General features: G+C 40.7%; 2 protein-coding genes and 1 long non-coding RNA gene across 4 annotated transcripts; 2 read left to right on the top strand and 1 right to left on the bottom strand.

The window, feature by feature from the left end:
• Window positions 1-25,679: 25,679 nt before the first annotated feature.
• Window positions 25,680-27,100, top strand: LOC142663915 (uncharacterized). The gene is made up of 2 exons (XM_075842756.1): window positions 25,680-25,850; window positions 26,417-27,100. The coding sequence occupies exons 1-2, from the start codon at window positions 25,801-25,803 to the stop codon at window positions 27,066-27,068; spliced, it is 702 nt and encodes a 233-aa protein (XP_075698871.1). The 5' UTR covers window positions 25,680-25,800; the 3' UTR covers window positions 27,069-27,100.
• An 11,541-nt stretch (window positions 27,101-38,641) lies between these two features.
• LOC142662882 (uncharacterized) lies at window positions 38,642-46,245 on the bottom strand. Its single transcript, XR_012851026.1, has 3 exons — window positions 46,181-46,245; window positions 45,696-45,923; window positions 38,642-38,729 (listed from the first exon to the last, which is right to left on the bottom strand). It is a non-coding gene; the product is annotated as an uncharacterized LOC142662882 (long non-coding RNA).
• An 89,584-nt stretch (window positions 46,246-135,829) lies between these two features.
• Window positions 135,830-283,381, top strand: UNC5B (unc-5 netrin receptor B). 2 transcript variants are annotated; one of them, XM_075841686.1, is made up of 17 exons: window positions 135,830-136,233; window positions 253,912-254,133; window positions 256,164-256,307; window positions 256,649-256,752; window positions 259,054-259,234; window positions 262,683-262,850; window positions 263,004-263,168; window positions 263,589-263,621; window positions 265,628-265,822; window positions 267,830-268,201; window positions 269,055-269,142; window positions 269,796-269,964; window positions 271,542-271,775; window positions 275,770-275,919; window positions 276,594-276,758; window positions 279,690-279,868; window positions 281,033-283,381. In XM_075841686.1, exons 1-17 carry the CDS (start codon window positions 136,146-136,148, stop codon window positions 281,196-281,198), a joined length of 2,823 nt encoding a protein of 940 aa, XP_075697801.1. In that variant the 5' UTR covers window positions 135,830-136,145; the 3' UTR covers window positions 281,199-283,381. The 2 variants fall into 2 exon arrangements, with proteins under 2 accessions (XP_075697801.1, XP_075697802.1); XM_075841687.1 differs by lacking the exon at window positions 263,589-263,621.
• Window positions 283,382-288,358: the final 4,977 nt, after the last annotated feature.

Raw genomic sequence — 288,358 nt, 5'->3', positions numbered from 1 at the left:
ATTTTTTTCTAGATAAATCCGACAGAAAAAAATATTTTTATACCACCGTATGGATTGTAAAACTTTGTGGCATGCTCCATCAGATGCCCCATTACGGGGCTGAAACTTCAAGGGAAGAATAACCCCATAATACATCGCTGTACAGAGCACCATATGAAGGCATGAAGAGTACCAATGGATCCATAGTACAGAGCCGCAGGAACCTCCATGTGCCTCCATGAGGATGAGGCCCTAAATTAAGAATTAGCACCCTTCTCATTCTTTTTCCACCCATCATAAATTGCACATTCTCAATTTAGAGAATAATTATTTATCTTCAGTTACTAACCCCATAAACGCGCTATAACAGACATTTTATTTTTCCTGTGCATACCTGTCAATATGAAATGGCCATTATGCCTGTCTACCCTATATGGGTGAATATATTAGAAAATTAGCAGAGAAAAGTAAAATGTATTTAGTCATCATTGTGCTTGAAAAGTAACACTTACCAAAATCTAATGCACATTAAAGCTAAGGAAAATGGAAATGTCTGAAGTTTGTACCCATTTTTATACTCCTCCCAATATGGCAAAATCCTGCTGAAGACGGAGTTGTAGACTTGTATGTTTGCATTATATAAACTCTCATCGTTCCACATCATAATTGGAGCCTTATTCTATTAGCATTTAGTCACGGTTCATTTTATCTTTCTTTACCATTTTATATTTTGGGCGGGCTCTTAAATGGTGGTCTTGAGCTTTCACACTACAGGTCTAAAGCTTCAGGAGGAGGTTCACTAGAAGCCGTTACGTGATTAACCCCTTCCCGACATTTATCGTATGGATATGTCATGGAAAGCTAGTGCTTCCCACATTTTGCCGTATCCATACGACAAATGGTGGACACCGGCTCAGAAGCTCAGTCAGTGCCATCATCCCCAGGTGTCGGCCGCGTGTTATAGCAGACACCCTGGGGTAATGGCAAGGACCGAATTTTGCTCTGATTCCCGCCATTAATCCCTTAAATGCAGCGGTCAAAAGCGATTGCTGCATTTAAGGTGTTTGCAGCTCATCGGCGCCCCAGCAATGAAGATGTCCCCAGTGGGACTAAAAAAAGTGAAAAAAAAAAAGTGTAAAAAAAGTAAAAATAAAAGTTGTTAAAAGTAAAATAAATGTTTCAAGTAATAACATAAAACACAATTGCCCTTTTGCCCTTATCAAGTCCTTTATTATTGAAAAAAATAAATAAAACATACATACTTGGCATTGCCACATCCATAACGGTCTGAACTATAAAAATATTATGTTATTTATTCCACGCGGGGACCGTGGCCTACGTTTTTGCCCTACAAAAATTGTAATAAAAAGTGATCGAAAAGGTGCTTGTATCCAAAAATAGTACCAATACTAACTACAGCTTGTCCCGCAAAAAAACAAGCCCTCATACAGTTCCGTCGACTAAAAAATTAAAACGTTATGGGTCTCAGAACATGGCGACAGAAAAAAGACATTCTTTTTACAAGTAATTTTATTGTGCAAAAAGTTGTAAAACATAAAAAAGTGCCGTTTACATGTAGTTTATAACACGCGGTGAAGGCTGTATAAAAAAAAAATAGCAAAACTATGTCAGAATTGCTGATTTTTGGCCACCTTGCCTCCCAAAAAATAGGATAAAAAGTGATCAAAAAGTAGCATGTACCCCAAAATGGTACCAACAATAACTATAGCTCGTCCTGCAAAAAAAAAGCCCTCATACAGCTCCGTCGACGAAAAAATAAAAAAGATTTGGTTCCCAGAAAATGGCGACAGAAAAAAGACATTCTATTTACAAGTAATTTTATTGTGCAAAAAGTTGTCAAACATAAAAAGTGCTATAAACTTGGTATCGCCGCAATCATACTGACCCACAGATTAAAGTTAACATATAGTTGATAACGCATTGTGAACGCTGTATAAAAATATAATTGAGAAAAAACGATGCCAGAATTCCTGTTTTTTGGTCACCTTGCCTCCCAAAAAATAGGATAAAAAGTGATCAAAAAGTTGCATGTACCCCAAAATGGTACCAATAATAACTACAGCTCGTCCCACAAAAAAAAACAGTCCTCATACCACTACGTCTATGAAAATATAAAATTAGTTAATACTTTAGGAAAGAAAAATATGCAGTTGTGCAGCCTGAGGGGAACGTTTCTTCTGTTACAAGAGGCGATTTATTGGGGCCCTAAAATTAGGGAACCAGGAAGGGTAGGGCACAAACATATCTGCTGGAAGCGAGGGCGCCCGTATTATACCAGGACAACACTTTCCCAGCAAAATTCCCCAAACTGCAAAGGTGCGGAGTGTGGACCAAAAGGGGGATAAGAAAGGACATTTATCAGTGCGACACCGGCCTGTGCAGAAAGGATTGTGTCACAGCGTAACACACATCTATGGATTATTTTACAGTTTTTTTAACCCATTATTATACCACCTCACTATGCCCCTGATGTACTCTGTCCAGTTCACATATGCCCCCACATTATAAACTACAATACCAGTAAAGCTCCAAACAAAACTACACCAAACAAAATCTACGCTCCAAAAGGCGCTACCTCCCTTCTGAACCCTATAGCGTGCCCAAACAGCAGTTTACTTCCACATAGATGGCATCGCCATACCCGGGAGAACCCTTTTAACAATTTTTGGGGTGTGTGTCTCCAGTGGCATAAGCTGGGCATGACCTATTTGCCACTGAAATGGCATATCTAGGGAAACATTAAAATTTTTACTTTGCACCATCCAGAGCGCAATCATTTATGGAAAATACCTGTGGGGTGAAAATGCTCACTACACCCCTTAATAAATGCTTTGAGGGGTGTCGTTTCCAAAATGGCGTCACTTCTCAGGGGTTTCTTTTATTATTTCACATCAGAGCCTCTGCAATTGTCATCCAATGCTTTGTAAGTCGCCAAATTAGGCCTCAACTTCGCATGGTACTATTCACTCCTGAGCCTGGTCGAATGTCCAGGCAAAAGATTAGGGCAGCATGTGGCATGTGTTTTTCACGCACTCGCAAGCACTTTTTTTTTCACTGCAATTGATGCGTGAAACACGCACAGCACACGGATGTCGTCCATGTGCTGTCCGTGGTTTACACGCACCCATTGACTCCAATGGGCGACCCATGTGCATCAAATATACAAATATAGGACATGCAGTGAGTTTCACGCAACGGAAACTGTAAACACTCGCATGTTTGAATGGCCGCATTAAAATGAATGGCGCCATGTGCTGTGCGCTGTTTCACGCTCGTCTGAATGAGCACTAAGCCTATCATGTGTGATACTGTCTGCTGGGGCCATGTATCTAAGCCTATCATGTATGATACTGTCTGGTGAGACAATGCATCCAATTCTATCCTGCGGTGTAGCTATAGGAGCCTTAGTCTTAGGCCTCATTTACACGAGCGTGTGCGTTTTGCGCGCGCAAAAAAACGCTGCGTTTTGCGTGCGCAAAAGGCAATTGACAGCTCCGTGTGTCATCCGTGTATGATGCGCGGCTGCGTGATTTTCGCGCAGCCGCCATCATAGAGATGAGGCTAGTCAACGCCCGTCACTGTCCAAGGTGCTGAAAGAGCTAACTGATCGGCAGTAACTCTTTCAGCACCCTCGACAGTGACTGCCGATCACAATATACACCAACCTGTGAATAAAAAAAGACTTTCAAACTTACCATGAACTGCCTGCTTCCTCCAGTCCGGTCTCCCGGCCGTTGCCTTGGTGACGCGTCCCTCTCTTGTCATCCGGCCCCACCTCCCAGGATGACGCGGCAGGCCATGAGACCGCTGCAGCCTGTGATTGGCTGCAGCCTGTGCTTGGCCTGTGATTGGCTGCAGCTGTCACTTTGCCTTAATTGTCATCCCGGGAGGTCGGACTGGAGGAAGGAGCCGGGACTTATCGGTAAGTCCGAACTTCTGTTTTTTTTTACACGTATATGTATATTGTGATCGAAAGTCACTGTCCATGGTGCTGAAACAGTTTAAGTCTTTGAGCACCGTGGGCAGTGACTGTCTCCTGACGTCGCGTACCCGAACATTTTTTGCCGGGTTCGGTCAAAACGAGTTCGGCCGAACCCGGTGAAGTTCGGTGCGCTCATCTCTAATTTGACACTCCGTTTGGATGTTTGTAACCAGAAAAGCACGTGGTGCTTTTCTGTTTACATTCATCCTTTTGACAGCTCTTGCGTGATTTTCGCGCATGCAACGCAGGACCGTCCGTGTGGCATGCGTTGTTTTCACGCACCCATTGAAGTCAATGGGTGCGTGTTGCGTGAAAAACGCAATAATATAGAACATGTCGTGAGTTTTACGCAACGCACTCACGCAGCGCAAAATTCACGCATCGTCTAAACAGCCCCATAGACTATTATAGGTGCGTACGACACGCGTGAAAAGCACGCGCGTCGCACGCGCGTATAATACGCTCGTGTAAATGAGGCCTTATAGATATGCTATCTCTGATATGTATGTAAAAATGTATTTATTTTTCGATGGGGGGGGTAAATATATGTCTCGGGGCTTGTGCCCCTGATCTTTTAAGATGCTAGCAATGCCCCTGGTTCTGGTACTCTATCTCAGCTCTGGCTATCCTCTGATGTGACTGACAGTTGACACTTGTCTCCAGACATCTGATTACTATTCCATTGTATTTTGGTTTGTAATGGTGCAAAACTGAGGGCTGGCTGACTGCTTTAGTAAATTATAAGAAGCTCAGACCTGTAAACTGGGGGTACTGTCTTTCTAGAAGGCATATCATTTGCTGATAGGTTTATGGGATGTGAGTATAGTTTCAGGGTGAAATTTGGAAGGTCAATACTGAAAAGTACTTTAAAATATTCATAGTTTCCGTTTTGTGCACTTAACAGTTATCGGTTTTTATTAGTTATTTGTGATATCCGGTTCATTTTCATGGAAAAAGACAAATTTATTAATATAAAGAGCGCTGGAGTAAGATGCGCCTAATTTATACTGGAGTAAATTAAAGATACATTTTTCAAGAGTTTTTTGAGAAACATGGCGGTAAAGAAAAAAAAGATGCACGTTTTTGCGCAAAAAACATGCGCGCCAAAATGTGTTACTGTTTTATGCCAATAATTTGTTGTTTTCAAGCAATGACAAACTGTTGGTACAAGAATTAGGGCAGCTGTTGTGTTCATGGACTGGAAGATATTATATACAGTATATGAAGAATAGGATGTAATGCTGTATTAATTAGATATATATTTTTTACATTATCACCAATAATTTACACCAACCATCAGACCACTGACTGTAAGAATAATCTACTTTTTTTTTTCACCAGTGGACTAAATACATAAGGTGAAGTTGGTTTATATCAGTATATCTCATGATGGACAGCTAGTCCCAGACTATTTGAGCGGAATTCATATAGGTTGCTGAAACTTATTTTATATGTATATTAAGCATGATCAGTTGACCAGTGTTGACATTAAAGGGGTTGCCCAGGATTAGAAAAAGGGATCTGCTTTTATCCAGAAACAGCGGCACACCTTTTTATGGGCTGTATTTGGTATTGCAGCTCATCTCAATTAACATAAATAGAACTGAACTGCAATACCAGCCAACAGACATGTACAGGTCAAGCCCTGTTTTTGGAGAAAAAAAAACAGACCCTTTTTCCTGATGTGGGACAACCTTTTTAAAATGTGTTGACTATTTCCATAATACTATTAAGTCGGATTTAAAAGCTATTCAATTGCATAACTGACCATGGTTGTTCTGTTCCTTTAATTATGATTGACAGGTATATTTTGCTTAAAGTCAGTCAGGCGTCCACAGCAGCAGACGTACCTCTGCTAAAATCACAATCATTAAAATACCTTGCCTAGGATGCAAGTGACTCAATGCCTCCAGGTCAGTCACCCTGTTAATGAACGCTGATGACTCTATGCAAAAATGTCTTGTGGGCTACAATGTAAGTAGCTCCGTCATTCATGTAAAACATTACGCAAGTTAAACTTGTAGTCCATGTGCAATAAAAAACGAAATCTAGTTTTTATCCTTCACCTGCGCATAGCATGTTCTTTGATTTTGTACAATTAACTTTTGCCATTTTCCTTGATTTGTAAGTCCATGCATCTTAAGATACTGTCCCTCATTAGGTACACAATAGGGTTATATGTCAAAATTAAGTTATTTTTATATTTATGATGTAAAACAGATTTACTGAACAAAGAACAGAGACATGTCGGTCCTAGATTTCCTGGTTAATAGAAGCCATATATTGAAGAAATGTATATTTAAAAAGGTTTGGCTAAATATGGAAATGTCATCTGGAAACTCCACTGCTCACCTTGTAGTATTCCCACATATAGACGACATTTAGAGTATTCATTTTCATGGAAACATTGTATAGAAGAAATAGAAAGCCCAGGGGACTACCTATAGGGGGGTGCATTTAGGCAGTGGAGCTTGGGTGAACCCAAAAGGTCCCTCTACCTAATATAAAGAGACTTTTACTATAACTTAAATATGATATTTAAAGGGGCCCTGCTACAGATTTTGCCTCGAGGCACATGAGCTTCAAGTTACTCCACTGAGAAAGCCACTATGTGGATCATCCTACTATATCAGGGTAGCAAGACAAAACTGAGATACAATGTATGTTCTCTAGTAATTATTTCTCTATTTCCTTTTATTTGTAGCACCAATAAAGGATCAGAGCTTTATATAGAATATATATTTTTACATATTATGTGTCCTTGCACCAGTCAACTTTGCAATGTAATTTCCTCCGGCGTGCAAGTTACTAAAGGCCGACTCACTTACTGGTTTGTTCTTGGATAGGGAACCACTATATACAGGAGGAGAACATGTTAGCTCCATGTACAGTAGACATTGCCATGTTCAGAACAGCCATGCAATCCATTGTGCCATCATGCTAAAGTGATGCTGCTTAAAGGGGTTATGTGGGGACCAAAAAGTATTAACCTGGTACTCACTGTAGTATGTGAGTACACTCGCTAATATACATTCCGATCCCCCGTCGTGCTGATTATGAGATTTTAATAGATTTTTATAGCGCTGGTGGGGGGACCGGAAGTCAAGTAGCACCATCTTCCTTCATGACGACACGACTCTTCGTCATGTGGCCAGTCCCGCTGTACTACTGCTACTGCTTGTACATAGAGTACAGTGGGCCGTTCACATGACGACGAGTCTGTGCAAATAGACTTCCGGTCCCCAACCAGCGCTATAAAAATCTATTCAAATCTCATAATCAGCACGACGGGGGACCGGAATGTATATTAGCAGTGTACGCACATACTACAGCGAGTACACTGCTAATAATTTTCGGTCCCCACATAACCCCTTTAACCTTTGGTGCCACTATAAAAAAAAGATGGTTGCTATGGCTGCCTGGGGGCCTAATGAAGGACCCCAGGTCCACCATCTTTGTGCACCTATTAAGCCATGCCTCCAGCAGCGATGCCGCTCGTTACTCTGAAGTGTCGGCTGTAACAAACAGCCGACACCCGCATCGTATGGAGCGGGTTCACTCCGTGAGCCCGTTCCATACTTCCCTTACATTAGTATTGCAGTATATCGTGCAAGCGATCTAACGATCGCTGCTTGAATTCCCCTAGGGGGACTAATAAAAAAAGTCAAAATGAGTTAAATAACGTTTTTTTTTTGTGTAAAAAAAAAAATGTACAATTTTAAGTTAAAAAAAAAACCTTTTCCCATTTTCGCCCTAGAGCATAGTAAAATAATAAATAAACATAATTGGTATTGCCGCATCCGTAAAAGTCTGAACTATTACAATATATCATTATTTAATCCGCACGGTGAACGCCGTAAAAAAAATAATTCTAAACGGCAATATCTCTATTTTTTGGTCACCTAATCTCCCACAAAAATGAAATAAAAAGTGATCAAACCGTTGCATGTACACCAAAACGGTATTATTAAAAACTACAGCTTAGCCCTCATACCACTTAATCAACGGAAAAATAAAAAAGTTATAGCTCTCGGAATTTGGCGATACAGAATAAATTTTCTTTTTTACACTTAGGTTTTTACATGTAAAAGTAGTAAAATATAGAAAAAACAATATATATTTGGTATGGCCGTAATCGTATTGACCCAGAGAATAAAGTTAACATGTTGTTTTAATTGCATAATGTGTATATATATATACATATATATATATATATACACACATGCACACATAATATACTGGAGGAGAAAAAAAATAGCTGTCTGTCTTTCTACTCTAAGAAACTTGGGAGGTAGATCCTCCTTGAGGACAGCAGTTAATAATAATAATAATAATAATAATCTTTATTTATATAGCGCCAACATATTACGCAGCACTTTACAATTTAGAGGGGACATGAAACAAACAATATCAGACATTACATAGTGACAAAGATCATTTACAGTTCAAACATGGAGAGTGAGGACCCTGCTCGCAAGAGCTTACAATCTATGAGGAAATAAAGGAGACACAAAGTGTAACAGTGTTTGTTCTGTACAATGGTCCGGCCATTTTTATACACATGCGGTGGTAACATAAAGCTGCATGAGCCGGTCACCAGCCAGTATCCGTGTATGGCGGACATGAAGAGAAGGAGTGTGAGGGAATCTTATTCTGATGACTAATCTAAAAGGAGGGCCATGGAAAGGAGTCAGATTAGGGAATGTTATAGGCCTGTCTAAATAGATGTGTTTTCAGGGCACGTTTAAAACTGTGGATATTGGGAATTAATCGGATTGTCTGGGGTAGCACATTCCAGAGGACGGGTGCAGCACGAGAGAAATCTTGGAGACGGGAGTGGGAGGTCCGGATTATGGAGGATTTTAATCTAAGGTCGTTGGCAGAACGTAGAGCCCGAGTAGGGTGGTAGACAGAGATGAGGGAGGAGATGTAAGGAGGTGCAGCACTGTGGAAAGTTTTGTGGGTGAGAGCAATAAGTTTGAATTTTATTCGGAAGGGGATGGGCAACCAGTGCAGTGACTGGCACAGATTAGAGGCGTTGGTGTAGCGGTTGGTCATAAAGATGAGCCTGGCTGCTGCATTGAGGATAGATTGGAGAGGGGAGAGTTTAGTGAGGGGAAGACCGACTAGTAATGAGTTACAGTAGTCAAGACGAGAGTGAATCAGAGCAACAATGAGAGTTTTGGCGGTTTCCTCCGTAAGAAAAGAGAGGAAGAAACAGTTGTCTGTTTGAAATCTTCTCCTTCCCCCAACCTGGATGAGCCTATTTATTTAATGGCTCAAAAGGTTGCTGTTTGCTGTAGTTTATAAGTTTGCTATTTTTCAATGGTTGTATTCTGTTTTATACAACTTTCATCCAAACAGCACATAATCTAAATGCACCAAAATTTCGCCTCAGTTAGTGCGCAAAAACTGGTGTACATGCCTTGCACCAAGTTTATTATGTGTTTTAGACACTTTATGCACCTCATTAGACAATTTTAAAAAATTTATAGAAAAGGGCGTGTGGCCTAAAATTGAGCAAGTTGCAAAGTATTGGTCTAAATTAAGCCAACAAAGTGGTGAAGTAAGAAAGAGAAAAGTTTCTAACATATTTAGCAAGATGTGCCAAATTTTTCACATAGCGTGGATTACTGTAATGAATTTATGCATCTTTTGCCTGCCTAATCTAGTTTTAAGCTGACTAAAGGCCCTTTTACAAAAGCCAATGATCGGGCAAACAATCGTTGATATGAACGCCTTTTCCCGATCATTGCCCTGTGTAAACACGGCACCGATCAGCCGATGATGGACGAGAAGGGAAATGTGGTGCCGGCATGATGGAAATGCATGGGGACGAGCAATTGTTGTAACGATCGCTCGTCCCCATACATTACTGATCATAGTTCCTTGTGAAAGGAGCAAACGAGCACTGATCAACGAGCTGTCTCATTGACCGGTGCTCCTTTTTATAGCCAAAATTGGCCAATGTAAAAGGACCCTAAGTTTAAGACCTTAATAATAAATCTGCACCATAGTTTTCAAAGTTGATAATGCATTAATGTATTAAGGGTTGATTAGCATTCCATACCCAATACATATCCCAAGGCTCCCAAATCTATTAGCAGTTCTTAAAGGTATTGGATTTTTGCATGCAATGAGATACTCCAGGGTGCAGACATGTTTTATACATGCATACAGTCCTTCACATGGATAATGCAATTGCTTTTACATTACTTTATCAAGTTGTTAAAGTTTAATAAATACACAATTACACAATTACACAATTGTGACAAAAATAAATTCATAACAGTAAAAAATATTTTTTATATATTTTTTTCTTCCTTTAAATACCTATCTGATATTTTATAGATAGAATTTAAATGATAATCCCTTCCTGACAAATTACGCACATGTATGTCTTAGTTGGGAGGGGGGAGCATGGAGTGGGCTCCCGAGATGTATATTACAGCCTCAAAGACTGGGATCCGAATCTAGCCATTTAATCGTTTCGATGCCACAGTCAATAGTGACCTCAATAGCGACACAATCACGCAGTGCAACTAAGTTGTCATGGCAGCCTGTGGCCTAATAAAGGCCCCAGTGCCTGCCATGTTGGCCCCCCTATTAAGACCTGCCAGGGGCAGAGCTAAATAGGAGGATGCAAAATGCACAATACACTGCAATAAGGTGGCACGTTAAAGTCCTCTAGTTAAAATGTAACCATAAATGTAATAATGTTTCGAACAATATAGCAAAAAAATATTAAAAGGTTAACTTAAATGTTCTCACTTGCCCCCTAAAATAATATGTCATTAATTTAAAAAACAAAATTGGTATTGCCACATCCGTAAAGTCCATATTATTACAATATAATGTTATTTATCCGGCACGGTGAGTTCCATAAAATATAAAATTAAATGAAACAACGCAAGAATTGCATTTTTTTTCATCACTTTTCCTCCACCAAGAAATTTAATAAATGATTAAAAAGTCCAAAACGGTGGCAGTAAAAACTATAACTCGTCGCAAAAATCAAGCCCTCACACAGCTCTATCAATGGACAAATATATCAATAAGTGAAATATTGGTCTAAGAATATGGCGACACAACACACATTTTATTTTTTTTAAATATTTTGTAAAAATAGCAACAAATGAACAAAAGTATATACAGTTCTATTTTTTTTTCCACTTCACCCCACAAAATAATTTTTAAAAGATTCTCAGTACATTAAATGGGGCCATTAAAAACGTCAACTTATACCGCAAAAACAAAGCCCCCGTACAGCTATGTTGATGGAAAAATGTATTTATGGGTCTTGAAAGGTGGGGAAGAAAAACCCAAAAATGAAAAAATGGCTGTGGTGAAAAAACATTTCTCGCTGTTACTTTCCAAATACCTTCTTACATCTGCAGATCTGTGCAGAGGTTAACAACATAATACCCTGCAAATAATGTCAATAGTTGGCAAAATTTCAAAAATGTACATTTATCAGTGGTAATTTTCTGTACTATTCTTCTAAAAGAATGTACGTTAACCTATGATTATAAGGACAGCAGAGATGGCAGATTGACAATATATCTGGGCACCTCGTGCTTCAGGGAGTCTTAAAAAGAAATAATAAAACTTTTATAACAAGTAGAAAAAGTTCTAAAAATTCAAAAGTAGACTTTAAAAGAATTGAAATATTAGGCTAAAAGCAGCTTATATAAAGTGAAGTCTCCTAGCAGGGATAAGATAAGGAACCTAAGAAGAACTGCTATGCAGTTTTATTTTAAGCACTCAGACGCAGAGTGATTTAAAGGTTACATTCCAATTGAGAGGAAAAGAACAAGAGGTGAGAGAGAAATAGAAGGTAACGCAATGTTTGAGCACAATCATGTGGACAGACCTTATCCTAATGGATTTTTAGATTGCATTCTATTTTGTATGTTGTTAATATATTGTTCTTAATGTTTATTTTTAAATAATGTATCTTTTTTTTAAATATGTCATTCACAGTTGCTATGGCAACTGCATTTCAAGAAAAAAAAAACCCACAAGAATTCAGGGGCACGGTGGCAGCACCATGCTGGGTGATTTTGTCCATTCAAGAACACAAATGACTATATGGGAAAGGTAGTTATAGGCTTGTAAGAACCTTAACTGAGTTGACTTGAAAGGGTTTTTTTTCCTCCCCTTCTTTTTTATCCTCTTTAAAGTCTAGAAAAACTTCAGAGTGAAACACACAAGACATAAATCTATGAATCACTTGGAATTGGAGAGTAATCTCCCTTTCTCGAACCCCTCCCCACATTTTTAGAAGAAAGATTAAACTGCCAAGCATGAAGCGTCGGAGATGAAGAGGCTATTGAAAACAGTCATATTTATCAGTCTGCTTTAATTACTAGCCAAGAGACACAAGAAAGAAACCCCTTTATATGTAGGCAGTGCCAATCTTACTAAATAACTCCTTACAAAATGCAATCACCTATAAAACAACAAAGAAAGTTCTGTGAATGTTCATCCCATTAAAGAAAGTAGCTACAATCATCAGTACTATGTAATATTGATTGCAAAAGGTTTACTCAACTAAAAGTTCCAAATGTTTCCAATTATAGCTGTCTATTCCACTAGTTGTTTGTTCGTGACATTTTTTAGCAGACTATTTCAAGTAAATATATTACATTACCTTGTATTGATCCGTACTTACAACCCATATTATAGTCCAGAGTTGCATTCACAATTCTGCTAGCTTCAGAGCTGGATTCTGCTAGATCAGTGTTTGTACAGAGTGACAAGCTGCACAGAGCTACAACAGAGGTAGCAACAAATGTATCCAATCTATGCAATCCTCTATGAGCTAAACTTTGGTGATGCCTACATTGATACATTGTAACAAGCTATAGACAGGAGACAGATTTAGGCTTCATTCACATCTGCGTCGGGTTCCATTCGTGGGTTCCATCAGACCTTTCCGTCAGGGGAACTCACAAACAGAAACCAAATGGAAACCCCAGCTTTCCATTTGCATTACCATTGATTTCAATGGTAATGGTTCCGTTGCTAATGGTCTCTGTTTGTCTCTGTTCCGTAAGGTTTCCGTTTTTTGGGAGGAATCAGTAGCGAAGTCGACTGCACTATTGATTTTGTCAAGAAACTGAAACCTTATGGAACGGAGACAAACTGAAACCATTAGCAACAAAAGTGTTTCCATTGAAATCAATGGTAATGCTAACAAAAAAGCTATGGTTTCCGTTGTGTTTCTGTTCATGGGTTCCCTTGACGGAAAGGTCTGTTGGAACCCACGAATGGAACCCCGACGCAGATGTGAACGAAGCCTTAAAGTGCTACTGATATTGATAGCTCACATAGAATTGTCAAGTCTGGAAACAACTGTATCAAACTCTCAGTTGTGAGAAGTATTAAGTCTGTACTGGTTTCAACCTCTGAATGTATACAAGAATAATTTAATTCACTGACGACAAACAGAAATCTTGAAAATGGTAAAAAAAAATGAACACACAGTATTGAAATATATATATATATATATATATGTACATTATAAAATGTTTAAGCTTTACATAAAAACTGAAAAATCTTTTAAACAGACCCTTAGTTTGTCTAAATGTTAAAGGTGTTATCCAGAGAGAAGAAATTCATGGCCTATGATCGGGACAGGCCATCAATATTTCATCTGTTGGCCTCCGACTCCCCCCCCCCCCAGCCGATCAGTTATTTTTAAGGGGCTGCGGAGCTCATGCGAGCGTTACTTCCCCTTCAATCCTTCCCTGCCTCATACTGTAAACCGCCAACACACTTAAACGGCGGTTCACAGTATTATAATCTGCTCCCGTTCACAGTACAGTACAGAGCGGTGACAGGAATGAAGAGAAAGCAGCGGTTGCATGAGCGCCACTGCCCCATCAAAACAGATGATCGGCAGGGGAGCCAAGAGTTGGACCCCAGTGATCAGATATTGATGGCCTTTTCTGAGGATAGGCCATTAATTTATTCTCACTGGAAAACCACTTTAAAGTCTAACTTTGCCAATTTGGTAGAAATAGTACAATAATAATTTGATAATAATAATAATAATCTTTATTTTTATGGCGCCAACATACTCTGCAGCACTTTATGATTCAGACGGCACAGTCACAGACACTATTAGGCATTACGTTGTGACAAAATTAATAAACAATTCAAACAAGAGGAGTGAGGGCCCTGCACGCAAGAGCTTACAATCTATGAGGAAAAAGGGGTAACACAATATGTAAAAGTGCTTGCTTTGTACAATGGTCCAGTCATCTTTTAGGTTTACATCATTCCTTCAAAATAGCTTTGTATCTTCCTGGATACATTCTTTTCAAATATCCTTCATGGCCTCCAACAATCTCTGGATTCAGTTAGTGCTTTGTATCATTACTTTGTGGCCCTTATTGACCCGACTAGGTTGTTCCAAATGTAGAGAAAAGAGAAGAGAACACTTGGAATTTCAAAGGGAGGGAACAAATAAGTAGAAAATCCTTTGAGCCACGATATAACCGCTGACACTTCAGGTTAGAAAATCAAGTTCATCATTTTTTGGAGGACACAGCAGGGTAAAAAAAAAGTATATGAAGTGTGAAATGGGCTGAGCAGACTATACAAATACAGATGTAGCAGAGCTAATTATTTAGTTTCATTCTTTTAGGATACATCATTTGTGCATTTGGATAACTAGGAGTAGCAGTAGGTTGCCTGCAGTCCTGCGTAAAAGCACAGATAGAAATATTTCAGAGATCTAGCAAATTACAATCTCAGCTCTATTACATCTCATAAACTCAGATCTGTCAGATAAGTCAATTTATGCAAAGGGTAGAGTATTAAAAAGGAAAAAATTCAATTGTAATTTTAAGCCCCCCTGCACACAGCCGTAGCCGTGTGCACGACCCGTGATTACAAGCATGGCCGGCCGCGGACAGTCACCTGCATTTGTGGGCCGTGCTCCAATTATAAAGCATGGGAGCACGGTCCGCAAAATCAAAAAATAGGACATATACAGGAAGGTGTCCGTTGGCCATAGAAATGAATTGATCAGTATTCTGATCCGCAATTAATGTCCGTAATTGCAGATCAAAATTGCGGTCGTGTGCATATGGCCTAACATATTATAGATAAATATCTCACAGGAAGATCTTTAGCACACCTTATCCTCTAAGATAACGTTTACAAACAGACTACAAAAGAGCTGCTATACCCTACACTCCCCCGCACTGTAAATTGTATTTAGTGCCTATGACAATAAAATAAAACATTCTAAAACGTATTACTTTGAATTGCTGATTGGAAATTGTTTCTACCTACCTTTTTTTTAGCAGTGCCAATAGAATTTTGTTTGGCATTAAACTTTACCAATTTCTGCTTCTCCATAACTTTTTTGTCAGAGGTTCAGAAGTGGTGCAGCTGTGGGATAATTACAGAATCCTGCAGTAATAAACTACATTTTATGTGGAAAATAAGAGCACAGATGTGGCTGAATGGTATAATGAAACTGTGGACAAACTGTGAAATGCTCTGCTTTGGTCACATTCCAAATTTCTCAATGTCATAGCCTAGATATAATGCATTCATGCCAAAATATTTCAATTTTCAGCTACTGAAGTGGTCATCAATAGAAAGCTTCTTCTAGCACTACCCAAGCTTGAAGACTGAAATATTTTGAAATAAGAAATCATCTATTCGTTTGGCCCCTTTGTCATTATGACTGCATAATATTAAAGTGAAGCGCTACGTAGGTTCAGCAACTTTACAAATTTAAAGTTGTTCCATTAGCAGCCTTGAAGGTCTGAGAAGAATTTTCTTCTTTTGACCTACAGGAAATATCATCAGTGCAATACAGATACTGAACTACAGCGCAGGGTGACACACGTAATCAAAACAGTCTCCTTAGTGATCAGGTTAAGTTTTTCTGTTAGGACAGTCAAAATGGCTACACCACAGCCTTGTAACATTTTCCCCCTACAGCCAATTCTTTCCTAACTTTTGGTTACAAGAGTGCATATTAGTTAAGGAGAAAGTGTCATTAAAACAGACTTATTAAAATAAGAACATTAGTTACCCTAATGTTCCTTACGGACACCGAAACTTGTGTGCAACTTCAATATTTCCCTATGAAGAAAAACATTGCACAACAATCATCCAAATGTCGTGGAGACCTTGCCTAATAGATGTATACCTGTGGGTACAATTACATCCCGGTTCTATGGTGTTACTCGGTGTATCACATATTCATCTCAACCAGTCAGCATAGAAATCGACTGTATAAGACCATACTGTACATCTGTGTACCTTCGATTTCACATGGAAGCATACAGAGTTTTTATATAAGCCTAATGAAGGTCTGCAGAGGTGAGCAGTCCATCATACATAAATTAAATAGAGTAGTGATGTGCCCTAATTATGCGTCAAGTCCCCTTTATTGTACAAGATCCATGGGTTTCATGTTTCAAGAATTTAATGTGCCTATGTTCACCCCAACAAGAAAATTCTTTCAATATGTGATGTTGTTTATTGTACCACATGTCTACGGTCGGTGGTTGTTCTTGCAAGTAAAACAGTGGTATTAAAGTCTTTGCAGCTGAAAGTAAGTGGGTCATTAGATTATGACAAGAGGGTCTAAAAGTGGCAGAACCCAGCCCCAAACATACCATTCAATTGTAAGTGAAGTATTAATTTTGCAAATATGTTTGGTTGCTCTTCCACCTCTCTTCAAAAGGGTCTGATACAGAAACACCTTGTCACGGTCTGTGGGTATGTGGACCCACTAGGCCGCACTGCCGTAGCGGGGAGGCAGCGGGCCAAACAACAGAGCACCCAAGCAATACAAAGTCCAGCACAAGGGTACCTGAATAGTCCAGACAGTGGCAGAGGCTTTAGCACAGATGGAGGTGGGTGCAGCAGATTGCTACAGACGTGGCGGATGACAGCAGGTGCAGCAAGTTACGCCAGACGTGGCGAATGACAGCAGGCGAAGTAGGATGCGCCAGACGTGGCAGACCATAACAGGTGCAGTAGGTGGCGCTAGAAGTGGAGGATGACAACAGGAGCAGCAGGGCACGACTCTAATCAATAACAGGCTCAGGAACAATAACACAGCACGGGATACAGAATACAGGTACGGGAACACTGGGAACATGGTAAACACTAAGGGACCATTTTCAAAGACTAACATGGGAAGTACTAACAACGATCAGGCAAGGATCAGAAGGGCAGGGCCCTTTGTATAGTCCAGGGTGAGCTGGGAATAATTAATTAATTATTTTTATATGCGCATGCTGGACCTTTAAGGCCGGGAACCAGCGCGCGCCCTTTAGTAAGCACTACGGGACACAGCGGACGCATGTGCCAGCGTCTCCGGGGAGGGAGACGCCGGCAGGAAAAGGAAGATCTGCGGGAGGCAGGTAAGTGGAGGTCGCGGTCCGTGACCGCGGCCGTAACAGATCTCCACAATACATATATTTAAATGTACCTACATCTCCATGACATCTCCAGCATTCAATACTGGGAGCTAACCCCATGTGATATAGGGCCTCAGGTGTTTTTTTTTACCACCTACATAATAGTTTATAATGATTTTCGAGTATCCATAAGCATGCCCTAATATATGCATGTATCTTGATCCAGCTTAATATTCAATTCCTTCTCCAAGATTTCAAGGTAGAGAGGCATGTCCAACATATTTGCATTAAGTATAAAGTTATATAAATAAGATAATTTTGCAACCCTTGGTAATCTAATACGCAGAGATTTCTCAAATGTTTTCAATGGCCGTATATGGTTGTGCTCTTTCCTAAAGGCAGTGCATAGGGATTTTAAATGGTGAAAAGCTAAAAAGTTATCTACATCTCAGCCCAAGAGTGCACCCATGTCTGATGCATGAGATATGCTATGTTTAGTAAAAGGATTCACTAGAGTCAATGTATCCAAAGCCTTCCACCATTCTGGTGATACCGATTTAAGCTTCGCAACCATTTAAGGTACAAAATTAGCTGGTGTCAGAGAAGAGGGAAAAGGCATTAGCATAAAAATTTTGTTCAATCTATGCCAAATAGTAATGATACCCTTTGTTACATATTTTGTCTGTCACTCCTTTCTCTTGGAGAGATGAGGTAGCCACATAAAATCAGTAATTCTAGTGGTCGAAATGTCCTGTTCCATCTAACAACTTAAATTTGGGGGTATAGGGGCCCATGAATTCACACATCTAGACTAGCGTATGGTCCAGTGGTACAATTGTAAATCTGGCAATGCTAGTACCCCTCTTTCCATTCTCTGGGCTAGCAAAAATGTGCACGTCTGGGCCACTTACCCTTCCATAAAAATTTTGAGAACAGACATTTCATAGGCACAAAAAAAGATTGTGACAAGGGAATCGGGATCATCTGCATGGGTCAGATAAATCAGTTTTGCCGGAATATATATTTTAAGCACATTTTTACGGTCTATCCATGAGATCATTGGGTAATTATAACCACATCGAACTGTTTGTATACTTTTTAGCAAGGGTATAAAGTTCTCTTCGGGTCACTGGTAAGAAGTATACCTAAATATTTCATGGCTTTTTGTTTCTAAACAAAGGGAGCAATCGACCGTATTTTCTCCACCTCAAACTCGGCATCGTGATGTTAAGCACCTTAGATATGCTCACATTAACTTTAAAGTTAAAGGGTTTGAGATCAAGAAAACTAAGTCATCTGTCAAAACAGCAGTAAGGTAAGTAGTATCATTTACCTTAAATCCCTCTATATCAGGATAATATTTGTTTAATATTTTGCACCAGGAAAATTAATAAACAAGGACCGAGACATAGGGAATTCCTGTCTTGTGCCATTAGAAAAATAAAGGCAGGTGCCAGGGTGCCATTGACTCTAATTTTTCATTGGACCTAGAGTACAGGGAGAAAAATGCTTCTACAAATAGTAGTGGGTGGACAAACTTGCCTGTCTCATGTATTCCCAATCCACCCAGTATAAAACCTTTTTGGCATCTATGCTGAGAAGAACTATTAAAATACTTTGGGGCCTCACGAGCAATATGAGTTGTGCAGCAAAAAAGGTGAGGGACTGGCGGCGCTCCTCCGAGACTATGTGTAAGGTGGAAAGGTGTAGGTTGCCGGCTGCCACCCACTGCGGTCCCTCAGTGCTAAATCCTTAGTACCTGGGACAAGGTTTGTATAAGATAGCAAGGCAAGAAAAAATTGCTGTCTAGTAACGGGCATTGGTGCCAGGCTCAGGAGGATAAGGAACGGAGTCAGGTAAGTATGATCAAGGATCACGAGCAATATGGCATCGATTATCTTTGTCCTTCCTATTTTTTACATAGTTCACTTGTTCACGTGAAATAAGTTTTAAAAGAAGTTCTCCCATTCTATTTTCTAATAATTCAGCCCAATTGTTCAAGTCTATATTGAGTAGCGAAATCGAAGGTGAACATAATTTCTGCAAAACCCTGCCTTTTTTCATTTTTTTGGAAGGATGCTAATATGATCTTCTGACATAGTGCTTGGCAAAGAAGCACCTTTCCGAATTTTAATACATACATTTGTTATGCACAGCATTAAAGTAGAGTGGAATTTTTTTTATAATAACCCATGGAGAGCCTGTCAGGACCTGGACTTTTCCTATATGGAAAAATTTCATTACAGTCTGTGATTCCTCTACAGTAATTGGAACCAGTAGAGTTTCATTTTCTGTATCTGACAAGCGGGGCAATTGGAGGGGCTGCAAAGATCGCATCTCTATTTTATAAAGTAATTTGTGTTAGTTTATATTATCTCTTAGCCAAAATTTTATATTTATCTTAATACAAGTGAAGTTTTATTAGACATAAGGCACTATTGGACTGCGTAGTCGAATGTAGTAGTAATAAACATCTATCTATCTATCTATCTAAGGCCCCATGCACACGACCATGAAATCGCCTGTAATAACGGACCGTAATTATGGTCCGTAATTACGGGCCCATTCATTTCTATGGCCGACGGACACCTTCCTGTATGTGTACGGGAGGGTGTCCGTGCCGTAGAAACCTGCCCAAAAAATAGGACATATCCTATTTTTTTCATTTTACGGACCGTGCTCCTAAACTTTATAATGGGAGCACAGCTCGTAAAAACGGCCAGCTGTGCACGGCTGGCCGTGCCCGTAATTACGGGCACTGTCGTGTGCATGAAGCCTAACATATCCAATATATCGACTTAACAAGAAAGCCTCCCTGCAACATGAAAGTACTGACCACTTTTATAGAAAGTTGCATCATTTTAAGATGACAGCTGGTAATTCAGACTGTCACCGATTATGACATTATGATTGTTACATTCATCAAAGTGAAAAGAAATGCTTTGTACTTTCAGCCATTTAACCCATAAATACCAAAATTACTTTGTAGCAAAAGTAAGAAATTACATTTTATAGATTGATTAGTGTGAATACCACGTCTGAATCACAACTAATGAACATTTCAATCACTACAAGTTTTTACAGGTGTAGAAGAGGATATATTTTTGTGTGTGCAGTCCCGTGGGATAAATTATTTGCTGATTAAAACTCCCATTGGAATATAATCACTGTGGATCTGAATCACATAACAATAATCAGGACAAGGAGAGATCTGTTGATGAATTGCAAGAGTTCAGAAAGTTCCATTTTGCCAGATTCTAGAAATTTAAATGAATGAATTTGGTGAAACTTTTCTCTCTATTAAATGCAGAACAACCATAGGAATGATGACTACTGTATCCAATCAACACTAAAATCTGTTTTGTCGACGATAATGACATGTTGATTAGCACTTGCTTGCTCCATTTACTTGTAGAATTGTTTGTGACTATATGGGGATGAATAATCGTTAATATTTTTGTCCGTCCCCATACAGTTTGCATATTGTCGGCAACAAATCCCCTGTTTACAAACGACTATGGCAGCATAAAAGATCCGATCAGCTGGTGAATGAGCATCTGTCTAATGATCTATTTACAGTGCGTTCAGAAAGTCTTCAGACCCTATCAATTGTTTCACATTTTGTTGTGTTGTGGTCTTGTGCTAAAATAAAAAGGAAACATTTCCCATCATTCTGCACTCAATACCCCATAATGAGAAAGTGAAAACAGAACGTTAGTAATCTTTGCTAATACATTGAAAAGGACAAACTAAAATATTGCATTAACATTCAGACCCTTTACTCAAGACTTAGTTGAAGCACCTTTGGCAGTGATAACAGCCTCCAGTCTTCTTGGGTATGATGCCACAAGGCTTCTCTGTAGATTCTCTCAAGCTCTGTCAGGTTGGATCGGTAACAGTCATTTTTAGGTCTCTCCAGAGATGTTCGATTAGGTTCAAGTCAGGGTTCTGTCTGGGCCACTCATGGACATTCACATAGTTGTCCCTAAGCCACTCCTGTGTCGTGTTGGCTGTGTGCTTAGGGTCATTGTATTGTTGGAAGGTGAACCTTCAGCCCAGTCTGAGGTCCATAGAACTCTGGATCAAGTTTTTATTATTAAGAATATCTCTGTACTTTGCTCCATTCATCTTTCCCTCAACCCTGACCAGTCTCCCTGTCTCAGCCACTGAAAACACCCCCACAGTATGATGCTGCCACCACCATTCTTCACTGTAGGGAAGGTATTGGGCAGGTGATGAGCAGTGCCTGGTTTCCTCCATACATGACGCTTAGAATTGAGGCCAAAAAGCTCAATCTTGGTTTTATCAGACCACATAATCTTGTTTCTCACAGTCTGAGGGTCCTTTAAGTGCTTTTTTTCAAACACCAAGCAGGCTTTCATGTGTCTTTTAATGAGGAGAGACTTCTTTCTTGCCACTCTGCCTTAAAGCCCAGATTGGTGGAGTGCTGCAGTGACGGTTGACCTTCTAGAAGTTTCTCCCATCTGCACACAGGATTTTTGGAGCTCAGCCAGAGTGACCATTGGTCACCCCTCTTACCAAGGCACTTCTCCCTCCAATTATTTAGTTTGGTGGGACGCCAGCTCTAGGAAGAGTTCCAGTTTTTCCACAATTCTTCCATTTAAAAATCATGGAGGCCACTTGCTCACTGGAACTTTCAGAGCAGCAGACATTCTTTTGTACCCTTCTCCAGATCTGTGCCTCCACACTATCCTGTCTCTGAGCTCTGCAGGCAGCTCTTTCCTTATCGTGGCTTGGTTTATGCTCTGATATGCATTGTCAGCTGTGAGACCTTATATAGACAGGGGTGTGTCTTTCCAAATCATGTCCAATCAAATGAATTTACCACAGGTGGACTCCAATTAAGTTGTAGAAACATTTCAAAGATTATCTAGAGAATTGGGAGACCCCCAGAGATAAATTTCAAGTGTCATTGCAAAGGGTCTGAATACTTATGTCCATGCAAAAGCTTTTAATTTTTAATAAATGTGCAAAAATTTCTACAATTCTGTTTTCCCTTTGACACTATTGGAGTGCAGAATGATGTGGAAAACGGTAATTTTTTTTTTTTTGTATCGCTGCGTCCGTTACGACTATAAAACAATTACATTATTTTAACCCGCACAGTGAACGCCGTAAAAAATAAAAGAAAAAAAACAATGCCAGAATTGTTGTTTTCTGTTTATCCTGCCTTAAAAAAATGTAATAAAAAGTGATAAAAAAGTCGCAAAATGGTACCAATAAAGACTACAAATCGTCCTGCCAAAAAAGCCCTCATACAGCTACATCGGTGGAAAAAGTAAAAAATTATCGCTCTTAAAATATGGTAACATAAAAACAAATAATTTTGAAAAAAAAGTGGCATTACTGTGTAACTAGCGGGTTAACCTTTGCAGAGACATCCACCTGGACATATCCCACAAGGTCTTCAGATGGTGTCAAGCACTTATTCTCACACACACATATTTTCAGACGTGTAAGGTAAAGCTTCATCTAGAGCTGTCCTAGAAAGTAGAGGGAGCCAAATAGATCATCAGTGACTCGACAGAGAACAATGTGTTAGTTATTTACTGTAAAATGCTGTCTGCAATATCCTTCCTACATCAACCCAGGGCAGCACGGACAATTGTTGACCCAGGGTCTGAGGTCAGTAATCAGCACAAAGCTGTCATAAATGCTGAGTAGTGGCCACAATTAACCCATCAATATCTCACAGCGTACAGTACTCATATAGAGCTTTAAAATTCCCTTCAGTAGAATAAGATTAATATTTTTTCTCATTTACCCAGTAAAATGTTCAGCCAATCGCCATTAACTCGTGAGAACCTGTTCTTTAGAATATTTTGACATTTTGAAGCTGTATTTTTGATAGATTAAAATATGGCTTGAGAGCCTAGAGCCTGAAATATATAAGATTTGGCAACCCATGACCATTAAAAAATATGTGATTTTTTCTTTCTCTGAAGGCTTGACTCGGTGTGACAATATTTGTATGTGGGATTGAGGCTTTGCTGTTTTGTTGTGGCTGTTTGCCCCAATTTTGCAAGATGACATGGGGAAAAGCACTGCGCAATACCATGGCTTTGCGTAACCATGACATTTTTAGCCACGATTTTTGTGAAATTCACGGCAAATCACCACAACCAAACAAGCACATGTGAATACTCCCTAACTCTGTTCAATTTGTTTCATTATTTCTTTCTAATAGTTTCCCTCTACACCATAAGCCCCACTAACAGCGCATATCATTTGCTTACCAAACACAATCCCACCACCTACATAGGATGAATGTTAGGCTGAGCCGATATTTTAATAAAATTATAATATAAAATAAATATATACAAGCTCCGCAAACTAAATTCTTATTATTTGTTAAGCACAGTAGAAGGAAGTCGGCACCACTCTCAATCCTCACAGCATGGAACAGGCAGATAGATGCAAGTGGAATCAGGGTTTTTCTCATTTAAGCAAAATTCGGGCGGTGCTCAGCATAAAAACAGACGGTCTTGTAGTATAATATAGATGAAAGAAATGAAAATGCGGCACTGAACCGTTTGCAAATCTTCTTAACTTTATTGTGTCACCTTGGCGAGGGTAAAAGCATTACAGGGAGGACAGCTAGTTGTAGGTTACAGCCTGTTTCGCGCTGGAGATCGCGCTTCTTCTGACCTAGTACGTCACTGCTGGAGGCGTTCTTTTAAACTGCCAACAGCTGTAGCTTCCATAGTAACGCATGTGGCAACAGTGAACAGCTTCTGGAACACACCCCTTTATGTTAATTTCTATTCACAGAGCAAGCATCACTTTTACCTTTCAAGGAAAAGGGCTCCATTCACACCTTATTCTGACCTGAAGGCCGCAAAGAAGCAAAACTTCCATCACGGACACATCAGACAACGATAGGCGAGTACGATTTAAAAAAATATATATACATATATATGTAGATTAATTAGAATGGAACCTTTTGATGAATTATCGGGGGATGGAGCAAAGAACTGTATTCAATTAAATACACTATAAATAAATAGTTTGATCCTTAGGCCTCATGCCCACGACCGTGTTTTTGCGTCCGCAATTCCCCCGCAAATCCACGGGAGAATTGCGGACCCATTCATTTCTATGGGCCCATACACACTATCCGTGTTTTCACGGGTCTCCGCATGTCCGCACATCCGTGCCGCAGAAACTCCGGACATGTCCTATTATGGGCCGCAAATGCGGTGCGGACATGCCAATAGAAGTCAATGGGCCCGTGGAAATTGCGGATACACCGCCGTGTGTCATCCGCAGTTTGCGGATTTGCGGAAGTGTTGCTAGGCGACGACCGGAAATGACTTCTGTCGTCGTGAAGTCTGGAGACAGTGCATGAGAGCAGCAGAGAGCAGCAGAGAGCAGCATGGCTTCAATTAGCGTGGAGAAACTAATCATCCTGGTCCAGCACAAGCCCTGTCTGTGGAATAAGCGGGTGGAAGAATATGCAGACAGGAATATGAAAGATCTTGCCTGGCAGGAGGTCTGCAGTGAGGTGCATCCTGAGTGGGAGAAGGCAACTAAAGTGCAAAAGAAGCGCATGGGTAAGTTTCACAACTTGATGCGGTTTCTGAGTACTCCTGTCATGTCATAATGACATGCCTGACGTTTTGATTGGTGGCGGTTGGATCACTGAAACACCCACCAATCGCTGAAATGAAGCTGCAGAAGTGCACGTGAGATTGTGGGGGTCTCATGGCTCTGAACAGCACCGATGAAAACGTGACATGTCACTATGAGGGTATGTTCCCACACACTAATTACGGACGTAATTAGTGGGTGTTTGACCTCTATTACGCACGCTAAATACGCTGCAATAGCGTTGACAAACATCTGCCCAGTGAAAGCAATGGGCTGACGTTTGTGTGTTCAAGCGGCGTGTATATTTACGCGTCAATAGACGCCCGCGTCAAAGAACTGACCTGTCACTTCTTGTGCCATAATTGGAGCCGTTATTCATGGGCTCCTATGAAAATCATTTACGTCCGTAAAGGACGCTGCGTTAAAGCGCCAGCACTTGCCTTTACGTCTGAAATTACGGGTGATGTTTTCTCCTGAAACCAGCAACGTCATTTCAGCCGTTACGGACGCTGTCGTGTGGGCACATGGAAAACGTGGCAAGTCTGCTGTAGTTTCTGCAACGTCGGAATTACCTGTCAAATATGCAAATGTAGGTGCAGATTTGTTTGCGGCATCATTTTAATATAATAAACCACATTTCCTAATATCTAGTAATGTACTCTTCTAAAATGTTGATCTGTGATTGGTTTATTTTATATCATAGTCGAAAACGTCAAAACACGCTGGAACACGTGCCGAGACCAATTCAAGCGTGAGATAAATGACAAGGGGAAGAGCGGAGACGGACGTCTGAAAAAAAAGCCATACATGTACACCAAGCAACTTTCGTTTCTTCTTGATGTAATGCAGGTTGGCCCGTAAGTATTGCTTATATACTTTGACCATTGTAGTCTGCCCATGTAGCCAGTTGTGTAAGTACCGCTGTAGCAGCCCTAGCGACTAATTTTTGGGAGATGTGCAGACGACAGAACTTAAGGGGACTTTCAGTCCCCCCTTCACCCTATCGCTGCCAGCGATAAGGCATGTATTTGTAGGACACACTATAGGTGGCATTTGTCCGGGGGGCGGGTAGGGGGGCCTGTATGGCGTTAGCGGCATACATCCCCCTCACTAGATAACGCCGTACAGTCCCCCTATAGATAACGCCATATAGTACCCCGGTAGATAATGCCATACAGTGTACAGTGTGGGGCTGTATGGCGTTATCTACAGGGGTGGGGGCAGCAAAAAAGGCACTATCTACAAGGGGGGGGGTTACACCCAGTGGAGGGATGGCCCCAGTCAAAAGTTTGCTATGCGGCCCTGTCTTTGCTAGTTAGGGCTCTGCATGTAGTGATGCATACATAGTGTATTTGCCCAGCTGTAGACATGACGTTAAATTACTTCAAAAATTCCCTAACATTATGTTTTCATTTTCAAACAGAACCAAGGATAATCTTGAGGAAGAAGAAGACTCTGATGAGACTCAAATTGAAGAGCCTGACGTAGCTTTGGGGACTGCTAGGTCCACTTCCACTCCTGTGACAGCGGAACCAACAACAGTGGATAATCCAGTCTGTGCCGCGGAGGAAGAAATTATCCCCCGAGGTAAACGTCGACGTTCTGCCAAAGGTCCAACACGCACAGAGCCAAGGCAGGAAGTCGACTTGCGTGTATTAGAGCACTTAGAGAAAAGAGCTACCGAAACTGAAGAGGGCACCTTCTGTCGCGCTCTCTCTAATATTCTTAAAAGAGTGCCAATTTCCAGACAGATAAGGTGCCAAACAGCACTAATGGAAGTCGTGGAAATATTTGCGACACACCCTGACCCACGTGCAATGCATCAGGCCATCGAGTTTCATAGACGGGGGTGTGATGCAAGCACCTTCAACTCTGTCCCTCCAGCACCTGCAGCAACCGCGCAAGGCATCCAGCATCCGTCATATGTAGACTCAATGCCGCTATTCAGTGACGATCGTTCAGTTTATGGCATGCCAGGACCTTCTCAGCAACAGTATGGGCACATGCAGCAGGGGGAGTCAGTTCCACGACCACATCGTGAACCTGCACCTTCGCAATCCTTCTACAATTTATAATTTACTTATATAACATAGTTTTGTTTATGTTTGTTGACACTATTTTATGCAAGAAATAAAATACGTTTATAGTTAATTATGTGTTTGTCTTTATTATTATTGCAACACATAATGAGGTATTGGTCTGCATTTCTGCCAAATGCAAATAATCGCTTTTTTTTTTTTTTTAATTAATAAAGAATTTAAAAAAAAAAAACAGAAATACATTAGCTCGCAACCCGCGTCAAGGGTCCTCATTCTCTTGCGAGTCCCTACTCTACTACTGCAACTTTAACTACTAACATTTGTAACATAAACCGGAAATACAACAGTCCCTCTCAAATTTTAATTTGGCAGACAAAGCACATCCCTTTGCCAAGGAACTGCTCCCTCAGGTGATACAAAATAGTCTGTATACAAATTACGGACTGCCAGTCCAGACACTCCAGGTCTTCTATGTGGTGTGTAGTCCAAAGGGATGTAATTAGTAGAGAAATGGTTCAGCTCTGCGTCCACTGCCGACTCATGAATCCTCAGAAAATTGTGGAGGACAACACAGGCTTGGATAACCTTTGTCACATTTTCAGGATTCATCTGAATGGAGCTCTGGAACACACGCCACTTGCTGCTTAGAATTCCGAAGGCGCACTCCACATACCGTCTTGCACGTGTAAGGCGGTAGTTAAAAATGCGCCTCTGTTCTTCTAAGCCACGCCTAGGGAATGGACGCATCAGGTGAGGGGACAGTCCGAAACCTTCATCACCCACAATGACAAAGGGTGCTGGTGGTCCTGTAGATCCTGGAAGCTGTCTAGGTTCCGGAAGGTCGAGCTGGTTAGATGCTAGCCGTTCACCCATTCTGGAAGCCCTGAAGATGCCAGCATCCGCAGAGCTTCCATAGGCCCCAATATCGACAATTATAAACCGATAGTCACTGTCAGCCAAGGCCAACAGCACCACCGAGAAAAACTGCTTATAATTAAAATACTGAGACCCTGAGTGAGCAGGCTTTTTTACGCGGATGTGCTTACCATCCAGCGCACCAACACAGTTGGGAAACTGTGCTGATTGGAAGAAGCCATCGGCAATCCGAATCCAGTCCTCTGGCTTGGGCTTTGGCATAACTGCTGCTCGAAGTCGCTGCCAGATGACTTCGCAGGTAAGCCTGACAATCTTCGAAATAGTGGAGCACCCCAGCAGAAACTGGAAATGTAGCGAGGCAAAGGAGTTGCCGGTAGCAAGAAATCTGTAAAAAAAAAAAAAAACATATATATAAAAATATGCACAGACAGGAAAAATATCTGCAACACGGTGGCAAGGCGGCAATATGAACAGGGGACAAGTATACTAATATTGTTTGCAGGGTAGAGACATGTCGTAGAAGGGGATTTAGGTTTTCTTACCTCAGAGTGACGATCAGGCGTTCCTCTGGAGAAATGCAACGTCTCATGGTGGTGTCCTGGAAGATCAGTCCAGGACGAAGGTCCGCCAGCAGACAGTCAAAAGTTTGCACGGACATACGGCAGTAGCTGAGGAACTTGTCCGGGTGCTGCCGCAGGTCTGAGTACAGCATGTTAAAATGCCCCTTCCTAAGCCGTTGTGAGATAATGGGGTGAACCCAATATCTCCTCCTCCTCCTCGATTCTTCGTCCAGCATTGGTGGTTGCTGTCCAAATCGCCTGGAGAGGAGCCAGTGCAGGAGTACATCATCCACATCATCAGAAGACATGTTCGCAGTGAGTAAAACTGACAAAAACCACAGCTATATCAGCAGCGCAATCTCACTGAACTCGCACAAAGCAAAGATCAGGTAAAATGCAGCAGGAAATGGCTCCAGAGCGATCATGTGACCTTCTTAGGGGGTTTGACCAAGCTTTTGGCATCCTGTTTAAAAGGCCTTTTTTTTTTTTCATCCGCATTTTTGCGGATTATATACGGATGAACTGCGGACTACATACGGATGAACTGCGGATGACATTCCACGGAACACGGTCCTGGAAATTGCGGACCAGAATAACACCACGGTCGTGTGCATGAGGCCTTACATAGCCATTTTTGTTTGTACACCATAATGGATATGATATAGGAAGCCGTTCATTGTTCCTTTACAGAACGCATAGTTACACTGTTGTACACATAAGTGAGGATAAAAAGCAACACATACATCATATGTGTGGCAAATTAAAAACAAAAACTATAAGCACAAATATAAAGATTGTTATAGAAAGACTGCCATGTCATTTTTATCATTAAGGCCGGCAGGTCCCATTGCATTGGTACGGATAATCCATCCTGATTCTTTTCTCAATAATATCCTATGTCTATACCCCCCATTTTCAGGAATTGGGACATGTTCAATACCTGCGAACCTCAATAGATTAGAGTCTCCACCATGGGCTTTATTCATATGGTGGATTAATCTGGGAGCTCCCTCATTTGTTGTTATAGATTTACAGTGTTCTCTGAATCTAACATATAGGCATCTGATGGTTTTTCCTATATAAAATCGTCCACAAGGACAAAAAATGATATAGACTACGAATTTAGTTTTGCAACTAATAAATTGTTCTATTTTTATACCCCCAAAATGCAATATTTTTGCCTGGAGGTTAAACCTGCAGAAGGCACAATTTCCACCTCGATGGTTCCCTTTCGGGATTTGTTTGTCAAGCCAATTATGTTTAATTTCAGAAAATCTACTATGTACTAGATTGTCTTTTAGTGTGGTACTTCGTGTGAACGAGATCAAAGGTTTTTTTATGGCTATATTTCTCAGACTTGAATCTTCTTCGATTAAATGCCAATATTTATAAATCACATTTTTGATGATTTGTGCTTGACCAGTATATTTGAAAGTAAAGATGAATCTTTTTCCCTCCTTTTCATTCCTATTTTTATATTTCTTTGGTTTTAACAAATCGTTCTGATTTTTCATGAATGCAGTATTCATGGCTTTATTTAATATATCAGGCGGGAAACCTCTTTCTAGTAATCGTTTTTTTAGGGCGTTTGCCTGTTTAAGAAAAGATTCATCTGTGTCATTTATGCGTCTTAGCCTTATAAATTGACCGTATGGAATTGCTTTCCTGACGTGTAGGGGGTGGAAACTATCGTAATGTAGTAAAGAATTTGTAGCAGTTGGTTTCCTAAAATCTTCCGTATGTAATATATTCCCCTTGATTGTTAATTTTACATCAAGAAAGTCTAACTCCACAGGGTCAATTTTACTTGTAAACTTCATGTTCATTTTATTAGAATCATTCAAGTATGTGACAAAAAGTTCGAATTCTGATTTTGTACCGGACCAAACCATAAAAATATCGTCAACAAATCTGACAAATAATTTAATCTTAGTTAGGAATGGATTCAAATGTGTAATGATATATCTATTCTCAAAAACGACTAAAAAAATATTAGCCAACGTACAAGCTACTGGGGTTCCAATGGCTGTTCCGTTATTTTGTATATACCATTTATCATTAAATTTAAAGGCATTATGTGTGAGGATAAAATCTAAACCTTCACTGACAAAAGAGATGACATTTTCACTCTTCTTAGCTAAGGAGAGAACTCTTTTCACCTATGTTGTGAGGGATTCTGGTGTAGAGACTTTCAACGTCTATAGACGTGAGGTAGAAATCTTTTTCCCATGAAAAATTCCTAACAACATTCAAAAACTTGTTAGTATTATTTGTTACTCACAACATAAAAATAGAAAGCATTGATGTGAAGTATAGATAAACATGGCCTTCAATGCATATCCTATTATTATCTTCTTCTATGAAGTTGGGCAACGTAGCAGCTTCGATTTGTGTATTTTCTATTGGTCTTTTATTGTGATCATAGATATTAAGAAATATGTTTCATTTTGTGTCTTTTTACAACATACGTATTTAAAATCAGGATTTGCATATAGATGAAATATGAATGTCTAGGAAATAGTTTCAAACTTATTTTTTCCAACACAAATAATTATTGAAATTGTAAAAGTAAAATACAATCCTCTTCACATTGCATTGGTAATATGAGTTACGGAGTCAACACATTTATAGTTCATCTGTCCTCAAATGATGAAACTTAGAAGCTCATGAATGTTCCCCTCAGCCTGCACAGTACTTTAACAAATAGTTAATGCATATGTAACCAGAAATAGGAATTGACAATCATAGTCACCCATTTCGAAGGCTTTGTGTCACTCACCCGCATGCAAGCATACACAAATACTTTGCTATCATCCCCTTCCTCTTTTTAACCCCATGCCATGTCTGTCAATTATGTGTTTGATACTCCGACAACTATGTAATTGTGACTTCTGTGCCAACTTCGATTATTACAAAAGGGTAAGCTACTCGTAGGCACAACACTTTATTACAGACCCAGCTCAAATATATTCTACCTCTGTATGTCTGATACAAAAGTTTTTGTCTCACTAATTCATATGGATTCAGAGAGAATTTTTATTTTTTTTGCCAAGTTCCATCACATACCATATTACAAAGATATTCCCCTCTAAAAGCATTACTTGAAAAGGCTATGTATACTTTTAAAGACTTTTTTTTTTGCTTTGTTTGTTTTTGTTTTTTTACTAAAACAGTGTATTTTAGTGTTTAGTACAACTTTGTAATTTGTCTTTATTAAAAAAAAAATGTAGAATTTTTTTCAGATACAGCTTCTATGTATCCTGGATACATAGCAGCTGTATCTTGTGCTGAAACCCGATTCCGTCAGGTCACCGGGACTGGTGGCTTCCATGACAACGGGTCCTGACATGCAGGATACAGCTATTATCGATCACAACTAAGTTATGAACTTAGATGTGGATCCTCCAAGAGAAATGTAGGACCGACTGCCACCGAAGCCGACAGTCCCGCTGGATTCAGGTTTCAGCACATGATACAGCTTCTATGTATCCAGGATACATAGAAGTTGTACCTGAAAAAGTTAAAAAATTTTAAAAATAAAAACAAATTACAAAGTTGCACTAAACACGTCAAAGGTGTACATAACCTTTAAGGTAGCATACGGAGCAGCACTGAAACATTATTTTGCAGTATACGGAACCATAGGGACAGGCTGTGTGCACACGGCTTTGTTGTGTGCATGGGGACTTTTACTAAGGTAAAGAAAATGGCTACATGAAATGCTTACCTTGGCTGCTGGCAATTCAAACTTCATTTCTTAGATATATCATTTATGTCAAGGGATAGTCTAGACATCAGAAGTATAGAAAAAAGCAGGAATAGAATGGGCGCTGTCACCATTGTATAGAGAAGTAGAAAAGATTTATTAAGAATGTACAACACGTTTCAAGGTCAATGCTAGAGGCCTGCAAGTTGAGCAGCAGTCATGGATACTACTTGATTCCACAAACAAACATGTCACAATGTTGTGCCTAGCACACAACTGAATTTGGTGGGCATTACTTTGACATTTATTGTTGTATGCCAAAGCATTTATTGCCCTATGGAGAGCTCTCCATTATCTTTTCTCTTTTAGATGTGAATGGATGGTCTAGGGCCTGGCAGAAAACAACAATACTATATTATAAATATATTTTGCTTGTATATATATATATATATATATATATATATATATACATATACACTACCGTTCAAAAGTTTAGGGTCACTTAGAAATGTCCTTATTTTTGAAAGAGAAGCACAGTTTTTTCAATGAAGATAACATTAAATTAATCAGAAATACACTCTATACATTGTTAATGTGCTAAATGACTATTCTAGCTGCAAACGTCTGGTTTTTAATGCAATATCTACATAGGTGTATAGAGGCCCATTTCCAGCAACCATCACTCCAGTGTTCTAATGGTACATTGTGTTTGCTAACTGTGGTAGAAGGCTAATGGATGATTAGAAAACACTTGAAAACCCTTGTGCAATTATGTTAGCACCGCTGTAAACAGTTTTGCTGTTTAGATGAGCTATAAAACTGACCTTCCTTTGAGCTAGTTGAGAATCTGGAGCATTACATTTGTGGGCTCGATTAAACTCTCAAAATGGCTAGAAAAAGAGAGCTTTCATGTGAAACTCGACAGTCTGTTCTTGTTCTTAGAAATGAAGGCTATTTCATGCGAGAAATTGCCAAGAAACTGAAGATTTGTACTACTCCCTTCAGAGGACAGCACAAACAGGCTCTAACCAGAGTAGAAAGAGAACTGGGAGGCCCCGCTGCACAACTGAGCAACAGGACAAGTACATTAGAGTCTTTAGTTTGAGAAATAGACGCCTCACAGGTCCTCAAATGGCAGCTTCATTAAATAGTACCCGCAAAACGCCAGTGTCAACGTCTACAGTGAAGAGGTGACTCCGGCAAACATCTTGGAGGATGTTGTTTATCCCTTAATGATTTGGACTTTATGGGTTGTAGAGATATCTTTGTCTGGTTTAAGGAATGAACGATAGCAATAAAGAAATTAGTAATAGTGTAAAATAGGCGGAAAAGGGGAAAATTACACTGAAGTCATATTGCAATGAACCAACCACACTTTCAGTCAGGATCATTTCTCACTAGCATTAGAGAGATCTCTCTCATATTTTTGTATTCTAGGGACTGACATTAAAACAAGTAAACTATTCTAAGATCAGTTCCTATATTTGGTGACTAAAGACCAAAGGGACATTGGATCTCCTTTAAGTTTTGATGCCGTTTTTTTAATGTATTTTCTTTAGCCAAAAGCAGAAAAACTGGGATTTTTCACCATGCATTTTGCTAACTATACCCAGTTTTGGCCAAATAAATGCATTCAAAAATTATTCCAAAACTGCAATGTGTGAATCTGGCCACATTCACAGGGGAGAAATGTTGTGGCAGCTTTTGCTCTTTGATTTATTTTTACATCACAATTTATGAATTCCCATTAACGCATTATGTTAGTTTGGTTTGAACCAGTTTTTAGCCATTTTAATGCTCTAAGCCCTAAACTTGCTTTATTAATTTCCTTCTAATATTGTCATCTTTTGGCTTATTATCATTGTTATACCAGCAATAGTTCCAGGGCTGGTTCCAGGCATAAGCCACCCAGTGCGCCCCACCTGCCTAACTGAACCCATTACATTGCCAGCTACAGTACAGTAACCTCAAATAATGCTAGTCATAGTGCTATCTTTTAGTGCACATCCCATACAGGGCCACATCAAGGTGGGCAGGTAAAAAACTTTGTGGGGCTACCTCCCCAGTAACTGTTTATATAATAAGTGGTTAACTTAACTTGTGCCTGCTGAGGTGGCCACTAACTGCCGCATCCAGGTGGGGTATGAATGGAGAGGTGTACATGGTTGTTCCCTATCTCCATTCATTTCTAAAGAAGTTACGGAAACAGCCGAGCAAGTGGCCGCCTCACCAGGTGGGAACCTGTGGATATGCCTGGGGGGAACTGTGGATATGCCTTAAATATCTATGATAACCACTTAAGATGTCCCATACATATAAGATAATTTTTGGCGGATCTTGCCAATGTCGACAGGAGACACCTGTATTGGGCTGCTTGGCTGTCCCCCAAAGTCTGCTGCTGGAAAAAAAACAAATATCAAGCATATTGTATTTTAATATGCCTAATCCTTTGTTCCACTTGAAGTAAGAAGAGTTAGAGGTGTATGGAAGGAATGGAGCCCGTTCTACGTATTGCTATAAACATGGACTTTTAGCCACTGGATTTATCTAGTAAGTAGTGCTGGCAGGTGGGATATTGTGGCTCTAAACAAACGAAAAAAGAACTCCAACCCTTAGTAACTTATAGAAGTAAAAGCTGCATAATCACCTCTTCTGCAACATATTGGAACATTTCATATTGTTGTAGATACGCTTAACCACTACATAGTCAGGAGGGGGAAACATGGAGCAACTCAGGAGCTGAGCCCCCTCCATACAAGGCAAGTATCTGCTGTAAGTTACAGCTGACACCTCGCTCTAACAGACAGAATTGCAGATAACTTTGATTCCATCCGTTAAACAACTTAGATGCTATGGTCAATAGCGACTATGGCATCTAAGCTGATAAACATAGGGAGGCCCCCCTCTATCACATCATCGCATTCCCCCTCCCTCACAATCGCAGGGTGCTAATAGGTTGTCATGGTAGTTGGGGGCCTAATAAAAGGCAGAGATAGGGCTCAATAGGAGGACACAACATGCACAATACACTGCAATACATAAATATTGCAGTGTATTGTGCAAGCAATACAACTATGGCAGGGAATGTTTAACTCCCCTAGTGGTTATATGTAAAAAGTAGTTGAGTAAAGTTTAAAATATATATATATATTAAAGGTTTCAGAAAGAAAACTTTTCCTATGTATTTTTCCATAAAATATTGTAAACAATGAAAAAAAGCATAATTGGTATCACTGTGTCTGTAACGATCAGAACTATTACAATAAGTTTTTTATTCTGCGTTCTTTATTTTTCAGCGACGAACGCTGCAAAAAAAAATACAATTAACAAACACCAGAATTAGTATTAATTAATAAATCAAATAAAAAGTAATCATAAAGATTACATGCCAAAATGGTACCAATAAGAATGATTACTTTCCCCGCAAAAACAAGCCGCCACACAGTTTGATAAGCAGACAAATAAAAAAGCTATGGGTCTCAGAATATGACAATACAAATCGTATTTTGTTTCTATTTTGTAAAAGTGGTAAATATAAAACAAAAATCTACAATTATTTGGCATTGTCATAATCATATTGACCCGAACAATAAATGTAATTTTACCGCACGGCGAACGCCGTAAAAATGAAACCAAAATTACAATGGAGGAATTGCAGTTTTTATTTTTCATTCCACCCCACAAAATAATTTTTTAAAGTTTTTCAATACATTATATGATACATTAAATGGTGCCAGTAAAAACTACAACTCATCCAGCGAAAAAAAGCCCACATACAGCTTTTTTGTTAAAAAAATTAATAAAAAAAGTTATGGCTCTTGGAACGCAAGGAGGAAAAGACGAAAAAATAAAAATAAAAAACTTACTATGGCCGGATGGGATTAAAAACTTTTCAAGCGCCAATGTCTTCTAATAAATATTTGGAAAATGCTTTAGGAAACTGGGAGGTGGAAGCAACTAAGTTGGGTGAGGGGGGACTGGGAAATCGGCGTTTTTGGCCTTCTGATAATTTTACCCTGCCCCTAAACAGTGCCCCTCCTAAAGTGTCAGCCACAGTGTCTTCATTTATATAGAGTATTAGGGCTTATTTACACAAGTGTGTTAAACATCCGTGGGACGGCCGTTGAAACAGCGGCCGTCCCACGGACCAATGTAATTCAATGTGGCCGTTCACACAGCCGTTGTTTCAACGGACCGTGTGAAGGGTCCGTGCGAAAATAGGACATGTCCGTTCTTTAAGCGCATCACGCATCCCTCCATAGACTCTCATCTATGGGGGATGCGTGACATTGTGTCCCACAGCGCTGAGCACGGATGCACCTCGGACGTGAAAAACGGGCCTAATACTCAGGTAAGTCTATAAGATATGTTAATGTAATAACAGTTATATGTCCATCAAGAATATCAAAAACATAGATTCAATTTACCCATTTTTTTTATAAAGTAATTTGCTGGTCATTCATTCAGATGAACTCAGATTAAAAAAGGTTTTGAACTCATTATTGACATGGTACTAGGATATCGTTTGTCTTTTTAAGGAGGCCCCATAGACTACTTTTGACTTTTATAACGGGCCATTCATGGAGTCTCTGGAATAACTTGAGCAGAGACAACAGGAGCCAGAGTGGTACGGTGCTATCCTAGGGCCGATGCCACTTCATTCTAGCGATTAGTGGAGTCCCACTTATCATTGTGATAGTGGGGAAACATCTTCAATAAAAATGTTTGACGAAAAAATGAACTATAAAGTACATTAAAGCCCCAGTAAAACTGTACCCAAACTTACTAAATCGCTAAGATTCACACAGACACAGTTACTCAGCAACCTGTGGATAAACAGGATTAGCGAAAGCTTTCAAATGAATATTGTGAAATATCTTTCTCCTCTTTTGAAGTATCCAAAACATTCCATCTATTGTTATGTTTCATTTAAAAGAATCAAAGTAGTGGCAACGCCTTCATATTATTTCTCATTTTTTTTGAAAATTCAGGCACATAAGTTAATGTGTGAGTTATTGTGTATTCTCAATTTCCCCTTCTTATTACAGGAGACAATATCCATGAAGTGCGCAAAAACAAATTTCATTGCACCAGCAGTGAATTCTAATTAGTATTTTAATTTCCATTTTGCAAAGGCTTTTCGTGCACCACATTGGATCCCAAAACAGCATATTCTTCTTGAGGTTTCTGCTGACCATGTACAAAGTTGAATGCATTTTTAAAACGGGAAAAGAGACTAAACAAAAATTGTAAAGAAATAAAAAATTGGGGAATCCGATGACCATTACTTAAAGAATGATTAATTGTAAAATAAAGTTTTAGAAAGGGGAGCACATTATGGAACAATAACTATATTAATTTAGAAATAATACCAGTTAAAAATATTTTTTTCACTGACCCTGTTTCAAAAACTTGGAGGTGGTTTAGGCTGAACAGTCTTGAATTTAATTTAAAACGTTGAAATCTTGGCTTCTGAGTCTATCGTTCTATGCAGAGTAAGGCCCCATGCACACGAACGTAAAAACGCCCGTAATCACGGGCCATAATTACAGGCCCATAGACTTCTATTTGCCACGGGTACCTCCCCGTATGCTTACGGGAAGGTGCCCGTGCCGTTGAAAAATATAGAACATGTCCTATTTCAGGCCATAATTACGGCACGGGCAGGCCCATAGAAGTCTATGGGGCTCCCGTAATTACGGGTGACTACATGTGTGCACCCGTAATTACGGGAGCGTTGCTAGGCGACATCAGGGATAGTCACTGTCCAGGGTGCTGAAAGAGTTAAATGATCGGCAGTAACTCTTTCAGCTCCCTGGACAGTGACTTCTGATCACAATATAGATCAACGTGTAAAAAAAATAGAAGTTCATACTTACCCAGAACTCCCTGCTTCTTCCTCCAGTCTGGCCTCCTGGGATGACGTTTCAGCCCATGTGACCGCTGCAGTCAATCACAGGCTGCAGCGGTCACATGGACTACCGCGTCATCCGCGTCATCCAGGGAGGTCGGGCTGGATGTCGAAAGAGGGACGCGTCACCAAGGCAACGACCGGGTAAGTATGAATTTCTTTTACTTTTACCTTGGAAAGGGCTGCCCCTTCTCTCTATCCTGCACTGATAGAGAGAAGGGGCTGCCGATTAGCGCAGTGCAATTTTGCAGTGAAAACGTGCTCGTAAATACTGGTGAAATACTGGTGACACCGGACCCGTATTTATGGGCACGGGTCCATAAATACTGGTGCAATACAGGTCGAATACGTGTGACCAAGGACCCGTATTTACGCCAGTATTTACGGGAGGAAAAAAATGCGACTTATAAGCTATACCCGCATGAAATCAAGGAAAGGAAGCACAACACTGCACAAAATCTTTTGGCTATTTTTCTCACACCTATTTTGAATATTCTATTCACAATGTAAAACCAAAGATATTGGCATATAACATAAAATCAGTCTGTGATGTCGCCTGACCATTTTCATTGTTCCGATTTCCTCAGGGGTCACATTCATGGATTTGGACATTTTTTCTCTTATAGACCTTCCTTACCCCTCCCCTGTAGGTTCAAAGGACATCAGGTTAATTATCTTTAAAATATATATCGCCATTTTAGTATACTGCCAAAAACTATATAAAAACATTCCATATAAAAAAGCAGCAATGTATAAAAATGTAACAAATTATGAGCATTAATAAAAAAAAGAGACATTTCCCTATGTAGCAATTTAATTATAGCTCTATGTTGGATGGGGGCATGTTTGAGACTTCCAAAAAAGCTCTTCATAGCAAAGTCTGAGACTGCAGTGGCCATTTTTGAGAGCGGAAAATGGTGACCGTAACGGAGGCACGATCATTGAAGAGCCTGTAAACTATTAAATCTTTAAATATAAGTAATGAACTTAGATGTGATCGATAAAAGGTGGATCCTGCGTGTCAGAGACACGCAGGAACCGCTGTCACTAAAACCGTCAGAACCGCTGTCACTGAAACCGTCAGGTTACACAAAACACACTGATACACCTTTTTATTAAAAAAAAAATGCTTGCCTTTTCAAAGGTTTACATAGCCTTTAAAGTATGTTTTAAAGTCTTGTAGAAAAGATTGATGGCTGTGTCTTTTCGGTGTAAAAAATACATTCTTCAATGCAAAGATAAGTTATTTGACAAACTGTTAGTCATTGTGTAAAGGATTTGCCAGACACAGGTTCAGTGTCGACGCCTGTGGGCAATCAGTCTGCACCTGCTCCTATGTCTGTGAGACTGACTCCATCTTCCACCACTCAGGATGGCAGGCTTAGGAGTAGGAGAGCCTATCACAGCCTGGCCAGACAGAGCTAGTTCCCGCCCACTGTCTATTTATACCTGCCTTTCCTGTTCCTCCTTTGCCTGTGATTCTTCTATGCTTGTTTCCTGGCTCTGCTGCTGCTGCTTGTACTACTGATCCTCTGCTTGTAATTGACCTTGGCTTTCTGACCACTCTCCTGCTCAGCGTTTTGTACTTCGCTCACTCCTGGTTTGACTCGGCTCGTTCACCACTCTTGTTGCTCACGGTGTCTCCGTGGGCAGCTGCCCCGTTTCCCTAGCTTCTGTGTACCCCTGTCTGTTTTGTCTGTCTTGCACTTACTGAGCGTAGGGACCATCGCCCAGTTGTACCCCGTCGCTTAGGACGGGTCGTTGCAAGTAGGCAGGGACTGAGTGGCGGGTAGATTAGGGCTCACCTGTCTGTCTCCCTACCTTGTCATTACACATTGGTTACTTAAAATAAAGTACCAAAGAAAAGCCTGGGTCCTATTTCAGCACTTGGAAATAGCTATGCAACAAGCTTTTGCCCTTATGGTTGTTGCTTTAGTATATTTGCAAAAGTAAATGTTGTTACTTTAGAAAGAATCTGCCCATTCTGCTATTATGTGATGAAAATCTGAACATTTTATAATAAAGTCTAAGGCTGGATCAGAAAAATGGCAGAAACGTACTAAATAACATCATTTATTTACAGTATGCAACACAATAAAAAAAACACCTAAATCCTATGCATAATACCCTTATACTTGAAATACAAGTACATAGTGATAAGCGGATTGACTCGAATGAAGAATCCAATATAAAAAAAGAGTTTCCTTATTCAAAAAAGAAAATCTTTTTGCTTTTCTTCTTGGTTCTGCATATATTTCTACATGCATAGAAAGTGAGACCCCTCTTGCTTTTTAATAGATAAATGTAATACTTGCTGCAAGCTGGCGTCATTTGCAGGAAACCTTTATTAACTGAAAGATTACAGGAGAAGAAAAATTAACCAAAAAACCTTGCAGTACAAGGATGTGATTATTTAGGAAGCGCCACCGTTAATCCTACTAAAAAATTGCTTTTTTTGTCTTCTGTTCCTCTACTCCCTGCTTTTTCTTCTCTAATCCCAGATCCTGTAATACCCTAGAGATACTTGGTTCCATCTGAGCTAACAGAAGATAGGACAGGGGGTCATTTTTTTACTTTAACAATTTTCTAATCCTCTGATTCTGCCTGATATAGATTTGGCTTTGTGAATATGTAGTGGAACAAGAAAATAGTCTGAAGAGGAAGAGCTTTAATTAGATAATTCTCACTGAAGCATCGCTCTGCTAAGTCAACCATAACCCCACCTGCATCTATACATTATTTTGCATGTTAACAGGGTCTCTATCCTGCAGGGAAGCAGCTCAAGAGGGACCTTGAGTATAATTGACTGCACATCTTCTAGATATTCTCCAGGGTCATTTAAATTGTGGCTCAACCTGAAATCAGCAGGTGCTCCTCACGCTCTTGAGAACTTTGGAAGCCTCCATTTCAATAATGTCCATCAAGTTTTGGCTAAGATAAAACTAACTTTAATTTGCACTTTCCTGGAGCTGTTCGCTTGGATGAAACCTAAAAAACGCTCAATTATTTTTTTTCTCAAGATGACAGGTGCCTTCCAGTGGCAATTTTTTTTTCTTATAGACAAAGAAAATACAAGTCTGTAGCATTCAGACCTACTTATATAGGGTAGAGTATTAGTAGTCTATGACTTGATATAATATAGATTACTGTAGAAATGCACAAATAGACCGAAAGTTACTTTTTTTAACATGGGTCTTAACACAAGATCAATTGTGATCAACCCAATGACTTTTGACTATTATACAGGTAGCCCCAGGCTTCCCCAATGGCTTGAACAATTTATAAACTATGCTTTAAAATATATATAGTTTCAAGTATACCACCATCATATGAGATAGGTTACACTGTAATATTAGTTACAGAAAATACTTAGAAATACGCCAAAATAGATTATATCTACAGTGACGTCAGGGGCTCCTCCAGGAGAGGAATCACCAGAGCCGGGGATTCCACTCCTAGAGGGAGCCCCACTGGAGCTATGTACAGGTAGCGGGTGTAGCGCTATCGACAGGGTGGGGTATGTGTGGCACTATCTATTGGGCGTGTATGTGTGGCACTGTCTATAAAGGGGGGGTGTGGGCCACTATCTACAAGGGGGTGTGTGTGGCACTATCTACAAGGGGGTGTGTATGGCACTATCTACAGAGGGCACTGTGGCACTATCTACAGTGGACATTGTGGCATTATCTACAGAGGGCACTGTGGCATTATCTACAGAGGGCACTGTGGCACTATATACACAGGGCACTGTGGCATTATATACAGAGGGCACTGTGGCATAATCTACAGAGTGCACTGTGGCATTATCTACAGAGGGCACTGTGGCATTATCTATGAGTGGTGGCACTATCTACAGAGCGCACTAGGACATTATCTTCGGGGGGGCTTTGGCACTATTTACAGAGGGCACTGTGGCAGTATCTACAGAGGGCATTGTGGCAGTATCTACAGAGGGCACTGTGGCACTATCTAAAAAGGGGCTGCCCAATCTTGACATTCTTGTGTCTGCCAAACGCTGCTAACTGAGCCGCCGGACTGCATATAGCGACAGTTAAACTGGAAAACTGGATAGTTAAAATGAGGGTATGTTCACACGCAGTGGTTTCAGACGTAATTCGGGCCATTTACGCCTCCAAATACGCCTGAAAAAACGGCACCATTACGCCTACAAACATCTGCCCAATGCTTGCAATGTGAATTACGGTGTTCTGTTCCCATGAGGCTTAATTTTATGCGTCGCTGTCAAAATACGGCGCATAAAAAGACGCCCGCGAAAAAGAAGTGCATGTCATTTTTTGGGACGTTTTTGGAGGCGTTTTTCATTGACTCCATTGAAAAACAGCTCCAATAACGGCCGTAAAATACGCTGCGAAAAACGCAAATTGCTACAAAAACATCTTAAAAACAGCTCCGTATTTTCAGACGTCTTTGAGTTTGCGTGTGAACATACCCTAAGAGCGAGGACTAAACTCGCAAATTTCCGATATGTTTAAACCTAGCGCTATTATTATTATTATAGTAATGTAGTATTATTATAGTAATGTAGTATTGTTATTGTAATGTAGTATTATTATAGTAATGTAGTATTGTTATAGTAATGTAGCATTATTATAGAAATGTAGTATTATAGTAATGTAGTATTATTATAGTAATGTAGTATTATAGTAATGTAGTATTGTTATAGTAATAAAGTATTATTGTTATAGTAATATAGTATTATTATAGTACTGTAGTACTATTATAGTAATATAGTATTGTTATAGTAATGTAGTATTATAGCAATGTAGTATTGTTATAGTAATTTAGTATTGTTATAGTAATATAGCATTATTATAGTAATGTAGTATTATAGTAATGTAGTAATGTAGTAATGTTATAGTAATGTAGTATTATTAGAGTAATGTTGTATTGTTATAGTAATATAGTATTATTATAGTACTGTAGTATTGTTATAGTAATGTAGTATTATAGTAATGTAGCATTATAGTAAAGTATTATTATTATAGTAATGTAGTATTGTTATAGTAATGTAGTATTATTATAGTAATGCAGTATCATAGTAATGTATTATTATTATTATTATTATTATTATAGTAATGTAGTATTGTTATAGTGATGTAGTATCATTATAGTAATATAGTATTGTTATAGTAATGTAGCATTATTATAGTAATGTAGTATTGTTCTAGTAATGTAGTATTATTATAGTAATGTAGAATTATTATAGTAATGTAGTGTTGTCATAGTAATGTAGTATTATTATAGTAATGTAGTATTGCTATAGTAATGTAGTATTATTATAGTAATGTAGTATTGTTATAGTAATGTAGTATTATAGTAATGTAGTATTATTATAGTAATGTAGTATTGTTATAGTAATATAGTATTATTATAGTAATGTAGTATTATAGTAATGTAGTATTATTATAGTAATGTAGTTTTGTTATAGTAATGTAGTATTATTATAGTAATGTAGTGTTGTTATAGTAATGTAGTATTATAGTAATGTAGTATTATTATAGTAATGTATTATTGTTATAGTAATATAGTATTATTATAGTAATGTAGTATTATAGTAATGTAGTATTATTATAGTAATGTAGTATTATTATAGTAATGTAGTATTATTATAGTAATATAGTATTATTATAGTAATGTAGTATTATAGTAATGTAGTATTGTTATAGTAATGTAGTTTTGTTATAGTAATGTAGTAGTATTATAGTAATGTAGTATTATAGTAATGTAGTAATGTTATAGTAATGTACTATTATTAGAGTAATGTCGTATTGTTATAGTAATATAGTATTATTATAGTAATGTAGTATTGTTATAGTAATGTAGTATTATAGTAATGTAGTATTATTATAGTAATGTAGTATTATTATAGTAATGTAGTATTGTTATAGTAATGCAGTATTATTATAGTAATGCAGTATCATAGTAATGTAGTATTATTATTATTATTATTATAGTAATGTAGTATTGTTATAGTAATGTAGTATTGTTATAGTAATGTAGCATTATTATAGTAATGTAGTATTGTTATAGTAATGTAGTATTGTTATAGTAATGCAGTATTATTATAGTAATGCAGTATCATAGTAATGTAGTATTATTATTATTATTATTATAGTAATGTAGTATTGTTATAGTAATGTAGTATTGTTATAGTAATGTAGCATTATTATAGTAATGTAGTATTGTTATAGTAATGTAGTATTATTATAGTAATATAGTATTGTTATAGTAATGTAGCATTATTATATTAATGTAGTATTGTTATAGTAATGTAGAATTATTATAGTAATGTAGTGTTGTTATAGTAATGTAGTATTATTATAGTAATGTAGTATTGCTATAGTAATGTAGTATTATTATTATAGTAATGTAGTATTGTTATAGTAATGTAGTATTATAGTAATGTAGTATTATTATTCTAGTAATGTAGTATTATTATAGTAATGTAGTATTATAGTAATGTAGTATTGCTATAGTAATGTAGTATTATTATAGTAATGTAGTATTGTTATAGTAATGTAGTATTATAGTAATGTAGTTTTATTATAGTAATATAGTATTGTTATAGTAATGTAGTATTATTATAGTAATGTAGTGTTGTTATAGTAATGTAGTATTATTATAGTAATGTAGTATTGTTATAGTAATGTAGTATTATAGTAATGGAGTATTATTATAGTAATGTAGTATTGTTATAGTAATGTAGTATTATAGTAATGTAGTATTATTATAGTAATGTAGTATTGTTATAGTAATGTAGTATTATAGTAATGGAGTATTATTATAGTAATGTAGTATTGTTATAGTAATGTAGTATTATAGTAATGTAGTATTATTATAGTAATGTAGTATTATTATAGTAATGTAGTATTGTTATAGTAATGTAGTATTATAGTAATGGAGTATTGTTATAGTAGTTTAAATAACATGCATTGTATCAAATTTGAAAGTAATGCGGCCCGTCAACTTCAATTTTTTTCTATGTGCGGCCAATTTACCTGGCCAGTTTACCTGGCCGAGTTCACCTTCCTTACTTTTAAAAATCTTCTTTGCCACCAATAGGCTCTGATCTGTATTTCGTTATTATTCAGGTCAATAAATGTTGCACAGTGCTGTTTACAGTAGTAAGCCTACAAGTTTAGGCCTCGTTCACATCTGCGTTGGGGTCCCGTTCTGACGTTCCGTCTGAGCTTTCTACTAGAACGGGACCCTGAACAGGCACAAACTGACACAGACGGAAACCAGAGGTTTTCAATGGTGACGGATCCGATGCCCATGGTTTCCGTTCATCTCTGTTATGCACGGGACACGTCGTTTTGCCGGAAGCAATAGCATCGTAGACTACACTATGCACCAGTTAATAATTTTAAATATGCTTAGGAATGATTTTTCATGGCTGTAATTTGGCCTTATTTTAGCACCCTCATTATAAGCAGTGTCAGAATTCTGAAGGCCACCCTCCATCTACAGAACATGTACATCTCCACTTTTAACTGCATCATACACTTTGTTGTTATCATAGCACACACAGGTTATATAATCAGTAAGGCGTAATAGATGATTTGTGAATCAACCCATAAGAAACTGACCTAATGTCAAGAGATTGGCTCCAAAGTTTGTTTTTAATGTAGTGGTCTTCTCCTGGATCTTTGGGCTCCATCGTTGTGTCAGAGTCTGGGCCCCCTAGAGTATTCTCTAGTACACCGGTGGGCCAGTCTGACCCTGATTATCACTGAAACATCCGGACTCCTTGCAGCTCTACTGAAACTAAGGTGTTCATTATAGATCTAAGTTCAGTTCAGTAGAAGCTTGGGTCTCTGAATGTTGTGGTGGTAATATAGGCACGTGAAACAAAAAGAAAATAAGTAATGAATATGTGTTATCTACTGCATTAGATACATGCAATCTGCTGAGGTTTGAGAGTTTTGGTTGAAACAATGGTACAATAGTTAAAAACTATTAGTTGTAAGTGAAAGGAACATAAACCATGTCATAAAGGGAGGTGGTGGGTCACTTTCTCACACCTAACAGTTATTTGATGTCATCCTGTTCTGTTGAGATACAAAACACTAACCTTTCTATCTAAGCTTCCTCTTTCATGGGTTTAGCTTCCTTCCTTCTCTCCACAGGTGTCTGATCCTCTTTCCTCTTATTACTCCACAATGATTCAAAACATATATCCTGACAGAATTATGGCCATCACGTCCTATCCCCAATACAAACTGGCCAGAAGAGTGACTATCAACAAACCAGTTAGTGTGAACTAAATACAATAAGAGCTAATAATGGTTAGGAGAAAGTTATGGTGATGAAATATTTATTTTCTGTTCCCACGGACCTTTGAACTGTTAAACAATGAATATTTCTAAACGAAAGTGGTGAAATAATAGTTCTGAAATACACTTTCAAAATGATGTTACCATTTAGATGAAGCAAGCTACAAACTCTGACACATTTGGATAAAATAATACAATTATGTAGTTAAAGGGGGTGTCACAACAACCCCTGTAATATTAGATGAGGGCGGCTGTACAATTCCACTGCAGCGGCCAATACAGTGAAAATGTGGCATGTATTTATTCTGATTAATGGCCATCCATGTATTACAAAGGCTGCTCGGGATCACAAGAGTGAGAGCCTCTCCCCTCTGACTTAGAGAGTGGTATCTTGAGAGGGGGATCCTCCGCATGGATGTTGTGAAGATAAGACAATCCCTTTACGATTATGCACCACAAATTTACGGCACATGGTCCTAGCAGTTCTTCCCACACCCACATAATAATTTTATTGCCAGGATTTAAAGCTGGTACATGAGCAATTGCACTACAGCATTCACATGTTCAGTTACCAGAGGCATCCGGACACCTAGGAGAGAGGACAGAGATGGGATCTCACCACTTCTCTCTTCTCTACTTCTCCATACATACACAGCTGTCAAAATACTGTTTGCTGTTATGATAACTAAAGTCTATTTAGTTAAGTAGTCGAGTTAGTTTAATAAATGAAAGGCGCTCTTTCATTACAGACAACCACTGTAACATCAGAGTCGCTGGAAGCAAAGAGATGAGGCCGGACTTACAATTTCCCTGCAGTGGCCGCTACAGGCAATGTAATATTACATGCATCCATTATGACAAGGATTTTGCACACCACCATTCAGATGCCCGGCTGTCAGGGGCATCCGGACACCCAAGAAAGAGCACAAATTATGGGCTCTTTCCACTTCTGTCTTCTCTACTTTTACATACATACACAGCTCTCAAAATGCTATTTTCTGTTATGATAACTAAAGTCTATTAGGTCACACCTTCTAAAGGATAAGTAGATTTTGGAGGATTTTATCAAAATAAAACATATGGAAATGCTTTTTGCTATAGGCATCACTGTTAAATTGCAGATTTACCTTATTACCTGCTGAGATACTGAGAATAATATTAGGAAATTGCATTAATAATAATTCCCTTATATAGTTTATTACAACGCTGACTTGTTCTTTAGCAGATTGACTGAAGGGAGCACAGACTACAGACATTCATAAAACAGCCTGCAATCTTCTGACAGAGTCTGAGAGGAAAGATCAACGGTGTACAAACCATAGAAGCGAACTATGCGGTCGCTCTGGGGCACGTGGAGGGAGGGGGCCAAGACTTGGTTGGCTGCATCCCTTATTTGAATGTGTGGTTGGAACCTGTGCAGGGATCTCCTCTCTATCGGCATTGCGATGTTAGGAAATAAAGGAATGGAGAATTAACTTGAGGATCATGGAAAGGAGATGGGGCAAACAACACCAAGTACCCCTGTTCCAAGTGGTAAGGTAATGTTAACCAGCACCAGAAGGTGGGGGCGTACTTTAATATGTAGTATAGGGGCCCCTCATCTCTATGTAAGCCCCTGGGGAAAATGTAGAGAATTGAAATTCCCAAGATACCGTGCAGGTGTATTATCGAAGCTACATCTAGTCGGAGCAGCTTTGAGAATAAAGCTTTATCATGTAATTGATATTCAGGTAGTTCTGTATATTTAAAAACAAACCTACAACTCTACAGCAGGATATTGAATGATCAGTGGATTTTATTTATGGAATTTTATATTCCTAAATTTGTAGCTAATATATTTTCAGAAAAATGTCCAGTGAAAATGCAGGTTAAACCAATAATGCTGCCACTGTAGTAGACTAGTAGACATATACCAGGTATGTTATGTTTTTTCCTCACATTTTATGTGACAAGATTTCCAGCGACCCAATATGTAATTCTTGTTTTGCTATTCGTTTGATTAGTGTGGGTGGCACATAGTAATACTTTGCTTGTCCTTTCCCATCTCATGCTGTATAGAAGTGTCAGGTGTAATAGCAGAAGACACTGACATTACCTTAGTGTGTGATCGGTGACATTAAAAAGATAAATCAGACAGTGACACATATTGTTAAGGAGGACCCGTCATATTACAAGAAAACAAGCAGATGGCCCCTGCCCAATCATTTATTCCTCCCACTCAGTCCTATTCTGTCATCTGCTTCAACAGCATTGTCAAAATATATTTGTCACAGAACAATTTGTTTTGGATTTTTGTATTATTTTTTTTCCATAGACTGTCTTAACTCATCTGTTTGGAATGAATCCTGAACATTATCCCTCATACTTCTCTAGGAATAACAGTTCTCGATATTTATTAGCTAACTTGCAGGCATTTAACTAGAATTCGAAGGGCCCCATAGCAAAGTCAGGGATGGGCCCTAAACCACTAGTATTCCCATGATTGCTTTTTGTAATGAAGGGACATCTTATTGTCATTTAGCATACATTCTGCACAAAGGAGAACCCACATAGAGGTGGTAGATAGGATAAAACCAAAAATAAGGAATGTTCCTGCATCTGAGATGGCCCTCCGAGCCCCATGGAAACTGCTAAGGCTGTAGTTATACCCATGCCAACTTGGCTTTTTCCAATGAACATTGGGGCCAATTAAAAAGGCAATTAAATTAGCTTCCCATTGCATATAAATTACAATTTCTACCATCAGTTGGAGTCCAACCGCTGTGGTATTCATCAAACCCAACACAGGCCTATTAAAGTGAATTGGAGGAATGCTGTTTCAGCTAAAGGGATCACTGCTTTTTACAAAGAGCCTCAACCCCTTTTCTGGATTGGTGGTTTGATGGCGTATCTAGTAAATAATTAATGACTTATTTTGGTTGGAAACCCCCTTAAAGGAGCTCTGTGCAGCCTTTTCACCCTGCAGATATTCGTGTTCAGCTCATGGAAGATATGTACAATATAATCTCCACAAAAAGAAAAATTCAGATGAATTTCTAATCTCTCACTTGATACATTGAGGCAGATTTATCATTGTATATATGCCAGTTTTCGGAGTGAACACCATATTTACGAAACGCCTGCTCCACTTTTTTTCATCATGTGCGACTTATTTATCAAGCTTTGACCTGGCATTGTTTTTTTCCTTTAAATAAAACAGAGTGTGCGCTGCATGGGAGGAGAGACCAGCGCACCTTTCATGGTGGTGTCCTTATTTATAAATCCCCCCCCCATTGTATTTTATCATTTAATTTGTATATGCAGTTTAAGAATCTTTAAAATGAAAGTTCTGCATGAGCGTTCTGATGTTAGGAACAATAGGTGCAATTGTGACATTAAATACCCTCTTTATTTCTAGAGACTATTGATTTAAAGGAGACAACTTTTAGTACAGTCGTCTGCATATGTTATTCAAAGAATATGATACTCAAACACAAATATAACGTCTTATTAAACCTGTATAGCTTACATTTATTGCATCATATATCATTCTGGGTGCCATGAAAATGACTAATGCCCGTTATTACAGTCTGGACCGCGGCGTGTTATTATGGGCAATGAGCGTAAAAGAGAGCATTTTCTACGAAAATAATCAGCTACAATATCCGAGTGAAGATGATGTCTTGAATGTGAAACAAGGTTCTAGCCAACCATTTATTGTTGTTCATTATCTTCATCATATATAACATTGGCAAAAATGCAAGTAAAGCTAAATGCAAATGTTGCTATGTCCCTAATGAAGGCAGGGAAATGTTAGGTTTACATATTTCTGGTATAATAATCCAGAATACAGCTGAAATTCCTTAAGGGAAAAATTAGTCTGGCGCTTTTCAATTTTCTATGTTATGTTTCAATTTTCTATTCAGCTTTGTGTTTCCTTATGAAACCTTTTCGGCAACAATGACCAACCCCTCTCCTCCTAATATGCACATATTATATAAAACTTACTAGCTCCCGCTAACTTAAGAGCTCTCTTGGTCAAAGAGCTGCATCTGCGTATAATTCACTGGGCCCCTGAGTCTGCTCCAAGTCTAGCTCGAAAGCCGCACTAATGATAAAAAGTTGAATGTCGGCATCATTCATTGTTTGTATATTTACGCAATCTGTGGTTAGAAAATGTTAAGGATTATTTGCTATTTGCAGAAAGAATAAAAGTAAGTGTAGCTAGGAATATTGAAGTGACTATTTTGCCTCTCTACAAACAAAACATCTAAGCAAGCCATAGTCATAAGATACTTGTGAGGATAGCCACCATTTATCTGTTTCCTCTAATAACATGCACATTCAGCCTGTCCAAACACATGCTATTTCAGCATGATGAGCGCAGAGAGGCCGACATGTATGTGCAGGGACCCTGTAGGCAGGGGGCACACTCTTTTGGATTACTTATGGTCTTCCCAGGGGCCCTCTCCTGTCTATATCCGTCTCTGTAAACGGCTACCATTAGAAAAGTTTGGATCAGACCTACGATCAAATCTGTCTCATCAGTGTTTTATCCTGGCAGCAAATGTCAGAGGAGGGTTTCCATCCCCCACAGACATTAGATTATCTGCAAATCCTTGAAAAATAAACAGGTTCCATTGACCTGGAGCAAAGCAATAGTGTTTTCAAAGATAAGCATAGTAGGCACTTTATGGCATAAGGGCACAGGCCCATTGGCAATACTAGTTTTTCCTATCAGTCTCAACACTGAATCTTCATAAAGCTGCACATATGTACACTTACAATAAATGTTCCTTCCAACTCCCCCATACACAGGCCAAGTGTTCATGTGTTTTCAGTAGGTAGTGGGGAATAAACTATCTCTTGCAGGAGCAAAGGATTGGCCATGATGAAACCCAACATGCCCAATCCTTCTTTCCCCTGACACCCCCATACACAGTAGATAGCCAGCCGGTGATGCCCAAATCGGGGGTTTTGGCTGATTTTCATCTAATGTATATGGGCACCCTAAGAGTATGGAGATTAGGCATTGCCACTGCTTTACAAACAAAGAAAAAATATCCTATAAAAAGTAATTGGAAAACTTTTGTTTTAGCATGGAATCTGGAAGCAGAGACAGAATTGTATACCTTGTGTCCTCCTTATCAGCCCTCATGTGACATTCTATGCTCTTCATTCCCTCTGGACTCTATGGACCGCCAGAAACAAAGAGACATCCAAATAACATCTATCTCTTATTAAGTGCTTAGAACTATAAAGTAATGTGATATAATAAGTAAAGGGACCCTCAGAAATAATAAGGATCTTTGCATTTGCCCAGAACAACTTTCAGGCCATTCTGAGGTCCATTTTTGATATCATCATTTATGGTCTGCCACATCTCATGCTGTACATAAACATACAAAACGTACAGATGTAGCCAAGTTTATCTTGACTCTGATAACTTGATGCAGCGTGACATCACACAACAAAAGCCATTGAAAAAGTCAAGTTTCCTGACACTGTGTATTTAATGCGTTAAAAGTCAAGATAAAGATGGCTACATCTGTATATGTTACACATACCTTGTCTGATCACTCCCTGCATACATATAAGTGCTACCGAGTGAGCACATTTTTCAACATAGATTTTGTTTGTCTCATTCTTCATCAAGCAAACACTCCAGCCATTTCCTAAGAGTTTTGTGTCTGTGTTAAGTGCGCTCTTAAAGCCCGTGTTTGCTTTACCATCATTTAATTAGAAAAGAGCCAGACATGTTTTAGCAACTCAGATTCAGTTTGCAAGTTCTTGTTAAAATGCTATAAATCCTCAAAAGCCATGCAATTATTATAGAACTGGAACCCACCGAGCACATGCTGGGTATGAAATGATGCAGGCTCCATCTATAAGTCACATTTCAATGGTTTGTACTTAAAAATCAGCGGAGTGCACCGACATAGACAATACTGAACTATTCACAGTAAACATCAGAGGCCGCTGAACAATAGGATGCCACTCTATAGTATGGATGATCTGATTTATGAGACGGCTGCCTGTCCAAAGCCTTGATATGTTTACACTGGAAAAGGGAAACCTGAATGCTTGTCTTGTTAGGTGAAATGGTGTAACCAGCTGCAGTGCGTGCAAACAGTAATATAAACAGTTTGAGACCTGGACAATATATGAATGGTCCAGCTTCACATGTAACTAACCTAGTCCTATTGTTTTGTTAGCAAGCAGTATTACATGGAGTATATTATAAGCATTAAATATCAGAGGTATAGACAAAAAATCTCATCACAGATGCAAAAATATTATTGGTAGGAGTTTTTTTACATTTTCCCCTAGATGACTGAATTAAAGGAAATGTGTCATCAGAAACATACCTATTGTTAACATCACGTGTTTATCTTGAAAATATTTTTGGTGATGTTTTTTAATTTTCTATGTCATTATCTATATTAAAAAAATAATCCATAAAACTCACAGTTTTCAGCTCTGGCCACTGAGCCTCACAATAGCCTGACACTTCCTGTTCTGTAGAGATCACTTTCATTAGTCATTAAATGATCATCACAGGAAGGAATACAATAAAAGGTAACACCACTATATAGATAACAAAGGATCCACCATTGACAATAGGTGATGGACACAGATCCCCTCCTATCCCATCCTGGACAATGACCTCTGCACAGGTCACAGAACATGCCTAGAAAACTCTTACATAGAAGTCAATGGTTCAGCTTCAGACTATTATTTCCTATGGTCTATGGTCATATTTCTGAATGCTATTAACAGCAGCTCAGCCTAGATGTCTGCCTTGTTTATCATCTCAAAAAAATGTAAGTTAAATAATCTACAATAATAACTAAAAACAGATTTAAAAAAAAGAATATGTACCAGTATCTATTTTTAATTAGTAAAGATTCAGTTTGTTTTGACTTTTACGAAGTAACAAAAGAACAATTGTACACTATAAACTAGAGAAAATAGAACTAAACAGAAAAGAGAAAAAGAAGAGAAAAAGGAGGGGGCAAATCATTGACAAGAGCCACTGACCAGCCACTAGTTCCACCCATCAAGATATGATTTACTACATCCAGGGCTCCCAAGTTTTCGTGAATTTATTTCAAGTTTCAGCAAGAATGCTAGTAAAATAGTCATTAACCAATATTCAAGATAGTTTAATTTGAACTATGTCAAATGGAACTTTAGTTGATTTCCAGGATTATGCAATAGATATTTTGGCTACTAGAAAAATATAAACTATGGCCCTGTATCGGACTTTATTTTATCTGTTCATTAAGGAGGAATGTTCAGCCTGTCATTAGGTAGATACAATTTTAACATTTGGACAAAAGACAATAAATGTTCTGATGCTCCTACCAGTGGTGGAATATGATGCGCTCTCCTCAACAACTGCGAAAGGAAACCCTGTCAACTCCAACATACATTGACACAATTCTCGTGGGGACTACAGTATGTAACATCACAGAAGGACTGTATATACTATTTACACTATGGCAGTGTTAATAGATAGATTTGTCACTGTTCAGGTGGCCTTTTACTATCTCATTTTAATATTTGCTACTACCACCTAGATCTGCACCCGCAGATGTCCTCCATCTCACAAACCGCTATGTAGAGTACTCCCAATTGATATTCTAAAATGTCTAACCATAAGAAATCCATTGGTAATGTCGATTTCCTTCTTTTATGTCCTAATCGACTAAAGAAGGTCCTTTAAATACACTCAACTTAGGGAACTTATGTAATAGTCCAAATATCCCAAGTCATCTAAAGTGGCGTATGGCAAGGAAAGAGGGGGGATCCTGTATTCAAATGTGAACAATTGTCGTGAATATGTCTACTGATCATGGAGTAACTTCATAGCCAGCTGAATTAGTGCAACTCCAAGTCATGTACTGTAGGCCACGATCCCGAAAAACTATTAGATGTCTCACAACGTATAATCTTGAATTAAAACTAGATTAATGATGTTTAGATGGGGTCTATATACTGTAATCAAACAAATAGTATAATTATAAAGGAAAACTGTATATGTATATATATATTTATATATATATATATATATATATATATATATATACATATATATATATATATATATATATATATATAAAATAGAAGAAATCCCACAGCACACCAGAGTAATCAAAAAGAGTGGTTTATTTAGCAAACACAGCCGCAACGTTTCTGTCCTGCTATGGGACCTTTTTCAAGCATGCTTGAAAAAGGTCCGATTGCAGGACAGAAAGGTTGCAGTTGTGATGGGTGAATAAACCACTCTTTTTGATTACTCCGGTGTGCTGTGGAATTTCTTCTATTTTATATTCATAATCCGTGGATCAGGATTACCCGCTTGCACCCAATTACATGGTGGATTTTGGACATTGAGTGCTGGTCATTTGCGTTTGTGTGTATGTACAGTATATATATATACAAATATGATGAGTGAAATCTATATTAAGATTACATAGGAACATTTTATGCAAATGGATCTAAAAACTGTGAGAGGGAAACCTCATAGTGGATGCCTGACTACTGTCACGATGCGGGGTGTGGACCCACTGGGCCGTACCGCGTAGCGGGATGGCAGCTGGCCAAACAGGTAAGTATAGAGTTCAATTAGTTCAGCAAGGGTACCTGAGGCAATCGTAGGCAGTAGCGAGGCTGGCACGTCCAGGACCAGGCGGCGGACAGTCGTCAGGTGAGGCGTAGTAGATCAAGTGTAGACTGTAGCACAGCACGGCAATAGCACAGCACGGCAATAGCACTAGGTAGCACGGAAACAGGATACGGGATACAGTATACAGGAGCAAGGTACACTGGGAAACTGGAAGACACTGGGACAAACAAAGCACGACAAACAATGGGAACAACGCTCTGGCAAAGAGCAAGAAGGCAGAGCCCTTTTTATAGCGAAGGGCGTCCTGTGCTAGATTGCAGAGTTCCTGCAAAAATGCACGCACTGGCCCTTTAAGGCCGTGCACGTGCGCCCGCCGGAGACACTCTGAATCCGGAAGTGAGTGCCGGCGCCTGACAGGAAGACGACGCTGCAACAAGGTAAGCTGTCCATGGCCATGGCCGTCGAGGTTAATGACCGAACGACGGACCGTGACCATAGACGTTACAACTACCTTGGATCTCAACCATCCACCTAAGAGGCTGGTTATTTCGCTTGTTTCGAATTTTTAAGATCGTCTAAGTGAGTGTGAAGGCCCACAATTTGGGCCGTGTGGCCTGTAGTAAGATATTATGGTTCTCCAGATAAGTAAAAATAATGTCCTAGGTTTCCTCACAAGCTTCAACCCTTTGGCCTACATGTACTATATCTTGTTTGACTGCCTCCCACTCCCTCCTGTGTAGCTCCATCTCTGCCCTTGTTGGGATAGCCTTCAGACCTAGTCTTTTTCTTCAAAAGCTGAGTCACCGGGGTTCTGGGGATCCACTGCAGGAGTCTGGGATTAGAGAACAGGAGAGACTGGAGGATCGCACAGGAGTGCTGTTGATCGCAGTTACCCGACACTATTTTGGAGCCCTTTGCTCTCTCAGGCTGCCTCATGTCACGAAAAAGCACCGAATTCTGTTTCTGACTGGGTCAGTGCTTAGCTCAGAGGCTCGGGACTTGTTCTTGCTGTGGGTTCCAGTTATAATTGGTACTGCAAAGAAAGTAGGAGTCAAGCTTTCTGTCATGTTAGCTCATAAGGCTGCCGGAGCTCAAGAGATGTAATGTTCAATGCGCCATTATCAGGTGACGCCCCCCCAGGAGCTATTTTAATGCAGTGCTTTGTCATGTTGAAACATGGTCCCAGATGGATAGCCAGTCTAGGAGTAATAAGTAGTAGAATTTTAAAGATTTTCCCATGATAAACAATAATGGCATATCAATTAGATGGGTAGAAATCTGACTGCTGGGCCTCCCACTGATGCACAGAGTGAAAGTGAATGGGGTTGTGTTTGAAATTCCAAGAGTGCTAGATTGGGAATGGTGGCTGAAGGGGACAATTTGCTTTACTAATTGCCATGGCTTATTCGTTCTAGTGTCGGTGGGAGTCTTAGTGGTCAGACTGATCAGACATTTACTATCCTAACCAAAGCAGATTTAGGTCTTAAGGGTGGGTCAGTTGTACATTCCAAAATGACACCTGATTCATACGTTGACCCAGCTTCGTTAGTAGGCTTTGTATGAGGAAATGGGCAATGGTTATGATCACATTTTTTTAGTCGAAATATGCATTAACACCAATTTTTTTATATTTTCTTAGCCTTTTTTTTTCTAATATCATACAGTGATATAAAAACACATTCAAGGGTGCATCGATTGTTTGCTCTTCTTTACATAAATACATTACTGAACATATTCAAATATCTGTCCTTCGTTTACTCCCTCTCCTTTCCGAATTCTACTGTACTCTTTCATTTATCGCCAAGTTCTACTAAACCAATATTCTGCCATCAAGTCATTTATTTACTGAATTTGGTTAGAACTTTCTCCCATTTCTTTATCTTTAATTTTCTCACCTCTCTGTGCAGGATATTTTTTATTCTAACATAATTAGTCTCTTCAATATTTCTATATCATACTTGAAGAAGAGAGGGGAACACAAATAGATCTAGTTGTTCAACATGGTTTTCGTAGTCAGTAGAAATATTAATTGCACTAGACCCAGATCGCCATATAAATATAGTCCCCCTATAGCTACGTGGAACACATATATCCATGGTTCCATGTCTATATGCAAATCGACACTATTAGCTAGAAAAGATTGTATCTCTTTCCAAAAATGTTTGTAAAAATGGCATTTCTATAAACCCTACATATACTTTTCCTAAGGGTCATCAAACGCCCAATATGCTCTATATACAATTTGGATCAAGATTTCTGATGTAATTGTCTTACTAATCTTTTTTGAACCCTCTTCTGCATTATTCTTTATTTCTAGTTCTATTTTATATATTTTACCAACACCCATTTAAAGATTAATCCAAATGGGACTTACAATTACTGATCTCCTACAATCAAACCTCTTAGGGTATGTTCACACGGCCTATTTACGGACGTAATTCGGGCGTTTTTGCCCCGAATTACGTCTGAAAATAGCGCCTCAATAGCGCTGACAAACATCTGCCCATTGAAAGCAATGGGCAGACGTTTGTCTGTTCACACGAGGCGTATATTTACGCGCCGCTGTCAAATGACGGCGCGTAAATAGACGCCCGCGTAGAAGAAGTGACCTGTCACTTCTTTGGCCGTAATTGAAGCCGCTATTCATTGACTCCAATGAATAGCAGCGCTAATTACGGCCGTAATTGACGCGCCGTTCAAGCGCCTGCACATGCCGGTACGGCTGAAATTACGGGGATGTTTTCAGGCTGAAACATCCCCGTAATTTCAGCCGTTACGGACCCCCGCCGTGTGAACATACCCTTACCCTGTTATGTATGTCAAAATATTTTTATCTATACCTAATATAGAAACAATGTCAGGACATGATATAGATAAGTTTGTAGATTGCTCATGAGTGAGGTCTAATTTATCTTTAGTTATTCCCTTACATAAAGTCAGCATTATGAGGCACATGAAGGAAAGTGCAATATATTTTCTGCAATATTTTTTATAATAGAAATGTAAGTTATTCAGTGGTCATACAAACGCAGATGGAGCCATTTAGTACAGCCATTGAGTATAGAGCACAGCTGCTGGCACGTGTATATAGAGAATAACAATACTCAGCTTCAACAAAAAGTCACTATAAATAAAAAAAGATCATAGAGCAGCGTGATATAGCGACCCTCGAAACATCATGGTATCAACCTTTCCATTGTGGCTGGACTACAGGAAAAGATTGCTCAGACCGTCTTGCTTAATTGACAGGGAGCGCACACACTGACGATGAGGAGGAAGTAAATATATCCTCAGCAACTTGTTATGATCTGAAATAATTTGCCTGGTCTGACACCGTCCTCTTCCTCTTCACACTTCGGCTTTCTTTCATTTTCGGATGTGATTGGTTTTCATGTTCTAACACTTACCTGTCATTCATCTCTCAGAGGGCCGCACACATTCCAGACACTCAGCATGAACCAGACTAACACAATTTTATGGAACAGAAGCTATTGTGCTGAATGGGCTTGGAGATTATTATATAGAATAAAAATCTGTGCATTACTGCTTGCTGTGCTTTACATTTTGTAGATTGCAAGCGCTCGTCTGTGGATCTTCTGTAAAACAAGAAATCTGCCTAATCGTATGTTTACAGATGCAATTAGCTTTTATTATTTTTGATAGTCAAATTTGTTTCTCAAGCAAAGGTGTACTATTCTCTGCGCAGGAACAACTCATTTGTCATTTAACAGATAACATTTTTATCCTAAGTATAAATACATTTTCATAACTTCTCCATATTTTTGGGACCACCATCTATTATACGTTTATGGCTAAGGCTTCATGAAGACTTTTTGTAGTAAGACTTTTTTTCTGAAGAGTAATCAAAACCTTAACGATCAATTTTCAAGAGATTTATAAGCAATTTTCATGTTACTCAATGGAGGAAAAAAGGAGCTACAACTTTCTAATATCGCTTGAAAATTCAAATATGTTGCAATTAAAAAAGGAAATTGCTAGCGACTCTCTTGACTGGAGTTATTTTGAAGAGATTTTCAAGCTATTCAATGCTTTCCTGTGACAGCAATTTAATAAACAATTTTTGTAGTGAGCAATAAAAAGTCTAGGAGTAGCCCTAATCTATGTAGGACACATTGTGCAGCCATTGGCCACTGGAAGCAAGCTGGGCTTTGGTTACATGCGGCTGCTGCTGCTACATGGGATTGCACCCTTAGGGCATGCCCAGACGTGGCGGAATTGCTCTGGAATTCCGCAGCGAACATGTTTCTCCATTGCCTTCCACAGCTTTTTAGTTGTGTTCGTTTACACGTTGCAGACAATTCCGCTGCGGAGCATATGCTGCGGTGGGGAATTTGGTGTCCGCAGCATACAATGGTTGTTGCTGACGTGTCGCGGACTTGTTGCGGACTCATTGCGGAATTTCTCCATTGATTTCAATGGAGAGTCAAAACTCCGCAATGAAGTCCGCAGTCCACTACCGTCTCCAGGATTTCTCTCGTGCTGCACCAGTCCTCTGGAATGTGCTACCCCAGGCAATCCGATTAATTCCCAATATCCACAGTTTTAAACGTGCCCTGAAAACACATCTATTTAGACAGGCCTATAACATTCCCTAATCTGACTCCTTTCCATGGCCCTCCTTTTAGATTAGTCATCAGAATAAGATTCCGTCACACTCCTTCTCTTCATGTCCGTCATACACGGAAACTGGCTGGTGACCGGCTCATGCAGCTTTATGTTACCACCGCATGTGTATAAAAATGGCCGGACCATTGTACAGAACAAACACTGTTACACTTTGTGTCTCCTTTACTTCCTCATAGATTGTAAGCTCTTGCGAGCAGGGTCCTCACTCCCCAGATTTGAATTGTAAATGAACTTTGTCACTATGTAATGTCTGATATTGTTTGTTTCATGTCCCCTCTAAATTGTAAAGTGCTGCGTAATATGTTGGCGCTATATAAATAAAGATTATTATTATTATTATTATTATTATGTTATGTGTGCTGCGGATGCGTATTGGGTTTTTGACATGACATTTCTTCATTCTGGCTGGACCTTTGTATTTCTAGGTCTACAGCCAGACTGAGGAAGTCAATGGGGCTCCTGTAATTACGGGTGACTACGTGTGTGCTCCCGTAATTACGGGAGCGTTTCTAGGCGACGTCAGTAAATAGTCAATGTCCAGGGTGCTGAAAAAGTTAAGCGATCAGCAGTAACTGTTTCAGCAACCTGGACAGTGACTTCCGATCACAATATACATCAAACTGTAAAAAAAAATAGAAGTTCATACTTACCGAGAACTCCCTGCTTTTTTCTCCAGTCCGGCCTCCCAGGATGACGTTTCAGTCCAAGTGACCGCTGCAGCCAATCACAGGGCAATCACAGGTTGCAGCGGTCACATGGACGGCCGCGTCATCCAGGGAGGTCGGGCTGGATGGCGAAAGAGGGACGCGTCACCAAGACAACGGCCGGGTAAGTATGAATTTCTTTTTACTTTTACTAGGGAAAGGGCTGTCCCTTCTCTCTATCCTGCACTGATAGAGAGAAGGGAAGCCCTCTTCCCCTCAATACGCAACGGCTAGTCCGCATCAATTTAATGCCCATTTTTGGCAAAGTCGCAACAGAATCTGCAACGCAGATTCTGTGCGGCATTGATGCCGACAATGGCGGAAGAACTCCGCCACGTCTGGGCATGCCCTTAAGGGTAAGTTCACATGTAGCGTAAATACTGCAGATTTTCCGCAACAGAAAATCTGCAGCACAATACAGTAGAGTGGATGACATTTGAAAACATCTCATCCACATGCTGCATAAATTCTAAGCAGAAAAACACTCAGAAATTTACCTGCGGTGCGTTTTTTTTAGTCTGCAGCATGTCAATTGTATTTGCGTAATTACTGCTTTTTTATTGCGGGTTTTTCCCATTGAATTCAATGGGGAGGTAAAACTCGCAACAAATAGCAGATGTTACGATTTTTGCAGTGGAAAAGCTGCGATTCCGCCACAAAAATCGCAACTCAGGAAAAAAATAAATCTTATACTAGATTTCTATGCTTCTTCGACCATGCCGACTTCCTGGAATGACGTTTCATCCCAGGTGACCGCTGCAGCCAATCAGAGGCTGTGGCGGTCACATGGGATGAAACCTCATCCCAGGGCTGAAGAATATCAGGACGTCGGAAGGACGCTATGCCAAGTATATCCTTTTCTTTTTCAGTCGAGAAATTTCCGCAGCGGACATTTTCCGGGCGAAAAACGACACCACAATTTGGTGTGGTTTTTCGGCCGGAATTCCATGCAGCAACAAGGGCGGATACGCTGTGTGCTTTTACACAGCGTATTCGCCCTGTGTGAGCATAGCCTAATAATGTAGCTTGGCTGTAATCATTTACCAGTCAAAACTAAATCAATCAAACAGCAAGTAAGCACTCTCCATTGGTCCTGACCTATAATAATATTTATGCCGACAAATGAACATAAACAAAATGAACATAAAAAAATTTAAATGTGGATTTTACCGCACATTTCACTGGTGACAATTAGTCAAATCTGTGGCTGAAAAATGAATCATAATATGGTATGCTGCAGATTTAAAAACCTATAGCGTGCCATAAAATCCATGACGATTTTTTTCCACAACATGTGAATAGGGCTCTGTAAAACACCATTTACTTGCATTTTACTGTACTTTGTTGCAGATTTTTGATGCAGAATCTGCACGGAAAATCTGCAACAAATTTTTGATGTCATCTTTTGTCAAAATAGTGCTGTGAATTTTTGTATTATTTATTTTGAAATAACCAGAAACATGATTATAATACTTATAATATAGGAAAGGCTAAAGAATCCTGTCTTTATTCATGTTTAGGTAATACACCAATATTGTCCTATTCAGTGTCCTTGAACAACTGAGAAAAACTGTTTAATCAGACTACATCACCAGCTCATCTTAGTTCCACTGACACTTCTAAACCTTTACAAATGCCAAGCGAGGTGAGGAAAATTGATCATGCAGGAAAGGGGAAGGAAATGAAAAGTCATCTGCTTCTTAAGACCCACATTAATTTTCAAATTCTTTTATAGACACGTCGACTGATGGAACAGCTCAGTTGTAATATAAAATGGGTTAATCATATTTAAGACCCTATATATATATATATACATTCACATGATATATAGTGCTAAACCCATTAAAATAGAATGTAAGCTCTAGTTTACCATAATACTGTTTAACCCAATCTACTAACACTTTCTTCGGTTATATGGAGAATTCAAAACTGTAATTTAACAAACATAATGTAGTTTAAGTTATATAATTGTATTTGACGTGTCATTTTCATGTGATATACATATGCACATGCATAAGCATTACAAGGTGGGTTGATTACTACAATAAAGTCCTTGTTCCAGACAGTTGTAGTCAGGAGTGTAAAAGGAAAGACTGCGCCCCATAGCAAACTTTTGACTGGGCCCCTCCTAGGTGGCACACGCAGCCCCCCTTATAGACAGTGCCCTCTGTAGATTGTGCTATACAACCCCCTGTAGACAGTGCTATACAGCCCCCCCTGTAGCCTGTCACACCCCACTTGTAGATAGCGCCTCCCACCTCCTCCTTGTAGTGCAATACAGCCCAACCCTATAGATAGCGCCATACAGCTCCCCCTGTATATAGTGCCACACAGCCCCCCTCCCTTGTATATGGTGCCACACAGCACCCCTTAGTAGATAGTGCCACACACAGACCCCTGTAGATTGTGTCACACGCAGTTCCCTGTAGATTGCACCACACAACCCCCTGTAGATAGCGCTCCTAGTAGATAGTGCCACAGAGCCCCCCCCCCCATAGTAGTGCCACACAGTCCTTCTTTAGTAGTGCCACAGACCCCTGTAGATAGTGCCAGACGCAGACCCCTGTAGATCGCGCCACACAGCCATCCCCATTCTAAATAGTGCCATACAGCCCCCCTAGTATATAGTGCCACACAGCCCCCCCTAAGTAGTGTCACACAGCTCCCTTGTATATAGGGCCACAAAGCCCCCCTTGTATATAGTGCCACCCTGCACCCCCTTGTATATAGTGCCATGGAGCCACCTTGTATATAGTGGCACACTGCTTCCCCATTGTATATAGTGCCACCCTGCTCCCCCCTTGTATATAGTGCCACTGTGCTGCCCTACATATAGCTCCCCCTATAGATAGTGCTCCACATATAGCCTACCTCTGTAGATAGTGCCTCACATATAGCCCACCCCTGTAGATAGTGCCCTACAAATAGCTTCCCCTATAGATAGTGCTCCACATATAGCTCACCCCTGTAGATAGTGCCTCACATATAGGTCCCCTATATATAGTGTCCCACATATAGCCCACCCCTTTAGATAGTGCCCAACATATAGCTCCCCCTGTAGATAGTGCTCCACATCTCCACATATAGACCCCCCCCCCCTGTAGATAATGCCACTCACAGTTTTATTAGAAGAAAAATATACTTTACATACTCACATAATCCTGTTCCCATGCTGTCCGGTGGCAATGCAGACCTGCTCTCTTCTGAGCAGGTCTGCTGGGGATGAATGACCAAAAATGTCTTGCCTCGCCAATCAGCGCCTTTCACGATGCTAGCGGCGTGATGACATCATCGCGCCGCTAATGTCATTGAAAGGCGTTGATTAGCAGGGCAGAATGACTTACCCCGTCAATCAGCGCCTTTCAACAACCGAAGCGGTGCGATGACATCATCATGCCGCTAGCTTCATTGAAAGGCGCTGATTGGCGGAGAAAGTAATTTTTCGCCGCCAATCAGCGTTATTGCAAGGCGCAGAATGGTCGTTCCATGTCCTGCCATTCAGCGCTAATGCAATTACAATGCATGTAATTGTATCTGCGTGCTATAGACGCAGGTACAATTAGTGCAGGAGGGTCCTATAATAAAAATTTGTATCTACGTCCAGGGGACGCAGATACAAGTAAATATGGCTGTGGCTAGCACCGGGACCCCCTCCGGTGCTAGAGACACCATTAAGCATGAGGGGACCCACACCGCCCAGACCATAAACGTTAGTAGCCGGGCGGCGCAGGCCCCATAGTGGCGTCGCTACTGCTATAGCAGCCGTAACGGCTGTGTCGGCAGGGGGCACAGGCCCCCTCATGCGGCAGGCCCGATAGCTGTAGTTACGTCACTGGTTGTAGTGAATAACAAGTCAGTTGAGATACCAAGAGATTGTGCATGCTATTCCTACACCACCTTATCTGAGGGCTCATGTTGGATAAAGGCTGATTGGTGCTGGCATCACAGAGAATGTTGGTATTGGTCAGTTCAGAAGGAATCGCATGTGAGTCATGTGAGCATTTGAGCATGTGAGCATTTGGCCTCCCTCTCCTTTCCATGGAGTTGTTCAAGATAAAAATCATAGAGGTCGCCATGTCGTGGCAGGTGGGCTCCCACAATTTGATCAAAATGTGCGCTAAGAACCTCCCTATTGCAAGTAGATTTAGCAGTAATGCATATTTATTTATATTTAGTGGCTTAGGTGGTATTAGTGTTCGCAGTGTGCTGTCGCCATTTTCTTGTGTGCTGTATAAATTTGCAGTCACAGGCGTTCTTGCACCTGTATACATGTTTTGTTTCATTTTGTTGGAATGTGCTGTTCAAACTTTTGTTTTATTTACAAAACAAAAATCAGTCTAGATTAAAGAGAAGGTGACTATTAACTGGTCTTAAAGCGAGTCTGTCAAGACTTTTGTACCCCCCACACCATTAACACTTCTGGATAGGTGTAGGAGAAACAAGTTTAGGCATACCTATGTCGGCATTGTGGCTGAAATCCTCACTGTGGAAAAGGAGTTTTAATCTGAACATGCTGAAAAAGAAGTGTCCAGGATCCCGACTGTAGCTCCTCCCCAACTCCTCCCCTTTTGATGTTGAGCGTATGAGGCTAAGGTCCAGCTGTCAATCAAGAGCAGGGGAGTTGGGGGGCCACTTCCTATTCAGTTACGGTGGGGAGTTGGCCACTTCCTATTCAGGATGGAAAGACTAAAACTAAATTTCAAGGGTGAGGATTTAAGCCACAACACTGACCTAGTTATGCCTAAACTTGTCTCCTCTACACCTATCTAGTGGTGTTAGCGGTGTGGGGGACAAAAGTCCCAATAGAATACCTTTAAAATGAAGCAGAAGCAGTCACTGCCCAGGCAAGGCCTCACTTCTCTATTGCATTGTCAATATGAATGCAAGAGCAAACTAGAGATTAGGTCTCACATTTGTGCATTATTTTAAGTTTAATTCATTTAATTTCAATTTGTAAAAATTGGGGGGCACTATTTTCTGCAGGTTTACAAAGTGGTGGACAAAACCAACTAATATGTCTGTTTGCCATACAGAAGAAGCAGAGTATATATATATATATATATATATATATATATATATATATATATATATATATACATATATAAAAGTATAACAATTCTATTGACATAAAGGTTAGACAAACGATTAAAAATTGGTATCAAAGCAGAGAAGCCTCTATAAAAATTCACATGTACATCACTAGATCAGTGGATCACTATGGACCCTACACATTTATTACAGATAATGCACCACTCTCATCCAGGGGCTTTGTCTGGTATTGCAGCTCAGACCTATTAACCTTCATTTTCATAATTAATGGAGCATTCACATACAGAGGGGCCCCATAGAAAAAATCATAATAGGTCCCGCATTATGATGCCAGGTTTTGATTCTTTCTCCATGCACTTTACATGATTCTTGGGCTAATTTTCATTTTCCTGTTTGCTAACAATGCAGTTTCTTTGGAGAGGGGAGTTCTGCACAGGATCTTGCCACCCTGTAGTAAAGGACATGGGACCAAAGTAGCCTCCCTCTTTCTAAGGGCCTCATAGCAATCACATGGTCTGCCTCTAAGATATGTATGTCCTTGCAGTAAGGACCCTGCTATCTGATCACCAATGAACACATATTGATCGCATACCCTAGGGATATGCCTTGAATGTTAAAACTTGATAAAACTCCTTTACTAGCTCACTTCTTTAGTGGTGCTTGAAGTTAGGGACCTCATATCTACACCAGCTCTACTTCTATCTCCCCATGACAATAAAACTCTTGGAAAATTATGGACAATTTTGCCTGAGGGGGAAAAGCATCCTAGATAACATTTTAAAAGTTTTCAAAGTAGCAGTTGGCAACAAAGATATATGGTAATATGAAAGAAAATTTTCAGGAAAATACATACTACAGAGTCTAAACCTTTTTTTCTAAATTCTCACTATAAATAAATGCTTTGCAGGTTTCCTTAAAGGTTGGTATATCAGATTGCCTTGACAGTTATTATTCAGCCTGTGGTCAGGGAACAGATCCACAACCTCATTGTTGGTGATGTCTAAGAACAAGTTTGAGTACCAATGAAACACTCCATAGTGCAGTCTAGAGAAGTTTATAGACTTCCAGGGAAATGTGAAAACACACTTTTATGAACTAGTTGTTAGCAATATTCCTAGCAGGGCATATTAACTGTGAAATGTCTCATGTTATATCTAGAGGGGTTACCATTGTCATTGAGTATGATTAATTAATTCCTTTTACTCTCCAATTTCTTTTGCTGCTATTGAGAAAACACATTAAGAGGCAATTTTTTCGGTTTTGACTTTCTGTTTCCAAAAATCCTATAATGTTAAAAGGGGCCATTGTACTAACTTCATTTGAGAGAACGTTTTATGGATAAACTGTGTATAATTCACAAATGGGCCCTGGCGTACTACGTTAAATTACATAGTGACACAACATATAAATCTTGTTGCTGCTTGATTTGGTGTTTGATAGCTTTGGACCAGAGATTTGGTTGCTTTCACATGAAGTTATTTGAATGGCACCAGAAGGCCTTTCTGATGAATAAAACAGTTTTTTTGTCTTGCCGCTGGCTGAGACAGCTTATGCTCAAGAGACGTTTTGCAGTCGCTCCATTAACACACAAACAGGCAGCAATGCCGAGCTGCTGACACAAGGGTTAATTAAATCTCTCTCACCATCAATTCTTATTCAACTATTATTGATGGTCATTAGATCGTTGACAAAGTGACAAAATGAAGTAATAGACTTCTGTTAACTCTTCATTTGCTAGTAAACTTGACAATAAAGCAAGATACAGTACATGTACTCAATTACACTTGGAAATCTGAACTAAAAGTGACAAATGATGTTTGAATAGAAATTTTAATCTTTCAATTCTGTGAGTAATACTTGAGAATGAAACAATTCAGAAAACAATAGGAGATTTTGAATAGCTCATATTCTTCTACTTTACTTATGTAGACAGTTTATAGATATTGATTTCCACTACTGTGTAACCAAGCAATTATAGATAATCTATGGAAACCTATATTACTAAAGATATTCAAGGGGCTTATCCCATCAAGACAACCTTTGTTCATATGGCCTTTACATATGGACGTCATAGAGAATGGTTCCCCACTCGGAAACCCCATCTATGAGCCAAAGCCAACTACCGCTAACAAGCAGTGGCCCTCGGTCTGACAGACTCGGGTCATCCCTGTATTACATCGATGGCCATTGATTTGAATAACCACCATGTATTACTTTACTTGTATTACTTGTGAATGCATTACAGGGACTACTTGACGAACAAGAGGAATATCCTCAAGGTAGGCATCATCAACGTATCATCAACATTTTTGCCAAGGTCCACTAAATTTCCTGCTTTTGGTATGTTCCCTGAAATTTGTCTATTTGTTAAAGTGGTCACAGAAGAATATTTCAAAAAGAATTCAGGCGGACAACTTAACATCCCTGAGAATAGCAGTTAGAGAGCTGTCCTTGTTAAAGGGGATTGTAAACAAACCATCAGATAAAGGTGGAAATATAGTGTTTTGGCCGGTCACGATGTATGAGAGAGAAATTTTCTGCCAGTTACGTACAGCGGAATGTTACAAAAAACGAACATACAATAGGAATTGTCAACTTTGATTGGCCAAGCACATGATGAAGGTATTTTTTTTTTAAAAACAGACGGATGGCTTGACGATCACTGGACCAACTGTGGCAACAATATATTTTCTTCCTAAGATCCACAAAAATGACTCTAACCACCCAGGACGACCTATTGTGTCAGGGTCCAACAGCATCTTAGAACCTTTATGTAAGTATGTTGATTACTTTCTTAAATCCATTGTGGAGACATTACCCTCGTACGTCAAAGATACGACCAATGTTTTGAAAAAGCTTGACGGTTTACAACTTGAACTAGACATGTACTTAGTGACATGTGACGTCAAGGCATTATATACGTCAATTAGACAATGGCCTGGAGGCAGTTCAGGTTTTTTTGACAACAGGAAATCTGGATAGACCTTTACAGGAGTTCCTACTTAAAGCACTAAGATTTATCTAGACCCACAATTTTATTTTGAAAGATTTTTTTTATCTACAGCTCCAGGAAACAGCTATGGGGGCAGCATGTGCACCTGCTTACGCCAATCTGTTCCTGGGGCTGTGGGAGAGGGATATTTTTCTTACCAGTCATGTATCTATGATTGAGATGGTACAATTTTGGGCAAAATACATAGACGATGTTCTTATGATCTGACATGTATCATTGGAAGATCTGAATTTGTTCATTGATGGTCTTAATTGCCATAACATTAAAGTTAAATTTACATATCAAGCAAGCCAAAATATTATTGATTTCCTTGACATTCAGATTCAGTTTGGCTATGATGGTCGTATACACACTGATCTTTTCAGGAAAAGTACCTCTGCAAACACTGTACTACATGCCTCCTCTGCACACCCCAGACATCTCATCAACACCATACCAGTTAGACAATATATATGAGCAAGGCGAATATGTTCGGATGAGCATTGTTTTGAAAAACAAGCTAAAAATAAGGTTCCAGGAGAGAGGGTACAGGAACAGATCCATACAACGTCCATATAAAAGAGCCAAGAACAGCCTATTACAAGGATTCAGGCAACCTCTCACCAACAGCTAAGAATCATTACTGATTATAACTGCAAATCGAATGAGATCGCATCAGTGTTAAATAAATACTGGCCCATTCTTACTCAGGATCATGTTCTGGGGAGATTGTTACCATGTACCCCCTCTATGACTTACAGGAGAGCTAACAATTTACGAGACGTGTTGGTACATACTATCATAGGGGTTCACAACCACAATATGCCTTTGGGTCCAATGGACCCAAATGGGCTGTTTTAAATGTGGCAAATGTATCTCACGTCCTAACATTGAGCGCTCAACCTGTTTTTACGATTCTACACATAAGTCTCAATATACCATTACACATCATATAGACTGTTCTACTATCGGCGTTATCTATTTTGCCACGTTTCTGTGTGACAAAATATATATCGGGTTGAATTCTGGACAGCTTCGTAGGAGGGTACGCGAACATGCCTTAGGTATAGAGGCTGCTCATGATATTCAGGATGTGTCATTGCTCAAAACCATCCATCGACATTTCAAATTGGAACATGACTGCGACACGTCACTTTTTAAAGTGAGAGGAATGGACAGAGTACTGATTGAGCCTAGGGGTGGAAACTGGGAAAGAACCCTTGGCCAGAGAGAAACCATGTGGATCACAAAGTTGGGCACACTATGTCCCTTTCGTCTGAATGATCATAACAGTTTTGTTCCCTTTTTCTAACTTCATAATTTTCAATTGCCACTCTCTAGTTAGCGTCTGCCACTATTTTATTATTTGTTTTATGTAACTTTTTAAAGGAAAGGTGTCATGAATTTTTTTTTTAAATTAATTTATAGTTTTTATTTAATAAAATATTATATGTACTTTATTTATTTTTTCACACACAATGTTTTTTTTATTAACACTTTCTTACTTTACTGGGGGCTGCCATGTTTTATTTAATCGGTGTATGTGTCTCTTAACGACACATACACATATGGAATACGGCAGCTACAGGGCATAGGACATAAAGAACGGGACCCGTTCCTTATATCATGTGCTTCTGCTGTCTCACTCTATACTGCGCAAGCGCAGTTCAGAGCGACCCAGCATAGAAGCTGGTTTGTAGGGGGGAAAACCGGTGCCATTTTGAAGACCGGTCGCACTGCAGGTAAGGTGTGTGTGTCTGTCTCTCTCTCACAACCCTCTCTCGTGACCCCCGCTCTCACGGCCTCCTTGCACACCTGCTGTAACTGTGTGTGTATATGTGTGTGTGTGTATATGTGTGTGTGTGCGTGTGTGTGTGTGTGTGTGTGTGTAAATGCGTGTATATGTGTGCGTGTGTGTGTGTGTGTGTGTGTGTGTGTGTGTAGCAGATCTGTGTGTGTGTGTGTGTGTGTGTGTATCAGAGCTGTGTGTGTGTGAGTGTGTGTAGCAGAGCTGTGTGTGTGTAGCAGAGATGTGTGTGTAGCAAAGCTGTGTGTGGTGTAGCAGAGCTGTGTGTGTAGCAGAGCTGTGTGTATAGCAGTGCTGTGTGTGTGTGCGTGTGTGTGTGTGTGTATTAGAGTTGTGTGTGTAGCAGAGCTGTGTGTGTATGTAGCAGTGCTCTGTGTGTGTATGAGTGTGTGTGTGTGTGTGTGTGTGAGTGTATGAGTGTGTGTGTGTGTGTGTGTGTGTATGTGTGTGTGTGCGTGTGTGTGTAGCATTTATGTGTGTGTGTGTGTGTGTGTGTGTGTGTAGCATAGGTGTGTGAAAGAAAAAAAGACCCCAGCAGCTGGTAGGAATTAAGGACAATGTATTTAGCATAGGTGTGTGTAGCAGATCTGCGGGTGTGTGTATAGCAGAGCTGTGTGTGTGTGTGTAGCAAAGCTCTGTGTGTGCGCAGCAGAGCTGTGTGCGTGTGCAGCAGAGCTGTGTCTGTGTAGTGTGCGCAGCAGGGCTGTATCGTATTTTTGTGCAGCGGAGTATACACGGGCCGCCGCTGATCCTTCATAGCCGCTTATCAGCTGTTTTGAAGAATCAGCGGCAAGAACCCCCCAGACACAAACAAATCCCCTCAAACATGCAACTGTGTCACACAACCACCCCCCCCCCCCACTGTGGTGGGGTTGTGTGCAGAGTGCTTGTGAGGGGGTTGTGTGATGGTGGGTTTGTGTGTGTGAGGGGTGCATACAGGGAGCTGTTGGGGAGGTCTGGGGGGATTGTGTGACGGTTTGCGTGGGTGTATGTGTGGGAGGGATGCTTGCAGGGTGCTTGTGGGGACCTCTAGTATTTATAGTGGGAAGAAGACAGAAGTCGCTGTAGGTGAGTATAAGTATTTATATTTTTCATATTGCAGGTTCCGCTGGACCTTTTAGACTTTAATAAAATGGTTAGCGAGAATTGTGTGGGGGGGGTTTTATTTCAATAAAAATATTTTCTTATGTTTCTGTGTTATTTTTAATACTTTATTAGCGCCTTAGTAATGGCAGTTGTCTGTTTGACGACGTCCATTACTAATACGGGGCTTAATGTTAGCCAGTAAAAAGCTAGCACTAACCCCCCATTATTACCCTGATACCCACCACCACCAGGGCTATCGGGAAGAGCCAGGTAAGATCCAGTACCCGACCATCTGTTGTGATGGCCGATCACTGGGGCGACCGCAGGCTGGTATTATTAGGCTGAGAAAGGGCCAGAAACTTTAACTTTTCCCACCCTGTAATGCCAGGCTACTGCTGCTGTGTTGTATCTGGCTGCTTATGAAAATGGGGGGGGACATTTTTTATAACCAGCCAAATACAAAATAGCAGCAGCAGCCTAGCATTACCAGGGTGGGAAGAGTCACGTTTTTTGTCTCTTCCCAGCCTCATGATACCAGACTGCGGCCACCCACAGTGCTCAACCTTCACAACAGATGGTCGTGTACTGGATTGTATGGCTCTTCTACATACCACTGGTGGCGGGATAGGTTACTTGGTGCTACCTACATGCCTCTCTGGACAGGTGGGAATCGGTATCCCTATATGTAAATGATATGTTTATGAGTGGGATGCAGCCATTAAGCTGCTTATGTTGCAATTGAGGATGGTTAGGAGGAGGTACTTAAGGAGCTGACCCAATAAAAGATGCCACCCCCGATGAAGCCTCGGTGAAACGCGCGTCGGGTCAGCAGTGGTGGTCCGGTCTTGGTCCTTCGTGTGTTGTTACCATCTTTACATGTGTGTATACACCGCATTCCAAATTATTATGCAAATTTTATTTTTCGCTGATTTTCCTAAATAGTTGATGCAAATGACAGTCAGTATAATCTTCAAGCCATCAACCGTTGGAGTATAATGCGAATTTTGTTGAACAAATCTCCTAATGATAACAGATTTTTTTTTTAGAAGTAAAAAACTCAAAATGCACTGTTTCAAATTATCACAACAGAGATGAAAACATTTTAAAGGTTGTAAAGTGAACTAAAATGGTAATTTGTTGAATCTGCAGCATCAGGAGGTCATATTTACAGAAATCAAAAGCTCTTTCAATCCCAAAAAACTTAGCAGGCCAAGTTACCTTATCTTAGGACGCCTTCTTTGATATCACCTTCAAAATTCTTGCATCCATTGAATTTGCAAGTATTTGGACAGTTTCTGCTTGAATATCTTTGCAGGATGTCAGAATAACCTCCCAGAGCTTCTGTTTTGATGTGAACTGCCTCCCACCCTCATAGATATTTTGCTTGAGGATGCTCCAAAGGTTCTCAATAGGGTTGAGGTCAGGAGTTTCTCTCCTTTTATGCCCATAGCAGCCAATGACACAGAGGTATTCTTTGCAGCATGAGATGGTGCATTGTCATGCATGAAGATAATTTTGCTACGGATGGCACGGTTCTTCTTTTTGTACCACGGAAGAAAGTGGTCAGTCATAAACTCTATGTACTTTGCAGAGGTCATTTTCACACTGTCAGGGACCCTAAAGGGGCCTACCAGCTCTCTCCCCATGATTCCAGCCCAAAACATGACTCCGCCACCTCCTTGCTGATGTCGCAGCCTTGTTAGGACATAGTGGCCATTCACCAACCATCCACTACTCCATCCATCTGGACCATCCAGGATTGCACAGCACTCATCAGTAAACAACACAGTTTGAAAATTAGTCTTCATGTATTTCTGAGCCCACTGCAACCGTTTCTGCTTGTGAGCATTGTTTAGGGGTGGCCGAATAATAGCTTTATGCACACTTGCAAACCTCTGGAGGATCCTACACCTTGAGGTTCGTGGGACTCCAGAGGCACCAGTGGCTTCAAATACCTGTTTGCTGCTTTGCAATGGCATTTTAGCAGCTGCTCTCCTAATCCTATTAATTTGTCTGGCAGAAACCTTCCTCATTATGCCTTTATCTGAACGAACCTGTCTGTGCTCTGAATCAGCCACAAATCTTTTCACAGCACTATGATCACGCTTCAGTTTTCTTGAAATATCCAATGTTTTCATACCTTGTCCAAGGTATTGCACTATTTCACGCTTTTCGGCAGCAGAGAGATCCTTTTTCTTTCCCATATTGCTTGAAACCTGTGGCCTGCTTAATAATATGGAACATCCTTCTTAAGTAGTTTTCCTTTGATTGGGCACACCTGGCAAACTAATTATCACAGGTGTCTGAGATTGATTACAATGATCCAAAGAGACCTAAGACACAATACCGTCCATGAGTTTAATTGAAAAACTAATAATTAAATGTTTATGACACTTCAATCCAATGTGCATAATAATTTGGAACAGGGTGTATAAATACATATAATGCTACACATAGATATTTTAGGGTTATCAGTGTAGTGCTTGGTGGAATATTCATTTGGGGTCTGGACAACGCACAGATAGGACGTGATGTGACTGGGCACTGACAAGATGAAGAAGTCAATCAGAGACAGGACAGATGCACTGGGAGATGAACTATGAGGGGGATGAACTAAAATAAATCAAGTAAACATTTTGTGGAATTCACTAGGGCAATTGATTTGGGAGAATGAATTATAATAATGGGAATTACAGGCAAACAATTTGGCAGTAGGGGGTTTGCCAAGACAGAACGTGGCAACCACTCTTACCATGCCTGATCGCTTGTTGGTAACATTGTTTGGATGCTACTATTAGACTTTTTACATAGTCGCAATGGGAGCGCACATGTACAGGCAACCAGTTATGTGATATTATAACAGTGCTGCTTGCTGGTGAAGAGAGAGCAGGGGAAGTGACATGCCACTATTTTGGAAGATTCCCGGGTAACCAGAGACGGATAAAGGAACACCAAGCCTTTATAAATATAGGTAGGGGAATTTCTGGGAAGGATGCGTTAAACTTTATGTGGGATAAAATAAAGTTTACTGAAAAAATGCTTCCATGTTGAAAATAACATTTTAACGTTTTCAAGATCCCTGCTTGCAGTCATTCAACAAAAAATTTTGACTAGAGGATTATTTCAACAATTCAAGCCAGTGATGCCAAAGGTAGTGATTTGGATTCCTATATTTTATACATGACAAGGCTAAACTACCAGGACACAGGAAGTGTAGAGTAGCTGCAGGCAATGGGACTGTAACTTCAAGCACGTAGAAAGGCAAATTTACACGTTGCAGAAATGTCCATACATCCAAATTAGGTCTGCAAAAATCCATTTACGTACTTCAGAAATTATCCCATTCATATGTCTGGAACAGATCTTCAGTCACAGAAATTTCTGCAAAAAATATGTCACATGCAAACATACTCTTACATGGAAAATAATTAAAGGATAACTAAACATTCAACAAACTTCTGACATGTCATAGTGACATGTCAGAAGTTTTGATTGGTGGGGGTCCGAGCACTGAGAGTGCTTATGTGAACGCTTAGCCACTTTGTTCCTGTTCGGCTTTTTACGGAAAGTCGATGTAGCTGAGTATGGGCTCATAGACTTTCTATTGAGTCCGTACACTGCTACATTGATTTCCAGAAAAAGCTGAACAGAAACGAAGCTGCTGAGCATTCACATAAGCACTTATGCTGCTTCATTTTAGCGATTGGTGAGGGTTTCAGTGATCGGAACCCCGCCAATCAAAACTTCTGATATGTCACTGTGACGTGTCAGAAGTTTGTTGAACGTTTAGTTACACTTTAAAGGGAATTCCACTCACCAACAGATTCCACCCCCAGAAACTCTTAAGACTGGAGAACAGTCATAGACCTGATGTTCTTGAACCAATGAATTCAGAAATATACTTTCCAAATGGAGACCATACATTCAGTCCTCCCTCTCCTAGACAGAGACAATTTTCTTACAACATTAGATATAAAGGTCGCCTAGCTACATGTCCCTATAATCAACCACGGCAGGAAGTTCCTTTCAGGTTATCCGTTCTTTATTTTTAACAAAAGGCCCAGGACATCAACATGAAGGTTGTTTTCCCAAACTGTTAATGCTAATGACATCCATATTAAAATATTAAGTGTAAATAGAGTGTGGGGACTTAATCATTTAAGGGAATTCCAAGCTGAAAATTGACCTCCATGTGGAGATACATTGATCTGTATTTTGCCCACAATGACCTTGTTCTATGTACAACTAGATTTATAGAACAGACTCATTTGACATTTGACCTGAACTGGAATGCAACGTAAACCCGGTCTCATGTGCAAAAGATGATGAAAGTATTAGCCACCAAATCCATTCCCTCTATCTCTTGGAAATGAAATAGCCCGAGAGGAAAACTAGCTCTGCTTAGTACATAAGCCAATTTAACATCTAGACCCAAAGGGAACAGAAAACTCTTTAACCAATTCCAGAAGCCATAGCAGCAATAACTTTTCTACTGATCAGGACAATTTTTACTTCATATATATATATATATATATATATATGAAATGGTAAGACCTATGTAAAAAAATTGACATTTACCCAGGTTGCCTAGAAACAACAACAACTCAGCCATGAAGTGGTAGACCACAAAAGGATAGGTCCACCGAGCTTAATGTTGCAAAAATCATTTGTACTTCACGTTACATTAAAGGCATAAAAATTAGATAAATCTGCTTATGATACTAAAGGCCCTTTTTACCCGGGACAATGGTAGTGTGAGCGAGCGATCATACGAACGCTAATTTCGTTCATTGCCCTGTGTAAACAGGGCAGCGATCCGCCGAGTATCGGCTGATCTCATCTTTTATGAATGCTTGTCTGCCCGATAATCGCCCAGTGTAAAACCCCCTTAAGTCAACATGTATTTTGGCAAACTCTGCAAATAAGTAGAGCATGAGAAGAGGACATTCCTCAGGAAACATTAGGCATTGCATAGCCCATGGCATAAATGTCCTAGACAGAGAAAATCAAACCTTAGCGATAATTTCTGTTCACTAGGGTTATAACATTAAGGTTGGTCAAAACCCAGAAATTGGGTTGCTGGTATGTGTGTATATTATGCTAGAACACAATAACAATGTTCCAAGAAACATTGAGCAACTGGTACCCTGAGATAGTGTTTATGTGGAGAGTAGATTAAAATCTTAGAATCCTCCGAAATTAAGGTATGTCCGACAAACCCAGAGAGAAATTTCGATACATGATGAGCAGCATAATTAAGTTAATCCCATGTGTGCAAGACAGTTAGTAATATCAGAAAGGAGCCATCATGGCATCACTGTCCAAATTGGCATTAAACTCACGAAGACACAGTTTTTTCAGCATCAAATTCAAAAGCTTTCAACCCCAAAATAGATAATTGAGTCCATAATAACGGAATATATTCACCGAAGAACTATAGCAGATTAATCCCTCATGCACATGACTGTGTGTGCCGGCCGGGTCCCGTTAGTGAACCGTGGAAAGATAGGACATGTCCTATCTTTCCACGCATTGGAGAATCCGGTCAGTTTTCACGGACCCGATTAACCCGCTAAAGTGAATGAGTCCGTGACAACTATCGGGTGCCACTCGGATGCCGTGAAAAACTGCCCGAGTGGCACTCGGTCATGTGCAACTGCACTTAGATGTGTCCATCCTCACTTTTTCTTTCACAACACACATCTTAGGGTATGTGGAGATAAGTTTTAAAAAAAACAAGATTTTGCAATATGTCACAAGGTGTCTATGCCGTATGTGTGGCCACCAGTGGTTGTGCTGTGAGTTGCAGCTTGTCAAGAGTTTTGGTAGCATGTCGGGATATTGAATTGAATTGGTTTCAGGAGAAAATTGAGTCCTTAACTAAATTCAAGCAAAGCTAAGCGTGGACACATCTGTTCAAGGTCATTGTATCTTCATGTATCAACCGTTGCTACGCTGAGTCCCTAAACTATTGGCCGTCGTTCCTTTAGGGATTTCCACTCCTCAGCCTCCATCGGGTTATGAAAAAATACTGCTGTCTCCCCATCTACTACTCACAATCAGGAGATATTGAGTAGGCATAATTTAGATCTCGGAGTCGACGTTTCACAGACAAAAAATGAGGACCTGCGTTTCTGCAAGTCAGCAGAGGAGTTGGGAAATGGCATCACTATTGCTATTTTATTCAGGGTCAGTTGTAAAACTACATCCAGTTAAGAAATCTTGCCATTGGAGGCCTTTGGGGTGCCCCTGGCGTAGGTCTGTTTATGGGACTCTACTGTATATGCACGTTTCACAATGTGGGACTGAGACAATTCAGCATCTGAAAAAAGTCCATGTATCCATTTTTAGATAAAACCGCTCGTGTTTAGAGCCCTCTGCTCTTTCTGGCAGCCTGATAATTTGTATATTATTTATTTGTAAGCGATTCTCAAGGTCATCACATTTTCCTGTCATAGGTCTGCCTTGGATTCCAATGTATGGAGGCAACCTGGGTAAGGTGTAGAGTGGTCAACCATGTTAGATAGTTGGTCCTCAGCATGGTGGAACCCGTACTTAAAAGATACCAAGATCTACCTTCACTTCGTCGGATTGAAAAGCCAGGAGTAGATGTTGTGAGACTTGCTTTAGAGTCAGTTACTGATCTGAGTCAGGCTGCTCAGTCTGCGGCGTAGTGAGTTCTTGAAAATGCTTGGCATTTATTTGGACTCATTTTGCGTCTCCTTCAAGTACTGCGGCTGTTAGGAGTAGGTGGGTCAAATTTGTCAGTGTTTGTCCGTATCAGGATGATGATAAAGATTGCTCAGGTCAGACACATCTGGCCATGTTGTTATGCACCTGTAATTGTCTATAAAAAAAAACGTCTGTTGCAACATTATGATGTAACATTCAATAATTCATAAAGTCAATAAAAAAGTCCATCAAAATACTACAGCTGCGATAACCCATATAATTTATCCATCTAAAATGTGACTTGTTCATGCTCACCGAAGAATAAAACTTACGTCATGATACTGTTTTTGCAAAAAAAATTGCTTTTGCACTTACTGAATTGTCGTTATTTTCTAGTCTTAAAGTGACACTTGTATTTGATATTTAAATATAATGGTAGAAATACAAGGGTGTAATCATGTAAAATCAAACTGGTTTCAGCTATATTTTTGTTTTGTACTCATTGTGATTAAAAAGCCTGCCTTGTGCTGACAGAATTGAGAAATTACACTGGTTATTCCATCAAAAATGTTAAATGTCACCCTGATCTCTACCTATAGCCTGCTGTTACTTTATATCACTCTGCATTCTAATTGGTCCCTAATTGACCACATATTTCCTAATGTGAATACCTGCAATAACTGAATATCTATTTTTTTTATTTTCATTAGCCAATTTGCAATGAGTTTCATGTTTTTAAACTAAAATCGATCTGTTTTACTTACACTCCTGAAAAAAGATCATTTATGTGGTACATAGGATTTGGCTAAAAAAAAGTTTTCTTTCGCTTTCTTTGAATTTTTAATTAAACTATAGTTACCTCCAATGAGACCATAAATTTCTACCTTAACTCACATTTATAGGATGGGAAAAAATATAAATGATACTTATCAATGCATATGTCGCCATAGAGACATGTGAGAAGATGGCAGTGGGGGGTTCTTCACTGGTAGGAGTCACAGATGGACTGCAAAAGTATAAGAAAATAGAAAAATGTGCACTTTCCAAAATATTTTTGAGCCTAAGTTGTGACTCACCCCTAATGCTCTTGGTCTTCTTTTTGACATTCATTATTCCACCTCATCTGGTTCCTAGTTTCTTGTCATCCTTTTCTTCCAGCTATCAATTTTGTTTAGCTTTTGATACCCATTACCAGAGGTAAGCCTTAAGGCCCTTTTACGTGGGCCAATTATCGGGCAAACGAGCGTTCACAGAACACTCATTCCTGATTGTATCGTTTTAAATGCCGAAAATATTATCTTTGTTGGCAGACGTGCTGCCGACATGATAGAAATGTATGGGGATGAGTGATCGTAGTAATGAGTGCTCGTCCCCATACATAGCTCCTTGTGAAAGGAGCAAAGGAGCCCTGATCAACAAGTTGTCTCATTGATCGGCGCTCGTTTACATGTCCCACGTCGGGCCGTGTAAGAGGACATTAACTCGCCTAGTATCCATGGCAAGGGTTTCAGAATGTGCCCCCTCCCCCATACCTAATCTATTCTAGTGTGTCAGATGTCTTTTCTTCACAAAAGTACTAAGGACACATTGCACCCTGGCACTAATAGCATAATAACTGATACTGATTTCAAGTGGTTGTACAGGAACTTCGGTTGAACTTGACTGACATATGTCTATTCTCAACTGTACTTTGTGGGGTTTTTTATTTTATTGTTTCTAAAAGATTTCAGTTTGTGCTAGCCCCAACCCCAGAGCTAGAACATTCTATCTTCACTCTATATGATGTGTTTGCGAGCTGTGATATTACCATCAGAAAGAAATCTACATTAATATTATACTTAATGTTTACAAGCAACCCTGGAGATTCAGATTCAGCAAATAGTGATGTTTCACACATTTCATGTTTAGGGTTTCTCCCGGTAAGAGCCATCCCTACCTCCAACAGAATTGCAGGTAGAAGCACAGAGGAACACGATCACAAAATATTTTAAACCGGTCCTTACCTGCACACAAATCACAAAAGTTACATTAGAGATAAAGAAAAACAAGGTCCGAGGATGTAGAGGGGGGAGACATTCCATCAAAAGGTCCAATAAACATGAATCCAAAAAAAGAACAAATGGAACTGATAAATCTCTTTATCTTTTGAGAAGATGTGGGATGAAAGGTTAAAGTATATTTGACCTTTTTTTTTTAAATCTTAATGCATATTGCTGCAAATTAACGCTACAACATCATTTTAAGATCTCAAAAAAAGAGTACAGGGAAAGAAGATTTAATCTACTTGAGCCACATTTTTACCCAACGAAAGTCTCTTAACATACACATGGAGGTAAATGAAAAATTCAGTTTCTACATTCACCCTCACAAAGGGCACTTCCTACAAAAATGTTACCAATCTAGTATTGAATGATTAAAAGAAAAAATCTCTGGTATCTCTGGAGTGATATTGTGGCAGATTGGGACACATACCAGAGGGAAGGTCAAAGTTTTTTTTATCAGATTAGAATTATTGTATAAAATTACACAACAATACTACTACTAAATTTATAGTGCAGTATATAGACCTTATTGATCCAGATTCTAAAAAAAGAAATTGTAAATAAATTATCATCTACCTAAGGTGCAAAAAGATGGACCAAACCCATCAGGGAGAGCCATTATTTCAGCAATTGGGTCCTTCACCAGGCAACTTCACATTTCATAGATTTATTTTTACATTAAATAGTGGTACAACTACTTTTATATTTGAAGGACTCCATGGCATTGATCAGGGATCCCCAAGATGTGAAATGGAATGGAAACTATGTTTTTCTGACTTTAGGCATAACTTCCCTCTATTTAAACACTGAACATCATTTAAGTCTAGAAATGATGACTACCTATCTATATAAAAAGGGAAATTTGAAAAAAGCCTTGTGAATGGCCTGAAATTTATCCTGATCCACAACGTGTTTACCTATGACATAGAGAAAAAAAACACCAGGTTCAGGGGACCTCAATGGGGACTTGAGTGGTACCAAGTTATGCCAACCATTTTTAGGGTGGATTTGAGTCATAAAATATCAAAGGATATTTTGCTTTTTTGTGGTTTATTACAAGATTACCTTTTTTTTATAAGGCAAAGAAGGGTGGTAGAAGCTGAGTGTTTCATTGAGACCCTTAATAACAACAAGTGGATACTCAAGTTCACTCCAAAAGTTAGCGAGACGTCCATGGTCTTTATAGACTTTGAGCTCAGACATGCCAGAGATAGTAAGATCCCTACAAGGACTCACTTTAAGATGGTAGACACTAACAGTTTTCTGAATTCTTAAAGTGCCTATTACAAAAAATGGACTCACAATATTCCTTTCAGTCAGGGTTGCCAACCTCCACTTCAGTAATTTCTGGAAAACTGAGCTAAAAATCATGGACAGACCAACATTTTATGAACACATTACAAAATCATTGCTTGTGCACTGTGTCCTGCTTTTAGCTTACCCACGCTAAATTTGCGCAGGAAAGCTGCAAGCGGGGCTGTGATTGGTGAGTCCAACTCCACACAAAGTCACCACACAAAATCTTCTCATCAGTAACTAGTGCTCTATAAGGAAGGGAAGCTGTATAAATTTACAACTCCAAAGCTTGTATCCAGCCGGTACCACTCCCACCTTTGGCTTGGAAAGAATCAGTAAGAGTTCTCATCTACAGACCAATGTGGCTTCTTTAAATCGGGGACACTGGTTAATCATCACATCAAGGAGGATCTTAGGGTCCATTCAGATCTGCCGTTTTTCTCTGGATATATGTACAACGCCATCCTTTTTACTTGAATGCAGTGACCATCCTATCAATAATTGTATCTGTCTGTCCGTAGTTTTTAATATTCTATTCCAACTAGCATGAAAACAATGGGCAGCGAGCCATTATAACAATAAATGAAATAATGGCGAACAAGGTGTTAGTGGTTACTATGGGAACAGATAACTTTAGTATGTAAATGATGATGCAAATGTTTGTGTATGTGGAGAAATTGTTGTTTTCAATCCCCAGGTTTAATTATTAACAATTCAATTATCCTTTGCAATGGATTGATAGCTTATTTGTTGAATTCTCTTAACAATATTTAGCAGGTTCTAAGAAGAGTAGTAATAACCCGCTGGGGTTAATGCGCCCCCTTTTTATCTTAAAATACGCTATTGTTCATTAAGTGTTCCATATCTGACAAAGGTCCCAAAACAGGATCGAAACGCGTTTTCACTGCCAATAGACTCTAATGCTTTAAATATCTGTCAAGTTCTTCATACATTGAATAAGCAGTGCCCAATCATCCCCAGGAGTATTTTTTTCTATTGTTGCACTTTCTTCTGTGTATTTCACCTAGGACAGGTGAAGGTAGAAAAGTACTACAATGGTGCCGTACCGATGCGATGCACAACCATCTTATGTTAGTAGTTTTCTTGTGATTGTTACAAGAACATTTCTTTTGTGTACAAACAATATTGCCCTAGGGAGTGTCTCTTCTTTTTGTGTTTTTTCACCTAGTTTATTGACTTCTATGGGGGGAACACGGCCAGTGCTGTCAATGTGTGAAAAGTTACACCAGTCATGTCAGAAAAGCTTGTACTGGACAATGTCAGCAGAAGTGGTTGTGTAGTCAGGTTATAACTCCACCTCCCATATGACACAGCTTCTTTTTCATCTGGCTGCAAACCAACTACTAAGATTGGGCAAACATCACCTACTTTGTACAGTATATATGTGTTTACCCTCTTTCCCAGATGAAATCTCCTGATTTTCTTACTTGAATCTCCTTTAAAGAAAGTTTGTAATCTGTAACCGCCATGGCCCAGCATTATAGTAACTATTAACATTCCCACATTTCCTGTGTAGTTTAGGCCTTGTGACTTTAAATTGTATCTTCAGCATCTCTTATCTGATGCTGATCAATCGTGTCACATATTGACCTTCAGCCATTGTCATGGTATAGGTAATGACACCTATGAAGGTCAAAGCAGCCCAAAGACATGATAGAGCAGCCGGGCCTGGTCTCATCATATTCCGGAGTATAATTAATGCACAATAAAGCAGTAGATCGCACCTACTATCATGATTTAGAGAAAGAGAATAATTTGCTAATTTCCTGCAGTTTTATAGGCTCCCATCTATGATATCATCAGGTTCCAGCTGTTGATGTCACATTGACACGACCTGAATCACAGAGGACGAGAACTTGGCCTTGACCAGAGCTGGAAAGTGTTGCAAAATGCTTTTATTTTTGCAGAGAATATATTTGTATATACAGCACTCGATGGAGCTGACAGATACTTACAATTTCAATGTCATGTGCATGAGTCCTTAGTGGATAAAAAAAAAAAACGGACTTAAAGGGGTTGTGTGAGTTTTTTTTTGGTTTGTTTCACAAACAGTACCACTCTTGTGCGTGGGATGTCAAAATAAATTGTGTCATATTTTAAAATCATAGACAATTATAGGTGTATGATGTAAAAAAGAGAAAAAAACTAAAATAGCTAATGTATATACAATAACAAGATCTCATACAGCTATTTCGACTGAACAAAAAAATAATTTGTAACTGCTGGTATGCAAAGAGAAACAAAAATGTCAGGTCCCCAAGGCAAAAACGGCTTATAGGGCTAAACCACAGTTGCTAGCTTGCATGAAGGACACCCCTTACACTCTGATTGTCACACAACAATAAATGATATGTGCATTGTGACTGTCCAAAAAATTACTCAATACAGATTTCATACAAATGTCTGACCCTGAAAATCTGGATAGTCCCTCAAAATTTGGAATGGTTGGCAGACATCTTTTAATAAGCAGCTTTCCTAGTATGAATGTTATTTACTAATTCTTGTATCTTTGCAAAACAAATTGCCCAACTCATTTCAATAATTATTTCCCAAGCTTACCAAATATGAATGGAACCAAATTCAATATTAGCAGTTAAGTCATTTAAATCTGGATTAATGTCTCTAAAGTTGGCTTTGGTATTTTCAGCTTTTCACCCAATATATAAATAACTCTGGCTACTAATCCACTTTTTCACTAACTGTGGAGGGCTGTCTCGTATTTCAGAGTTCTTTCATTCGATATATATATATATATATATATATATATATATATATATATATATATATACATGCTTGGAAAAGGTCCTATAGCAGGACGGAAACGTTGCAGCTGTTGGCTGAATAAATCACATACTTTTTGGAACCATCGGGAGTGCTGTGGGATTTCTTTCATTTATGTCTTATAATCCACGGATCTGGATTACCTGCTTGCACCCATTACTGTGTTGGAATCTGTCGCAGAATGCTGCTTATCCCTACATATATATATATATATATATATATATATATATATATATACATACAAAGGCGTAAGTAGCTCCTGGGCCTCTAAAGCCAAATCTGTAACAGTCCCACCTCTCCCATAGGCTATTTATAATACTGGTGTCTTCCTATGGGGCAGAGAGGCCATTGGGCCCCCTCAGGCACAAGGGCCTGGATGCAAGTGCTACCCCCTATAGCTTTGCCCCTGTATGTTTTGATATATTTTGTCTGCTATAGCAGCTCAAAATGTTAAAAAAAAAATTGTTAATCACATATACAGTGATGGTTTGAACTGCAAGTAAAGATCAATGCAAAAAAATGTCTCTTATTAAGACATCACAGCAACAGATGTGCCAATAGTTGTTCTTACATTGTTGAACAAAGGAGATTAAGCGAGTGATTTGTATTACATTACAAGTCTGGTAAGACATTACAAGAACATATCTATTTTTCATGATCATGACCAAAAAAACCTGTAGCCTTTCTCAGGGTGATATGTGATCAGAAATGGATGAAACATTTATGTGCATTATGAATATTTCAGGAGAGGTCACATGAAAATTCCTTTACCCTCATTTATTCTGTAACCAGTGATGAGTTACCTTTTGGATGGATAGGAAAGTATAAGAAATATTAGCCAACATCCAGTGTGTCCAATATATGACCCCTAGGATTATCACACAGCTAAGAGTTCCCATTTCCCTCTAAAAATAATTTTACTGCAACCGCAATAACAAGTAACCCTTGCTCTCTAAAGAGAGACACCAAGAGTAGCAAAACATACATTACATTCTGTTGCTGATGGTGAGACCCTTGATATCCCAGTTAAGATTTACCGCATGCATTACGGTATAAAAAAAACTAGACCGGTGTGCCCAATGACTACTATAACTGCAGAGTTGTCACCACTTTTACTCTTTAAACACTATGTCATTTTTAATAGGGCACCTCAGTAAACTTGTAATACAGTTTTTGAATTATTACTATAATTATATATGGAACAAAGTTGACTGCATGAAAAATTATATACAGTGAAGGAAATAAGTATTTGATCCCTTGCTGATTTTGTAAATTTGCCCACTGTCAAAGACTTGAATAGTCTAGAATTTTTAGGCTAGGTTAATTTTACCAGTGAGAGATAGATTATATAAAAAAAAATAAAAAAAAAATGAAAATCACATTGTCAAAATTATATATATTTATTTGCATTGTGCACAGAGAAATAAGTATTTGATCCCTTTGGCAAACAAGACTTAATACTTGGTGGCAAAACCCTTGTTGGCAATCACAGCAGTCAGACGTTTTTTGTAGTTGATGATGAGGTTTGCACACATGTTAGATGGAATTTTGGCCCACTCCTCTTTGCAGATCATCTGTAAATCATTAAGATTTCGAGGCTGTCGCTTGGCAACTCGGATCTTCAGCTCCCTCCATAAGTTTTCGATGGGATTAAGGTCTGGAGACTGGCTAGGCCACTCCATGACCTTAATGTGCTTCTTTTTGAGCCACTCCTTTGTTGCCTTGGCTGTATGTTTCGGGTCATTGTCGTGCTGGAAGACCCAGCCACGAGCCATTTTTAATGTCCTGGTGGAGGGAAGGAGGTTGTCACTCAGGATTTGACGGTACATGGCTCCATCCATTCTCCCATTGATGCGGTGAAGTAGTCCTGTGCCCTTAGCAGAGAAACACCCCTAAAACATAATGTTTCCACCTCCTTGCTTGACAGTGGGGACGGTGTTCTTTGGGTCATAGGCAGCATTTCTCTTCCTCCAAACACGGCGAGTTGAGTTAATGCCAAAGAGCTCAATTTTAGTCTCATCTGACCACAGCACCTTCTCCCAATCACTCTCAGAATCATCCAGATGTTCATTTGCAAACTTCAGACGGGCCTGTACATGTGCCTTCTTGAGCAGTGGGACATTGCGGGCACTGCAGGATTTTAATCCATTACGGCGTAATGTGTTACCAATGGTTTTCTTGGTGACTGTGGTCCCAGCTGCCTTGAGATCATTAACAAGTTCCCCCCGTGTAGTTTTTGGCTGAGCTTTCGCCTTCCTCAGGATCAAGGATACCCCACGAGGTGAGATTTTGCATGAAGCCCCAGATCGATGTCGATTGACAGTCATTTTGTATGTCTTCCATTTTCTTACTATTGCACCAACAGTTGTCTCCTTCTCACCCAGCGTCTTACTTATGGTTTTGTAGCCCATTCCAGCCTTGTGCAGGTCTATGATCTTGTCCCTGACATCCTTAGAAAGCTCTTTGGTCTTGCCCATGTTGTAGAGGTTAGAGTCAGACTGATTAATTGAGTCTGTGGACAGGAGTCTTTTATACAGGTGACCATGTAAGACAGCTGTCTTTAATGCAGGCACCAAGTTGATTTGGAGCGTGTAACTGGTCTGGAGGAGGCTGAACTCTTAATGGTTGGTAGGGGATCAAATACTTATTTCTCTGTGCACAATGCACATAAATATATATCATTTTGACTATGTGATTTTCTGTTTTTTTTTTTTTTTTTATATAATCTATCTCTCACTGGTAAAATTAACCTAGCCTAAAAATTCTAGACTGTTCATGTCTTTGACAATGGGCAAACTTACAAAATCAGCAAGGGATCAAATACTTATTTCCTTCACTGTACCTTGGTGGTGGAGTCGAACCAATGATATAACTATTAAATACAAATTTAAATAAGGGCACAAAACCAGTTCTTATTATGGAAACCAGGGCTCGGCCACAGCTTTATTTAAATTAAAAGAAAGAACATTGTTTTTGCAAAAAGTTTACTTTAATGCACCATCACGCATGTCAGTCTACCGCAGCTGCTGTGGCCAAAAGATGCAAAACTTAGAAAGGGCAACTGCACACCGATTCCAAATCCACAGCAAAAAGCTGTAGCAGCATGAAAGACACGAGCCTACATGTTTTCTTAAAAACACCCTCTCACCGCCACCCCTTGTCCACCTATGAAATCTTTCCTACATCATAAAGAAAACACCAGAGATTCGCTTGTGAGCCCAAGAAGAAGAAATGTGCAGAAAACAGAGCATAAAAGTACTCTCAGCACGCGTGCGCTCAGAACACCACCATGAGGATAGCAGTGCAACCTTTCATCTCAAGCCTTAACTGGACTGGACCATTTGCAAGAAGACACCGACAACAAGTAATTTGATCAGCCATTCCCTACTAGGTCCCAACAGGTGGGATAGACAATATTTTTATTTTTCCGTAGATATAGGCTTATGAGGGCTTTATTTTTGCGGGACGAGTTGCAGTTTTTCGTAGCACCATTTATTGTGCCATATAATGTACTAGGAAATGGAAAAACAAATATTTGTGGGGTTGAAAATGAAAAAGAAACAGTGATTCCTCCTTGTTTTTTGCACTTCGTTTTTACAGAATTCACTGTGCAATTAAAACAACATTTTAACTTTATTCTGTGGGTCAATATGATTATGGTGATACCAAATATATATAGTTTTTTCTATATTTTACTACTTTTACTACTAAAAACCTAAGAGTAAAAAAGAAAATTTATTTTGTGTCGCCAAATTCCGAGAGCCATAACTTTTATTTTTCTGTTGATTAAGTGGTATGAGGGCTTTTTTTTTTTTTGCGGGATAAGCTGTAGTTTTTAATAATACCATTTTGGGGTACATGCGACGTTTTGATCACTTTTTATTTAATATTTTGAGATTAGGTGACCAAAAAAGAGCGATTGTGGCGTTTACATTTTTTTTTATGCCGTTCACCGCGCGGGTTAAATAAAGATATATTGTAATAGTTCTGACTTTTACGGACGCGGCGATACCAATTATGTTTATTTATTTATTTTTTTACTATACTCTAGGGGGAAAATGGGAAAAGGTTTTTTTTTTGAACTTTTAATTTTATTTTATTTTTTTTACATAAAATTTTTTTTATTTTTTTTTTATTAGTCCCCCTAGGGGACTTCAACCAGCGATCGTTAGATCGCATGCACTATAAACTGTAATACTAATGTATTGCAGTATATCGTGATTCTGACAGGCTTCTATTAAGCCCTGCCGGAGGCAGGACTTAATAGGAGCACAAAGATAGTGGACCTGGCATTAGGCCCCCAGGCAGCCATAGCAACTATCGCCACCCCCCGATTGTATGGCGAGGGGGGGCGAGGAGCTGTTAGAGGGGGTCGTCCCCCTCTTTCTAACTATTTAAACGCCGCGGTCGCTATTCACTGCGGCATTTAATGAGTTAAACGAGCGGGATCGCGCTTGTTACTCTGAAGTGTCGGCTGCTCCATACTTCCCCTACCCGACTTTGGCATATGGATACGTCAAATGTCAGGAAGGGGTTAAACACCCGATTAGGCACTCCTGAGTCAATAAAGCGGGTACCCCATTCATGACCTTCATATATCAGACAGTGGAAAACACCTTCAGAGAGCGTCTCTCTATCTGGAGGACCCAACATGTCCCTGCATTCCATAGACAGCCCATTGGTTTAAATGAGCACATTGTAATTCTTAATTTCTCCTGTGGCAGTGCTATAGGGCAATTTTACACTTGCATTTGGGTGCTTTTCCTTACATGACAGTCTGTGATCATCTTATCATTGTGGGACCCTTCTAACACAAAGAGATTGTCCAAAGAGGACAACCCCTTTAAAATGGCGTCAAAGGAGTTTCGCTTTACTTTGTTGCATTTAATGATACTGCTGTATACAACTATGTTATACTAACCATTTGGTGGGGAGCATGATCTACAAGGGGGAGGTGGGTGGACTGTTTGACATGATATAAAGGGAGGCTATATGGCAGAATCTACAGGGCAACACTATCTACAAGGGGGGCTGTGTGTGGCACCCAGGGGAGGGGAGGGGGGACATTATACTGTAGGGGCCACTAATGGGGCACTACAGGGGACAATATACTGAGTGTGGCATTTAGGGGGCATTATACTGTTTGGGCACACTAAGAGGACAAAAGACTACAAGGCTGTATACTGTAAATACAGATGTGTCCATCCTTATGTTTGCTTGAATTTAGTTATGAATCCCAATTTCTCATCAAACAAATTCAAAACAATATTGCGACATGCTAGCAAAACAGTTAACAGACTGCAACATACATCACAACCCCTGGGTGACCACACATAGACACATATAGCATAGACATCTTCTCATCTTCAAAGCTGGTCATTTCGCACCACACATCTCAGGATATGTTGAGATAAGAGAAAAGGTAATGAAAGACACATATGTAATTACGTCTGGCCTACTCTGTCTATCAGCAATCACAGGTAAATAAATCACTCTGGAACCTCTTCCACTGTGAAGAGACAGGTATAGCTGAATCTGTAGCTATAGTTTGCAGCTATAGAGCTCAGGGTTGTGTGCTGTCTAATGTTTACAAATAGCCACTAATAATCACTTTAGGCATAAGATATTGCACATTTTCACTTACTGCTCTCACAGTAAAGAATCCTGTCTGTAATTTTAGATAGTTTTTTTTTATATAAAGTTCATACGGTTGAAAAAAGACACATGTTCATCAAGTTCAACCAAGGGATGGGAAAAGGGAAGTAAAAAATGTCTACACATAAGAGCTAATATTTTTTTAAAGCCATCTACTGTCCCTGCTGTGACCAGCTCCTGCGGTGACTATTCTATAGATTCACAGTTCTCACAGTAAAGAAGTCTTGTCGCCTCTGCAGGTTGAAACTGTGCCCCCTTGTTTTTTGAGGGGGTTTTACATGGAACAGGATTTCACCATATTTTTTTGAATGTGCCATTCATATATTTATATAAGTTAATCATGTCCCCCCTTTGTCGTCTTTTTTCAAGGCTAAATAGGTTTAGTTCTTTTAATCTTTCCTCATAACTTAGATTCTCCATGCCCCTTATTAGCTCCGTTGTATCTTTTTTGTATTTTTTCCAACTCCAGGGCGTCCTTTCTATGAACTGGAGCCCAGAACTGAACTGCATATTCTAGATGAGGCCGCACTAATGCTTTGTAAAGTGGTAATATTATATCCCTGTACTGCGAGTCCAATCTTCTTTTAATACACGACAATATCTTGCTGGCCCATGTATTATATGGACAGTGACAGCAGAGCAGGAGTCCCAGGCAGAGTGCTAGTAGTGCTCTGCCTGGGACTATGGCTCTGGGGTTGCCCCTGACAACACTGTCCAAATATGGAGAGTGATGTCAGGGGTTTCTCCTGAAGCAGAATTTCCAGACAGAGCATCGGCAATGCTTTGGCTGGGGATTCCACTCCTACAGGGAACCCCAAAGGCGCTACCTGCAGGGAGGGAGGCTGTGTAGTACTACCAGGGAGGGTGGCTGTGTGGCACCAACAGGGAGCGTGGCTGTGTGGCACTACCAGGGAAGGGGGCTGTGTGGCACTACCTGGGAGGAGGGGGCTGTGTGGCACTACCTGGGAGGAGGGGGCTGTTTGGCATTACCTGAGAGGTGGGGGCTGTGTGGCGCTATCTGGGAGGTAGGGGCTGTGTGGCACTATCTGGGAGGGGGGGCTTTGTGGCACTACTTGGGAGTGGGCTGTGTCGCACTACCTGGGGAGGGGGTGTGTAGCCCTACCTGGGAGGGGGCAGTGTGGCACTATCTACAGAGGGCACTAAATTTATGGGGATACAAACCGAGGCCCCTTCTATATGGGGGCATAAACAGGGCCTAACGTCTATATGGGGGCACAAGTGATATTTTCTGACATTTTACTGCCGTCGTGAGTTCCCTCGCAAAGGGGCCTACTATGTCTGTGTCACCCAAGGGCCCACATAAACCTGTAGCCGGCCCTGAGTAGAAGTTTTACCCAGTGTTTTACCATTTAACCCCTTCCCGCCGCAGCCCTTTTTCAGATTTTCATTTTCGTTTTTTCCTCCTCACCTTTCAAAAGCCATAACGTCTTAAATTTTCCATCGATATAGTACTATGAGAGCATGATTTTTGCGGGACAAGTTGTAGTTTTTCGTGGCACCATTTATTTTGCCATATAATTCCTCCATGTTTTTTTGCGCGCCGTTTTTACGGAATTCACTGTGCAATTAAAACAACATGTTAACTTTATTCTGTGCGTCAATACGACTACGGCGATACCAAATATATATAGTGTTTTCTATATTTTACTACTTTTACAACTAAAAGCCTAAGTGTAAAAAAGAAAATTAATTTTGTGTCGCCAAATTCCGAGAGCCACAACTTTTTTATTTTTCTGTTGATTAAGTGGTATGAGTGCTGATTTTTTGCGGGATAAGCTGTAGTTTTTAATAGTACCATTTTGGTGTAAATGCGACGGTTTGATCACATTTTATTTCATTTTTTGTGGGAGATTAGGTGACCAAAAAAATAGAGATTCCGGCGTTTACAATTTTTTTTTTACGGCGTTCACCGTGCGGGTTAAATAATGATATAGTGTAATAGTTCAGACTTTTACGGACACGACGATACCAATTATGTTTATTGATTTATTTTTTTACTATGCTCTAGGGGGAAAATGGGAAAAGGGGGGTTTTTGAACTTTTAATATATATATATATTTTTTTAAAAGAATAAAGAATAAAAGAAACAGGTTCTATACGCCGCACGGCATAAATTTAAAACGCATAGAACAATGGCGAAATTGCTGTCTTTTGTTTCTATTAACCCCATGAAAAGGTAATTAAAAAATTATATGTACCCCAAAATGGTGCCATTAAAAAATACAACTAATCCCGCAAAAAAGTTCTCATACAGCTATGTCAACGAAAAAATTGACAAAATTGACAAAGTTATAGCTCTTTGAATGCGACGATGGAAAAACGGAAAAAAAAAATTGCTTGGTCATTAAGGCCTAAATTAGGCTGGTCACTAAGGGGTTAATAACCACCCTCTGTTTTCTATCACTCAGTCAGTTGTTAACCCAATTACACATATTTTCTCCAGTCCCAGAATTTTCATTTTATATACCAACCTTTGATGCGGCACAGTTGAAAAGTCTGGATACAGCACATCCACAGCCTTACCCAGGTCCAATCTAGAACTTACCTCCTCATAGAAGCTAATCAGATTGGTTTGACAGGACTGATCCCTCATAAGCCCATGTTGATCAACAGCTTATTTTCATTAATCCCTTCCCGCACCTTGACGTTAATGCACGTCAATGTGTGCAGTAACTTCGCGCACCTTGACGTGCACTAACGTCAGTGCTTTGACAGTTAACCGCCGCGCGGCGCTACACCGCAGCGGCGGTTAACTGTGCAGGGTGCCAGCCCTGCTCTCCCCGTTGCCGATCAGCGGCCTGTCACCGCTGAAATCGGCAATTAACCCCTTCAATGCGGTGGTCGATTGCGATCACCACATTGAAGAGGTTTACAGCGGATCGGCAGCCCCCCACATGTATTTGCGGGGGCTGGCGATCCTTCTCACGGCAACCAGAGGCCAGACAATGACCTCCGGGTTGCCATGTACGGAAGCCTCGGAGGAGCAGCCTCCGGCCGGTCACAATGACAGTTAGAACACATTACACTATGTGTGTAGTGTAATGTGTTCCAGCAGCGATCAGAGCTGCAAGTCTAAGTGTCCCCTAGTGGGACAAGTAAAAAAAGTAAAAAAAAGATAATAAAAATGTTTTTAAAAAGTGTAAAAATAAAAGTTAGGCCTCATGCACACGACCGTATTTTTTCCCACCCGTAAATACTGGCGTAAATACGGGTCCGGTGTCACACGTATTCCACCCGTTTTGCACCAGTATTTACGAACCCGTGCCCGTAAATATGGGTCCGGTGTCACCCGTATTCCACCCGTATTTACGGGCACGTTTTTGGCGGCAAAATAGCACTGCACTAATCGGCAGCCCCTTCTCTCTATCAGTGCAGGATAGAGAGAAGGGACAGCCTTTTCTGTAATAAAAGTTAAAGAATTTCATACTTACCGGCCGTTGTCTTGGTGGCGCGTCCCTCTCTTCACATCCAGCCCGACATCCCTGGATGACGCGGCAGTCCATGTGACCGCTGCAGCCTGTTATTGACCTGTGATTGGCTGCAGCGGTCACATGGCCTGAAACGTCATCCAGGACGTCGGGCCGGATGTCGAGAGGGACGCGTCACCAAGGCAACGGGCGGGAGACCGGATTGGAGGAAGCAGGAAGTTGTCGGTAAGTATGAACGTCTTTTATTTTTATTTTTTACATGTTTATACTGATCGGTAGTCACTGTCCAGGGTGCTGAAAGAGTTACTGCCGATCAGTTAACTCTTTCAGCTCCCTGCACAGTGACTATTTACTGACGTCGCTTAGCAACGCTGCCGTAATGACGGGTGCACACATGTAGCCACCCGTTATTACGAGAACTCCATAGACTTCTATGGACTGTCCGTGCCGTTATTACGGCCTGAAATAGGACATGTTCTATCTTTTTCAACGGCACGGGCACCTTCCCGTGAGAAAACGGGAAGGCACCCGTCGCCAATAGAAGTCTATGAGCCCGTTATTACGGGTCGTGATTACGACCCGTAATAACGGGAGTTTTTACGGTCGTGTGCATGAGGCCTTAGAAGTGACAAACAAAGAATGCTTTTTTTCCTATAACAAGTCTTTTATTATAGGAAAAAAAAATTAACACGTTAAAAAAAGTAAACATATTTGGTATTGCCGCGTTCGTAACGACCCCAACTATAAAACTGTAACGGTGAAGACCGCGAAAAAAATAAACGAAAAACAGTGCCCGAATCACAATTTTTGGGTTACCAACCCTTCCAAAATATACAATAAAAAGTGATCAAAAAGTCGAATGTACGCCAAAATGGTACCAATACAAACAACAACCCGTCCCGCAAAAAACAAGCCCTTACACCGCGTTTTTGACTGAAAAATAAAAAAGTTATCGCTCTCAGAATATGGTGACACAAAAAATAATTTATTTTATAAATAAGTGATTTTATTGCACAAACGCTGCAAAACATAAAAAAATTATATACATATGGTATCGCCGTAATCGTACCGACCCGCAGAATAAAATATAATGGTAATTTATAGCCCAGGGTGAACGCCATAAAAAAAAAGAATAAAAAACTTTGTCAGAATTGATGGTTTTTGGTCACCTTGCTTGCCAAAAAATGGAATAAAACGTGATCAAAAAAAATTCTGGTACCCCAAAATGATACCAATGAAAACTACAGATTGTCCCGCAAAGAATAAACCCTCACACAGCTCCAGTCGAGAAAAAATAAAACAGTTCTGGCTCTCAGAATATAGCGATGCAAAATGTGCAGAGTGTCCAAAAGCAGATAAGATCGGGCGCCATTTATCAGTGCGACACCGGCCACATATCTGCGGATTATTATTTATTTACTGCATTATTATACCCAATTATTATACCCTGATGTACGCCGCACAGATAACATATGCCCCCACATTATAAACTGAAACACCAGTAAAACCCCAAACAGAACTACTACCAAGCTACATCTGTGCCCCAAAAGCCAAATGCCGCTCCCTCCCTTCTGAGCCCTGCAGCGTGCCTAAACACCAGTTTACGTCCATAGAATGGCATCGCCATACCCAGGAGTACCCGGTTAATATTTTATGAGGTATTTGTCTTCAGTGGCACAAACTGGGCATAACATATAGTGCACTAAAATGGCATATGAGTGGAAAATTGTAATTTTCACTCTGCACCATCCGCTGCACATTAACCCCTTCGCACACCACGATATAGCATGTTGTAGTGTGAGGGGTGATGTATGGAGCGTCTCACGTGAAAAATAAAGCATTTAAAACTGCAAAATCACTGTTTTTTGGTCACCTTGGCTCTACCTAAAAATGTAATAAAAAGTGCTCAAAAAGTTGTATGTACCAAAAAATGGTACCAATAAAAACGACCGCTCGTCCCTCAATAAATAAGCCCTCATACCGCTCTATTGACTGAAAAATAAAAAAGTTGTGGCTCTTGGAACGCCGGGAGGAAAAAACTCAAAAGGAAAATAAAAAAATGGATCCGTCCAGAAAGGGTTAATTACTTTCTAATGCAAAACCATTTATGGCCACACGTGGGGTATTGCCGTACTCGGGAGAAATTGCTTTACAAATGTTGGGCAGCTTTTACCCCTTTTATCTTTTGTGAAATTGAAAAAATGCAACATTTTAGTGGAAGAAATGTCGATATTCATTTTCACGGCCTAATTCTAATAAATCCTGCAAAAGACTTGTGGGGTCTAAATGCCCACTATATCCCTAGATAGATTCTTTAAGTGGTGTAATTTCCACTTTTGGGGGGCTTCCACTGTTTTGGCCTCTCAGGGGCTTTGCAAAAGCGACATGGCACCCAAAAACCATTTCAGCTAAATTTGAGCTCCAAAAGACAAATAGCGCTCCTTCCCTTCTAAGCCCTGCTGTGGGTCCAAACAGCAGTTTATTACCACATATGGCATATTTCCGTAATCGGGAGAAATTGTTTTACAAATGTTGGGGTGCTTTTTCTCCTTTATTCCTTGTAAAATTAAAAATGGCTACCTTTTTTCAGAAAAAATTTAGATTTTTACCTTTACAGAATAATTCCAATGAATTCAGCAAAACAACTGTGGGGTCAAAATGCTAACTTTACCCCAATAAAAATTCCTCGATGACTGTAGTTTCCAAAATCGGGTCACTTTCCGGGGGTTTCCACTATTTTGTTCCCTCCAGTGCATTTCAAACGCGACACGGCACTGAAAACTATTCCAGCAAAATCAGAATTTCAAAATCCAACTGGTGCTCCTTCCCTTCTGAGTCCTGCTGTAGGTCCAAACAGCAGTTTATTACCACATATGGGGTATTGCTATAATCGGGAGAAATTGCTTTACATATGTTGTGGTGTTTTTTCTCCTTTATTCCTTGAGAAAATTAAAAATTTCTAAGTTTTTTCAGAAAAAAAGTGGATTTTCATCTTCACATACTAATTCAAATAAATTTAGCAAAAGAACTGTGGGTTCAAAATATTAACTATACCCCTAGATAAATTCCCTGAGGGGTGTAGTTTCTAAAATGAGGTCACTTTTGGGGGTTTTTATTGTTTTGGCCCCACAAGACCTCTTCAAACCTGACATGGTACCTAAAATATATGCTAAAAAAAAGGAGCCCCAAAATCCACTAGGTGCTCCTTTGCTTCTGAGGCCTGTATTTCAGTCACTAGGGCCACATGTGGGATATTTCTAAAAACTGCAGAATCTGGGCAATAAATAATAAGTTACATTTCTCGGGTAAAACCTTCTGTGGCATAGATTTTTTTTTATTACAAATGAATTTTGTAAAAAAAAAATGAAATTTGTACATTTCACCTCTACTTTGCTTTAATTCCTGTGAAACACTTTCTGAATGCTGTTTTGAATACTTTGAGGGGTGCAGTTTTCAAAATGGGGTGCTTTATGGGGACTTTCTAATATATAAGGCCCTCAAAGCCACTTCAGATCTAAACAGGGAGAGAACCAGGGAGAGAACCTCCAGCTCACCGGTCTGCATCTCCTGGTAGCGTCAATCGGATCCCCGTGACGGCCCGCGGTGTAGGACAGCAATGTGGAGAAAGAAATGATCCAGCGCTGGTGGTGGTTTTAAAAGGGAGATGAGAGTCCCATGTTTATTGGAAAAGTTTATTGGTTCAAATCCTGACTACTTGCATCTTGGGACTGCGTCTCCCTTTCAATTTTATTACTTTTCCAATAAACATGGGACTCTCATCTCCCTTTTAAAACCACCACCAGCGCTGGATCATTTCTTTCTCCACACCACTTCAGATCTAAACTGGTCCTTGTAAAAATCGCCTTTTGAAATTTTCTTGAAAATATGAGAAATCACTGCTAAAGTTCTAAGTCTTGTAACGTCCTAGAAAAATAAAAGAATGTTCAAAAAACTATGCCAAACTAAAGTAGACATATGGAAAATGTTAACTAGTGACTATTTTGTTTTACAAGCAGATACATTTAAATTTAGAAAATTGCAAATTTTTGCACATTTTCTTCAAATCTTGGTGTTTTTTACAAATAAATATTGAATTTATCGACCAAATTTTTTCCCTAACATAAAGTACAATATGTCACGAGAAAACAATCTCAGAATCACTTGGATAGGCAAAAGCATTCCGGAGTTATTACCACATAAAGGGACACATGTCAGATTTGAAAAATCGGCTTCGTCCTGAAGGCCAAAACAGGCTCAGTCCTAAAGGGGTTAAGATACTCGAGAATAACATCTCTTAGAAACCCCTCAAATATTTTACCCACAATGGAGGTTAAACTTACAGGCCTATATTTCCGGGCCCACTTTTTGACCCCTATTTTAATTTTGCACACCACATTTGCTATGCGTCAGTCCTGGGGAACAGACTCTGTCATTACAGAATCCTTAAAGACGCTCTGTCACCAGTTTATAACTGCCCTATCTTCTACCTAATCTAATAGGCGCTTTAATGTAAATAACAACAGTTTTTTTGTTGTTTTTTTAACCTGTTAGTGACCGGCCCATAGTCTTTTTACGTCGATCACTAACGGGCCTTATTCCGATGCCATACACTTTTTACGTCGCGGCATCGGAATAAGTAAACAGAGCAGGGAGCTGTCAAATCTCCCTGCTCTCAGCTGTCAGAGGCAGCTGAGGGCTGGGGGCGTCCCTGCTCTGCCGGGTGAGATCGATATTAGTATCGATCTCACCCGTTTAACCCCTCAGATGCGGTGCTCAATAGCGAGCACCGCATCTGAGTGGTTTTGGAGAGAGGGAGGGAGCTCCCTCTCTCTCCCACCGACACCCGGCGATAAGATCGACGAGTGTCAGTGTCTCCGATGGCAGCCGAGGGCCTAATAAAGGCCCCCAGGTCTGCCTGGAGCGAATGCCTGCTAGATCATGCCGGAGGCATGATCTAGCAGATGCCTGTCCGTTTTAAACGGACAGGCAGTAATACACTGCAATACAAAAGTATTGCAGTGTATTACAATAGCGATCGGAGAATCGCATATTAAAGTCCCCTAATGGGTCTAGTAAAAAAGTTAAAAAAAAAGTTTAATAAAGTTAATTAAAAAAAAATGTGAAAAAAAAATGAAAAACCCACTTTTTCCCCTTACAAACTGCTTTAGTATTAAAAAAACAAAATAAAGTAAAAAAGTTACACATATTTGGTATTGCCGCGTCCGTAACGACCCCGACTATAAAGCTATTACTTAACCCGCACGGTGAACGCTGTAAAAAATGTAATAAAAAAAGATGGAAAAATTGCTGTTTTCTGTGAATCCTGACTTTAAAAAAATGTGATTAAAAAGTGATCAAAAAGTCGCATCTACTCAAAAATGGTACCAATAAAAACGACAAGTCGTCCCGCAAAAAAAAAGCCCTCATACAACTACATCGGCGAAAAAATAAAAACGTTACGGCTCTTAAAATATGGAGACGCAAGAACAAATAATTTTGAAAAAAAAGCGTTTTTACTGTGTAAAAGTAGTAAAACATACAAAAACTATACAAATTTGGTATCCTTGCAATCGTAACAACCCGCTGAATAAAGTTATTGTGTTATTTATATCACACGGTAAACGGCGTAGATTTAAGACGCAAAAAAGTGTGGCGAAATTTCAGATTTTTTTCTATTCCCCCCCCCAAAAAAGTTAATAAAAGTTAATCAATAAATAATATGTACCTCAAAATGGTGCTATTAAAACATACAACTTGTCCCACAAAAAACAAGACCTTATACAGCTATGTCGACGCAAAAATCAAAAAGTTATAGCTCTTGGAATGCGACGATGGAAAAACTTAAAAAATAGCTTGGTCATTAACATCTAAAATAGGCTGGTCATTAAGGGGTTAAACGTTTATTTTTGCCCAAGTTACGATCATTTTTCATTTTATGCTATTTTTTTCACCAAGAGGGCATTGTAAAGAAAAGTGTATGATGCTGACCAATCAGCGTCATACATTTCTCTTCATTCATGTCCAGCTTGTTTAACAGACAAAGCGTGATCTCGCGAGATCACGCTGTGACGGGACTTCCTCGAACAAGTCCTTCACCGGAGCCATGGAAGACTGAACAGACATCGCTGTAACGTCCGTGGTCGCTGACCACAAACTCCTTCCATCCGGTCAACGCCCTTCTCTCCAGAGATGTCTGCACATGCGGCGGTCCTGTTCCACTGTGACCCCCAGGGTGCGCTCGCGAGCTCAGTCCAGAAAAGGAGCCAGGTCGCACACAGGTCGGAGATTGAGCTGATTGCTCCCAGAGCACCCTGGACTATAAGAAGGGCTCTGCCCCTTCCTACCTTGCCTGAGCCCTGTTGTTGTTATCCTAGTATGTCTATGCAAATGGTCTCCTAAGTGTTTTCCAGTTCCCAGTGTTCTCCATTCCTGCTACCTGTAACCTGTATCACGTGCTATCCTGGTCAAGTGCCGTGTTGAGCTGAAGTCGTGCTGTGCTGTGTTCCACGCCTGTCCAGCTACACCACGCCAGGCTCCTGCCTGCTGTCTAGTCCCAGCCGAGCCTGTCTGGCTACTGTCTGAGCTACCACAGGTAAACTATACAAACTATAGACTGTGACCTGTGTCCTGTTGGTAAGCTGCCATAACATCAAGGCAGTATGGCCCAGTGGGTCCACGTACCCCTCGTGACAATCGCCTCCAGCTGTTCCAGGACGTTTATCCGAAGCTGCAGCGGCTGGAGGCGATGTCTGTTCTGTCTTCCATGGCTCCAGTGAAGGACCTGTTGGAGGAAGTCCCGTCACAGCATGATCTCGCGAGATCACGTTGTGCTGCGAATCAAGCTGGACTGGAATGAAGAGAAGTTATGATGCTGATTGGTCAGAGTTATACACTTCTCTTTATAACGCCCACTTGGTGAAAAGTAAAAAAATACGCCCAATTGGGCATTTAGAACAAATTAGCATATAACTATAAATGATCATAACTTGGTCAAAAATAAAAGTTTGTTTTTATAAAAAAAACAACTGTTGTTATCTATATTAAAGCGCATATTAGATTAGGTAGGAGATAGGGCAATTATAAACTGGTGACAGAGCCTCTTTAAATATTAGAAATATGGGTCTGTCTATCACGGTACTTAATTCCTGCAGAACGTGGGGGTGTATGCCACCTGGACCCAGTGATTTGTCTATTTTAGTGTTTTTAATGGCGGCGCTGCACTTCTTGAAGGGTTAAGCAGGTGACATTTAATGGAGAATTTACTTTATCCCTAATCATGTCATCTGACATTGGATTTTCATGTGTAAATACAATAGAGAAAAAGGAGTTTAATAGATTGGAATTTCCCTCATCCTCCTCTACCATTATACGCAGATTATTTTTGAGAAGGCCAACACTTTCAGTTTTCAGTTTCCTATTATTTATGTATTTTAAAAATATTTTTGGGTTTTTTCTTCTTTCTTTGGCAACGAGACTCTCTATTTCAAACTTTGCTGCTTATATTTGTCTTTACACAACTTATTTTTTTTCTTTATAATTATTTAACCTCTTCACGACTGCCATATGGCTATATACATTCTAACTGCCGATGCCCCGTAAAGTTAGTGGAACGGGTTTAATGAGTGCAGTGCTGCTTCAGTGTGAGAAGCACTGCACTCTCATGTTCGCCGGGGCTTTGGGAGCCCAGGAATACACACCTCACTGTAGATAGTGCCACCCACAACCCCCTGTAGGCAGCGCAAAACCCTCTGTAGATAGTTCCACCTAAGCTCTCTCCGGCATCGGATTCCCCGGCCAGCGCTCTGGCCGAGGATTCACCTCCTAGAGGGAGCCCCCGCTGTCTTTTCATCCCCGCTGTAGATAATGCCACCCCCCTGCAGATAGCAACCCCCCCCCACTGTAGATAGCATCGCACACCCCACTGTAGATAGCGCCACCTGAACTGACTCTAGGAGCGGAATCCCGCTTCTAGAGAGTGCCCCTGACGTCACTATCCATTTGGACAGTGACGTTAGTGGCTCTCTCTAGGAGCAGAATCCCCGGCCAACTTTCTCGCTGGGATTCGGCTACTGGAGAAGCCCCTGGTGTCACTACCCATATATGGACAATGACGTCAGCGGCTCTCTCTAGGAGCGGAATCCCGGTGTCAGATCGCTCTGTGCCGAGGATTCGCTACTGGAAAAGCCCCTGGTGTCACAATCCATATATGGACAATGACGTCAGCAGCTCTCTCTAGGAGTGGAATCCCCGGTGTCAGATCGCTCTGTGTCGTGGATTCCGCTACTGGAGAAGCCCCTGGTGTCACTATCCATATATGGACAGTGACGTCAGGGGCTACTCCTGGAGCGGAATCCCTTCTCTGGCAGGGGATTCCGCTTTTAGAGTTAACCCCTGATGTCACTGTCTATATATGGACAGAGACATCAGGGGCTTCCTGTAATCTTCTGCCAGAGGGTTTCCGCTCCTTCAGGGAGCTACAGTGGTGCTATTTACAGGAAGGGGGTGCCATTTATGGGGGGGGTGGCGCTATCTGCAGCAGGGATATTGCTAAATAGAGGGAGGATGTTGCTATCTACGGGGGGTGGTGCTATTTACAGGTTTTGTGGTGCTATCTACAGGGGGTGCTATATACAGGGTGTGTGGCACTATCTACATGGGTGCTGTGGCATTATATTGGCACTATCTACAGGGGACACTGTGGCACTATCTACATGGGCACTGTGTGTGGCACTATGTGGGCATTATCTACAGGGAGAACTGTGGCACTATGTGGACACTGTGGCACTATTTACAGTGGGCACTATCTATGTGGGCACTGGCACTATCTATATGGGCAATGTGGCACTATCTATAGTGGAATTGTGTCACTATCTACATGGGCACTGTGGTGTTTTCAGGGGGTTGGGCCAAAAATAAAATTCATCCATTTTTTTAATGTCCTTGAAAAATGGATGGCAAATGCAGATTAAAAATGGTCAGATACATTGATGCAAAATAGCCATGAAAAACTGACAGTTGATTCGTTGCTGACTGCCATTTTTTTCACGGTCGTGTGTATATAGCACTCGTCACTTTCCCCTCACAGCGATCCAGGGTGATGGAGAGAGAAGAGGACTAATTGTTACAGAGCTCCACAGTGTATGCATATATTAGTCCTTCTCAATGAATTAGAATATCATCAAAAGGTTAATTTATTTCAGTAATTCATTTTAAAAAGTGAAACACATATATTATATAGATTCATTACACACAGAGTGATCCATTTCCAGCATTTTTTTTTTCTTTTATATTAATGTTGATGATTATGGCTAACAGTTAATGAAAACCCAAAATTTAGTCTGTCAGAATATCAGAATATTATATAAGCCCAATTTAAAAAATTATTTTTAATACCGAAATGTAGGCCTACTGAAAAGTATGTACAGTATATGCCCTCAATACTTGGTCGGGACTCCTTTTGCATGAATGACTGCATCAATGCAGCGTGGCATGGAGGCGACCAGCCTGTGGTACTGTTGAGGTGTTATGCAAGCCCAGGTTGCTTTGATAGCGGCCTTCAGCTTGTCTGCATACTTTTGGCAGTGTGGGCAGGTGCCAAGTCCTGCTGGAAAATGAAATCAGCATCTCCATAAAGCTTGTCAGCAGAGGGAAGCATGAAGTGCTCGGAAATATCCTGGTAGACGCTGCATTGACTCTGAACTTGATATAACACAGTGGACCAACACCAGCAGATGACATGGCTCCCCAAATCACCACATTGATGTAGTAATTCATGAAAAAGGAGCCCCAACCAAGTACTGAGGGCATATACTGTACATACTTTTCAGTAGGCCAACATTTCTGTATTAAAAATAATTTTTTAAATTGGGCTTATATAATATTCAAATTTTCTGAGACACAAAATTTTGGGTTTTCATTAACTGTTACCATAATCTTCAATATTAGAACAAAAATGCTGGCAATAGATCACTCTGTGTGTAATGAATCTATAGAATATATGAGAGACACTTTTTGAATTGAATTACTGAAATAAATTAACTTTTTGATGATATTCTAATTCATTGAGGACTAGTGTATAGATAGATAGATAGATAGATAGATAGATAGATAGATAGATAGATAGATAGATAGATAGATAGATAGATAGATAGATAGATAGATTTTTTAATTAATTTTTAATGATTTGTCTGCTCATAATAAAAATTAAAAACACTGAATTAATTAAACTAATCTAGAAAATGAAAGCCTCATAAGTCTTGTAAAAAATAAAGTTGTGATATTCAAAGCAGTTCCAAAGATATTATCGTTTAAAAAGTGCATATTAAAAATGGAAAATTTGACCTGGACACAGGGGCATTAATGACCCGTGGTCATGAAAGTGTTAACGCCTCCCTTACTGTTTTATTTTACCACATCTGTTTCATCCTGTTTCTAGCTTGTTTATTCCCATAAGGCTTCCCACACATGAGCGTGTTCGGTCAGTGATATATGGACCATATGACGGCAGTATTTCCCGGACCGAATACAGTGCAGGGAGGAATGCTACTCGCATCATAGTTATGTTCGATTCCAGGAGTCCCTGCCTCGCTGCGGGAAAACAGACCCATGCTGAAAACACATATATCACGGACTGAACACGCTCGTGTGTGGGTAGCCTTAGGTATATATTTTTCACCGGACATATTTAAGAGGCTTCTAAAAACATCCCATTTAGCATGTGTATTTTTTTTTATATTTCTGAGAACATCGTGCCAGATTATGCCCATAAGGTCATCACTTAGCCCAGGAAAATTGTCCTTTCTGAAGTTTGGTGTCTTTGTAGCTCCTCTACTAAACATCTTATTAAAGAGTACATGAAAACTTATTATTTTGTGGTCACTATTACCTAGGTGACCCCCAACCTGTGCTTTTTATATCCTGTCCATTTTATTGGATAAAATTAGTTCTAGAATTGTCCCGTCCCCCCCCCCCCTCCCACCTCTTGTTGGGTCCTTCACCAGTTGTGAAATGTAATTGTCCTTAATTACTGTGACAAACCTGTTTCCTTTGTAGGACCTGCAGGTTTCTACCTCCCAGTTTATATCAGGGTAGTTAAAGTCCCCCATAAGAATGACTTCATTATGATTTGCTGCCTCATCTATTTGCTTTATTAGTTGATTTTCAGCTTCTGCCATTATACTTGGAGACTTATAACAACCCCCTATCAGTATTTTATTATTCTTGCTCCCTCCCCTTATTTCCTCCCATAGGGACTCCACATGATAATTTCCCTCATAGACATTAGCACGCAGGATGGGTTTTAGACAGGATTTTACATATAAGCATACCCCTAACCCTTTCTTATCAGTACGATCATTCCTAAACAGACTGTAGCCCTGCAAATTAACATCCCAGTCATAGTGATCATCCAGCCATGTCTCACTTATATAGGGGAAGTATTACAAAAAGTTTACTCACCACATATCCACTGCATTTCTGTTGCATTTCCACTGCGTTTCTATTGCGTTTTGTTGATGCAAGTTGGTGTGAATGAATCCAAGTGCTGCAGGTGCTCGTAGATATTCCCAAACTGGTCCTGTGTCGACAGCAGGTAATCAAGGCAATAGTGGTGTATAGTGAAGGTATATCCAGCACTCAAAGTAAAAGTTATAAGGTTTATTTGGTCATATTTAAAACAAGGAAGTTAAAACAAAAAATCCCGGGACCACGCTTACGCGTTTCAGACCAGTGGGGTCCTTAATCATAGCTAGCCTTGTTTTAAATATGACCAAATAAACCTTATAACTTTTACTTTGAGTGTTGGATATACCTTCACTATACACCACTAATGTCTCACTTATCCCCACTATGTCACAATTCTCCTCCAATATTATCAACTATAATTCCTCAATCTTGTTATTGAGGCTTCTGGCATTAGTATACATCCACTTTATATGTTTATCTGTACCACTTTTCTTCTTACTCCTATTAACTGTTCTAACCCATTCCTCTATTCCACCCCATGTTCATTTCTCAGCCCCAGCTCACTAGCTACGCTGTCCTCCCCTTCTATACAGTAATTGCCCCCCCCCCCTTCACGTTCCCTTGTTTAAACACTCTAACCTTCTAGCCATATTTCCCCCCCAACACAGCTACACCGCATTTAAGAATATAAAATAATAAATCCCCCTCGTGTACTACCTTGCGGCAAGGCATGTTGAGCAATGTAATTCAGTGATGACATCATCAAGAGGGGAAATTACTGCTTGCTTCGCTTTTAAGCTTCACCTTTTTCAAAAGTCAATGCAGTGCGCAGCTCAGTGAATAAGTACCTGAGAAAATTCTAAAAGAAGTGACCATGACAGTGCCTGACGCCATCTGTCAAGCATGGTGGAGGTAATGTGATGGTCTGGGGTTGCTTTGGTGCTGGGAGATTTGTACAAGGTAAAAGGGATTTTGAATAAGGAATGCTATCACTGCATTTTGCAACGCCATGCCATACCCTGTGGACAGCGCTTGATTGGAGCCAATTTCATCCTACAACAGGACCCGCTGACACTGAACCCGTCAGTCCAGCACTAGATACAGCTGCTCTATATACAGGATACAAAGCAGCCGTATCTCAAAAAGTAAATATAATTTTTTAATAAAATGTAATTACTTTGCACCAAACACACTGATAGACATTTTCATTAAAAAAAAAATATATCTCTTTTTCGAAAGTGTACACAGCCTTTATACCTAAAACCAAATTTCCCATAATTGTGCAAAGTTTGTCTCCTACGTACATCTTTATACTGGAAATTTTAAACAATACCCCTGTAATAAAACGTGAGGTTCAAAGAATCACACACAAGCTGCAACAGCATTTGTCAAGTCCCATTTTGTAGTGAGCATTTAAAGCCTTTGAAGTGGCCCCACCTTGCCATTCCCAGCATTATGAAACGAAATGAATGAAATTGCCTATGTTCTTCTCCATCATCATCTCCCGGCGGCAGTCATAGATGAAACGGAGTGAGATATCAACAGTGTATTGTTCTAACATAAAACTATTACACTGGGTGTATATTTGCTTGTGTCTTAGATTCCATCTAGGTTCTTATTTAGTTTAATAGATAGGCAGAAGGTCAACTCAAAACCAATAATAATTTTGCGAGACATTGGCTTGATTTGTATTTACTGGCGCGGTAATATGGGAATGGCTGTGTATTTAATGTATAGGCTTAAAGACCTTTATCATAAAGTATGTTTGTACAACATAAATATATTTTAGGTTTCATTTCACAAAATCAGATATCGTCTATAAAAATATTTCCTGCATTAAAACGAACTGTCAATTTAAAAGTGTGTATACGAGATATTATTGTACATGAATTATTAACTCTTATTGTACTCTTTGGATCATAAATGATTGAGGGAACATATCAAGTGGAGCACTGGAGATTCTGAATATTGTGATTTCAGATTTTCTCTGTAGGTTGATGTGTTTTCCCTAGTGCAGACTGCACTACAATGTATAAGCTGCTCCTCTTAAGGCCCAATGCAAAAAATAACACGTGGGCTCAATGATAATTGCCCCGGTTGGACTAAAATGTTAGTAATCACTAAAAAAATTAAAAACTACTATTAATAATGCATACAAATATTAAAGGGGTATTACAATAATAGCATCTTATGACAAGTCATGACATGCCAATAATGAGGGCCCAAGATCAGTGACTTCCACTGATGTCCTGAAACAACGTCTCTGGTGCAGTTCTCCAAAAAATTAATACAGGTTCTGATAAAGATAAGAGCACATGCATTCATCTTTTCACTGGACCTGTTCATTTAGGGCAATGGTGGAAGATTTAGCTCCTAAACGCTTACTAAACTTTTGACACATGACTTTTCTCTAATCTCTATCTCAAATGCAGAAATTGTTAGGAATTGTGCAGAGATCCATGAAACAGGAGACACACTTTAAAGTAAATCCCCACATTTTATCATCATGTTGTTTTTAGGTCCAAAACGTAGTGTTAATTAATATTAATAGCAGTCGCTGCTCCATTTTCTGATACAGAGCTCCGATTCATCTGTATATATATATATATATATATATATATGTATATATATATATATATATATATATATATATGTATATATATACACTACCATTCAAAAGTTTAGGGTCACTTAGAAATGTCCTTATTTTTGAAAGAAAAGCACAGTTTTTTTCAATGAAGATAACATTAAATTAATCAGAAATACACTCTATACATTGCTAATGTAGTAAATGACTATTCTAGCTGCAAACGTCTGGTTTTTAATGCAATATCTACATATGTGTATAGAGGCCCATTTCCAGCAACCATCACTCCAGTGTTCTAATGGTACATTGTGTTTGCTAACTGTGTTGGAAGGCTAATGGATGATTAGAAAACACTTGAAAACCCTTGTGCAATTATGCTAGCACCGCTGTAAACAGTTTTGCTGTTTTGAGGAGCTATAAAACTGACCTTCCTTTGAGCTAGTTGAGAATCTGGAGCATTAAATTTGTGGGTTCGATTAAACTCTGAAAATGGCTAGAAAAAGAGAGCTTTCATGTGAAACTCGACAGTCTATTCTTGATCTTAGAAATGAAGGCTATTCCATGCGAGAAATTGCCAAGAAACGGAAGATTTCCTACAACGGTGTGTACTACTCCCTTCAGAGGACAGCACAAACAGGCTCTAACCAGAATAGAAAGAGAAGTGGGAGGCCCCACTGCACAACTGAGCAACAAGACAAGTACATTAGAGTCTCTAGTTTGAGAAATAGACGCCTCACAGGTCCTCAACTGGCAGCTTCATTAAATAGTACCCGCAAAACGCCAGTGTCAACGTCTACAGTGAAGAGGCGACTCCGGGATGCTGGCCTTCAGGGCAGAGTGGCAAAGAAAAAGCCATATCTGAGACTGGCTAATAAAAGGAAAATATTAACCCGTTAGTGACCGCCAATACGCCTTTTAACGGCGGCCACTAACGGGCTTTATTCTGATGCATGTGCCTTTTTACGGCACTGCATCAGGATAAAGTAAACAGAGCCGGGAGTGTGAAATCTCCCCGCTCTCAGCTGCTAGAGGCAGCTGAGGGCTGGGAGCGTCCCTGCTCTGCCGGGTGAGATCGATATTAGTATCGATCTCACCCGTTTAACCCTTCAGATGCGGTGCGCAATAGCGTGCACCGCATCTGAGTGGTTTTGGAGAGAGGGAGGGAGCTCCCTCTCTCCCCCACCGACACCGGGCGATACGATCGCCGAGTGTCTGTGTCTCTAATGGCAGCCGGGGGCCTAATAAAGGCCCCCAGGTCTGCCTGGAGCGACTGCCTGCTAGATCATGCCGGAGGCATGACCTAGCAAATGCCTGGCCGTTTTAAACGGACAGGCAGTAATACACTGCAATACAAAAGTATTGCAGTGTATTACAATAGCGATCGGAGACTCGCATATTATAGTCCCCTAGTGGGACTAGTAAAAAAGTAAAAAAAAAGTTTAATAAAGTTAATGAAAAAAAAAATTTGAAAAAAAATGAAAAACCCAGCTTTTCCCCTTACACAATGCTTTACTATTAAAAAAACAAAATAAAGTAAAAAAGTTACACATATTTGGTATCGCCGCGTCCGTAACGACCCCGACTATAAATCTATAACATTATTTAACCCGCACGGTGAACGGCGTAAAAAATGTAATAAAAAACTATGGAAAAATTGCTGTTTTCTGTGAATCCTGACTTTAAAAAAATGTTATAAAAAGTGATCAAAAAGTCGCATCTACTCAAAAATGGTACCAATAAAAACTACAAGTCTTCCCGCAAAAAAAAAGCCCTCATACAACAAAGCGAAAAAATGAAAACGTTACGGCTCTTCAAATATGGAGACACAAAAACAAATAATTTTGAAAAAAAAGCGTTTTTACTGTGTAAAAGTAGTAAAACATACAAAAACTATACAAATTTGGTATCGTTGCAATCGTAACAACCCGCTGAATAAAGTTATGGTGTTATTTATATCACACGGTAAACGCAGTTTATTTAAGACGCGAAAAAGAGTGGCAAAATTTCAGGTTTTTTTCTATTCCCCCCCAAAAAAAAGTTAATAAAAGTTAATCAATAAATAATATGTCCTCCAAAATGGTGCTATTAAAAAGTACAACTTGTTCCGCAAAAAACAAGACCTTATACAGCTATGTTGACGCAAAAATAAAAGAGTTATAGCTCTTGGAATGCGACGATGGAAAAACGTAAAAAATGGCTTGGTCATTAAGGTCTAAAATAGGCTGGTCATTAAGGGGTTAATATGGGCAAAAGTACACAGACATTGGACAGAGGAAGATTGGAAAAAAGTGTCATGGACAGACGAATCGAAGTTTGAGGTGTTTGGATCACATAGAAGAACATTTGTGAGACGCAGAACAACTGAAAAGATGCTGGAAGAGTGCCTGACGCCATCTGTCAAGCATGGTGGAGGTAATGTGATGGTCTGGGGTTGCTTTGGTGCTGGTAAAGTGGGAGATTTGTACAAGGTAAAAGGGATTTTGAATAAGGAAGGCTATCACTCCATTTTGCAACGCCATGCCATACCCTGTGGACAGTGCTTGATTGGAGCCAATTTCATCCTACAACAGGACAATGACCCAAAGCACACCTCCAAATTATGCAAGAACTATTTAGGGAAGAAGCAGGCAGCTGGTATGCTATCTGTAATGGAGTGGCCAGCGCAGTCACCAGATCTCAACCCCATAGAGCTGTTGTGGGAGCAGCTTGACCGTATGGTACGCAAGAAGTGCCCATCAAGCCAATCCAACTTGTGGGAGGGGCTTCTGGAAGCATGGGGTGAAATTTCTCCTGATTACCTCAGCAAATTAACAGCTAGAATGCCAAAGGTCTGCAATGCTGTAATTGCTGCAAATGGAGCATTCTTTGACGAAAGCAAAGTTTGAAGGAGAAAATTATTATTTCAAATAAAAATCATTATTTCTAACCTTGTCAATGTTTTGACCATATTTTCTAGTCATTTTGCAACTCATTTGATAAATATATGTGTGAATTTTCATGGAAAACACAAAATTGTCTGGGTGACCCCAAACTTTTGAATGGTAGTGTATATATATGTATGGATTTAAAAGATAGCTTTCTAGTTATTGGAGAGAGCCTAGTAGAGTGAATATATGAATATAATGGAACCAAGCTTGCGACGCTGTCCGCGAACTACATGTATAACTTGCAAATACTCAGAAACTACTTAAATGGGTTGTCCACTACCGGACAACTGATGACCTATCCACCGGATAGGTCATCAGTGTATGATCAGCGCAGGTCCGACACCAGTACCCCACATCGATCAACTGCTCTGGCTGCCTGCGGGCACTGGATGTTATTGCAGAGTTTGCAATGTATGAAGCCGGAAGCAGTTGGCTCCAAACACTGCATAGTGGCTGTGTGTAATGGCAGGAAGGAGGTGAAGGGAAAGTGAGCCCTAATCTACCCACCGCCCTGTCCCTGCCTACTTGCAACGACCCGCCCTAGGCGACGAGGTACAACTGGGCGGCGGTCCCTACGCTGTCTAAGTGCACAGGAAAACAAACAGGGAACATGCAAGGGAAGGGGCAGTAGCCACGGAACGCCACGAGGAAACGGAGCGGCGAACGGACAGTCAGGACCAGGACGAAGTGAGTACACCCAAGCGGGCAAGGAGACAGAAGCAAGCCAGGGGCAAAGCAAAGCAGGTCAAGCAGAACTGCAGCAAGGCAGAAGCAGGCTGGAGCAAGCAGCAGTGGGGCCAGGAATCCAAAAGAATTACAAGCACTGAGGGAGAGAACAGGGCAGGTAATAAAGGACAGGGGGGTCGGAGCTAACTCCGACAGACCAGGCCGCGATAGGCTCTCCCACTCCTGAGCCTGCCACCCTGGTTGGTGGGAGATGGTGTCAGTCGAACAGGTCTGGCCTCAGGTGTGGATTGATTAATCCCAGGAGTATACCTAGATGAAGTACCTGGCAGATCCCTAACAGTACTCCCCCTTTTATGAGGGGCCACCGGACCCTTACTAAGGGGACCCGGTTTAGTGGGGAAGAGAAGGTGGAACCTCCTGATCAATACCCCAGCGTAAACATCACGGGCAGGTACCCAAGTCCTCTCCTCCGGCCCGTATCCTCTCCAATGGACCAGGTACTGGAGGGAGCCCTGGACCATCCTACTGTCCATAATCTTGGCCACCTCGAATTCCACCCCCTCAGGGGTGAGAACGGGAACAGGAGGTATCCTCGAGGGGGACCAGGACGGGGAGCAGCGTTTAAGGAGGGAGGCATGGAAGACGTCATGTATGCGAAATGATGGGGGGAGCTCCAGACGGAAGGATACAGGGTTGAGGACTTCAATGATCTTATAAGGTCCAATAAATCGGGGAGCAAACTTCCTGGACGGGACCTTAAGGCGCAAGTTCCTGGACGACAACCAGACCAAATCCCCGACGACAAACCGGGGGTTAGCAGAACGTCTACTATCCGCCTGAATCTTTTGTGCGCTCTGGGACGCCTCTAGGTTCTTCTGAACCTGGGCCCAGACAGTGCACAGTTCCCGATGAACATCCTCTACCTCAGGATTATTGGAACAACCAGGGGAGACGGAGGAGAATCTTGGGTTAAACCCGAAATTACAGAAAAACGGGGAGACCCCTGACGAGTTACTGACCCGGTTATTCAAGGAAAATTCAGCAAGGGGAAGGAATGAGACCCAATCGAATTGACAGTCAGAGATGAAACACCTTAAATATTGTTCCAGGGATTGGTTGGTCCTTTCCGTTTGGCCATTAGTTTCGGGATGGAAGGCGGAGGAGAAGGACAGATCAATCTCCAACTTTTTACAAAAAGCTCTCCAAAATAAGGAAACAAATTGTACCCCTCTGTCAGAAACGATATTGACTGGGGCCCCATGGAGACGCAGGATGTGTTTCACAAACAAAGAAGCTAACGTCTTGGCGTTAGGTAGCTTCTTAAGGGGCACAAAGTGGCACATCTTGCTGAAGCGGTCGACTACCACCCACACCACCGACTTGCCCTGAGATGGAGCCAAATCGGTGATAAAATCCATGGAGATATGGGTCCAAGGTCTCTGGGGAATGGGCAAGGAACGTAGTAGGCCCGCAGGTCGGGACCTAGGGGTTTTGGACCTAGCGCAAACCTCACAAGCGGCGACGTAAGCCCTAACGTCTTTAGGCAACCCAGGCCACCAATAGTTTCTGGTAATGAGGTGTTTGGTGCCCAAGATGCCAGGATGACCAGATAGAGCGGAGTCATGGTTTTCCCTGAGTACCCTCAGCCGGTATTGCAGGGGAACAAACAGTTTGTCCCCAGGGACGTTCCCGGGAGCTGCACCCTGATCAGCCGCGATATCAGAAGCTAAATCAGAATCCGTGGCAGAGACGATTATACCAGGGGCTAAAATACAAGCAGGATCCTTCTCAGAAGGAGGATTGGCCATGAAACTACGTGACAGAGCATCAGCCTTAATATTCTTGGACCCAGCCCTATAGGTAACCAAGAAATTAAATCTGGTAAAGAATAGTGCCCACCGAGCTTGTCTAGGATTAAGCCTCCGGGCCGATTCTAGGAAAACCAGATTCTTGTGATCCGTAAGGACCGTTACCTGGTGTCTGGCCCCCTCCAGGAAGTGCCGCCACTCCTCAAAAGCCCATTTAATGGCTAGAAGTTCGCGGTTGCCAATATCATAGTTACTCTCCGTGGGCGAAAACTTCCTAGAGAAGTAAGCACAGGGGCGGAGATGGGTGAGGGAGCTGGTACCCTGGGACAAGACGGCCCCCACTCCCACCTCGGAAGCGTCAACCTCCACAATAAATGGCTCCTCTTGGTTGGGCTGAATCAGCACGGGGGCCGAGATAAAGCACTTCTTGAGGGTCTCAAAGGCCTGGACGGCCTCAGGGGGCCAATGGAGGACATCAGCACCCTTGTGGGTAAGGTCCGTAAGAGGCTTAGCGACGACCGAGAAGTTGGCAATAAATCTCCTGTAATAGTTGGCGAACCCTAAAAAACACTGTAACGCCTTAAGGGAGGCAGGTTGGACCCATTCCGCCACAGCCTGAACCTTGGCAGGGTCCATGCGGAATTCATGAGGAGTGAGGATTTGCCCTAAAAATGGTATCTCCTGTACCCCAAAGACACATTTTTCAGTCTTAGCAAACAGATTATTCTCCCGAAGGACCTGGAGCACCTTCCTGACATGCTCCACGTGGGAGGACCAGTCCTTGGAAAACACCAGTATGTCATCAAGGTACACAACAAGAAAATTACCCAGGTACTCTCTCAGGATTTCATTAATAAAATTCTGGAAGACAGCAGGGGCATTACACAACCCAAAGGGCATGACCAGGTATTCGAAATGACCCTCGGGTGTGTTGAACGCAGTTTTCCACTCATCCCCCTCTTTGATGCGGATAAGGTTATATGCCCCCCGTAGATCGAACTTAGAAAACCATTGGGCTCCCTGAACCTGATTAAAAAGATCCGGAATCAAAGGAAGTGGGTACTGGTTCCTTACGGTGACCTTATTCAGGTTACGATAATCAATGCACGGCCTAAGACCACCATCCTTCTTCCCCACGAAGAAGAAGCCAGCACCTACAGGAGAAGTCGAGGGGCGAATGAAACCCTTGGCCAGGCATTCTTGGATATACACCCTCATGGCTTCACGTTCAGGACATGAAAGATTAAATATCCTACCCTTAGGAAGCTTGGCACCAGGCACCAAATCGATAGCGCAATCGTAATCTCTATGGGGGGGCAACACCTCGGAGGCCTCCTTAGAAAACACATCGGCGAAGTCCTGAACAAACTCAGGAAGCGTGTTTACCTCCTCCCGGGGAGAAATAGAGTTAACAGAAAGACATGACATAAGACATTCATTACCCCATTTGGTGAGATCCCCAGTATTCCAATCAAACGTGGGATTATGCAACTGCAACCAGGGAAGGCCTAAAACCAGATCAGACGATAATCCCTGCATCACCAGTACAGAGCACTGCTCCAAATGCATGGAGCCAACCAGGAGTTCAAAAACAGGAGTATGCTGAGTAAAATAACCATTAGCAAGGGGAGTGGAGTCGATACCTACTACAGGGATAGGATAAGGTAAATCAATAAAAGGCATCTTTAGAGACATAGCAAATTCCACAGACATGATATTAGCAGATGACCCTGAATCCACGAAAGCACTGCCCGTGGCAGCCCGGCCAGCAAACGAGACCTGAAAGGGAAGCAAAATTTTATTGCGTTTCACATTAACGGGAAATACCTGTGCGCCCAAGTGACCTCCCCGATGATCACTTAGGCGCGGAAGTTTTCCGGCTTCTTATTCTTGCGCCTGGGACAGGTGTTCAGTAGATGCTTGTCGTCCCCACAGTAGAAGCAGAGACCATTCATTCTGCGAAACTCCCTACGTTGTCGAGGGGACATGGAGGCCCCGAGTTGCATAGGTACCTCCGAGTCCTCCGTGGAGGGGCGAGGAGACGGGACCTCGGGGGGGATCGCAGAAAAGTCAGAGGGGAGCACACTGAAGCGTTCTAGCTGACGTTCCCTGAGACGTCGGTCAAGTCGTACTGCTAGGGCCATAACCTGGTCAAGGGAGTCAGACGAGGGGTAGCTAACCAGCAGATCCTTCAGGGCGTCAGATAATCCTAACCTAAACTGGCACCTTAGGGCCGGATCGTTCCACTGAGAAGCTACGCACCACTTCCTAAAATCAGAACAGTATTCCTCAACCGGTCTCCTACCCTGACGTAAGGTCACCAGCTGACTCTCGGCTAAAGCAGTCCTGTCAGTCTCGTCGTAAATGAGTCCGAGGGCAGAGAAAAAACGATCAACAGAGGAAAGTTCAGAGCGTCAGGAGCCAAGGAGAAGGCCCACTCTTGGGGCCCTTCCTGGAGTCGGGATATGATGATACCCACCCGCTGGTTCTCGGAACCTGAGGAGTGGGGCTTTAGGCGGAAATACAGTCTGCAACTCTCCCGGAAGGAGAGAAACGTCTTACGGTCCCCTGAGAACCGGTCAGGTAACTTGAGGTCGGGTTCTAGAGGTGAGGTGAGGGGTACTACTAAAGCAGCGTCACCCTGATTGACCCTTTGGGCCAGGGCCTGGACCTGTAGGGAGAGGCCCTGCATCTGCTGGGTCAGGGTCTCAAGGGGGTCCATGATAGCGTCAGCGTAGGAGAAATGGTAGACTAGGTAAGGGCTTGTAATTATGTAATGGCAGGAAGGAGGTGAAGGGAAAGTGAGCCCTAATCTACCCACCGCCCTGTCCCTGCCTACTTGCAACGACCCGCCCTAGGCGACGAGGTACAACTGGGCGGCGGTCCCTACGCTGTCTAAGTGCACAGGAAAACAAACAGGGAACATGCAAGGGAAGGGGCAGTAGCCACGGAACGCCACGAGGAAACGGAGCGGCGAACGGACAGTCAGGACCAGGACGAAGTGAGTACACCCAAGCGGGCAAGGAGACAGAAGCAAGCCAGGGGCAAAGCAAAGCAGGTCAAGCAGAACTGCAGCAAGGCAGAAGCAGGCTGGAGCAAGCAGCAGTGGGGCCAGGAATCCAAAAGAATTACAAGCACTGAGGGAGAGAACAGGGCAGGTAATAAAGGACAGGGGGCGGAGCTAACTCCGACAGACCAGGCCGCGATAGGCTCTCCCACTCCTGAGCCTGCCACCCTGGTTGGTGGGAGATGGTGTCAGTCGAACAGGTCTGGCCTCAGGTGTGGATTGATTAATCCCAGGAGTATACCTAGATGAAGTACCTGGCAGATCCCTAACACTGTGCTGCAGAACTGCAGCTCTGTTCCTATTCACTTGAATAAGAGCAGAGCTCCAGTACTGCAGCTCGGCCGCTATTCCGTGACCAGAGCTAACTGCTTCCGTCATGGACATCTGAAGCCCGGAGGCAGCCGGAGCAGCTGATCTCTGTGGGGTCCGGGTGTCAGACCCACACCGATCATACACTGATGATCTATCCGGTGGATAGGTCATCAGTTGTCGGGTAGTGGACAAGCCCTTTAACATTAGCTAATAAGTGACAGTACGCTTAAAGAAGAACTCCCATGAAAATTTTTATTGCTGTGCCGTTTGTAATGGACATCTTGTGCATGTAAATTATATTTATTTTCTCACCGAGTGTCTATCTTCAATCCATGGGATGCGTTCGGCTTTCCCGTTCAGTCACGTGTCCTGTAAACTGACTTTCCGATTCACACAGCGTCTTATGCATGGACTGGAAGCCAATTTCTCTATGTAAGTCTATGAGACTCAATGTGAGCCCATGAACGCAGCCCATGGATTGAAGATAGACACTCGGTGAGAAAATAAATATAATTTACATGCACAAGATGCCCTTTACAAATGGGCACAGGAATAACATTTTTCATGTGAGTTCTTCTTTAAATCAGCATGTCTGTCACTTCTATATGCTGCCTCCACCAGGCGGGCCGGGTGTTGTTTTACCCTCTTTCTTGATATAAATGCGGGTCACAGAACTGAGACTCGCATCTGTCAGAGATTTATGGAATATCCTGTGGATATGCCGTAAATGTCTGAGATGGGAAACCTCTTTATGTGTGTGCCTTCCAAGCTATTCAAAGCTCTCAATAATAGCAACTTATACAATCTCGAGAAGCAGTCAAAATTTATCGTTGAATGAGATGATTATCCCCTCAATGCCTGACAATGTTTGACTTCAGATATCCTGCTATCCTGTGCCCGCGCCTGCCTGTGACATGAAGTAATTTTCTTTCTTTAATTAAAGCAAGTTGAAGCACCACAGGGTCAAAATATTTGGATAATTAACGCTACAAAGCTCCTTTTTAATGTCAGTTAGGGAAAGACAACCACAGTTGACCACAGTGTTGTCTCCAAATAACCCCATCACACAAATCCTCATAGTTCACCATAATGTCGTACTCTGTGGTCCAAGATGCTAAGGAAGGTCTTGGAGTTTCCAGCAGTAAAATGTGATTTTTCAGGTTTGGACTTTTAAAGGGGTTCACTCTGGTTGTCCAGAACAGTCCTATTAACTTGAATAGGGTTGAGCTGCAATACTATAAATAACACCAGCGGTCCGCAACCTTTTTTGCACCAATGAGCAGTTTCATGCAAGAAAAATTTTCCGGGGGTGGCGGTGGGGGTGGGGTGTTTGCCGTTGAGGGGGTTAGGGTCAGTTCACACATTGCATAAATACAGAATTCGTTGCGGAAAATCCTCAGCATAATATAGTAGCAGCAAAGTGGATGAGATAAAACAAATCTCATCCACACGCTGCGCAACTAGTGAGCGGAAGAACCGCTCAGAAATTGAGTTTTATTCTGCAGCTTGTCAGTTGTATTTACGTAAACGGCGCTTATTTGTCGCGGATTTTCCCCATTGAATTCAATGGGGAGGTAAAACCCACAACAAATAGCAGTTGTTGCTTTTATTGCGGCGGAATCGCAGCGATTCCGCCCAAAAAAACGCAACTCAGAAAAATATATATATATACTTACCCAGAAGTCTGTGTTCTTCCTCCAGGCCGGCCTGGACATTTCATCCCATGTAACCGCTGCAGTGGCGGTCACCATACCTCTGAACTTTCAAGTATCACAGAGGGACAACCGATGCGGCGCCACATATAAAGTGCCAGTGCCCTTGTAGATAGTGCCACAGTGCCAATGTAGATAGTGCCACAGTGCCAATGTAGATAGTGCCCATGTAAATAGTGCCCCTATATAGTGCCACAATGTCCATGTTGATAGTGCCAAACCCCCCTTGAATACAGCTATCCCTCTGTAGAGACTCCCTCTAGAAGCGGAATCCCCAGCCAGGGCATAGGCCGGGGATTCCGCACCTGTCCATACATGGACTGTGTTGTCAGTGGCTACTCCTTGAGTGGTATCCCCGTTGCTGACTCTGGCAGGGGATTCTGCTCCAGGAGGAGCCCCTGACGTCAATGTCCATATATGGACAGTGACCTCAGGGGTTTCCTCTAGGAGCGGAATCCCCAGCCAGATCTTCGGCAATGGGGATTCCACTCAAGGAGTAGCCACTGACGTCACTGTCCATATATGGACTTAAAGTAGCGCTGTGCCCGGGGAGTCCTCAGAGAGCGGAGGAGCTCCCTCTGCTCCTCCGCTACTAACTAATTCTGAAGCAGGGAGCTGATGGTTCCCTGGTTCAGAATTAGGTTCAACTAGATCTGCGTCCTGAGAGCGCAGATACAGTTGACAGCTAAACATACCCCCGGCCTCCCAGTATAGCGGGATACCGCCCAGAATGCGGGACTGTCTTGCTGAATCCGGGACGGTTGGGAGGTATTGGCCAGTCACATGGGATAAATCATCTCAGGAGGCCGGCCTGGATGACGTCAGAGGGCCAACCTCCTGGGATAACGTTTCCTCCCATGTGACCGCCGCTGCAGCCAATCACAGGCTGCAGCCATCTCCTGGGATAAAACGTCATCCCAGGAGGCCGGCCTGCTAGGAGGCTGGCCTGCTAGCAGTCCAGCTAAATGCTCAGCAGTTTTCCGCAGCGAACATTCCCGGGCAAAAAACTGCACCACAGTTTTGTGCATTTTTTCACCAGGAATTGCCTGCAGCCACAGGGGCAGATACCAGATACCGCAGTCCGGTACCAAATGATCTGCAGCCCGGTATTGGTCCACGGCCCGCTGACTGGGGATTACTGCATAATACCATCGACAAGGGTAGTGCTGTTTCTGCAAGATAGCAGCCATGTTTTTCTAACACAAAAAAAAGTTTTAAGTTAATAAGAAAATATCAGGAGAATATAAAAGCATAAAGGGGAGTAAAAAAGGATCAAAGTAAGTTGTTTACAATGCTTAGTTTTGTATAGAGGCCCAATTTGGTCTGCCAGCAGTCTAAAATAACAACTTTCTACCCATCCATCCCTTTATGAAGCAAATGAAAAAGAGAAAAAATAGGATAGGTTTACAAATTTTATATTACATGTTGTGTTCGATATATTTATCATTAAAGGTAATGTGTCATAGAAAAACTACATAATATATAATTCAAGTTTTTATTATAAACAGTTTGTATTTTTGTGACTTTTAGACTATACACATAGAAATCTTGAAATATTCCAGTTTGCACATGAGTTAATGGAGCACACATAATAAGCTGACATTTCCTATTTTCTATAGATCACTTTTCAGTTTTGTTATGTAGACTGGGATATGGTCAGCAGAGTCATCTCATTAATATTAGAGGGCGGAGGATTTAATGATAAATGATAGCTCTATTGTTTTGCTGGAGTCCTAGATAAGGCAGGAAAGTAAAGTCGGTTTTACACTGGACGATTATCAGGCAGACGAGCGTTCACAGAAAGCTCGTTGCCGATAATTGCCCAGTATAACAGGGGAACGATTAGCAGATGAACGAGCAAACGCTTGATCATCTCCTGGTCGTATTATTTTAAAAAAGTGAAAAATTATCGTTGTCGGCAGCACATGTGTGTAAACAGAGAGACGCGCTGCCGACATGATAATAATGTATAAGGTCGAGCGATCAGAGTAACGACCGCTCGTCCCCATCCATTGCTCCGTGTGACAGATAAGGCTCTGTAAGCAGCTTCCCTGCCACTCCCTGGTCTCTGGGGAAGTAGAACATCTGTACCTGGATGTCGTATAAAGGCCCTTTTACACTGGCCAATTATCGGGCAAACGTTTAAACAGGGAAATGATCAGCGGATGAACGAGCAAACGCAAATCCAGAAAATATTATCATTGTCGGCAGCACATCTCTCTGTGTAAACAGGGAGATGTGCTGCCGACATGATAGAAATGTATGAGGACAAGCGATCAGAGTAATAGTAATACATAGCTCCTTGTGAAAGGAGCAAACCAGTGCCGGTGATCGATGCTTGTTTACACAGCCCACTTCGTGCCGTGTAATATCACCATTAGTCTATGGACACTTATTTTATCTGTTAACTCCCATTGTAGTTGCCATAAAGCTCACATACCCTGCTACACTGTCCATACAGGCAATGCTAGAGGGATGTATCTCCAAAATAGTTGCCCTCCAAAGCAGGGTTAAAAAAAAAAAAAAAAAGTAATTCTTTATCTTCTACATACTTACATCTAGTTAAAGAAACTAAAATAAAAATACATCAGATATTCCCTTTTAATGCCTAAGGAAACAAGTACAAGATGTCAGCAAAGGAAAGGGCGGGGTAGTAAATATGTTAAGTAGATAAAATGTCAATGTAAAATCTTGTAACACGTGACATAAATTGTTTATGAGTCAGGTAGATTGTAATATCTTTGGACAAATCAGTGTATCCATTCTCCACGTAGTTTGAAGATTTATAATGTACTAAAATATTGTCTCTTTAAATCAGTCAGTGAGGCGGCTTATCATTCTATCGAGATGCAGCATTGGAGTCCTTCGCTACCAATGACCGTGTGACATCTTCCCCAAGCAAGTGATGCAGATAGAAGTAAACCATTTTCCACACTAAGGTATTCTTATGAAGCATTATTTTTTCAGGAGTTAAATCATGCACATTTTCACGTGATGGATCAATCAATGAAGTCTCATATAAATTGTGAAACTATTAAAATGACATGGATTGAGTCCCTTCTGATTGATCAGCAGGACATCAAATCATTTAAAAAACACATCAAATTTAAAGCATTTTTTCTTTTAGAAATTGGTATTGATCGGTTATATCGTTTGTTTTGTAGAACGTGGTCATTTTCCTTCAACTCTTGTTATCTCATGATACTTATTTCCTACTTGGATTTTGGAGTGGGGAATAAATGTGGAACTACAGCACAGAATATACATTTACCTTAAGTTTCCATTGATTTTCTTTACGCAAACTCCAGATTTGAGACTTTTATTGTGGGGACTGTGGTAGCACTACTTATGGGAGCACTCCGTTCGCACTATTAATGTACCGGCATTAAAAATGAAGGCACTTTTATTGGAGCATTATGAAAGCACTATTAAAAAGGGCACTTTAATAAGACCATATGATGGCTCTATTAATATGGGTATTCTGCTGGCACTGTTAATGGGGGCACTGTGATGGCACTATTATGATGGCACTCAGCTCCACTCAGGAGACACAAGTTTAGCCTATTGACTGTAATGGGGTGTCCTCATGTCTCCTAATTGAGATGACTAATGAGATCCAAAGGGACATAGTCCTGTTTCTTAATTTTGGTGATCATAGTGGTCCCTGAAGTAGTTTCTGTACCGATCAGACAGTTATAGCATAATCTATAGATATCAGCGGCTTATCATCAGATCCCCATCCTCATCATCTCTTGACTATCTCCACTGGACATAATCGGACCTACCAGTGGCCTGGGGCAGACTTGACATGGTGACAGGGGTCGTGAGTAGCAACATACAAATGATACAGACAACACTGTGACTACCGAAGTGTCTTTTTTTTCTCTCTCTGTTCACCTGTCAAGTATATTGGGCAGCTTATACATTATAACAGCTCCTAGATCCAGCTTTCCTGTCAGGTTGCACCAGTTATCCTCGTATCAGTCATTTTTTTTTTTTTTTTGACTGTGTGGTTCCCTGATGAGCCAGTCATTTTACCTGGCGAAACGCGTCAGAACTGTGTTTATTATCTGTACTTATTTTGTTTCTTTTTTATGTGCAGTACCTCCTATTAGAAATAACATAAGGCCAATGAGATCTGGAATGTAACATGTGTATATTATTACTTTTTACAATACACCTGTTCCATCCTTGAGGGATATAGGTCAGTTTGATATTTATCTGAATACTGCACTGCTCTTTTTTTGACCTATTGGTATCACACCAAATCTGACCATGTGTTTACACCCCACCCATTCTCTAGAAATTTTATTTTATTTTCTTCAGTTAAACAGTTAGTATATAAATGATTACACATTGTTTGAATTTTTTTAATTTTTTCACAAGTCAGGAAATATTATAAATTAGATTATAACATTTCCATGTGCTGGTCACTAGAGGGAGCAATTCCCAAAATTGCAGCATTGGCAATGTGGTAAAGCAACCTCATTGATTTATGCTGCAAATTTGGAGTAGACACACTCGCTCTAGTGTGCTCAAACAATCCCCCCTACTTTATCCTGGCTAGTGCCAGGAGAAAGGAGGGGGTTGAATGTTCAAACCTCCTACACTGTGTGGATACAGTGGTATCAGACAGTATAACACTAACATACACACACATCACATACACAAACATAACTTACCTGCTCCTGCCGCCGCTGCCGCCTCCGCTCCTAGTCCTTGCGTCTGCGCTGCCTTGAACATATGGCCGGAAGTCGCGACCAGAAGTCGTCATCTTACTGTCCGGCCGGGGCTTCCGGTCCACATGAAAATGGCGCCGGACGTCGCTCTACCAAAGACCTTCCTTTTGGTCTGTATGGGAGTGGCACATGCGCCGTTCCCACACAGACGCCGTACGCTATAGTGAATGGAATGGCTCCTGTTCACATTCTCTATGGGGATGTATGTGCCGTATTCCATCTCTGTATGTGTCGTTAATCAACACATACAGAGATGAAAAAAAAATGGCAGCCCCCATAGAGAAGTAAAAGAAAGAAAAAAGTAAAAAGTACAACACAAAAACACAAATAAATAAAATTTAATTTAATGACATACTAAAAGCAATATTATATAAAAAAAAAAACATTTTCGTGACACCTTCCCTTTAAGAGTATAGGTTGGAGGTCGGGGCCGTACCTTCAGTAGGGGCGTTGCTCTGTTTAGGCAGGGTGACCTGGTTGGATTTACCAGGGTCAGTTTGTTTTTCCCTATAGCATTTTTCGACCCACGCTCTTTTTTAAAGGACAACCTCCTTTTTTATCAATATGAAGTAAAAGTTATTTTTTATTGTGTCGTTTTTTTTGATCAGTCGTTTTTTTCTGTGACTATAACCTATAGATATGTTGTAAATGTAATTGTGATATTACTGCATCTGTACCCCCACCCTATGGTATCGGAAAGTGCAAATTTCAGAGCAATAATGACCTTGCAGAGGGCTTGCAAAGAAAAATATACCTAAACAGGGTAAGGTAAATTTACACAGAAGAAGACAGTATAATAATTTACTTGCATTTGGACATGGCTGATTGGGCAGAGAAGTGGCAAAAGAACAAAAATGTACTGACAAATATAAGGTTACACTCTTTGGGAGGGAAAAATATATGTCTTTATTACATACTAAATTCAAAAACGCTGGGTAAATTGGACATCGAAAATGACTTGGGAATATTAGTGGACAGGAAACTGAACTGTAGCAACCAGTGTCAGACGGCTGCTGCTAAGGTTAATAAGATCATGGGGTGCATTAAAATTGACATTTTATTGAATGTATTTTGGTCTAAAAATTATTTTTGTAATAGGTTTTCACTATAAATACTCAACCGTTTCTGTTGTATTCCAATAAATATTAGGCTGCAGAATGCCGCTTAGGGTATGTTCACACGAGGTCATTACATCCGTAACTGACGGACGTATTTCGGCCACAAGTACCGGACCGAACACGGTGCAGGGAGCCGGGCTCCTAGCATCATAGTTGTGTGTGACGCTAGGAGTACCTGCCTCGCTGCCGGACAACTGTCTTGTACTGAAAACATTATTACAGTACGGGACAGTTGTCCGGCAGCGAGGCAGCGGACGTAATGACCTCGTGTGAACATACCCTTACTGGGAAACCTGGGCTGTCTGACGAGCACGATCCTCATAGGCTCCCGTGATCTTCTGAACACTGATCTAAGCTGAAGTATGATCAAATCAAAGAATCAGCTTATGCTGGCTATACACATAAGATTTTGATTGTCCAGAATGCAGCCAATCAAACATCCACAGGATTGTTCCTACAAATGATCGCACCAGCAACGTGTCAGAATAATCTGGGGAGATCAGGGAGACGTTTAAAAAAACTAAGAAGATGCACCTGTATTTTCAGCCGAACACAGACAAAAAGAAATCAAACTTGACAAATCACAATTGTGGCAGAAAATAGTCTGCCGTCTGCTATCACGAGCAATCAGTTGCGTATAATTTTCAAACAATGATCGGCCGAAATAGACAAAATTGGCCATCTTGGCCAACAATTATCTTATGTGTATAGGCAGCTTTAGATCAGCGTTTAGATCAAAGGAGCTGCTCAACATCGAGTCAGCCAGAGAGCCCGTCTGTCGGATTTTACAGTAAATTTCATTCCGCAGCCTGCTATGTACTGTAAGGGCACATTCAGATGTGGCGGAATTGCTGTGGAATTCTGCTGCGCTGCGGACAGTCCGCAGTGAAATTCTCCAGTGACCGTTTTTTACATTTGTTTCAATACAATATATTTTATTGGCCACCTGATCATCACAATTGTGCCCATTAGTTTAAAATTGCGATGTCCCTGGGTGGCACATGTGACAAAAGATTTCACTGTATGTCAGCATTGGATCAGAACCAAAAAGCTTATGAACATCTTTGAACTGCTCCAGCCCAAAAAAAAAAGTAACTATTACAGTACAAAAAAGGAAAATATTTTAGTCAACTGTGCTTTGTGATAGGAATATCTCAATTATCTGCAGCTCTTCTTGTCAGTCTAGAAAATGAATGTTTTTACTGTCAAGCGTTGTTTCTACAGTCAACAGTTCTAACAAAATTATAGCCATTTCCTCAACAATACGGACACATGAAAGCAGGCTTACCAAGTGCTGCAATGAGGGAGAATACTTTAAAAGAGAATATCTCACACTCACCTTGCCTGAATCTGGGGTTGATTCCCTGTCTGGTCTTCTCTTTTTTGCTTGTGCCCTGTATATGCCCATATTGCCATACAAATGCAATGTTTTCATTAAACACCCGGAGGTTATTACCCAATTTAATTGGTCTGGAGAGATTGTCACATTGCATTATGTTTCTACACAAGGATTCATGTAACATGCTAGAATGTATCTTACTAAACTCATGATGACCTTTATTCGCAGGGTAGGTTATCTTTTACAGGTGCTTTATCTATGGTACATATTATTCAGGAAATATTTTACTGTAAATAGCAGCAAAGGTCATCAACAACAAAAAAAAGTTTCATATGTGGATATGATCTTACAGATGAAGCAGAGCTGAATTTGTCATTGAATTATTTGGGCTGCATTGTATGAACGTTGTAGTAAGTATCTGAGTAAAAATACTAAAGTGGGTTAAAGGCTGTGTACATCTTTGAAAAGTTTTTTTGTTTTTTCTTTTTTAAATAAAAATGTGTGCCAGTGTGTTTGTTGCAACTTTCTAATTACTTTTTATTTAAAATATTTTTTACTTTTTGAGATACAGCTGCTTTGTATTCTGTATACAGAGCAGCTGTATCTAGTGGTGATCCTTGTATCCGTCAGGTCAGCGGCACTGATGGGTTTAGTGTCAGCGGGTCCTGCTTGTCTCTGACACGCATGATCGAGGAGTTAGGGCATGACCACACGTGGCGGATTTCCTCCGCAACTGTCCGCATCAATGCCGCACAGAATCTGCGTTGCAGATTCTGCTGCGGATCTGCACAAAATGTGCAGAAAATTGATGCGGACTAGCTGCTGCGGACTGCGGGAAAAGTGCTTCCCTTCTCCCTATCAGTGCAGGATAGAGAGAAGGGACAGCACTTTCCCTAGTGAAAGTAAACGAATTTCATACTTACCGGCCGTTGTCTTGGTGACGCGTCCCTCTTTCGGCATCCAGCCCGACCTCCCTGGATGACGCGCCAGTCCATGTGACCGCTGCAGCCTGTGCTTGGCCTGTGATTGGCTGCAGCCGTCACTTAGACTGAAACGTCATCCTGGGAGGCCGGACTGGAGACAGAAGCAGGGAGTTCTCGGTAAGTATGAACTTCTATTTTTTTGACAGGTTGCTCTATATTGTGATCGGTAGTCACTGTCCCGGGTGCAGAAACAGTTACTGCCGATCGCTTAACTCTTTCAGCACCCTGGACAGTGACTATTTACAGACGTCTCCTAGCAACGCTCCCGTCATTACGGGAGCCCCATTGACTTCCTCAGTCTGGCTGTAGACCTAGAAATACATAGGTCCAGCCAGAATGAAGAAATGTCAAGTTAAAAAAGCAAGACGCATCCGCAGCACACATAACATGTGCATGACAGCTGCAGACTTCATTGCGGAAATTAGAATCTCCATTGAAGTCAATGGAGAAATTCCGCCATGAGTCCGCCACTGCTCCGCAACAGACAGAGCATGCTGCGGACACCAAATTCCGCTCCGCAGCCTATGCTCCGCAGCGGAATTTTACGCATTGTCTAAACGAACACTGCTAAATTAAAGTGAAAGTCAATGGACAAACGGCTCCGCTGCGGATTAACGCTGCGGAGTGTCCACAGCGGAATTTAAGTGAAATTCCGCCACGTGTGAACCCAGCCTTACCGATCACATCTAAGTTCATAACTTAGATGTGATCGATTACAGGTCGATCCTGCGTGTCAGAGACAAGCAGGACCCGCTGACACTAAACCCATCAGTGCCGCTGACGTGACAGATTTTTTGCTGTGATCTGTTTGAATTTCCAGTGGGAAATTTTAACATATGTTGCAAAATCGTAAGATTGCATTTTTGCTCTGACCTACATGAAAAGTCTGAACTAAATAATGGTGTTTCTGACCGCACACAGCAGAAGTGACCTAAAAGCTGTTGACAGCTCAACAATCAAAACTGCTTGCAAAGATACTGCTTGTAAATAAAAAAAATCATGTTGATGCCTAGAAATGGTAACTAAATAAATAAATGTATTCAATGTCCATGACAGAGTTGATATGTTGTGGATTAGTAAGGGCATGACCACACATGGCGGAATTCCTCCGCAACTGTCCGCATCAATGCCGCACAGAATCTGCGTTGCAGATTCTGCAGCGGATCTGCACAAAATGTGCAGAAAATTGATGCGGACTGGCCGCTGCGGACTGCAGGAAAAGTGCTTCTCTTCTCCCTATTCAGTGCAGGATAGAGAGAAGGGACAGCACTTTCCCTAGTGAAAGTCAAAGAAATTCATACTTACCGCCCGTTGTCTTGGTGACGCGTCCCTCTTTCGGCATCCGGCCCGACCTCCCTGGATGACGCTCCAGTCCATGTGACCGCTGCAGCCTGTGCTTGGCCTGTGATTGGCTGCAGCCGTCACTTACACTGAAACGTCATCCTGGGAGGCCGGACTGGAGACAGACGCAGGGAGTTCTCGGTAAGTATGAACTTATATGTTTTTTTACAGATACATGTATATTGAGATCGGTAGTCACTGTCCCGGGTGCAGAAACAGTTACTGCCGATCGCGTAACTCTTTCAGCACCCTGGACAGTGACTATTTACAGACGTCTCCTAGCAACGCTCCCGTCATTACTGGAGCCCCATTGACTTCCTCAGTCTGGCTGTAGACCTAGAAATACATAGGTCCAGCCAGAATGAAGAAATGTCATGGTAGTAAAAACAATACGCTCCGCAGCACACATAAGATCTGCGGACTTCATTGCGGAATTTTGACTCTCCATTGAAGTCAATGGAGAAATTCCGCCATGAGTCCGCAACCAGTCCGCCACTGCTCCGCAACAGACAGAGCATGCTGCGGACACCAAATTCCGCTCCGCAGCCTATGCTCCGCAGCGGAATTGTACGCATCGTGTAAACGAACACTGCTAAATTAAAGTGAAAGTCAATGGAGAAACGGCTCCGCTGCGGATTAACGCTGCGGAGTGTCCGCAGCGGAATTTAAGTGAAATTCCGCTATGTGTGAACCCGCCCTAAATCTGCAGCAGGGCCTGACATTTTTTCAGTGGTCCCAGCATATCTGACTAGATTCTCCAATCTGTCTCCTAAAAATAAGCCCTCATACCACTTAATCGGCGGAAAAATAAAAAAGTTACGGCTCTCGGAATTTGGCGACACAAAATAAATTTTCTTTTTTACACTTAGGTTTTTACTTTTTACTAAAAGTAGTAAAATATAGAAAAAAAAACTATACATGGTATCGCCGTAATCGTATTGACCCACAGAATAAAGTTAACATGTTGTTTTAATTGCACAGTGAATTCCGTAAAAACGATGCGCAAAAAACATGGAGGAATCGCTGTTTTTTTTTATTTTCTACCCCACAAATAATTTTTCTCCATTTCCTAGTACATTATACGGCACAATAAATGGTGCTACGAAAAATTACAACTCGTCCCGCAAAAATCAAGCCCTCAAAGTACTATATAGACGGAGAAATAAAGACGTTATGGCTTTTGGAAGGTGAGGAGGAAAAAACGAAAATGAAAATCTGAAAAATGGCTGCGGCGGGAAGGGGTTAATGACAGTTATTACATGGCCCCAATACTAATGTCCTATGCCAAAGTTAACAATTCTGCCCCTATGTGTATAAAGGGCATGAATGCACGCAGGTCACGGTACCCTATTCATTGGTTTATAGTTTCTAGGCCAGTGAGGACCAATCTAGCCTGGAGATGAAGGGGTTAACCAGGCCCCACGTGTAGTCGCAGCAGAGCTTTGGTTCGCTTGTTGTGACAGTTTTCCGAAAACTGCTAAAGAGTGCCCTCTAGTGGACAGTGGAGGAACACGCCTGAGCCCATAGACAATGATGTACTGTGCACTTCTTGACGTTGAACTGTTAACCGCAGCGTTAAATGGTGAAGCAGATAAATGCATTGTATGTAGACGCGTCTCTATGCTGTAATGTTACACCACTGGAGATCAGATCGCGGGATGATCACAGGAAGGTTCTCAATGCCCAGTAGTTGCTGTAAAGTGCTGCTATTCAGAGTCTTGTCTCCTGGGGATCTTGCTGGGACTCGCAGAGTTCAATCTGGCTGGTTAGTTGTACCAGTCACCCCACTCTCTCTCCCTCCCAGGCGCCAGTCCTATCACTGTGTCTTGTAGTAAAACAATAAAAGGGACAGGACTGTGATGTCTGATAAGCTGCACCCAATGTTTACAAGCCAGCAGCCAGAGGAGAAATGCTGCTGCTGACTGGCCAGACTGGAGATGACAATGAAGACCCTGATGTCTGCCACTGTCCCTTTCTTCCCATCCTTCTCTCTTCACCTTTCATGTTGCCTCTGGCAGACAAAAAGGGAAAAGAAGATTTTCCTGAAAATAATCTCCATCTGACTGCTGACTTCTGTTACACAAACCACTGCCCTGTCATTTCCCAACTTGTATTGTCAGAGCTGAATAGCTGGATCTGTGCAGAACCGCATGTTTGGAGGAGTTCTCAGGTTCCACTGGGCTGTTTAAAGAGCATTTCCACCTAAAATGACAACACAAATAATTTTTTCTTGTTCTCTTTAAAAAACAAAAAATCTGTTCTTTAGTTATAAAAGTGTAACTAAACATTTGATGAACTTCTGACATGTCATAGTGACACGTCATTAGTTTTGATTGGAGGGGGTCCGAGCACTGAGACCCCCACAAATTGCTAGAACAAAGCTGCAGAAGCAGTCGTGTGAGCGATTTGCCGCTTTGTGTCTGTTCGGCTTTATCCGGAAATCAATGTATCGGTGTACGGACTCAATAAAAAGTCTATACAAAAGCGGAACAGAAACAAACTCACACGAGCGCTTCTGCCTCTTCATTTTAGCGATTGGTGGGGGTCTCAGTGCTCGAACCCCCATCAGTCAAAACTTCTGACATGTCAGAAGTTTGTCAAATGTTTAGTTACCCTTTAAGCTACAGTCACACATCGCGGAATTGCTGCAAATTTTCTGTTCAGATTTGCGGCCAAAAAATATGCAGAGTATCACAGCAGAAGCAAAGCGGACGACATATTAACAAGTCTTATCTACATGCGGTGGAAAATTTCCGTGCAGAAAAGAACTTGTGGTGCGTGTTTTTATATTCGCAGCATGTCAATTTATATCGGGGAATGGTTGTGTATTTGTTGCGGATTTTCCCTTATGAGTTCAATGGGGAAGTAAAACCCACAACAAATATCGTACGTTGCGATTTTTGAATCAGAAAACCTGTGACTCCGCCGGAAAAATTGCAAATCAGAAATAAACAAAAACGTTATTTGTTAGAAATGTATAAAAAATGTTGTACTTACCCCCGGACATTGTCATAGCGACGCTATATATCTATCTATTCCGATAAGTGCGGCTCCGACCACACTCATTTGTACATGTTTGACAATACAGTTCTTATATTTTTCTATAGGAAGCAGCAACTTTTTGAGGAAAGTTCAATTTTGCTTTATACGCCATTGTACACTTTTGTTTTCTGACATTATATATACTCAATTTGTATTGTATTCTATTGTATTCTACTGACGCGTTTCAGTCCAATTGTCCTTTGATTTATATGCAATTTTTTTCTATTGTACATTTTTATTGAAAATCGAATACATTTTGATAAAGAAAAAAAAAAAAAAGAATGCGACTGGGACTAGGTTCATCTACATCAGACGTTGCGTTATCAAGACAGCGATCTGTAGATCTCTAGAAAATTAGTGGCATGCACGCACGTCCCGGCAAACAGAGCCAGCAGTCACTTTCCCAGCCACAAGCGCGCAGCCCCTGCTACTCCCCTAGATATCCATTTACTTCTCCTAAAATACACAGCTTGTATAGAGGTGATTGCATAGAAGAGAGCGCTCCGAGGCCTTGAGGAATATCTGTCCCTTTCAAGCTAAATGCCAGCAGTATTATTTAGACCTGGAGGGATCAGTCACTTATAGCAGAGTCCCAGCAGCTGTAATGTATATAGATAAAGCTCAGTCAATTAGAAGTTGTTTGGGACATGGTGACATAAAATGGAACTAAATACGAAGGCTGGAGCGGCATCAAGTTGATCGCCAACATAAAGCAAGTATTGATTACTGGCATAAACGCTGTGTGGCGGGGGCAGTTATGGGTAGAATTGACTAATCAATACCAGTCATGCACTCAGCACTGTGTTTGATGTGTTTATTTTTCTCGGTGACAATGTCACATCAGGGGCAGGAGGGGATGAAGATTTTGGGGGCTTGGATGAAAAAGCTTAAAAAAGACAAAATTGACAGTTTGGTTAAGTATGTTCATTTTAGGTCAGACAAAGTTTCATCTATAGGATTGCCCATAGAACAACAGATACAGGCTGACATAAAACAGCATGTGGTGTCATGCTCTACTATCGCATCACCCCTTTGGCAATTTAATATGGGTTCAGATAAAAAGTAAATATTACAAGAATTCCATCGAAGTTTCCCATAAGGTGAATCTATGCATTAAGAGATGACATGTAGTACGCCGCTCACCACAGGCGTTGAGAGCTCATGCATGGGCATGTCAGGGAACACTATGATGAATGGTTCACAGATCTTGCACGCGACCAAGATCGGGCCCTGAAAAACGGTCCGTGTGTCGGCTGGATTTACCGGCCTGACCACGGTACAGGTGAACGGGACTCCTGGTGTCATAGACATTTACGATGCTGGGAGTCTCTGCCTCCCCGCGGAACTGCTGATCTGTACTGAACAAAATGCTACAGTACAAAACAGCAGCTCCGTGGGGAGGAAGAGACTCCTAGCATCGGAAATGTCTATGACACCAGGAGTCCCGTTCACCTGTACCGTGGTCAGGCCGGTAAATCAGGCCAACACATGGGCCGTTTTTCACGGCCCGATCTCGGTTGTGTGCAAGAGCTGTCAGAATAAGTCCAGCACTGGTGGATACCTATTGGATATTTTATATGACATGTTTTAGAATTGTATTGTTTACATTATTTATCATTGTGCCACACCCCTGCTAGCATCTTTATCATACCTCCCAATTTTTGAATTCGGAAAAGAGGGACATTTTAAGCCACGCCCCTAACCACGCCCAATATCCGGCATAAACACATCAAATCACGGCCAGAACCTTCTGCAAATAACACGCGCACATTCTCACTGTGGATCTCTGGACTGCCTGGATATCACAGATATTATGGATCCGGTTATATCGTCTTTATGTTACTTTTCCTATCTTGGGTATAACATTTGCTCATCACGGCGGCAGCTGCAGGACAAACCAAAAGGCTGAGAACAATGAAAGTCAAGAGGGAGACCCTGTGGTGGATGACTTTTCAATTGACAGGTAGCAGAGTTACATGATGGGGATTTTTATTTCCAGTTGTGTATCTCTGGTCAATGGAAAAATCATCCACCAGAGCCCCCCTGTAGATAGCTCCACACACAGCCCCCTGTAGATATCTCCACACACAACCCCCCTGTACATAGCAACACACAGCCCACTGTAGATAGCTCCACACACAGCCCCCCCTGTAGATAGCGCCACACAAAGCCCCCCTGTAGATAGCTCCACACACAGCCCCCTGTAGATAGCGCAACACACAGCCCCCCTGTAGATAGCGCCACACACAGCCCCCCTGTAGATAGCTCCATACACAGCCCCCTGTAGATAGCTCCACACACAGCCCCCCTGTAGATAGCTCCAGATGCAGCCCCTGTACATAGTGCCACACACAGCCCCCCTGTAGATAGCTCCACACACAGCCCACCTGTAGATAGCTCCACACACAGCCCCCTGTAGATAGCGCCACACACAGCCCCCCTTTAGATAGCTCCAGATACAGCCCCCCTGTAGATTGCTCCACACAGCCCCCTGTAGATAGCGTCAGATACAGAGCTCCTGTAGATAGCTCCAGATACAGCCCCCTGTAAATAGCTCCACACATAGCCCCTCTGTAGATAGCTCCACACATAGCCCCCCGTAGATTGCTCCACACAGCCCCCCTGTACATAGCGCCAGACACAGCCCCCCTGTAGATTGCTCCACACAGCCCCCTGTAGATAGCTCCACACACAGCCCCCTGTATATAGCTCCACACACAGCCCCCCTGTAGATAGCTCCACACACAGCCCCCCTGTAGATTGCTCCACACACAGCCCCCTGTAGATAGCTCCACACACAGCCCCCCTGTAGATAGCTCCACACACAGCCCCCCTGTAGATAGCTCCACACACAGCCCCCCTGTACACAGCTCCACACACAGCCCCCCTGTACATAGCTCCACACACAGCCCCCCTGTAGATTGCTCCACACACAGCCCCCCAGTAGATAGCTCCACACACAGCCCCCCTGTATATAGCTCCACACACAGCCCCCCTGTAGATAGCTCCACACACAGCCCCCCTGTACATAGCTCCACACACAGCCCCCCTGTAGATAGCTCCCTGTAGGTAGCGCAACACAACCCCCTTATAAGAGGTAGCCGGCCCTACTACTGCCACTCTCCGCTCTGCTTTCACTCACCGTCAGAAGAAGGCAGCAGTCTTGCGGCGGTGTTCTCACTGGTGTCGATGTCGGCCAGGGAGTGGACCAGTCCATGCACCTGACTGTCACCTGACCGGTGAGGTCAGATGACAGGTCAGGTGACTGGACTGGTCCACTCCCGTGCCGGCATCGATCCTAGTGAGAACACCGCCGCAAGACTCCTGCCTACTTTTGATCGCTGCTGCAGTCGTCTCGCATGCAGGGCGTCTGTCAGCAGCGATCAGTTGTTGTGATACAGCTGCAGCGGCCAGCGGGACATTTTGCAGACCGCCCGGGATGGCAGGACAGCGGTGAGAAACCGGGACTGTCCCGCCGGATCCGGGACGGTTGGGAGGTATGTCTTAATGGGCAAAAAGGATTGAGCATGTTGAAATCCAACAAGGCCGCCATTTAGGGAGCTGTCTTGAGACCCTTTTAGGATGAGAAACCACGGAGTGCAGGTGCACACGGCCAAAACCATGTCCCCATGCAGTGGCGAATGGCCACATGGTTAAGAATGTTTCTCTACTTGGTTTTTCCACAAGCCGTGGGCAGACAAGCAGGCTACCTTGTAAGCTGAGCATGTAAAGAAGGTCTGAATACATACACAGTGGAAATCCCTTGATGTGTCTGTAACATGTGAGGACAGAGAATGCAGTGTGCCAGCAGCGTGGTTGTGACTGGCGCTTGCATAGTAGTTGCAGAAAACTCTCCCTATAGACTAATGTGTCCTCTGGGAGCTTCACTGGGCAAAGCAGTGCGATCAGCAATTAACCTGTATACACTGTATCTGATGTAAACATTAAGGGCAGGTTCACATGCTGCATTTGAGACACGGTTTTACTTGAGATTCTTTTGATCCAGGAATAGTGTGAAATGTTACAATAGAGGTGTAAAGCTTCCCTCTGGATGTGTAAAGTTATCTAACAGTTTTTATGCGGTTTTTGGTGCCTAGAAGTGAATCCACAGGTATAAAGAAAAAAACTGATGCATCTCCTTTCTTCTGTGTCCACTCCTGTGTTTGACTCAAAAAACGGAGCCAAAAACTGCTTAAAAAAATGTGTGTGTGATCCTGGTCTAAAGATGGCTAATGCAGTACCTGGCGCCAGCGTGTTCAGCCGGAAGAGTGTTTTTGACTTTCTTTTTCTTCCCACTGAAGTCAATGGAAATGTTCTCCTGTTCTGCAGCCGGATCAGTCTCCACAGTTGGATTGTTGCAGTCAAATGTTTTCTGTCATGACAAAGATGATGAGTACCAACACTTGAATCCTAAAACGTAGGACATTTAGTCCCATCATGGAATGCCCCCAAAATTTCCCAGGGATACACTATTAACAGTTTGGTTTTTAGGACAGTCCTGGAAGATCAGGACTATATCATAGAACGCGCGTTGGCGATAATTGCCCTGTATAAACAGGGGAACGATCAGCAGGTGTCGGAGCAAACACTCGATCATCTGCTGGTCGTATGGTTTCAAAAAAGTACAATGTTATCGTTGTCGGCAGCACATATCTATGTAAACAGGGGGACGCGCTGCTGACATGATGATAATGCATGGGGACGAGCGATCAGAGTAACCACCGCTCGTCCCCATCTACAGTTCTGTGTGACAGGAGCAAACGAGCACCGATCTAGTTGATCGGCGCTCGGATGCACCGGATACTTATTGGCCGGTGTAAAAGCTTGGATGTAGATGAATATACATGTTCATTACAGAGTCCTTGAGACAGTCCTTGGCCTAAAAATAGTTTATTAATGATGTCTACGGCCAGCCTCATGTCAGAGAGTAGTATTGTATAGTGAAAAACTATTATTTTCTAATATACTTTGTGTAGCAATTCCTTGTGGTTTTCAAGATCTCTGCTTGTGTTCACTGAATAGCAACGTACATTACTTCCAATAGATAGAAAGCTGTAGTGATCATGTGATGGTCACACAGGTGTAGAGACCAGTTTTCCGGTCTTGTAATGATCTGTGTACCTGTGTGATCACCACATGTCCAGGATAGAAACATTGAAGGTTCTCATTCAGTGACTATAAGCAGAGATCTTGAGAACAGTAGGGAATTGATGTATATTAGAAAATTGCCTAACGTCACTACACAGTAAACAAACGCTAGTACATGACTAGGCTGTGTCTTCTATTGGGGGCATAGTGGCAGCACCTATGTGATTATACACAGGGATCTCCTATCGGGACATAACATCTGGGGGGCCTATAGGAGAGGTGGGTCAGGTAGCCACATCCATCGCAGCCTCCCTCCCCCCTGTGTTGGCCCCACCTCCGCTGCCGCTCACTTCTCTTCACCAGAGTCTGCGGCCGTCGCACTCCCCCCTGCAGGGTCCCTGTTTGTAGTGCTGCTGCTCGCGGGACACCTTGGCATTGTGGCAGTAGGCAGGGGGAAGATGCGCACATGCCCGGCTAGCTGCCCCTCTGCTGGACGCTGACTGACTGGCACCGGGGAACTTTATTCCTATCACATGCACTGTCTTTTTCAGCACTTTCCCGGCCGCTTGGAAACTACTTGGAAGTGGATTTGTACACAAAGTAGCGGACTGTGCATTGCACCCATTGGCATCGCTGCCTGAACCCCTAACAGCCAGGGAGGGGGTCAGGGCTCGGAGCTCTTGTTCTGTATGCGAGAAGATCTAGCGGGGAGAAACCCTGGAGTGTGGCAGAGGAGCAATGTCTTTAGCCCGGATCTCCAGCGCTCCCTCCGCGGCTCTGGTCCTGGCACTGCTTCTCAGCTGCAACTTTGGCTCATCCTTGGCAGGTAATGATCGGGCTTATTACAGGGCACCAGTCACTGGGGGTAACACCATACAAGTGCCTGGATCGGGGCAGTAGAGGAGGCTTTACTCTGACGTGGAAGGGTTAACAGGGCATTACTAGATCCAGTACTGATCCTACGGAGCCGTCATGTCGGGAACGATTTTAGCACAACCGACCGATCAGTGTTTACATGTGTTTTGATCAGCGGATGATCGTTCATTATAAGTGAAGCGATTAATCGCAAGCGTTGGACAATTTCACGTGCCTCAAGGTGATTTATCGCTCGATACCTCACGATGAACGATCAATAAAAATAAGACCCGTCCGATACATTTCTCTAAGGATCTGAACTGATCGCATTTGACTTGTGGTTGATCTTTATGAGGGTTTCTTATTAATTGTATAGTGAAATAAATCGACATGCCAAGGCTGGGAACTCTCATTGCCCCCCTACTTTAGAAGACGTGCCAATGGCTATAAGCTCATGTATATTGAGGTAGCAGAGCCGAGTTTGTCAAATGCAGCAGAGCCGAGTTTGTCAAATGCAGCAGAGCCGAGTTTGTCAAATGCAGCAGACGAGTTTGTCAAATGCAGCAGAGCCGAGTTTGTCAAATGCAGCAGAGCTGAGTTTACTATTTCTTAACTAATATGTGCCTATATATAGTTTTACATAGAACTGCGGGTACACGGCCATATAATTTCTATATGGTTGCGCTTTTTTTTTTATCAATGGCGCTAACCCAGCTCACCTGACTAATGGATGCTCCACTGCGCAGACTTTTATTACTCACTTCTACGTAGAAGACAAACCCCACATAATAAGCGACCATCCGACATGTATGAAGACTATTTGTTTTCTATCATCTCTTCTCTACTTCTCCGGCCCTAATAGTTGTGTCTTATCTACAAGAATGCACTATTCTACACTATTACCTTAATGGGCCAAGAAAGGCAAAAAGGGTTTGTCGTCTTGGATTTATAATGTTTATTTTGTCAGATTAGCGGACATCAGTCAGTAGCAGAGCTGAGTGCTAGATAATGCCTGTGGGAGATCCAGCTGTCTGATAAGTGGTACTGGAACAGACGTGTATGGGGCTTTGAAAGGGTTAAACTTTATAGAGTTTATTACCCCTTATTTATATAGCACCAACATATACAGCAGCTCTGAATGGGTTTGTGTCTATAACCTCTGGTATTTGGCATGTTGTCTATAAAACGTAGTTTAGGGTGCTAATATCCAGTACATCCTTGATTTGTAAACTCTTCTCCGCGGAGATTCTCATTAGACTTCATTTTGTGTGTCTGGATGAATGAAGTCGCTTTGTGGTGGGAAAACCGTAATTGAACTAATTCTGCCACTTGCCCTTCACATTGCTGGTTCCTGCAGTGCCATGTACTGCCTGGTCATGTGGAAAGAAGAGATGATCAAGATCCCACTGGGGTGGCGGGCCTGGCTATCCCTCAGGCTCCACATGTGTCCCTTTGCCCATGGGGTATTGTCATGGCATAGCTGCACTGGCACTGTATGTGACGCTTGGCTTTACACTAGAACTGCTTGCTCTACTGCTGAGTTTTCTTTTTACAGTTTTTGTCTTGTCAAACCGTATTCATTAAGCCGATTACAAAGCGTGTATCTAATTTCCTTTATAAGATGTAGCAGAGCTGAAGTTGTCATTGAGGGCTGCCTTGTTTTCTACACTGTGCTGACGCTTCAAATAACGCAGAGCCAGAGCCCTATAGAAACCACAGACGGCCAACGCCACGTTGTGTTATCACTTTGTTGTTCCTAACAACTTTGTCTCTGCTACACCTGACAAATTCAGCATGACAACATATCTATTAATTTTCACTTTATTATTGTCACTGATGAGTCTCGCACTATTAGCCGATGGGCACCATAGAAATGGGGCTGCAAACAAACACAATGGTGACTAATTCAAGCAAATTGGCACCCGCTATTTTTGTTTTTCTGCCACATATATAGAACTGGTCGAAGTTGTAGCAGCACCAACAGTTTGCACCACTAGATGTTTGCGTTGGGTTTAGACCTCATCAAAAATCTAAGTAAGAGTATAAGATATTATTTTGGGCAGAAATGTGGAGACTGAAATAACCTTTACTCTATGGATGAGGGATTGTAGTCTAGAGATGATACCCCCATCCACCTCCGTGTCGAGTACTAGGGAAGAGAATATCATTTGCTTTTCTTTTTGCCAACCGAGTCTTTTGCATGCCAATGTACTTGAAGCCCAGTTTATCCAATCTCTGCTGGTGAAAAAACGAAAAACAAAGCCTACTTTGTGCATGCAAATATATCTGTTTGCATAAAATGCAAATAAGAAAAGGGTCCCACATGAAGTTCTTGTCTGCCTACAGTTACTGTGTACGGCGAGGCTGTGCCAGGCGTTGGGCTCCGCTAATCAAGGAGCATTTTCATAAACTGATGGAAACATCTGCAAGTTTCAACAATGCAAATCACTGAAAAGACTAGAAAACATCCCCGTCTATAAGTTTCTAGTAGTCCAGCGAGTGGTGACCATGCGGGATTCCCGCAATTATATCAGATAATGGTTCTTGGTACTGAGGGATTTTGTGTTGTTTTCTTACTTTGGCCTTTGAACAGCGAAATAGTGTCGAGATTCCGAATAGAAAAATGATTACATTGAGGCTTTAATGGTAAAGAAAAATGTAATTTAAAGGTCATGTAGTGCTGCACCGCCGTCCGTTATAGTATCGGGTATTAGGATTCATTAATGAAAGCCATGGGCTCATGTGAAAGCTGGATAAGAACCAATGTGGCTGCCATTACTGCTACCGCCGAGGTTATCACCCAGCTTTCCAAGGCGGCTGAATGGCAAATCTGCCTAATTATGCAACAATATAGGGCCTGGAGCAATCATACTACATAGTTAGGCAGGTTTACCATTCGGGAGTCTAGGAGAGGTGGGTGGCATCCCCTGAGGGAGTTGTATTGGCAGCCTTATTGATTATCACTCGGCTTTCTCAAAATAAATAAATATATATGTTACAAATTCTACAGAAAAAGGAACCTTCATGTTTTCTGGTAATTATTTTTTATTTTTTTTTACGTGAATGAATACAGATAATTATTAGGAGGACTGGTCCAGAAATGATCTGCTTGGCCTTTCCCTCCTGTCAGCTGTGGTTAGTAAGAATTGTCTACAGTCACCTATAATACATGCAAGGGGCTCAGGATAAAGAGGATGACAGATGTAGGTGTCAGTGATCACATAAGAATTGCACGTTATTAACATATTAATGACCTCAGTGGCAGATCAGTCGCTGTGACTACCAGGTACATACCTACGTAGCGTGGATCACTATTACCCAGGGACAGGGACTGCTGTGTTTTATGTCCCAGAGATTAGCAGTGACAAATGGATGTTGCTGTGATTGAAATCTCTTAAATGCTGGGGACTGTTTACTGTAGTTGGCAGAGATGGTTGTCACACCCCGAACATGACAAGCAGGATAATAAGTTTGTTTCCATCTCCTCGTCACCCTGAGTAATTGTGGCAACTCCATTATTGTGGTTCTTTGTGGACTCGGCAGTGTGCGGACTTGGGTGGACATGGTTATTCGGCCTCATTCGGTTGACCATACTTTGCCTAGTTCTACAACTCAATACAGTAATCGCTCCGAGAACTGGGTCACATAATGGGCATTTTGGTGGTCCAGTGAATAGAGAGGTGGGCAAGTGGCTTGCATCAGCGGGAACTCTGTAATTTTTTGGTTTTTTTTTTTGTACACACGTTGACCGTATGTGTCATAGCGATGGAATAACTCTACATAGCTAGCCCTGTAAGGCCTTGTTCACACAGTGCAGGTTTGATCCAGATTTTGCATGTTTTGGTTTTTTTTAAAGCCAAAAAACAGGACCGGAACTTAAACAAAAAATATATAATGGAAGGCCTTAAAGAGGCTCTGTCACCAGATTTTGCAGCCCCTATCTGCTATTGCAGCAGATCGGCGCTGCAATGTAGATTACAGTAACGTTTTTATTTTTAAAAAACGAGCATTTTTGGCCAAGTTATGACCATTTTTGTAGTTATGCAAATGAGGCTTGCAAAAGTCCAAGTGGGTGTGTTTAAAAGTAAAAGTCCAAGTGGGTGTGTATTATGTGCGCACATCGGGGCGTTTTTAATACTTTAACTAGCTGGGCGCTCTGATGAGAAGTATCATCCACTTCTCTTCAGAACGCCCAGCTTCTGGCAGTGCAGACACACAGCGTGTTCTCGAGAGATCACGCTGTGTTGTCACTCACTTCCTGCCCCAGGTCCTGCATCGTGTCAGACGAGCGAGGACACCGGCACCAGAGGCTACAGTTGATTCTGCAGCAGCATCGGCGTTTGCAGGTAAGTCGATGTAGCTACTTACCTGCAAACGCTGATGCTGCTGCAGAATCACCTGTAGCCTCTGGTGCCGATGTGTCCTCGCTCGTCTGACACGATGCAGGACCTGTGAGTGACGACACAGCGTGATCTCTCGAGAACACGGCTGTGTCTGCACTGCCAGAAGCTGGGCGTTGTGAAGAGAAGTGGATGATACTTCTCATCAGAGCGCCCAGCTAGTAAAAGTATTAAACACGCCCCGATGTACGCACATAATACACGCCCAGTTGTACTTTTACATTTAAACACACCCACTTGGACTTTTGCAAGCCTCATTTGCATAACTACAAAAATGGTCATAACTTGGCCAAAAATGCTCGTTTTTTAAAAATAAAAACGTTACTGTAATCTACATTGCAGCGCCGATCTGCTGCAATAGCAGATAGGGGCTGCAAAATCTGGTGACAGAGCCTCTTTAAAGTGTCTCCTCTCCTGGATTCCATTGGGGTTTTGGCTTAAAAAATACATGTCAAATCTGCATCCAAAAAATCCTAATATTTTAGATGCTGAAGTTACAGACTTGAGGCCTCCCGGGGGTTCTAAGGCCGGTCCACACGAGCACATCCTATCTCATCTGTGCAGGAGCTGCATGTTTAGAGGCATAGATATTTTTTTCTGATTTCACGAGACAGAATTCTATAACACACACCTGTAGATTTAATGGTGTAGTCACATGACTTTAATTGTTGTTTAATGAATGTGTATCCCATTAGTCGAAAGTAGGAAAGTCTTCTGTCTAAAAGGAAGGGTCTACTTTACTTTGTTGAATTCAGCTCCGATTTTTGGCAAGTTATATATGAACTGGAAAAACGACCGCATGATTGCTGTAAGGTTGAGTTCACACTTGGAGACAGTTCGACTGTCCGGAGAGGTGTTTTTTCTGAAGCAAGTCATGCTACAAATTAGTGGTGCTTAGTGGCTTGGACTTCTGGGTTGGGGCTGAGCTGCAATACCACTCACGGCACATGGACATAAGTAGCGCTGTTTTTGGAAGAAAGAGTAACTTAAGTTGTTCAGAATAATAAGATGTCTATTTACATCAAACAAGCAAAACGGTGATCTTCATATGTACGTAGGAGATTGTTCCAACTAAAATCTATAAATCATTTTTATTAATGGTAAACCATATTCGAATTCCTCATTTATCATTTTGTGTCATTTTCAGCGGGAAGTTTTGGTTACAACCACTCGTTATCATTCACATTCAGTCTCTGCTCCATATAAAACTAGAGACGTCTTAAATGACCCCCAACTGTTTTTTCTTCTTCTTCTGAGAACAGACAATCGCTGTCTTCTATAACCGTGCGCCTGAAGCTCCCTTGTGTGGCTGCACCCCTGTGAGATGCTTTGGTTACACTAAGCATCAAATCAAGTTTAATGGAGGAATCTGGCTGCAAGAGATGAAGATTACTCCTACTGAGAACAAAGATACATTCATGAGGAAAGAAGAAGGTTGGAGCCCAATAAAAACCATATAGCAGCAGCATAGGCCGGCCCGTCGAACCATCGTTTGGGGTGAAGCTTTCTTTCATTGTAACTGGAAAGCTAGATTTTCTTTTATAAGAACATGTTTATTTGTTTTGCCTGAGAGAATGTTTGTTTATTTTCTTTTCCTATATAATATTTTTTGTTTTCCTGTTTGATTTAGGTTGTTTTTGTTTTCTTGTGTATAGACTTTGAACTAAAACACTAAGGGCTCATTCAGACGAATGTGAATAACGTCCGTGTGCTGCGCAGGGAAATCACGCGGACACATTGATTTCAATGGGGCCGTTCACACATGCGTGAGTTTTCAAGCAGCGTAAAACTCGCTGCATGTCTTATATTGGTGCGTTTTTCACGCACCTAACGCCCATTGAAGTCAATGGGTGCGTGAAAATCACGCACCGCACACGGATGCACATCAATTAAAATGAAAATAATAATAAAAAAAGAGGTGCTTTGCGAGTGTGTGAATAACGCATGCCCCTCGCAAGTACACTGATGCATAACAGACCAGATTCACACGTTTTTTTCACGTGCGTGAATGTAGCCTATGGCCAGATTCACACAACGTGTTCGATCCGTGATATACGTACCGTATGTCGGCAGTATTTCCCGGACCGAACACACTGCAGGGAGCCGGGCTCCTAGCGTCATAGTTATCTATGACGCTAGGAGTCGCTGCCTCGCTGCCGGACAACTGTCTCGTATGGTAAGCATGTTTTTAGCACGGGACAGTTGTCCGGCAGCGAGGCAGTGACACCTAGCGCCATAGATAACTATGACTATAGGAGCCCGGCTCCCTGCACTGTGTTCCGTCCGGGAAATACTGCCGACATACGGTCTGTATGTCACGGACCAAACACGCTCGTGTGAAACCGGCCTAAGCCTATGTTCACACGCCAAACTAAAAACTGCTATAAAATACGGAGCTGTTTTCAAGGGAAAATAGCCTTTGATTTTCAGCCGTTTTTAAAGCATCAAGCGTTTTTCTATTCTTTTTTTACAGACGTTTTTGGAGCTGGTTTTCTTCTTACCCAATGAAAAACGACTCCAAAAACCGCTCAAGAAGTGACATGCACTTCTTTTAACGGGAAGTTTTTTCAAATGGCCGCGTAAAAAAACACCCCGTTGGAACAAAATGCAGTTTTTCCCATTGAAATCAATGGGCAGATGTTTGGAGGCGTTCTGACTCAGTATTTTTAGCTGGTTTTTTTTGGCGTTTACGGGCCGAAAAAATGGCTGAAAATAAGCCGTGTGAACATACCCTGAATAGGAACAGTTTTCTGTACCTACAGGTACAGGCAGACAGAATGAAGTACATTTTAAGGCCTAGTTCACATGGAGTATTTTGCAGGCAGAAAAGGAATTTTGAGGCATATTTTTACCTGCCTGCACTTTCTTGCCGTGGATTTCGTGGCACGTTTCGATCGTGGCCATTGCGGATCGCGGGCAAAAATGGCAGAGAAAAATGCTTTTTTTTGTGCCTCCCATCGATTCCAATGGGATGTCAGAGGCGGAACCGCGATAAGAAAGGACACGCCACTTTCTTTTCCCATGAACGGCTAAAAGCCTCCGCTTCCCATTTAAATCAATGGGAGGAGGTTTTGGATGTTTTTTGGCGCTGATTCTGCCGCGGTTTCCGCATCAAAATCAGCACCCAAAAGACTGTGTGGACTGGGCCTAAAACAGATCATCTTATGTTAAATAGTAATAGCATACATGCCCATATACTCTGGGATAGGGGCATTTGTGAGGCTCAGACAGATTCTTCGTTCATTTACCGACATGAGGTACGAGATTTCTTTCTATCTGGATTCGTACTGGTTGCTATGAGGCCCAATCTTATGACCACACTGCCAGAGTACAATAGAAGGAAGTGTTGTCATAGGGGCACAGAAGCAGTTCTAACAAGAGCCCTGTAGCATAGGTTGGTGAGATTAGATGGATGACATGATATGTTTTCCTGCAGCCTGGACTTGTAAAAATCAGGAAGTTACCAGTTTGTAAAAAGTATATGAGTCACTTTAAGTTCCTTGAATTGGATTCATGGAGAACGATTCTAGTGAATGCAATGGCGCTTGAGAACAGTCACTCCTTAAAGAGGATCTGTCACTAGTTTAGTTTTGCCCTATCTCCTAGCTAATCTAATAGGCGCTGTCACACTGATAATGACAGTGAAAATTGTGTCCCAAAACCTTTATTATTTTAAAAGTTCTGAGCTTTTTCCTAAATATGCAAATGAGGCTATACTAGACAAGTGGGAGGTAACAGCAGCGATTGTCCTGAGGTGGAGCCTCCTCACAGCCCCTGACGCTGTCCTATCAGCATGAAGCTGCTTCACACAGTGTGAGAGATTGAGGCTGGAGGGAAGGGGGATCACTTCAAACAGCCACATCTCCGGCTGTGGACCACCTAGAACAGTATTTCAGGATCGCAGTTCTAGCTGTGAAACAACCGCAGATATCACCAGTTGGAAACACAGTCGGGAATGGAAGCTGTATACTATATTATCACGCTGTGTTGCTGGGCAGTGAAGGGGGAGAAGCTGCATGATGATAGGACAGCGTCATACAGAAAACATTACACCGCCCAGAGTGAAAAGAAAGAGTCCCCTCCCATTTGCCAAATTAGCATATTTGGAAAAATGCTCATAAGTTTGCAACTAATAAACGTTTTTGAAAAACAATCACACTGTAGTTATCAGCATCGTAGCGCATATTAGATTAGTTAGGAGATAGGGCATTAATAAACTTATTCCTCTTTAAAGGAGGTATTCTTATACCAGACTTATGACTGGATCAATCAGTGGGACCCTAACTGGTTTCTGTTTCTGGCAAAGGGGTGGACGTAAGACATGCTCGACTGTGTCTCCCATATGGAGAGTGCCTCTTGTCTGCCAGGTATAGAGGCTGGGCACCCATGCTCTCGACATAGTGGAAGTCTGACCAGTGTATAAGATATAATAGTCATACACATTAAATAGTTGGCCGACTGCTAATTCTGCCGACTCCATCTTAAAGGGAATGTGTTGCCAGCAAAACATGTATTTTTTTTTTTTTTAGTTAAACATTTAGTGTGTAGGTGATTAAACATTGTTCAAATTTTTTTTATTTTTTTCACGAGTCAGGAAATATTATAAATTAGATTCTAATTTATAATATTTCCCAGTGCTGGTCACTAGATGGAGCTATTCCCAAAATTGCAGCATTGCATGTGGTAAAGCAACCACATTGCTTTTTGCTGCAAAATTTGGAAAAAAGCACTCGCTCTAGTGAGCTCTGAGAATCCCCCCTCCTTTATCCTGGCTAGTGCCGGGATAAACGAGGGGTTTGAACGGTCTAACCTCCTACACTGTGTGTCGCCATTTTTTGAGCTAACACACAGTGTAGTAGGTTTACATACAGTAGTAAACACACACAAACACGAACATACATAGAAATCTCTTACCTGCTCCTGCCGCCGCGGCTCCCTCCGGCCCGTCCGCTCCGTCCTCTGCCGCTGGTCCAAGTGCACAAGTCCGGAAGCCGCGACCGGAAGTAGTAATCTTACTGTCCGGCCGCGACTTCCGGTCCACAGGAAAATGGCGCCGGACGGCGCGCATTTCAAATTGGACTGTGTGGGAGTGGCGCATGCGCCGTTCCCACACAGACGGCGTACACAGAAGTGGATGGGACGGGACCCGTTCGCAGTCCCTATGGGACTGTGGCTGCCGTATTCCATGTCTGTATGTGTCGTTAATCGACACATACAGAAATGGAAAAAAAAATGGCAGCCCCCATAGGGAAGAAAAAGTGTAAAAATAAGAAAAAGTAACACACAAATTAATCCAAATGTTTTTAATAAAGCACTAACATCTTTAACATATAAAAAAAAAAATTGTGATGACACTGTTCCTTTAAACATGCATGCTGGCTTCCTCTTTCCACCAGTCGGGGCCCCCATACACATCATGACCTGTTGATATCAGCGGGTACAGCTGACTTTTCTCTCATGTGCATGGCCAGCTTAAACAGGACCTATTACTAGGTCATATAAGCTGAACTGGTTACCTGACACGAATAGCGCGTGAACTACCCTCAAGCTGCGTCGCGTTGATTGGTCAGCAGAAGCAGGGAAGCTAGCTCCACCCCGTTGGCTAACTACACCAAGTTAGCATATAGGGAGCCAACACAACAATGGGTCACATCCCTGGAACGTGGGGGTTCAGGAAAAAAAAGAAAAAACGTGCTGGAATCGGGGACACCGCGCTATTCGGGTCAGTAAAACTGTTCAATTTATATGACCTAGTTACAGGTCCTCTTTAGAGAAATCCCTATCCTGTAGTCGAGAAGAACTATTTTGATTAGTAGATCCTCCAATGTAACCACACCTTATGTCTAAACCAGCAAATAGTGTATATTAGACACAGTCAGCTGATTTGCTATGTTTTTACCTGCCCAGATAAAATCCCAGGCAGGTCTGTTTGTTGATTCTGGTGTAATTTGATAAATGTATTCTTTAATCAATCTTAATTGTTTCTATTGCTCCATTACTCCATTCCTCACTTTGATTGTTCAGCAGATCAGTAAATTATTGAAATAAGTTTACTGCACTTAGTGACAGATAAGGCAAGAACACATTTGGTAATGCCTTTTGCATAATTTAAATGTAATTCTCCACCAAATATTTTTTTTAGTAATAGTACATTGATTTCACACCTCTGGTGACTCAAGCTGTTAGGCCCCCTGCACACCCCTGTGCCTGTAGTCATGGCCCGTGATTACAGGCACGGACGGACACTGACAGACACCCACATTTGAGTGCCGTGTTCCCATATAAAGTATGGGAGCACAGTCCGTAAAAAGCAAAAAATAGGCATGTCCTATCTTTTGCGGTGCCTTTCTACAGCACGGTACACCTTCCAGTAAATATATGGGAAGGTGTCCGCCGGCCATAGAAATGAATGGGTCCGTAATTACGGACTAAAGCTACGGTTGTGTGCATGGGGCCTTAAACAGTGTTTTTGATGGCTTTTGTTGAGAGCAACATTTGGGAGACTTTGGAAGACTTGGGCCATGTTCACACAGCATATGTTCAGACTGAAAAATACGTGTTGATTTCAAGAGAAAATAGTCTCCAAACCCGGGAATTTTTGGAGATGATTTTGAAAGTATTTTTGATTTTTGCAAATGTTTTTGAAGCGTTTTTATGAAGTGTCAATAGGAAATTGAAAATATCAGCTTGTAAAACGCTTTAAGAAGTGACAGATCACTTATTTACAAAGCATATTTTTACGATACGTTTTAAAATTCAACGGTATGTACTGCACAGCGTATTTCCCATTGGAAGTAACAGGAAGGCATATTTCGGAATGTATTATGAGCGGTTTAATACGAGCAAATTTTTGTAGCGGATTGTTCTAATGCAATAAGAGATTATAAATCAGCATGGTTGGAGTATACCGTCCAAATAATCTACGTAAAATATAAATGATCATTACATTTTGGGTGGAAAGACACTGAAAACCTATAACTATAAGCAGGCGGCATTGTGTGATGCCACAAGGTAAACACTGGCATTTAGAAGATTTGTCAGGGCATAGAATCCAGGGCTGTTAATGAAGTGATAATATATGCTCATTCACTTTTTGATGAATCAAAGTGACACTTTAAATCGAATACAGACAAACTGTTAAAAATAATTGTTACGTCTAGCAGAAAATAAGAGATGTATTATGTGAATCCTGACCCTTATAAATTAATCCTTGTAAAAATATATCTCTATGAATCTGAGCAGTATTGAAATGGCGCATTACACACCATAGCCTCCCCTGACATGTCTGTTTGAGTAAATACTTGTATTTCCCATGAAATAACAATTCTGGATCATCTTTTCTCAGAACTCTGCTTTGTGCCATTTCTCTGTTGTTCCTCCTGGCAATGTATGGATAGATTAACAACTGGGTGTTGCCATTCCGCTTGTCAATAAGGTGTGTTCTTACATTGTCAGCACTCATTCGACCGTGTCAGTGTGTAGGGACGCGCCACATGTAAAATTGGGTCCTCTATAACCTCTTATTGACCATCCATATGGCTTTTCACGGCGGTCATCAGGGGAACTTACGCCACAGCACTGTCTTTTCATGACGCTGTGTCATAAGCCTGGCATGGGGTCTGGCAGCCTAAAGACAGCCGAGCTCCTCATCTAACAGCTGAGATCGGAGTAACCTCCGGTCCAGGGCGTTTAAGCCCTTAGATGCCGCAGTTGCTTTTGACTGTGGCATCTAAGTGGTTTAGGGGGAGGGCTCCCTCTGTAACTCCTGAATGAAACAAGGAGTGCCAATGGTTTCCATAGCAGCTGGGGCTAAATAAAGGCCCCCAAGTCTGCCATCAGTGTATGCCTTTTTAGGCCCTGCCAGAAGCTTTTCTGAATAAGCTGTCATATGTGTGTACATAAGGAATAACACTATTTCTGGCCATTATATGACTTATATTCTAAATTATTTAGCTGTTTTCCCCTCTGCTGGCTCTATCTCTAATTCTCAATTGTCTCTGAGCTAGAGGGCGGAGCCTAAAGACTATCATGTCTCCCATACACAGCACACAGAGAAGAGGAGAATCCTGCTCTTCTATCTCTATATATCACATAAATATTTAGCAGCAGCATGAAAGAGATTATACAGCAGTAATGAGCAGTGTAGCTGAGAATCCAGCACTGGAGTGACATATAACTTCCCTAAAAGCTGCTGCAGCATCTGTCTCTGTCTTTTTCACTCTGCTTCTGTTCCCCCTCCCTTCTCTGTAGACTTTTATGGCCAGCGTGTTTTTGTGTCTTTCTCTCCCTCCTCCTTCTCCCTTCCCCATAGACTTGCAGGCAGTGAAGTGTAACCCCCATTTTCAGCATTCCGTCAATTCTGCTCTGGAACTAGGGACGCATTTTGCTTGATGTTTTAACAGTAAGGAAATTACAAAATTGATCTATATCATCTATACTATTATATTAGCATAAGTTATTTGAAAAGTTAGTCTCCATTTAGGGCCCAAAATAGGCTGGTCACTAAGGGATTGAAGATCATATTCAAAATGCCGTTTTTTATTTATTTATTTTAGATTGATCAAGTCTACAAACTATTCTATGGAGACTAAGAGTTTCTTCATACATTACCATAAGTGGTTGGTATGCTTTAATAATTGTTTCACTGAATGATTTAAAGGGGTTTTGCAGGGCTACAGATAAGTCTGCTTTTTCACGTCTGGGTAGTTTCTGGTCTGCAATTCAGCTTATGTGGATGAGCTGCGATATGGGACGCAGCCCATAGACAGATGTGTCGCTGTTTCTGGAAGAAAAAGCTGTTTTGTTTTTTTTTGTATTCTAATTTTGCATAACATCTTTAAATACGGTGGTAAAAACATCAGAATATTTGGTGCATGCTGACTTCTTAATTGGCTTCTGATTCAGGCTGTTTTCCCGATCAGACCTATCAGCTGGATCCATCACTGGTCAGGTTTGCGGAGTATGTGGCCAGATTTAGTAATCGAGTAATTATCCACATATGTTTATATTCAGATCAGCTGCATTCTCACAACATGTATAATATTACACAGGCATATCTGACTATATACTAGAGCTTGGATACATTCTAGTGATTTTATTATTCTCATTCCTGATGTAAAGCAAATTATTTACAACATACAACGTCAAGGAATAATAGCTCTGCAGTGTTCCTGAAGCATCAGTCGCAGGTTAAATTGATGATTCAATAATGTTACATTAGGGAAAATTAATGCAGGCTAATGTATAACTCATCTTGGTGGTGATGTGCTCTGCAAGCCACGGGTGACATTGCTGCTTTCTAGTAACCTCAGTGTGGGGAGTGAAAATGATTCTGCCTTTCGGGTGTAACCTACTTTTGCAGTCTATACATAATATTAGTTTTAATTAAAGTTAGAAATTAACCTTGATGATCAGATATATTTAGCGCCATTTTATTATAATGCGTCCTAGATCATCCATACCAGTTATTCCTACCTGTATTACCTTGGGGAACTCTTGAAAAAAAAATTCCACTCCTGAAGAACTCCCATCCCTACTTTACAGAAGCTTGTTTGACGGTGGGTGAGGAAATCTATGTTCTGACCAATATTTAATGACTTCTTTGCCGGACCTAATGCCAGGCGTTTATGAGCAGGCTAAAATTAGTTTGCCATCCGCTCTGTGAAAGTGACAGCTCTTGCTGTTGTGGGAACTCTTAGGCCCCATGCACACGAACGTGCTTTTGCAGCCGCAATTCCCCCGAAAATCCACAGAAAAATTGCGGCCCCATTCATTCCTATGGGGCCATGCACGCGACCGTGGTCTCCACGGTCCGTGCATGGCCCCGGAGCCTGGCCTGGAGAAAGAACGGGCATGTTCTGCGGTCCGGGCTCATTGAAAATAATGGCCATGGCCATGTGCACAGCCTGCGATTTGCAGGCGACTCGCGGCTGACACTCCGTGGCCAGCCGACCCGAAAATCACATGCACATGGCTACGGTCGTCTGCATGAGGCCTTAACCAAATTTTAAAGGAGTTTTCCAGCTTCTGACAACTGATGACCTATCCACCGGACAGGTCATCTGCACGTGATCTGTGGGGGTCCGATACCCGGGCCGTGCACAGATAAGCTGGTCCGGTGCCTCCGTGCACCGGACGTACATGCCAGAAGCAGTTCGCTCCGGCCACGGAATAGCGGCCGAGCTGCATTACTGCAGGTCTGCTCCTATTCAAGTACATAGCATTATGTGCCACAACATCCGGTGCCATCAGGCCACCGGATCGGCTTATTGGTGCGGGGTCTGGGTGTCGGACCCTTCACCGATGACATACTGATGACCTATCTGGTGGATAGGTCATCAGTTGTCAGAAGGTGGACAACCCCTTTAAGGAACAACAGCGTTCCTGGGCAACCAAGTTTGAGAAGCTTCTTATTTAGCCACCAGCACACACCCATCCAAACATGTTATAGGTTCAGGTTTTTGTAGAATTGTCGAGCTATAAAGCAAAACATGTTCTATAATAGGAGTCCAGTCTGTTCTTATAGCGCAGCTCCCTGGATGGAATTAAACCCATGGCCATGTGCAACTAAAAATCCAACATTCTCCATGTTGTCAGTACACATAAGGCCCTCTGATCAGCAAGTTTGTGTTCCGTAAAGGAGACTTGGTGTAAATTCTAGTTGATACAACTACAGGAACACTTCTAAGCAGTGTACGGTATATTTACAGGATGTCCTAATCTCTTCGAGCTGTCACCTCCTGACCTGGAGAACAAATATTAAAAGGCCAGGAAGGAAAATTGATATTATCTTAATACAATTTCCTAAGTATATTGTAGCTTTCCAATATCTAAAGAAAGACTTAAAAGAACGAGTTGAATGAAATGTAAGAAATCTTGAAGACTTGCGTTCTATCTGGAAACGCTGAAAACTTCTTTGTCTTTTCAAAATCGCTCCCAACTTCATTTTAAGATAGACTCTGCCATTGATCCTGACTGTCATGTTCAAGGCGAAGTAAGAGAAGATCAGAAGTTTTAGGTCTATGGTTGTCTGTGTCGGGGATATCTGAACTGCCTCTGTAAGATCTGATGATGGCTGTCAGGTGTTGTACAGAGTTTTACTGAAATTCTCATATATTTTGTATATGAGAACTACAGAATTACATATAGTGTGCAGTCATAACCCATAATTGATGTGAAGCTTAGATATGTCCAGCGTTTCTGCCGTCCCTTTACCGATGGTATCTTCACTATATGTTCACAACCGCTTGCAATGCATTTCTGGTTTACACTTGCATTGCTTGTCGGATTTAGTAGGGCCATATTTTACAACAAAAACAGGGTTTCTTAATGTTTGCAGTAACAATGCCTTTTCTTGTAGAGTTCGCCTTCTTTGGGCCTCATGCACACGGCCATATTGGTTTGGCAGTCCAGAAAACCACGGGGCACCATAGCTGTCCGTCAGACCGCAAAAAACCCTTGCTGTGCATCCGTGTGTAATCTGGACTCAGGGATCCACAACAATTCACCGTTATTGATGAATCCGCAAATCCAGACTGTAAAATGCTTGTCCCGAGTTTTTGCGATCCGGATTTGCGGCCCCCGCACCGAACTGTGTAAATCACTGTCATGTGCATAGGGGCCATGGAAAAGAATGGGTCTGCAATAATGCGGATAAATTGCGTCCTAAAAATACGGTTGTGTGCATGAGGCCTCAGTAATTCTCTATCTGCTCCACTTCATACATAATATGCATGGGGTGTCCTCTACGTTTTGCGGGCAGGACATAATCTTTTCCAGACTGCAAAGCTTGTTCTTCTACTACTAAGTACAGATTTATAATCTATCAAAGACGAGAATTTAGTGGTGTGTCAATGAGCCAGTAAGCCTCCTTTACTACATCATCACATTTCCACAACTGAAGTTGGCATTCATGCTCTGTACGGCTCAGCAATAACTATAAAATGTGCATCTTTTGCCAGACTGTAGGCATCACCCAGTCAAACCAAGCACACATCTCTTCAATATTCCGACCTTAGTTTCTGGCAACCGTTTTTTTTACTAGTGAAACTGCTTTGGCTATAGAAAGTATGTATTTCTAGTTCCATATTCTGCATTCTTCTTTACTGTTTGTGACTATTTTATATTTTTTTCTAGTGGCACGGACTTAGGCCTAGCAAAGCGAATCTCCTCAAGGCCAGAGTCCTTGTCCCTCGCCATGTCTGACACAGTATTGCAGGAATTTTGCACAGAACTACAAAGTGGTTAGAATGCGCTGTCATTTAAATAGGCTCCTCGGGGACACCAGGTTCTCTCCGTGCTCTTTATAACATAATGATATGGTAATGCAGTAAATATAGGGATCGTGCTACCAGCAGTTCTGAGGGTTTACCTGAGGGGCTAGCAGTACTGGGCATGATCCAGAGTTTACATATTCTCGGCTCACACCAAGCTAAAGTCAAGTATGAATACATTTTTATTTAATGATGTCTGAAATGGTTGAAGAGGAATATTTAAAGAGAACTTTTCACCTCCCCATACATGTGCAGCATGTAATGGGCAGGGCTGCTCTCCTCTCTCCAGCTCTTACAGTGTCCGTAGCAGTGAAATGCCCCCTTGCCAGTTCGGCAGAAGACTGATCTTGACAGCTGAAGAGTGAGAGCGTGCGCGCGCACACATTCTCTCTATCCTCGCTCTTACTGTAACACTGTCCGTATCTGATTGGACAGTGTCACAGCCATAGTAACAGGCCCCCTTGCCATTACACGCCCATTAACAGTTCAGGGGGTTATTTAAATATCGGACGCAAAATATAACGACACAGATATCTAAATAAGGAGGGTAGAAAAAAAAATGTAAAGTGCCCCAGGGATTGTGCAGCCCTCCCCATTACATGGTGTACTCAGCTGCACATGTATGGGAGGTGCAAGGTTCTCTTTAAGGATCATTTTGCTAAAGATCCACTGTTCATTGTGCATTTCCATGTCTTCATCAGGTTTTTAAAGGGGTTTTCTGGGAATACAAAAGCTCATATTATTGAGATAATAAAAATATACAGTGAAGGAAATAAGTATTTGATCCCTTGCTGATTTTGTAAGTTTGCCCACTGTCAAAGACATGAACAGTCTAGAATTTTTAGGCTAGGTTAATTTTACCAGTGAGAGATAGATTATATTTTAAAAAAAACAGAAAATCACATAGTCAAAATTATATATATTTATTTGCATTGTGCACAGAGAAATAAGTATTTGATCCCCAACAACCATTAAGAGTTCAGCCTCCTCCAGACCAGTTACACGCTCCAAATCAACTTGGTGCCTGCATTAAAGACAGCTGTCTTAAATGGTCACCTGTATAAAAGACTCCTGTCTACAGACTCAATTAATCAGTCTGACTCTAACCTCTACCACATGGGCAAGACCAAAGAGCTTTCTAAGGATGTCAGGGACAAGATCATAGACCTGCACAAGAATGGGATGGAATGGGCTACAAAACCATAAGTAAGGCGCTGGGTGAGAAGGAGACAACTGTTGGTGCAATAGTAAGAAAATGGAAGATATACAAAATGACTGTCAATCGACATCGATCTGGGGCTCCATGCAAAATATCACCTCGTGGGGTATCCTTGATCCTGAGGAAGGTGAGAGCTCAGCCGAAAACTACACGGGCCAAACTTGTTAATGATCTCAAGGCAGCTGGGACCACAGTCACCAAGAAAACCATTGGTAACACATTACGCCATAATGGATTAAAATCCTGCAGTGCCCGCAAGGTCCCCCTGCTCAAGAAGGCACATGTACAGGCACGTCTGAAGTTTGCAAATGAACATCTGGATGATTCTGAGAGTGATTGGGCGAAGGTGCTGTGGTCAGATGAGATTAAAATTTAGCTCTTTGGCATTAACTCAACTCGCCGTGTTTGGAGGAAGAGAAATGCTGCCTATGACCCAAAGAACACCATCCCCACTGTCAAGCATGGAGGTGGAAACATTATGTTTTGGGGGTGTTTCTTTGCTAAGGGCACAGGACTACTTCACCGCATCAATGGGAGAATGGATGGAGCCATGTACCGTCAAATCCTGAGTGACAACCTCCTTCCCTCCACCAGGACATTAAAAATGGCTCGTGGCTGGGTCTTCCAGCACGACAATGACCCGAAACATACAGCCAAGGCAACAAAGGAGTGGCTCAAAAAGAAGCACATTAAGGTCATGGAGTGGCCTAGCCAGTCTCCAGACCTTAATCCCATCGAAAACTTATTGAGGGAGCTGAAGATCCGAGTTGCCAAGCGACAGCCTCGAAATCTTAATGATTTACAGATGATGTGCAAAGAGGAGTGGGCAAAAATTCCATCTAACATGTGTGCAAACCTCATCATCAACTACAAAAAACGTCTGACTGCTGTGCTTGCCAACAAGGGTTTTGCCACCAAGTATTAAGTCTTGTTTGCCAAAGGGATCAAATACTTATTTCTCTGTGCACAATGCAAATAAATATATATAATTTTGACAATGTGATTTTCTGTTTTTTTAAAAAAATATAATCTATCTCTCACTGGTAAAATTAACCTAGCCTAAAAATTCTAGACTGTTCATGTCTTTGACAGTGGGCAAACTTACAAAATCAGCAAGGGATCAAATACTTATTTCCTTCACTGTAAGCTACTTAATGGCCACCAAAAAGTCAAATTGGCCATATATTAGTAAATAATGCCTTTATTCAGATTTTCTAAATAGTTTGTTCTGCAGCCATATATAAACCATACACCTACAGGTAAGCCCATTTATATTTTCGGTCCTTAACAGTCACGTGACTGCGTCCCCCGTAGCTTCAACTCTGCATGTGTATCAAGCTGAAAAATACAGATTACGTAGTACAGTATATGCAGTTAGGGATCAGACAAACTGGACCTCCACTTTAAACATGCAAATTCTGGGATGACTGCAATTAACTCCAATATCTCTCCATCTCCCATGTTACACAAGATTCTAGTGAAGTTGAGATATAGCTCTGGGGTGGGGGGGGGGGGGTCCTCACACTGTAGAGCTAACTCTAATGGTTACATAGAGGGATCATTGTGGTCACTGGTAGTAACAGAATGGTGGCTTTGCTAGGTAAAATAACCTGACTTACTCCACTCTCACACAGAAATATTTTGCTTAGTATTTTGCTTCAGTATTGGTAAGTCAAAACCAGGAGTGGTTCCAAAACATGGAAGGGGTACTAATCTATCCATTATACTTTTTCTATTTATGCTCCACTCCTGGTTGTGGCTTACAAATACTGATGCAAAATACTGCTGCGTGAAGGTGGCCATAGAACCTTTTACACGGGCCGATTATCAGGGGAACAGAACGCTAGTTCCTGATAGTCGGTCCACGTAAAAGTGCTCAGCAGTCCGCCGATCAGCGAGCCAATGTTTGTCCGCTGATCACATATTTTATGCGACAGTAAAAATTGTTGTTGGCAGCACAACCGGGGATGTTCTGCCGACGACGATGCAAACTGTATGGGGATGATCAAACTCGTTTGTCCCTATACAGTACAATTATTGCTCAATGTAAATTGCCGATCGTCAAGCTTTATCAACATCGGCATTCGTTTACGTGCAGGATCTGCTGGTGTAAAACGACCGTTGGTTGGGCAAAGAAAAGCACTGGTGGCCACAGTCGCAACCGTTCTGTCCATACACGTAGGCAGGAAAAGCTAAAACCGTTTCTTATGAGATGGAATGAGTGGGTTGGTTTTTTGATGTTTACTTCAATTTTAATCACATTTTCAGGTTTCGATGTGACGTCCGCTTTAATAATATTTCTCCAGTAATCGTTTAGCTTTTATACAAATCTTTTGATCAGTTTCAACATAGTTAAATTTCAGGAAGCAGAGAGTGAACGAAGGCAGCATTGATTATTCACATATCTCATCCACAAGGTTGCTCTGTAATAATATACAACGATAATATTTCACTTTTTTAAAACGATCCGATCAACAGATGATTAAGCGTTTGCTCCTTCATCTGCTGACCGCTCCCCTGTTGACACAGGGCAATTATCGGGCACGAGCGTTCTATGAATGCTTGTCTGCCCGATAATCGCCCAGTGTAAAAGGACCTTAAATGAGACCTGTTCATTATGAATGAGTCCATTCTGTAGATCAGCATGTATAGACATAGTCCAGGTAAAAAGACTCCTGTGTAGGAGCAGTCCCTAACGTCATAAGCTACACAGCGAGGGTGCATTGGGCATATTAAGCATGCCTAGTTCTGTTAGTGTACTTCTTTTATGTCTTTTTGCTGGTCTTTATAGCATATTTTAGCATACCAGTCACTGTAAAAGATTATTTTTGGCATCGAGCAAGAGATATATAGATTTTAGGAAGGAATGTTCCAACGTTCCTCTTACAAGTGTCTCAAACATTTACAAAAGTAAAATTCAACTGCTGAAAACGGGATTGGAAAACCACCTTGTTTTAACACTTTCAGGTTGTTCGCAGCATTGCTAAGCGACGGGTGGCAGGGCGCAGGGGGATGAAGTGTTTTATGAGGTGGCAGAACGCTGCACCATGATTAGATCTAACGTAAGACCCAATGACCTAACCTGGTGTAATCCAATTTTTTCCTCTCCCTGCCAGAGAGGCCCATGAAAGCATTCCTAAAAACACAACGGATTTCACCCATGACATTAAATGCCATAGATGGAGTGCTGCTTTCTGTGGTTTATATATTACTCAAAGGCAGATAAATCACATCACAGTTCTGCAGGGACACAAGGTTGTCCTTTATTTTGACATCACATGGCCAGTGTTAATATGATGATAGATGCTTTTTAGCAGGTTCCATGTTGACAACTGTCCCTTATGGCATGAATTGCCAGTTTTTCTTCCTGACTTTGTACATGTTGACTTGACTTTCAGACTAGTCACCTTGAGTGTATGGATTTATCGGAGGGACTATTTTTACTGCTGACTCAATTCCAGTACCTTCAAAAAATCAGAAATCGAACACAAAAATGTAACCAGGCTTCTACTTATTGAATTGCAGAGAAATGCTTCAAGTTATATGTCACACTGGTATATATTTAACGCATACTAAGTGGTATAAGTACCGTTACAATTCAGTGTCTATATAAAGACCTGGAAGCTGTTGTTTTGCCAGACTGAAAATTTCAGATTTACTTTTATATGTGTGTTCTAGACACTGGGAAATGTTATTATTTCCATATTTAAGAATGTTTAGATTTGTAGATAATGGCATTTTGCAAGTTATTAAATACCACGCAGTCTCGTCCAATCTCAGAGTAAAAGCTTATTCAAGCCTTGTATCTCATATAGATCTAAGCCATGCCTTTATTGGAAATCTTACCTTGCTACCCAACATAAAATTGGCTTCTCATTTTAAAAAAAACAGTTTCTTAAGATAAGTGATAACATGCTGATCGGTGGGGGTCCGACTGCTGAAACTCCCAACGATCACAAGAACAGGGGTCCCAATCCTCCGAATGAATGGAGCGGCATGTCGCGCTTGTGCCCTTCTACTCCATTCATTCTCTATGGCAGTGCTGGAGATAGCCAAGTACAGCTCTGGGCTATCTATGGCAGTCCCATAGACCGTAAATGGAGCAGCAGTGCACATGCGTGACCTGACGCTCCGTTCATTTGGAGGAGCGGGACCCCCATTCTCATGACCGGTGGGGGTACCAGCGATCGGACCCCCACCGATTAGCATGTTATCGCCTATCCTGTGGTTAGGAGATAACTTTTCATTTTGAGACAAGCCCTTTAAGTAGTAATAGAATGCTTTAGTACTGCTCCAAAATAAAACCTCTTCTTAAACATATATACGTAATAGAAATTTGTTTTTAAAATAACAAAATAATCCAATTACTTTAGTTTCTTATATGTCTAATGACGTTGTGGCCCTAACAGTAATGTTTAACCTTTTTAAGTGGTCTTCTAAATGATAATTAGTAGGAGATGGGGTCTGCAGAACTGTTCTTGGGGTATTTCTGCTTCCTCCTGAGAGTTTTACTCACTCTTAACACACAAAAGGCTTGGACAAGGGAATAAAACACTTGTACAACTCTCATGAGAATGGCTAAAAATGCCTTGAAGACCACTTTGAACAAAAGTATCACTTTATGGTAGACGGTTTATAGGGAAGATCTGTTCTTTGCGTGAGGCAGAAGCGTCTAGGGCTTGTTACAATGCGGAATACAACCATGATGAGCTCATTACAGCATATGTTAAAGCTATAAAGTCCTGGGACCCTGCTGTTCTTCATGCCGCACATCCTCTCCCTTACTGCGGTGGTAAAGTGAGTGAAAACATTTGCTGAAGTGCTGGTGTAAATCACAGTGGTCTCCCTCTCCGCTGTCTTATGTCATCTAGGCCCCTTCCCTCCTCTTTCTAGAGTTGTTCTTTGTCTTCCACTCCCCACACTTTATTTTAACAGCCCTGGGGCCTGTAGAAGCTCAAATGCGATGCTGCTTAACAAGGGGGCCCTATTACCATCTCTTAAGCTATGTGGATTTAATGCACTTTTGCTATTCAAAGGAAAGTTGGTGGTATTCATGCCCTTTGTCTCGCGCACAGCAGGCTCTCTTTATTATTTGTCACTCTGTTTTTGTTTGTTGCAATGTTTCATTTCTTTATTTTAATCCGCCTATATAAAAGTAGAAAATGATAAAGAAAATAAATAAATGACCTTGTGAGGACCTTGGCTCACATTACAGTACCAATATCTTCTAATGTGAATACAAGAACTATAACCACTAAATTGTAGGGATTATTATAGGGGTTTTAGAGCTAAACATAAATGGGTGCATTGGTGCCTCTAACTATGTAATATACTCGGCATGCTGTACTCCCACTATATGTCACACTGTTTGGTTGAAGTTACTATTCATCTTTTGTCTTTGTCCGCATTATCTTTCATTCCTTCAATATCTGCAGACATGTTTAAGGTGGAACAGTTTGTAAAGCCATTGTGAACAGCCCCCTGATGTGTTAAATCAAACAAAAGCCTGATACTAGAGACTAGTCCGGGCAGAGACCTCCTGCCCTGCTGTGCCTGACCCTGGCACTAGGGTGGAAAAAAAAGAGCAAATGATTCAGTGAACTGGCTCCCACTCCTGCTTGAAATTATTTTTGGGGAGTGACTCTGTAAGTGAATAGTTAAGACTACAAAACCTCTGTGGGGAGAGCTCAATGAAGGCCATATCCCTGGAGGATAGCTATAGGAAATTCCAGCACCGTCAACAATATAATCTACTGTGTATTTTCAGTTAATAATGTTTCGGTTGAAATAATACTTGTTGGAATTCATAATAAATGTATAATAATTCAGAGGAACAAGTTGTCCCTATTGTAGCAAAAGGATCTCGCATTCTTAATTTTTTATGTAATATCTGCCATAAAATACAAAGGCGTATGTGCACAGAATGATTCATTATGTGTGGAGTGAAAAGTACTTTTTATGATGAAGCCCTAAGATCTGCTCCTGGAGAGGACTATTTATTTTTTTTAGAGAAAAAAATGTTCAATGTTTAGAAGCATTTATATTTGTTTTTACAGGATTATTATTATTATTATTATTATTATTATTATTCATGGATCGGTAGACAAAATGGTTAGGTCACTGACAACTGTGTAACCTGTTTAGTAGATGGGCATATTTAGAGGGCAGAGCTTCACAGATATTTTGTATAATACTTTATAAGTGATCTATTGGTATTTTGGACCAAATTTTTTCATAAAGTGAGGTTATTTTTTTACATTTTTTTATTCGGTTGCAGCATCATAAAATAGATAACATTTTGTCAATTTTATGTCTGTGAGTGTAGGCCAGGGCCTAATAACCGCTCTCAAGGTGATGTGAATGTGTGTTGGTGTTCCTCTTGGTATCCATAGGCAAACCTATACAGTACAATATTTATATAGCGCTTTTCTCTATTAGGAATAAAAAAGCTGTACCTATCATGAAGATTGCATGGTTAGAAGGCAATTTCTAATTCCCATAGACCTTCATAAAGCGATGTCTCAAGTCTTTTATTTTTTCCCCAATATGTCCACGAATTAACGTTTTGTCAAGGGGGCATTAATGGCACTGGTAGATCTTTGACGCATCAGGAGCCTTGGTTATTGATGTCCTGTTCACATCACGTTTATGATTTATGTTTAGCGTGTGCACCAGGAAAGCTCCCAATGTACACGTTATATACGTCCATAGGTTTACATTAGCCCGACAGAGGCCAAAGCGCATCCTTCTGGCCTGTGTTTTGCTGGTATAAGTCAGCATACTGCAAAAAAAGTATGGATTAGCGTAGTAGACTTAGCCATACCATACAATAATATCCAGTGAAAAAACGTATACTGCACCGGATAAGGGATATTCAACAATGGGACGCTTTGGGCAATGGATGCCACTATATGGCACCCGTTGGATGCATCCGCTTAGCAAATACTTAAAGGGTAGACATAAACATAATGTGTACAGGGCCTTCGTTTTAAAAATAAGAACTACAGACATGTTGCAATCCTTCAGGTAGGTAATGTGGACTATGTTTTTGGACCATTCTTGATATCTGCTATGACTATTGTAACTTGTGAGATTTCTCATAATTTTTGGATACGAACTGCAAAAGTTTCACATTTGTCTTCGCTAAAACAATGAGTAATTCAGTTACAATTTCATATAGGTCAGAACTTGTACTTTACTGACCATCCCCTTGAGATATAATGCCTAAGGCCCCATGCACACGAACGTGTTTTTGCGGCCGCAATTCCCCCGAAAATCCACGGGAGAATTTCGGCCCCATTCTTTTCTATGGGGCCATGCACACGACCGTAGTTTTTACGGTCCGTGCATGGCCCGGGAACCCGCACCACAGAAAGAACGGGCATGTCCTATTACGGACATCTTCTGCGGTCCGGGCTCATTGAAAACAAAGTCGTACGATTTGCGGGCGGCCCACGGCTGACAGTCCGCTGACAGTCCGCAGCCGCCCGACCCGAAAATCACGGCCGTGCACACGGCTACGGTCGTGTGCATGAGGCCTTAAGCTTTTCTCTTTTTTTTTTTTTTTGAAAGTATCTGTCATTTTAGTACATCAAAACTAATAGCTATATTTTGATGTGTTTGAAGCCATCAATCAGCCCTGTCGTGTTAATAAACTTAAGGAAATATTTTGCCTCAAACTGTGTTTCTAGTGTGTGACATAAAGCTATTAACATCAAAGGCATTCTCTGGTCCCTTCCCTGCTAAGCAAATGATGAACACCCCAGTAGCATGCAAGAGATGATCAGCGGGTTCTAGTGCCATTACATACTCTGAAATGGTGACCAGTCGTTTTTAAAGAAGCTCCTCTAGCCCCCACCTGGACTTTCTTTGTTACTTCAAGTACACATGCAGAGCTGGTAAGTTGAGAAGAGGACAGATGAATTGTTAGACTGAGAGGACCATGGAGATTCACATTTTTGGAAGCTTAATGGGTTTTAGATCCATCTGCCTCCAGTGATAACGGCTTTGCTCCCTGCGAAGGCCACCAAATTAGAAATTTTTAAGAATATAAGCAATATGAGTTTTAAAGGCAAAGAGTCAGGAATGAATGGAGTACAATATGATGCGGAAACCATAAATTAATCCAAAAATATATATTTAACGCACTTCTTTAAAGGGGTATTCCCATCTCGGGCATTTATGGCATATCCACAGGTGCCACTTCTGGGACCCATACCTATCATACAATAAATGTCCAAGACGGGAATACCCCTTTAATGCTTCCACAAATTAACTAAATTGGCAATATATTTATGATTTTATTATGCCCAATGTGAACGTCCTGGGAAAGTCTCACAATGTGCTTGCCATTTGTTCTAACACCACTATCTGTACATCCATGTTGATAGCTCTGCCTGTGTAGTGTATGAAAACCTACTGTATGTTGAGGTTAGATGAGTAGAACTGCACATTCAGCCCTTGAGTGCAGCTCCGACTACTGTGACTCCCGCTCTCCTCTGCCAGAACCCGTCACGAGGCGGCTATGAGGCTAATGGCCTTAGAACAAAGCAGCCATCTGCTGTTCTCACCAGAAGTTATATAATCCCATTCAGAGCACAAACAAAACCATTTTCTAATAATGTTGTAGCTAGGAAGTAAACTCACGTGAGCAGTGCTGTGGTACACATCTGGATATGAATTATTTATGCAGCCAAACTCTGCTGTGTAATATCCCAGCCTGAGCCTTACAGGGAGGTTATTCGGAGAACCCTATAGTGGCAAACAGTCTACACATTAGCAATGCAAGAATCGGAACGCTTTATTTTATTTATGTTTTACTTTCTTGACAGTGAGCTATTTAATAGAGCTCAGATACGGTTTGGCTACTAGGTAAGGTGCTTACTATAATTCCAGCTTAGCGGAGGGTCGGCAGAAGCAGACTGCTCAAAAGAGCAAGCTGTGTGTGATACGTTGTGCTAGAGTCTGGAGAGCAGCCGCATCCACCTGAAGTACACCGCATGTTTACTTTTATTAAACAAGTGCCACTGCCATGTTTAGTCTATAGGGGGCTTCTAAAAAAAAGTAAATGGGCACAAAGGATTTAACTTGAGATCCAACACGTAGAATATTTGTTTCCCCTAGCAACAACACTGTTGTTTGGCATAATCCTCTGACATGTAATGTGGGTGGCATGGTGGCTCGCTGTTAGCTTGCAGCATCGGGGGTCCTGATTTTGAATCCGACCTTAGTCATGTTCTCTCTGTGTTTTGAAGGAACAACATATAGATTAATAAATAAAAAAGTAGTATACCCAGGTTTAGATTGACAACTGACTCCACTGCTGTATCTATAAACTCCTACCCAGCAAGTGAATACTAACGGCGGCATTGCTCAGGTCCTTAAAAGGACACCAACTTTTCAAACCACTTATGGTAATCTAAAAGTCTACGTGATATAAAACAACTTTGTATTTTACTTACTGTTAAAATTCAGTTTTATCCATGTAAATTCTGTGTGAAGTTATGGCTATTAAGTGTCTCCCTTCCTGTAATCTGCTGTCAATCCCCTGTTGTCAAGCAAAAACTGTCCCTAGTTACAGACGGACTGCAGAAGGTGGGGGAGGGTGTCTTTTCGCTGCCTACCAATAGAAGTCTATGGAGGGGGTAGGAGGAGGGAGCAGGAAGAGAAAGTGAGACACAAAGACCATACAAGTCTAGGGAGAGTGGAGGGGGAGTAGCAGCAGGGGGAAAAGGAACACACAGACGTGCTACAGCTTCCTGGTAAGTGTTATGTTTCACTCCAGTGCTGGATTCTCAATTACACTGCTCATTTTTGCTGTATAATGTCCTCCATGTTGCTGCAGCTTCTCTATATATGTGATAGATAGAAGAGCAGAATTCTCCTCTTCTATGTTTGCAGTGTATAGAAGACAAGATAGCAGTTAGGCTCTGCCCGCTAGCACTAGACAACTGAGAATAAGCGAGCCTGCAAAGGGGAAAACTGCTCATACAATGGTCAGAAATTTGTGTTATTCCTCATGTACACACATATGACAGCTTATTCTGAAAAGTTAGGTACGCTTTAAGGAAAGTCATAGACAGGCAGAACGATGGACATCATTGTTATCAAAACTATGAGAAAAACAATGATCATGGTTAGCTCATGGATTATTTTTTTTAACTTGTTAAATTAAAAGCACCCACGCCCTTTCTCTCTATCACCACTCCACATAGCCAGAGTTTTGCCAAATCATACCTAGTTGTAGCATTGGACTGTATATGCAAGTAGTTAGGTAAATGGTAGATAAAGGCTAGACCTTGCTGCGATGAATCTTGCTGCTAACATATCTTTAAACATGTAATCAAAAAAATTGTGGGCTATCCATGCAAATAAAGAGTGTGCATATTATTAGTATTGCATTAGAGATGTAGGTTATTTTATATCTATGTATACCTGTAACTGATTTTTAGATGGTTTAACATGTTTTTTTTTTTTTATAAATTTCTCCAGTGGCTGAAATTGATTGATTACTACAGATGAATCTTCATCTTATATGATGATGTAAATCTAATTAAAATAATATAATTGCATTTGTTTGTCCAATAAATACAATTATGTGAAGTTCTTTTATTAAAGTTCTAGAGCAGGGGTCTCAAACTCTGCAAGGTAAATTGGCGGCACATAGAAAAATGTTGATGATGACGGGCCGCATTACTTTCAAATTTGATACAATACAAAATTATTGTTAATCAATTCGTTATTTGAACTACTATAACAACTCTACATTACTATAATAATACTACATTACTATAATACTACATTACTATAATAATACTACATTACTATAATAATAATACATCACTATAACAATACTATTTTACCATAATAATACTACATTACTATAATAATGCTACATTACAATAATAATACTACATTACTATAATACTACAATACTATAACAATACTACATCACTATAATAATACTACATTACTATAATACTACATTACTATAATAATAATACATCACTATAACAATACTATTTTACCATAATAATACTACATTACTATAATGCTACATTACTATAATAATGCTACATTACAATAATAATACTACATTACTATAATACTACAATACTATAACAATACTACATCACTATAATAATACTTCTAGATTTAAAATTACCAGAAATTTTCTAGTTTACTCCACGCCTTTATTTTAACAATCCAGTTTTCCAGTTTAAGTGTTGCTATATGCAGTCTGGCTGCTCAGTTGGGGTTTGTCAGACACAAGAATATGAAGATTGGGCAGCCCCTTTTTAGATACTGCCACTGTGCCCTCTGTAGATAGTGCCACACCTCCCATAGATAATGCCACAGTGCCCACTGTGGATAGTGCCACACACACCCCTTATTGATAGCTCCATTGTGGCCCCCTCTAGGAGTTTGCCTAGTTGCCAATCGTTGCCGACGCTCTGGCCGGTGATTCCTTTGCTGGAGGAGCCCCTGAAGTTACTGTCCATATATGGACAGTGACATCAGGGGATCCTCCTGGGCCAGAGCTTGGCCGACGCTCGGACCGGGGGTTCCTTTGCTGGAGGAGCCCCCTGAAGTCACTGTCCATATATGGACACGCTCCTCCTTCGGCCTGCTCTCTCCTCGCTTCGGTGTCCCGTGGGCCACAAATGACAGCATAAGGGGTCGCATGATTGAGACCCCTGTTATAGAGTATTACTTAAGCACTGTAATGGGTTTTTGTGACCCCTGTACTCCGCTAACTCAAGATCCAGAGGTCCTTCAGAAGGCCCAATATTCCTGATCTATATACAAAGAAACCATTTTTGTATCCCGCAAATATGAGTGGACAGAACTTTGTTGGTCACGACAGACATCTGAGAGCTGCGTTTACCCATTGAAGTTGTGCATGGTCTTTGTAAGTTTTTCAGACATGGTTCCTGGAGAATATAACTTTAGGTAGGTTGCGTCTCTCGTCTGGATAACCACTGCCACCACATTAGTTGACTGCCCTGGTTTGTGTCTTTCATTTTGTCTGATAAACACTTTCTCTAGAGAGATTGTTGTATTTGTTATGTCCTATCCATTATTTATATAGCACCATCATGTTACTCACCACAGTACATCAAATCCGTTCCTCATTAGAAATCATGACGGCGTCTTGTGTAATATTTTTCTTATGGCTACGTTTTAATTTCGGGTTTTATTAAATAAGTTACCCCATGTTATTCTAACAGCAGTAAATGTGGAAGACTGTCCAATGAGTTACAAGGTTCTACCTTTTTAAGAACAATTTTTGATGTCTGCCTGCTTAGACCTGTGCTGAAGCTTTTGCCAAAAGGAACACTGCTTCACCAAGTTCAGCCCTTCAACAAGATTTCTCCTTGGTAACTTGAGCTAAGTGTTCATTACTGATACAATAAAAGCTTTGCCCGCTGCTTGCTCTGAGAACAGAACTTGTGGAGCCTAAGGCTATATGTCAGTTTAAGCTTTCTTTTACATTAAAAACTCTTATCTTGCATCTGCATATATTGTATACTGGTTATGTCTTTTATTCATTGTGTTGTTGGCCTCCAGTGATCCAAAATGTGTCAACTTTTCTTGTAGGAATGTTGTGTCCGATTCTGGCTACACATTTTTCATTTATTTATTTTTTTTACTTTAAACGACTTCCTCTCTTCATATGGAATTGAGCATCTGATTATAAATGTGTACTTCATAGGGTAAACTTTTCATGATTTTTACACTAAAAATAACGTAATATTAAGGATTTTTTTAAAAATATTAATAAATGTGTATATGTGTGTGTGTGTGTGTGTATGTATATATATATATATATATATATATATATATATCCTACGCAACCGTGGCAGACTGAGATTTGTCTGGGGCCCCAGAAACTAATGGTCATGGGCACCTTAATAACCACTGGAGATATGATACATTTGGGTTCGGTAAAAAATTGCCTTCGAGGAACACTGATAACTTTTTTTTTTTTTTTTTTATTGTGCTCACTACAGGCTGCAGACAACCTCAAGCCATGGGCCCCTGGGTACTTTCTACTTACAGATTATAGTGATCTGTTCTTCATTCAGTTCTTCTTAAATAATCTTGCTTCATCTTTTATGAGCTTGATAGTTGATTCTAGTGCATGGCTAGAAAAGTATTGTTACCCAAACCACCTAATACTACGATAAAATACATCAAATTGTGGCAGCCACCTCTGCAGACTGAAATGACATTTGGAAGCGTGCATATTTTACATTTTTAAAGATCCTTTTTATATTGGTTTAGCTGTTCCTTAGGTATTCTGGGTCTTCTAAAAATTGTGAAGGTGGAAGGATGTTCTTTTTCTTTCTCGTCAAGGCCTTGGTGAGGGCACCGCAGACTTGAATGCGATTGAGTTGATGGCAGACGGACTGCAGAGACTGATAACGCTTCCTCAGGGATATTGTGGAGAAATTGAATAAGCACATGACTGTGCATTACAAGCAGAATGATAGACACGTACTACACACATTTTTTTTCTGACTTTATTTATGTACTCATAGTCAATGAGCTCAGCCATGCAAACCTCATTTAATCAGCTTCTTCCACTTGAAAAGTTTTACTGTGTTTTCCCTGTCTGCAGAATCTCAAAAAGCAGCTGTTTAGGAAAAGTGCTGCTAGTCTTTGCCGTACAGAATGGAGAAAGCGCTCCGCAATTTAGCTGCGCCTGTGGTATTTTAATACCCATCCTGATCTCAGCCTTCGCTTTTGTATTTCTACATTACAGGTCAAAAGACTGGCAGCAAAATAGCACATTAGCAAATGTTTGAGTGTTTTTTTCTGTTTATTTTGCTGATTACTTGTGGATGTCATATTATACTGCTCTAATGGAGCCACAGTCAATCAGTTGCTTGCTGTGAGATAACCATGCAGCCCTTTAAGGAGGACAAAAAAATAAACACAAAAATATGTTGAGTGGTACAGAAAGAGAGTAGCCTTTTGTTTATATGAAGGTAACGTAATGGAATTGGTGGTTAAGAGGCTGCTCAATGTCAACAGCCATTTGTAATCTAAACTCTCATAGGACATAAACCGTAGACAGGGTGACCGACAACATGCTGTGAAATGTGCCCAAAGAGGACATGTGCGATGTCTACTAAAACTGAGGCTGATAACCTGGAGTTCATTAGTCGATCAGTCACTTTAACTTGTATGTTAGAGATTCAGCAGTTACTTTAACTTTTTAAGGCTTCTTAATGGTAGATCTAGGCAGAAATGCTAATTAGGAGTCTGGGAAAGTTGGGTGACAACCCCGGTGAGAACTTTTATGTTAAACGATCAAAATTTCGTGTGACTTCAGAAAAAAAAAAAAGCTTTTTTTTTTTTCTGATTTTCATATTCGTCTTACAATGAATCTTAGAGTTCAGGTGGCCATATACATTAGATGAATGTCGGCCGAACCCGCTGACCCTCTAATGTGTATTGCAATGTCCCGACTTTTCCCCGATGGCAAAAGTCGGGGGAAAGAAGTGCTGGGAATGTTGGATTTCAATATTCCTATCCTTTTGTTTGTAAGGAGATAAACTATTGCCAATGGCTTTCTCTCTTCTTCCTACCGAGAACATATGCGCTCTTGGCAGAGCCGAGCGTGCGGGTGTATGGGAGAGTCAGGAGGAATAGCTGTTGAACAAACGAGCGTTTGGGCGACCGCTATCTAAGTGTGTGGCCAGATTAAGTATATCACTACAGTAATACTTCTATAACTAGGAACATATCTGCCTGCAAAAACCATGGAAGGAATAGGCAATCATAAGGTGGTTCTTGGGAAGTCCTATATTTTGCAGGTGTCATTTATAGAATCAAAGATATAAATGCATAATTACACTGTAACCTGTGTGAAGTCATGGACCAACAACATTATAAGACTCACTGACGAATCGACTCCGCACAAGGCTCTCTTTATGTTTGGTCCTTAAAGGTCAATGGTCAAGTTGAAAATGCAGTCGTATCTGTGGGCAACATGCTTTAGAGAAGGAGGAACAGAGCTGTTTGATATCTGGTTTCTGGGAGAAGATTTAGTACAACTTGTAATTTATGCATTTAAACATCTGCCCATTTTGTGTTTAGGAGTCCAGTGGGCGGTCCTATTCAATGACTAACAGCTATCTTTGTTTTCACGCCTATACAGCGACCACCCACTGGACTCCTAAGCCCAGAATGAGCAGATGTTTGAATAATTAAAATATAAGTTATACTGAATCTTTTCCCACAAAAATATATTTCAATCTGCCCCGCTCCCCATTTACCCATGGCTTGTTACATAATGTGTCCTCTTATTAAGGCTCTTCCAATGGGTATATTTTGTGGCACTGTAGGTCTACAAAGTAGACTTCTTTTCATAATCCCAGATAAACATGGAACATCAATTCTGTTATCCTTCGGTAATGACTGCAGGCATTTTGCTGTTGTGGGGCGTCCTTGTGTATGTTGCTAGTGGCTCTGGTCTTGCTGGTTTTTAGGGCTGTGAGCTACAATAAAATAATGGCATAGCTACATATATGTCCCACTGAGCTGGCAGTATGAATGTGTGTGTTTAAAGCTAACACCACCCCATCATCCAAATTTCCAATTTTACAGGCAACCTTTGTTGTCTCAGTTCAGAATGATTTTAACCTTGTGTTCCAGGAGAAAGCCTATACTGGTGTCTCCTGCCTCTCCTCCCCCTTTTGTGCCGTTTTATTTCTCTTTGTTTATTGTGAGTTCTTTCTCTCAAAATGTTGTGCTTCTTGCTTTGATTCAACATTCCTCCTGACAGCCAGATAAGAATCCATGTCTGGCGCCTGGGACTCCGAGCTGCTACCTGATTATCAGCAGACGCCCTGGTATGAGCGCCTCGGGCTACTCAAGGAGGAGCAAGGTACTGATGCTCTCATACTCCAATCTCCCTGATCTGACCAGCTTGGCTCTGCTCCACATCAAAACATGTATATCTTCCCATATATCCCGGAAATTGCTTCATAACTTCTATCGAGGCTCAGATTTCCATTCCGATTTTCAAATAACTGGACAATAAAAGTTAATCTATATTGACACATTTAACTAGAAATGAATTCCTGTATCTTTTAATGGAAATTCCACACACTTCTTTCTTTTTGGAAATTTATGTCCCCATTTATTACGCAATGTTTCTGATTTATGGTTTAGTTATAGCTAAAGTTGTCAATTAATGCCCTCTGGTCGCAATTTGCAGACTATGTACATCCCCGGTGGAGGATTGGCTCACACAGGAGACGTTGGTTAAACCATTATCCATGCTTTATAGACAGCTATTAACTGTATCTTCCGACAAATTTGATAGAGCCCTGGACCGATGGTCTCACACTCTGTATCTACAGACGATCTTAAGGAACTGCTATCCGCTCTAACAGGCCCGTTAATATCTACACGAGACCGACTTATTCAATTAAAATGTTTTCATCAAATTTACTACACATTTTCCAAATTATTTAGAATGAGGGCTATTTCCTACATGTGTTCTGGGAATGTCCAATTATTAATCATTTCTGGGCTTAGGTAATGGAATTTCTTGAATTTAAAGTAGGACTCCCTTGTATACTCTAAGCCAGAACTTGTCTTTTATTACGGGTAGAAGAAATGATACCTACTATCGCAGTTAGATCTCTCATGGCGCTACTAATGTTTTATGCTAATAAAAAAACTATATTACTGCATTGGAAACATCCCAAGGTTCCTACGTTGTCGGCATGGATTACTTTCTAAACTCCCTTATGAAGCACGTGGATGCCCTGATAAATTTCTGAAAGTGTGGAGCTCTTGGATAGCCAACCCTCGTACTAGCGCATAACTCAACATTGTTCGGGTTGATTGGGCATGGACTTTGCTGACGTCGCTCTCTGGTCCCCCATTCCTCCACTAAACTTTTCCCTTGACTGGTCCTCACCAGATTTTATTTTACATTTTCTTCTGATAAGGAAAGACTGTTCAGGTTTTGTTTCCTAATAATATACATATGGATATGTGAAGAAGCGTATCCATATGTTTTTGTTAATAATTGACCTTGTACACTTGGTACTACTGTATTATTTGCTGTATGCAACATTATTTTATACTTATTTATTTTGTACCGCTGTTTGCTAAGAGATCTTAATAAAATTACCTTTTAAAAAAAAAAAAAAGTTGTCAATCGATATAACATTTCACTGACTAAACAGTGTTCCAGATTTGTTTTATCACGTCCGTGATTTTCAGGTCGGCCGGGGGTGGAGTGTCACCCGGAAGCCGCCCAAAAATCGCGGGCCGTGCACGTGGCCTCGGCCATTATTTGCTATGGGCCTGGACCGCAGAACACTTCCGTAATAAAACATTTCCGTTCTTGCTACGGTCCGGGCTCCTGGACCATGCACAGACCGCGGAAAACACGGTCATGTGCATGGCCCCATAGGAATGAACGGGGCCGCAATTCTCCAGTGGATTTTCGGGGGAATTGCGGCCGCAAAAGCACGTTCGTGTGCATGGGGCCTAACACTGTACAAAGTATCCCTAGAAGCGGGATGGAATCACATACTTCGGCTAGGTTCGCATCACATTTGGTGTGAACAATCTGTGCATTTGCCGATATACACATCTGACATGCCCATAGACTGTCATTACCCAAATAAGTTCTGTTCGCATGTCTTTAGTTTGTATATGTGGGTATGATACTGTTTCTTCAACTGCATTGAAAACCAGACTTTCAATACAACTGTATGCAAATGTTTTATCAAAAGGGAGTTAATGGCAGACATACGTATCTGTACAGGCATAGAAATGCATTGGTCTGGGGCATATGTTCGGTGGACAATTTTAAAAAGCCAAACGTGGTGTGACCCTAACTTATGTATAATGTATATAAGGTAAAATCGTAACTCTTCTTAACAAGGATAAGTAAGAAATGTTCTGCAGTCAGTCTTTTGTAAAATGAAAAATAAACGATTGCATGTTTTATAAAGCTAGGCCGAGTACATAACAGTCAATGACGTTAGATCAAAGTCCAGCCCTGAGAAATGGTACAGCCGGATTCCACATTTGCAGTATTACCTACTTCTGGTCCTAATTATTAATCATTTATTATCACTGAAAGAGCCTCGCTATAATGTTTCAAGTGTTTTTTTCGTTACACCATCTCCCTGTGTGCACGTCCAAGTGTATTATGAGAATAAGAAAATTTTCAGCTTTTAAGGCATGAACTGTTCTTCTATTTTAGCACTGAAATTAAGGATTCCAAATTCTGTGAGTTTTTTTTTTTTTTTATATCCAAAAATTCTTTAGACGTCTAAAGGTGATATAACACGGCCCGACGTGGGCCGTGTAAACAAGCGCCAACCAACGAGACAGCTCGTAGATCGGTGCTCGATTGCTCCTTTCACAAGGAGCTGTGCTTGAAGACGAGCGATCGTTACACGTTCCCTGGTCCCCATACATTTTTATCATGTCGGCAGCACGTCTACCTGTTCTGTAAACGCTTGTTTGCCCGATAATTGGCTGGTGTAAAAGGGCCTTTACTAGCTTCTTAACCTTTCTGCATTGATGGACTGAAAGTTAGCGGTTATGTTAGTGATTCTGGTGTGAGTTTGTTGTACTTGGCTCCATTCCGGTAAGGGCACATGTACCGTAAACACTGCAGAACTTACAACCACATTTTCCATAGGGAAATTCTGCATCATTTTTGCAACACAAATTGACATCCTGCCGTTTTGAAAATCCATAAGGCAAGGCAATTTCCGCACATGTTTTGTGCAGGTTTTTTCTGCAGCATGTGGATGAGATTTGTTGAAATCTCCTCCACTTTGCTGCTACTGTAAATCTGCATGGAAATTCCAGTGTTATGCTACGTGTGGCCATACCCTGGGTCAAGACGCAGCAGAATTTGTTGTCGAAATTTCTGAATGAATCCATGCACGTCCTGCAGAAACACCGCCTGAGGTCCCCTGCACGCGACCGTGCCCGTAAGCACTGTACGTGATTACAGGCATGGCTGGCCGCGGACAGCCACCCGCATTTGTGGGCCGTGCTTCCATATATAGTATGGGAGCACGGTCCGTAAAAAGCAAAAATAGAATATGTCCTATCTTTTGCGGAGCCATTCTACGGCACGGACACCTTCCCATAAATATACGGGAAGGTGTCCGCGGGCAATAGAAGTGGACCGTAATTACGGATGAATTCTACAGTCATGTGCATGGGACCTTAGTCCAGGACATTTCTGCAACAAAATCTGCCGCGTGTGACCACCCTACTCTGCTGTTCCTTACCTGCCAGGAGTGGATCAAATTGGCTCCCCATATTAGGGGACTTTGGGGTAGGTGAGGAGAATTGGGCATTTGAATCACCAGTCATGTTTTGGGCTGGTGATTTTTAATTTGTACTAAAAGTGTAATTTCAATCACTACCATTTCACTAATACCTTCTACACTGTTTTCAAAACTGTTGAAGTGGGTGAGAACCGTGCATAAAATGCATGATAAATTTGACACACGTTATGCACTAAATTTGTTTTTCATATTTTGCAACAGAATTCTGCTGCATATTGTGTAGAAATAAATCTCAAACACAATATCCCACAAAATTGCCATTTAACATGGTGCCCTTACTAATGAAAAAAAAACCTTTCTATGTTCAGAGGCATAACAGAGGTATATAAAGGTTGTGGTTCCACCAAGGTCCTGGAGCTTTAGAGGCACCAAAAGTTCCCTCTGCCCCATATGCGTAGACTAATAGTATAAATGATGCAAGGGGTAGCTCTGTTGCAGATTTTGCATTGGCTTCAAGTTACACCTCTAGTAGAAATATACTACTAACATAAATGAAGAATGTTAAAACACTAAAGATCCCCCCTTTTTACTAGAGCGTTTTTTTTTTCTTTTATATATTCAGTTGTGCTATTCAAAAATTCTTGAGACTAGCTGAGCTTTTTAAGAGTGACACAGCTCTTTGGATGCCTCCATCAGACCAAGTAGCCATGAAGCAATAAGCATACTTTATGCTACCCTCCTTTAGGATTTTCATTGGGGTTGAAAATCTGATAAATATTTCATGTATTCCTTGGGTATGCATTAAAACAAAAACTGAATAGGATTGCTTTTTATGTCTTCCTGGTGCTCTTGTATCCAAGCTGAAGTGGAAGGTGCAAGAAAACATGGGCCCAGCTCCATGGCTGTCTGCCTCCATCTCTTCCCTTTCAGATCGTAAATATAAAGCCATTAGCTTCAAAATGCAAAGGGCATAAATCCGTCGGAATGCTTCCAGGATAGGTCGTAAAAAACAATGTCTATTAGCGGACATTTCAACTCTCTGCCTAACCGCCGGGTGCTGGGATTCGGATACTAAGATTCTTGTAATTGAAGCAAAAGGCTCATTAACTGAGCAATGCAGTAGATTCTATCAGCAAAAGCTGTTACAAGAAAGTACAAAATAAGATGCATCCATGTAGCTCAGGTCAAATTAAAAAATTAACCCAGAAATGCAACTCATATGATGAAATTATATTACGATGGAGAGGTGAAGTACCTGCCTCGCCTCAATGTTGACTTGCTTATATACACGTATTACTATACAGATAGCTCCTCTTCGTGTTTAGCATGATCATATGATACCATTTGAGTGGGTGTTTTTAGAAGTGGTCTGATCTCAACATCTCTGCTCTGCTGTGCTTTCTCTGAGGATTGTGTCTTTTTAGGAATATTTTAGACCTGTAGGAAAACCCACTTGTACAGTACTGAGTATATCTAACCCCGCAGACTTCGTTCACACCCGCATTGGAGGCTATCTGTCGCCGATCCGGCCGAGATTACCGGCGGAAAAAGTGCAGCATGCGGCTCTATTGTCTACGGTAAAACGACAGACACCCACGGCGGAAGTTAAGGTCAATGGGTTCCGCTGGCCTCTGGAGGTGTCTGTCATGCAACAGAACTGTTGCTTCCGTTATTCCCTTGTTCTGCTCCTCTGACAGATTTTGGATATATAGACATAGCCTAGTAGACAAAACAGCTGGTATGATTATAATTTTTTTTTATCTAGAACTAACCTTCTAACATGTAACCTTTTAGGTCTTCAGTTATGGATGGAGCTTAGTTCCACTAGGATGTCTATAAAAACGTGTGATCCTAAAAACCTGGTAAATAAACGTTCTAACCCATGTTTCATACAATAAGATCACATCAACTCTAGCAGCAGAGACAGGTGACATGAATGTGAACAAAGCTGATCATAAACTCTAGCAATAGGTGACTAGTTTTGGACCCCATTATCGTCAAAGTTACCCCTTGCTCCAAATTTGATCATCTGAAAGACAACTGTAGCACTAAAAAAAGAATAAATATCAAATAACTTTTAGCATGAACATATTTGGATGTCTATTTGCACAGCAGTAATGAGTGTTAACAATGAAGTGTATGTAAATGTAAAGTATGAATTGCATTACTTTATGGAGAACATGAATCTGGCGGGAGTTGACTCTGGGAAGGAGAGACTATTCCTTTAATGTAAAGTAATTGTTCCGACATTCGGTGAAGGTGAATGAATTCAAACGGCTTTGGTTAGGCACAGGGGAGCCCTTACAGTTAAGAAGAAAATATAAAAGTCAGTCTCCAAGCTTCGTATTAGATTTTGAAAACGGCCAAAGTAAATGAGTCCATTGGACCATGGTAGCTGTAACAAGACTCGGAATTGCAAACTTTCTTACGCTATGAGGACCGTTTTTATTTATACGCAGTGGCAGACTATGGATGATTTCTGTAGCATATATAGTTCAGCCTTTCTCTTTTTTAGGACCTTTTTCTGCCTCATAGATATATCATGACTATATTCAACATTGAGGAACTGTGTAATTTTGTTACAATCCTGTGCATTTATATAGATGATAATTTTTAGATTTGTTTCAAGTATTTTTAAAACCATTTTTTTTATACATAAGCACAGCACATCTTAAATAACTGCCAATTTGCAAACTGAATATATCCTGGCCATAAGGAAGTTTCTAAGATTTGAGTAGCGTGCCCCATAATCATTTGTTAGAATAACCTTTGTGAGGTAGGGCATGGGCAGGAAACTCCTAAATTAGATTAGCTATGTTCTAATTGATGTTGGAACGTTATATGAGCTCTTCTAAAAGAGTTATGAGCAAACAGGGAGGATCTCACTGTTAATGGGATCCTTATTTTGGTGTTGGATGAGGGTGATGTTTATAGTCCTTCTAGATAATTAGACACAGTGGTCATTTTTCCATTTGATATGGCAAGGAAAAACATCAAGGACAAGGCTCCTAGTCACCTCATTAAGTTAACTGCAAATAGCCTTATGCCTTGAAACCTCTGAGGCAGAAGAGCAGGAAAGGCAAATCTGAATCAGGTACGGGTGTGGTTCCAGTGGAACGGAAAAACATGTGGTTTATGGTGGGTAACAGGTCGTAGATCCAAGGCCACACATAAATCAGTCTAAAAAAATAAGTGATTTTAAATTTCTTCTTGAAGAGGTCTTGGATGAAAGGCCTTTAAATGTGATAGCATGGAAGGTTTTTTAGACAACATATCAATCCCATAACTGGCCATACACACGAGATCTCAGAGCGTTCATGTTCATTTCAATGTGGAGAGAGCAGTAAATTGCTGTCCGGCACCACTGGAAGGGCCTTCTCTCCTGAGCAAACAAATAATCGAGCATGTTGAAATCCAACATGCCTCATTCTTTTGTCCCTTGACATGACTATTGGTTGGGCTGCCTCCGTCGACTTAAATCTAATGTGTATAGATAGCTGTAAGTTCATTCATTTATCAAAAATATTCACTCAAATTTTATTAAAAAATATTTTCGTAACATTTTTTAAATGTTTCAATTTGGTTGCCCGCTATGTAGTCACTGCAATTTGTTGGTTTGCTTGATGATTTACTATGTGACATCAATGAAGGCACTCCTTGTCATCTACCTAATATTCCTTTGGTGGTGAAATGAAGTTATTGTTAGGTTATAATTCATGAGTTCAGCCCAAGAAAATGATCCCTCTTCTGTTCAGGTAAAAGATCCATTGTTATGTGCAGTGAATATCCGCTGAACCAGAAGAAAATCCTTTAATACTGAGGTCTAATTAAATGGGCGGTCCTACATGGACAGAAGGGGTTTTTCCAACCAATCGCAGCTGATCGCCTGGCGTTAAAGATGCCAGACCAGGAATAACCACTTCTATTCAAGGAGGAGTTGTCTTCATGAGACAAACCTTTTTAAGTAAGACCGGTACAAAATAAAAAGGTTATTTTAAGTGCCCACCCAGATGAGCAGTTAGTTTATGAACCCCACAATCTACCTTTTAATCTTCATAGGAATTTTTAGGGAGAGCTGTAAAACTTGACCGACCATATGGGCAACAGGGTTGTCTATAAACCTGGTGTTATGTACAATCTATTTAAAGGGTTCACCCAATAGGGTTTATCTGACTCGGAGAACTTTTTATTTTTTGTCTTCGTTTTATTGTGCAGCAATATTTGGGCCTCTACGTTTATACAGTTCAGGAGAAATACTTTCCATTATAACTTACGCAAGTATATGACACCAGAGTAATATCAGGAGTTGGTTAATAAATGTGTACAATGCTTTGATGGTTCCATGACTACAGTCACAGGTGCAGCATATCCTATGGAGGCCGCTGAGTTCTCTGGCTTCATGGAAATGAAAGAGCATGAACTGCAGGAGATGTGAGAGTCGGAGCTTTCTTCTCTGAAGCTTAAGCTGTGCCCTGCTGGAGCTGCTGTCTCAACAAAACTCCCTTACAGCTTCGCTCTTCATCTGCTGTTCTTTTTTCAGTGTACTTTATTGTCCTGGTTTTCTACTCTCTTGATCTAAACTATAGGAACAAGTCTTGTCCTGATTTGCTGCCACTTATTCTATCTTTACTTTACTTATTACATCAACACAGTCCTGCAGACTAAAACTTCACAGTTTCTGTTCCCATAGTGTTTGTTACCTCATAGATTCCATGGTTTTAAGAGGGCCGAGTGACCCCCAAATGGTTTTAAAGGGATTTTCTGTTTTATGAAGAATATCGCCATTCCGCTCAATATGGGTAAAGTCAATGCGGCCTAACACATCTAGGGCAAATTGTAGCATATATTCATTTGGACATCATTTTTATTTTTTTGTCAGCCATGAGAAGTACTGAACATTTGCTTTGAAGCCATTGTAAATACTAGAATCCACTTTATAAATAGATTTCACTATAACTTTCTGGGTTTTGAAGATACGATTTTGCTTATCTGCTGTGTTCCAGTCTCTGGATCCATTGCGTTAAGGTACTTTTACACTGGCCGGTGCAACGAGCGCCGATCAACAAGACAGCTCGTTGATTGGCGCTTGTTTGCTCCTTTTTCCAGGAGCTAGTATGGGGACGATCGCTCGTCCCCATACATTTCTAAAGTGTTGGCAGCATGTCGGGGAGATGTGCTGGCGACAACGATAATATTTTGAGCATTTAAAAAGATACGATCAGCTGATGAACGAGCGTATTCTCATTCATCTGTTGATCGCTGCCCTGTTTAATTATTGGGAATGAGCGTTCTGTGAAAGTATCATTCTTGTACTCCAAGCTTCCTAAAACTGAACAGTTTTGTAGTCATATGGTTTTTGCACGATCTGTCCTGACCCAATGAGGCAAGCAGCAGATGGCCCTATGAAACCCTAGTAATAAAAAGTGTGTCAGACAGGTTAACTTTTTGGATTTATTTTGTAACTTTCATTCCCACCTAAAAGTAGCTTTTGTTTCGTTTTGGGTGGAGCCGTATGTTGCGCTCTCTTTCATCATGATTTATTCCGTGATTTGTGTTGTGTGTTAAAGGGTGTCCAATCCGTAGACCCAAATTCCTTTCACCTTTATCTTTGCATCTGTTGATACTAATATCCAAATGCCAGGGTTCTAAGAACCCAATAAAAAAAACATTCAATGGCGAGTGAATTCTACATTTCACTCCAGCATATGAAGTCTGCAGAAAAACATCCTTTGGTCTAAACTTGAACGTGTTTGATTTTTGAAAAGCTGACAGCTAAGACTTGTAAACATTTTTGTTATATAAAGCATGGGTCACCAATTTTGGTGATCTATATTCCATTCAGCTGCGTCCCCTACGGAAATGTTTTCTTGCTGGAAATGGCTCGGTTGCTAATCGCTGTCTATATTAGTTTAATATTCTGGGTGTCCTGGAAACATTGCCCCGTTTATAATTGGTTTCTGGTATGGTGTTTGATTGAACAATCATTCCGCAATGAACTAGTGGATTTGTAGACCACTGAGATAATGTCAACTCTCTTATATCCGAGCTGCCCCCCTGGGCAGTAAGGGAATAGCGTAGTACATGAATGCAGGAGTCTGCCTTCTTCCACAGCTTTCTTTTGTTCTAGAAAAGAATGTTCAATTTAGTTTTTTTGTCTGTGCAGTTAGCAAGAAGTTGAAGCCGGTATTCTCTGAAGCTTGAATATCCCCATAGGGGGCACTCGGAGATTAATCTACTTCCTTTAGAATTAACAGACAATTCAAATCACCTGCCAACCCAGGAATCTGCTCCTGTGAATTAAGGTTTCAGAAGTAGGGTAAAGGAAGTCTGTTTGGACGTAGAGAAGCTGATGAATCATTTTGCAAACCGTGCTGTCAGGGACTCCACAGTGACAACCTGTGCAATTTGACTGTACTGCATTATTTCTGGGAGTTTGTGCTCCAATGTTCCCCTATAGAGTCATTTATAATTAGTTTATATTCTCCATGCTTCAAAAACTGTATTACGCTAAGCATACCTAAGGGTAAAATTCCATCTCTGAAGTATGAGCTAATATCATGTGAGACGCTGAAGAGATGAGGAAAACTAAAAAAAAAAAAAAAAAAAAAAGTAGTTTTGTTTCTTTAGAAATCTAAAATGTAATAGTTAGTGGAATCGCCCATCAAATCCCCGGACAACTAAACGCCGCGAAGGACAATGAAACACAAATGTTTTATGAAGAATGTTTCATTAGTTGAGTGTTTTATATGACCTTACTTTCATTTTATTGCATACAATCTTTTTGGCCTACTTGATGTACTTCATGTGTCTTTGTACTTCAGATACTATGAATGTATGTTACATGAGAAATGTTGGGAACAATAATATCCTGTTTGCAGATAATAAAATATTAAAAATAAAAGAAACCGAACAGAAAACATCTGAAGGAAAGACCCATTTTGAAGTGTCGAACACTTCGTTGGGGAACCTTTCAGAAAGTAATGTTACTGAAAGGGTTAAATCACAATTTCCTAGCACAATCTTCTCAGTATTGCTGCCTATTGCTGTAAGTGTGTCCTCTTGCAGATTTGGAGAACATCCGTCACATAAGAGAGCTCTTGGTGGTACATTAGTTTGGCCAACTATTACAGACCGTGACTTCCCGATATACATGCATGTATAGCTCTGCTGCAGGAAATGTGGCAGACGGGCTGCTCCATATACATGGCTGGCAGGCTTTGACAAAAAAAATATCTAATGTGTGTTGATATCTTAAAGGGATTGTCTAAAAAATAAAATAAAAATTAATTTGAAATTGGCACAGTGATCAGCTCATTTTTACGGTTCTGGCTTCAGAAACCCCTAGCAAAAAAATGCAGCCAGTCGTACATTTGCAGCTAGTGGCTGATGCAGGGTAATTTCTAGTATTACATGTCAGACATAAATTAATAGCTGACCTTGTTATACATGGATGGCCCTTGCCCTCCAGAGACAGAGCCACTGCAGTCCATTTGGGGGCCTGACAATTCTGTTTCTGAGCAAAAGCGCTAAATTTATTTTGCCTTTAAAGAGGCTCTGTCACCAGATTCTCAAATCCCTATCTCCTATTGCATGTGATCGGCGCTGCAATGTAGATAACAGTAACGTTTTTGTTTTTTTTAAAAACGTTCATTTTTGGCCAAGTTATGAGCTATTTTTTATATATATATATATATATATATATATATATATATATATATATATATATATGCAAATGAGCTTTGAAATGGAAAATTGGGCGTTTTTTTTCCGTTATGTCCAACTGGGCGTGTATTGTGTTTTTAACTGGGCGTGTTTACGTGTATGACGCTGACCAATCAGTGACCAGTCAGCCTCATACACTCATCTCCATTGATTTACAAGCAGCACAGCGTTCTTACTAGAACGATGTGCAGCCACATACACAAGTGTCCTGATAATGAATACACATGAAATCCAGCCTGGATGTCATGTGTATTCAGAATCCTGACACTTCTGACTCTTTTCTGTGAGATTCCAGCAAGCCACTCGTAATCTCGCGAGATTACGGAGGTAAACAAGATTTCGTTTCCCTTGCTGGAAATCTCACAGAAAAGAGTCAGAAGTGTCAGGATTCTGAATACACATGACGTCCAGGCTGGATTTCATGTGTATTCATTATCAGGACACTTGATTAACGTTAATCTCTGTTTATGTGGCTGCACATCGCTGCTGTGTAAATCAATGGAGATGAGTGTATGATGCTGACTGGTCACTGATTGGTCAGTGTCATACACGTAAACACGCCCAGTTAAAAACACAATACACGCCCAGTTGGACATACGAAAAAAAAACGCCCAGTTGTCCATTTCAAAGCTCATTTGCATATATATATAAAATAGCTCATAACTTGGCCAAAAATGAACGTTTTAAAAAAACAAAAAAACTTTACTGTTATCTACATTGCAGCGCCGATCACATGCAATAGGAGATAGGGATTTGAGAATCTGGTGACAGAGCCTCTTTAATATGTAAAGAGTTGCGCCGCACTACACGGAGAAGTCTCTGCTCCTACAAGTTGGGATGAGGCGGCCCAGTTTCTTACTGAGTCTCCCGTCCCTCTGGCCTGTGCTGTGAATAAAGCCCACCGCCCATGTTTGTCACGGAGCGTGCCATTTGTTAGATGAAATCATATGGACTGTTTTATCTGCCTCCAGTCCTAGCTGCCCGCGCTGTGATTAACACCCAATTAAGTGACAGGAAAATGTATGCAGCAGTCGTCTATTGTGTCTGCGACTACAGATTCTTATATACGAATTACTCTTGTCTAGGCCGCCAGCGCGACACCGCTAAGCAGCTTCAATTGCCTTCGGAGGTATTTTGAAGCCGCTCAGCGGTTCCACTTTGGCAGCTCGGGACGAGGGGAGGATATAACACAATTGTAGAGTTTGTTCTATAATTATTTACCCATCCTACGCTCCCACATGTTTAGGTGCGAGCCTGGGCAAGTAAATCCAATCTATTGTTCCCTTCTGTCAGCCATTTGGGGATGGGGAGAGTCTGACTGTAAAATAGATAAACACAATCTATTGTACCTGGGAGAGACTCACTAGTGTTTTTTTTTTTAATGGGTTGAGTGGCAAGAAGTGCAGAAACCTCTCCTCTCCAACCCCAAGTGTAAACACTACCGCCAGTCACTCCACAGTTTAGTGCAAATTCTGCAGTCAGTCCACAGTGGAACGTAAACGCTGCTTCCAGTCAGTATACAGTCTATCGTAAACCCTGCCATCAGTCAGTCCACAGTTTAGTATTAATGCTAGACTAATGCTTGTTAATTTTGCGCTTACATTTTTATACTTCGTGGCCAAAGGCGCCCAAGTCCTTTTTTTTCTTTGTCGAGCACACTGCTCAGCCAGGTATAGAGTCCGGGACTGTACAACGGGGATACAAGAAATGCGTTCCTGCATTAGCCCTACCAGTATCTTAAAGGGGATAGTCTGTTCTCCCTAGGGAGCCATAGATCATTATGGAACTGATCGTGCTGGTTTATAGACTAATCCATATGCAAAGTAAAATGGTAGAACTTTCACCATTTTACTTTGAAAATACATAGAGATCAGATCATATACGAGCACCATCTGATTCTAAAGGGGATATAAATCCATAAACATACCATTTATTATACTGTAGAAGGATAAGTTTCAATAAAGTATGAATAATCCGTGTATATTACAATATGGAGGAATTGCTGTGCATGCAGTTCCTTTATATAAAAGACTGGAGTTCAGTAACGTAATATATACGCATGATCATGTGTTATTGAACCCTATTCGTTTACATAAGGGAGTTGCATGCACAGCAATTCATAAAACATATGACTCATTTCACCTATAGAATATTTTTTTCATACTTTTAGGCCGAATTCAGACGAGGGTATATCTTGTCCGTGTGATGGACGTTTTTTTTTTATTATAACGGCCGTCACACGGACACATGTATTTAAATGGGGTCATTCACGTGACCGTTGTTTTAACAGAACATGTGAAGGGCCCGTGAAAATATAGGACACGTCCTATTTTCATCCGCTTTAACGGATCTGTCAATAGACTCAAGTCCATGAAGGATCCATGAAAACGGGTGCGACCCGGACATGAAAAACGGCCGTTTTCCACACCCGAGATTGCACTCGTTCATGTGAATCAGACCTTAATGTGGCTGAATCAGTCTCCAATGCTTAATGTGCAGTTCAGTGACTTGGTGAAGGAGTCCGATAATTTCCGTACAGGCTTACTTCTTCTGCCACCAGCTAGTAAGTGTCTTTGCTATAGTTAATCGTGGCAGGATGAGAGAACCTGCATCAAATATTTCCAACTCCTTTTTCCGTTGACAGCTTACTGAACTTGTTTTAGTTTATTTTTGCAAAAAAAAATAGAAAATCAAGATTAAAAACAAGAATCACCCATGAGCTTGAAAAAGAAACAAAAAAAGAGATTTTATTTTTAGGCCATATCCCCAGCCCTATGTTCAGGCCACAACTTGGCAACATCAGACATGACTCATGGGTGACCATGGCAGATCTGCACGCTCCATAATAGTCCTGGAGACGTGTATTCATATCATTAGCATATTTCTACTTTATTGTTTCTGGTTGCAACAACTTGGCTTTATGTCTACTAATTGTTAACTTCTTTTCTTCGCTATTTCCTGTTTTATTTTTATAGAGTAGACATATCGGTTTATGAAACAATGGAGATTTTCCTCACTATTGCCTTGCAGCGCTGAGGTCCTGGTTCAAATCCAACCAAGGATAACATCGGCATGGAGTTTGTATGTTCTCCCCGTGTTTGCTTGGGTTTCCTCCTACACCCCAAAAAACATACAGATATGGAATTTAGATTGTGAGCCCCAATGGGGACAGTAAGTAAGGACCTCGGTACAGCTCTGCGGAATATGTTGGTGCTATATAAGTAAAATAAATAATAAATATAACTGTCCTGAGAGATTGGAGCAAAATTATTCCATTTTTATATTGTATATTTCATGTTGAGGCAAGCAAACCAAAATCAAAAATGTGTTTTTTAGTAACACTATTAATCTAAAACTATAGAAGGAAATTAGGATATTAGGAAATTGTGTAATTGGATGTTGGCCTTATTTGAGATCGCTAAAATCCTACAGTGTCGTAAATGTTGATTCATTCATATAGAGATGGTGAGTACTGCTGCATTGCCTTCAGGGAGGACACCCTATCAAACCTTTCTCGATTATGAAAGGTTGTCATATAAAGGCAGCGCACGTTGTCGCTTTTATTTTTTCACAGACAGTGTTGTAAATTTTTGTAGATTTTTATTGGGCATTAAAGCCATCATGAAGCTCTGGTTTTTCATAGCTGCTCATTAAGACTACAGGTCAAAGGAAAACAAGACATAAAACGGAACCTGACTATTACTTTTGCCTTTTTGAAGTTCTTCCGTCTTCATTGGTGAATCTCTCGTCTTTACTTAGACTGCTTTCAAAAGGATCGCTTTCCTCCTCAAGAGGCTTCCGTGTAATATACACCCGACTTTCAGCAGCAAGGTATTTAGTCTATTAAGTGCTCCCTCCTCGCATAGGAGCTGATATCCTGCACTAACATTTACCTCCATATATGTGGAATTGACAACTGAACGACAGATCCAGATGTTTAATGGTCTGAGAATAAGTTTATTAATCCAGCAGGAGGAGCATTTAGATCGAGGTGATCATTAATAATGGCCATCAGATGTTTGTTAAAACCCTGGTGTCTTCCGAAAACAGAAGAGCAAGAGGTATACATGAAGTTAAATGAAGTGTTACGCTTCACTGGTTTTAAACATGTTGACGTCTTGAGCTAGGGATTTTAATATATGTTGAATCTTTATTATATCGGCAAGGAAAACGCAAGGAATGTATAAAACGTGAAGTTTAAAAAATATTTGATATTTTTTTTAAACAGTGATTGTTTCTAAATTCACAACATTTATTTCTATGCCAGAAATGGTTAAATTCCTTGTAGACCTGTACGGTGAAACCACGACAACAACCACTCCAAATTGCTGTGAAAAATGATTTGCTAGAGGGGTGGTCCTCAAAGAAAAAAAGGGTCAATGAACATGGGATATATGGAAATTTAAAAATCTATTCTAGAAAAATCTGGTTTCGATCAGGGGTGGCCTTCGCAACAAGGTGGTTTTATGGAGGTTTATTGTTTTTAGTGTCTGTAGAGGAAAAAAATAAATAAATATATATATCTAGATAGATATGTGTGTGTGTGTGTATATATATATATATATATATATATATATCACTAAGACTCTCGTAGGGGCTATTTAAAAAAAAATAACGAAAAATTATGAAGTTGTTGGCACATGGTTTTTGAGTCCAGGTCACTCACTCATATACATATGAGTATGGCGGTGCAGAATTTCTGTTCACTTTGTCTAAAGATCTGTCTTTATGTGTTCTAGCTAAATGTAATAAGGCGTCTTTTCTGGATTATGTGTTTATTGATTGTACAGCTCATGAGGGATTACATGGTTGTTGCTCATACAGCACCTCCTCAGTAGGTTAATCCCTTCCTTGCAAGTACCCACGTCAATGGGTGGAGAACAAAACGCTATTAAGATTCTTTTCCACTAATGGAATCCAGACTAAATCTATGACCATATGAATGGTGCATCAAAGCTTTGTTCTGTGATGTCAGTAGGATCAGTTGTTGGTCGATTTGCAGACTGCGGACCTGTAGAGTTTGGTCCGTATGTTCACACAAATCACCGACAAAAAAATCACTATATTAGTTTAAAATCACCAAATAGGCCATACTTACTCATGAGGGCTGACGAACACCTCCTGGCAAGTTGCTCACACAGACCTACCCCAATGACACGGTTATGTCAATCTTTGGCCGCACTTAACTCTAGAACCGCTGAAGTGAGCCCATGTTTGGTTCTGTATAACATTTACATTCCATTAGAGGCACAATTTAAAGGGATATAAATGTTCCATTGCCAAAGTAAATACAGTGTTATTTTTTACTGTAGTAAATATGATTTCCAATCCCATGCTGCCTGCCCATAGCAAGAAAGCACGGAGATACCTGCTCTCTAGTTTATCCGCAACTGCAAACATCAATGCATTCTAATGCAGTTTGAGCCATTGGATAGATTATGACATAATAAGCCCTGTGCCGTTTAGGTGGAAGGAACCTATGAATGTTAAGTGTTTTTCCTCTTAAGATAAGTGAATCCTTGTGTCAGCACATATATAATCTCTGGCTGGTGGAAAGGTATTTAAAGTTGTAATTAGTTAGAAAAACTCTGCCTTGTAGGCAGGATAATCTTGTGTACGGGAGAGGACCTCCGATAGGCAATTTATTTACTTATTTTTCCCATCACCTGTAATTTAAAGCTGCATCTGCTTCTTTTATGAGGAATAATACATTTCCATAATATATTCCCTACAATACTGCAAACACCATAACAATCTCAAAGTCAGAACCATTATATACTGTAATGATAATTGAAAAAGTGCTCGCTGATAATTCGGCTAATAAGGTGCTTCATATAAAATCCTTATTGGACTGTGATCTTCAGGTAAATTATAAATGGGGGATTTGAATGTGCCGTAGTCATAAACGGAATATTTTGGTATTATGTGCATAAAATCAGCCAGGCACCAATGGGTATTGACTGAACATTTCAAAAAGCAATTTCAGGGCAATACTATCTGGGGTGATCTGCTGCTCATATGGCTGACAGGTAAACTATTGTGGAAGTCTTTTTTTTTTTTTTTTATATACGTGTTATTGTTTTTTATTATATGAAATGTGTTTTTTTGTCCTTGGCTAGGCTACAGTACTTATTTAAGGTGGTTGTTATTATTATTTATAATATCCTTTTATTTCTCCCTTTTTCTTCAGGTGACTAAAGGCCCTTTTACACGGGCCAATTATCGGGCAGACAAGGGTTCACAGATCGTTCATTGCCGATCATTGCCCTGTGATTGTATCGTTTTAAATAGCGAACTATTGTCGTTGTCGGCAGCCAATCTCCATGTGTACACAGGGAGATGTGCTGGCGACATGATAGAAATGTATGGGGACGAGCCATCGGAGTAACAAGCGCTCGTCCCCATATTAGCTCCTTGTGAAAGGCACGAGGAGCAAACGAGCGCCCATCAACGAGCAGTCTCGTCGATCGGCACTCATTTACACGGCCCTCGTCAGGCCTTGTAATATCAGCCTTACAACACATTGAGACGGGGTTGGTAATCTGAAATAGAATGCAGTAGAAATTGCATTGATTGCAACAGATATTTCGAGACACTTTTCCTGTGTACTCTATTCCTACCCCATTTACCTGAATAGAGTCCTCTTTTTTTTCCCTGCAATGTTTGTTTGTTTGTTTATTTGTTTGTTTTTTTCCAACCATGTGAGTTGGTATTTAAATCATTTGTTTTGGTTTTGTTCATATTCTTTAGGCTGCGTTCACATCTGCATTGTGCCTTCCGTTCTAGCGTATCCGTTAGAGGACCACAAGAACGGAAGTTAACATTTCCGTCATAAAAAACATTGGTTTCAATGGGTTTTGTTTTTTAATCAGTTGCGCTCAGTTAGGCTCCGTCTAGTCAGGTTTCATGTTTTTTGACAGAAGAAATACCGTAGTCTGCTGTGCTATTGATTCTGTCAGAAATGACGGAAATCTGATGGAAAGGATCTTTCTGTTTTTGTTTTTTTTTAACATTGCAGTCAATGGCTGACGGATACAAACTGATATGCCATCCGTTTGTATCAGTTAGGGCCTGTTCACATCAGCGTTGGCTTTCCGTTCCGGGGTTCCGTCTGAGGTTTCCGTCGGATGAACCCCGCAATATTCAATATTCAAAGTATTACTTTTTTTTGCTCTGCTTTATGTTGATGTTTGGGAGAAGAGAACAGCGACTTACTTTTGTGATTAAACTAGTAAATTTCTTAAGCAACTGGAATGAGATTGCTCAGCTCCTTCATAATGGTGTGTACAATATAATAATTTGATTTATGACTTGCTGCTAAACAAAGGAAGATTATATTATTCCAAAGGGATCCGTAATAGAGTAGTCATAAATTGCAAAGAAAACTTCCTCCCTGCACATTCGGTGTAAAATATATACAAAATACAGAAAACGTAAAATGTATTTAGTCTTCTTACCATAGAGCTCGTCATTATTTTCCTTTTTTTTTTTTTCTATGTATACTTATTAGGGTATGTTCACACGGCGGGGGTCCGTAACGGCTGAAATTACGGGGATGTTTCAGCCTGAAAACATCCCCGTAATTTCAGCCGTACCGGCATGTGCAGGCGCTTGAACGCCGCGTCAATTACGGCCGTAATTAGCGCTGCTATTCATTGGAGTCAATGAATAGCGGCTCCAATTACGGCCAAAGAAGTGACAGGTCACTTTTTCTACGCGGGCGTCTATTTACGCGCCGTCATTTGACAGCGGCGCATAAATATACGCCTCGTGTGAACAGACAAACGTGTGCCCATTGCTTTCAATGGGCAGATGTTTGTCAGCGCTATTGAGGCGCTATTTTCAGACGTAATTCGGGGCAAAAACGCCCGAATTACGTCCGTAAATAGGCCGTGTGAACAGGTATGTTCACACGGCCTATTTACGGACGTAAATCGGGCGTTTTTGCCCCGAATTACGCCCGAAAATAGCGCCTCAATAGCGCTGACAAACATCTGCCCATTGAAAGCAATGGGCAGACGTTTGTCTGTTCACACGAGGCGTATATTTACGCGCCGTTGTCAAATGACGGCGCGTAAATAGACGCCCGCGTAGAAGAAGTGACCTGTCACTTCTTTGGCCGTAATTGGAGCCGCTATTCATTGACTCCAATGAATAGCAGCGCTAATTACGGCCGTAATTGACGCGGCGTTCAAGCGCCTGCACATGCCGGTATGGCTGAAATTACGGGGATGTTTTCAGGCTGAAACATCCCCGTAATTTCAGCCGTTACGGACCCCCGCCGTGTGAACATACCCTTAGGGGTGAATGGGTGTCAAACATGGACTTCTGTAAGCAAATTCCTATTTTGAAGTTGGTAAATTCATCATGCCAAGAGAGTAATTTACAAAATGCTGGAGGTGTATCACCAAACCTAACTACCTAGAGCTTAGAGATTCAGACTGGATGTCAAACTTCCCACTCCAAATCATGGTCATGGCGGTCTTGGTTCTCCAGGCTGGAGAGTAATTTTACGTGTCTATGTGCCTGCTGAACTTGATAGAAAGAACATATCACCAGTAGCCAGGCTTCCTGTCCACCTTCACCATCACCTTCCCCTTCACCATCACCTTCACCATCTTTAGTGACCACCTTCAAGTCTGATTTTTTTTCTAAAAAACCACACCATTCCTGTGCGTGGGCTGTGTTTGGTATAGCAGCTCGGATTTCTTCACTTGAACAGTGCTTAATTATAATACCAGGCACAGCCCATGGACAAGAGTGGCACTTTTTTAAGTCTAAAATGTTGGACAACCCCTTTAAATCATCTTTGTGGTTGAAGAAGGGTTGAAAACCTTGCTCCCTTGACTAGGGGATAGAATGTCCTTTATTATGAGAATGGGAACTCTGTTAAGAATGAATCTATGATGACCGGGAAAGTTTTTACTGACAGTGGATGAGGCTTGTATTTCATTCTGTGCATGGTCCGTTCATGGTAACGACGCTGGTCACACCAAACCCTTTTCTGTTCATCTATCATCGCTAATGTTCCCCATTTGTTTTCCATTTCAACAAAGGTTCCATGTATCATGGAAGGAGTAGACGACCTTTGTATATAGGATCAGTCCTAGCAGGATTACATAATTCCTTATATTTAGATAACCCTTCTTCAACATTGTATATTCATTTCTACATTGTCGTTCATACTTTTGCCTTGCGACCATGTCTTCATAATTGCTTGTTTAATAATTGAAGCATTTAGGGCCAAAAGACTTCATGTGTCCATTAATTTACATTAGGAGTTTATACAGATGGCCAAATGGACATGCAATTATTATAACCGCCCTCTCAGGAATTGAGATGTCTACATAAGCAGGACATGTCCCTGTTCCATGTTCATTTTTCTTCATATTTTAAATGTTACACACTGTGTTCTATACTACCAACTACCCTATGAAATATCCCAGGGAAGTCTATATATCCGGTGCAGAAAGCTTTATTTGCTATTCCAGCATGGCGGTTGTGTGGTACCAGTTCTACATAGGATACTTAGCAGGTGTCTAACTATCAGCTGTGAGACATTTGCTTCCGTAATGCCTCCTTTAGTTATGTGGTCAGACCTAAAAATAAAAATTTGACTTTACTAATATTTCAAATACAAAGAGGAAAATGTCATCAGTATTACGGGGTTATTCTTTTACACCTTCGTAATGGAGAATCCGATGGCGACCATTTATTTTGTCAGATGATGTATGAAATCTGAGAAATACGGATGTACAATAGAGCCCAAAATAATTGGTATTCTTTTAAAGCTCAGTACAACTCTGAGGTTTTACAGACCGTAATATGGCCATGAGCCCCAACTTAGTGGTATCATATAAAGATATATACTCTATTATTACATCCGCTTCTTTTCTGAAGTCTCACAACTATGCAGCAAAATTAGCATGGGTTATCCTATAATGTTAATATGAAATGACACAAAATATCGCTTTATGTGCTTTTTATTAGTAGAGCACTTTAGCGAGTATCCATAATATGAGCACGCACAAGGGCGCCCATTAATACGTGCTCTGGCTCACCTATGGGAAGTTGAGAGCTGATAATAGAGCCAGCAAAATTGATTTTTCGACTCTCTTTGCTGCGTTTTCTGTCTTCCAGTACAGAAGCTCTTTTATAATTCTCAGCGCAGTATCTATTCATTTATCAAAAGTATCAATGAACTGAATGAATTCTATTCACAGATCTGTCTTAATCTGTCAAAATATCTATTTATAGTGGTAGAAGTGTGCCGAGAGAAAGTCAATTCTGTCTTCATGCAACCTACTTGCTTTATGGATAGGAAGATATATGGTGTCTTAATGTGCGTGTGTGTATGATAGATATATATATATATATATATATATATATATATATATATATATATATACAGTGAAGGAAATACGTTTTTGATCCCTTGCTGATTTTGTAAGTTTGCCCACTGTCAAAGACATGAACAGTCTAGAATTTTTAGGCTAGGTTAATTTTACCATTGAGAGATAGATTAATTTAAAAAAACAAAACAGAAAATCACATTGTCAAAATGATATATATTTATTTGCATTGTGCACAGAGAAATAAGTATTAGTTCCCTTTGGCAAACAAGACTTCATACTTGGTGGCAAAACCCTTGTTGGCAAGCACAGCAGTCAGACATTTTTTGTAGTTGATGATGAGGTTTGCACACATGTTAGGTGGAATTTTGGCCCACTCCTCTTTGCAGATCATCTGTAAATCATTAAGATTTCGAGGCTGTCACTTGGCAACTCGAAACTTCAGCTCCCTCCATAAGTTTTCGATGGGATTAAGGTCTGGAGACTGGCTAGGCCACTCCATGACCTTAATGTGCTTCTTTTTGAGCCACTCCTTTGTTGCCTTGGCTGTATTTTTTGGTCATTGTCGTGCTGGAAGACCCAGCCACGAGCCATTTTTAATGTCCTGGTGGAGGGAAGGAGGTTGTCACTCAGGATTTGACGGTACATGGCTCCATCCATTCTCCCATTGATGCGGTGAAGTAGTCCTGTGCCCTTAGCAGAGAAACACCCCCAAAACATAATGTTTCCACCTCCATGCTTGACAGTGGGGACGGTGTTCTTTGGGTCATAGGCAGCATTTCTCTTCCTCCAAAAACGGCGAGTTGAGTTAATGCCAAAGAGCTAAATTTTAGTCTCATCTGACCACAGCACCTTCTCCCAATCACTCTCAGAATCATCCAGATATTCATTTGCAAACTTCAGACGTGCCTGTACATGTGCCTTCTTGAGCAGGGGGACCTTGCGGGCACTGCAGGATTTTAATCCATTACGGCGTAATGTGTTACCAATGGTTTTCTTGGTGACTGTGGTCCCATCTGCCTTGAGATCGTTAACAAGTTCCCCCGTGTAGTTTTCGGCTGAGCTCTCACCTTTCTCAGGATCAAGGATACCCCACGAGGTGAGATTTTGCATGGAGCCCCAGATCGATGTCGATTGACAGTCATTTTGTATGTCTTCCATTTACTTACTATTGCACCAGCAGTTGTCTCCTTCTCACCCAGCGTCTTACTTATGGTTTTGTAGCCCATTCCATCCCATTCTTGTGCAGGTCTATGATCTTGTCCCTGACATCCTTAGAAAGCTCTTTGGTCTTGCCCATGTTGTAGAGGTTAGAGTCAGACTGATTAATTGAGTCTGTAGACAGGAGTCTTTTATACAGGTGACCATTTAAGACAGCTGTCTTTAATGCAGGCACCAAGTTGATTTGGAGCGTGTAACTGGTCTGGAGGAGGCTGAACTCTTAATGGTTGGTAGGGGATCAAATACTTATTTCTCTGTGCACAATGCAAATAAATATATATAATTTTGACTATGTGATTTTCTTTTTTTTTTTATATATAATCTATCTCTCACTGGTAAATTTAACCTAGCCTAAAAATTCTAGACTGCTCATGTCTTTGACAGTGGGCAAACTTACAAAATCAGCAAGGGATCAAATACTTATTTCCTTCACTGTATATATATATATATATATATATATATATATATATATATATATATATATATATATATACTGTATATTAGTAGTGAGTAATATAAAAGATATATAAGTTTCTTTTCTTTAGACATTAGAAACTGTGTCTACATTAAAGCCCCTATTACATCGGCCAATTTTCTCAGGGCAAAGAGTGCCAATCAACGAGACATCTCGTTCATCGGCGCTCGTTTGCTCATGTCACAAGAAGCTATGTATGGGGACGAGCACTCGTTACTCCGATCGCTCGTCCCCATACATTATCACCATGTCGGCAGCGCGTCTCCCTGTTTACACAGAGAGATGTTCTGCCGACAACAAATTATATTTGTTTTTAAAAACGATACGACCAGCAGATGAACTAGCACTTGCTCATTCACCCGCTGATCGCTGCCCAGTGTAAAACCCCCTTACATTTGGAGCTGTGTGTTTGAGATTTACTATATTTTATACCTCGATCATTATACTTAGAATGACCATGAATTACCATCTTTTGCATGATTTCAAGCCAACAATTATTTCCGCTACACGCACCGAGGGTAGTATGTGAGAAAAAAAATCTGTATATACTTTGTAATCTGTTTTAGTACAGTTGACTCTGTAATCGGCTGCATGGGCCCGAGCCTCAGTGACGTAGTTCACTTTAGCCCATGTGATAACATGACTTTTGCGGCACTGTCAGGTGATGCATCCCACCTATTATTTTGGCTCACAAAATGGTGCATAAAGCATTGGGCATAAAAGGGTGGGGGATGTCGCCTGATGGGTGTCTGTGTGTTGTATATTCTGGGCTCTAGAGGTTTACATCAGTACAATTCACCAGTAGTTTATTCACTTGGCCTGATTTTTGTTTTTAGAAATATGCCATTGTGGGCCTTTACTTAGCTAGGCCGGTCATTTTACTATTTATGTTCTGTATTGCATATAAATTTTATGATTAATGTTTAAAATGTTTTTTTATGATGTACTGGCAAAATTACCCTGACCAGTCGTTTTATAGAGTGAGATTAGGAATTGCCAGTAAATAATTAATAATTGGACAGAAGTCTTCTCTCCACTTTGTCTCTGAGACTTCAGCTTACTCACTGTTTAGTGTCTTCAGCCATGCCAGTCTCTGCTCTGCCAGCTTTGCGTTACATTTTGTTGTACACTTCATTCTTTACAGCGCTGTAAAGTCGCCCCCTGACAAATGCAGAATATTTTTATTTCATTAGTTACAACATAGGCGCCATTCAATGTTTATCTTTTGATTTTGATTTTAAATTGCATTACTGCTATATTACTCTGCTTATAAATGTGAGGTTCTTTAGCTCTCTTTTTTGGGTCCATACCCTAAACCTTAGACCTGTATAACGGGAGACTCACCTCTTTATGTGATTGTTTTGCATTGTAGTCACCGCACATTAGCACCTGCCCATACACTTCATTTTTTAGGAACTTCTGACTAACCATCGCTTGCATAACTTTGGCCATATGGAGACACTTTGAAGCGTAGACGAAAAATCTTAGTACCATGAAAACGAACAACAATCTGTTGACAGATCTGCTTACAATATCTACTGCTTTGAGTGCATTAGGGTGAGAACACACGGCTGCCGCAGACCGCTAAAACCACGCCTGCATGCTGTGGCGAATAGGCGGATGATTCTGACGGAAAAACGTCACTTTCACCGGCTAAATCCCGCGGCCATTCGTCACCCATGTGGGCATGGTTTCGGCCACTTGCGTTTGCCGCGCTGTGTATTTTCACTCTTAATACTGTACAAATGCTTAGTGGGTGAGATTCACAAAACAACCAATGTGGGAAAAATCTGAATAAACATAAGTAAATGCTTTATTGGGTTAGACATGAATTGAGAGAGGGTTTTCCCACAGGATTAGTGATTAATGTTTGATCGCTAGAACATGACCATGGTGTGGAGGAGTTTACCCTATTGTGTTCCCTTATGGCATCATGAGAGAATCCTAAAGTTGCTCATAGACATATAGGAGTTTTATTGACTAACTCCCTGTTTAGGGCTGGATCTATCAGCACTGTTTTTAGCTGGATTTGCTGGCAATCTATGATGACTATCAGATCATATATGGCCATTATGAGGGCATGTCAGACTGAAAGGAGCAGCAATCCTTTCACTGTAAATAAATAAACTCAGTAACTATTAATGAGAAAATATCTACATGTTCTGAGAAGGGTAATCCCGAATTTCTCAGCATGGATAAGGCCTGTCTGGATTACAGGAATCATTATTATGAGTCACTGGTTAGTTCACGTCAAGAATATCAGCGATCCAAGGCAGCAGAATATGAATCATTTCTATCAGCAATCTACATTACTTTTACAGAGAATTTCTGTGTTTTTAAAGCAATTTACAGGAACCCAGCCTGACTTTGTGTTCGTTGTGGTTTTAGTGTGAAGCGACTTGCTGTCATATGGAGCAAACACTGGGATATCAGCCAGGTTACCCTCTCTGCAAAGTCAGGGCTGTCACTTCACAATGACTCCTCATGATTTAATAGCCCTGTAATAGCTTTCCCATTAAGCGCTGGATCATTTTTTTCCCTCATAAATAAATACATTTAAAAGTGTTTTCCGTATTTGCAAACTCCACAAAGAACAGTGAGGTAAGTGAGTTGATAGATTTTCATATTTAAAGCTATACTTATATTTGGATATTTTGACAAGACTGCCTATAAATTGGGGTGTGATTGCACTAAAACAAGTCATCGGACCTGCCACTCTGGTGGCCAGAAGACACAAGCCCCAAACCTCCTGGTCCTTACAAACATCTCAAAAGCATTCTTACAGCTAGCAGATAACAACCGATTGGCTGCTTACGCCATAAACATCAGAGTATCGGACTAATAATTTAACTTGGGAGAGAACATCTTTACCACTTTGTCAGTTGACAGACCATGACTAAACATTCTAAATTGTCTGTTTTTCCCATGTCTATGCCCGGCAAAAAATGTGTGCAGAATAGTGTACGGAGGCACACAGTGTCCCATGTGGCACCATACTACGGAGCTCCAGGGTATTTGTGTGCCACTGTATTTAGGTCCGTTGGGTGCCGTTTGTACGTAGATATTCTCCTCTAGAAATGCGTCGAGGAGGAATGGCTCTATACATAGGCACATCTTCCAACTTTAAAATATCGCAAAGAGGGACAACTAGCACGACACAGCAAATGTTAACCCTGTTAAGCCATGCCTATAATCCCACCCAGTATCATACTCCCATAAAACCACCCACACAGTATAATACCCCTATAGCTGCCCCCACAGAGTATAATACCCCATAGTGCCTCGCACACAGTATAATTACCCCATAGCTGCCCCATACAGTTTAATGCCCACACAGATGCCCCCATACAGTTTTATGCCCACACAGATGCCCCATACAGTTTCATGCCCACACAGATGCTCAAATACAGTATTGAGCTAACACAGATGCCCCCATACAGTATAGAGCCCACACATTTTCCCCATAAAGTATATTGCTCACACATATGCCCCATATAGTATAATGCCCAATAGCTGCCCCATACAGCATAATTCCAACACAGATCCCCCCATACAGTATAATGCTTCATATCTGCCCCTTACAGTCTAATGTTCCCATACCTGCCCCCATACAGTGTAATGCCCACACCGATAAACCATACAGTATAATGCCCCATTGCTGTCCCATAAAGTCTAATAAAATAATAATAAAGTAATTACTTACCTAGCCCCATTCCTAGGACGAGTGGAGGAGATCCATCTGCTCCTCCACTCTGTACTATGAGTGGCTTGGAGCAGACCGGCACAATGACATCACTGCATCGTGCCTGTCTGTGCCAAGCGTCTCATGGCCGGTGTTACATAGTGAATGCTGAAGCAGTGATCTGATGGTTCTTTTCTTCAGCACTGGATTCAACTGTATCTGCTTCCCGAGGACGCAGATACAATTGACACTGGGACCTGCTACCGTGCTGAATCCGGGACGGTTAAGAGATTTGCATAGGGCATCTAATGGGCATTGCTACAAATGCTTGAATGGAAAAAACTCCTGAATTTAACTCTATGAGTGCCCTATTATGTCTCAGTACAAAATGGAGCTTTTGCTCGGAGCCTGTATGGTGGCACATTGAGTCTCTACGACTCAATGCTACAGCGCTGTATACACTCTGTGTGCCACAGCCTCGATGTATATGGGGACACAATGTTATACCGACTTAAATACTCTTGTAAATAAATGTATTCTGTGAAAAGTTCATAAAAATGTGTAGGTGATGTATAATGCGTAATTAATTAATAAAAATAAAAAGTGGAACAGTGTTCTTGATGATAATAATTGCATCAAGTTGCAGGTCCCAAATGTGAATGGACTTCTTCTCTAATATATTTCTCATATAATTGGATTTTTAGACTCTGTTGCTGATCTAGATCTCCAGATGCTTTTGTGATTTGCTTGGGGTTTTCAGAGTCTCAGCTGCTGGAGATTTCAGTATTTGTTTGTGTCTACGGTGATGTGTGCAGATTAGAGAAGTAATCTCTGTAATATTCAAATCTATATTCGCAAAGGCAAATAAAAACAAAATAGATAACCAGAATTTGTGCTGAGGATTTGTTGCTGGATGTGGTCTTCACCTTAAGTCCCTTTTACATGGGCCAATTATCAGGCAAACGGGTGTTCACATAACTCTCATTCCTGATCATTGCCTTGTGTAAATAGGCCAACGATGAGCGAGCAAACGCCCCTTCATCAGCTGATTGTATCGTTTATGCCGGCGAAAATATTATCGTTGTCGGCAGCACATCTCCCTGTGTAAACAGGGAGACGCACTGACGACATGATAGAAATGTGTGGGTACGAGCGATCGTAGTAAGGAGCATTTATCCCCAATATAGCTCCTCGTGAAAGGAGCAAACAAGCACCGATCATCTAGCTGTCTCATTGATAGGTGATCGTTTACACGGTGCAACGTGTAAGAGGACCCTTAGGCTATGTTCTCATCACCTTTTTTGGCCTCCATTTGATGTATACGCCGGAAAAAGAACCCGACCTACACGTCAAACGTAGGCTGTAACGGATGCCTAACCGTGGCATCCGTCACCCATAGAATATAATGGTACACCTTAAACGTATAACGCATAAACTCTCATGACCCATTTCATGACATATATGTTAAACGGATGCCATTATAGCCTATCTAATTTTTAATATACAGTACCTTTTATGGTGGTCATAGCTTTTGTTTTTCTGATAGAGCTACCAATCCTCTGCATAAACATAAGGTTGCATGCTAAATGCGTGTCTACCTGCAGCCTTCACTAGGGGGAGTTTAGAGGCAGACTTTATCTTGTTTATATACGGAACACAATAATAAAACTGTATGCAGTAAGAGCCAAAGCGCCCTCTAGTGGTAGCTGCAGGTTACCAGCGATTTATCATTTAAAGGATAACTAAACGTTTAACAAATTTCTGGTGGGGGTCCGAGCACTGAGACCCCCACAAATCGCTAAATCTAAGTGGCAGAAGCGCTCGTGTGAGCACTGAGCCGCTTTGTTTCTGTTCGGCTTTTTCCGGAAAGCGATGTACGTACTCAATAGAAAGTCTATGAGCCCTTACTCCGATACATCGGCTTTCTGGGAAAAGCCGAATAGAAACTAAGCAGCCGTGACAGAATGTGCACAAGCCAGATTTGGATTAATTTTTTTGCACCTCCAAAGCCCCAAAGAACTTGTACCAGTAAGAACCTTTACCTCATAAACATGAGGTCAGTTTACAGACTTCAGATTCCGTATCCATATTTGAATTCGGGCTTTGTAAAAGAAAATAAGAAGAACTCTGTATGAAGCTGTAAGGAACAACCCTGTAGAAAGTCTCCAGTGGATGGTTCGCATCCCCTGAGGCATCTTGGAGTGTGCACGAAAAATATTGAAATGAGCCTGATGAAGTGATCGGTGCCGAGTCTCAAATAATTCATAATCATCAGACGCAAAATATTTAGAGCTTCCTGATGACTTCAGGAACATGTTTATGTCCTAGGACGACAGAATGACCTCTATCTAGCTCCGCTCAATGTTCTCTAAAGGAAAACTGTTCTATGTACTGGGGATAGCGCTCCTTAACTGGACATAAATGTAATTTTCAATACTTCATGGTATTGAGTTGTAACACGTGTTGCCTAATATAGATTTACTATTATTTAATATCATTTTGACCTTCTATTTTTTGTCTTTCTTGCAGGTAAGTGACCTTTCTCCTTTATTCTTTATGGCTGATTTAATGAGAATGGGACAGTATAAAAGAATTGGAGCTTTTCATGTGTGAAGCGTACTCTCCTAAAGGCACACAAAAGGTAGAAATCATGATTTTGTCATGGATCAGCAGTCCGGTGCTGTTTGTATTCTCTCGCTGTTTTGTATGGGTAAGCTTTTTTTTTTTTTATGTGAGTAACCTGTAATGTATCTTGTGTCTGGTTGGCTATATCCTATTCTATATTGTTTTATTACAACTATGTCTCATATTTAAGTGGTACTGACAGAGTAGAGTAACAGCAACATGGCATACCATGTTGGAAATCTAAAAATGGATGTGATATTTAGTATTCATTATCTCTGACCTGCACAGTTCATATGCCTGTCATTAGATTGAAATAAAAGAATATGAAATACCCAATATATATGTATGTGTATGTATGTATGTGTATATATATATATATATATATACACACACACACACACACACACACACACACACACACACACACACACACACGTACGTACACGTGTCCGGCAGCTACTATTTCCCGTCTGCCCATTATCACTTTGGATTTAGAAGAAAATGTAAAATTAAGCATTTACCATAGTTTACAGGAAGTCTTATCTAAAAGCCACAGAAATGCAAATGGCAAAAACTCTGCTCTACTATATGTGTCTAACCTTTAAATGATGCCATTCTCCTAAAAGCTCCTCTATACGACATCATGTAATAGGTTATTCTGAATGGGCTGGTAGTTGCACTTTAGCATCATGGAGACTGCTACCAGTTACTCACAGTCTTTGCTTTGCACTCTTCATCAAATCCGATAAGCTGTAGCTACGTGAGATTTATGGGCCAGCCATATTATTATCATTACTGATGCTGATTATAAGTCGTGGAAGCAGGAGCTGCTGTGTGCATTTCTCATTCTGTCTCGCTCTCAGGAGTGCGATCTTGTACAAATATACACGTAGATCTGTCTATGCCCTAGAGGCACATATGGTGCGCAAAAGTGTTTTTCCTTGCTGATGAAGAGGCAGCCTGGAAGGAGAACGGTCCCCGGTGCTTTGTCGTTCCATTCCAGTAAGGAACGCCACACGAGTTCTGCCTGATCCATACTGCGGCCTACTAGACTGTGCTTTTTAACACTCCCTGCAATGCTTTATGACCGACTAATGGCAGTGCCCCTCCTAGGAGCAATATGAGCTGCTGGCAGTGATGTTTAGTCCCTCTAAGGCACAGGTAACATGTATATAAAGTAAAAGCTGAGTAACAGGTGTGTGAGGGCTGTTGTCACGCTGACAGTCAGTGAATAGCTTCTATTCTGCTTCCCCCCCCATATACTGTTAATAAAACAAACACGTCGTAAGCTTTATCCTACAATTTGAGAATAAATTGCTTATTGACAACCTGCTAATTGCAGTTACGCAGAGCAAGTTACCTGATTAATTTTTTATCAGTCAAAATGCATTATGGGGCAAGATTTAAAGAAAGTCAGACAGCAGACCCATGATGGGTCGGCAGGGCAAGGAATAAGGAAATTGTTATTCATGTAGCTTTCTAAAGTGACGTGCCGTCTTCGCTTGTGATTCAGCATGTATCATTTTGTTTTATTAACTTGTTGGGCCATCTTGTACTGAAACACTGGTTACGGTATATTGACGTCATAGAGTAGAGTCCTATGCTTCGATCCCTAATACAATCCCGAGTGTAGAGCTCTCACGGCCCCAGTCTATCCATGTCTATATAAATGGCCGCGTGTGATACTTCATTTCACATGTAGCGGTAGCTGCCGGAGAGCTGAACCCGTACCGGCCTCGCAGAGGTTTGGAGTATGAAGTCCAATTATATCTGGCCTCACATAGGCTCATTGGGTTTACAGTGGTTGTCCACCAGCACATTTAGAGCCTTATACAAGCACCATAGTAGACTTCATTATAAGTTATATCAATCTACAATGTCCCAAAGGTGACTTCCATTAATCCAATTATTACAACCATGTTGTACAAATGCATCAAAAAGACTTTATTGAAAATACAAGACACGGTTGATTTAAAGTGGAAAACGCCCATAAAAGAAGAGAACCGTGCATGGGCCCACTGTATTAGTATGAAACCTATTAAACAATTATAACATGTACTGTAATGTCATATTGACATGTCAGAAGTTTTGATCGGTGGGGGGGGGGATCTGAGCACTGAGTTTCTCGAAAAGCCGAGCAGTTGGTGTGCAGGCTCATAGACTTTCTATTCAGCCCGTACACATATTGCTTGGTTTTCCGAGAAAAGCAGATCAGGAACCAAGCTACTCAGTGCTCACCCTGCTGCTTCATTTTAGCAATCGGTGGGGGTCTCAGTGTTCGAACTCCCACCGATCAAAACTTCTGTTGCAGAAATTCCACAGTGTTTATTCTATGTGGGAATCCTGCCTAAGGCATCATGCACACGAGCGTAGTTTTGTGGCCACATACTATCCGCAATTGTGGATAGTATAAAACACATGCTAACCTATGGGCCAATGTACACGACTGTGTTTTCTACGGTCCATGCATTGCCCGGACCGCAAAAAAATAGGGTATGTCATTATGCGGTCTGCAATTGTGGTCCGGGCTCATTGGAATGAATGAATTTGAAAAAAGGAAGACAAGGCGTTCCTCTAAGGTGATATCGTAGGGCAACTGTAACGAACAGACGAGAGTGCAAACATAGAGCATAATGCGCACTTTTTTTGGTTGTGCAGTGGAGTTGGCACTACACAAACTTGGAGCGTATTGAGTACGTAGACTCAGTGGATATGCAGTCTGCTGGCCTTTGGAGTAGGCACCGGCAGCTGGCTTCACCAACAGGTTCCGATAGGTATACTTGTCACCGTGCAGAGCGCCTTCATCAAGGAGTATTTCTTTCTCCCTTGTATTTTTGATCATTTAAATGAATGCACATCTTTTGTGTGCATAGTCCGTGTTTGCGTACGGCCCGCGGATGACACTACAATGCCCGTCTGTGCCGTAATCAAGGACCATGCACACCGCTTCGGCCGTATGCAGGAGGCCTAAGGGTATGTTATGCAGGCATATTCCTTATTGTGCAGGGACCCATCGATTTATACTCTTGGTCTTTAAAATGATTCGGTAAGTAAGCACATGACTGTAGTGGAAGTGGGATTGCTTTTTTCTTTTAGTTTTAGGTTAAATCCATAGTGTAAGTTGAACTGAAATAAAATAGCCATTTTCTTGTCTATCTCGTTTCACATCACCGCTGAACACCTGCTATTGCCCTCGAGAAATAATATCCCATATGTATTAAGTTAAAATTCTCAAGCTTGTTTTCTTAAGAAACTCTATGGTCTTCAGGTGCAATATTTTTCACTTTTCATCCACTTAACAATCCAAGTGTTTAAATGCATTTTATACCATTATCACTCGCTTATGAGTTATTGTCACTTGTGTGAGCAGCAGAACCAGCTGAAGGATATGGAGGCATTAGACTGCGATACCTCTGAACTTGCAAAAAGAAGTAAAACAGTCTCATAATAAAATGGTAAAAGTAGAACCCATATATTGCATGCTAATTAAATCGTTGTCTGTCTTTTGTTCTTTTTTTTTTCTTTCCCCTCGTCACTAGATTTTAAGTGCTGTTATTGTCTGGCACTATCAATAGCAGGAAGTAGCAGCGTTCTGTATATAATGGTGTGAACAGATTTTTGGTGCCTTTAGCTGATTTGGATGAAGACTTATTTTAATTAAATTGTATTTATTTTTTTAAGCTTTAAACCCTATGTCAATTTTTGAGCACAGCTGTATCTTGCACTCAAACCCGAATCCGTCAGATCAGCGAGACTGACGGCTTTAGGAACAGCAGGTCCTGCATGAACTTCGATGTGAGCGATAACCGGTGGATCCTACGTGCCGCCTGAAGCAGTCAGTCCTACTGACCTGACAGATTTGGGTTTGAGCGCAAGATTACAGCTTTTATGTAACTAGTATAGATAGAGGCTGTATCTCAGAAAGTAAAACGCTTTCTTAATAAAAAACCTTCTAAAAAGTTGTCTAGGATCCTCTAATGCATTGTTTTATATATGTATGTATGTATGTATGTGTGTGTGTGTGTGTGTGTGTGTTTAAAGGTTTGCATTTAAAGGTTTGCATAGCCTTTAAATCTTAAAGAAAAAAAGAACACTTAACATTGAAAATACATTTAAAAAAAGACAAATATGTAAATAATTCTTCTATATGTATCAGGCATTTCTCCCCTCCCATAATGCAACTGGCGGCAACAGGAGCCTCACCTCACTGCTCTGTCGTCAATCGGAGACAAAATACCCTGTCCCTTTATTAAGTCCCACCCCCGTCAATCTGCAAGCAAAATATGGAAGGCTTCTGAAAGTAGTTAACACTTCTCTTTGGGATTTCCACAAAATAAAAAAGTTTTGCAGAAACGTAAAGAAAATCCTGCAGACTAAGGGCAGATTTACACGAGCGTGTGCGTTTTGCGCTCGCAAAAGGCACTTAACAGCTCCGTGTGTCTTCACCATATGATGCGCGACTGCCTGATTATCACGCAGCCGCCATCATGATGACACTCTGTTTGTATGTTTGAAAACAGAAAAGCACGTGGTGCTTTTCTGTTTTTAATCATACTTTTTACTGCTGTTGCGCGAATCATGCGCGTCCCACGGAAGTGCTTCCGTGTGGTGCGCGTGATTTTCACGCACCCATTGACTTCAATGGCTCGTGATGCGCGAGAAACGCAGAAATATAGGACATGTCGTGAGTTTTACGCAGCGGACACACGCTGCATGAAAATCACGGACTGTCTGCACAGCCCCATAGACTAATATAGGTCCGTGCGACGCGCGTTGCACGGACGTATATCACGTTCGTGTAAATCCACCCTTACAAATATTGGGGACCGTGCATCTCCTGTTTACTTTTAAAAGGATTGTCTAGGATTAGAAAAACAGGACTGCTGTCTTCTAAAAACAGCATCACACCTGTCCACAGGTCTTGTGACGTATTGCAGCTCAGCCTCATTCACTTCACTAGAGCTGAGTTGCAATACCAGACACAACCCATAGACATGTGTGGCGCTGTTTATGGCAGAAAACAGACATTTCTTTTTCTAATCCAGCTGTACCATGTCTGCTGCAGCCAATGTGTGGCCTCAGCGCTCACGTGCTGTACTGCTGGGTGGCATCATGGCAGCCATCGCTGAGAGGTGATTCCAGTAATATGGTACATGGTCACTGATTGGCTGCAGCGGTCATGTCCTGGCCACTTGTAAACCAGGACTGGGGGGACTGCCGGACTGTCTGCGCTGGTTCGGCAGGAAATAGAAATGTGAGTGTTTTTTTATGTTCTAACATTTGCGGCTGTTTTTCTTCAAAAGTCGAATAACCCCTTTAAAGCTGCAGTCAAAGTTCGGCAGGTAAACTCAAAGCTCCTAGTAATCCTTTCATGTTCAGTGGCTGTAAAAAGCTGCTTTGATTTAGCATCATAGAAAGTGACACCAGGGATTATACTGCAGAGTAAATTGATAACAGAATATTTTATATACTTTTTTTCATGAATTGGAAATGCATTTTTTTGTTAAAATAACATTCCATGCGCCTACACAGAATGACAAAAATATTGCCATATTCTTCAAAAGTGTAGTGTGTTTTTTGTTTTTTTTTTGTTTCTTTTACCAGGAACTTGCCGAAAGGTAAATAATAGATTCTTTTTCTGCAAGTTTCTTGGGATAATTGTGTTACACAAGTTTTTTTTGTTTGTTTTGTTTTTTAAATGGTCAATAACAATTTTTCCAAAACATAAATGCAAGTTTTACTATTTAATCCTAAGCAATATACGTTGCCTCTCACAATTCCAGTCGAAGTTTGTCATTATATTTACACACTGTGGGAGACGGTGACTATCAGTGTAAAGAATTATTGTTGGTTCTGTTATTTTTCCATTTCCTTTCCCATGTGCCTAAAATAACTTCCCATTGCCTTGTATTATGGTCAGAATTGTCCAGATCACTTCCTCATACTAGAGAGGACGACTTGGTGACATGCATTAATAACCTAGTTCATGGACCGCATATAGCCGCCTTGCACTTTATATTATATGGAGAGATCGCTCTCGTTATACAGTATATACTTTCTACAGAATTAATAATCCAAGTGCCACAAAGACGAAAAGCTGCCCGTTTACAATGCTGCCACCCCCCCCCCCCCCCACCATAAACAATTCATGGAAACTCCCAGAGGAAGCAGACAATCGCCAGCACAGTCTGTTGAGAAAATAGAGGGTTGAGTTAATAACTAATAAAAATAAGAGAAGTCTGGATACAATTAATGGAAAAGCAGTGAAAGGTTTTTTTGTAAACTGTCCTGTGACTGATTGTTCTACTTCCTTCGTTCTGCCCGTTCCTCTTCTCTCCTCTGATTTCCCACAGATTAACAATACGTGTAGACTGAGAGCTTTAAACAGGTGTACTTACCAAGGATTTACATGGCACTATTGGACTATAGATGGGAAGTGACCTCATTTCCTAACCAAATTAATTTGATTTACAATTGTATTTTCATTTCATTGTGGTAACATACATATTTATCTTCGTACTTTTTACCACATTAGGATGTTTGTTTCTCCTGTGAGTTTTTCGATGTTGTAATGAATTAGAAAGAATAAATGTCCACTAATTTACAGCGACACATAGAACAAACTGAGGGACCTTGTAGAAATTGGTAAAGTCCTCTAAATTTCCATTCTGTACTACGACTCTGACTTAATTTTTGTTTTTTTAAGTATGCCTGAGTAGTTTGTTATTTGCTTACCTGTGATGTTTTAATTGCACCCGATTGTGGGTAAAGCTCTTTAGCGCCACCCTTTTCCTTTTTGTCATATAGTTTAGGTGTGCCAACATGTACAGTTCATAGCTCATCCTTCCATGAAACAATTGTCATGTAATAATATCTTTGCATTTATTATCATTTGTTATTAAGCATAATGAGCAGGACCATAGACTAGCATGCATGCACGGGAGACCCTTAATAAGAGGGATCAGTCCCTTTTTTTGGCAAGAAATTCTACAGACTTTGCACAGACTGACAATACGGCCTAGGAGTGCATTGACTTCTTTATGTCCATCTAGTAGTCTGCAGTGTTTGATAATCCAGCAACATGGCGGATGGATGCATGCGAGCAATTATAGTGTCAAATCCTGTATGTTTTGTTTAGAATTAGAGGATAAAACTCTTAAAGCCTTGCTGTCTTTTTAAGTAATACTTGTCTCTTAAATATGTGATAAGCCAGTTTACTGTCTGCTTTAAAGCATTCCAGGATCTGAACAGAAACGCTCTTGTAAACATGGCAGTATGACTTTGAGATCATATCTCCAAAGTTCACTGTCAGTTCTAATAGAAGAAAACTCTGAGGATGGGGCACAAAGGCCTCTTGAAAGCAGAATGTTTCATAATAGGGCAGCTGTAGGAGACTGGACAAAAGTCCTATGTTTCATTAAAAAAATGTATCTTTTTCCCATGAATAATATAATGTTTACCTAATTCTAAACATGCTTTGAATTGAAAACTCATTAAAAAAATAATAATTGTTTTGAGATATTACATTTAGAAACTTATTATAAGCGCCACCCAGTGCTATATAAGCCATTTTACTAAGTGTTTAGGGGCCTTCTCCGTTTACTGCTCCTCTGGTTTCTCTTCAGCGGTGGGGAAGGATCCCATCTGATAAGCAGGCTGTAGCAGTGGCGGAACTACCGCTGTAGCAGCCATAGCGGCTGCTACGAGGCCCACTGTATGTGGGGGCCTGTGACGCCCACCGGCACGGCTCCCCATGCCGGCGGCCCCGCTAGCAGCCATTATGGCTGATACAGCGGTAGCGACGTTATATTCAATAGTATGTGCGTCCTTAGGACGCAAATACAATTGAACACTATGGCAGAGCAGGGAGGTATCTCCCTGCTCTGCCATAGGCTACAGGCCACGTTCGGCCTGCAGCCAATAAGTCACAGGGATCCCTACGCAGGCTGGCGTGATGACATCACTGGATCATGCCGGCCTACACAAGGATCTTGTCAGCGTCTACAGGGGGCGCTGTATAGCACGGTCTACAGGGGGCGCTGTATAGCACTGTCTACAGGGGGCGCTGTATAGCACTGTCTACAGGGGGCGCTGTATAGCACTGTCTACAGGGGGGCGCTGTATAGCACTGTCTACAGGGGGCGCTGTATAGCACTGTCTACAGGGGGCGCTGTATAGCACTGTCTACAGGGGGCGCTGTATAGCACTGTCTACAGGGGGCGCTGTATAGCACTGTCTACAGGGGGCGCTGTATAGCACTGTCTACAGGGGGGCGCTGTATAGCACTGTCTACAGGGGGGCGCTGTATAGCACTGTCTACAGGGGGGCGCTGTATAGCACTGTCTACAGGGGGGCGCTGTATAGTACTGTCTACAGGGGGCGCTGTATAGTACTGTCTACAGGGGGCGCTGTATAGCACTGTCTATAGGGGGGCGCTGTATAGCACTGTCTACAGGGGGCGCTGTATAGCACGGTCTACAGGGGGCGCTGTATAGCACTGTCTACAGGGGGCCGCTGTATAGCACTGTCTACAGGGGGCCGCTGTATAGCACTGTCTACAGGGGGCCGCTGTATAGCACTGTCTACAGGGGGGCGCTGTATAGCACTGTCTACAGGGGGGCGCTGTATAGCACTGTCTACAGGGGGGCGCTGTATAGCACTGTCTACAGGGGGCGCTGTATAGCACTGTCTACAGGGGGCGCTGTATAGCACAGTCTACAGGGGGCGCTGTATAGCACTGTGTACAGGGGGCGCTGTATAGCACTGTGTACAGGGGGCGCTGTATAGCACTGTGTACAGGGGGCGCTGTATAGCACTGTGTACAGGGTGCGCTGTATGGCACAATCTACAGGGGGGCACTATCTACCAAGGGGGACTATGTGTAGCACCCAGGGTAGGGGAGGGGGGCCCAATCAAATGTTTGCTATGGGGCCCAGTGTTTCATAGTTATGCCCCTGGGCTGTAGCATAATCTTTAGCGTCTTCTCTTCTTGTTAGAGGATGAAAATATTATATTTAGCTTTTCACCTGCTTATTGGAGGATATTCTGAGCATGAACTAGAACATTCGCCCCCTCTGAGTAGCAGAGAATACGCTGAAGATTATGGGACGACCTGCCCGCCAGCAGGGATCCCTCCACACCGCTGAAAAGGAGACCGAGCAGAGAAACCAAAGGAGCGGTGAAGCAGGGTATGCGTGTCCATCTCTGAACGCTTTGTAAGGTAAACACACTGGGAGGGAACACTGAAACACTAGTTGGAGCCGTAATAAGTGTATAAATATTATATTTCATCAAAGAAACCAAAAAAATTATTGTCACGGCTAAACATGTTTAGAATTAGGTGCTTTATTTAACTAAACATTATTATTCATGGGATAACCCCTTTTACCTTTAGAAGCCACTGTATATGGTTGGGAAGGATAAGGCTGGGTTCACACGACCTATTTTCAGACATAAACGAGGCGTATTATGCCTCGTTTTACGTCTGAAAATAGGGCTACAATACGTCGGCAAACATCTGCCCATTCATTTGAATGGGTTTGCCGACGTATTGTGCAGACGACCTGTAATTTACGCATCGTCGTTTGACAGCTCTCAAACGACGACGCGTAAATTGACTGCCTCGGCAAAGAAGTGCAGGACACTTCTTTGCAATGTAATTTGAGCCGTTCTTCATTGAACTCAATGAAGAGCAGCTCAAGATTACAGGTGTCACAGACGCCTCGCATAATACGAGGAGGAGCATTTACTTTCTCTTGAAAACAGTCTGTCTTTTCACACGTAAATGCCTGCTATCGTGTGAACATACCCTAAGTATACATTTTTGTGGCATAGTCCTAGTGAGCGTTGCCTATAGTTTCTTTAGATGATCTGTGTATGGCCAGCAATAGACTCACGTTGTAACTAAAAAGTAGATCGTTCTTCGATCAATGCAGCAACACAGCTGTTCGAGAAAATACAATAATCGGAATAAAGTTCATGTATTTCTCAAACTGATGATTGGGAGATATGTGCATGTACTCGTGGAGTATGTGCGGAGGCACATGGAGTCATTGCTCCTTGTATGCTGCCATAAACATGAGATAACCGTTACCCAACTACGATCTCCGCAGACTTCACCATAATAGGTCTAGTCAGGTTAGTCTGAAGGACGTCATTCCTGTGGTCAGACACCTCTGGCAGAGCCTTCTTTTCGGAGAAACAATAGAATCTGATGGGCTTGTATGAGGCCAGTTTTCCCCTATGACCAATGTCAGGAGGTGGTCTGTCAGTCGCCGTAGACATAAAGTTGTCAGCGAGTTCTCATTTCTTTAATTAATGACACTATAGGAAATAGCAATATTAGCAAAGTGTTCGAGGCCCATATTCCAGACAAACTACTTGAGAGAAAAATGAATTATTTAATCCCATCTATTGGCAAACATTGGATGAGCATGTGAGATCGTTGAATGGTTATTGAACTGAACAGCAGGGTCTGTTGTGGTGTTACTGGGACTTTTCCAATGTGTTATGCCCTTGCGGCCAGGGGCCATGACCAATGTTCCTGTTACTTAGGTTTTATCTTCTTTTGGGTTTTACTGTATTGCCACTGTATATATAATAAAGCACTGAATGAAAGCCGTGTTTGTGTAATTTTGTCTTCCTATAAATGATTGCATTTTTTTTTACAATAGAGCAGTGCATTGTCTGTGGCAGTTTATGAAAAAAAAGCCTCTACAGAACATTGATTAAAGTCTCTTAGACGCGTAACCCATAGACACCAATCACTCTTCTGAGTGGAGACGGATAGTCAGCCGTATTGGATATATGTTAATAGGCCAAAGAACTGTGCAAGTTGTTGAAACTCTCCAGTCGTTCCTGATATTGAACGTCCATTCTTTACTGATTGATTAACCCAGGGTAAATCATGTACAAATGAACGGTAAACCTTTTCCAGACTTCATTTGTAAGATGCTACTGAAAGCTGCAGAATGAATGGTGACCTGGTATAGTAAGTGATGGAGACAGACAGACCAGCTATTCCGTGTTTATAGGAAAGACCAGGGAACCTTGCACAATACAATAACGGCTAATTACTTGGGTTTCTGAGACGAAGAAGGGAAATCAAAGGGCAACTATTGAGCAGACTTAATCAATGCAAGTAGTAATTCTTGATGCTGCACGCTGTCAACATGATTAAAGCTATATATATTTTATGGGTTCATATGTAAGGGATTTGCTACTGCCTAACTTTTTGAATTGTTTGGAGTTTGAAAGGGTACACCTGTCAAACCGTAATGCAGGTGTCCTAAGGCGAGCTCAGGGACGACAAAAACCTCTTGCTCAATAATGATCCTTCCACATGTTCACCCTCAGAAACCTTGTTATGACTTTTACTTCCTCTAGATCAAGTGTGATCGCCTCCTCTGCGATTTTATTTAACTATTTATGTAACGGCCTATAAACTGCAATGAATAGTTCTTGCAGGTATGGGCGGCCTAGTCTCCCTTGCTGAACTTCTCCTTTGCAGCTGGGTTGTAATAGGTAACACCAGAACCCACGTTCGCTCTATAGGATATACAAACTTGATAATAGTTTATCCTTAATGATATAAATCTGAATCACACATATGATTGGCAGTCCGACATTTCCCCAAGCTTACAGAAATAAATAAAAATCGAAAGATATAAAAACGTAATACTAAAATTCTCCTGTCACGCACCAACCAATGTGCCACCATATACTCTAAGCCTCAGTGACATTGCATACATGGGGACATTACTTCCCTAGGCACTGATTGGACGAGGTGGCTACATGAGGTTACACCAATATTAAAGTAACATCACGGAGGCCTACTATCTATACATAAGCCGGACCGGGAGTGGCAGCAAGTAGCGGAGCCAGGAATGAAGGGGCATTTTATTAAAAGAATATTGGAAAGTGTTACAGGTTTCTCGAGTGAATGGGACCCTATAAAAAGGTGTTGATTACAGTCCATTTGTAGCTCATGAGATTTTATCTGATCTAAATTTATTGCGTATATAGATAAGAATGAAGGATTAATAATCAATTCGCTAGTTTCAGTCCCAAATTAATGTTAATATGAAATATAAATGTTTTTGCTTTGACCTAAAAGAGGAAACTACGCTGAGAGTTATGGGTAATAGCAGAACAGTCACAAAAAGGTTAAGATGTCACTTTGCCATTAAATCTGTCCTTTTACTCTAATTTGCATGTTACTGCAATCCAATGATGTTTCTGTCTGTAAGTCTCTGCGGGGAGACTGTATCTGACATTTAACTTTAACAATGTATTTAATTAGAAAAAGTAATTAATACAAAGTTGAAGTCTCCTCTTGATAGATTGGCACACGCTTACTTTGCACAGTGATGCGGCTTCCGCTGGAGGACCACTTTATGACACCTACAAGGATTATTACATTTAAAGAGTTGTACAGAGGAATTATGTGTTCCTTGGCGGAAACATTTCATTTTAATTTCCCCTTGCTATTGTTAGACGAGGCTAATTTTCTTGCCGGCCAATATATAAAGCCGGGTATATACAATGACATCTATAGACTTTTATATAGGAGGTGGTTGATGCAACTCTAGCATTGAGTATGTGGCATGTGCTGCCATAAATACAGTGCATTATAAGGGAAATGGCGGAACATAATCTAATGGAGATAAGCTCGTAGTTTGAAGCAGCTCGCCGTTATCTGTAATTCTATGTGAGACAGCAGGTAAACATGCTGTGTATATCTCCGAGGAAGACCATGATGAAAACATGACTACGCTGCTGCTTCCAGCAAAACGACGGGTCCGGTGCACAACAGACACAAACGGAAACCATGGGCACCGGATCCGTCACCATTGAAATCAACCCCTGGTTTCCATTTGTGTCTGTTCAGGGTCCCGTTCTGCTGGAAAGCTCAGACGGAATATCAGAACGGGACCCCAGGCCACATGCACACTTCCATCACCGTTTTCACGGCCGTTTTTCACGGATCCGTGTGTCCCTGATTGGAACCGTGTGCTTTCCGTGTCTACTCCGTGTACACTTCCGTGTGTCAGTTTCTGAGAGGAAACAAACCCGTTCACACTATGTACACAATATTGTGAGCGCCGCACATGCTATTCCCTGTCCAGCGGTACTCACTGTCCAGGCTAAAAGAGTTACTGCCGATCAGTGCAGCACCCTGGACAGAGACTACCGCTGGAGAGGGAATACCATGTGCGGCGCTCACAATATAGATTAATGGTTCATTTAAAAAAAAAAACGCAACAAAACAAAAGTTACTACTTACCCAGAACTCCCTGCTTGCGTGCTTCTTCCTCAAGTCCGGCCTCCTGAGATGACGTTTCAGACCATGTGACCGCTTCAGCCAATCACAGGCTGCAGCGGTCAAATGGACTGCCGCGTAATCCAGGGAGGTCGGACTGGATGTCAGAAGAGGGACGCGTCACCACGACAACGGCCGGGGTACGTATTAACTTATTTTTCTTAATATCGCTGCGTTCAAGCACTGATCAGCAGCCTCTTCTCTCTATCAGTGCTGACAGAGAGAAGGGGCTGCCGATTAGTGCAGTGCACTATCTGTCTGTATGTGTACCTCTGCCCGCCCGGCTGTTGCTAGGCAACGGCTCCGTCACACATGGACGGCCCACGGATGCCTTCCGTGTGCCTTCAGTTTTTTTTGACGGCTCCATTGACTTGCATGGGCCTCACGGTCATGGAATCTCGGACCAAAGTAGGACATGCTCTACTTTTGTCGGAATGGAGCAACGGGACAGTCAAAAAACCTGAAGTGTGCATGGCCCCATTGAAATGAATGGGTCAGGGTGCTAGCCGTTTGAAAGACGGCTACCACCCTGAAGAAAAAGACTGAAGTGTGCATGAAGCCTTACATGGGCCTGCCCGTGCCGTAATCACGACCTGAAATAGGACATGTCCTATATTTTTCATTGGCCCGGCCACCTTCCCGTAAGCAAACGGGAAGGTACCCGTGGCCAATATAAGTCTATGGGCCCGTGATTACGGGAGTTTTTACGTTCGTGTGCATGAGGCCTAAATCTGTAATGAATAAATATTGCTTCATTTCATCTTTTATGCTTCCAATAACATTATTTACACTCTCTAGCAATTAAATTCATATCGAGAGGTAGCAATTAAATTCATACTGATAGGTATTTAAATAGTGAGCTTTTACTCTATCCATACCGTAAGTCAACCTCCCAAGCAACGCCGAGTATAAAAGCTAGTTTGTATATATTTTAAATAAAATGATGTGTTGACGGTTCTCTCGTCTTAAAGCTGGCCATAGACATTAGGTTTTTGTCGACAGATCCTATCAAAATCGAAGGGATCTGCTAACTATATAGTCTCTGAGATATATGGCATGGCAAACCCTAGACCAACTGCTACTGGATTCTTCCTGACAAGTCAATTTTTTTTGCCTTGGCAAAAAGCGGTTCCAGAGGAATGTGACAGCCGCTGTTCTCCGCTGCTCTATTGGCAAATGTTAACAAGGGAATTCTGGGCTGACGGTTATCCTATGTCGATGACCGCCTTATGGTAGTGAAGTTTTGAATAATTAAATAATAAAATTCTACATTTTCTAGCAGTACTATTGTAATAATTAGAAGCATTGTACTCATTATGTTAATAGACTTGGCTCCCCTCAATACTTGCTGTGCTTAGTTTCTAGCTATAAAAACCCTGCTTTAGTAATAATAATGGAAAACAAATAAAATTCTCCACTAGCTTTTTCTCTTGGTCCAAGTATTGCTTGTGTTTGTTAGAAGACCAAACACGCACAAATATTAGTTTCTGAGGGCTTCATTCTAAACACAGCTGGAAGTTACATTGCTGCAAACAAGCAAGAACGCAACGTGCAACATGGCAAATCTGATGACTAGCGATCACTGCTTTCCTCATACTGACCGCCTCGACTTTTATTATAGAAAAAAATCTCAAATACTTAGGAAAACACATTTTTTTCCCAGTGGTTTCTCTTTTCTAGTGCTGCTTATGTAAAGCGGTATTACTGAAAGTCCGCTCTCACCCTTACCATTGCAACAGCGCGAGTTGATATTGCAGATGCTGGGGTTCTAAAGGTGGAAACCGATACTTGTAGACATTATAGATCCCACAAGAGTTGTCACTCCGATTTCCGTGCTTCTCAAGGACCAAACATGCCTAGTTATGCCGTAATATATCGCCCATTACCTTATCGCTGGTTATCTTTGTACATTTGCCTTTCAGGAGCTTAGGCAAGCCAAATAAAGACAACTATGGGGGCTAGGACGGTCATATTGCTTATGCCTAATTTTCCCTGAAACAGCGACTGAACAGAATAGATTGTAAATACCTTTTAAGCTCTATAAGAATTGTGGGTGAGGCATCTGCTTTCTGCACAGACTATACATTGTTTGTATATTCTTTTCTGGGTTATGTGTGGGAGGTCTATTTTGAGAATTTTTATAACCCTGAGAAAATAATAGGCTCCTTATCTGTCTCGACCCCTCCTGCCGCTGTCTCTACTGTATTGTATACTGGAGGCCTTTTCCTCTGTCTAGCTCTCTCTTTAATAAGGTGTACAGTAGAAGAGGCCGACATACGGCAGCCCTTTAATTTTGCTTCCAGAAGGCGCCTTCTTGTTTTAAAGTTTGTAATTACTTTCTGGCTCGCAGCAACCCTCTCATTACCAGTGACTGGAAAGAATGCTGCGTCTTCCAAAAGTGTAATTACAGAGGGTGGGTATTTGCGGTGAGGTGAGATGGGAAGGAGAGCTGTATGTTTTGAAAGCTTGTATGTGTTTCAAGGAGTCAGAGATGTGGTTTGTGGGCTTCATCTTCCCATGCAATCATGTATCCTTTACTATTGGAAAAAGAGGGTTCACGAGTAACCCACAGTCATAAATCAAATAACTGAGGGTTATCGTTGCATGGGAATTTGTGCATCAAATTGCCTCGTCGTCAACAGGCCTCCCTGGTAGGAAAAGGGTTAAATACAGTGTATTGGGCATTATGCGCTCTCATACATGCGATCTATGTCACTATGGGTTGAGATGCTCATTATAGAGTTATTTGTCACACGCATGCCTGTCCGTACTGAAGTCTCATATTAGGCGTGAGAACCAGTTTTTCGACACGTATAGACTGACACTGCTGGAGAAGCGGCCGGGCCTCTGGCTTTACACACTGCGGTGCCTAATGAATCCCAGTACAGGTGACCACCGAGAGAAACATTTAAAATGATGGAGAATGTCAAACTTGTGTTGTGACATGGCTCTTTGCTAAACCTCCAGCGTACTTCTCCCTCAGGCGACAAGTATGTCGGCTTACAAAAGTGCACTATAAATATTATACGGTTATAGTTAGACCTGCTATAATGTGCCGGATAATTTTTCAGAAATATTGGATTTCAACCTACTTGGAAAAAGTGGGTTTTGTTCTGTTAGGGGTTTGAGTCACTTTTGTTGCCTGTTTTAGCTACTGCAGTTTGCTACTAGGATGAACCTCGGGGTTAAAGATAGGGTCCATATATGAAATGCAAATAACTGTAAAAGAATGAAGGATCTGGTTGCCATGGCCAATGCCTCTTTCAGCAGTAACTTTTATACCTTCTCTGCATTGTACATAGTTTGGCTTGATACTTGCTAATGAAAATGTAGTTTATAAATGTTGGCTCAGCGTTGTCTTGTAACATTGGGGTCTAAGGTTTGAATCTAACCAAGGGAAACCTCTGCATGGGTTTCCTTCCACTGATAACTTATTTGGCCATAGTAGGCATGTGCGTGTTTTAGATAGGAAAATAGATTGTGGCCCCAAAAATTACACATCTCTCGTCTAACGGTGGTATGACATGGGCCGCGTAAACGAGCGCCGATCAACGAGACGGCTCATTCAACGGTGCTTGTTTGCTCCTTTCACAAGGAGCTATGTATAGGGACGAGTGCTTGTTACTATGATCGCTCGTCCCCATACATTTCTATCATGTCGGCAGCACATCTCCCTGTTTACCCAGGGAGCTGTGTTGCAGACAACGATAATATTTTCTGTTGCATGTACGATACAATTAGCCGATGAACGAGGTTTATACAGGGCAATCATTCGGAACGAGCGTTCTGTGAAGACTCATTTGCCCGATAATTGGCCCGTGTAAAAGGGTCTTAAGAGACATAGAAGAGTGTGCTGGTGCAGTCTGAATACATCTATAGAGCTCCTGGCCATGCTGCTTCCAAGAGCTCATAATACACTTTATTTCTAAATGTAAAAACGCTGGGTATAATTGGAACATAAGCATAATGTTGTATTGAATAGTAGTTAATATGGTTGAGGCAATGGTATACCAATGTATACCTGCAAAATGTTTGTCAAAAGGGTACCCGTTTGGCAGACATCTGGTAGGCCTTCTAAGAACTGACCAGCTATCTTAAGGTGCCCACACGTTAAACAAAACTCTGCCAAACTCTTTGGATGGCGATCTAGTATGTATGGGGGCTTCCTCAGTTGATGCCGTGGAAAGAAGGATCAGACATCTTGGTTTCCTTGTTCCCACAAGAGATAAGAATGGCCAGCTTTACTCATGGACGATGAGGAACTAAGCTATTCGTGATCATCATTGATTCCATCTGACGATTCCTGCCCTGTCCATCCATCCACGATGAGGATGGTGATGATGAAGAAGACCTTTTATTAACCTGCCACTTTGAGAATGCCAAAAATGATTTATTGTGAACGGGCACATCTGGTACTGTCCAAGGTAGTTCACACAGATGACATTGGTTGGGAAAAAAAAAGAAGAAAAACCGAAGTTAGGGAAGTTCTTTAAGTTTTCTTCTATTTAGCTCTTCATGTAAATGACTTCAGACAAAACTTGGAGACGGTGATTAAATACAGTGCAAGCCGGCTGCCAGACAGATTGACATTGAATTTAGCTGCGTGATCTATTGCATGCATCACATGTCCTTACACACAATGAATTCACCTTCCAACCTTTTCAGAAACACACGGCAGTCTCCTTTATTATTCCATTGTGCGCTTTGTTGTAAAATTTAGTTGTGAAATGCATATGGGAAACTCGATCCTTCCTGTATCCGCACGGCACCGCTCCAGTCATATTGTGGTGAGGTCGTGGAAGTGAGAAGGAGCTCATTTTACTTGCTAATACATTCTGTAGTCACACTGAGCTTGCCAGCTGGCTGGATGAATAGTGCTGGAACTTGTCACATCTGCTAGAGGCTATGATGTCATAAGTGTGACTACTTTTATTTAACAAGCTCTTTTGCTTACAGGATGAGATATCTATTTGTAAAGGTCTACAGATAATTGTATTTGGTTCTTGTATACACTTATCTTGTATTATTAAATATATATGTTTTACATAATATGTCTTGTAATATGCACATAATAAAAAGCAGCCTGATCCCCATGGAGTAAACCTTTGGCCTTCTGCAGGTTGTCCATCCAAGTGGAATGTATCTTTCCAAGTACATACCTTACATCTGTGATAGTTGGACAGATATACTTTTATTTTATCACCGTTATATTTTTTTTATTTTAAAGAGGCGTAGTACCGTGACCCATGAAGTTCAGTAGTATTATTCCTGTGATCTTTTTGGTATTTGACCTGTAAAAAAATGTTGAGTTCATATAGTTCAGCACCAAAACTATGATACTTTGTAACGTGCTTGCAATATTGGCCCAAATTTTTTTACTGGGGATGAGGGCGAGGGGGGTATATTTTAACTATATTACAAAGTATTATTACTTTTGGTTATGGGCAAACTTGGCCTATTTTTTGGAACCAGAGAACACGTTGACCATCTCAAAAACAAAAAATCCAGATTTTGAATTAAGCCATTTGTACTTCATTAAAAGCGCAAATGCTTATGTTTGAAGCCAGACCATTAATGTGTGTATAGACGACAAGTTAACCCCTTAGTGACCAGCCTATTTTAAACCTTGATGACCGAGCTATTTTTTTACGTTTTTCCATCGTCCCATTCCAAGAGCTATAATTTTTTTATTTTTGCGTCGACATAGCTGTATAAGGACTTGTTTTTTGCGGGACAAGTTGTATTTTTTAATAGCATCATTTTGGGGTACATATCATTTATTGATTAACTTTTTTCAGGGGCATAAAAGAAAAAAAATCCAGCAATTTCGCCACTTTTTTTGCATCTTTTAGTTACGCTGTTTACCGTGTGGTATAAATAACATAATAACTTTATTCAGCGGGTCGTTACGACTCCGACGATACCAAATTTCTAAGGTTTTCTTACGTTATACTACTTTTACACAGTAAAAATACATTTTTTTTCTTCAAAATTATGTTTTTGTGTCTCCATATTTGAAGAGCATTAACTTTTTTACTTTTCCGCCCTTGCAGCTGTATGAGGGTTTTTTTTTGGGGCGACTTGTAGTTTCTATCGGTACCATTTTGGAGTACATGCGACTTTTTGATCACTTTTTATCTAATTTTTTTGAAGTCAGGATTACCAGAAAACATCAATTCTGGCATTATTTTTTATTTTATTTTTTACAACGTTCGTCAAGCGGGTTAAATAACATAATAGCTTTATAGTTGGGGTCTTTACGGACGCGGCGATGCCAAATATGTGTAACTTTTTTCCTTTTTTTTTTTCCTTTTCATAATAAAGCATTTCGTAAGGGGGAAAAGTGAGTTTTTCATTATTTTTTTTTCCACTTATTTATTAATAACTTTATTAAACTTTTTTTCAACTTTTTTACTAGTCCAACTAGGGGACTTCACTATGTGATCGTCCGATCGCTTTTATAATACACTGCAATACTTCTGTATTTCAGTGTATTACTGCCTGTCCGTTTACAACGGACAGGCATTTGCTAGGCCAGACCTCTGGCATGACCTAGCAGGCATTCACTACAGGCAGACCTGGGGGCCTTTATTAGGCCCCCGGCTGCCATAGAAGACACTGGCACCCTGCGATCGCATGCAGGGTGGCGGTGGTGTGAGAGAGGGAGCTCCCTCCCTCTCCAAAACCATGTAGATGCGTCGCTCACTGTTGAGCGTCGCATCTAAGGGGTTCAATTCTAAATCCGCCCGCTCGAGCAGCGATGCCCCAGGTTCTCAGCTACCTCCGGTAGCTGAGAACAGGGAGTTTTAACTGCTCCTGGTGCCGCAGATTTATTCTGATGCAGCGCCGTGAAAAGGCGTATGCATCAGAATAAAGCCCGTTAGTGGCCGCCGTGAAAAGGCGTATTGGCGGTCACTAACGGGTCAAGGCCCATTTACATGGGCCAATGATCGGACGAATGAGCGTTTATGTGAATGCTCGTTCCCGATCATTGCCCTGTGAAAACCGATGAATGAGCAAACCCTCGATCGTTTTGTTTATGCAGCAAGAAATATTATGACGATCGCTCGTTCCCACACATTACTGATCATTGCTCCTTGTGAAAGGAGCAAATGAGCGCCGACCAATGAGCTGTCTCGTTGATCAGCGCTCGTTTTCACGGCCCATACTTCCCTTAAAATAATAGGTCAATTGCTCATACTGGGCCATGTGTAGTGTAGTTCAATACTGTGCATAGAGTTGAGTGCATGTCTTATCTGCTGCCTAAGATGTTAAAGGGGTTGTCCGTCATGAAGGGAAAGTAGGATAAGACATGATGAAATCCAATACTTCTGGTCCTTCTTTGTTCCCATGACTGAAATAGTTTCCCATAGCAACCAAATAGATTCCAGCTCTCATATTTCAGAGGCGCTCTTAAATAGAAAATAAGCCATTACGTCTGTCAGCTGATCCTACACATGGTCTATGGTGAATAGCAGACAGTCCATTTGGCTTGAATGGGACTTTGAGTATATCCTAACTATTACTACCAACCACTCCTACTAGCGCACAGCTGTGTGGGAGCAGAAGATGTACTTCTGTATAACTAAGCAGGACTCTAAAAAGTTGGGTAGCGACTCCTACAGGAACTGTAATGGCAGCTATCTCCTGGTGATGAACAATATGGGAAAGACGTAGCTGAACAGATTCTATCAAAGCAACGGAGATGATTGACTCAAGGGCTTATATAAGATTTTTATTTTCGGTGGAATTTGTTTTACACCTCCACTAAGGCAAGTAAATCAGGGCTCGAGCGGCATGTAACAGATTCCCAGATCACATTCATGGAGAATTGCTTATCTTCTATCTTGATAAGTGTCTCGTCATTGTTAATACATCCAGTGATTTAATGAGGATTCTCCGTTACATCAGCAGCCTGCACACAGTCCGCTGAAGGAAGCCATCACTCTCAAGGGAAGCCAATGACAAGTGGAGCAGGCTCCCATAATCTCTATTGCTGTATTTCACTGGCTCTTTCCAGCTTGCATCAGCTTTTATTTATTTTTATTTTGCACCGTCATGTCGTCAGCGGACAGAAGATTTTCTTTTCCTAAAACTACGTTTCTTTTTAGTTCAGAAATACTTTTGTCAGGATGGAAGAGCACCTAAGCTGGCTGAGAGAAGACTATTTGTATGTACATGATCTCATATGAGTTACGTGTTAATAAATATATATGAATTGGCGGAGGGATAGTGACCTGGGCCCCCAGACGTGGTCATCTTAGGCTTCATGCACACGACCGTAGTCATGTGCATGGCCGTGATTTTCGGGTCGGCCGGCCGCGGAGTGTCACCCGCAAGCCGCCCGCAAATTGTGGGCCGTGCACATGGCCGCAATTTGCTATGAGCCTGGACCACAGAACACGGCCGTAATAAGACTTGCCCGTTCTTTCTGCGTCCAGGTTCCTGGGCCATACACAGACCATGGAAACCACGGTCGTGTGCATGGGCCCATAGAAATTAATGGGGCCGCAATTCTCTTGTGGATTTTCGGTGGAATTGCGGCCGCAAAAGCACGTTCGTGTGCATGGGACCTTACCAATATAGTAATGATACAGTAGATTTGGGATAATACAATTTCTTTTCAGGTCCCGCTCTCAAAATTTGATAAGTTCTCTAACTGACCAAGTGGCTGTGCGCCCGTTCTGGCCATGGGTCATTGCGCGATTGGTCACTCGTATATGTATTCTGTGCTATGAAGTTAGAGTTATATGGCAAACACAAGTCTTTAAAATGTATGTGTACGTTACCATTTGTGAAAAAATGGGAAGTCAAGAACTCTCTAACCTTTTGGCCTTGCTTCTGTGCAAAAACTAAAAAGCGTCTTTGCTGTTTGCGTTAAACTTCTCCAGACAATAGTGTGAGTGTAAATACGTGCGCCACGTTCATCAAAACTATATTGTAAAATGAGTTATTTTTTCCTCTATCCTTGTACCAAGCTAAATATCTTTTCCAGTGATGTCATCATATGAGCTAATTGTCATGTAATCCGTTTTCCACTATATAGCGTGAATGGTTTCTCTATTTCGAACCTGCCATTTCACTGTGCTGTCTGGCCATTGCTGTAGATTCTTACTGTTATGTTAAAAATATCAGATGTTCACCGAACGCTTGAAAATGACACGCTGCCTTGTGCTTGTGACAGATCTTTCTGAAGGCATTCTGCTGCTGAAAGGTCTACTCTCTCTCAATACCCTAAGGGTCTGTTTTTGTATCTTAACATTTTCCTTTACGTCTCTCCTTTGTCAATGGGTGACAGGCAGCATCTGTTGTCACATCAATGTCCTCAGTACTATCCAGTGACGGAGAGGATCAGCACCAGCGGCAGAGTAACCTTACACCCAATATTTAATTCAGGAGGAGTAAAGAGGATAGCACCAGGTTGCTAATAGCATAGGAGAATTGGCAATGGGCTTATGCCGGGAGCACTACTACAGTGCTAAGAAGAGAGTATAACCTTAGGAATCAATAACGGTCTAATGCATTATACTTTGCGGCTACTTTGTTCATATTCAAGATTTTTATAGATGTTTTATTTTTAATATGTGCCTTTTATCCCTGAAGGCTTTTCAAGATCTATGAAAAGCTGAGACTGCAGTCCAAGGGTATGTTCACACGAGGGCGTCCGTTACGGCTGAAATTACGGGGATGTTTCAGCCTGAAAACATCCCCGTAATTTCAGCCGTTACGGCATATGCAGGCGCTTGAACGCCGCGTCCATTACGGGCGTAATTAGCGCTGCTATTCATTGGAGTCAATGAATAACGGCTCCAATTACGGCCAAAGAAGTGACAGGTCACTTCTTTGGCGCGGGCGTCTATTTACGCGCCGTCTTTTGACAGTGGCGCGTAAATTACGCCTCGTGTGAACAGACAAACGTCTGCCCATTGCTTTCAATGGGCAGATGTTTGTCAGCGCTATTGAGGCGCTATTTTCGGACGTAATTCGGGGCAAAAACGCCTGAATTACGTCCGTAAATAGGCCGTGTGAACATACCCCTAGCCTCACAGGAAAGCAGCTGATCGTGGCACAAGTGTTTTTTTCATGCAAGATCCTTGAAGTCACTGAAAATACAACAAAGACTTGTAGGCTACTTAATTTATTTGTCTTTTATTACAGTCATTCTTATGTAATCATTTTAGCCAATAGTCGCTTCCGGAATATTTTAAATGAAGTTTCAGATTAAAAGACAACTTTTAAGACAAAGCAACAGCTACTATATAAATGTTATAATCTCATGCAGGTTCTGAGGAAATAAAAATTCTGTGCGCTTACTCTGTAGGCTCCGTAAAAATCAGGTTGTCTTAGTATACGAACGTGTATTATGTATATTCTCCTTAGGGAATTGTTGCTTTTGCAGTTGTATAATATGTATTTAAAAGTGTCTCCAAATCCATTCTTCGCCTTTAAAGAAAAGCTCCAGACAAAATAGGGCTTCGCTTAGCGCAGTGCCTGAGGAGGCAGTGCATGACTTCTCTCTTTGGTGGTCTTTGAATTCCTGTGTTATCCACCACTCCCTCGCCTTGCACTAGGTACAACATGTGTCATTTTTGCCTAGAATATTCCTTCAAAATCCACTTTTGTCGATTTTCTGGTAGATACGTCACCTGTCTACAAGATGTTGATCAAATTTGGTCATTCTATTTTCTAAACATACACCATGGGGGAAATTTATCAGAGCTGGTGCAAAGGATAAGTGGAGTAGTTACCCATCTCAACCCATCAAGTTACAGCTGATTGGTTGCAATCGGCAACTACTCCACTTATCCTTTCCCACCATTCTAGGTAAATATCTACAATGTTTTATGCTTTTCTGAGTATTTCCAGATATCTTTTAATATTTAGCATTGGCGATCATTCTTTGGGTTACTGTATTAGTTTTCTTTTCATACAATTTAACCACAAAATTGAGCACTGAAAACAGAATAAAAATAATTAAACTGTAAGTATTTATATACAAAACTATCATGTCAAGGGATATGAATATGGTCATATAGGCAAACAGAATTGTGCACCAACATACTTTACCAATCATGCAAATTTCTAGCAATCTGGAAGTTTATGACCAAAGCGAGCAGAAGAAGCCTCACATTTTTGTATATAAGCATCTGCGGAGTGACACCTAGTGGTTAAAAAGTTGTGAAGTGTTAATAGTGAATATGTAGAAGATGCAAGAATGCTATTGCTACTAAGATACAGGATTCTCAAAATCCGCTTTAAATATACAGTCGGCTAATAAAAACAATAACTGGTATAATTACGGGAAATAAATATATTAAAAAAACTTGAATAATGAAAACCACTATATATTATAGTTACTCAATTGATTGTAATGTTCCTCTGGCAAAGTTCGCCAAGCTGTGTTGATCTCCAAGTAAGCAAAAACCTGCATGAGAGTCAATAAACTCCAGAGCTGAAACCTTATTTAATTACCTGGAAATGTTTACAAAGATTAAAAAAAGGAAAACTTAGCGGTGCCGCTGATAAGTACTGGAACTTGCCAGAGCTGTTGTCTGCCTCTAAGGACCAGCTCACAAATGAGTTGCAAAGTTTTAATGAAACTATCCTGGCAATGGAACAAAGCCATAAATGTGATGATCTGTAACCTCACTTTACAATAATGTGCTCTCTTGTTTTTCATAGATAAGAGTTATTCCCGATAGCCAGCCAAAACTAACCAGCTGTTCAGAGGAGCAATGTCTGTGGTTGGTACCACAGAGACGAACATGCTGTATAATAAATATATATATATATATATATATATATATATATATATATATATACACACGCACTAGTCCTGAACTAGTCAATGAATTAGAATATCATCAAAAAGTTAATTTATTTCAGTAATTCAATTCAAAAAGTGAAGCTAATTTATTCTATAGATTCATTACACACAGAGTGATCTATTTCCAGCATTTTTTTCTTTTAATGTTGATGATTATGGGAACAGTTAATGAAAACCCAAAATTTAGTGTCTCAGAAAATTAAAATATTATATAAGCCCAATTTCAAAAATTATTTTTAATACCGAAATGTTGGCCTACTGAAAAGTATGTAGAGTATATGCACTCAGTACTTGATCGGAGCTCCTTTTGCATGAATTACTGCATCAATGCGGCGTTGCATGGAGGTGATCAGCCTGTGACACTGCTGAGGTGTTCTCAATGCGGCGTGGCATGGTGGCGATCAGCCTGTGGCACTGCTGAGGTGTTATGAATGCGGCGTGGCATGGAGGCGATCAGCCTGTGGCACTGCTGAGGTGTTATGAATGCGGCGTGGCATGGAGGTGATCAGCCTGTGGCCTTGCTGAGGTGTTATGGAAGCCCAGGTTGCTTTGATAGCGGCCTTCAGCTCGTCTGCATTGTTGGGTCTGGTGTCTCATCTTCCTCTTGACAATACCCTATAGATTCTCTATGGGGTTTTGGTCAGGTGAGTTTTCTGGCCAATCAAATTATTAATCAAGGTTATTAAACCAGGTATTGGTACTTTTGCAGTGTGGGCAGGTGCCAAGTCATGCAGGAAAATGAAATCATGCTTCCCTCTGCTGACCAGCTTTATGGAGATGCTGAAGTGCTCGAAAATTTAGAATACAAAGCACTCATGAGTTCGCTTCTGATATGCAAGTTAAATACATAAGGCTACATTTATGAAACCGTGTAGAGCTGACCATAACCATCTATAAGATTCTATCTCTTTGTAGCACATAGGAACATAGAAAAGACTTTTAGGAACCCAGCATCTACTTCTCTACGTCTTACCCATTTTAATTTGGATAGGCTTAAAACCGACCTAACTGATCAGGTGACTTTTCCGAATAAGCTGTCATATGTGTGTACATGAGGAATAACACTATTTGTGCACTTTTATGACTTGTATTAAGCATTATTTAGCAGTTTTCCCCTCTGCAGGCTGTACCTCTAATTCTCAGTTGTCTCTGAGCTGGTGGATAGAGCCTAGCTACAATCATGTCTTCTATATACTGCACACATAGAGTATCCTGCTCTCTTATCTCTATCTATAAGGCTGGCTTCACACGACCATGTTACGTCCGTAATGGACGGAACGTATTTCGGCCGCAAGTCCCGGACCGAACACAGTGCAGGGAGCCGGGCTCCTAGCATCATAGTTATGTATGACGCTAGGAGTCCCTGCCTCTCCATGGAACTACTGCCCCGTACTGAAAACGTGATTACAGTACGGGACAGTTGTCCTGCAGCGAGGCAGGGACTCCTAGCATCGTACTTAACTATGATGATAGGAGCCCGGCTCCCTGCACTGTGTTCAGTCCGGGACTTCCGGCCGAAATACGTTCCGTCCATTACGGACGTAACCTGATTGTGTGAACCCAGCATAAGGGTATGTTCACACGCAGAGTCAAAAACTTCTCAAAATACGGAGCTGTTTTCAAGAGAAAACAGCTCCTGATTTTCAGATATTTTTTTGTGCCACTCACGATTTTCGCTGCGTTTTTTACGGACGTCTTTGGAGCTTTTTTCAATAGTCTATGGAAAACGGCTCCAAAAACGTCCCAAGAAGTGTTCTGCACTTCTTTTTCGCGGTTGAAAATAGACCGTGTGAACATACCCTAACATGTATAGAAGCTGCAGCAGTATTGAGGAGATTATACAGTGGTAATGAGCAGGGTAGCTGAGAATCCAGTACTCTGATGACATAGAAGTCTTACCAGCAGTCTGTGTCCGTCTCACACGGCTCCTGCTTCCTCCCCCCTCATAGACTCGAATGCAGCGTATCTGTTGCTGTCTCACTCTCTTCCTGTCCCTCTCCTCCAGTAACTTCACACAGAATTTGCATGGATAAAACAACTGAATTTTAGTAGTTAGTAAATTACAAAGTTGATCTATATCAGGTATACTATTAGATCAGCATAAGTTGTTTGAAAATTTTGTGTCCATTTAAAAATAAACGTATATTTTAAAATAGTAATTACTAAGGCCAAAGGCACACAATGCGTATTACGCACGGATTTGCCACGCAAATTTTCGTACAGCACATCCGCAGCATAATACAGTACCAGCAAAGTAAATGAAACCTGCGGTGTGTATTTTAAAATCTGCAGCATATAATTTTAATCTTTCGTTTCCGCTTGTGAATTGTATCAGACTAGTTTTAAAGAAAAAACAAAAAACGCACTAAAATCTGTACCATAAAACCGCACCTATTCCCGCATCAAAAAAATGAAGTCGATTTTACCTTTGGAATTACCAGTTTACCTGCAGTTTTGATGCAGATTTTATGCACCAAATTCCGCAACGTGTGCATGTACCTTTAGGCTATGTTCACACAGAGTATTTTGCCGAGTTTTTTGACGCGGAAACCGCGTCGCAAAACTCGGCAAAAACAGCCCGAAAATGCCTCCCATTGATTTCAATGGGAGGCGTCGGCGTCTTTTTCCCGCGAGCAGTAAAACTGCCTCGTGGGAAAAAGAAGCGACATGCCCTATCTTCGGGTGTTTCCGCCTCTGACCTCCCATTGACTTCAATGGGAGGCAGAGAAAGCGGATTTCGCTGTGTTTTATGCCTGCGGCTCTCAATGGCCGCGGGCGAAAAACGCAGCGAAAAACTCAGCGAAAATCGGCGTGCAGGGAGAGGAATATCTGCCTCAAACTTCCAAACGGAATTTTGAGGCAGATATTCCTCCTGCAAAATACTCCGTGTGAACATAGCCTTAGATTGGTCAAATATGTCATTTTCTTTTTCTATGGAAAATGCAAAGGCTTATCTTTTGTGTTTGTAAATACTGTGACTATGTCCTCATGGTGACAGTCCTGGGTATGAATAGATTATTAGTCAGATTGCTTTTGCCTCTAAATTGTCTATAATCAAACCCATGACTGGTAGGCAGCAGGCACATTTATATGATGTTTTTAAGATGTATAAAAATATGTTTTTAGAAAAAATAAAAATGTGCATGTGACCATTGCAAAAAAGGATTGTGTCCAGCAATTTATTGCAGGAATTTAATGGCTGACTTGTAGGCTAGCCCTTAGGCACGTCACATGATGCTCTGTCTCAAACAAAGCTGCAGCAGCATAGACCTCCTGCTATACTGCCACGGTGATGGGATTGTTTTTGGGATATGAGGTACCCATGCAGTGATGTTGCATAGCACCCTATAGCTTTTTTTTACACCATTGGAGCTACTGCGAAGTTGCCTGACTGATAAATGGCTTTCCTGCTCCAGTTGCAGTAGACTCCGATGACCATTTTTGCTGGGACTTGTAGTACTTGCTTAATGTGACGGCCAGTAAGAGCGCTGCATCTGTCTACGATTAGTAAACCGTGGTTTTTTCTGATCCCTCCGCAGCCTGCAGAACATCACAAGTGGGTTGTAGACCCCTACATGAAGCGGATACAGGGCAGTTCTCCAGCAACCGCCACGGGCAAACAAGACGGCAGCAACTAGTGGTTGTCACATGATGCGGTTTCCCTAATGTTTCATTTCAGTTCTGACACAAACAGGAAGTCGCTAATGACAGGTTTTGTTTATATTGTGCAATGAGGTTCCAGCTGTGCACAAAATCTCTGATTTCTTGAAAACCGAAGGGATGAGTCAAAGGATGTTCAATTGTTCATCATCTATGTCTATACGTTTGTTTTTGTCCTCACATGCCAGGATGTGCTGCGCAAATTGACTTGACATTTTTTTTTCCGTGTCTGAAATTGCTCAGCAACAATGTTGCAGTGTTTCTATGTCCACTTTCAGATTCTGCTGCCTGTATCTTCTATCGCATCTTCAGAGCTGGGTTACTGTGGTCCCTGGAGATGCACTCAGAAGGGTGGAGATCATTTAATCCAGAGAGTTGAGGAGGAGGAGGAGGAAGAGGCATCTATTGCTCCGGAGTAAAATCCTGCAGGAGTTCCCCCGAGTAAACAAATAATGTCCTATCCGCAATAACACACACCGTAGCTAGGAGCGCGGCCTACTTTACAGTTCTGCAGAAACAATAGAATGTTTACCTATCATCAATTATTACATAATGTATTCATACAAGAACAATGCTGCCTTTTCTCAATCCTACAGCAGGTTATTACACAAACAAAATCTGGCATATGAAATAAAAATAAAAAAGAACACAAAAAGCTAGGCAGGAGCAATAGCACTGTTCATCCAGAGCCTCCTTGTTCACGAATGTAATGCTTAAACTAACGAACTGCCAGGGCAACTGTGGCTGCGGAGTGGTAGAAGTATAAAATGCTGCATTAAAAAACAAGTTTATTTGCTATTGAGGGGAACGTACGTCTGATAGGTTAAGATAAGTGAGAAAATGGTATAATACTTCATGAAAGGACAACTTAGGTTCTTATGGGTAGGTTTGTGATGTTTTATTTGTTGTATGAATGGAATGAAGACCTAATGATTAACCCAGACATCTCCTACCAGCCGTGCAGCATTGTGTGATCAGACTCTATTGATCGCTTTATACATTTCTGGTGACCACTTTCACTTGAATTTGTTCTTTTTTTGTTTTTGTTTTATATGTATTTTTTTCCCTGTTGTACTACTTCAGAAATTAAACAACTTGTGATGTTTCAAAGCAGGAGGACTGTCTCTAGGGCAATAGCCGGTACTAGGGAATATGCAAAATAGCTCTCCTCCAAAAGGAAGAAAATCGTCTCCCTAGTACCACCTATAGGTGACTTTTCTGGAAGAGCTTTGGGTGTAATGGAGCCCAGCCTTCAGTGTTTTTTTTTGTGGCCATAACTCTGAGATATCATTCATGAATGTTGTATGTTTTTAGGATGGGGCTGCGGCGAAGCCCTCTATATTTACAGATACTTGTTCTACGTTGCGATACTTCCTTAGACTCTACCTGTGTATATACACATATGATGAGACACTTGACAACACTTCTTATGTTAGGAATTATGCAATATGTACATTCAATAATGTACATATAGTGCCTGAAGCTTTTGGATCACTATACATTCTTTGTTTTGCGGATGTCGATGGATCAATTTTGCATGTCTAGAACATGTATTTTTCCTACTGGGTGTAGGTGAATGGGTATTAGGTGCTGGGTGAAGAGCCATTATTGTTGAGGGTGTGTAAACAATAATGCACATTTAATATTACATCTCAATCTGTTTACTTTAGAGACACCCATCATCGGACTCCTATCTATAAAAGTAATAGATCTCATGAAGTAATTGGCAGCTTCATACCACTGTGCTTTCATTTCTTTTATCCTAAACATTCCCTTGATCTAGGGTTGGACCCAGATGGTGTCATCCTGCTTCCGATATGCGCAGGGCAATGTTCAGCACCTGATAATGATCTGTTGGGGTACGTAAAACGATTCGTAGGATGTCTGATGTGGGCCCGATGGTCTTCTGGTGGGAAAAGAAGGATCTGACCGGATGTATTTTTACCATGCTTGTTATTTAGATAACCCTGGAGATAAGTGGTGGCTGAGGTGTCTGACCACATATTCCCTGTCCCTGCTAGAAAACTAAACATGCACGCTCGGCTGATCTCCGTGTGCATGTTTATGGAGTAGTTGACAGTTTGGCTGAAAGTTATCTTAGCTCTATGACGATCTTTACTCATGCACACAACCGTATTACAGAGCCGTGATATGGTGCCCAAAGATCCCGACCTGCTCCATCACAAAAAGAAAAAATGGTGACATTCTCATCACGTGCCATATGACATAGGTATTCTTCCCTAGAATAATTGCTACAGGGGATAATACAGTGCATGCCTACTGAGCTGTGATACAAATCTATATTTACGCTGTGTGCTGCTGTTAATGATCGTTCTAAGAAAATCTTCTGTTTCGCTAGGTCAAGCAAAATGTAGTCAGTTAGCCCGTAAAGCTGGCCATAGACATCAGATGTATGTTGGGCCAACCCACTAATAGGCCTACAGTCCAATGTATTTGCGGTAAGCCCAACTGCCCCAATGAGAACGCAAACCACAATGTAATGTAATGTAGAGTATGTGACTGGTCTAAAATGACTTGTTTCCCATTATTCTCTGAGACCATCCACTTTATAAACATACAGTATATGAGCTTCCTGATGATTTTTACACTCTCTAATTCCATTCTACAGTTTTAGAGTACTAAGGCCCCCTGCACACCACCGTGCCCGTGATCACAGCATTTGCGGGCTGTGCTCCAATTATACAGTATAGAGAGCATGGTCCATAAAATAAAAAAATGGGACATGTCCTATTTTTCACAGAAGCTTTCTACTGCCTGGACACTTTCCCGGTAAATATACGGGAAGGTGTCCGTTGGCCATAGAAATGAATCGGTCCGTAATTACAGATGAAATCTACAATCGAGTGCATGGGGCCATAGATAGATAGATTAAAGCGCCGGATAGGTTTTGCAGGTCATGTCCTCGTGATTCCAACAATTGTTAGAAATGAAATGTATTATTTTAGAGCTTAAAAAGATGTTATATACAAGATGAATTCCAGGAAATAAATTAGAAGTTGTAATGTATCTTTTATGGCTTCATTTGAGTAATGCATTCTCTGGAATTTGCTAAGACCCAGTGAGCATTGAAGACCTTGTGTAACCCAGATAAGTGAAATGTATTTTCTGTATATCTGTGCTTTTAAGCAAATTTTAGCCTTGTTTACACTATAAAAGTCCTTGTCCAACATGGATTATTACTGTCCATGGAAAGGAAATAAGGCTACATAAACCAGCGCTAAGCTCCCATGTATCTGGTGGCCTGTCATGGTAGAGAGGCACAGCTCACAGAAAATTGTGCGATTATCTGTAAATCTGGTTTATTTGTCTAAGAGATCTCCTCTTATATATGTATCCACAGGGAGGACTGTTTTGTATTGTATTATTTTTGTTACTAAAAGTTCATAGCACCTTTTTATAATTTCATTTAGTCAAATGGTTTTACTTTAACCCCTTAAGGACGCATCCTAGTTTTGGCCTTAAGGGGGTTTTCCAAGATAAAATGACAGTTAATGCTTGTAATTTATTAATGTAAATACATTTGTAATATACTTACATTTTACGAATTGGCCCCGTTTCCAGATGCTGCCGTGGGGTACTTGACGGGTGACGTCACACTCTGGCCGCTGTGTTGATCTTCTTCAATTTTTTTCGGGGTACATGACACTTCACTTGTGACGTGCCACTTATGATAACAACAGGGACCGCACATGCGCTTTACGGGCGGTACAACAGAACAGCCCATACGGGGCACGTCACAAGTTACCCGGAAGAGAATTAAAGATCAACACAATGGCCAGAGAGGGACGTCACCCGTTAAGTACCCCACGGCAGCATCTGGAAACAGGGCCAATTTGGAAAATGTAAGTATATTACAAATGTATTTATGTTAATAAATTACAAACCTTAACACAGTCATTTTATCACAGAAAACCCCTTTAAGGCTCATAGCCCATTTTTCAAATCTGACATGTCTCAATTTATGTGGTAATAACTCTGGAATACTTATACCTATCCAAGTGATTCTGAGATTGTTTTATCGTGACACATTGGGCTTTATGTTAGTGGTAAAATTTGGTCGATATATTCAGTGTTTATTTGTGAAAAATAGCAAAATTTCGAGAAAATTTTGAAAAAAAATAAAATTCTGAATTTAAATGTATTTGCTTGTAAGACAGATGGTTATACCACACAAAATAGTTACTATTTTACATTTCCCATATGTCTACTTTATGTTGGCATCATTTTTTGAACATTCTTTTCTTTTTCTAGGATGTTACAAAGCTTACAACATAAGCAGCAATTTCTTATATTTTGAAGAAAATGTCAAAAGCCTCTTTTTTTTTTTTTTTTTTTTTTTTAAGGTACCAGTTCAGTTCTGAAGTGGCTTTGAGGGCCTTCTATTTTAGAAACTCCCATAAAACACCCAATTTTAAAAAGTAGACCCATCAAAGTATTCAAAACAGCATTTAGAAAGTTTCTTAATCCATTAGGCGTTTCACAGGAATGTAAAGCAAAGTAGAGGTGAAATTTACAAATCTAATACAAATACAATAGTTTTTTTTGTCAGAAAATTTTTATTCAATTTTTTTCTGTAACACAGAAGGTTTTACCTGAGAAACGCAACTTAATACTTATTGCCCAGATTCTTAAATTTTTAGAAATATCCCACATGTGGCCCTAGTGCGGTAATGGACGGAAACACCGGCCTCCGGAGCAAAGGAGCACCTAGAGGATTTTGAGGCCTCCTTTTTAATAGGCACCGTGTCCAGTTTGAAGAGGTCTTGTGGTGCCAAAACAGTGGAACCCCCCCCCCCCCCAAAAGGGACACTATTTGGCAAACTACACCCCTCAAGGAACTTATTGAGGGGTATAGTGAGCATTTAAAGCCCACAGGTTTATTGCTGCATTTTGTGGAATTAAGCTGTGCAATGGCAAATCTCATTTTACCGATATTTTAAAAAAATAAATAAATAAAGGAGAAAAAGCACCCCAACATTTGTAAAGCTATTTCTCCCGATTACGGCTATACCCCATATGTGGTAATAAACTGCTGGTTGGACAAACGGCAGGGCTCAGAAAGGCAGGAGCGCTGTTTGGCATGTAGATTTTGCTGGATTGGTTTCTCGGCGCCATGTCGCATTTGCAGAGCTTCTAAGGTACTAGAACAGGGGAAACCCCTTAAAAGTGACCCCATTTTGGAAACTAGACCCCTTGAGGAAATCATTGAAATCATTGTAGTTGTCATGGGGTGCATGCGACTTTTTGATCAGCTTTCATTCTATTTTTTACAAGGCGTGGTGACTAAAAAACAGCAATTCTACTATTGTTTTTTATCATTTTATTTTTTTACAGTGTTCACCGTGCGCTATAAATGACATATTCACTTTATTCTGCGGGTCGATTCGATTACGGCGATACCATATGTTTTATAGATTTTTTTTTTTATGTCTTATGGCGTTTTCACAATAAAATACTTTTTATAAAAAATCATTTACTTTTTGTGTTGCATATTCTAAGAGCCTTAACTTTTTTATTTTTGCATCAAGAAAGCTGTGTGAGGGCTTTTTTTTGCGTAACGAACTGTAGTTTCGATCAGTACCAGTTTTAGAGGACATGCAACTTTTTGATCACTTTTTAGTCCATTTTTTGCAAGGTGAAGTGGCCAAAAAATTTTGATTCTGGTATGGTTTATTATTATTTTCTTTTATGGCGTTCACCGCGCGGGATAAATAATGAATTACTTTTGTAGTTCAGGCCACTACGGAGGCGGTGATACCAATTATGTATAGTTAATATATTTATTTCTTTAATAATAAAGAACTGTTAAGGGAAAAAGGGGGATTTTTACTTTTATTACTGTAAAACTTTGATTTTTTTTCCATTTTTAAACAACTTTTTTTTAACTTTTATTTTGTCCCACTAGGGGACTTGAAGGCAGGAGGCCCTGATCACAATTCTAATACACTGCACTACATGCAGTGTATTAGAACTGTCAACTACTCGCTGACCAAAAGCGTAGTGGGTCCTGACTTTGTCAGGACCCTCTAGGCTTCTGTAGGTGGCATAGCCGGAGGCTAGGCTTCTGTAGGTGGCATAGCCGGAGGCTAGGCTTCTGTAGGTGGCATAGCCGGAGGCTAGGCTTCTGTAGGTGGCATAGCCGGAGGCTAGGCTTCTGTAGGTGGCATAGCCGGAGGCTAGGCTTCTGTAGGTGGCATAGCCGGAGGCTAGGCTTCTGTAGGTGGCATAGCCGGAGGCTAGGCTTCTGTAGGTGGCATAGCCGGAGGTCATTGTTAGGCCTCCGGTTGCTATAGCAACCATTGCTGCCCGCTATCATGTAGCGGGACGTCGATGGTGGTTTAACCCCTAAGAAGCCACAATCGCTATAGCACACAGCTCCTAAGGGGTTAATCAGCGGGGGACACCGCGATCGGTCCCCGCTGAAGGAGCGGCAAGAGACAGCAGTTGTCACAGCTCCTGTATGTGCCGCCGGGAGGATGGCCGAAATGGCCGATCTTCCCGTGACGTACTATTAGGTCATAGAGCGCGAACTATAAACTTACCATGACCTAATAGTATGTCAAAGAGCGGGAAGGGGTTAAGCAACATCTTTAGCCGTTTCTGACATACAGTTAATGCTGAAAGGGGATCTTGCTCATGGGCTATTTTTCTACATCACTTTCAACCACTTTACACACGTAATTATGACTGAAAAAATCATTAAGCAGTCATTATTCTGAGGTTGTCTACCTTGATGTGTTTTTCTGGCAGTAAACATCTGCAGAGAGGCCACTGGAGAGCAGATGTTTCCCCTAATCCGGGAATCAGACAGAGCAGATTAAAATGTGCAATTTTTATACGCTGCCACGGTTTTTACATTTCCAGCGACAGCCCAAGTATTACTACGGCCACCTTTTTGACATCAACGCAGATTAATACTTCTTGAGACCCTAATGCATTATGGAGTGACGTATAGAATTATGGTTAAAAAGCTACTTGTGTATGTTTAGACCAGCTATATGGACACAATACAGGCTTGGATCATACTAGAGATGCCATTATTGGTAGTTAACTAACATACTGCTACTACCCTCATCATTTCCTTTATGGCTTCTGTAAAAGGTATTGCAAAAATCATGGAGATCTCAAAGTTCCTGTGATGTTGTCATTGGAGAATGCATAAGGCTGTCTGGTTGGCTAATTGCTTTCTCCTGTGACATAATACAGGCGCCAAAAGTAGATTTCTAGGATTTTACATATGTATATAGTGTGAATAAATCAACAGAAATCAAAGTAAGAGTGTGTTCACATCACATTTGGGCTTGTGCACCAGCTCCAAGATTATCTTGTCCATAGAGGTCTGTTGGCCAAGCATATAAAATTTTTGCATACGTTAAGTCTTTATTCTTTTTTTATTTTAAAACGTATTAAGCATAGATGACTACTATTTTCATTAAAGCCGTATGCTGCTGCAAAAACAAAAAACAAAACAAAAAGTGTATACTGCAATATACCGTATTTTTCGGACTATAAGATGCACTTTTTGTCCTAGAAAATGTGCTGTAATGTTGTGCTGCGCCTTACAGCCTGGAGGCACCCAGCTTCCAGTGTATGAAGAAGCAGGACACAGCTCTGCAGTAACGGATGCAACATGTTCTTTGCTGTGTGTGAAAAATCTCTGGGTTATCAGCTCATCTAAGGCAACCCTGTACATGACCGTGATTACAGGCACGGCCGGCCGCGGAATGTCACCCGCATTTTCGGGCTTTGCTCCCATTATAAAGTAATTAGTAATTATGAGTGTTTTCTGTATCCTCTCAGCAGATACTGCATATACTGTTTTATATGATCTACACTCTTCATGACTCTCCATCCTGACTAGTCTTTATAATGGCCGCAGGTCAGCGCCAAGTATAAATATAAAACTTTAGAAAAATTTATGACAAAAAAACCCTCCAGAAGTACTTGAGCACTGCATTTTTACTATCAGTGAAATTAAATCTGTAAATGTGGATGGGTTTTGCAGAGCCCCAAGTCACACGGCATCCGGAGCTCCAATTTGTTTGAAGGGTTCACTTCAACTCCATTGTCTGATCTCAGACAGAAGAATTGTTTTGTAGCCCCTACAGCAAAAATGGTTTTAAAGGAGTTCCTCCTAGTTTAGCTTCTGCATAACTTTCACAGTTAATGATCAGGACCTGCCCTATCTTTACCTTTCTACTACCTTATTTCCCAACGGCACTAATCTGATTTGTTATAAAACACATACACACCGAAAGCTGCGTTTAATGGGATTGTTCCTTTATAATGATGGATTATGTTTAAATCTGCAATAAGAAACTGCAACTCAGAGAGGATTGTTTTCATATTAATGTTCTCATTTAAGTATATGCTGTGCAGGGAATACAAGTTGCTGCTTTATAGAAAACAGGCATAATAATGAACTGCTCAGTTAGAAGTATGGGTTTGGTAATATAAGTAATGGTCTTATTATTGAACAGACTTTTAACCTGGTTTCCAAGCCAGGAAGCCTAGGGAGATGTAAGATTTTAAAGAAATGCACCACTTTTTCATTGTCTCCCAGTGAGATACATAAATTGGTGGATTTGGCATTGTGCATCTTCTGCACACAGTAGTGTCCAAAATGGAGTTTCTTGGCTGGATCATACCAGAGTTGCTACGACGTGTTTTTTTCTGACCAGGTTACAGACTTTACTCTTGAACATCAAAACCCCATTTCCATTGGGGAGTATCAGGGACTATAGTGCATTATTTTCTTTAATGATATATTCCCTGGCAAGTAGAAGGACCTTATCGGGGGTTTTAACGTGTGCGTATATCAGAGAAGAGATTTATCACTCCCTTCAATGCTAATATCCTATCCCAAATTTTTTTTTGGGCACTCCCAGACTGCAAGAGATCAGCGATCCTCATTGAATTTTGCGTAAACAAAAATATGAGGTAGTTGAAGAGCAGGAACTGTGCATTTCTATGGAGCCTGAGTGACTTATAATAGCTCCAAAATCTCTAAAAACAGCTGTTGCAAGAGAGCCATTAACTGAACCCATATAGACGAAGAGGAGGAACTCTGGTACATAACCGGCTAATGCGGGAAAGAAGATACAACACTAATAGAACATGAGGTCTCGGCACAGCTAAAGGCCCGATGATACATTGCAATTTTTTTAAACCAACAATAAATGATCAGTGTTTTGAGAAATGGTGTTTGCTGCACATTTCCCTGAATACAATTATGATGCCATTTTTACATTTTAAGGGTCTGTTCACACGTTGCGTAAATACTGCGGTTTTTCGCAACGGAATTTGTTTTGCAGAAAATCCGCAGCAAATACAGTAGCAGCAAAAGTGGATGAGATAAAACAATTCTCATCCACACGCTGCATAAATACTGAGCGGAAAAAACACTCAGAAATTGACCTGCCGTTCAGAGTTTTTCTCCGCAGCATCTCAATTGTATTTGCGTAAACGCTGATTATTTGTTACGGGTTTTCCCCATTGACCTCAATCCAAGAACAAATAGCAGTTGTTACAAATAAAAATTCTGGCAGATTTGCAGCGATCCCGCCGCAAAAAACGCTACTCAGAAAAAAAACAAATCTCATACTTACCCAGAAGTTTGTGTTCCTCCCTCCAGCGTGGCCTCCTGGGACGACGTTTCAAGCTGTAGTGGTGGTCACATGGGCGGAAACCTCTTCCCAGGAGGCTGTCCTGGATGACGTCAGAGGGCCGGCCTCCTGGAAAGATTCTTCATCCCATGTGACCGCTGCTGTAGCCAATAACAGGCCCAATGCAGGAGGCCGACCTGCTCCTGTTTTCCGCAGCGGACATTCCAGGCGAAAAACTGCATCACTGCGTTTTTTCGCCTGGAATTCCCTGTGGCGCAGAGGGCGCATACGCTGCGTGCTTTTACGAAACGTATCTGCCCCTTGTGAGCTCAGCCTAAAGGAGCGTTTTATCGTTGATGGTTTGTGTGAAACAATTAGTAGCAGAGCCTCCTTCATTTCTGATCTGTCCAATAATGGACTGTGCAGCTAACTTAATATTTGTTACAATGTGCATACATAGTCTGTTAACATCTGTGCTAGGGCACTCCGTTGGGGCTTTGATCACAAGCTGCACTATTCTTAACGTCAAAACTATAGAAATCACAACAGGACCCATTTAAAGTCAATGGGATCCGTTGGGTGCCGCTTAGATCTATTGTACGAATGATCTGGCAGAGCGTCATGGATTTCCTTCTAACAAATGAGTCTGAACAAAGCTTAAAGGTTACCTGCCATGTTGTTTTTTTTTTTGTTTGTTTTTTAACCACATACTTCTCCTTATTCCTGGCATCCTCTCTATTCCAGCGCTGTCATTTTTTTTGGGCCGTCCCGTAGTCCCGCTACAGCCCTTGTTCCGCTTGGCGCTTAATATTCTAATTTAGAGTAAAGGTACAGAGAGTAGGACACCTCATCTCTCCTCAATAGGCGGTATGAAGTTGTTCGCTCTGATTGGACAGCGTCACAGCAAGCAGGAGACCACGCCTACTGAAGAGAGATGTGTCCTCTCTGTACTTGTACTCAAAATTAGCATATTAGGCGCCAAGTGGAGCAGGTGCCATAGCAGGCCAACAGGGGGGCCAAAAATACAACGATTACACCGCTGGAATCGAGAGGATGCCAGGAATAAGGGGAGCTTTGTGTTTGTTTGTTTGTTTGTTTGTTTGTTTTTTTTAAAAACATGACTGGTTCTCTTTAAGTTGATTTTAGATAGGGTTTAAATGACAACAATGATAGATGTTAAATGCATAATTTGAATATCATATTTTCTTATATATTCTGTACATGTGAGTAGGGCTGGGCAATTATGTCCTAAATCAAAATCACGATTAATTGAACGTTTAACCTCGATTAGAAATGAATGAATTAATGTGCCCCCACACAGTATAATGCCCCTATAACTGACTTCCACACAGTATAAAGCCCCTCCATAGCTGCCCCCACACAGTATAGTGCCCTCATAGCTGCCCCCACACAGTAGAGTGCCCCCATAGCTGCCCTCCACGAGTTACAAAGTCCCCCACAGCTACCCACATGCTTTGTAATGCCCCACAGCTGCCCCATGCAGTATAATGCCCCCATAGCTGCCCCACAGAGTCCCAACAGTGCCTAATAAAATATATACTCGCCTAACCCCGTTCAAACGATGAGTGGTGGAAATCCTTATGCTCCTCCGATCTTGTGTGGCTCGGCGCAGACAGGCGCGATGAAGTCACTGCCTCACAGAGTTGTGACCGTCTGGGGCTACGTAGTGAATGGTAGATCAGAGACCTTAAGGCCCACTGCCCTAACATTGGATTCAACTATATCTGCGTCCTGAAATACGCACTAAAATACGGAACATACAATCCACACGTTTCCCCATTAAAATATAAAAAACGCACCTAAAAACATTAAAAGCAATATCAAGTGCGGATTTTACATGCGGAATTACCTGTGTTTATCCTCGGCTTTGATGGGGATTTTCCGCATAACATTACGCAACGTGTGCGTGTATTCTAACATGGTGACATTGCATATTAAACAGTGAAGAGGTATGTTCGTCCTTACAATCTACTATATTATAACCATACAAGAGAAAGTTACATCCATGTTGCGTTCCAGTTTCATGTCTTGATGCTTCAGAAATCATGCCACTATGCAGCCTGTGTAACTTCTAATTTCTTCGTTGAATCCTCTAACCTGGCATTATCCATCCTGCTGTCCACCATAAATTTCTGCACAAAAGATAAGAGGTCTTCCTATAAATGGATTTTTTCCTTTCTCCCCACTGAGATGATCAGCTGAGCGGAGACAATACAGTTCGTTCCCATGCAGTGGGTGGGCCTGTCTGGCATGGATTTGGAAAGTGTTGGGACCGGTATGAAAGGATGTTTTGATTGCTTATGATAAATGTGCCCAGCGTGGTTGTCTTCCCCTGCTATTTGTGAGCCATTGCCTCGACTTACCCAGCAGCCTCTGCTTTTTATCCCTTGGCACAACATACATTGTAACCGTAACGTGGAATAGTAGGGAAAAAAAGCTGCGGGAATCTTTTATTCTCTTTAGTTGTTTGTATTTGTGTTTTATTTGTTCGCCCCACTATCCCTCCTCATTCAGCCTCAGTCTCCATCTAGAAAACATGTAGTAGCAGAGCCTCCTTCAATTCACTATGTTTTTTAAGGTTTTACCTTCCGAAATGTCCTAGTTACTCCATATCACTTAATGTGCAGACTTCATTGCAGCAAACCGAGACTGCGATTGTTTACTTCAGATGGTATTTGTATTCACTGCATCCTTCTCTCCAGTTGTCATATGGTTACAAATATAAAATCCAGCTGGGACCAGGCAAGAAATAGTTAATGTCTGTTGCAAGCAGTATATACCTAAATTTACATCTCATATGTATAGAGGAGATATAAGTAAATAGACTTTCCGCTCAGCCATAGTCCCGAGCTCAGGTATTTCACCTTTATTTATGCACTCCTGTAGAACCTCTTTCGGCTTAGTTCACACTAAGTTTTTTTGCAGGCAGATTTTGAACTTGCGTTGTGTTAATGTTTTTTTTCCACGTTTTTCGCTGTGTCTTTTTCCCGTGGCCGTTGAATCCTCCTCTATTCTCCTTTGCCTATTGAAGAAAGAGGTAAAAAAAAAGTGTCACAAAACGCCTGTGGTGCAAAACCCCTTCCAAAAAAAACGGAGCTGATATTTACAGGCAGAATTTTCTGCCTGCAAAAAACTCAGTGTGAACATACCCTTAAAGGGAACCTGTAAACCAGAACAGACTTCCTTTTAGATTAGGAAATCTTTACAAAATACTATAAAAACTAAACTAGCGGGCAGAATTGTACCACCTGTCTATCAGGATCTAGAAGACGTCAGCCTTCATGGCTGTTGTTTCAGCTTCAGGGCTGTTGTTTGTCCTTACCGAGCACTTGTTATTTTACAAGCCTTAATTAATACTTTGTGAGTCGGTTATCATTTAGGCATATTTTGGTGTCCTGGTGACAAATTTTCTCTTTGGAGAAGAACAGCCTAAACCTGGCCATACTTCCATCCTAATCAGGGTGGACAGAGAGATGGCCAGCGGGTTAACGTGCCCATTTTGGCTGGCATGCAGTATTTTAGTCCTACCACGGCAGTGAGAACACCTGTATTAATGATGTAATTGATGTTGATCAGGTTCTCATCAGATGTCTTCGTCATATCCATGTCATGCTGCTACATTTGTGTCAACTTTAACAGTTTATATTGTTTCGTTGGTGTCATGCACACATGGCAGTTTATGTCACTCTTCCCGTCATGGTTAATATTTTTGTGTTACTATAGCGTTAGTAATCAGAAACCTAAACTAACAAAGTAATCTGCCTTCTCTTGTCTTAGAGGTATGTCATTTATTTATACTATAATGAGACATAAGGGATGGAGAGGCCTTGTGTCTGCCATGGGCCAGGATAGAGGCTGATTAGATTTACGACAGTGAAAGTCGGAGAGCATAGGTTAATGGCACTCATTTATTCCTTCACCAGCCAGAGGGACATACAAAGCTCCTGAGCTGGCTGTCGGTGACACTAACAAAGATTGCTAGCAGTTATTTCTTATATCTTCTGCCCCTCTTTTTTAAACATAAATGAGAAATAATAAAGGCATTCTTGTTTTCTTGGTATGGGAATGATGCTCAACAGATACACTGCTCAACTGTATCCAGTAGATACAAAAAAATAGAACTGTAAAACTTGATACAGCTTATTCTGACCCTGTTCTTGACCTAACATGGTCGGATGTTCAAAAAGTGACACTTACTATGTGCTTAAAGGGGTATTCCGACAATAGATATTTATAGCATATCCCCTCTCTTCTCCCTCTGCTGCTCTTTAAACCACAATGTTAGACAAGCATAATAGGAGTTGGTTCCAGCAGTGAAACCCCCACCTATCAGAAAGGTATGGCATAGCCTGGCAATATAACCTAAATATTGTCTGAATATTCCTTAAACATAAAGCCTATACACAAAGCATAATGTTCAGTGTTAACTATATGCTAATATTGCTTTTCTTTAATGTTTTGTAGTATATATGACCTTGGGTATATACATATGTTGCACATGACCGAGTGCCACTTGGGGCGTTTTCCATGGCATCCAAGTGGCACCCGATAGTTTTCATGGACACATTCACTTAAGTGAAAGATAGAACATGTTCTATCCTTACGCTGATTACAGATAGGACTCGGGCGGCACACGCATGCACGGTCTTGTGCATTAAGGCTTATTCTCTGTTAATGTATCCATATGTCATGGATAGATGGATTGATCTCATGGCTTGTCAGTGGCTCTCCGCTCAGGCTCATAGAGTCGGTCCCTCTATGACATCCATATGACTTAATAGCACATATAGACTTGGGTTGTCCTGAAGGGACAACTTGTTTAAGTATTAATGAACTGACTTAACTTTATCCGCAAAGGAGAGAAAAAAAACGGGACCGCACATCCACTTTGCTATACCTCATCTATTGCGCTCAGCAAAATTTAAAAAAAAATGTACGAACATGAGGTTTCTTAGTAATCATTTTGATCAAACTGCCACTTTACGGCGACCTCTTTTAAGTGGGTCCATAATCTATCAAGTGCAGTATCGCGTGGCAAGCAGTGCCGCCGCAACACAGTACCGGCAGAAGGAGGAGCCCAGGAGACCAAAACAGCACCCATATCAGTCTAAGCCATTTTGGCTCTGGGCCACGACTTGGCTTTATTGGTTTGTTTGGTTTGGGTGAATTATACTCCCCTGGTGTTATAGACAAATAATAAAGCCGCTCCCATTGCCCCAAAATATGACTGCAGAATATATTGTCTTTAGATGATGATCTCCCAGTGCAGGTTTTACACACACTGGTTCTGATACATGTGCTGGTTTTGCAGAAGAAGAAAGTTTCAAGGATCTACAATGAGTAATTTGTTGTCGATGAGGAACATGAGTAACTTTGCGTGAAAGTTCATGAGTACACTGCCTGGCAACAAATTGCAGTGCCCTCCGGGTGAAAGGAGATTACAAAAATAATTATTGTTAAAAATATGATTGCGCTGGAAAGAGAAGTTTAATAATTTACCCGGGGGCAGATGTCACAACAAGCTGCAACAAAGCAATATATCTGTGTTTATCTATATAAGCGGCTGTAATGGGTTGAGATTCCTGTCCGCTCTAGTCTAAACAGCACCTAGTCTGGAAAAAGCGGCACAGAGCGCGAGATAGAGAGCCAGGTGTGACTGAACAATGAACACCATCACTCTCACCGGACTGTCTCGTGTCAGAGGGCCTGAAATCTCATTAATGGGACAGTGTAGCACAAAGGATCTCGGGAATATCTGTACGTTCAGCTTATAAATTAAACCTTATACCTCCTTACCTGAACTCCTGTAAGCTGCTGCCTGCTATATCTGAATTTAACCATTTTTCGGCAATATCCATACATCCATCCATCAATGCGTAGCAACAAATTAAATTAGGGGCTGTTACAAAGATCAACTACTCAGTTTAGGAAACTGAAATGAACACCGATCAAATACAATCTGTCCATACTTATTATGGGTTGTTCACACAGTAAAGTTTTGGTCCCAAAAGAAAAGTAGTCGCTCCATTATACTTGTTTCATTTTCAATAGTTTAATGGATCTCTTTTCGTTTCAAAGAGAAAGTGAAATGATGTCGTACAAAAGTGGTATTTAGACGTAAGCCTGTCAAATGTGTGCCAAAAAGACACTCTGCCATACGTTTGCCCTGTACAAACGTAAGGGAACTCTATAGTGTTGCATTAAATATTTCTATACTTTTTTTGTTTTAAATAATCACACTGTATATGAAATACATATTGGCCCTAATGCCATTTGAACAGCACATAACATAAACTTCAGATCGGCATGATCACCGTATGTGTGAAAGTAACTCTAGTGTTAATAGTGTTAATCCCACACAGCACTCGCCTCACTTGTCCACCTCCGAAGATTGCTAGGACTTTTCCCTCACCAGGACTCTGACCCCCCCCCCCCTTTCCGTTTCGGTATCTTATTTATTGTGTTCAAGATCCTTACAAAATCAGAGAATGAAATGCTATGTCCATCTGTAATATATTTAAATGATCTATACGATCAGTGAGATTTATTTTTCGGGGAATTCTTTGCTTCTAAAGAGGCTGTTCTGAGTCGTCCTTGTGAAGTCCATTCCATGCAGTCATGTGATCGTATATCGTTGACCAGTCTCATTTTTGGGAAAATATTGAAGTGTGTGTGATGTGTCTTGTTACTGTGTAATGTGGTCCAGCCCCGATATCCCTATGACGTTCTTGCCTTGAGATGGAGTCCTGTTGTCTTCGGCTCAGAGTAGCTGCTGCAGCTACTTCACCTTGACACTAATTTGGTGGAACGTTCGTCCTCGGCCCAGTGCCAGGGGAAAATCATTATGGTCCTTTTTCTAACTAGGCTATTCTGTCACTTTGTGTAGAAGAAGAATAAAAATCCATAGTGGGAAAAAATAGTAAAGCTCACACCATTTTATCTAAACCGTTCTATCTTGTCAAGCAAAGTTATGTGTAATTCAAGGAGGTCGATTTTTATTTTTTTTTCCTTGTTTTTATTTATGGAAAGAAAGAAGATGAAAAATGTCTCGTTCATGAGGACGCAGTCTTCTTTATCAATTGTGTTGTTGAAATAGTTTTCTCCATCATAATGGTTTATCAAGCACTGGGCTCTCTATTACACTCACAACTAATGACCGTAATATATCAGAATATTAGAATACCTTGTCCCCACTGCTGCGGTTAGAGCAAAGCTGAAGTTATCGACTAGAGTAAGGCCTTATGACACGCACAAATTTTGGATCTGTATCACATGGATCCAAAATATAATTAATTTCAATGGGACCTTGCACACCGCCATTGAGCCAGGTGCTCTTTTTTGTGAGTTGAACTACCGTAGTGTACCTAAAAACAGCAAAAGGAAAACATGAAATCACTTTCTCAGCACAGGGGCTGGTATTGATGGGTTTGTCTAATGAATGGTTGCCGTAAGAGTTTTCACATTATTTTGCATAAAACCGACTAAGGTTAGTCTTGTTGGCCTTGTTGGTCTTGCAGGATTGGTCTTGTCTGTTCATTATTCCTAAAAGGGTTGTTTAACAAAAACTGAACCACTTAGAGTTAGTCATTTTGCCCTCCGGCTGATAGAGGTGGTCCTGAGTATAAGACGCCCTCTATGAAGTTCATATGGCCTAATAGTGCACATGGAAAGGGTTTGATATAAAAATTATCTGTCAGCAGTTTTGAGGCCAATCTAGGGGAGGGTGAGGGAATGGTAAACATGCCTTTTGTCTCCGTCATGCAACTGACGTTTGATTCCCCAGGCGCGGCAGTCACAAGTGCCAATCTCTGCTCTGAATGATGGCTCTAGTGGCCAAACAGGAGACTGATAGAGACATAACTCAGAGCAGAGAGACTGGGCTGGCAGTGGTCAGTTAAGGAGCACTTGCACATCAAATGCCCTCCTAAAGGCCCTTTTACACTGGGCGATTATCATGCAGACAACGATGTCTCGTTGATCGGCGCTCGCTGCATCGGCCTACTGTCGGCCAGTATAAAAGGCCCTTTAGTGGCACTTGCAATCACGGTGTCGGGTGAATTAATCATTGTTTTCTCGGTAATGCAGTTTTCAAAGGTATATTCACAATGTCCTCCGCATCCCCTATATCGCTTTGTCAGCAGTTTTGTGGCCTCAAAACTGTTGACCGATTCCCTTTAATAAGAGAACCAAACATTGAGATAAATTGTGATAAGTTGCATCAGGTAACTTGTAAGTGTTCGATCAGTTCAGGCTGTAGGACGTACTCTTTTGTGGTATAAAGAAGTCTAATGTAAGCATTTCCCTGCTATCAGAAGAGCGAATGGCTGTACATAGGATTCACATAAGCATCTGTCATTAGATCAGCTCTTGTGGGCTCAGCAGGTGCGTGCCCGGCTGGATTGCTTTCAACTCGATGGGGCTTAACGCCCATATATCCTTGTGAAGCTAAGGAGTGTTGAATGCTGATAAATACATTTTGATGGCAAGGGAACAAACTGCTATATTTTTTAAGCCTTTAGTTATATAGAAGACACCTAAACTGTTCTTACAGCTGCTCAGTACCTCCAGTAGTCATAACATTACGAGGTATTGAAATCCTGTTAGGCTAAATGAATGGGTGGATAAAACGATAAACTCCTGAAATACTGCATTGAAGTGTATTAGAAGGATCAGCAACTTACCGACAAGATTACAACAAAACAATATAGTGAAGAAAGTGTGACGGAAACGGCTCAAACGTTCCAAAGCTCCTAAACAAACATCAAATCAAATGAAGTTTCCAGCTAAATAAGAGATTTCGTAAATGTGACCTCCATTGGCCATTGTGACCTCCTTCATTGGCCATTGTGACCTCCATCATTGGCCGACAACCAACATTTATAGGACCATACCACATAGGAAATTTTCCCTCCTCCTGTGTGCTTTTATATGATGACAAAAAAATCTATACGGTGGAACAGATCTGCATTGTAAATGTGGCTTTATGTGGTTTAGGCAGGAGCCAAAATAGAAACTAATATGCACCCCTGTATCCAATATCAGAAAATCAGTGCAACGTATTTGTGCATGGAATCACTCCATATCCAAGAAAAAAAAACCTCCAAGATATAGCTGGAGCACTGATAGATGCTTTATAAATGACAGTAGATGCAATGATAATTCTGCCAATATTTGATGCATCTGTGGGGACTGCATTCATTTCCCAACTATGTTAGTCGGTTTCATCTGGGAATGTTTCTACTTGATTTCACTTGTATGGCACTGCAATTGTAATATTCTATGATTCTGGAACATAGCAGAATATCTTTATATGAAGAAAGATTTTAAACGATTAATGAATGATTATTCAGGCCACACCCCTTTTGCATGTCACACCCCCTATTTGCATGCTACACCATTGAGTTAATATTTAGTAAATGGTAGAGCAGGGACCTTACAGACAGAGGACAGATACAATTGAAACCGGGTAAAAATAATCGAAGACCCCGATCTGCGTAAGATGACTGTTAATTGCGCTGAATTTAGTGGTTTTTTTTCGATTAATTGCCTGGCCTACACACACCTCTTTCAGCACTTCGGTAGGCAATAGTAAAGTGTAATTTATTCAGTCAACATTAAGAAAAATGCACAGTTTCAGTCCTGCAATAGGACCTTTGTGAATCATGCTTGAGAAAGGTCCTATTGCAGGACTGAAACGTTGCATTTTTCTTGATGTTGACTGAATAAATTACACTTTTTTTTATTGCCTATCGGAGTGCTGCAAGATCCCTTTTTGAAAATTGTATTTAGTCCAAGGGATCGGGACTACTTGCTGGGTACTCAGATATATATTTTTCCTGCTACTTTTTTGTCTATAAATATATATAAAGGGCTGGGCAATTATGACTTTATTCATGATTAGTTTAACATGTCGATTAATGAACGATTAGTTAGACCACACCCCTTTTTGCATGCCACACACCCTATTTGCATACTACGCCATTAAATTTATATTTATTCCCTGAGCCTGCTGTATACTACTGTATATAATATACCCTCTGACACTGCCCCACACAGTATATTGCCCCATACTGCTCCCCACATAGTATAATGCCCCTATAGTTTCCCTCCACACAGTATAATGACCCTATAGTTACCCTCCACACAGTATAATGCCCCCCCCATATCTGACTTCCGGACAGTATAATACCCCCCATAACTGCCCTCCACACAGTATAATTCCCCCATAACTTCCTCTACATAGTACAATGCCCCCATAACTTCCTTCCACGCAGTATAATGCCCCCACAGCTGCCCCCATTAGTGCCTGATAAAAATAATAATATACATAATCACCTAACCCCGTTCCAATGACTAGTGGAGGAGATCCCTCTGCTCCTCCTGTCTGTGCAGCACGGCGCAGACAGGCGCGATGATGTCACTGCCTCACGTCCGGCGATATATAGTGACTTATTTTCCGATTAATTGCCCATCCCTAATATATTTATATTTAAACAGACCTTTTTGTCTTATTTTAGCCAGCCCCATAATGCTATTTTTATGTGTCTGTCTTTTGAAATGTTGCACAAGGTGTTGAAAGGCCACTTTTAGATGTGCAAAAGTAACAATGGCCATATTTAATTTTAGTATTTAGTGAATTTAACTAATTAAATTTGGTATTTAATTAAATTAAGAATTACGTTTTTAGTATTTTACTTTTCTTAAACTTTATGGGATCCAGCCACAAAATCTGGCTGTGCATAGCCGGCATATCATGATATGCTCAGGAAAACAAAAATGTCTATAGCGGAGTGGTGAAGGACACAAATATTGCCAGATTGGACTAAATTCAGAGTCTAGATAAGCCACTGTTTTGTATTTTGTATGGCCTGTAAGCAGATTTATAGCTTGAGATCTTTTTAAGTGCAGATAAGCAGATTTTTTGTGTTTTATTATAGAGATGATTTCATAAATTTGCCGTCTTCTCCCTCCTTCTGTTAACAGATGGAATTAATTAAAGAAAAATAGAAAGGAATTATGGAGAAAACACAAGTACAAAGAACTTAATGACCCCACAAGAGTTTTACTATAGAAATGTAGGCTTATTTGTTAACAGGCCGGTTTGATTCCATGTTGTATGTATGTGTGTGTATATATATATATATATATATATATATATATATATATGTGTGTATGTGCATGAATATCTACAGATGTGAATGATTGTTATTGGAGATCAGCCCAGTGGATTTTCAACTTGTGGAGAAGTCCCTCAGAATACTGCCTTACTATAATGATAAAGTAGTGATAAAGTTGTCACCACATATTGGTTTTGAGAAGAGATGTGTGTTTGCCTACTAAAAAGTTCTACTTTTGACTTATCAGTTCTCAGAATATTATACCAAAAGTCTTGGGGGCCATCCAGAAGCTTTTTGGTAAATTCGAGACGAGCCTTTAGGGTTTTTTTTTTGGTCAGCAGTGTTCTGCGCCTTGCAACTCTACCATGGATGCCATTTTGCCCAGTGTCTTATTGTGGAATAGGCCTTCAGTTTTGTAGAAATGTTTTCTGGGTTCTTTTGTGGCCTCCTGAATGAGTCTCCGATCTTGGTGAAATTTTGGCATGCTGGACACTCCAGTCTCACCACTGTTTTTAACTTTTCTCCATTTGTGGATGATTGTTCTCACTGCGGTTCGCTGGAGTCCCGGAGCCTTAGCAGTGGCCTTGGAACCCTTCTCAGACTGGTAGATTTCAGTGACTTTGTTTGGCATCTATATTTGAATCTCTTTAGGATGTGACGTGCTTCTTTTTGAGACCTTCTAGCCTGCTTCAGGTTCCGCCAGACGGGTTCTTTTTAAGTGATGTTGAGATTCAATAGGTCTGGCAGTAATTATTCCTGGGTGTGGCTGATGAAAAAAAAAGAAACAAACAGATTTACTGTATGTAAACCGATAAAAACTTATAGCATTACGTTTGCATACGTCGGCCATTGAGATCAATGCTAAAAAAAATGTTACGTCGCGTATACCATTTTTTGAAGTACAGAATATTGTAGCAGACTTCGCTTTTCAGTACTTTCAAAAAACAGTATCCCAATGTAAACCATGACAAACATGGACCAAATGGATGCTAGTTTGGTCTATGTTTGACCCATGATAGTCTATGTATACGCCGAGCTATACGTTTCAATAATTTTTTTAGTGTTGAAAAACGTATATTCTCGGCGGATAGCACAAACGCGATGTGAATGGGGCCTTAACTGGTTGCTTTAGTAGCGAAGGGGGTAATTACTTTTCCACACAGGGCCAGGTAGGGCTGACATGTTTTTTTTCCTTCAATACATGAAATTCTCATTTAAAAACATCATTTTGTGTTGACTTATCTTTGTCTAATAATTACAGTAGTTTACTGATCTGAAACATGTGAAGCAAGTGTGACAAATATGCAAAAAATAGAAGAAATTGGGCAAATACTTTTTTCCCAGCACTATAAATATATCTTCTAAAAAAAAATCTGCCTAGCAGCTAAAGTTATTTAAATCGGGGAGTCAGGCAATGTTCCCAATCACATTATTCTAGTCAATTTTGCAGCATTGTTGCAGAAAATTCTGTGACTGTCCCAATTATGTGAATAATAATTAAAAACAAAATAACTGCAACAAATCTGCCGCGTGTGAACATGTACAACTAGAGTTTTTGTAAATCTAGGTTTAATTGGAGGGCATCTATATAATTTTATGGAAACATTTTTAATAATTTTACTTCAAGTTGCTTATACTGTATATTCCACAGTGCTGGACAGAGTTTGTCACCACTCACACTCTCACTAATTTCCATATCTCATACGCACACTAGGATCCATTTTATAGGAAGCCATTTAACCATTCAGTAGGTTTTCGAAGTGAGTGAGGAAACCGAAGAACATATACAAACTCTATATGGATATTGCACTTGGTTGTAGAAGAACCCGAGAAACCAGTGCTGCAACGCAACAGTTCTAACCACCGAGTCATTGTGCGTAATAGTCAAACTGAGTAAAAAAAAAAAAAGTCCAGTCACTGACGTATAAGTCAATTTCATTAATAGTAACAGGCGTTAAAAATGACAATATAATTTTGATTGTATGTGTTTAGCGCTGTGGCTAGAAAACCAATGTTTAAATAAACCCAACCGTGTCTCAAAGGCATGCTGCCCCTACTTAGGGCCTTAAATAGATTTTCAAATGCATTGCTGCCATCTGTTTAGCCGTCCCTGTGTGTTCAAATCAGGGAAACAAATTATCTCTGTATGAGAGGAAAATGTACTTAAATGTCCATTGGATAACAACCGCTTATTCACTGCGTCCCCCAGGCGAAACACAAGTAGTGCAGGAAGCAGCAGCAAAGAACAAGTGGTCGGTCCAATTCTGCTATGTGATAATCCGTATATATTTATTAAATACCTGATACCTATAATGTATATATTTACTAAATGCCTGATACTACTAATTTATATATATTTACTAATTGCCTGATACCTATAATGTATATATTTACTAAATGCCTGATACTACTAATGTATATATTTACTAATTGCCTGATACCTATAATGTATATATTTACTAAATGCCTGATGCTACTAATGTATATATTTACTAAATGCCGGATACCTATAATGTAGATATATTTACTGAATTCCAGATACTACTAATGTATATATTTACTAAATGCCTGATACTTATAATGGTCAATTTAAACCAGCAATTCTTATTTTAATTGATGCTCGTCTCTGGCCACTTCACGCCAACATGATCATCTCACCGAACTATAATGTGGAATGGCATATTGTAGTGTCAATTTGTATAAAATAGCTGATTTCGCTGTATAGGACTTATACAACCAGACGTAGACTTTGCAAATGCAGTCCCAGTGTCTGGACTTTTTATGTGATGATGCATCTAGTGGTTCCACAATACAAATGATTTTAGCGTTTAACCTATGTCTCAGTACATTAGATATATACTTCATAAATAATGTGACTTTTATGTTATGTATAATGGCCACTGATTTATTATCTGTCAACAAATATGTAAGTTGGGGAAAAAAACGATGTAAGCTTCGTTTTCCACATACATTTACCGAGATATGGTAATTAATTTGCTGCAATTCCTTGCCAGCTTCCAAGAGCTACTTGGCACATTTGTCAGCTGATTTTCCACTAATATTCAGTTTTCCCCAGTTGTAAACCCACCTTGCCTAAAATGCTCCACCACAGGATCTCTTCCATTTTCAACTCTTAAATAACTGCCCTCAAGCCAGGACAGTGGGATAGTGTTTTGTGTTGTAATTACCTTGGGACCCGATACAATTGAGAGGTTGCTGAGAAAATGATAGACCTTGTAATGAAGTCAGGATAAAATTATCTGCCAGTCAATGGTAGGAGATATGGTGACATCAAGTGAAGGGAAGACACAGATAGATGAAGAAATTAGCCTGGAGTTTAATTCATTGTTTCCAAAAGAGCAGTTAATGGATTATGACAAATGTCCTGCCGCTTTCTCTTAGTGCCGTGTTAAAACTGGAAATGAAAAGTCAATTTTCCTTAAATGGATTTTAAACGAGGCAGCAAGCCTCCCTGCACTCATCCTTTTGCTATTTTGCTGTTTATTATCATGTTATTTTTTTCAGCAGAACATTGTACACAAGTACTACTGTTATTTTCCATTTTATGTTATTTGGCTTACTTTTATTCAGTTATTGTCTGTTTTGTTGTTGCCTCAATTTTTGTTCTTTAAAAAAATTACCAAAATCTACTTTATTTATGAGCACCTTTCTTATAATAATAATAATAATAATAATAATAATAATAATAATAATAATGTAAAACAAAGTTATTTATGCAAACATTAAAATACTTTATATTTCTGAGATGTCATAGCCAGAGCAGTTCGTGTGACTCCTGAGTGTGGGACTCGATAACAAGAGCACTAAAAATATTCCCAACTTTTCTTATTCCACAGGAGAACTGAGCCTGTCAGACATATAAAGAGATTTGGTCACAGGGCTTGGGTTTGAAATAGCTAAAAGCTATTTCTCTAAATAGGTTAAATATTCTTTGCTGATTTATTTCTTAATATATTTTTATAGTGGTCAAAGCTCTGTTTTATGTTTTTGTTTTTTAATTCAGAGCTGCAAATTACCTGGATAGACAGTGAAATAATACAATTCCACCACTGCATACAGTTTATACATTGAATTCAATAATAAAACAGTATGCAGAAAACTCCTACGCCTCCCCCTAGAGGTGGCTGTGGGCAAAAAAAATCTTTTCTCATGGCATTTGGTTTTCGAATTATGTTAGTTAACCCTATGACATTTACAAAACTAGTGTGGACTATTTTACTCTTTACCCAGTTAAAATAATTATTTTGTGTTTCTTTTAGTTTAACTTTTGAAAATAAAAGGAACACTAACTGTTGTGTCTTTAAAACAGTATTTAAAGAGGTTGTATGTTATTAATCTGCTTTTTTGTGTCAGAAACCGTGCCACTTTTTTTTCGTGAGCTATATCTGATATTGCAGTCCAGATGAATTCAAGTGAATGGGGCTTAACCGCGATGCCAGACACTGCCCATGGACATGAGCGGGGCGGTTTCTGAAAAAAAGCTAGCTTTTTTCCCTATCCTAATACAACCACTTTTAGTTTGCTAGGAGTGAGTGGACTGTCAACTAATACTAAACCAGACATAAGATACTTGATCCAGTCACTTATAGCATCTTAGTGCCTGCAGACAAAAGTGATGTATTGGATAGAGCAATGGGGATGGCTTATTTTTTGTCTGAATGAGCACGCTTTACACATGAAATTTTTGAAGTATAGGTTTGAGTTTTTCACTCCATTTTGGAGACTGCTGTGGAAAAAATCATCTCTCCTTTGAATAAGTTAAAATAAAAATCCTATTATTTTTAATATATTTTCAGGGATAGAGTATAGTGATGTACTCCCGGACTCTTTCCCATCAGCACCTGCAGAGTCTTTGCCACATTTTCTCTTGGAACCAGAAGATGCCTACATTGTAAAGAACAAGCCAGTTGAGCTTGTCTGCAAAGCTAACCCAGCCATACAGATCTACTTCAAGTGCAATGGAGAGTGGGTCAACCAGAATGACCATATAACTAAAGAAAGGGTCGATGAGTTAACAGGTACTATTAAACTACTGTATATTTTAAAATGCAATTGTGATATGTAAACTAAGTTTAATGTAAAACTGAAGCAACGCAAGATAAAGAATAAGAAAATATTACCCCTGCCCTTTTACTAAACCCTGTCATGGTGAACTTTTACCGGTTTATTAAAAACAGCTGCTAGCCACCATTTTTCTGGCAGAAGTCACACTGGTTCCCATGGCTGTAAGCAGTGTGGCATAATCCTTACTTGGCGTCTGTGAAATATTGGACACTATGGTATATTTTCTTCTTTTATGTCATATTTAGGGTGTTTTTCCAGCACATCTTACAGATGCTCAGCTGTATTGAGATCTGGAGAATTTGGAGGCCAAGTCAACACCTTGAAATCTTTGTCTTGTTCTTAAACAATTCATGAACAATTTTTGCAGTGTGGTATTTCAGGTTATCCTGCTGAAAGCTGTGTTTGCCATTAGGGAATGCCATTGACATGACTGAGTGTACTTGTCAGCGACAATGTTTAGGTAGGTGGTATGTGTCAATCTAACATCAACATGAATGCCAGGGCCCAAAATTGACCAGCAGGACAATGCCCAGACCACCACTGCTTCCGCCGGCTTGCCTTCTTTTCATAGTGCATCCTGGTGCCATCTCTTCCGCAGGTAAGTGGCGCACAGAAACCCGGCTGTCTACATGATGTAAAAGAAAATATGATTTATCAGAAAAGGCCACCTTCTTCCATTGCTACATTGTCCAGTTCTGATCCTCACATTCCCATTGTAGGAGCTTTCGGCAGTGGACAGGGGTTAGCATGGGCACACTGACTGGTCTGCGGCCAAGCAGCTCCAAAATAATTGAATAACATTGATTTATATGGTTACAATGGCACATGTCAAGGGGTGGGATATATTTGGCAGCAAGTGAACAGTCCGTTCTTGAAGTTGATGTTTTGGAAGCAGGAAAAATGGGCAAGTGTAAGGATCTGAACGACTTTGACAAGGGTCAAATTGTGAAGGCTAAATGACTGTGTGAGAACAACTTCTAAACGTCAGGTCTTGTGGGGTGTTTGTGGTATGCAGTGGTTAGTACCTACTGAAAGTGGTATAAGGAAGGACAACCGGTGACAGGGTCATGGGCACCCAAGGCTTATTGATGTACGTGGCATTGAAGGCTAGCCCGTCTGGTCCTATCCCGCAGGAAAACTATTGTAGCATAAGTTGCTGAAAAAAGTTACTGCTGGATATGATAGAAAGGTGTAAGAATACACCATGCATCTCAGTTTACTGTTTTTGGGGCTGTGTAGCTGCAGACATGTCAGAGTGGTCATGTTGACCCCTGTTCAACACCAACAGCGTCTACAATGGGCAAGTGAACATCAGAAATGGACCATGGAATAAGGTTCACAGGTCTGAACAATCACGTTTTCTTTTACTGTATGTGAATAACTTAGTGCATGTGCGTCACTTACCTGGGGAAGAGAATGCACCTTGGTGCCAATTAGGAAGAAGGTAAGTCGGCGGAGGCAGTGTGATGCCCTGGGCAATGTTCTGCTGGGAAACCTTAAGTCCTGGAATTCATGTGGATGTTACTTTGACATGTACCACCTATATCAACATTGTTGCAGACGAAGTATATCCTTTTATCGCAACCGTGTTCTCTAATGGCAGTGGCCTCTCTCCGCAAGATATTGCGCCCTCCACACTGTGAAAATTGTTCAGGAATGATTTGAGGAACGTAACAAAGAGTTCCAGGTGTTGACTGCCTCCAAATTCCCCAAATCTCAATCCAATTGACCATTTATATGGAATATTCTGGAAAAACAAGTCCAATCTATGGAGTCTCCCCACCTCACAACGTACAGGGCTTAAAGGATCTGCTGTTGCGCCTTGTGCCAGATACCACAGGAACCTTCACAAGTCTTGTGGAGTCTATGACTTGACGGGCCAGAGCTGTTTAGTAGCACGAGAGGGATCGAAACAATATTAGGCAGGTGGTTTTAATGTTATGGCTGACCAGTTATATAAAACGTCAATTTTTCTAATTACTAGGACTTGTGGTACGGGAGGTCCAGATCGAGGTTTCCAGGCAGCAGGTTGAAGAACTGTTTGGTTTGGAGGATTACTGGTGCCAGTGTGTTGCATGGAGTTCAGCCGGCACCACCAAAAGCCGTAGAGCCTACGTTAGAATAGCTTGTAAGTTTCATCCATATATTGATGATGATGATGATAATGATTATTATTTGTCGATCATTTATACTGTTATAATGCAGATGGTTTTCATCTATACTGACAACATCACCATCTTGTGGTACTCTGTAAAAATTGCATTTTTACAGTTGATTACAGATTGGTACCGAGCCTGTGACTTGTAAATGCTACTGATAAAAAATAGAAACCATGCCCTCTCAAAGGAGAATTAATATTCTTCTACACATCATGTTTTTATTACTTTTATCATTATTAAAATTAGAATATATATATTTTTTTGTTATGAGCATGAAATTACATTTTTATTTTTATTTTCGTGTTTGCAGATTTGAGGAAAAATTTCGACCAAGAACCGCTAGGTAAAGAAGTACCTTTGGAACAAGAGGTGTTACTTCAGTGCCGGCCACCAGAGGGTATTCCGCCTTCTGAGGCAAGTCATGTAGCACACATTAGTAGATCTAGGTTTGCAGTACGTGCTGCAGTTTTGTCTGCATGTAAATGACCTGTAGTGTCTGTTGACTATAAACAATGTCCTAATGCTGGAAATTATTCTGACATGCTGAAATTTTGTGTCATCAAACAGACTCTGTTGTGGGGGCCGCAAAGTGTATAGATATTGTCTCCCATATCTAGAATTATCATCACAATGTAATCCCATGTCAACTCTTCTAGCTCCTTTCTAGACCTTGTCAATGCTGTTGACCTGGAGCTGCTCTGCTGTAGGAGACCATTATATTTGTATTGGATTGCCCGGAAAATCATCCTCTTGTGTCATAGGTACATCATGACACAGACAAACACCAGATCAAATAATTTCTGGCCTAGGAATAAACAGTAGGACAGACCTGACTGCAGAATAAATCTGCTGAAAATCTAAGGCTGCTATTATTTCTAAATCTAATGGCAGATAAATTGCCTACAGTTAAAATTGATGATCATTGATGATCTCCTAAAGGAAAAATATGTTCAGCTGTCGAACCGAAAGCAGCCGTCCCAGATACAGTTGCGACAGCTTTAGTATCCAGCAGGGGCTATCTCCTACAAAGCTTTGGCAGGTATATTTCAGTGAAGAGGAGGAGGGAGATAAATTAGCCCCGTCCTCGCGGATACATTAGTGGTGTGATGGATACAGCCACGTTAAGGGAGCCAGGTTTTATTTTTTAGCAGATTTGTTTATATGGACTCCCGGATTTGTTAATGTGACAACTAACAACACACTTAATCTCCACACCTGTTCAATTCTCAATATTTGACAACCGTTGGCTGTGACACCGGATCTTATTAGTTTAGTAGAGAAGATAGTAATGGATGTCCCTTCAAATCCTAGAATTTAACGAAATGTCTAAAGTGTGTTGTCATGAAAGACTTGGACATTTACTGAATAACTAGTACACGTTTTTTTAGTGCACCTTGTATTGTAACCGGCTGCACTGTCTTACAGGTCATACATTTTCCTGTCTTTGGCCCAATGCAATGTACTAATTACCTGACATATTGAAAAGATTACACCCCTGAGGCCCATAGTGGTGTGAAGATGAGATGAAGTCAAGCTGGTTGTTTGATGTCGGCATGTCTTCTTCCCATGTATTCTTCATGACAACCCCTGTTCATATGCCCCATTAGGGAATATGGACATCACTGGATCCCCCTCTAAGCCAGAAAGAAAACCTGCTATTAAAGAGTGTCGCTCGAATGGATGGGCAAGGTCCGCCAGAGCATTATATGGACCGCCGTTCATGTAATGCAGCGGCCAAAATATCTAACCAGTAAGGCTTCCCCCGACCATATAAGCTGGTCGCGGGGGCTTAGCAAAGCCGGCTTTGCTCATGAAACAACCCCTTTAAAGTTAGGGCTCTTGAGGTACAATATATCTATGAGCATATTTCAATCTCCTGTTGTCTCATATACTGTATTTATATGAATGTGTAATATGATATAAAAAAAAACCTTATGCAATTTTTAATTTATTTTGAGACAAAGGTTGATTAACCAATCCTTGCAGTAAACTCCCCATATACATTAGATAACTGCTGGATTACTTCTCTTTTGACATGCATTTAATTTCCAATCCCCCCCTCCCCACTAATATGTCTATTTGAATGAGTTTATTAATCTCTATGGAGGCAGGAGGGGGTGAGGCCTGTCAGGCACCTTGAAGATGACTTAAGCTGGCCATACATTTCAGACAGCCGTTTTCTGAATAACTTGTCTGCCATAGTCGATATATGAAGGTGGTTGTTCTGGAAGTTAAAATGACAAATCGTCGATCGAAATCTGCCTTGACCGGTAGACTGGTCTGGACATCTATTGATAGGATGCAGATCCGGCCCGACAACAACAAGTCTATCAGCATTTTTGGCCATCCAAAATCTCTGGTGTACGGCCAGCTTTCCTCAGACAAGAAAGTCTAACATATTTGTTGTATCCTCCCCCTTGCCAGTGTATACCTGTCATATCTACGTCTGTGACCGCATTATATTAAGTATTTTTGCACACAACATCCGCATGTTTAACTTCCCTAACAAGACGTGCTTCTGAAGCGGATTAAGGGTGGATTGCTGTGACTTGTTACCTTTTCAGGCCTTTGCAATAATCTTCCAGCTATTCTGGTTCAAAGAAGTTTAATTGTTGTTGATACTGAGGTCAGTAATCTATTCATTTTATTAATTATATGTTCTTTTTATGTCTCTCTCTCTCTTATCTCCCGACCCCTTCCCTTCTCACTTAACAGGTGGAGTGGTTAAGAAATGAAGACATTATTGACCCAACGCATGACACTAATTTCCTCATAACAATTGACCACAACCTCATAATTAAGCAAGCCCGGCTTTCAGATACTGCCAACTACACCTGCGTTGCTAAGAATATTGTTGCCAAGCGCAGGAGTACCACGGCCACGGTCATAGTTTATGGTATGTATTGGGAAGATTCTCAAAGCTTTATTTAGCACTTTAAGAAAACTATTGGGTTTAACAGTATGGCACCACGATGTCATTAGTTATTTTATTGATTTCATGCACAATAAGTATGATATTAGTAATGAATGTTTTATTATATTATTTTATATATTATTATTTTATGCTTCTTTATTAATCATTGTTTTAAAATTTTCTCATTAACTTACATTCTTTCAAATTTGCAACCTCTATACGCCACTCACGAACCACAGCGGGGCAGGATGGGGGGAGTACAGATGGGACTTTGGGACCAATGAGATCAAATTTCAGTAAAGACTATATTGGGAAGGTATAATACTGAATTTCTATTGTAGAAAATATTACGCACACCAATAGGGGTAAACTTGCAGATAAAATTTTTTATCTGCATGTTTACCCCTGTTGGTGTGCGTAAAACTTTCTACAATTGATAGTGGGTTGGGCCCCTATTCATGCACCCCTCTACTTAATCTCACACTGAATTTCTAGATATGTTTTGCATACACATAGCCCCAATTGTTATAGCATCTTCTAATTTTGCAATATTAGGAAAGACTTTCCTTCTGATGATAGTAAACTTGATGTATGTAGAAAACGGATGGAACATTAGATTTATAGTATTGGGCCATTCACGGGCAAATCTCTCTTGGGCCTCGTTCACATGGAACCTATGAACGGAAAGATAAACGGAAATCATAGCTTCCATTTGCATTCCACCGCACTGGCTACTGTGTATGGTGGTCCACAATTGGACAGATTTCTCACCAACTAAGGCCTCGTTCAGATCTGTGTCGGGTTCTGTTAGACCTTTCAGTCGGAGGAACCCATGAGCGGAAAGACAAATGGAAATCATAGCTTTTGTTTGCATTATTATTGATTTCAATGGTAATGCTCCAGTTGCAAATGGTTTCCGTTTCTCTCCGTTCCGTAAAGTTTGTTTTTCTAGCGGAAACAATAGCGTAGTCGACTACGCTATTTTTGCTAAAAAAAAAAAAGGAAACCTTACGGAATGGAAACAAGCAGAAACCAATTGCAACAGAAGCATTACCATTGAAATCAATAATAATGCAAACAAAAGCTATGATTTCCATTTGTCTTTCCGCTCATGGGTTCCTCCGACTGAAAGGTCTAACAGAACCCGACACAGATCTGAACGAGGCCTTAGTTGGTGAGAAATCTGTCCAATTGTGGACCACCATACACAGTAGCCAGTGCGGTGGAAGTCTGGAAGATCAGGTAACATAGATGATGAGTTCATTCTAATACCAGACAATAAAACCAGAAGTATGACATTGTTATTAAATGGATACTAACTTTTTAAAGAACTTATACTGTTCTAATAGTATACCTGATATTGATCTGTTAAAATGTAGTTGTTTTATCCTTGCAAATTCTTTGTGAAGTTACTGTTACTATGTGTTTCTCTTCCTGCAATCTGCTGTCCACCCCCTGCTGTCAAGCAAAGTCTATCCCTAGTTACAGAGCAGAGGAGACGGACTGCAGGAAGTGCAAGTGTGTCTCTTCACTGCCTGACAATAGAAGTCTATGGAGAGGGGATGGGGAGCAGAAGGAAGTAGCAGAGGGAGACAGACGCACTGCCCATACAAGTGGAGGGGGAGCAGGAGTAGAGTAGGAAGACACAGACATGCTGCTGCAGCTTCCTGGTAACTTATATCTCACCTCTGCAGATATAAATTAGGTATGCTTATTCTGAAAAGTCATCTGAAAAGTTAGGTATGCTTTAGGTTGTGTAATGGTGAACAGATTAACAGTAGGCATGTTGGACACTCACAGGAACATGCTTAAAGTATGTTGACAAGAAGACATTTTTAGCAGATTAATTTTACTTGTGTGCAGTATAACCAAGCTTTATGTCTCAATAAGTATCTGTAAATGTCTAGCATAAAAATACACCTTGTCTGTAATCTTAAAAACTGCAGTCCGTTTCATTTTATATAACAATTACCCAAAACAACCTGCCATGGTGGGACTATTTCCACAGCTGATGACTTTCTGCAGTGTTTGAGCTGAATTTACTAGAAGGGAAAAAATTGTTGGCTTATTACTAGACAATATATAAACTTCAGGTTTTTTTTTAATTTATTTTTTAACTGATAAAGACCCTGTACATATGTTTGTTATAAATACATGAAACCCTCCCTATGACCATTCATAGAAGCATTTCTCACTAAAACTGCTAGTTTTAGAATAGGGCTGTATCATGCCTTTCGTAGTGCGACTTTGTCTGTAGAAACTCATCCATGACCATACGTTCCATTGGAATGTATCTACCAATGCATTTGACATCTTTTGTCTGCCTCTGCACTGATGACAGACATTTGATACTGTCACATGAAAGCACGTTTTCTTTAAAGGGGCTGTCTTATGAAGATTTTTGGATAGAAGCTGTTGCAGTGATCATCTCATTGCATGGGGGAATCTGTTCATTCCAAAATGTAGTATTGCACGATGGTCGTTAAAATGAATAGCCGTCCATGTAATGCGTGAATTAGCTGGGTCTACCAGAGCGGGTGTCGTTGTTACAGAGTGTCTCTCCATTCAGGCTCACAGAGGTGGGTCATGAGCGGGGGATTCCCCTCTGACATCCATATGCCTCTATAATGCATATGGATAGGTTTTCTTATTATTATTATTATTATTTTTTTTTTTTTAATCCGCAAACTAAAGACAAGGATTGAAGATTAACATAAATTCAAACTAACATAAAACATGGCTTAGGTTTCCTTTATGAGAGATCTCCTTAAGTTAGGGGAATAATTACACACAACGTGAATTGCACAGACGTCTCGTATGACCGGAGTCATATGACACTTACATCAGTTATCACATGGCAAAAATCATATACTGGAAAACTTATATTTCCTAGTGGTTAAATGTGCAAACCACAACACTAATGCTTAAATTTTTCAGAAGAATACATGAGAGAATGCAGAAATGAATAGCGTTCATTGGGGACAATATACATACTTTTAACCTAATGAAACTATAATAATTTAACTGATGGTTCAGTTTTCTACACAAAAAAGGCTTGCAATTCAAGTAGCAGATGTCTGTGGAAACCGAACTAAAGACCGCTTTGCAGCTCTGAGTAGTAAATTAATTACATCTGCTTATAATTAAATAACCATAGCACCTGTTATTGGGCTTTGTGTGCCAACTTTACCCAGCCGACAGTGGGTGGTATAGATCTTTCCAGACTGGACCTTGGCTTACCAGATGGTTACAAATATTTTCAAGTCATTAGTTAAGTTAACTATTATTTTTCTCTGCTAATTTTCCCTCTGCGTGTTATCAGCATTGATATGTTTCATAAGCCATCAGTCTACCCTGTGGTCGTCTATTTCTTGCAAAATAAATTTACAAATGGCTGCTTATTAACGTCATCTGATTTGTCTTGTGTTAGTGAATGGAGGATGGTCATCCTGGTCAGATTGGTCTCCATGCAACAACCCCTGTGGCCGGGGTATACAAAAGAGGACAAGAATGTGTACAAATCCAACCCCTCTAAATGGTGGTACTTTTTGTGATGGCCTGCCCATCCAGAAACTGGCGTGTTCCACTATGTGCCCAGGTAGTTGTGCAGTCCTTTTTGTAACTTTTTGGCATAATAGTAACATATCAATGCATAGCCAAAAGTAGAAAATGTGTAGCTTACATAGTAATCTGATCACATGGGTAGACTTAATTCTTCTATTTTTATATCTTTCTATAACATGGTTTGCAGTTGACGGAGGATGGACTGAATGGAGCAAGTGGTCAGCCTGCAGCACTGAATGCACTCATTGGCGAAGCAGAGAATGTAATGCACCTACGCCCAAGAATGGGGGTAAAGATTGCAGTGGGATGCTGCTAGACTCCAAAAACTGCACAGACGGCCTGTGTATGCAGAGTAAGTGTTCCACGGATAATGATCTTGATGGATATTACGTGTGATAACTCTACTTTCAGTAGAAGCCCCAATATTTTGTTAGTTGTCAAGTTTCAATCCTATAAAAAGTCAGTGCAGTCCCATTCTCTGTACATGAGGATATTATAGGCAGACTGTTAATAATGCTTTTATACTGTTACTTAATGTCCATTTAGGTAATATCTCATCTTTAACCCCATCTCGTGTGCTAGTATAAGAAGAATTGGGATATTGTCTTGGTTTTTGCATCATTCCAGTTTCCACCAGTGTTTACAGTTTTCGTTTTTACTTTCCATCATGGTTTACTTTAGTCTAATTGTCTCTTTTCTCATTGTCTTCCATTGTGATCTCTCCATCTTTTACCATGAACACTAATTTCATTTTGGTTTTTGTTTCTAACAGACAGGAGAGTTTTAGGTGAGCCAAAAAACCATTGTAAGTTTCATTTTATCACTTTTAATTTTTATTCATCCTATTCGTTTTGGTGTGCTTATTTTGCATGACTGATAATTTTTGGCTTCATTGAAACCGCAACATTGGGGTCATGGGTTTTATGCTTTGGATTAATCTTTGGGACTCCATAGCTGGCGCATCATGAAGCAGTCACATACTCGGCTTCCAGCAGTCTTCTGTAAAACCAACCATAACACTACCATGATTAGCTGTAGCAAATTCATTTCCCGGACTTGTGAACTAGGGACCAAAAGCCATCTCGCTATTTACCTATGGGTTAGTGAGTGCAGTGGGAAGTCTTACTCAGTGATTGACAGCTCAGCGCACTCCGCCCATTAGACTCTTAAGCCCAGAGTTAGCAGTGATTTTGATCAATACGTTACAAGTTATACTGAATCTTTGCCAACAAAACTATGTATCAATCTGTTCAGCTTCAAATTCAGAACTGCCTAATAAATAATTAGAATGGTAAACCTCCCCTTAAAGATGTTGTACTTTAAAGGGACAAATGTAATTTAACTCGCGATACCCTTTGGCTCTTTAATCATGTTTGCATGTTGCGTCTGGCAACATCAGCAAATAATTTTCTTTTGGGTATGAAACCAGTTACTGCATTGTCAGGAAGATGTAAAATACCCTTCATCTTTCTCGCCGTAGACCGTTTATTACAAACATTATATGAAATTGCTGTATAAACAGGGTCTGTGGAGGAACAATTAATTAAAGTGTTTCATAAAATATTTAAATAACTTAAATAAATTATTTAAAACAATTATGCCGCGCTCTAGGAAAGGATGGTTTGAAAATATAGTATAATAAATGTTTGCAAAAAAGCCTAAATTTACCTGTATAACCAATTGTCATCGCTGCCATTTTGATGTACAAAGTGATTGAAATGTTCAACTATGCTTCTTACCAAAAGAAAATGAAGGCATGTTTCAGATTATATACTGATAAAGTCTACTCAAGCAAAGATTGCCCTTGAAACATATTCTATAAGGAAGGCGGCCATATGCATAAAAGCCAATGGCCTCTTGTGGAGCTTTGATGTTGACCATAGAGAATGCAGTAAGCCGAGAATATTGTCGAGGACACATGATGAAACTAGGAAACCGTCTAGCTTGTGTTTTTTGTTTATAATGGAACAAAAAAGTATTAAAATGTGTAATACACAGATAAATAAAGACACATATATGTAATAAGTATTAAGATTTTTCTTTTCTCATATGTTGAGTTGACTGGTAACAAACATCCAAACGTGATAACTGATTGATATACTTCAAAAACTACTTGGGGTTTGGTGGTTACTGTATTGTTGATTATAGGATTTGTTTCTTTTCTTCAAATTAAACAAATTTTTAAGCTCCACCTAGCAATGTCCATTAACTGTCCAAGTTTGAATAATAATAAGCTTATTGTTTGTGAAAGTATAGGGTTAACCTACAGAAGTAGACTGGAAGAAGAAATGTTATAAGACATTGGTGGGGTCTCCACGCTGTGACGTCAACCTTTGCATGCTTTTTATTTATTTAATTATTGTTTCATCATAGGACCTTGGTGGCATATATATATATATATATATATATATACATACATATATATCACCAGTGTCTATCGGCGGAGGACTGACTGAATTGATCGCATGTGATTGCTAGAATGAAGTGTCAGTCACCAATGTATATGATGAGACAACCCCCTTTAACTCAAAAATCTTTATCCAATATCTAGACAAAAATGCTGATGTTTTAAGGTCCTAAAGTCAGTATTTGTCTGAAGGAAAAAGTTTCAATGTTCAAAATCACTTTTGTAGACTACCCAGTTATAGTAAGTGAGATTCATTTGTCTTATGTATAAAAACATTTCTGTAAACTTTTTTTTTTTTTTTCAATCTGGGACATTATATCAACAAATTTACAATTTCAGGCATTTCTAAATCCAATAAGTTGTGGTCAAGGGTTTGATTACAGATGTTTTGTTGTCTTCCATAGTGGTGGACTCAACAGGAGATGTTGCTCTCTATGCTGGTTTGGTCGTTGCCATTTTCATCTTCATTGTTATCCTCATGGCTGTCGGCATAGTTGTGTATAGGCGCAACTGCCGAGATTTTGACACAGACATCACAGATTCCTCGGCTGCCCTTACAGGAGGCTTTCATCCTGTGAACTTCAAGACTTCTAGGCACGGTATGGCTAATATGCTTGACCCCATTACCTATCCACTACTGTGAATGCTCATTAACGGTCATATTCTGAGGTCCTGGCAGATGGTCTTAATAACAAAACAGATGAAGCTTATCACTGCAATATTCCTTTCAGGGAAGTGTAATTACCGACTGTATGTTTGTGTAATTACAATCTAAACCTCTCCGAGACATGCTATTTTATATATATTTTACATATATTATACATTTTATTTATTTATATATATATATATATATATATATATATATATATATATGCGCGCGCGCGTGCACACAGTCAATGTAAAATTATATATATATTTTTTATAATATTTTTTATTACACAGCTTAAGTGTAATACAGAATAATGGATAGCCAATCTAGTAGTAAGCATGAGATGTATTTGCCCCCTAAATAAATCGAAGCGTTGATAATATTAGTTCATTCTAAACAAGAGTTTACATACATAAATAACACATCAAGAAACCAGACCCCACAAGTCAGCAATCATTGGAATAAGGCTACATTCAGACGAGTGTGTCTGATTTGCGCGCGTAAAAAAAACGCAGCATTTTTTCTACATTTCATGTCTGTGTGCCATCAGTGTGCATTGCGTATGGCATCAGTGTGCTTGGCGTGTGGCATGTGTTTTTCACGTCGGTACAAGCACTTATTTTTTTTTATTTCTTTGAATTTCTTTGTAACTGATGCGTGAAACACAGAACGCACACGGATGTCGTGCTGTCCGTGGTTTTCACGCACACATGGACTTCAACGGGCGACTAGGTGCACAAAAACGCACCAATATAGGACATGCAGTGAGTTTCACGCAACGGACGGACACATTCTGCATGAAAAACAACGCATGTCTGAATGGCCCCAATGAAATTAATCTGTCCGTGTGCTGCGAGTTATTTCATTGCACAGCACACAGACGAGTATTACGCTTGTCTGAATGAGCCCTTATGGAATTACTCATATTGTTGTTTTCAGTGGTTTTCTTCAGGTACCTTATAGTATTATACATCTCTCGGCGCCATGTCTAGACTTGGTGGATACCACATGCTTGTATTTTTCCATTAGGTCAGGGGTCAGAGTTAAAACAAAAGATTTGTGATGTGCTCCTTTCGTTAACGAGATCCCAAAAAAAATGAAAGGCCAATATACTAATTTATACTAAAGGCTAATGTACACAATTATGTACAACTTGAGAGCCATAAATTGGATAATGAAGGCAAAATAAGCCCTATTTTATTCTGCACATTCAAAGTCTCATTTTATCTAGTATTTTTAAATTGAAAGGTTGAGAAAATTTTCAATGGTTTACAGCAAGTTTTTATGTTAAATATATTTCTTAAGAATTTTATGTGATTATATATATATATTATTTTTTTTTTTATTTTTACTATATTTAAAAAAAAAAATTGCAGTTTTCACTCTGGCCACTTAGCCTCACAATAGACTGACACTTCCTGTTCTGTAGAGGTCACTTCTCAGTAGTCATCTCCTTATCACAGGCAGGATTACAATGACAGGTAACACTTAGATCTACCATTGATAACAGGTGATGGTCACAGATCCCCTCCTATCCCTTCCTGCACAATGACGTCTGCACAGGACACAGAACATGCCTAGAAAACTCTCCCATAGAAGTCAATGGGTCCTCTCCAGTTCAGGTTCCTATGGTTCATGTGGCTGCTGTAAAGCATATCTCTAAATTCTTAAGAGCAGCTCAGGCAAGATGGCTGCCCCCATAATCGGGTACAGAGAATAGAATGAAAAAAATCTACAATCAAAAAAATAAAAACAGATTAGAAAAAAAATAATGTTTCACTATCTGGTTTTAATTAATAAATAAAAATATAGGTTATACATTCTCTTTATGCCTAATCTAAATACTGCAAACCTAAAGATTGGAGATACTTTTATTATTTTATATTATTTAGACAACAGAAAATACAAGTGTAATATTAACACTGAAAATTTACCTTTTTAACATTTTCCATTGCAGACAACTCCCATTTATTACATCCATCCATGCAGCCGGATTTAACTGCCACCGCCGGTCTATATCGAGGTCATATGTATGCCTTACAAGACTCTGCTGACAAAATTCCCATGACCAACTCTCCATTGTTAGATCCACTTCCAAACCTAAAGATTAAAGTCTTCAACTCTTCGCCGGTGGGGTCATCTCCTGGGATACACGATGACTTGCTTGGTCCTAAACCAATAGGGATGTTCCCATCAGATACCAACATCATTAATGCAAGGAATAAAACTATAAGTAGCCAGCATCTCCTGACATTGCCACGTGACTCTAGTAACAGCGTGATTGCCACATTTGGGAGCCTTGGCGGTAGACTGACTTTTCCTAACACAGGTAAATTAGTAATTTTAGCTAGATTAAAACCATAATTGCTTTTTACGGGATTAGATAATTATAGCTTTCTTCCATAAACAGCGCCACACCTGTCCATGGATTGTGTTTGGTATTGCAGATCACCTCCATTAAAGTACATGGGGCTGAGAACCAATACCACAGATCCTGTGGCACTGTACTTGGAAGAAAACAGCCCACTTTATCTAATCCTGTAAAGTTCCCTTATAAATGTATTTTAATGTTTGTTAAAGTCAAGCTATTTACTCTTGGCTAAGACCGAGCAGGTCGCAGGAGTTGTGAATAATTGTAGCCTATGGCATTATTTCATATGCCTATCATGCAGAGCACCTGTTTAAAATTCGTATTCTAACAGGCACCTGTCAAGTTAAGTTCAGCCTTATCCGGAAAGTTTTTTTTCTTCTTTATTTTTTGTTTACGTATGTGCCATTAATGTCATTAGAAGCTGTGGAAATGTCAGCGCATTGGCATTTGTAGAAATTGTACCAAACCATAATTGCCACTGGAAAGAACTCCTGTTGAATAAAATGTGCAATTACGGCTCCTAATAGTGACATGTTCATAACCCATAATGTTACAAAATGATGATGTGTATTTTTAGTCTGTCTATTTTTCAAAGAGCAATGGATAAATATAATACTAGTCCTGCTGTACTTTTGGCTTAGTTTTTCTAGATTTACATAAGTAGCAGATAAGTCTAGTACTTGATTGGCACATGGTGAGTTTAGCATTAATATGCACTGTCCCGATGTATTTTAGGGGGGGGGGGGAATTTTTACTCCCACTTGTTCCTCATTGATATTTTTGTGTAAATACAACATGTCTTGTTTAACAGGAGTGAGTTTGCTGATACCACATGGAGCTATTCCACAGGGAAAATACTATGAAATGTATTTAATGATTAATAAGAGAGAAAACACAGTGTAAGTAATTTTGTTTTCTTTTTTAACCTTCTGAATCCACTTCTCCCCATAGAAATAATTGGGAATATTATCCTACATTTGCCTGACACAAATATCCATTGGTTTCTACATGGGGCAACTGTTGGTGCGCACAGAAGTTTTAGATAACGGCGTTCTCAACTCTAGAGTTGTCACCTAGCCCTGCGAATGGAACTAGTCTAGTTATTTTATGTCACATTGTTAATGAACTAGATAGGTGTGTGGGACAAATCAATAAACCCATTGACTACAGACATCTCTTACCAACTAGAAAGATTTGATCCATTGGTTTGTGTAAGGCACGGCGATGGTGCAACCATTCCAAAATGCTGTGCAGACTGTTAAAATAGTCATTTATAAGGTGGAATTTATTTTATGTATATTTCAGTGTAAATAAATGCAGTTAGATGGATTGAAGGCTTAAAGGGGTTGTCTCATCTGGACAACCCCTTTCTATATGTTCTTTTGGGGTATGTGGATGTCCTAGAGGAGTCCACCGCTCAGGATCCGTCTATGAACCATAGTGGAAAGCTACTATTAGCGACAATTCTTTCCAGCATAATAGTATTCTGTAGTACTTCATTTGAAAGAAAAATTAAAGTCTGATCACTGTGGTTACTCTCCTTTATTTGTAGTCTACCTTCGGAAGGGACACAAACTATTTTAAGTCCTATAGTGACTTGCGGGCCCACTGGACTTCTTTTGTGTAGACCTGTCATTCTGACCATCCCTCATTGTGCAGATACAGCCACATCAGACTGGATTTTACAACTGAAGACTCAGTCTCACCAAGGAAACTGGGAGGTAGGAATCAGTAGATAATGTCACAAGAAAGGTTTCCTTGTGCTGAACTTCCTACAACTGGTTTGTTAAAGGCTATGTACACCTTTTGAAAATATATTTTTTTAAATAAAAATATCTATCAGTGTGTTTGGTACAACTGTTTAATTACTTTTTATTAAAAAATATTTTTACTTTTTAAGATACAGTTGCTTTGTATCCTGTGCACAGAGCAGCTGTATCTAGCGCTGAAACCTGAATCTCTCAGGTCAGTGTCAGCAGGTCCTGCGCGTCTCTGACATGCAGGATAGAGCTATTATCGATCACATGAGACGTGCAGGACCCACTGACACTGAACCCGTCAGTGCCACTAATCTGACCTGATTCAGGTTTCAGCACTAGATACAGCTGCTCTGTATACAGAATACAAAGCAGCTGTATCTTAAAAAGTTAAAATATTTTTTAATAAAAAGTATTGAGAGTTGCACCAAATACACTGATATACATTTTTATGAAAAAAAAAACCAACACTCTTTCAAAAGTCTACAAAGCTTATAAAGAGTTACCGTAACTTCGCTTTCCATCACGATCTTACACAATGAGCGGTACCATTGCTAAAGGCAACTATATGATGCCTGAGTAGCCTGATGCATGGGTCCTATTGTAATAAATAGCGTGCGCTAGACTTTTACACTTCGTGTAAGATTAAGCGGGAGAGTAAAGTTATAGTGACGTAAGTTACGTATCTCAATGAATACTTCTGTGGAATTGTTTCCATGGTATGAAAGTATACTTTCATATGTGACTATGTCCCATATTTCTATAGTACCATCATAGCACTGTGCAGATTGTAACCCCTGATAACAGTCCCTATCCCTAGTGTGGCTCCTCTTTCAAGTACACATTATAGGACCAGTTTGAAAGCAGGCCATTTCACCTATCATTTATACTGTTAAGGATATTATATTGTGATCCTCCTGAATTTTCCTAAATTCAAATGACTGCTCATGAATATTCATTAGGTGTTCCACACTTTTTCAGCCCTGTTAGAATATATAATGCTGACCTGACCTGTCATGTGGCCTCGACTCACTGCTGATCTACAGTGAGTGTCCTTGGTCTCAGCCTTTACTTTACATGTCTAAGGCTGGGAACTCAATGCCCATGCTTAATAATACCGCTAAATGAATTTATCTAAATTGTAACCCTTTACCACCTGCATCTGCATGTTCTATACATTTATGTACAATTTCTTTTAGTAATTTGACTTCCTTAATTTGAAATTAAAATAGTTGCATGTGTATCTGCAAGAAAAACTAGATTGTAAGCTCTACTGGAGTAGGTACCAACAGCTTGTTTGTATTCTATAAATAATAACAATGTAACATAAAATAAAGGTACAGGATGCTATATGCTATATTCTGCATTGTAGTATCATAGAGCTCCCTCTAGTGGTAAATAGAGAAAAACAGCAATGGAAAAATATATATTTTTTTTTCATGTCTGGTTTAGATGGTGTCTATAGAACCATTTCAAAGTTTTCCTTCTCAAGAATAAATATTTTTAAGTGCTCATAAGTAACCTATTATTGTTGTTTCCAGGAGGTTGTGACGTTAAATGAAGAGACACTCAACACGCCATGTTATTGCCAGCTCGAGAGCCAGTCCTGTCACATTTTACTTGACCAGTTGGGGACCTATGCTTTTATAGGAGAATCTTATTCCAGATCTGCAGTAAAGAGGCTTCAGCTCGCTATATTTGCACCAATTCTCTCCACATCTCTGGAATACAATCTCAAGGTCTACTGCTTAGAAGACACTCCAGATGCATTGAAGGTAGCTTGCGTGTTTTTATTAACATGTCCTATAGCAAATGAGGTGAATTTTGTCTTCACTTACTGTTTCATTTCTCAGTTCACATTGTTTAAAGATACTATCCACAAGTAGGATTCGTTCAACTTACTATGTTCCTGTTTAACCAGGGAAGAAGCCTCAACACGGGTCAAGTCAACCATCTTCACTATAAAGTAGCAATATCAAAATCCTAACATACTGAGATTGCAGACAGCGCTGTACCCAATTATTTTTCCGGATGTTTTGAATCCTACAGATGTCATTCTTTGACATAACTGAATACGTTCTTTGATTGTAGATAGTTTTAGCTGCCTTATTCTAAATCTTAAAGAGGCTCTGTCAACACGTTATAAGTGCCTTATCTCCTACATAATGTGATCGGCGCTGTAATGTAGATAATAGCAGTTGTTTTTATTTTGAAAAACGATCATTTTTGACCAAGTTATGAGCAATTTTAGATTACGTTTCTTAAAGACCAACTGGGCGTGTTTTTACTTTTGATCAACTGGGTGTTGTAAAGAAGGTGTATGAGGCTGACCAATCAGTGACATACACTTCTCATTGTTCCAGCCCAGCATGATCCACAGCACAGTGAGATTGTGCAGTGAAAGAAGCTGGGCTGGAACAATGAGAAGTGTATGACGCTGATTGGTCACTGATTGGTCAGCCTCATACACTTCTTTACAACACCCACTTGGTCAAAAGTAAAAACACGCCCAGTTGTCCATTGAAAAGCTCATTTGCATAAATATAAAATAGCTCATAACTTGGGCAAAAATGATTGTTTTTAAAAAAACAACAACTTTGCTGTTCTCTACATTACAGCGCCGATCACATTCAATAGGAGATAGGGATTTGATAATCTGGTGACAGAGCCTCTTTAATTTACCCCTTCTGATTTCTTGGTGGAACCAGAATCCTAATATTTTTTTATCCTTTTTTTTAACATGTATTTAACTGTTGGTATATTTTTGCCACGGTGACACACGAAAGTGTCTTGTATGTTTATTTTCCCTTAAATAAAATTTGGTAGTGCTAGAGAGGCAGTCTATATTTAAAAGGGATGTCTGCTTTGGACAATCTCTTTTTGAAAAACCGGTCCTTTGACGATAACATGATCTTTGGTGTACCACTGCTTAGATTCCCCTTGATCAGCTGTAACCTGTGGAGGACCTAGTCAGAAAGTGTTAATTTCTCTAACAGCGCAACCACAGGAGACATGAAGCATTACACCGTGCCCATTGAAATCAATAGACTGTCTATGTAATGCACAGAGGTGTCGGGTCCTCCAGAGTGAGAGACTCTATTTGTAACCATCTCCTAAATAAGGGGCCCCTCTATTAACTCAGCATCCTCTAATATTCTATTTATGATAACAGAAAATCCCTAGATGTAAACTGTCAGGAATGTGTGTATTCAAGCATTTCATTGCTTCAGCAGTTTATTCATTAGGATTTCTATTACTTATTGTTGAGTGCAGATATAAGGCAAGTGCTATTATATAATTTGATACTGCTGCGCAACTTAATGCCCTATGAACCAGAACGGAGATCTCTTGGCCCAGTTCACACGGAGTTTCTTGACGCGGAAACCACTTCGGAAAACGCGCCAAAAAACTTTGGAAAATGCCTCCAGTTGATTTCAATGGGAGGCGGAGGCGGTTTTTTTCCCGCGAGCGGAAAAAAATGCTCCCGGGAAAAAGAAGCAACATGCCCTATCTTCGGGCGTTTTACGTCTCTGACCTCCCATTGACATCATTGGGAGGCAGAGAAAGCGTATTTCGCTGTGTTTTTGCCCGTGACGCTCAACGAGCATGAGCGAAAAATGCGGCAAACGGCGTGCAGGCAGATCAAAATCTGCCTCAAAATTCCAAACAGAATGTCCCATGCATAACATGGTCGGCAATTCATTTGAATGGCCAGCATGTGGTGTTACTTTTCCCCTGCAGTGGCTGCTTCAGGGAAAATGTATAGCTAGATCCCTGGTGATAACAGCTGATCTCCATGGGTTAGAGAGGCTCAATCCACAACGATCAGCTGATCGCCGTGCCAGTTTCTATATAAAACAAGCCATTTTTAATATTACACAATAAAAAATAAGGTTTCTAAATTATTGTCCTGTTACCTTCAATTCAAGAAGTTAATAGAAAATCGGAAGATAAATCAAAATTGACAAACTTCAGTTCTGAACATAGTACAAATGCTTAATGGTTTAATGTGGAAGGAGTTAGAAAATGAATAGGTGACATTAGCTGGAGACAGTTCTGTGGAAGTTCTGGTTAATAATGTAAACCATTTATGTTTTTATAGCAGTTGGATTAAACTCTGGTAACCTCAAAAATGGCTTATTAACGGCATAAATCAGTCACAGAAATGTGCTGATACAGGGACATTCATTAGCAGACCTTTATAAACTCTGAGCTCAAATACTATTTCAGTAGTAAAAAGAGTTCGCTAATTAAAAGTACCAAACGCTTCCTTATTTTAAGATTTTAAATATTCAAATGACTCGCATTAAGACAACATATAGATGTCTAACCTTGTAACTCTTCGGTAATTAATGTTCTCCGCTACCTTCCTTAGTGTTTAAAGGGCAAAAAAGTAATTATTTTTACTACTTCTCAAGTTTTGCATACAAGTGAGTGAATTTATTCCTAATGACCTAATTATCTCAACAGATAATTTAAGCAAACAAACTAACGAAGAGATTACTTGAATAAATAAGTAAAAGTCCGCTCGCGTTTTCAGCCTCCTGTTCTTTAAATATTCTAGGACAGCTCCGCAGTGCCAGCTACTTCTAAGGGTTTCTAATTGAGATCATGATTAATGATATTCTGTATTTCCTGTTTTAGGGGAATAAAATGATTTTCAAATTATCTTTTAAATTAATATTTGTTAAGAAAATGATGTTTAATTATTCTGATTATGTAATATTTTTTTTTATGTGAAGTGGAGTTTTTCCATTTATCTTGATTACTTAATTAGAAATAACATTTCACTCTCTTCTCCGAAGTCACAAAATCAATCAGAGGGCACCAAATTAATAGATTGTCAGTCAATTAAGTTGGACAATCCCTTTATGATGTGCAAATTCAAAAAGTCTAGGCATAACGTTTTTGTTTGCGTGTACCATGTAATAATAATTATATATGCCAGCAACCATGTTGTCACACTTTTTCCACATTACGGAGAGAGTAGCGCTAAACATATAGAGAGCTGATTGGGGCAAGAAATTCACCATGATGTTCAAAGGGGTTTTCAATTGATGGCCTATCCTTAGAAATGCTAGACACAGCCATATTTGTATGCTTCTTCCTATTAATTGGTTGGGTCCTGGGTGATGAACCCCATGATCATAAATTGTCTATCTTAAGGATAGGCCATCGATTAAAAATCCTGGAAAAGGGTAATTTGGATTGTTGTCTCTTCCATCCAGTCTTCTGCACGAAATCCTAATTTCATAACCACTTTCAAATTCTTGTCAGTAAAATAACATGAATAGCAGATACAGGGTGCGGATTAGTTTATTGTAAAGACAGGAACGTAGAGGAAAGAACACAACAATTCTACACATATTTAATTAGATGTATGGAAATAGGGATAACATTGACTTAAAATTTTTAAAAAAAACTAAAAACCTGGAGATATCTGCAAGACCCCAGAAAACGATCTTTCAGAGAAGAAATGTTTTATGGTTGTTTATTCTCAACTGGAAAACCAAGACAAATTAGGTAAACCCAAAGGATATCTGGTTGTTTCCATCCAACAGACTCCACCTTCCTGTATCTACTGTTTCTATTCCGAGAAAAATGTACATAAGATAAAAATAATAAATAACATAAATATAGGTAGGGTAGGCATCTTGGTGTTTTTCCACGATTACGGTTTCATGTGCCAATCCTTTCTAACTGTTGATGGTGTAATGTAAAATATATGTTGAATTTATAGTAATATTTTCTCTCTTCCTTTCCATATAGGAAGTTCTAGAGCTGGAGAAGACCTTAGGAGGATACTTAGTAGAGGAACCAAAGCCACTGATGTTCAAAGACAGTTACCACAACCTGCGTTTATCTATTCATGATATTCCTCACTCACTGTGGAGAAGCAAATTACTAGCAAAATTCCAGGTGAGTGGATGTATATGTGTGTAAGTATTGAGTGTAAGGGTAAGTTCACACAGGTTAGATTTGCAGCGGATGTTCCGCAGGGCTGGTCTGTGTTGATCTGTCCACCTGGGATGATGTTATGTTCCATGCGACCGCTGCAGTGTCACATGAACTGAGATGTCATCCCATGAGGCCAACTAATAAAAGACCAGTCAGGGGAGCAGGAACTCTTCACTATGGCATTATCAGGGGAGCGGAGTATAGTGTTTTTTTCCCTCTTCTTTGCAGCAGCAAATCCAGACAAAAGTCTGCGCCAAATCAAACACTGTTCGGCGCAGACTCTCGGCCAGAATTCTCTGCAGAATCGGAGTCGGATTTGCTGCAAAGTTTTCCGAAGCAAAGCTGACTATTGTGAACATACCCTTAAAGGAATTGTCTAGTTTAGAAAAACTATTTTTGTATACAGTGAAACCTCTCTGAGAAGACCACCCCCATAACCAGACATAAAATGTTGTGGCAGATTTTCAGTTCTACCAAATATAATGCATACTGGGCATCTTCTTTGAGAACACTACCCCCATTGCAATTTTGGGTGGTCGTCTCAAATAGCTTTTGTCTCAAGTGACCGCTGCAGAGGTTTTGTCCCATGTAACTATAAATTAAAATATAAATGGAATGCGGTTTGCTTACTTCAGGAGATACCTTTTTATCACATCTGGAGTGGAAGTCAACGGTCGTTGCATTGTACATTCACTTTGGAGAGGTACAGTTTGGCTTCGATCGAGCTCACATGCAAAATTTGTGTAAGGCAAGTGGAAGGAGAAGGACAGATATTCCAGTTGCATACTAACCTGGAAGAGGTAAGAAAAACGTATTGCTGTCAAATATTGATGAAAGTGTCAGTCCAGTTATACTCTCCTTCCCTAACTAACATCGGACATGGAGAGACGCTCCTGCGCGCTGGGCGTTACTGTTGCTGTGTCAACCGTGCAATGCCCAGAGAATATTGTGCACGGGTCCAGTTATAATAAATTGGAAACGACCACGGTACTCTATGGACACATTAAAATGATCCTCCAGTCCTGGGACAACATTTTAAATATAGTGTATATGGAGTAATAATATCTAATGCCCTCCAGTTGTGCCCCTCTGCTGTGAATCCGCCGTTTTAGGGTCCCCTCTGTACTGTCCCAAAATGTCTGCAGTGCTTCTTAGACTGCGAGCCTGAGACACTCCCACTGTTCTCGTATTGGCCAGAGCTTCTCGCTTGAGCAGTTCTGTCCAATCCGTGAACGGAGGGACTGTCTTAGACTCAGTCTGAGAAGCGCTGTGGCCATTTTGAGACAATATAGAGGGGACCCTAAAACGGCAGATCCATGGCAAAGGGGCACAACTAGGGGGCATCAGATAATATTGCTCAATATACTCTGTCCTATTTATAATTTCGTCCTGAGGGTCGATTTATCCACTAAAAAAATATCCACTAAAGGTGCCACCAGCATATGATACCTACCAAACTTACAGAAACTCCCATTACATATTTAAATAAAGGTACACTTTAACACGTTAGACTAGATGTGTCAGGGGCATAGCTGTCAGGGCATGTGTGCTGGGTGCCACTTCAGGGCAATTAGATACAGGGCTAGGGCAGCATCGATTTCATTGGAGCACAGCGGTTCGTCCGTACGTGGCTGCACCTGGTACTGCAGCTCAGCACCATTCACTATTGCAAAGTCCAGGCTAAATAATTGTACTGTTTCTATTTATGCTTTGCAGTTTTTTTCTTTAACGGCAATACTCAAATGCACAGTGGTACTATGAGCCGACCTGCGGTTTACACCAGATGTTAACGGCATTAGAAATATTCATATGTAGAGTAAACGTTTATCATCCAGTCACCGACAGAAGTGGTGACTGTATAGGCCAATAGCAATAAGCATAAATAAGCTGGTGTGTTCTCGTACTTTTATTCATTTATGTGTGTGCTTATTTACTTGGACTGTATTCTCCGCGTTGAACTGTTGTTTCTTTAGGGTAATTTCACCCATAAGTTTTTAATGTGTTTTTGAATATCGTGATTTGTAGAAAGCATTAATTATTCAGGTTTAGATTAGTGTTGTAAAGTTTCTGAATGACTAGCAATTATGTAGTCTGTGAATGTGGAATGTCTATCATTAAACCGAGCACACTGCAGACAAAGGGACCGGCATTATTGGAATAAATACTATAATATAACTTTACATAAAATACACAACGTATTATTAAACATTGGAACTTTATACCCTTCATTACTTTAGCAAGACAATGCATGTAGAACAACATCAAAATCTACTACAACCAGCGGTACCAGTGAACTTCCCTAAATAAAATGAGGAAATATATACCAAATATACCTACAGTCATGTCTCACAGTGGACACTTTATTTCTTATTCTTTTTACCTTTACCTTTATTCTTTACCTTTACAAAGATATATTTTTTTTAGCATAATTTGCTGCCAATCTTATGTCCGTGTTGACCAGCAGACTTTTCCCCTAGGGAGATAAGGATCACACAAGTTGGATTTGATCCTATCTCATCCTGTTGTGTCTTAAAGGGAATGTGTTGCCAGAAAAACATGTGTTTTTTTTTTTTTTTTTAGTTAAACAATTAGTGTGTAGGTGATTAAACATTGTTCTAATTTTTTTTATTTTTTCCACAAGTCAGGAAATATTATAAATTGGATTCAATTTATAATATTTCCCAGCACTGGTCACTAGATGGAGCAATTCCCAAAATTGCAGCATTGCATGTGGTAAAGCAACCACATTGCTTTATGCTGCAAAATTGGGAAAAAATCCCTCGCTCTAGTGAGCTCTCAGAATCCCCCCCTCCTTTATCCTGGCTAGTGCCGGGAGAAACGAGGGGTTTGAATGGTCTAACCTCCTACACTGTGTGTCGCCATTTTTTGAGCTAACACACAGTGTAGAAGGTTTACATACACTAGTAAAACACACTGAAACACGCACATACATAGAAATCACTTACCTGCTCCAGTCGCCGCCGCTCCCTCCGGTCCGTCTGCTCCGTCTGCTGCCGCTGCTCCATGTGCACAAGTCCGGAAGCCGCGACCGGAAGTAGTAATCTTACTGCCCGGCCGCGACTTCCGGTCCACAGGAAAATGGCGCCGGACGGTGCGCATTTCAAATCGGACTGTGTGGGAGCGGCGCATGCGCCGTTCCCACACACACGGCGTACACCAAAGTGGATGGAACGGGCCCCGTTCGCAGTCCCTATGGGACTGGAGCTGCCGTATTCCATGTCTGTATGTGTCGTTAATCGACACATACAGAAATGGAAAAAAAATGGCAGCCCCCATAGGGAAGAAAAAGTGTAAAAATAGAAAAAAGTAACACACAAACACACAAATAAATACAAACGTTTTTAATAAAACCCTAACATAAAACTGATATTAAAAAAATTTTTTGGGTGACACTGTTCCTTTTAAGGACCGTTTACACCGGTCTATAAGTGGCCGATGCGGCAAGCGCCGATCAACGAGACATCGTTGATCGACGCTCCTTTGCTACAGTCACACGGAGCTATGGATAGGGACGAGCCGTCGTTACTCCGATTGCTCGCCCCCATACATTATTATCATGTTGGCAGCACAGCGCAGAGCAGGTCCCATCTTCAAAACTCTGGTCCCCTTAGTATACTGTAGAATCTGTTTAGTCTTTCATGGCCAAAAATAGCAGTCCATCATAAGTCACAAACATAATCATTGTTATTTCCATATTTCTATTTTAACAGAATGCCAAATCATTTGATCCTTTTTTTTCACATCCTGGAAGTAATGTAACAACGCAACTAGGACCTTATGCCTTTAAAATCCCAATGTCAATTCGACAAAAAATCTGCAACAGTTTGGATGCTCCAAACACTAGAGGAAATGACTGGAGGCTGTTGGCACAAAAACTCAGCATGGATCGGTAAGCTAGCCATTTCTAAGGGCTTTAAATTGTATGCCCAAGGGCAAAAGCAAGTGACCAACATTTATGGAAGCCTTATGTATGCAATAATTAAAAGCTTGGAAGTTGAGGATAATGGGGAATGTACAACTTGTTAAATCTTTGCACACTATATAAAAATGTATTGGAAATTGGTTTAAGTTTGTACCGTTACTGTTATATCTAAAATATGCAAATCATGGTCTTTAAAAGGGGTTATCGTTTTTAAAATCTCTTTTTTATTAGAAGGGACCCCTGAAAATAAGCGGACCACAGGGTGTCCTGCTGCTGGGACCTCCAGGGATCAACTGTAATCTGCAGCGAAATACTGTCAGCAAGTGTTTAATTTTCCTGCAGCGCCACCACAAGGGAAAATGAAGCATTGCATGATGCCTATTTAAAGAGGCTCTGTCACCAGTTTTTAAGTGCCCTATCTCCTACCTAAGGTAATAGGAGCTGTAATGTAGATAACAACAGTTTTATTTTTGACCGAGTTATGAAATGTTTTCGTTTTATGCTAATTTCTTCTGAATGCACAACTGGGCGTTTTATTTACTTTAGACCAAGTGGGCGTTGTAAAGAGAAGTGTATGACGCTGACCAATTGGCGTCATACACTTCTCTTCATTCATGTTCAGCTGAGATCACGCGAGATCACGCTGTGCTGTCACTTACTCCCACATTAACTTTACCGGAGTGTCGGGAGAATGACTAGACATCGCCTTGGGCATTTAGAAGAAATTGGCATAAAATGAAAGATAGCCATAACTCCATCAAAAATAAACGTTTTTACAAAAAAAAACAACCTTTTTATCTTAATTTTACCTTAGGTAGGAGATAGGGCACCTATAAACTGGTGACAGAGCCTATTTAAATCAATAGACTGTTTGATTAACATACAGACATGATGGGTTATCCAGAATGAAAGAGACTCTTTCTCTGCGACTGCTGATTGACAGAGGTTCTGAATGATGAACCCCCTTTAATAACTCTCAGTTTACCCTAATAGGGTATTTGAAAATAATTTTTCTAAAATGGACAATTCTTTTAAGTTAAAATGAACGATCGGGGACACCTTTAGTAGCTTGTTAATTTTCACACACAAAAAATCAATAAAATGGTTATGCGCTTTGTTTTTCTTCTCCAGATATCTAAACTATTTTGCCACCAAAGCCAGTCCAACAGGGGTTATTTTGGACTTATGGGAAGCCTTACACCAAGACGATGGGGATCTCAACACTCTTGCTAGTGCCTTGGAAGAAATGGGCAAGAGTGAGATGATGCTCGTCATGGCAACAGAGGGTGACTGCTGATGAGCTCTTGACATAGTTGACGTGCCTCCATGAATTTGTAGGAGATGTTATACTGGTTAACAGCAGAGAGGCCCTTGGTCCTGAAACAAGAGACTTTTCTTTCCTTGTTTATGCTGGAAGACTCCGCAGCCGTGTAGTGGGGAGAATGAATACTATTATGGTCTAATCACAACCAGCCTTAGAAATCCTTACATACTGTTTACAAGCCATCCAAGTGTCTAATGAAATTTCTTCACATGCCACTCCACAACATGCCAGACACAAGGAAAGCATCTTCGTTACCATCACAGCTGCTGGCAGACATCTTTTATGTTACCTTTCTAAACATCTAAGACGTTGTAGTTTTATGCTCTTTCATTTCCTCCATCTTTAAACATGATATGTATTCCTTGAAAGATCATGTCCAATCTGATCAAACTACTTCTATCCTGTCCAAGCTTGGAACAGCCTTACTACTGAGGCAAAAGGTTTCTTAGGAAACGCAAGTTTATTATCCAGATCTTTGGATGAGTCTTTGTTTTATATGTTAATGAGTGACATTTCTGGGTATGATTGAGGCCGGCTCAACATTTTTCTCTGGTAGAAGATTCTAACTGTAGACAAAATGTACTTCAATGGCTTATTTAAACGTTTGGGGCCTACTGTCAGTATGTCATTGGGAAATATTCTGCATCAACTTTCTTGCTATTTTTTATTGTCCCATAATACCTGAAACGAAACCCTACACAGCTCAGGGAAAAAAATGGGGGCCACTGGAGAGAAAATGAATGCTCAAAGAGTAATTGCATAAAACTTTTTATATGTCATAGAAACATATTAGAAGTTTTGATCGTAAGGGTCTCTAGGGGCTGAGATGCCCAACTCTGCTGAAACAAAGCTCAGCTGAGCGGTTCTGCACCTGCGATTCAGCGAAAATGAGGGTCTCAGCACCCAGACCCCCACCAATCAAAACTTCTGATATGCCTCTATGACATACAAAAAGCTTTGTGAAAGTGCAGGTAATAAAATCATGTCAGCAAAGATATAGAGCAGTGAGCATGGCAGTCAGTAAGAAATTTACCTTCGTTTTTCAGTTTTATTAAAAGCGTAAAACTTAGTTTGTTATCGGTTGTGGTATTTGCTGGCCAGGCCCCTGATGATCACATTTTAAGTATTTCCAAGTTCCCGTGTTTGGTTTCCTTATTCTTAAATTTAAAAAATCATTCATTAGTGCTGACAGAATTGGATATATAGCCTGGAAATGTGCTTTTTATCTATTTCTATACTTTCATTTAAATATCTAGGTACAGTAATAATTCAAATTATAGACGGCAAAAGCAACCATTCCCATTGCTCAAGCTCAGGAAGTGAATGGAAGCTTCTTTATTTCTTTCTGTTCTCCATGTTAAATGACAAACCCTCAGTCCTGCCATGATAGTAAGGCCTGATTCACACGAGCGCTGCGCATCTCGGACATGAAAAACGGCAGTTTTTCATGTCCGAGGTGCATCCGTGCTCTACGCTGCGGGACGCGATGTCTTGCATTTCCCATAGTTGAGTCTATGGAGGGATGCGTGATGCGCGAAAAGAACGGACATGTCCTATTTTCTCACGGACCCTTCACACGGTCCGTTGAAACATGGGCTGTGTGAACGGCCCCATTGAATTACATAGGTCCGTGGGACGGCCGCTGTTTCAACGGCCGTCCCACGGACGTTTAACACGTTCGTGTAGATAAGCCCCAAGAAGTTCAAAACATTTATCTGTTTTCTCCTATAAGTAAACATTTTAGAGTATTTGAGGGTATTTAAATGGCTTGTTTCGAATTCGAGAAAAAAAATCTGCTGTTTTACCTGAAACCGCGCCACTCTTGACTCTGGGATGTGTCTGGTATTGCTTCTCAGCCCCATTCACTTCAATACCAACACAGCACCAGACACAGCCCATAGACAAGAATGGCAGTGTTTTTGGGGGGGGGGGGGGAAGCAGATCCTCTTTTCCAATTCTGGACAACCCCTTTAATGAAACAACCTCCATGGGGCAATGGTCGGCTTTTTTTTATTTAATTGTTGATTTTAACACACACTTTCTTTCTTTTTTTTTCTGTCTATTTCTCACCGTTCTTCATTTTATAGTTTTAAAAAAATACATACGTATGTCATTATTGGATTTGAAATCTATTTTTCAAGTAGCAAATGCTCATTTATGTACCACTACAAAATGTAAAGAGAATTGGATTAAAAGTGTTATTTTTCTACTTCAAGTTGGATTTCTCATTCACGTTGTACTATTCTTTTTACATACTGTTTTTGGTGGGGGGGGGGGGCTTGTCTGAAAAAATTATTTATCAGTGGTAAAAAGGTGGTAACCTGTACCGTAATGTATCTTATTCTCTTACCAAAGGGCTCCTTAAAATTTGTTCTTTTCTCTCCATGGCTCAGCACAATGGGGACATAAGAGTACAAACCACTGATTGGATGGATTTTGGAGAATTTGGGTAAGCAACTGTATTTTGGTTACCACAGAGGCCATATGCATCCTTGGCCCACCGAGGACCAACCAATATATTCAATTCAACTGTTGTAAAACAGTAAGTTGTCCTGAGGATTGCATATGTCACTGTAGTCGTCCAATCACAGGGCACTAAAGAGTCATACCTTGATGCTAATGTTAATAAGTGTGAATAATTTGGGGTCTGTGAGAATCATATGTTCTAGTGAGGTTACGACATTTTTCCTAATGTTACTAAAATCTTGACTGTCTATACACTTTTGTGGTTAGAAGAAACTAGTGCAGTGAAATGTCTTTAATCCGTAATTAATGGCGCCAGATGCGCGTTAATATATAAGTCTGAATTATTAGACTATAACAGAAAATAAAAAGTACACAACATTTACTTGTACGGCTAAAGAGCCTCAAGGAAGACCAAAAATCCTGATATAAAATATGCAGCTATTACCGGAGTCTCCTAATTGGTTATGTCTGCTCAGTCTTCTGTGTTGGAAACAAATGTCAGACGATCAGATGCTGGATGAAAGGAATTTTACTGTAAATACAACCTCGTTTTATACAAATGTGCCAAAGATTACCATATTTTTACAAATATCTACCTTTCCTTACTTTTCCAGTTCAAAACTAATCACGAAGATATTTTTCTATTTCCAGACAAAGTTGACCGTATAATTCGGAAGTTAGGCTATGTTCACACAAGCGACATACGTCCTTTTTTAATGGGTTGAAATGTAAATCATAATGAATGATTACGTTTCGGAAAACTCAAGATCAATGTGCCATTAACGGTAATATTTCTTTAAAGTGTAGTTCCAGTTGTAAGGATGATGCGTCTCCTCCCAGAAGTTTAAAAATAGCGCCGGAAAAGCTGGTGGTTCTTAGGTAATCATATTATACTCTAAGCCTCTCCTGCAAAGCGCCTTTAAAACTTCTAGAGGGAGATATCTCTTTGTAGCTGGAACCTAAAGCGACCCTCCGGTTCCGGGAAAACATTTTAAGTATGATGGTGTAGATGGAGTAATATTACCTGGTGCCCTCCAGCTGTGCCCCTCTGCCGTGGATTCGCATGAGCAGTTCTGTCCAATCCGTGAACAGGGGGCCTGTCTTAGACTCAGTCTGAGAAGCGCTGTGGCCATTTTGAGACAACACAGAGGGGACCCTAAAACTGTTGATTTACGACATAGGGGAGCAACTGGAGGGCACCAGGTAATATTACTCCATATACACCAGCACATTTATAATTTTGTCCTGAGACAGGAGGGTCACTTCAACGCTTGTTTGAGTCTGATTGCTCTATAGAGTAAAACAGGAGGAAAGTTACAATTCTGTCCATTTTGCTTGTGAAATGTTTTAATTAAGACCTCAAACATGTTGAACTGCACCAGATTTCAATAGCGTTCTTATAGGAAATGGTCTATTTAACCCCTTTGTCCCAAAACCATCAAAAATTATGTATCCGCCCATTTTAACGTGATTACAAAGTTTACCTAATTGATGGTAGAAATCCATTTCAAGCATTAAAAAGTTGAACGGTGATAATTCAATTAGTTTTATTAAAATAAATTCTATCTTGTGACCAGGCTGCTATAATTGATGGCGTAAGCCATAGTACAAGTGATCAGTGTGTAGAAGGAATGTGAGCATGATGCCTCCACATACACGTGTATATACAAAACATGAATATTTCCTAAGTAGGAAAAAATTCAGAAAATGAAAGGTCTTTGGGTTAAAACATTGAAATAGATTTTTATTACTGTAATATTCTTACATTTTTATACTTTTCCTGTTCTAGTGAAGCATAATTTTACTAAACTGTAATCAATCAACTTTACAGAACAAATCAGAACTATTAGATCTTTATGAAGCTTTTTATTGGGCTTGAAATATTTTAGTTATATATTATTGAAAAAAACAACAACACATTCATGATGTTGCTGTAAATGAAGATTAAGATAGTACTTTTCTCCAGACACACATTCATCTCATTGCTATATACTTACATTGCAGTTTGTTGGAAGAGAGATGGAAAGGTTTGTTTTTGTTGTTTTTTCCAAAGAATGCGGATGCACAAAATGACAGAACACCAACCCTATAATTTTACCTGATCAGGAAATGGAGATTGCTGGAAAAGATATGTCAGTATTAAAGGGTTTTACCACTAATAACATTTATCACTTATCCACATGATAAATATATGATTGCTGTGGGCCACACCACTGGGACCCCTACCGATCACTAGAATGAGGGTCCAGACCCTTGTTCCTTCTCTGCACGATCGCAGTCCGGAGGATTTTGAATTGGAGCCCAGTTGTGCTTGTGTCTGCGTGTATTCAATGTCTGAGGGGCCGATGAAGACAGCTGAGCGCAGCACTCGACTGTTTCTGTCGGCCCCGTATAGACGTTGAATGGAGCGGCAGCAGACATGCGCAACTGCCATTCCATTCAAAATCCTTCTTACTGCGATCGTGCATTGAGGAGTAACAGGGTCGGGACCTCATACTGGTGATCGGTTGCGGTCCTGCAGGATGACAGTTTATTTTCTGTTCACTTTTCATTTGATTCTATCTTTGGTGTACCATTAATATGTTTTTTTTAGCTATCGGCGCTCTGCTTTCCTAATACTGAGCTCCACCTTTCCAGCATAGACCTGTTCTGGCTACCTGCAGCCACCACTAGGGGAACCCTTAGAAGCTTACTGCATATTGTTTATCCCTCAAACTCAATAATACACACTAAATACATTAGGTAGTAAAGGTCCAATCGACAAGACGGCTCGTTGATTGGCGCTCGTTTGCTCCGTTTATAAGGAGCTATGATCGGTTACTATGATCATTCATACCCATACATTATTTCGGCAGCAAATCTACTTGTTTATTCAGAGAGATGTGCTGCCAACTAGCGACCATTTTATTCCACATAAACAAACCAATCAGTCGAGGAAAGAGTGTTTGCTCGTTAATTGGCTGATAGTTGCCGTTTACACAGGGCAGTGATCGGGAATGAGTGTTTGTGTAAAGGCTCATTTGCCCGATCATTGGCCCCTGTAAAGGGCCGTTATCTTCTGAGTAGTGACTGTAGGCAGCTAGATCAGGATCTTTCAACTCTAGGTCTATTCAGGTGATTTGGAGTGCTGGATCAGAAACCTGGAACTCCGAACCATATAAAGATGCATTAAGAAATGAATAGTAGTCTTATTTAGATAATAAAATCATGTAGAATGGCAGACATTCACTTTAAGCTTTAATGGAAGCAGTTGTTTAGACACCAAACTAGTTGCATTTTGGGAATAAATAATTGTATACTTTCTTATCTCTCAGGGAATATTGGTGTATAGCTTGAGCATTATAGAACACAAAGTGTACACACAATTCTTTCAGGCTTTTTCTCTCAGGTTCATTTTGTTTTAATTCCTGTTTGTGCTTTTTAGAATGCGCAGAATAACAAGTTACAATGCTTTAGATCCTTTAAGAATTTCTCACTACGTCTACTTTTCTTTTTACTATTGCACTACAAATGTAGGGGTGCCGATTACTGAGGACTTACCTAGGCCATACATACTAGAATATGTAGCACATTTGGTCTACATTTGTCTAACTAGCTATTAAAAATACATTAACTACAGAATGACTGACAATTTATCTACCATTATGAATGACCATTACATTGCATCAAAGGAACTTCGCTTACCCTTCAGTGTAATTGTTTCCTAAGAAAACCGCAGCATAAATAATCTGAGGCAGTTTTCATATACGTATACCTGCTAAGCCCATACGCACACACGGTAAAAACCTTGGTTACTTTTTGCCACCGCTATGGGACGCTTTTTGTATACGGCTTCAATTCAAGTCTGTAGGAGAGATTCTCCAAGTTTATGCTGTTGGGTTCTTAGAAAGACATTGTAACATTAGCTACATTTCATTAGTTAATTTGAACGCATCTGAAATCTTTAAGTTTTTTTTTTTCTGTATGAAAGTACATCTTCTCTAAAGCCCCCAAATATGTAATGTTAGAGGAGAGAGTAATCGTCGTAGAAGCCTCGGTACCACAGTGCCTTGACATTGCATTTAATTACACGTATTATCACTGAATTTCTTGGTGGCGATTCGTTGTTCAGATCTTCACTGAACTTACTGTTTTTTGGGTATCTTTGGGTAGACCCATCTGAATAAAGTATGTGGCAGATTACATGATTTGATCAAAGTATTTGCTAAGAACGTTACTTTTATTAAATCTAGTAAAATGGTATGTATATAAATATGCAGGCATATCTTGGTGCTTGCATTTGGTGTGTCAGTCAAGGCCAATAAGCGCCTGTAAGTTATTTTGATCACGTTAAAGGCATTTTGACATGGTACAGATTTGCCATAGATAAATCCACCTTTTGATTTTTATTTTTTTTAGGAAATCTGTGGCTAAAAGTCAGATTCCTGTCGCAGATTGGCCACCAGATCTGCCCGGGATTTAGCCCCGATGTGATTAAAAAGTGCTAATCCGCAGCTTTTTAGTGCTGAACCTAGATTTTTAAATCTGCAGCGCGTTTATGTTTCCGTATAGATATTTCCGTGTGTGTGCGTGCGTATAGGGTATAAAATAGCATATTAACATGCCTTGTAGGCAGATTCTATCAGGATTTTGGCATGTAATCTAAATCCTTACAGAATCCCGTGCAT

This window comes from Rhinoderma darwinii, chromosome 11 (genome assembly GCF_050947455.1).
Source record: "Rhinoderma darwinii isolate aRhiDar2 chromosome 11, aRhiDar2.hap1, whole genome shotgun sequence".
Taxonomy (NCBI): Eukaryota; Metazoa; Chordata; class Amphibia; order Anura; family Rhinodermatidae; genus Rhinoderma; species Rhinoderma darwinii.
The sequence above is the reverse complement of the archived record's forward strand: the minus strand, read 5'-3'. Positions and strand labels throughout refer to the sequence as shown.

Coding starts and splice junctions, on each gene's coding strand:
- LOC142663915 (XM_075842756.1), top strand. CDS start 25,801: ATGTACACCAAGCAACTTTCGTTTCTTCTTGATGTAATGCAGGTTGGC. Junction 25,851..26,416: donor GATGTAATGCAGGTTGGCCC/GTAAGTATTGCT, acceptor ATTTTCAAACAG/AACCAAGGATAATCTTGAGG.
- UNC5B (XM_075841686.1), top strand. CDS start 136,146: ATGTCTTTAGCCCGGATCTCCAGCGCTCCCTCCGCGGCTCTGGTCCTG. Junction 136,234..253,911: donor CTTTGGCTCATCCTTGGCAG/GTAATGATCGGG, acceptor ATATATTTTCAG/GGATAGAGTATAGTGATGTA. Junction 279,869..281,032: donor CAAAAACTCAGCATGGATCG/GTAAGCTAGCCA, acceptor TTTCTTCTCCAG/ATATCTAAACTATTTTGCCA.